The sequence below is a fragment of the Marmota flaviventris genome, chromosome 17, assembly GCF_047511675.1.
Source record: "Marmota flaviventris isolate mMarFla1 chromosome 17, mMarFla1.hap1, whole genome shotgun sequence".
NCBI classification, from domain to species: Eukaryota; Metazoa; Chordata; class Mammalia; order Rodentia; family Sciuridae; genus Marmota; species Marmota flaviventris.
This window is the reverse complement of record NC_092514.1, coordinates 34,728,644-35,008,876: the sequence shown is the minus strand read 5'-3', so window position 1 is coordinate 35,008,876 and position 280,233 is coordinate 34,728,644. Positions and strand designations below refer to the sequence as shown.

The window sequence follows — 280,233 nt, the reverse complement described above, 5'->3', positions numbered from 1 at the left end:
ATAAAATTGACTGGGGGGATGGGTTTATGGCTCAGCGGCAGAGCGCTCGCCTAGCACTTGCGAGCACCTAGGTTCGATCCTCAGCACCACATAAAAATAAATAAAGATATTGTTTCCAACTAAAAAATAAATATTTGAAAATAAATAAATAAAATTGACCAAATTATATTGTGTGCATATATGAAAAATCACAATGAATCCCACTGTTATATATAATCAATAATGTGCTATTTTTTTAAAAAAGGGAGAAACTGCAGGAAATTCACTGGACTATTTGGAGAGTTAAAACAGTTGACACATTGATGCACATAAAAGAATGCCTGACATAGAAGATGCATTAAATATTATCTGTCTCAATCATTCTTCTTAGGACACTATTTCTGGTAGAGTAGATAAAGACCAATAATCAAAATATGGGTTCATGCAGTTCACTTAGTCTACCTGATAAATGTGGCTGACCCCATGTATTTAGGCTGCTTGGAGTTTGCCCCTTCTGAGAGTACTCATCCTTTGTCAAACTTGTCCTCCACTTTTCAAAGCAGAAGAAGACACCCTTCCCAGCAGCGTGGGCTGGGTTTGATGATGGGAACAAAGTGAGGGAGGATTTACTGGAAGTTCCCACTGGATTCAGCCTGGGTTTCCTCGTAATTCCCAGAGCATACTTTCCAGGAGTGACCTTCATGAGGATGATCCCTGTGATGTTTCTTGACCCTTCTGCACAATGGATATACAAGTTTTCAGAAATTATTTATATTAATTTTTATTATTATTATGATTAGAACCAGGGATTGAACCCAGGGATACTAAACTATTGAGCCACATCCCCAGTCCATATATATGTGTGTGTGTATACACACACACACACACACATATACATACAATTTAGAGGCTAGGTCTCACTGAGTTGCTTAGAGCTTCGATAAGTTGCTGAGTCTGACTTTGAACTTGCGATCCTCCTGCCTCAGCCTCCTAAACTGCTGAGATTACAGGTGTGTGCAACCATGCCCGGCTCACTTGCAGAAACTATTTAGAAAGCAGGGGAGGCTTGGAATATCAGCCTTGTTTTCAAGTGGGGGCAGTATTGACAGTGGCCTGGAGGGAAAGGCAGTTTATATTCTGTTCTTCAACCTTGTTGAAGCTGCCTGCAAAGACTGGTAGGGAAAGCTAAGGACTGACTCCTGGATGGCTTGGTATGTGGCATTTGGAAAGGCCTAATTTCCTTTTGTAATATTTATGGGCTTATTGACAAGCAAGCTTTAAATTCTCTTTTAAAATTATATGCATATGATCTCCATTTCTAGATTAAGTGAACAATTCTGGCACTCTCAGATAAATGGTGTCAAAATCAGTAAAGCCAGAGCAGTGTACAAACCAGCAGTGACTAGTCTGAACCCTTCCCATTGTCATGTCACCTACTGGCATACATGTCTTCTGTGGCCTAGTATTTTGTGGAAAATTATGAATTCTTTCTTTTTATGGTGAAATAAGAACTCTTTTTGGGAGGAGGGGGATTCTAGGAATTGAGCTCAGGGGTGCTTTATCACTGAGCTACATCCCCAGCCCTTTTCATTTTTTATTTTGAGACAGGGTCTTGCTAGGTTTCTAAGGGTCTCACTAAATTGCTGAGGCTGGCCTCAAACTTGATCCTCCTGACTCAGCCTCCTTAGTTGCTGGTATTACAGGCAAGCACTACCATACCCCACAATAGGAACTCTTATTGAAACAAAAATTAAAAGTTCATAGTAAGTTTCCCAAGCAACCACTTGCTGAATTCATTCCCTTTACTTTGTAGAGGTGGCTGCTGGGGACAGGAGGTGCAGGCATATGTAGCAGGGAGAGCTGTGAAAAACTGCTAGTACCTACATAGCACCCATTCATCCCGATTTTATAACAGTAATGCCAAAAATGTCCAGGGTGGGTTCACACTAGAAGAAATACAGAATTTTGTTCTATATGTGTAATATGAATTGTAATGTATTCCGCTGTCATTTATTTTTAAAAAAAATCAATAAAAAATACAGAATTTTTTGTTATATTGGAGAAAAAATTCATACCAGCTGAAATAGGAATGAAATGTCAACTTCAATCTTGTGCTTTTTTTTCCTTCTATAAGGCATATAAATACAGTTCTTTATACATATTAGAGTACCGTGTGATTTTTCTGAATATTTTTTAAATATTTTTTTTTTAGTTGTCAATGGATCTTTTTGTTTTATTTACTTATATGTGGTGCTGAGGATTGAACCCAGGGTATCACACATGCCAGGCAAGCACTCTACCACTGAGCCACAAGTCTAGCACTGATCTGAATATTTTTAAAGTTTTGAAATATATGACTAACCTTGGCATGCCTATAATCCCAGGCTGAGGCAGGAGGATCCAAGTTCGAAGCCAGTGTTAGCAAAAAGTGAGGCACTAAGCTACTCAGTGAGACCCTGTCTCTAACTAAAATACAAAATAGGGCTGGGGATGTGGCTCAGTGGTTGAGTGTCCCTGGATTCAATTACCTTCCCATAAAAAAAGAAGAAGAAGAAGACATATATGAACAATTCTCAGAATGTTGTGCCTACAGACAGCTTCAATACTGTCAGCAAATAGGAGGACAGAATAACAGTGTTAAAAATAAAGTTCACACTGATGTTACTTCATATGTACTACCAAATCTATATTGTTACTACTTTAGTTAATTATTTTATTTTATTTTTTAAACATTTATTTTTTTAGTTATGGTGGACACACTACCTTTATTTTGTTTTTATGTGGTGCTGAGGATCGAACCCAGTGCCTCACACATGTAAGGTGAGCCTTCTACCACCAAGCCACAACCCAGCCCCAACTTAGCTAGTAATTTTATGACACATATAAATCATATTCAACTCTCCATGCTTAATAAGGTAGAGTATGCCCTTAAATAATGAACATAGATCATCACTGAGGATCTTTAAGGCTAGCATCAGATCTAGAATACCATTACAGAAAATAGACAATCTAAAAAATTACTGCTCTGGGTCCATCAGATTCACTAAGCTAGTGCCCACAAGCTTGTGAATACACAGAGTCCATTTGCCAACCTCACTGACAGGATGTGGAGGAGGGGGCACCTTGTTCTGAGACTGCTTCCCTAGTTTACACCACCATTTTACTAAGGTTTAACTTGATTTAACAGTTTTTTAACTCTGGACACATTTAATGAGAGATAATCATTGTTACAAATATGAATCTGTTGATGAACTGATAATACTTTTATCATATAGCTCAATCAGTTACTTATTGTGTTAATTAAAGCAGAGAGATTTATTCATGTTACTTGTAAAAATATTCCCATAGTAATTTGATGAATCAGCAAGTGGATTTTGAATAGGTATCTATCAAAAGTAGAACAATTCTGGCCAGGTGCAGTGTAATCCCAGTAGCTTGGGAGGCTGAGACAGGAAGATCGTGAGTTCAAAGCCAGTCTCAGCAAAAAGTGAGGTGCTAAGCAACTCAGTGAGACCCTGCCTCTAAATAAAATACAAAATAGGGCTGGGGATGTGGTTCAGTGGTCAAGTGCCCCTGAGTTCAATGCTCAGTCTCAAAAAAAAAAAAAAAGTAGAACAATTCTTTGTTGCAATTTTTAGGATTCTATTGTTGGAAGATATTTCTAGGATTAAGTTGTAATAATATATAAAATGATTAGCAACTTAAATGAAACCATATCTCAGTTAATTCATCACCTATAAGTGGTAAATGTTTAATGTTTTGTGTTATTTAATATGTTATATAAGTAGAATGGTTTAGCTTGAGAAGACAATGATATTTTGTTGAATACAGATTTAAAGGGTGAGCATTTATGTTATTGAAAAGGAATCATGTCAATTTAATGTACATTCCACACCTCTTTTTCCTGAAGTGTACTGACCTGAATTAAGAAAGCATCCATAAGTTTGATATAAATTATTTGAACCATAAATCTCAAAGTACGTACTCAGTAAATATTAGGATCCTCCTATCTTTGTCTTCTGTCATCTAATAAAAATCAGTATAGTGGGGCTGAGGCTCAGCAGCAGCGGACTTGCCTGGCATGTGTGAGGCACTGGGTTTGATTCTCAGCACCTCATATAAATAAATAAAATAAAGGACTATCAACAACTAAAATTTTTTTTTCAAAAAATCAAGATAGTGATATTTTCCTGTAAGATCAAACAGGTGTAAGACAATCTTTAAGAGATCAACACCTGGAGAATATTGATTCTGTGATGGGATGTTCATAATTTCCTTTTCTCCTTGTCTTACAAATTTAGCCATTTAAATTGGGGGTGGGAGGTGGGTACCAGCCATTTGAGCCATATGTGAGCCTTTTTTTTAAAAAAAAAATTATTTTTATAGTTGTCAATAGACCTTTATTTTACTTATTTATATGTGATGGTGAGAATCAAACCCAGTGCCTCACACATGCCAGGCAAGTGCTTAACCACTGAGCCACTTCCCCAGCCCTATTTTGTGTTTTATTTAGAGACAGGGTCTCACTGAGTAGCTGAGTGCCTCGCTTTTGCTGAGGCTGGCTTTGAACTCGTTAAGTTTGAACTACTAAGTTTCAAAAATATTCAACTTAAACTTCCTTTTCCCTTTATTTGCTTTTTTAAGGTCCAGGACATCTCACCCCCGCCCCTCCCTTGTCAACAGTGCAGGGTCTGGGCCTCAGCTGACATGCTCATATCCACCTTCCAGATCCATGGCCCCACCCCCCATCGACCTCACGACTTCCCAGCTCCAGTTGCTCAGGCGCTTAGAGGAACCAGCCACCGACCAACAACGGCGGGGCCGCCCAGCTGGTTTGAACAGGCCGGCGAAGTCGCGGAGATGGGCAGGGTCTTAGAGCACTCCAGAGCTGGTCCTCCCGGAAGCCCTGGTTCAAGGGGTCTCAGCGCAGGAGCAGGGCCACCACTGCTTCCAGCCTCTTGTATCCCTGCTGACCTCCCCCGACTGCGGAGCTACCCTCCTCCCAACAGCGCTGTTGGGGGCCACCTTGGATTGCCACTGTCCCGCTGGTCTGCAGCGACAGCCCTCTGTGTGGGCTCCTCTGCACGCTCTAGCATGGAGCATAATGGGGAGCGGCTGGAAAGAAAGGCTCCAGCCTGGCAAGGGGAGCAGGCTGGCCTTGGCGGGAGTGCAGCATCCTGCACTGCCAGTGCCCGGCTCTGCTGCGCCCCCCCCCATCACTGCAGTGACCGGCTCCTGGAGCCCCAGAGCCACCTCCCCAGTGCAAGGCCCCTTCTGGGAGCCTGACAGAGCTGGGTCCCCGGCCCACCCCAGGGTCCCCAGCCAAGGCGACCTTGGTTGGGAGCAAGTGGGCTGTTTCCACTACTGCCACTGTTGTTCCTCAGGTTCAGCATAGACAGAAAGTTCCTACTGTTTGTATCCCCTCTCTTTCAGGTTCCAATTCATGGCCAGCTTTGGCCAAAGCAAGAGACTGGATTTTGGAAGGTGGATATGAGCATGTCAGCCGAGGCCCAGACCCTGCACTGTTGACAAGGTGATACCCTCCAGAGCTACAACCTCCCACACCCTGCTATCCTGACTGGTGGGTCAAGGAGTGTACCCCAGGGGTGTGCATCCAATGCCAGGCCAATTGCTAGATGGTGAGGTGACAGATGTCTGGGGAATATCTGAGGGTTGTTTGGCCACAGATCCAGGGTGGTGGTCAAAGTCTCAGAGGGACATGGATCATCTTCGAAGAGGGCCCTTGGGGAAAGCACAGGAGAGGGTGCACTAGTTCTCCCCCCACGCCCCCCACTTGCTGTCAGGCTTCTGTGGCTAGGCAGAAGAGGTTGGCCTGGCTGGTGTCCCCCTGGGGACAGCCAGGTCCAGGGCACAGACAAGAGTAGTAAGTGCATTCCCAGCCCCAGCCCTTTGGCTTCCAGAGGATGCTGACTTGTGGAAGGCAGGCATTGCAGCCAGCCTGAGCCAGGGATGAGTGAATGAGCTGTGAACTGAGCGACTTCTGGCTAGGGGTCTGTCTGAACCTCCAGGTGCCCTCCTATAACTTCACTTTCCACTTAAGATGTTTCCTCAACCTGTCCCAGAGGACTGATAATAGTAGGTTTGTTTTCCAAATAAGGCTAGATAAACCCACTAAACTCTCATTAGCCCACATGGGCTGGATCCCCTTCCCCAGCTGGCTGGCCTGATCATGGCTCCTCCAGAAGGCAGTGCCCCTTTGGCAATGTATATCCACTTATAGGAGTATTCCTTGAGCCTCAGGATGAGGCTGCCTCAACCATTGTTTCCAGAGAGTTCTTTCTCCCTTGCACCCAGACCTCCCTCCCTCCAGCAGTTATACTTTGCTTGTCGCTGAAGGTCAGCTAGGTACCAGGCTGTCTTTTTTCTCACCTGGTCTGCCCCCTAGTCCCATAATCACCTTCCTTTCACACAGCCCATTGCCCAAGACCTGAGCACCACATGAGGCTGTAGAGGCCAGTGCTGTGGGGGTGGGTGGAGCCTTCAGCCAAGAGGGTGGCTTTCTTCTAAGAGGCTGAAGAGTGATAAGATCACATGCATTTTTTCTTTCTAGATCCTTTGATAGTGGAGTCAGAATTCCTTTGTCAACTTTCAGTTTGGAGTAGAAACCCACCTATAAGCCTGTAGTTCTGGGGCTGGAGAGGAGAAAACGGATTTGAGCACATTGCTAGAGTAGAGGTAATTGCTCATCAGAGGTACAAAGACTGCAGGGAAGGCTGAGGACTCCAAACTTTGAAGACCTTCCTGGAACAACTGGTGAGAGGTACTGAGAGGAGAGGCAGAGCTCCTAGGGCCTGGCAGTTTATGACCCATCTCTGCTCAGCAGCTGGGGATCCAAAGCCACATCCTCATGCCCATGCTGGCAGTTGAAGGGGTGGCTGGAGCCCAGAAGGTCAGAGTGGTTCAGGCCCTGGTTAGACAGTTTCAAGAGTCAGAGGGGAATCGCAGGCTTGTTGGTCACTCACTGGTATTAGAGACTGGAATCTAAGTCATTCTCTGTCATGAGTGTGGATAAGGGCAGAAATACAATCTGATACAAATAGTTACTTTATGTTCTGACTAGAATGACCTATTTTGAGCATCACAGCTGTTTTCTGAGTTGAACAAGACCAAGAGGAATAGAAGAGAAACTCACACTGAAAGGCTTTGTAAGTTGCCCAATTCCCACATCTCAGGAGTGGCCAAGCCCAGGTTAAATTGAATTCAGGTTAATCTGGCTGCACAACAGGGCCTCAACCCATGGCCTCATTCCTCACATGCTCAGCACAGGGAGCTGATGTCAGTGGCAAGAGGAACAACTGCTCTAGGGTCAGGCCAGGTGACCACTATGTGCTTTCCTCAGTAGAATTTTTTTTTTTCTTTTTTTTATGATGCTGAGGATCAAATCTAGAGCTTCATGCATGCTAGCCAAATGCTCTGCCATTGAGCCACTAACCAAGCCCCTTAGTGACTTTGAACTTACACAATAACTGATGTAGACGTTTCCATTTTAGTGAAGAATTTTTCCATCCACCATCTTCCACAAGTCTCACAAGGACCTTAAGTCAATGAATATAATGAGTGACAAAATAGAAGCTCAGAGAGGTGATGGGATCTGGTGATGGCCTCACAATTAATAACCAGCAAACAAGGACTAGATCATGGTGTTTGAATGTGAGCCCCAAGCTTCTTGTTTATGAGATTGTCCTCATTACTTCTTGATAAGGGAGCTGATAAAAATCAGTGGGAAGGAAGATGGAAGTAGGAAGCAGATGTTCTGCCCAGTTTCTATACCCGAGGTGCCCTGCGAGTTTTGCTTTCTGTGTCCTTCCTTCCATGGGTCATATCCTGCCAACCAGAAGGGGAATCCAGCATCTTGTCCCTCCATCTTTGACTGATAATAACACAACAGGAAGTTGTTTAAAATTAAATTTTAGTAAAAAATTTACAATTTTTATTTGTTTATTCATTGGTGTTGGGGATCATGCTGTGCATAAGCTGTCCAGTGGGCTACTCTTCCAGCTCCTTCTCAGTTTTAAAATGTTTTCCCATTTCCAGAGGTTAGCCAAGATGAACTCAATGAAATCAATCAGTTTGTAGGACTCATGGAAAAATTGTTTGCTGAAGACAATACGTACGATTTTCTTTATCATTGCCAATTTCCATCGTAAGAAGGATTGAGTTGATTTTTTTTTTTTTTTTAGAGAGAGAGAGAGAATTTTTTAATATTTATGTTTTAGTTTTCGGCGGACACAACATCTTTGTATGTGGTGCTGAGGATCGAACCCGGGCCGTACGTATGCCAGGCAAGCCCACTACCGCTTGAGCCACATCCCCAGCCCGAGTTGATATTTCTATTACTGGCAGTGTGAACACAGAGGAAGCCATCCTAGGTGTTATTCTTGAGGCAGAATGGGTTTCTACTCATGATACTTTGCTTCAGGGATCATTCCAATTGCTGGTTAATGACAAGACATCTAGTTCAGCTGGGTGCGGTGTCCTGTAATCCCAGCAACTCAGGAGACTGAGGATCACAAGCTTGAGGCCAATCTAAGCAACTTAGTGAGCTCCTGTCTTTATCTTAAAATAAAAAGTAATTTAAAAGGGGGGTCTGGAGATATGGCTCAATGGCAAAGTACCCCTGGATTCAATCCCCAGTGCAAAAAAAAAAAACTTCTAGTTCAGTGCTTGTGCATGCCCCCATGGTGAATGTACACTTGTAAACATTTCCAAACTGTTGCAGACTCAACACTTAGGTAATATACAGTAAAAGTGAATTATTAGATAAGTGAGATGAAAGAAACCAAGCACATTTACAATCCAAGATTGTGAGTCATATGCTGGTTGGTATGGCCATGGGAGATGCTGTAGATGTTTCCAGAGGGTGAGTTTTGATCTCTGTACTGATTGTTTATGAACCAGTCATGGTTGTGGACCAGCAGCACCTCAGCCCACAGGTAGAGGAGCAATCCTCTTGCTCTAGAACTCCTTCTTCAAGCTGTCAACCAGGCCTTAGAGTTGATGCCCCTCCTGAGTGGTTCCTGGACAGATCCCTGATGCAAAATTACATGACAGCAGCACTTCCCTAATTCTGGGGGGGGGTCCCAAAAAACTTCTGTCTGTTTATGTGGGTGTCATCTACCATTATTGGCCCATTAGGAATCAAAACTGAGACATTTAATAAAAAACATGTTTACTTATGTCTTCATTTTTAAAATAATATAAAACTGTCACATGTTTATATGAACAATATTTTAAGTGAAAAGTATTCTGAAAATATTTGGAAACAAAAAAGAAAGAATGGAGTGACATCATTTTACAGTTTTGCAAATCTTTTAATATTTGGCTTATTAGAAGACAGCTGGATTCTTCTACTTGTTTCTGTATTTAATGTTTATATTTAATTTATATCATGTAATCTCCAGAAAAGTCACACTACATTATTGAGAAAAGTAGAATTAAAAAGTCAAAGGGCTGAGGTTGTGGCTTAGCAGTAGAGTGCTCACCTCGCACCTGTGAGGCCATGGGTTTGATCCTCAGCACTACATACAAAATTAAGTAAATAAAATAAAGGTATTGTGTCCAACTAGAGCTAAAAAAAATTAAAAATAAAAAAGTCAAATAAACTGGACATGGTGGTGCTCGCCTGTAATCCTAGTGGCTCAGGAAGCTGAGCCAGGAGGATCATGAGTTCAAAGCCAGCCTCAGCAAAAGCAAGGCTCTAAGCAACTCAGTGAGATCTGTCTCTAAATTAAATACAAAATAGGACTGGGGATGTCGCTCAGTGGTTGAGTGCCTCCGAATTCAAACCTACTACCAAAAAAAAAAAAAAGTCAAATAGTATAATACTATTACAATAAATTGCTTCGATCCTGTGGACCTACACAGGACTCTGGCACCTCAGAACCATTTTAAAAGCCATTGCTCTCACTAATGTTTAATAGTATGTACTAGTTTAGTTGTTTGTTTTTTGAACCCAGAGCCTCAGATTTACCACTGAGCTACACCCCCATTCCTATTGCTAGGTTTGTTTGTTTTTGGTACTGGGGATTGAACCCGGAGGGCTTAACCACTGAGTCATATCCCCACTTTTATTTTTCATTTTGAGTTAGGGTCTTACTAAGTTGATGAGGACCTTGTTAAGTTGCTGAGACTGGCTTTAAATTTGGGATTCTCCTGCCTCAGCTTCCCGAGCTGCTGGGATTCTGGGGGTATACCACGGCACCTAGCCCTGTTGCCAGTTTTTTAAGTTGTTTAGTTGCTTCTCAGTAGTTTGTTACCAGAAGTTGAGAGTCACTGTGGAGTGTCATGATTTCTCTGTATACAGTAGTATAATACAATGAGGTAGAGAAAGTGCTTAGGGCAGGTTTATTGCAAGGTGAGGGAGAGGCAAGAGAAAGTGAGATTCACTCTGGAGACAAAGAGAAAGGCAGATTGGCTAGGGACCAAAACACCTGGAAATTATTAAGCTTTCACCTTTTGTTAGGATAAGGGACAGGAAGTTGCAGAGGCATGAAACCTTGGCCAAGGGTCTTTGGGCTCAACATTTTGGTTAACTGTTGTCCATTCAGGAGAGGTCCTCTACCTGCACTGTGTGAAAATTGAGGGTATGCACTGTGTACTTGGGTCACTTCACCCTTTCTGACCTAGTGCTACTGGTGGAATGTCATGTAACAGTCAGCTAACACTGGAAGCAGATTGTGGACACATGTGTGATCTTGGGAACATGATGTGTGCCATAAATCTGAGAGACAGTGCTGTGCCTCTTTCTGGAATGTGGCTGAAGACGAGCAGCTGTGGGTCAATGACCAATCATCTACTCCTCTCTCTGGCCCTTTTCCTTCTCTCATTTCTTCTCATCGCTAGCTAACTACCTCCACTAACACACACATACATACACACACACGTTGGGGATTAGAACCCAGGGCCTTGTGTATGCAAGGCAAACACTCTTACCAACTGAGCTATATCCCCAGCCCCCACACGTATCTTTTGTTATTCAGAGATGTCTTTGTTTTGCTTTATCCTATTTAGAACCATTTCTTAGTTCTAGTCCCTTGTTCTTTTGTTTCAATTTATATGATTTTTTTCCCCAAAGCCTTATTGAGGTATAATTGATTTTTGATAAATTGCACACATTTAAGTTGTATCCTGAGGAACCATCAACATAACCAAGGTAATGAATGTGCCCATCACCCCTTAGAGGTTTCCTCCTCTTTTCATTGCCTCCCTGTCCCCAGGCAACTGCTGATCTGCTTTCTCTCACTCATAGTTTGTATTTTCTGAAATTTTTTTCTCTTGGTACTGGGAATTGAACCCAGGGGTGCTTTACCATGGAGCTACATTCTTAGTGCTTTTTAAATAAATTGCAATAGGATCTCAGTAAGTTGCTTAAGACTTCATTAATTTGCTGAGCCTGGCCATGAATTTGCAATCCTCCTGCCTCAGCCTCCTGAATCACTAGGATTGCAGGTGTGCATCAGATTTTATTTAAATAGTCATACATTAATGTATATTTTTGCTCAGCTTCCTTTGGCATATTTTTAGTTTCCTCCATGTGGCATTATCAGTAGTTTCTTCTTTCTAGTGCTAAATATTTCTTTGTATGGATATTTTAAAAAATTTGTATATCTATTTACCTATTTGTATATCTATTTACCTATCTATTTATGTGGTACGTATGCATATTTTAGCCATCATCACAGTTGCCAAGAACATACTGTATGAGTCTTCCAGCAGACACCTGTGGTTCTCCTGAGTGATGTCTATGAATGGAACATGTGGATCCTGCAAAACTGCTGAGCTGTTTGCCCAAGTGGTCACTACTTTACATTCTTACCACAGGATAGAAAGTTCCAGCTGTTTCCATTTTCACCAGCACTCACATATGGTCAGTACTTTTAAAATATCATTTAATATACCTTTATTACTGGAGTCCTATGCCATAGGCCTAACTCCAGGGATCTGAACAAACCAGGTCTGGCCATTCAAGCACCAAACAGAAAAGATAATGGTGAAAGCAGAAAAGAACTTTAATTAATATGGCCATACTGGGAATGCAAAGTGAGATCCATCCTGTCCTATCTGCTGATTCTAGATGCTGAACATGATGTCAGGTTTCAGAGAATTAGGAGACCAGGGGACTGGGGGTGTGGTGGGGGGGGTCAGAGGGCACTCAGAGGTGGAGAGATTTTTAGTCCTGGGCGCATTACTGCCTGCCCGTACCTTAGCCCACCCCCTGCCTTTGCTCACACAGGCTAGCTACACCAGAGAACAGAAAAGGAAAAAAGTTTATTGAAAACTATATACAATTGGTCCTGCTCCTACCACAGGCTGCAATCTGGGCCAGTCCCTCCCATAGCTTAGGCAGTGTCTTGGCCCCTGATGGAAGAGGCTGGGACTGGGGCTAGGGCCCAGACCCACTGTGGATCATCGAGAATTTACAATTCAAAATGGCCTGCAAGTGGCAGGTAGGGAATAGAGAATAGATCCTTTCCCTGACCTAGTCGCAGCCTGGAGCAGGGGACACTATTCTGAAACTTGGGCCCAAGAGGGCCGAGCTAGACTGTCTGGGAGTCTTGGCTGCTCCTCTTGTAGGAGGCCCTTCTGGACATGGAGGTAAAACAGCCCCACTACTACCCCTCCCCATGTGCCAGAACCCATGGGCTTCAGGGTCTTGGCCTGGGGACACCAGTGACCCTTTCTCTCAACACTGACTTGGGGTCGAGGGTTCCTCCTGGAGCACTCCCCATGCAGAGGACCTAGAGTTGAGAGGTGATGCTGGAGAGTCACAGCTCAGGGCCTCCTGGACTAGGGGGTAGTTTGGGGGGTCAGGGTGTCCCACTGTAGGAATAGTCTGCTTTATTGTGCATCACCAGCCGGTCATCCACGAAGTAGAAGCTGTCAGACTGTGTCTCATATGGGTGACGGATCATCTCGCTGACTGCAAGAGAGGCCCAGCCAAGGCAAAAGGTCAGGAACCTGAGCCACACCACTACAGGGGCTTCAGGACTGGGACACAGGGATAGCTGAACCACCTCAGGGAGTTCCTCAATCTCTTTGAGCCTGTTTCCCTACAGGTAACATGGGAATAATGCCAGACACAAAAGTGACCCAGGATGGGAGAAAAGGGAGTCAGGTCCACAAGCACCCCTCCCTCTCCATCTTAGTCCCCATACATCCCCCACTCTCCCAGCTCCCACCCCTCTGCCCACGCACTCAGCTCCTCAGAGAGAGGGGGGAAGTCGTAGATGTGCTCGCATGTGTTCTTGCTGCTGGGAATGCAGAAGCCAAAATGGAAGTCAAAGCTTTTGAGTAGCTGGTTGCGGAAGTAGTGCCTCTCAATCATTCGGAAGTTGTTGACTGGCTTGTCTCCCACTGTGAACTCAACCCTGCGCAAGGGAAGGGGGCAGGGCTGAGTCTGGCCTTGGCGACAGCCAGCCAGCTTGACAGACTCTGGACAGAGCACCCCTGAGGGAGCTCAGTTAGAACTCAGGAAGGGCTGTTCCTCCTTGCTCCCTCACCCCCAGCCCTCACCAGCCCAGTGACTCACGTGGCTCCCACCTGCCTCAGGCGGAGGAAGGCAGGCGTGAACTGGTAGCGGACAAAGCGTCCGGCATTGGGATCCAGGTCTCGCCGATTGATGGGCAACCGCTCTGCAAAGTAGGCCAGTTAGCCTCAGTGGGGTCCTTACCCACCTAAGGTTCCACCGCTGGTCCCTGTCTATCTGGATTTTAAACAACTACCCAGGAGAATCTGTTACATATTTAGGGCTCAGAACTTTGGCCAAATGGTGGCACCTAGTGGTTCTAAGTCAGGAAGTCACCAATTTCCATGGAGGTTCCCAGAGGCACAGGATGCACACAGGCAGGGGACCTCTGGGACTGCAGTTCCTAGGGAGACCTGCAGAGGGCAGGCTGGCAGGAACTAAAGGGGCAGGACTGTTTCTCAGATGTCCACCCCTAGAAACAGATGGAAGGGAAAATAAGAGGCCTCACTGCCTGAATCCTCCTGAAAATGCTGGGGTCTGAACCCTAGCTCTGCTCTGACTCCTCTGTGGTCCTAAAAGTCCCCGGATGGCCCACTCTTAACATTTTCCCTCCTCCTCTTTGTCAGTGGCCCACCCAACCCGCTCACCTGAGGCGGGAGGTTTCTTGATTTCAAAGAGGACAGTGCCTGAGTCCATGTCCCGGATCTTGAACCTGACAAAGTCGATCTTGTAGATATTCTCCTCAGGGGAACACAGGTAGTCTAGAAGAGACAGGCAGCTGAGCAAGGAAGGGACCCAAAAGTCTCTGCTGCCAGTTGAGCTTTTGTGGGATCCTGCACTTCCTACTGCCTTCTCTGATCCCTATGGTCACTGCACTCCAGAGGAGTGAATTAAAACCCTGCTCTAGAGGAGCCCCCACAGCATAGAGGATGTAATTCTGCCCTGGGGATTTAATGGTGGATGAAAACCCCCTTGAGGGTAGCCTCTGGGAGACAGGCAAGGGCAGAGCAGAGAAGAGTGGAGGACAAGACCATCTCCCTCCATACTTTGCTTCCCACTCTGGAGTTTAGGATCCTTATTCCAGCCTCTGCTCTGCCAGGCTGGCTGCTTTTGGGCCACATAGGTCTCCAGGTTGGTAGAATCCCCCAGCATACACGCCTGCCTTTGGAAACCTCACTTCAAAGGAGATGACACAGCTCTGCCTTGGGAGAGCACAGTCCTTCCCTGGAAGGTGCTCCCACTCTCACTCTGTGCCTGCCCTTGGCACAAAATCTACGAGTGTCAGACAAGGCTGATCTTGAGGTGACTTCCTTGGAGATGGGTATAGCTGGGGCAGGTATACAACCCCTTCCCTGTTTCTCCTCATCCCCAACCCTCACCTCATCCTATAAGCAGCTTATGTAAGCCCAGCTCCCTTAAGCAGCTTAGCCAAAGCTCTGCTGACTCCAGTCCTGAGCCTAGGATATTTGGGGGAAGGGGCCAAACTTTCCTCCCATCCTCTGTTGATTTCCAAATGGAAGGAAGTCTTTTGCAAACAGAAGGACCCCCGTAAAAGTCATCTATGTAGCCTTGGCCCTGAGCCACCCCCACAGAGAAAGTACTCTCTGGCTCCCAGAAAATACAGGCTAAGCCAGGAAGAGGGTGGGGCAGGTGTATCAGGGATGTGCAAGGGAGACAGGGGAGTCTCCTCAGGCCCAGAAGGGAAATCAGGGACAGTGGTAGGCCCTGCCTAAGGAAGCTCAGGAATCTACAGGGCCTGATCTAATCCTCATTGTCCTTGCAGGATACACAAGTGCTTAGGGAGGCCCTGGAAATAAATAGGAAGGGGCAGAGAGGTGCAGGCTGGTACCGTCAGCCTGCAGAGACCACATTCTCCCCTGGTAGCCTATAGAGGCCTAGAAGTCACCCTCCAGGATCCTAGGCCATCTCCTATTACTCTGTGGTAGGAAGTTTGTCTCTTTCCCACACCTGGGGCAGCCCCCTCCAGACAGCTTTCTGGTTGTCCTCTGGCACCTAGGGACCCATTAGGAACTACATAAAGCTTGGAGAAGGCCCTGAGCCTTTACCTGTTACCAAATTGTAGGGGAAGGAAGGAAACGGGAAGTGGGAAGCTCCTCCTTCACCCTGTACACCCCTTATTTTCACAGAAAGTAAGCACTGGTCCAAAGAAAGGTTCAGGGCATGAGGTGAAGAAGGGAGCAGGACCCTAGATGTGGGCTCCCTGCAAGGTCCCCCTCCCCTTTTTTTTTGCAGTCTGACCCCAGTCTCTTCAACTGCAAACAATCTGTCAGCTCTTCTGTCTGAGGAGAAAGTGAGGACAAGGGATGCCAATGGCTCAGAATACCACAACCACTCCCTCCCTTCTGCCGGGGAAGCTGAAGCCTAAGGCCCAGGGTTGGGCCAGAGTGAGGGCGAGAGAGACTAAGGGCTCAGAACACAACTGTCCCTTCCTCTCAGCCACAAATAGCTTCTTAAGCTGGATTCAGGGCCCAGTAATCCAGGAAAAACAAACCTCAGATCCACATGATTAGGGTCAGAAGACCCAAGCAAGGGGTGCTAGGGTGGAGAAGCTTAGCTCCCTGCTCTCAGATCCTACACAGGAAAGGGCTCCAACAAAGCCCACACCCCTACTCTTTCCCCACAGATGCCACATCTCTCAGGAGTATGAATTTCCTCCAAGTTAGGAAACACATGTTGTAACTTCACCTGGAAGCCTCCTTTGATTTCAAAGTAAACCCCTCAAATTATCCAGAACTCAGGCAGGTCAGTTTGACCTCCATCCCCAGAGCTAAACTGAATCCTAAATGCTGCTGTTGCAAATTGCAGCCCAATGACTCCAACATCAGCCTGGTCCACTGATGCCTGCTTATGCAAGGGCGCTCAGCCATTTGGGGGCCCAGCCAAGAAAAGAATGGCTGCAACCTAGCTCAGAAAAGGAAGGAGACCCCAGGGACCCAAAAGCACAGGCTCTGGCTTGCCATCATGGTCCTCTCCATTGCTTCATGTGGGAGCCCTGGGCTATATCCGCATCCCAAAGGAGAGAGGACTCAAGGGTGCTCTCACAAAGGGAGCCAGGGCAGGTTACTGGGTAAACGATGCCAAGGTGGAGGCCACGGTCTTGCTAAATATCTCCCATTCTTCAAGGCTAGTCAAGCCTCTGTCATGAGGTTTTTGAGTCTTTGTTCCCTGTCTATGGTGACCCTTGCCTCTGCCCTGAATACCCAGTTGTGCGCCTCCAGGCAGCAGTCCTGTGACAAACCCCACCCCCCATAATACTGATAAAAGAACCCTATTTACAGAGCATGCATAACATGCCACTGTAGAAAATCAGAGGACTTATTTTATTTTCACAATAACCTTATGATGGAGGTGTCATCCCCATTTTACAGATGAAAATACATGCTCAGAGAAATGAAGTTACATGTCCAAGGTCACACAGCCCATTATGTAGCAAAGCTGGGACTCCAACCCAGGCAGTCCAGTCCAGAAACTCACAGTGGAGACTAGGCTTCTCTTGACGACAGAGCCCCTGAAGAGGACAGGCCCCAGTCTAGATTTGAGGGGGCATTAACTCACTCCCAGGACAGAGCCCTTAACCAACACACTGAAGCTTCCTGCTCAGTTCCTTTCCAGGGTAAGGGAATGGCTCCAGACCACCTGGGGGACCCAGGGTGAGGGTATAAATGGTCAGGGAGACTTGAGGGTCTAAAGCTTCCTAATTAATTCAGTCACCACCTAGTCTCCAGGGTGGGGGCTCAGCCCCCCTCCTCATTAGTGCCCACAGGGCCCAAAATGGTTCTTAAGACTCCATATGGAAAGGGTTTGAGTTGCAGCTGCTGCCCCACCTCCACCATGGGAAAAGGGGTGGGTCCCTCAAAAAGGAAGGAGTGGGGTGGAAATAAACCTCTACAAGAAGAGGGGTGCATAGGTAGATCAAGGGAATCAAGGGAAGTGGGGCTTGGAGATCCCAGACTTGGAAGAAGACGGGAGAGTCGTTAAGAGTAGGGGACACAGGAGACTGGAAACGGGTGGGGGAGGGGCGGCGGGGGAAGGAGGGTCAGGGGGCGGGAGCCCGAGCTCCACGCGCCGCGCGGGCCCCCTCCCGCCGCCACGGGCGGCGCTCCCTCGCCGGTGCTCACCGCCGGTGATGCGCTGTAGCCCCAGCACGTCCTCCGGCGCGATGGGCTGCTTTCCGGGCAGCGGCCCCGACCTGGGCCCCGGGCCTGCCTCCGGCTCCGACTCGGACCCAGATTCGGATTCCGCCTGCGGCTCCGGCGTGGGTTCCACGCTCGTGCCCGAGGCTCCTGGAGCGGGCTCTGGTCCCGTTCCATTCCCACCTCCGCCCTTCTTCACCTTCATGGCCTCGCGGGGCCGCGGCTAGCCTGCTGCCGCCGCCACTGCCTGAGCCGGCTGGAGCCTGGGGAAGGGGGAGCGTCCGCAGCCCCACCCCCGGCCGGGCCCCAGGTGCCGTCCCGCCCCCTGCCCCGCCCCCGGGGTGGGTCCTGCTTCGACCCCGCCTTCTGCCGGGTCCACTCACGCTGAAAAGCAGCGGGCCCAGGGCCAGGGTGCAGGGCTTCCACTCTTCTTACTTCGTGGTTGGATACTCCCCGCTCCCCCCCACCCCCAACGTAAGGGATCCTGCCTAACTCCTCTTACTCGCTGGATTCAAGCCTTAGGGATCCTCTTGGCCTGATGGCTTCTCTTTTAATCTCTGCTCAAGCCTCAAACTGTTCAACCTTCATTACACCCACCCCCTCTAAAATACTTAACCCCAGTCTCTGATTAGCTTTTCCCACTAATGCATTATGTGAAATTACTTTTATTTGTTCACTGACTCTTCTCCATGAAAGATCAACTGTGAAAGATCCTATCAACTTTGTTCTTTGTAATATCCCAGCACTAGCATAGTGCTCCTTGCACATTCTCTTTCTTTGACTTATTCATGAATGAATTAGTATCCCAGAGCTTTCACTAATACCAGCATTATCTCCTAGAAACCCTACTATGTAGCAAAAGCAGATGCTAACAGCCTTAGGAACCCAGGAAGGACATGCAGAGGGACCACAGCCCAGGTGCCCAACTACACTAGAGTTCCTCAGGACAGAGGAACAAGATAGAACTGTAAACGCAGAAAAGTTATTTACACATGAATGAAAATCATGCTCATACTCCATATAATTTCAGTTCATATTCAACCCAATGTTTATTAAGAACCTGATATGCAGCCGGGCGTAGTGGCACATGCCTGTAATCCTAGCGGAGGCTGAGAAAGGAGAATCACAAGTTCAAAGCCAGCCTCAGCAATGGCGAGGCACTAAGCAACTCAGTGAGGCCCTGTCTCTAAATAAAAGAAATGTGGGGATGTGGCTCAGTGGTCAAGGGCCCCTGAGTTCAATCCCCGGTACCAAAAAGGAAAAAAAAAAAAAAAAGAACTTGATATTCCAGGTGCTGTGGTGCACTCCTGTAATCCCAGTGACTCAGAAGGCTGAGACAGGATGATTGCAAGTTTGAGGCCAGCCTCAGAAACTTAATGATGCCCTAAGTAACTTAGCAAAACCCTGTCTCAAAATAAAAATTTAAAAGGGTTAGGGATGTAGCTCAGTGGCAAAGTGCCCCTGGGGTTAAATCCCACCATTAAAAAAAAAAAAAAAACTGATAATTTTTTTTAAAAAGCCTAATATATGTCATACAGTTTCACATGTTTATAACATTTATCAATAGAACCACCTTTTGAGGGAGGTATCATCAATGCCATTGACAAATGAAAAAGTGAGGCTCAGAGAGACTGAGTAGCTTATCCAAAGCTCCCTAGCTAGTTTAGTGCAGAAGCAAGGATTTGAATCCAGGCATTTGGAATCCAAGCCTAGAACTTCCGCCACTATACCACAGTGCCTCTCTGAGAGGGTAAAGGGAACCTCTGCCATACCACCAGGTCCTGAGCTGCTGCCTCCTAGACTCAGGCTGCACCCAACAAGTGAAGCCAGCCAGGAGGAAGGGGAGTAAGGGAAAAGGTCCTAGAAGTGATCTCCCCCCATGGGTTATGGAGAAATGTAGAGGGGAGGAGGCTACAATCCAACCTAGGACTTCCCCCTAGTGCTCCCTTTCAGTGCAAGGATGTGCCAGGTTAATAGGCCAGAAGGGCAAGGTATCCCTGCCCCAAAGGGAGACACTCAGGGGCTGTCAAGTTCAAGCCAGAAAAGAGGTACCTGGCGGTGACAATCTGAACCAGAGGAATGGGAAGGGAAGAAAAGATTACCACAACTTGGAGTGTTGTACTTCAGCAGCTGGAGAGCCAATGGAGGAGACTGGAGATACGTAAGTTGTCCCCAGTAGGCCTCAGTTATGTGCCTCTCAATCTAATACCTCTCACCTTGGCCATAAAAGCAGGCTTTCTACTGAGATACTGCCCCACTCAGTCTGTCTTCTCAGGCTTTTTCCAGGATTTGTGGGCTTCCAGGAAAATCTTAACCAGTGACAGGAGGATGGGCACGGCCATAGGGAGGAAGAGTGGGATGTAGATGGCAAATTTCTGATCATCAGGGAAATAAAGGAGGTGGAGGAGTGAAGGATCAAAAAAGGCACGCTCAGAAGATGTCACAGCTTCTTGACTGGCAACGAAGGCAGATGACAGGTGCCCAGAGGCCAACTCCTCTGCTGCCTTCTGGACTGCAGCTACAGCCTTGTATACCTAGGAAGGGGAGAAGATGGGGTTACCAATAAGTTCTGGCTTGGCGTACAGGGTGCTAGCTGGGCCTTGCTGTACCTTTCATCTACCAAGAAGGTTGCCTATAGCTCACCCAGGATACACGGAGGCCAGCCTAAAAAAGCTATGATTTATTTTCTGAGAATCAACTTGAAATCTTCCTTCATTCTTATCTAGACTCCTGGCATGTCCATCTAGAGGAAAACCTGGGGCATTTAAAGATGCATGCCCCACACACCTTGCCCAACTCTAGGCCACAGAATCCATCCCTTCCCCACTTACCTCAGATGCCACATCATCCTTAATGACAATGTTGCCAATCTTGCCAAGAAGCTGGGCCAGAGAGGTGAGAGTGGTGGTGGCTGTGGCCAAATTCTCCACTGACCGAGCCCAAAGCAGCCGATCGAGTTCCCAGGTCATTAGTCCTTCACTCTTAGGTCCTGAAAGCAGGCATTTTGGAGGTACCTGGGGCTGAGCAATCCCAAAAAGCAGACTGTAGGAACAACAAAGCAAGAGGTCAGAAGGTGGGAGACAATGACTAAAAAATCCTAGAAGATCTGTCCTAGGCTAGTGATTTTCAATTATCCTAGGAAGCTTAAGGGATGTGGAGGGTGAGCAGCATAGGGGTGTTCTATGGTTCTTGGTAAGAATGAAGCAATCCAGAGCCCCAAACCTGGGTTCAACCAGAGTGTTTCCATTTTTTACTGGTTTCTATAATGGACTTCCAAGATCTTGTTTGAAAAACATTCCACAGCTAAAATATTTCTGATAATATCAACTTGGTTTAATATTCCCTCTCTATTCTCTCTATGCACAAATGGGGACAGTGGGACTGAGTTAAGATATGATCCAGAATCACCTTTTTTTTTTTTTTGGTACTAGGGATTGAAACCCAGAGGTGCTTTACCCCTGAGCTATACTCCTAGTTCTTCTTATTTTATTTTTGAGACAGGGTCTTGATAAGTCTCTCAGATGCCTATAATCCCAGAGAGTTGGGAGGCTGAGACAGGAGGATCACAAGTTCAAAGCCAGCCTCAGCAACTTAGTAAGGGACTTAGCGCCTCATCGAGACCCTGTCCCTAAATAAATTTTTTTAAAAAGGGGGTGGGGTGGGGCTAGCGATGTGGTTCAATGGTTAAGCATCCCTGAGTTCAATTCCTGGTACCAAAAAAATAAATTAATTTAAAAAACTTCTGATCCTCCTGCCTCAGCCTCCCAAATAGCTTAGATTTCAAGCATCAACATTATGCCCAGCTACAGTTATTTTCTTAAACATTCCTAGTCACACCCCTAGTCACACATGACTTCCATAAGTCTGTTTTTCTGAAAACAGGTTTTATCAGCCACTAGTCCTCCTTAGAAGGATGACACAGTCCTTGGAAACATTTCTTGGTTTCCCTGGAGCTGTAGGCACAGCCAAAGTATCCCCAGCAAGTGAGATTTCATTTTACTCTGCAATACCTTTCTACAGCCAAAAAAACTATGGCCCCTCTTGGTAGACAGACCCCGAAGTGGATCAACTGGGACCTCACCGCAACTGAGACAGGAACACCTCCATCACTCGTACCATGTCCACCTCGACTCTTACTGGCAGCTCCGAGGAATTATAGGCTTTGGGGTCAACATTATACACCTGAAAGAGCGAGAATAAGGTTGCCACGACACACCAAACTGTGTACAGCTCTGCCCTTGGCACACTGGAGGCTATAAGAGAAAAGGAAGGCATATGCTCTGCTCTATGGAAGCTACAAACCCAGGGGAAAGTTAATATTTGAGTACCTACTATAGGAATTTTAAGTAACTTGCCTCAACTACCCTCCCAAAAGTCCTATAAGATAAAAAAATTTTATACCACTTTACAGTTCCAATTCGTGAGAAGCTCCCAGTCTAACAGGGGAGACAAGATTCCTAACTTTGCAAGACTCCTCCAGAGAGAGCCAAGACCTAAGATGAGCCCAGAATATAGTCCTAAGTGCAATCTGGTAAATACAAAAGGGTCACAGTACAGAAAATACCAACAGAAAAAAGAAACAGAAGGGCTGGCAGAGGAGGGGCATGAGCACACAGCACTCTCATGTCCTTGGTACCTGCCCCTCCCCAAAAGGGTGGGCCATAAAGGACCACAGAAAACCAAAGGAACACTTTCAGGGAACATCTGTCCATTCCTGAAACTTGGGCTCTGGGGTCTGCATAGTGCAACTATTACCATAATGCCACCCCAGCGGGGACTATGGAAGGCGTTGGTGGCCACTGGAGCCCCATCCTTGTCCTGAATATATAGGGGGGAGTGAGCAAGCTCAGGTACATAGAGTAGAAAGTTGAGCACAGGGTACAGGGAGGCAGCACTCGATCCTGTGGAAAAAGAAAACAAGAGTTAAGATACCAAAACACATTGAACCTAGAGCTTAGTTCTAGGTCAGCCTCTACCTTGATGGTCACTCACTATGGGACTCAGTTTCTCTGACTGGTAATCACTAAGACATTCTCCAGTCCTGGGTTTCTACGTAAAGGACCTCTGAACTCCTGAGACAGAACACAATCCTTAGCCCCAAAATGCCCCTGGAATCTCCTATTCTTGAGAAAGCCCCCCTTGATTGTCTAGACAGCTTTCTTGGTCACTGTCACAATGCACTTTGTTACTATAGCTAGTTTTACTCACAGTTATAAATGTGACCTGTGTCAGCTCCCTAATATCCTTCATTCACTAGCTATCCATACCAGGTTGAAGTTTAAATTCCTTAATGTGGTCATTTACAATCTGGTACCTGTCACCTTCATCTTTGGTCACTCATTCACATTCACCCACAATGAACTACTCCCTGAATATCTATCTATGCTCTCTTACTTTTCTATATCTAAGCTCAGAGTTCTCTTTTGCCTGAACTGCCCTTCCATTTCTGTACTCAGCAATATCACAAAGCAATCCCTCAGCCAGAGTTTGCTAAATGATAAAAGAACAAATGGACCACGGGCCTGTAATCCCAGCGGCTTGGGAGGCTGAGGCAGAAGGATCACAAGTTCAAAGTCAGCCTTAGCAACAGCAAGGCGCTAAGCAACTCAGTGAGACCCTGCCTCTAAATAAAATACAAATTAGGGATGGGGATGTGACTCAGTGGTTGAGTACTCATGAGTTCAATCCCAGTATTCAAAAAAAAAAAAGAATGAATGGAAGAGCAATTTGCTCAGGTCTCACATGCCGTGATCTACGCTGGCCTACCAGTGGTGCTTGAACTTCATAATTAATGATATAATTACTTTGGTCTGCTTGTATTACAGATCTTAGCCACACTTGTTCTTCCTAGGCTCCACCCACAAAATGAAAAACCATAATGCTAACTTCAAGGATCTTCCGCCTCAATCAGAACTGTCTATTCAAATTCTGCCTTCATGGACTTCTGCCTTTCCTAGATGTGTTACTGTATCTTACTCTAGATAGCTTTTAAGGAGGGAGACCCAACATATCCTTTTGTTAAAAGTGCTGGGAGTCATGATTAATAAGTGATTTTGGGTTAAAGAAAGAGATGTCAGCCAGGCACACTGGCACACACCTGAAATCCCAGCAGCTCAGGAAGCTGAGGCAGGACAATCACAAGTTCAAAGACAGCCTCAGCAACTTAGCGAGGCCCTATGCAACTTAGTGAAACCCTGTCTCAAAATTTAAAAAAAATTAAAAGGGCTGGGGATGTGGCTCAACAGTTGAGAACTCCTGAGTTAAATCTCCAGTATCAAAAAAAAAATAGATGGAGATGTCAAAGAGCATCATGGAAAAAGGAGACTAAATCTCCCTAGTTCCCCTCAAACCAACCCAACCTGGCAACCATCACTATATACAACCTGCCTCCAACCACAGGCTACGCCTTCAGGGTCTCTCCCTGGCCTGGCAGAAAGACCCTTGTCCTCAGGAGCTCACCTAGACGGGACTCCACTGGGTTTATGACATGGGGGAGGCTATTCATGGCCAAGTAGTAGCTGGATGAGGCTGGGTCAAAACGGGGGTTTACCCCCAACATCGCATAGTAAAGGATCTGTAGAACAAAGAAGGAAGAGATTATTTTTAAAAATTGATTTATGGCCTGGGTTAGGGATATAGCTGAGTTGGTAGAGTGCTTGCCTCATATGTACAAAGCCCTGGGTTCAATCCTTAGTACAAAAAAAAAAAAAAAATTGATTTGTGACCTCCTTTGTCCCAAAAAAGATTTGAGGTGTTCTAAAGAGATACAGTTAGGACAAGGCAAAACATAAGAGACAGCCAGGCATGACTGTGCATGCCTGTAATCCCAGAGACTTGGGAGTCTGCAGCAGGAAGATTGCCAAGTTCAAAGCCAGCCCCAGCAACTTAGCAGGGCCCTGTCTCAAAATAAAAAATAAAAAGGGATGGGGACATAGCTCAGTGGTAAAGTGCCCCTGGGTTCAATCTCCAGTACCAAAAAAAGAAAAAAAAGAAAGAAAGAAAGAGAGAGAGAGAGAGAGAGATCAGGGTTTAGAGAAAATAAGGCACAGGAAACAAATAACAAAGCCAAGAATAAAGCGGGGGAGAGTGGTACTGGTGATTGAACTCAGGGGCACTCGACCACTGAGCCACATCCCCGGTCCTATTTTGCCTGGCCAAGATGGGAGAATTGTTTATCCAGTCTTGGTAGTAGGAATGATTGTTTCTGAATAACTGCTTGATTTGATCTTGTAGACAATGAATTATTATTGTTCTTTATTTATTTGTTCAGGCTGCTAGGAAATCTTATAAAATGTATGGTTTTCAAAGCCCATATTCAGTATATTAAATTTTATCCTAGGTGCTGGGCATAGTGGTGTACCCCTGTGATCTCAGTGACTTGGGAGGATGAGGCAGAAGGATCACCAAGTTGAAGGCCAGAAAGCAAGGCCCAAAGCCACCTAGTGAGACCCTGTCTCAAAAGATAAAAAAGGGCTGGGAGGCCGGGCGCAGTGGCACATGCCTTTAATCTAGTGGCTCAGGAGGCTCAGACAGGAGAATCACAAGTTCAAAGCCAGCCTCAGCAATGGCGAGGCGCTAAGCAACTCAGTGAAACCCTGTCTCTAAATAAAACACAAAATAGGGCTGGGGATGTGGCTCAGCAGTTGAGTGCCCCTGAGTTCAATCCCCAGTAGGAAAAAAAAAAAAAAAAAATTCTCCCATCTTTTCCCAGCAAGAACATAGTATGATATAGAAAGCTACATTTTTTCCATCTTTATTGTTACTAGGTTTCCATAGTTCAGGAAGCTTTTTATTTTTTTAAATAAATTCCTTAAGAATGGCTGGCAGCATTAACATCTAGACACTCCCCTGAATAGAGTTCTAGAGGGAATCATAAAGAAATTGGTTGGTTAACATCAATGGAACCCTAAGCTGGACACCAAGGAGGCAAAATAAAGACACCAGAGGGGCTGGGGTTATAGCTCATGGTAGAGCATTTGTATAGCAAAGGTGAGGCACTGCGTTTGATTCTCAGCATCACTTATAAATAAATAAAAAAAGGTCCATCAACAATTAAAAATATTTGAAAAAAAAAAAGACACCAGAACCTTCCTTAAAGGGACAGGCAGACACACACACACTAACGCCTCAGTTCCTGTCCTTAGGGCACTGGCATGCATACACATACATGGAAATTGCCAGAGAATCAGCAAGCTTGAAGAGATGAAAGTACAGATGTATTTTGTAAACACTAAATATGTATGAACTTCAAAAGAAACTCAATTCACTCCCAGTCTCACCTGAGAATCCACAGAGAAGTTGCCAACAGCACTAAGGACATTCAGGAAGGGCTGCACATAGCGCCGGACAGCCCCTTCAATGTCCCAGTAGACGTCATGGGACTTGGGGTCTGGATTGAGTAAACTGAAGGTGATCTCATAGCCTACAGAAACAGGAGTCAGAAAATCAGAATTTCCTGTGGATAAAGGAGAAGGGACAGCCTATACCCCTGACTAAGCTGAACTTGTTTCTCCTTGAATGGGGCTAATTTTGGGGCTGGGGATGTGGCTCAAGCGGTAGCGCGCTCGCCTGGCATGCGTGCGGCCCGGGTTCGATCCTCAACACCACATACAAAACAAAGATGTTGTGTCCGCCGATAACTAAAAAATAAATATTAAAAAAAAAAGAATGGGGCTAATTTCCATCATGGAACCAAAGGGAGAGTAAGACCAAATAAGGAACACTGAGCGCTCTAAGAAAAAATTGAGACGAGAGAAAGAAAAGAATAATGAGTTTGCATGCAGATTTTCCTCCTCCACTAACTACATAATTCATTGCCTCTCCCTTCCTATGGTAAAGCCTGGTGCCCTACCCAAACTGGACTTGAGAGGACGTCTCTTATCAGAGCTCCACTTGTCCTCCGGGAGGTGGTCAGCCAGAGCAGCAGCAAGTACATCCTCAGTCAAGGACATGGCCTGGGCTACCTGGATTATGCGGCGGCCAATGATGTTAAAGGCTTCCCGGTGCATTATCCCCCGCACAACTGCTGTCCTCTCAGGCCCGATGTAGCTCATCATGTTCTGTGAGGGGTAAGAAAGGGACAGAATGCTCACGGATCAGTGAAGAAAGCAGAAAGATAGTCTGGCTCTGACTTAGAGAACCTGGCCTTTTGCTACTCCTCTCTCTGTAGTCATGGTGAGTTATCAACTAAGTTTTTCTGATCTGAGCCATACATATGTGTTCTCCTATATTTTTATTCCCTTGTCTTTCCCAATAGGCAGAAGTCCAGGCAGCATCCAAGTCCTAAGTGGCAAAAAAATAAAGAGAAAAAAATTTTTAAAAAAATCTTTAGCAGCTGGGGCTGGGGTTGTGACTCAGCAGTAGAGTGCTTGCCTAGCATGTGCAAGGCACTGGGTTTGATCCTCAGCACCACATATAAATAAATAAATAAAATAAAGTTATAGTATCCAACAACAACTAATATAAAAAAATCTTTAGGGAATGATAAAATGGTGAACTGGAAACTAAGAGATGGCATGCTGAACAGGAAAATAATAATTAAAAAACAACCGGAAAATTTGATTTATGCGAAGAGCACATGGCAAAGAAGCAAATGCAAGAATGTTCACGACAGCATTTTATCTAATAGTGAAAAACTGGAAATAATTCAAATAATTAAATAGTAGCAATAGAATAAATTATGTTTATGTTTATATAATGAAATACAGATACAAATGTATGAATTATCACAGATGAGTCTCCCAAACATGAATGCTGAACAAAATTAAAGTTGAAGCCAGGCGTGGTGGCACCATCTATAATCCCAGTGGCTCAGGAGGCTGAGGCAGGAGGATCACAAGTTCAAGACCAGCCTCAGCAATTTAGTGAAGCTCAAAGCAACTTGGTGAGACCCTGTCTCAAAATAAAAAATAAGGGGTTGGGTTTGTGTCTCAGAGGTAGAGCGCTCGCCTAGCATGCATGAGGTTCAATCCTCAGCACCACATAAAAATAAAATATTGTGTCTACCTATAACTAAAAAATAAGTTATTTAAAAAAAATAATAATAATAAAAAAAATAGGGGCTGGGGTTGTGGCTCAGTGGTAGAGTGTGTGCCTAGCACATGCAAGGCCTTGGGTTCGATCCTCAGCACCACATGATAATAAATAATAAATAAAATAAAGGTATTGTGTCCAACTACTATTAAAAATAATAAATAAATAAATAAATAAATAGGGCTAGGGATGTGGTTTAGCAGTTAAGTATCCCTGGGTTCAATCCCCAGTACCAAAAACAAAAAAAATTAAAGTTGCAAAAGAATTGTATTATACCATTTATATAAATTCAAAAATAGGTAAAATTAAATATATTGTTTATAGACATGTGATTGAACTCTAAAGAAAAGGAATAAGAGATGCATAAATATGAGCACCTGGGGCTGAAAGGAAACGGAGATCACAGGCTCCAACTATCCTGAAGTTCACAAACTGGGAGTGGGTTTATATAGTCTCATAAAAATTTTCTTTCATCTTTTTATAAGACTTAAATATTTCATTATAAATTCAAAAAGAAAATAGTTCCCTGCAGTTTTCTGCTTCTAACGTGAAAAGGTCAATCAATCACTTATATTACCATCACAACCTATTCAAACCAGATGATTCTTTTTGGTTGGTTTTGGGGTTTTGTTGTTTTGTTAGGTGCTAGGGATGCAATCTAGGGGCTTGCACATGCTATGAAAACTCTACCACTAAGCTACACCACCAACTCTCCAGTAAATTTTTTTAAAAATTCTTTTTAGGCTGGGCGTGGTGGCGCACACCTGTAATCCCAGTGGTTCGGGAGGCTGAGACAGAAGGATCATGAATTCAAAGCCAACCTCAGCAAAAAGTGAGGCACTAAGCAACCCAGTGAGACTCTGTCTCTAAATAAAATACAAAATAGGGCTGGGGATGTGGCTTAGTGGTTGAGTGCCCCTGAGTTCAATCCCCAGTATAACCCCCCACCACCCCCCCCAAAATTTCTTTCTTTCTTTTTTTTTAATTGTAGTTAGACACATTACCTTTACTTTATTTATTTTATTTTTATGTGGTACTGAGGTTGAACCCAAGACCTCGCATGTGCTAGGCACATGTACTCCTGAGCCACAACCCCAGCCCCCCCCCGCCGCAAAAAAATTAATTTTAATCTGATTTCTGTTATAATAACTGATTTCTGTTCATTTTACATTTTTATTTATTTTTTTTTATGTTTTTGGTACTGGGTATTGAACCCAGGGGCGCTTTACCACTGAACCACATCATCCCCATTCCTGTTTATTTTTTGACATAGGATCTTGATAGGTTGCTGAGAGTCTCCCTAAATTGCTGAAGCTGGCCTAACTCCTGACTTAGCCTCCCAAGTCCCTGGGATTACAGGTACATGTCACCATACCAGCTCAATTTCTGTCCATTTTATATGGCCATTAGCACTTAAACCACATATAATTCTTGGATTTAGAAAGACCTAAAGTTAATGAATAAATATTCATTGGTATTTTTTTTTCTTTTGGCAGTGCTAGGAATTAAGCCCAGGGCCTCATGCATGCTAAGCTACATTTCCAGCACCCTCAGTCAAGTCATTTTCATTTTTTGTGACAAGGTCCCTAAATTGCCCAGGCTGACATTGAACTCGCATCCCTCCTGCCTTAGCCTCTAGAGTAGCCAGGATTATATATAGGCATGAACTTCCACACCCAACTTTTTTTTTTTTTTGTACCAGGGACTGAACCCAGGGTTGCTTAACCACTGACCCACATCCCCAACCAACTTTTAATTTTTGAGACAGGGCCTTGCTAAAGTTGCTGAGACTGGCTTTCAATTTACGATCCTCCTGTCTCCCAAACTGCTGGGATTACAAGCATGGATTACCAAATCTGGCTCTTCTGGCATTCTTTTTTAAAAGATGAGGAAAGTTCTCTGTAGCAAACGGGAGATTAGACAACATTACTAGAAGAACATAACTAAGCTTGGCATAGTAGCACATGTCTGTAATCCTAGCAATTCAAGAAGCTGAGGCAGGAGGATCCAAGTTTGGGCCAGTAACTTAGAGACCCTATCTCAATCAATCAATCAATTAATTGGTCTGGGAGTGTAGCTCAAATGATAAAGTGCCCCTGGATTCAATGACCAGTAGAGAAACAAACAAACAAACAAAAAGGGATGACCTAAGAGAATGAGCTAAAGGGAAAAGGCCAGGCCTCAGCTGCTCTGCTTACCTACCTGGGGAAGAAGTAAGGAGTGTTCAGAGATCACAAACACAGTCAGGGAACCTTCTGATTGCTCCTTCTGCTCAGCTAACATGGCTTCTGCCTCTGGGGATGGAAGCAAGTGTTACACAACAAGCAATGCCATTCCAGCTTCCCCCAGCCCCAACAGAGTGCCTAGGCCACCTTCTATTCTCAGTCAGCTGAAATAGTACCAAGACACAATAGGTAAGCCAAGTCCAGGACTCTGGTCCTCATTAGGCCAGGCTAAAACTCAAGGTAATTCATTCCCTGCTTTCCCAAAGTGGCTTTCAAAGTAAGACAAATCAAAGAAATCATACATTTAACAAGACCAGAAGGAAACAAGAGGGCTTTTTGTCAAAATGGTGTGATTACCCCTTCCCCTACCTTTCACATTGTCCAATGACAGGGCCTCTTCCTCATGGTCCAAAGCCCTTCGATAGGCCTTCTGGAAACGACATTTGATTTTCATTTTGTCTAGAGGGAAAGGAAGCAGCATGATGAGGACAGGCATTACACCTTGCCCACTTTCCCAGACCTAATACTATCCAGCATCTGAGGACAGCAAGATGGTTGTTTGCAGAGAAACACCAAACACTAGGCAGCTATAGCCAACTCCAATTTTTTCTGCATGGATGAAAGTGAACACATGACACCCTGCTTCTCCCTTCTGCCCCAGCTCTTGCTGCTGCCTGTGCACACACTGCTCTTTCAGTCTGAAATATCTTCCCACTGGGGTGCCATTTCAATATTCATTAATATCTATAGGTGAAAGAAGAAAACCCACATGGTCATTCCAACCCTGGTCCCCAAATAATTAAATTCAATAAATGGCCCTGATAAAAATCAAAACATGTGCTTAATGACAAAACACTAAATGCAATTCCATTAAAGTTAGTAATAAAACAAAGATGCCTGCTATATTCATTATTCTCATTTTATCCAGCACTGTTCTTTCAGAAGTTGCTGACCAATGTATTCAGTGAAAAAAGAGAAAACTTATAAATATTTAAAAGGAAGAGCCAGGCATGGTGGTGGCATGACTATAATCCTAGCAACTAGGGAGGCTGAGGCAGGAAGACTGTAAGTGTGAGACCAGCCTGGGCAAACTTAGCCGCACCCTGTAGCAAAATTAAAAAAAAAAAAAAAAAAAAGTTTTAAAGGATTGGGGATGTAGCTCAGTGGCAGAACATTTGTCTGGTATGCATTAGGCCCTAGGTTCAGTCCCCAGTACAGGGGGAAAAATCTATTAGAACTAGTAACAGCAGGGCATGGTGGCACACACCTGTAATCCCAGCAATGAGGGAGGCTGAGGCAAGAGGATTGTAAAGTTCAAGACCAGCCTTAGCAACTTACTGAGACCCTGTCTCAAAATAAAAAAAATAAAAAGAACTGAGGATGTGGCTCAGTGATTAAGTACCCCTAGGTTCAATCCCCGGTACCAAAACAAACGAAGAAAAAAACAAAAACAAATAATAACAGTTCCGTAAGATGACTAGACACAAGAATATATAAGAATCAACAGCTGTATAAATACCAGCAAGATCCAATTAGAAAGTAAATCTTTTTTAAAAATAAAAATCCCAATTGTAATAACAATGAAAATTATTAATAATAACAATGAAAATACCCAGGAAATACCTAGATGGAAAGATAAAATGTTGTAAGACTGTCAATTCTCCCCAAATTAATCTATACATAAAGTAATCCCAAAGAGATTTCTTTGCCACCTGAAACTTGACAAACTGAACCTAAAATTTACTGGGAAAATTCTTCTTTATACAAGAATTCTAGGCAACATGCAGAATAAATGCTAGAAATGGGGAGAAAAACAACAACAACAACACCATTTGGCACCTGGTAATGAAATCAATTTCAGCAACAAATAGATGCTAAAATCATCAAGTATATGGGGAAGTCTAAAATACGGAGATTAAACTGACAATACCTGAACTCACTTACATACTTCTACATCATCCAAAATGGATAACCAGCCATTACATGTTTTATGACATAACACAACAGGAAGTATGTCATGTCACCTATAAAGTATCCTTGCCTAAAAAACTGAATCTGGCTCTAATTAAATTTCTAGATCGAACCACTAGTTTACAAGAAATAAGGATACTAGAAGAATAAATTACATAAAATTGTGGCAGTGATTTGCCAAATCCTGGATGAGATCTATTAAGCAAATACCTAATTTCCAATAAATCAATGGTATGAAAAGAAGTGTATGGGGGTGGGTTAGAGGGGAGCCAATACTAGTAAAGGGTATAAAAGAGACATAACCAAATGTAAGTATTGAGGCTGGGGATATGGCTCAGTGTTAGAGTGTTTGCCTAGTATGCATGAGGCCCTGGGTTGGATCCCCACAACCATGAAAAAAAGAAAACGTAAAAACCAAATACAGTGTGTTGATCCTGGTTAGAATAAACCAGATGTGAATGGATACCTTTGAGATAACTGGGGAAATCTGAATATAGACTTGAGAATTAGGTGATATTAAGGAATTATTGCTAATCTGGTTGGATAATGGTTTCTCTTTTCATCTGGAATAAAAGCCAACACTCTAACCATGATCTACGAGGCCCTGCACGATTTGGCCCCCTCTACTGCCCTGTTTGTTTGGTTTTTTTTTTGGGGGGAGGGCAGGTACCAGGGATTAAACTCAGTGGCACTACATTGAGCCACATCCCCAGTCCTTTTTTGTATTTTATTTAGAGACAGGGCCTCACTGTTGCTGAGGCTGGCTTTGAACTTGCCATCCTCCTGCCTCAGCCTCCTGAGCCGCTGGGATTACAGGCATGCACTCAGCTTGCCCTGGTTTTATTTCATTTCCTTTTTCTCTCCCTTCTTCACCTCAATCCAGTCACACTGAAATCTCAATGTTTCTGAAAGGTACCTCACCTGCTCCTACTTCAGGGACCTTAGACTTGCTTTTCCCCCTGCCAAGATGCTCTTTCCCCAGGTATGTGCATTGTTTATTCCCTCAACTCTACAATGAGGCCTTCCTTGGCCACTCCATCTAAAACTGTGATCACCTCCCATTCCCTAAGAACACCTCCCTTTCATCTTGTCGTGTTTTTTTCTTTTCTTTTTTTTTTTTTTTTTTGTAGTTGCAGACGGACTGAATGCCTTTATTTTATTTGTTATGTGGTGCTAAGGACTGAATGACTTATTTTATTTATTTATATGTGGTGCTGAGTGCCTCACATGTGCTAGGCAAGGGCTCTGCAACTGAGCCATAACCCCAACCCCTCTTCATTTTTCTCCTTCTTTATTAGGGATTGAACCCAGAGGTGCTCAATCATTGAACAACTGTCAGCCCTTTTTATTTTTTTTTATTTTGAGACAGGATCTCACTGTCATTGAGGTTGGCCTCAAACTTGCAATTATTCTGCCTCAGCCTCCCTAGTCACTGCAATTAGAGGCATATGCCACCAGGCCCAGCTTCTGCTGTTTTTCTTCTAACAACATTTAACATATTTTATTTATTTTTTTTTAATTGATATTTTCCTGTTTTGCTTTGGGCTCAGTCCCCAGTACCATACACACAAAAAATATGAGGGTTTTTTTGTTTTGTTTTTTTAATGTCCAAACCAAAGTTGAAGAGCTAGAAAGTAAATGGCACACAGGCACATCACAGTCCAGACATAACCTATCTCTCTCTAGTCATTCCATGTTTCACTTCATATACCAGTAAGGTAAAACTGCTGATAGGGAGCTGGGGTTGTGGCTCAGCGGTACAGTGCTCACCTAGCATGTGTGAGGCACTGGGTTCAATTTTCAGCACCACAAATAAATAAATAAAATCAAGGTCCACCAACAACTAAAAAAAAATTTTTAAATAAAAAATTTTTTAAAATCTGCTCATAGATCTCCAACATACTGATTTATCCTTCCATGGTTTTACACAGAAAAAGTATAATTTGTTGGTTAAAAGCTTAAAGAATCAGGCCTGGATTCAACCCTAATTCCACCTCTTACTAGCTGTGTGATCTTGAACAAGTTAAACTCTCTGTTTCTTCATTTATAAAATAGAGATTATAAATGTCAGAAAATGATTCAATGAAGCAACAAGTATAAAGTGTTTCACCTAGTTTCTGGCCCACAGTGAGAAATGAATAATATTACTTAACCTTATTACTGGCTCATGCTATTCTGGAATTTTCTCTCCCTGTCTCATTTAACCTGTATTCCTACATATCCTTTAAAAACATAACTTAAAAATTATATCACTCAAGGGCTGGGGTTGTGGCTCGGCAGTAGAGCAATTGCCTAGCATGTGCGAGACCCTGGGTGCGAGACCCTGGGTGCGAGGCCCTGGGTTCGATCCTCAGCACCCATAAAAAGAAATAAATAAGATAACGGTATTGTGTCCAACTACAACTAAAAAATAAATTTAAAAAACATTATATCACTCAAAACTTTCTCTTTCCTCCCAGTTAAATGCTTTTTCTAAAGGGAAATCCCTTTTCCTTGTATATTCTATAGTAATTTCTTTTACCTATGTGTTATTTCTCCCCTACCTGAGTATGAAATTTTTGAAGGCGTTATCAATTTCTTATTTATCTCCTAGTTCCTGGTAACTAAAAAGTTCATAATACACAGTAAAGTGTTTAACGTGGCTGGGTGCATGGTGTACTCCTGTAATCCCAGTGGCTCAGGAGGCTGAGACAAGAGGATCACGAGTTCAAAGCCAGCCTCAGCAACTTAGTGAGGCCCTAAACAATTCAGCAAGACTCTATCTCTAAATAAAATATAAAGAAAGGGCTAGGGATGTGGCTCTGTGTTTGAGAGCCCCTCGGTTAAAATAAAAAATGTTTAATGTACAACTGAACAGGACTTGTATATATATGCAATTTAATTTCAAACACTGTACTCCTTTCCATTACATCCCACTTCCTACCCTCTACTCTGATGGGCAATGACTGCTTCTGATTAGATAGCGTAACTTATGAATAAACTGCTGCCTTCAAGACAAACACTGAATTTGAGGTCAATTTTTTTTCAAACCAAACACACTTGTTCATTCAGCGATATCTTTTAATAGGTTATAGGACGCCCACACTGATCCCCCAGGAACTCACATTTCAGAGGGATCTCTCTCTCGTGCACAACAGTAAAGGGTAACTTCTCCTGGTCATCCAGGGGCACTGAATCCCGTGTATACACTACAGTGATGGGCACCATGAGCCGGAGCTGCAGGAAGAAGCATCAGGGACTTCGACTGAGTCTCCGCCTTGCCGGTGGGCTGTTCCCGGGTCTTCCCCCACCCAAGTCTCACCTGCAGGGCATTGAGCCCACTGATCTGGGAGTAAGGCAACGGAGCCCGGTACGTCTCCGTGGTCTTCCACCAGAGCGGTAGTCCCAACACGATGGCCACCGCGGCGAAGAAAAGGGCGGCGCGCTTGCCCCGAATCACCTCTGGAGGCACAGGGGGACAGACTGACGGGCGCGAAACGGGCTCGGCTACTAGCTCCACCGCTATCGCGGAGGAGCAGAGACAATCGGTCCTCAAGGGCCTCCCTCCGCCCGCGTTCGGAGATGCCAGTGCTAAGGGCCCTCGCCCGTCTGAAGGGACCCCGTCTGAAGCCACTCCCCAACCCACCCCCTGCAGTACTCTTGCATACTCCAGGACCCACCCCTGCATCCCTCCCTCGCAATCCTGAAGCCGCAGCCCCGTCTGAAGCCCATCGCACCTAGATCGGTGGCCGCGGCCCCAGAGGCCGCCATGCTCGCTTCCGGCTGCTCGGGCCGCGGAGGGGCGGAGCATCGTAAGCCTCCCCCAATCGGAAATCTCGCAACAAGGGGCGGGACCACCACGACGGCAATCACCGCCAATCGTTAGCGGCAGTACGACGCTCGCTGGGGAAAGCCGGCTGCGGGTGGGTGGAATCCGAGTGGAGCGGCGCTGGGCGTTTGAAAGGATATGCCCACGCCGAAGGGGCGGTGTGGGAGTGGTACACTGTTGAAGACAAATCTCCCTGCGCCTAGTAGAACACACTCTTAAGTCCCAAGGATTAATGGAGCCAACTCTGTTCGTTAAATACCAACTGGGCAGCAGGGCGCGGTGGTGCTCGCAGGTAATCCCAGCCTCTCAGGAGGCAGAGGCTAGGAGGATCGCCAAATTGAGGACAGTCTGGGCAATTTGGGGAGAACTTGTCTTTTAAAAAAAAAAAAAATTGTTTTTGTTTTAAAGGAGATGTAGCTCAGTGTTAAAGCAGCCCTTTGTTCAATTCCTCCTGTACGGGGATGGAGGAGGGGGAGAGGGGGTGCTGGGCATTCGTGGGAGTCCTGTCGCTGTTTCCAGATCTGAAAAAGGAAGGTATTTTCTTCGGTGAGGTCATTCTTGTAAATAGCCTGGTGCAGGGAGAGCCCTCAAATGTCAGTTGTCACAATTATTGTAGAGTTCCTATTCCTGGCTCCTTCTCCTCAAGCCTCAAACACGGAGGTTGCAGGCTAGCACTTTTTTTTTTTTTTTTTTTGCATAACTGGCTAAACTGTACTCTTTATTTATTTAAAAAAATTTTTTTTGGTGGGGGGGCGGCTGGGGCTGTGGCTCAAGCGGTAACGCGCTCTCCTGGCATGTGCGGGTCGCTGGGTTCGATCCTCAGCACCACATAAAAATAAAAATGTTGTGTCCACCGAAAACTAAAAAATAAATATTAAAAAAAAAATCTCTCTTTTTTAAAAAAAAATATTTTTTGACACCGGTCTTGCTATGTTCCCCAGGCTGGTCTGGAACTACCAGGTCCTTCTGCCTCAGTCTCCCAAGTAGCTGGTACTACCTGTGTGTCTCCACATCTGGCTTCCAGTATTTTAAAATTCATTTGAATTCATTTCCAACTTGGAAAAGTCAGGACATTTGACTTAAAAAAATAAATCTCTAGGGCTGGGATTGTGCCTCACACCACATAAAAATAAAGATATTGTGTCCATCTACAACTTAAAAAAAAATAAAGGAATAATAAATCTCTACAATTCAAGAGCACAGACTCTGGATCCTAATCACTAGGATTCAAATTCTGGCTTCACTCTTTTTACCTAAATGATGTCTCTGTGCCTGTTTCCTTATATTAAAATAGGAATAAGCCAAGTGTGATGTGTGGTGGTCCACACCTGTAATCCCAGTGACTTGGGAGGCTGAGGCAGGAAGGTTGCAAATTGGAGGCCAGCTTCCAAATTTAGTGAGACCCTCAGCAACTTAGCAAGATCCTAGCTCAAAATAGAAGTAAAAAGGGCTGAAGATGTAGCTCAGTGGTAAAGTGACCCTGGGTTCAATCCCCAGGACCAAAAATAATGAAAAAAATAGGGGCTAATAATAGTACATACTTTATAGAGTTGTATTGAGTTAATATATATGGTAGTTAGCACATAAGAAGTGCTACGTTAGCTATTTTTCTTATAAGGTCTGGCCCCACCAGGGGAAGTAATAGTAATCTCCCCAGTAAATAGAACATGTCCAGCTTCTTCTCTCATATTTGCTTTTTTAAAAATATTTTTAGTTATAGGTGGACACAATATCTTTATTTTTTTTTTATTTTTATGTGGGCTGAGGATCAAACCCAGTGCCTCAAGCATACTAGGTGAGTACTCTACCTCTGAGCCACAACCCTAGCCCCATGTTCTCTCATCTTTAATCTATTCAGATAGACTGAGGTTCTCAGCTGATGTCACACCCCAACTGAGTGGTTAAAATTTCAGCATGAGGGCTCACAGGGTCTCCCTTGCCAAGACTTTCAAATTGGCCCCTTTTATACTCTTATCCCAAATGGGAATAAGCATAGTTCTTGGCAACCTCTAGATACCATACTATGGTTAGCCCAGCAGCCACTAGAGCCTTGGAGGTTTACCAAGACCAGGTGATCCTACTGGTGGAATGTGTCAGGCCCCAGCAGGGCTCAGAACTGCCGAGGTGGGAGAACTACTCTCATCCCAGTTTATCCTGCTACCTCCCTGCTTTGAGCCTTGCACAAAATCTGCCTTCAGAAGTTGTTCATCTTGCCTCACTCCATCTTCTGTATAAGAAGCCCAAGTGCCCCTGACATGGCAGACTCCCGACTTGGGAGTCTTTACTGTTCGATTCCAGTTTTGGACATCAAAACACAGGATCCTGAGCTGCCTCAAATCCCACCCTTTTCACCTCCATGGTTGGAGGGCCCAGAGAGAGAATCAGTAGACATCAGAAATGGGAGGTAGAAATTTGATGTGTAAAACACACAGACAAAGTAGCATGTTTTGCTACCATTTATTTGCTATGTGGTATGTATTCAAGGCATGAGGCGGGACTAGTGTACTTCTCTCATCCTAGGAGAGAGATGCAGCAAGGCGAGCCCAAGGAGAAGCTATACCACCATGGGGAAATTGTTAGGGCTGGTGGAGGTAGGGAAGACCCAGGCATTCTGTTCTGACTTCTAGCAGGTTCTCCTGCCCTCAGGCATTAGGGGCTCCCTATTCTCCCATCCTATGGTCCCAGGTGCAGCAATGAGAGGGGAGGAGAGAAGAGAAAAAGAAGTTGACTTGATGTTGGACAAAGGCATCTCTGTTCTGCGTGGCTATTTGGCCCTGACCATGACTACAGGCAAAAGAGTACAGATGGCTGGGCCAAGGGCCATAGTGTGGATTAAGTATGCCTCAGTAGGCATGGTTGGCAATGTAAAGGGACTGTGCTGCTGCTCCACCATCTTCTCCAGTGCCTTCATACTGGCCCTGGGCGGCAAGCCCATTCACCTGCAAAAGGGGAAAGTGGAGTAAACAGGCGGTGCCGGCCCACAGGTATTAAATTGCCCTGGCTGTAATCTCTGGGTGCTGGTCCCTGCCCTGCTACACACTCTACCACCACCACCACCACTTCTAGTTCCCAACCTCAGCTCGCTTGATGAACTCCTCAGTGGCAGCCCCAGCATTGTCCCTTTGTCCTCGCCAGGCGTTCAGTGCAGAGGCCTGCAGCGCACGTCCATAGGAGAAGGTGAGTGCCCAGGGTCGAGGGAGTGGGCAGCGGTTGATGGCATTGAGGTTGAGTGATGCCTCCTCTTCACTTTGACCCCCAGACAGGAAAGTCACTCCTGAGGTAGAGGAGAAAAGACAAATTGATTGGTCACTCCCTATTTTTCCAAGGTAAGGGACCTTTGACAGCCACAAATAGAACTTGAGGATGGACCTTAGGGATAGGAACAAGTTAGCCAGGTAGTACCTGGGACAGCAGGTGGCACAGTGCGACGCAAAGCAGTAACAGTTGCCATGGCAATCTCTTCTGGGGTATACTTGATGGGACAGGCATGGCCAGGGGTCACCATGTTGGGTTTGAGCAGCGTCCCCTCCAGGTACACGTGATGATCACTAAGAGCCTTGTACACAGCAGCCAGGACCTGGGGATCAAAGGAGGTTTATGAAGGGTCTCTGGATCCCCACTGCTTACTGCTCTGTGCCCCCCATCTTAGAGATAGGTAGGTATGGACTGTGAGGATTCAGTAAAGGCTCAGATCTGCAGGTCTGTTTTGGGATCAGGAGAAGAGCACTAGGGGAGAGTGTGCCTGGATCTAAGCTGGGGGAATAGGCATAGGCACCCCTTGCCAGGATGCCTGTGAAGTATGTGTCTGTGCCCACCTATGAACTCACCTTCTCTGTAACATACTGGCAACGTTTGAGGTCATGGTCTCCATCAGGCAGGATCTCAGGCTCCACAATAGGCACAATGCCATTCTGTAGGCAAGAAAGGATGGCTTAGGAGGGACAGTACGTGAGAAAGGAGGCTCTTTAATCCTCTCCCCACCAGGAACAGGACACCCAATTGACTACCCAAACCCCCAACACACACCTGCTGGCAGATGCTGGCATAGCGGGCCAGCACATTGGCATTCTCCAGAATGGCAAGTGCTGAGGGCGTGCGCTCACTGATTTTCAGCACACAGCGCCATTTGGCAAAGTCCGCACCATCCTTCTTGTACTGGGCACAGCGTTCAGAGAGACCATCCAGTCCTGCAATGATAGTGCTAGCCTCATCACCCTGCCCTCTCTTGCTTGTATTGAACACTTAATCCCTGTGGTACTAAAGCCCACCCACCATGTACCTTGGGTAGTAGTTTCTCCATCTGTCCCAGCCAGAGGCACTACACCCTTATCAACCTGCAGAGGAAACAGGCAGAGGGCTGAGCCCAAGCAGAATTCTCCTTACCACCCCTCCTATACATATTTCCATATCCAGCCCCCAGTCAGGACCAGGGACTGTACCTTAATGCCTACAACAATGCCCTTATCTTGGATGGTTCGGACGAAGGGGACACCGTTATCATCTTTCTGGTAGAGTGTCTCATGGAAAAAGATGACACCTCCAATGCACTTCTTCACACGGTCATCAGCACTGAACAGGACCTGGCGGTACAGCCGGCGATTCTCCTCTGTGTTTTCTACCCCAATTTGGCTCAGCCTCTTGGCCATGCTACCTGTAGACAAATAAGAGACAACCTAACTCCCTAACCATGGCTCCCTGGCTATCTCCACCACCCTGACCACAGGCCCCACTTACCTACAGACTCATCTGCGGCCAGGATACCTTTGCCTGGGGCTACGATGCGGAGGGCAATGTCAGACAACTCCTTTTTCTGCTCAGCAGAAAGGGCTGGGTAGGAGTGGGGCATGGTGACAGCTCTCTGGAATGGAGACAAAATATAAAAGTTGAACCCCACCCATTACCTCCTCTGCTTAGCCAAATGCCTCCCCACCCCAAAAGTGGAACTGGGAGCAGAGCAGCAGTCCTTGGCATGGGTCCTGGGCATCAGAGTGGCACCAATCTCTCTGACAGCTAGCAGGCCTAGAGCCCCAGTTCCCACACCTCCTTTGTCCCTGATGGGCACCCTTCCCAGCCCAGAAGAGAGTTGCAGAGTGGGGGTTGGGGAGATGAGCAGCCCTGAAGCTACTGGTCTTCTCATGAAAAAAACTGCTGACCAATTGAGGATGCTAATCCTGAATGTGTCTTTCTTGAGGTAGGCATAAGCTGGATTTTCCAGCTTCCCTTTTTTCAATCTCAATGATACCCTTAGGAGAGTGCACATATTTCCAAAGCTTTAGAATGAGACAAAAAGCACTGTTCACTCCCCATCTCCCAACCTGGCAAGCTTCTAGAGGAAAAGGCTGGAAGGAAGGGGGCAGGTTCAGAAGTAGGAGTGGCACATATAACAGTAATAGGTTTCTATAACCTTTTCTTTTTACTACAAACCTGACTGCCTCAGCCTACTGCCTACTCCCCAACCCTGTGTCAGAGGTTGACTCCAAAGAGACTACAAAGTATGATAGGAAAGAGCATCAGCGGGCCAGCCACACCACCAGGTCTTCTCCAGGGCCCAGAGCACTTCTGTGTGGAGGGAGGCACGGGAAATAGGGAGCATTTCAACTCCCTACAACTCAGACACACGATGGGGAGATGACCAGGGGACGAAGGCGAAAAGGAATGAGTAGGGAGCCTAAGTAAGGGAGGGAGAGATGCAGGAGAAGGAGAAAGGAGAATTGTAGAGGTGATGGTGATGGTGATATGGGCTAACCAGTCGGGTGCAAGGACCTAGACCTAGGGGCAGAGAAGGCAAGAGAGCTAGCTGGAAAGGGAGGAGCAGAAGCAGGCTGAGATTAAAATGGCTGAGGGGAGAGGCTGATCCCAGGCGAAAATCAAAGAGGAGAGGGTTGAAAAGTCATATCCACCGGACCCAGGGAACAGGCAAGGCTGGCAAGGGAAGAGCCCAGGAGAGGAAGTGGAGGTGCTGAGCAGCTCTTGCCTCGCCAAGGGCCTTACCAGAACGCAGGGAGTTAGCAGCAGCAGCTACAGGTTCAACGAGCTCCAGTTCTGGCCCGCAACAGACGCAGCTCAGCGCGGGCTCCAGTAAATGAGGCTGCGGATGCCGCAGAGCTACGTGACTCCCCGGGAGGCGGGACTGGCACTTCCCCGCCCTGATTCCACCCCTTCCTAGGACTGGTCTGGGGAAGGCCACGCCCCCAAGGGCGGAGCAACGAGGTGGAGTGACCCCAATCCGGACCTCTGATGTTAGGGGCTGTCCGCCTACCATCTCGTGGAGGGTGTCCCCTTGGGGCCTTGCAGGGAATGGCCTTACTTTGTCTGCCACAATCACTTTTGCCACGTGCAGAGCACTATGCTGGATGTTGGGGATTAAGCTTGATCTGGTGAAGCAGAGTCCTTTAAACAGTCACAGCAGATGGGGTAGGTGGAACAGAGGTATCAACCAGGGCCCAAATTCAAGGCAATGGAATAATGAACTGAGGTTCTCTGTCCTCAGCCCCATATTTACCAGGGCCTACCTCATAGGGGGATGGGGAAAATAAGAGAATGGAGTCTTTTCTGTTTCCCCTAGGCCCAGAGCCAGGGTACAAGCAGTCCAGTGCCCCGAATATTTGGGGAAGCAAGAGAAAGGAGAAAGGGCAGACAGCCCTTGCTCTGGATGCAGCAGGAAAATGGTCTATGAAGTACATGCAGGCTGGGGGGCCCAGCTGCCTCTTACCTGACCTCATTCAACTCCCCCAACACACAAAATAAGACTCAATGGACTTGAAGAAATACATTAAATATACTTTATTTAAATAAAATAGCATCAAACATAGTTGGCTCTAGGCCAATTGGTCCTAGTGACGGGGTAAGGAAATATTTGCAGATAAAAGGGATGAAGCAGAATCCAGCTCAGTTTTTCTTTTTTGTTTTGTTTTTTGAGATGAGGTCTCACTATGTTGCCCAGGCTGGTCATGAACTTCTGGGTTCAATCAGTCTTTCCACATCAGCTTCCCAAGTAGCTGGGATTACACATGACCAACTACTTAGCTCAGAAATTGTAGCAATCCTTGTAGTTCCTTGCAACTATCTACTACCTCTGGGATGGATAGCAGAGTCTGGGAAGAGAGGCAGAAAAGGAAGCTCAGAACCTCAAGCCTAAGGCCCAAGATCCCAGCCCCAGGAAACACCCACTGTATTAGAATGGAGGAAACAGAAGCCACAAAGAAGCATATGATAGAGTGTGAGGCCCACCTCTCAGCAAAGGCTGGGAGCTAGAGCTGTGCTCCTTAGTACTTCCTGTGGCCAGGCCTTATGCCTTAGTTTTACTACCTCCCAACCTCCATTACCTCATAAATATGCTGAACAATGTCATCTAGTTTCTTTAACTCTGTTTCAGAGCGCCGAAGGTTCTCCTCTAGGATATTTCTCTAGAAGGCAAATAGATTTCATAGTCCTATGCTAAGAACAGCATAGCTTGGCAGGACAGAAGTAATATGGCAGGGTGCTTGCTAGTGGTGTTAGGAAATGGCCTTAGAACAGCATGGAAATGCTTACATGATTCTGGAACTTGACCATGAGTTTTGCTTTTTCATTTTTCATCTCCAGGAACATCACCCTCAGCTTGTCTACCTGCAGATAGGCCCAGATTAATAAGGGCACAGTCTGGGGTCCCCACCAATTGTCCAATTTATCTGTTAACTTTGAGTCACCTCCTGAGAGAGCCACACTTTCTCCTGGATCCAGTTGGTGGCCATGGGCTGACAGTTAGGGTCCAGCTGGCCTGCTAGGGTCTCCTGTAGCACTTTGGTTTCTGTCTCTGCATGCCGAAGTGAGCGGGTAAGCTGGGTCACTTCTTCTCTGAGGCTCTGGGAATGAGAATAGAGGTATCTGATAGCATTCAAAGGTCTCTATCCTTCTAATTTTAGGTGGTGGAAAAAAGTGAACAAGGATATCCACTTGTCATGTTTGGGATCTTGCTACCAGTGGCACAGAAAGCAGAAGACTGGGTATCATGAGAAACATACTATAAGCTCGCCACTCTTGTCTATCTGTTCTAGGATCTTCTCATTCTGCTTCTGTATCACTTCTTGGAGCTCCTTTTCATTCTGCAAGAGAAAGGGAGGTGAGAAGATACTGAGAACTGGCTTCACAGCACTTGCTAGGAGGTAGAGGGGTGTATCTGACCTATGTTTGGCCATGGTGGGACCAGCTGGTATCATTCTAATTCTCCTCCATGGCCAAGTCAGTCAAGGCATCTATTAGTTGGTGGGAGAGTTCTGTTAAGAATTCTTGACTTCTCTCCTGGGAAGACAGGTCAGCCCATAGCTGATTCCTAAATATGTAAAATGTGTGGCCCCAGGAAGGGCAAAACTAGGGCAGTAATTGGAAAATCCCCACCACCCAGATTCCTGGAGAGACAATGGCTCCCAGTGGGCCAGTAAACCTGCCCCAGTTCTTCATCGCCCCACTTCTAGGCCCCTCCTTCACCTTGTAGCGTAAGCACAAGGCCTGGTTCAGCTTCTCTATGTCTGCTTCCTTTGCCTTCTGGGCTTCCTGATGCTGTTCTTCCTGTGCCTGCAGCCTATCCTGCAAAGCACAACTAGGGGGAGGGAAGAATCCCACATCATTCCTGCCCTCTCAGAACTGTGCAATGCCCTTATGAGGGGCTCTCTTATTGCCCCCTTTCATCAAGACTGCATCTCACATTTTTTGCTGCAGAGTCCCAATAGCTGCTTCTTTAGACTCTTGCAACAAGTAACACAGGCTCTGAAGGTCAAGAAGCTTAGTACTTATTTCTGCCAGTCTCTCCTCCATGTCTGGGATCTCTGAAAGAGAAAGTCCTAGACAGAAGTATAGCCCTTCAGTCTGGAAGAAAGGGGTGTATAGCCATCATAACCCTTATCTGTGTTCCCCCATCCATATGATTTAAATATCCAGAACATTACAGATCCCAAAAGGCAGAAATAAAATGAGCCCAAGTAGAATTGAGGTTTTTAGAGCAAAGCACTTCTCACTGTTTTTGTCTTTACTCATCACCACCACATTTTCTAGAAATGAGGCAGGATCCCTGGAGCCCATCCTCACCTGTAGACTGAAGGGAAACCATTGATGCTACTCGGGTGAAAGCACTCTTGTCACTTCCAAGCAAGGGCACAGGAGCTGATTCTGGTTCTAAAACAAAAACCAACCAGGGGAGAAAGCCCAGAAAAATAGATAATGTGCATCTTCACCAGATAAAGATATCGGGAGAAGGGTCATAACTTTCCCAACCAAATCCCAGGACTTTTAACCTTCATCTGCCACTGCTGTCAAGATGCTTCCCATGAAGGCACTGTCATTAGGTGGAGGGTGTTCCTGAGTAGGAGCAAGGGCTGTGTTCAGAAGGGTCTCTGGGTCAGCCTAAGGACAAAGGAGGAAAAAACAGCAACACTTTTTAGAAGTACTGCAGGCTAAGCAATTGTGCCAATGGAGCTCTAGGTTGAGTGATTTCCTGAGCTCCCAGATATTCCCAGCCATCTCTTTCAGAGTGCTATTCCACCCATTACTTCACTGCTCTATCTCCAACTCCCCAATTAACATTTTTCACCAAACATGTTTATATTCTTAAGCCTCTCCCAATAAAACAACCACAATAACTGGAGATTAAAAAAAAAAACAAAACTTAAATCCCCCTTTACCTACTACTTCCCTTTCTCTTTCCTTTTATTTAAAAAAAAAATTTAAACTGACTTTTTTTTTTTTTTTTAGTTGTAAATGGACACACTATCTTTATTTTATTTGTTTTTATGTGGTGCTGAGGATCGAACCCAGTTCCTCATGCATGCAAGGTAAGCACTCTACCACTGAGCCACAACCCAGCCCTCTCTTTCCCTTTAATTAAGAAGAAAAAGAAGCCAGGTGTGGTAGCCATGCCTTTAATCCCAGCAAATTGGGAGGCCGAGGCAGGAGGATAGCAAGTTCATGGCCAGTCTCAGCAATTTAGCAAGGCCCTAAGGAACTTAGAGATCTCCTGTCTCTAAATTAAAAAAGGGCTGGGGATGTGGCTCAGTGATTAAGTGGCCTAGGTTCAATCCACAGTACATACATACACACAAAAAAAAAAAAAGAAAGAAAGAAAGAAAAAGAAGCTAGGTATAGTGGTTGGCCCATGTCTATAATCCTAACTACTCGGAGGGTGAGGGAAGAGAATTGCAAGCTCAAGATGAGACCCTCTCTCAAAAAGAAAATAGAAAGGGCTGGGGATGTGGCTCAGTGGTAGAGCATCCCTGGATTCAATCTCAACTACCCTAAAAAGAAAAGAGAAAAAAATGCCTATAAGTCTTGCCTATAAAGTCTCATCATCTATCGATTCCTGAGCCAACTACTCAGGCTTTTGCCCCGCAACCATTCCACCAAAATTCTTGTCATTTGGTTCAAAGATTTCATTCTTATCTTCAATTACAAGGATACTTTTCAGCTCTTTTATTACCTGGCCTATTTGATACTGATGACCATGTTGTACTTTTAGAAACTTAACTTTTCTTCTAGGACATGACCCTACTTCATAGATAGGCCTCAAAAATTTCTGAATATTTCTTCCTTCAACCCATAGGTCTTTCTTTAACCACTGGGTTCCAGTCCTTGGCCCTCTTTTCATTCTAATGCATTCCCCAGTGGCCTTGCCTTGGGACTCTACAAAAAAGTTCACTTTAAATTTCCACTTCCACATGAATGACTCTTCAATCTCTTTTTCTCAATTGGATTTTTTCCCAGTCTCCAGGCCCCAAAACTGACTGCCTGTGAAGAAATCTGCCAGAATGTTCCATAGTCCACATTGAAACTTAGTATGCATAAAGTTGAGTTCACCATTTTCCCTGTCCCATGTGACCAAATATCTGTTCCTATTCCTGAATTTACTGTTCTAGAGCAAAGGGGTCCTGCAGGTCAATCTGGCATGCATTATTGTAAATTCATTATGTATTATAGCCATACCCATTCATTTACATACTGTCAATAGCTTTACTTGAGCTACAAGGCAGAGTTAAGTAGTTGAGACAGACCCCACTTGGCTCACAAAGATGAAACACTATACTGGCCCTTTATAGGACAAGTTTGCTGTCCCCAATTCTAGGAGAGTGTTATAATCTTTCTAACAATCTAAGATCATCATTTACTCTTCTGTCTAACTCCTACATTCAGTTGGTCAACAGGTTCAATTCCTTCTACCTCCTAAACATCTATTCTATTCATCAGCTTCTCTCTATCTCCTCTTTAACTGGAATTTAGTTCAAGCCTTCAAAATCTGACCTTCACTAGCCTTGTTTCCTGCCTTGTACCATTTAGCTCCTACACTCCAGTCATTAAGAGTTACTTCCCATTCCCCAACCTTGCCACATTTTATATGAGTAAGGCCCTTGCTTATTCATTCCATAGTCCCAGTACCCAACACAGGTCTTGTTACAAGGTAGACACTACAAAAAGTCTACACACTGTGTTGTTCATATGACTAACATATATGACTTTCATACGTAGTCACTCAAAAACTTTCATATACTCTTTCCTCTGCCTAGAAGGCCTGCCAATATACCTACCCTGCCCCATGAACTTCTAAACCTCAAGATTGCCCGAGGTCATCTGTTGGTTTTTTTTTTTTTGAGGGAGGTGTACCGGGGATTGAACTCAGGAGCACTGGACCATTGAGCCACATCCCCAGCTCTATTTTGTATTTTGAGATAGGGTCTCACTGAGTGGCTTTGAACTCTCGATCCTCCTGCCTCCGCCTCCCAAGCCACTTCGATTACAGGCATATACCACTACACCCAGCTAAGGTCATCTGTTTTGAGAAGACATCGAATCTCTCAAAGGTAAAACTGATTCTCCTTTCTCTGAGCTCCCACAGTGGGTCCATGCAGACTTCTACAATGATCATGTCATGTGACTATATCTGTCTGTTTTTCCTACTAGACTGTAGATTGTTTGGCACTTCCTATGCTCAGCATACAGTTGGAGAAGAGGGTCAGGATCTTTGTTGTACCTACTTTTTTGGTTTCTTTCTTTTTTTTTTTTTGGTGGTATTGGGGATTGAACCCAAGGCCTTGCATATGCTAGGTAAGCCATCTGTCAGTGAGCTACATCCCCAGACCTATGCCTTTAAATATTGAACAAGCTAATTAACTCTGTATTCTGAAAGATAGCAACCATTTATTGTTTAGTGTGCACTGTGGGGAAGCCAGAAAAGGAATGCTAACTTTTTGCTTTCTTTAAATGTTGTCTAGTTGAAAAGAACAGATATCCAAGGAAAATAAATTCAATGCAAAAGGAGAATAAGGGACTGAAGAATGCATAAAAAAGAAGAAATTGCTCAGTCCCTGTGTCTTGGGACCATTTCAAAGGCAAACTAATGAGCACTGTAATAGAGAAGGAAAAGGAATTTCCAGTTTGAAAATAGAAGATAATTGATATGGGAGCAGCCCAAGGTCAGGTGTGAATGGAGATGGAACATTTGTATTGTGGACAGGTAGCCTAGTTGGAGTAAAGGGTTCATAATAGAGAAGTAGGAGACAAATGAAGGTTTGAGTGACAAGCTGAAGCGGTCCTGTAGGTAATTAAAAGTCATTGAAGATCACAGAGATGGGAAAGTAGGGTTTTAGGAACATTATACTATACAATAAAAATACAGTGGGAAGGGCAGAGAGGGAACACCAGTATCCTACCTTCTCCTTTAGTTTTGTCTGGAGGAAGAAGGTCAGGATCTGTAGTTGCTCAGCCAGCACCCCTAGCTCTTGGGAATACTGGCATGTCTTCTCTACATCTTGTTTCTGATACTTTGCTATGGTGCTGGCCAGGTCAGCCCTAAAATGAGGAACAGGGAGGATGACCCAAGACAAGGTTACCTTCTCTGAACACCTCTCCCAAATCCCCTGCATTCAAGGAGAGAAACAAGAGGATTGACACTGTCACAATTCTCTTCTTGGAGATTCTGGCTTCTAGAAGTGTTCATAGAAAAGATAAGCATGGGGTGGAGGGTTGGGGGCAAGGGATATGAAAAGGGAAAGCTCTTACTTTAGATTTTCTACAGTGTCCTTGAGATTCTCACACTGCAGGCTACGTTCCCGGAGTACTGCCAGCGTGGTTTTCAACTGATACTCAACCTGACCCAGCTCGAGGTGAGCAACCTGATTCTCTTGGTCTGCAAACTTGAAAAGATGGGAGGAAGGAAGGAAGGAAGGAAGGAAAAGAGTGGGGAAATGGAGGGGGAAAAAATGAGTTCAAGTGAGGAATTTTAGAGCCCTGGGGACAGAGGCTTTTTCCATTCCACAATTTCACCTCAGTACCATCAGGCAAGAGTCATACTCCTGGTAGTCATACTACCAGCTTCCTTTTCTAAAGCTGAATTCCTTACCTCCAGGGTCTCCTTCAGGTCCTGCACCTCCTTGGCTAGCACAGTCTGCTGTTGTTGCAGTTCTGCCTGCATGTGTTTTAGTGCCATCTCTTCTTTTTGCCATCTGTCAGAGACTTTATGTTAGATCCTGTTTGGTCCTATATGTTGGATGCCTACCACTACAATAACCAGATAGGAACTCACTGAGCAGCCTGCTCCTCATTGTTCTGGGTAAGTTGACAGAGCAATTCATCCTTTGTGGCCAGGTCCTGGGCACAATGGGCATGCTGACTCTGCAGCTCTTTTAGCTGGCTGTCCATGTTGGCCAGAATCTGCAGCTGAGCCCTGAGATCTAGATCAAAAGTATCCTAATAATACCATCCAGTCACCAGGTCAGAAACCCTCCACATTTCTGCTCCAAGGCAAGCACTCCAGAGCAGTTATTTGCTCTATTGCCACACTCCAAGCCTTCACAGGTTCAAATGCTTGCACATCTGCACACATACACACCTGTTGCTAGGCGACTATTTTCTAACTTCAGTTGTTCTACTTGGCCTTTATAGTCCTCTAAATGGTTAGAGACTTGTTCCAGCTCCCTGGAAACCTAAGAAGAAAAGAGTTTTCCTCCTGTAGCACCTCCTAAGTCAAGTATCCCAGGCATTGGAGAAGCTTTTCTTTCTGGACAAGTAAAATACCTTAATCCTGGGCAGCAATATTGCAGAAAATAAAGCTGATTTTCAGGGAAAAGTAAAGACAGGAGACAATTTGCTGAAGTAAAGGAGGTGCTAAAGCGCAAAGGAAATAACTGACCCAAGCCATCTTATAGTCAAGGGATTTGATTTGTCTCCAAACCAAGAGTGGCAAGAAGACTAGCAAAAAGAGGATAATGATATCATACATAAGAAAAGGGGAGAAACCAGGCCTAAGTAGTCCCCACTCCAGGTTTGTACCTGCTGCTTTTCTTCAATTGCAGCATCACGTTCCTGCAGGGCCTGCCGGCTCTTGGTTATGAGTTTCTCTGTGAGTTGTCGAGACCGACCCAGCAAAGCTGTCCACGTCACATACTACCAGGGAAAGTAAGCAGGTCAGAAGAGTGCATCTGAGGCAAGGTTTCTAATGTACTTGGCTAAAAGTAAGGAATGGTTATGATGGTCCCAAATACTCACATTCAGTTGCATGGATGTCCAGTCTTGTTGCAAGATAGAAGTTAGACTCTCTGTCTGCTGAACCAACTCTTTTTGCTCTGTATGAAGACCTATCTAAAAAGGAAAGATCACCTATGGAGGCAGCTAAGAGCATGGATGTGGCCATCTTCCCAGTGTGTCAGCTTAGACCCCAGGAAAGAAAATGTCCTTAAATTTTACCAGTTGGGTCTGGGCCACCTGCAGAAGGCCTCTGAATTCCCGCATGGATGTCAAATTCTGTTCCATCTGGCTGATGCGCTGGCTGGCATGTGCACAGAAAGCCTCCAGCACTGTCTCTGCCTATTTAGGAAAGAGGTTGCAAGGGCACATTTTGTAGTAGTGGGAAATGGCACAGAAAAACATAACCATCCAATGCATCAGTAGTTCAGTTCTTAACTCCCCAGGACAGGCAAATCTTAAGCCACCCATCTTACAGGAACCTTGAAGCGGAGACCTCCCATATCCAGGAATCCCTTACCGCATCCTTGCCTCTGAGGGCCATTTCCTCTCTGTGCTTTGCCTCCTCCCTTTCTGTTTTGAGGCTCTGGAGTTTTGCCTTCAATTTCTTCAATACTTCAAAACAGCAGGAAACCAAGGTTTCTGCATGCCGAGACTATAGGATAAGAATCAGATATCATGTCTGGTTCCTTTCTTTGGCTTTGAGTCCCATAAGGGGCCTCTACCTTCTTCTTTGTGCTGCTTACTTCTTGACTCAGAGTTGTTTTATCTTCTTCTACGTGCAACAGAGACAGGTGAAGCAAAGATATCAGCTCTTTGGACACCAGTACCCATGATTGCTATGGAGGGAAAGATGGCTAGGTTAGATCAAATAGTCACTAAGCAGAAATCAGGGGTTGATAGAGAGGAAAGTCACTGACTCCAATTCCAAGCTCCTAATAGGGAAAAATCACTTTTTGCAAAGGTTTAGGAACCTCTTTTCACTACAACAGCTAAGTATCACTATCTACTAATTGCCTCGGGATTCTCCATTTTCGCCTGTAATCCCGGCTACTTGGGAGGCTGTTGCTCAGTGGTTAGGTGCCCTGGGTTCAATCCCTGATCCTATCTCAAAATCACCCCAGCAGTGATATAAGGTCAATCAATACTTACCATGACATTCCTTGCCTGCTGTAGGGCCTGTCTAATGGCTTGGTTTTCCTGAAGATGTTGAGGTTTCTTAGTTACCTAGCCAGAGAAATGGAGTTGCTCCTTTTAGTTAGACAACATGCACCAGCAGCTTCTCATCCCGCTTCCCCCTAACCCCCACTGCCCCATGAGTTATAGGAGCCTTTCTATCAAAAGCAGGAGTAAGGCTCAAAACTAGATGAAGTCACCCAGACCTGGGGTAGGTAAAAATTCTTTTTTTTTCCCTCCCAGTGCTGAAGATCAAACCTAGGACTTCATGCATGCTAGGCAAGCACTCTGCCACTGCTTTTCATTTTTTATTTTGGAACAGGGTCTCACAAAGTTGCCTAGCCAGACTTGAACTTGAGACCCTCCCATCACAGGAGGGTGCCACCTCACCTAGAAGGAATACATCTGAATACTGATAGTGTCTTGGATTTGATGAAATACAATAATGCTTAAGAAAAACCACAACTAAGCCAGGCAAGATGCCCAGCAACTTAGCCAGATCCTATCTCAAAATAAAAGATAAAAAGGCCGGGGGCTGTGGCTCAGTGGTTAGGTGCCCTGGGTTCAATCCCTAAAGCAAAAAACAAAAACAAAACACAACTGAATTCAGCAGAGGTGGCACATGCCTGTAATCCCAGCTACTTGGGAGGCTGAGGTGGGAGGAGCTTGAGTTGGAGATCAGCATGGGCAACATAGCGAGGTCCCACTTCGAGGAAAGGACAGAAAAATCATCACTGAGTAGAGTCATCTTTTGGTATAGTTGGAGGGTTGGTCCCAGGATCCCTAGATACCCAAATCTGTGAAATTTCAAGTCCATCATAAAAAATGGTATAATATTGACATATAACCTACAAATATGCTTTTACATACTTTAATTTTTTGGTATTGGGGATTTAACCCAGGGGGTACTCTAAGCTGAGCCCCATCCCCAGCCCTTTTTGGCTTTAACTTTTTAAGACAGGGTCTCCCTAAATCACCCAGTATAGCCTTGAATTTGCCAGCCTCCCACCTCAGCCTCCAAAGTTTCTGGGATTACAGGTGTGCACCACTGTGCCTAGCCTAACAATTTGTGTGTGTGTGTGTGTGTGTGTGTGTGTATGTGAGGTCCTGGGGATTGAACCCATGGCCATGTACATGGGAGGCAAGCACTCTACAACTGAGCTATATTCCCAGCCTATAATGGTTCTTTTTAATGTACAGAATATTCCATCTTATGGATATACCATTATTTTTTTTTATTATTATTATTATTTAAAAAAACCAAACTGTTGTCATTGTTATGCAGAACTTTTCCCCCTTAGGCTATATCCCCAGAAATGGAGTTACTAAGTCAAAATTGAGCTGGGGCTGAGGTTGTAAGGCACTGGGTTCGAACCTCAGCACTACATATAGATAAATAAAATAAAGGTATTGTATCCATCTACAACTAAAAATAAAAAAAAAGTTTGAGCTGTTTTAGTGTTTTAGGATCTTCCTTAAATTCCCTTCAAAAAAAAAGATGAACTAGTTTATACCCTACAGACAAAAGGACAGGACTTACCAGCATTATCTACTCAATTCTTAACCCAGGGCTGCAATTCTTTTATTTCCAGTAATTTTTTTTTTTTTTTTTTGGTGGGGGAGGGAGTACTGGGGATTGAACCTGAGTGCTCTACTATAAGCTATATCCCCAGCACCCCCCACACCTTTTTTTTGAGACAGGGTCTCATTAATTTGCCCAGGCTGGCTTTGAACTTGAGATCTTTGGGGCCTCAGCCTTCAGTATAGATGGGATTATGAGAGTACACCACCATAACCAATAACCTTCTTTTTTTTTTTTTTTTTTAAATATTTATTATTTAGTTTTCGGTGGACACAACATCTTTATTTTATTTGTATGTGGTGCTGAGGATCGAACCCAGCGCCCAGCGCATGCCAGGCGAGCGCGTTACCGCTTGAGCCACATATTGGCTTGAGCCAATAACCTTCTTAAATATTTATTAGACATTTGTATTTGCTTATTCTTTATCTGCCTATCCATTATCTTAGTATAGATAAACATCTTAGATGCCCTACGATTAGATAAATATAAGCTAAAAGACAGCAGGGTCCTAGAAAAACTCAAGTCCTAGGAGAAAAGAGGGAGACACTTCATTACTGCTAAAAGGCAACCACAATCTGGAAAATGGCTATGGATGGCAGTGCTGAGTTCTGAGGCTGTAGCAGTCTGAATTTAAGGAGGCAGAATTGCATCATCTTCAATCTCTTATAGTTCATGCTTCTATGGAGTTCATTAACTAGTGTATCGTGCAGAAAGGCACGGAGTACCCCATAAGCCCTGGATAGGGTGCACACACTGCTCGGAGCGGGGCAGTCAGGCAGGTGATGAGATTAATGTGAAGGAGGCAGCCAAGCGGCGAGGATATGCATGGTGATGGGGAATGGCTGAAGGTGATGTCATTTCCTCTCTTTGGTTCTGCTTCAGTAGCTTCCAAAGGGACCTGGCAAGCTTCAGGGGAAGAAGGTACAAGGCAGATTCAAGGATGGGAAACATGGTCAAGGATAAGAGGAAAGGATACAAAAATAACAAAGAAGAGCTGGATTTTGGCTCAGTGGCAGAGAACTTGCCTAGCACTTGTGAGGCACTGAGTTCTATCCTCAGCAGCACATATAAATAAATAAGAAATAAAGGTACATCAACAACTAAAATATATTTAACAAAACAAACAAACAAAAAAACAAAGATAACACAAGAGAGAGAATGAGCAGCTACAGGAATGAGGAGTCCATGGTTTCCAGGATTTGGGACAAAAGGTAAAGTCATTACTTTGAGAACATTTTCAACTCAAAAGAGGTCTTTAGGCATTTGGGGACCATATCATCTAAGCACTATCTACCTATTACTTCTACAGTCACACTATAGAGGCTCTCAATTCCTTCTCAACACCATTCCTTTCCTTCCTAGGTCCTGTGTTCTCAGAGCGTCCTCTAGAACAGTGGTCTTAAATTGTTTTCCTCTCAGACCTCACACAATAATTTTTGAAAAACTAAGTATCCTTGAGTAGAAATTAATGACAGCCTATTATCAATATAGACAGTTGAAATAAAATTGTTAGATCACTCAAATATACCCAATGGCATAATGTTACATACATTGTAATACTTTGATAACTTTAAAATACATGAAAAAAGCCAGGCTTGATAGCACACACTTGTAATCCTGCTGAGGCAGGATGATTGCAAGTGCTAAGCCAGCCTCAGCAACTTAGAGGGGAACTAAGCAACTTAGTGAGACCCTGTCTCAAAATTTAAAAACTTAGGAAAGAGCTGGGGATATAGCTCAGAGTTTAAATGCCCCTGGGTTCAATCCCTGGTACCAGAAAAAAAAAAAAAAAAAAAATGCTAAACAACCCCAAATCAAATAAAATACAAGAAAAACTTCTTTTTACAGTCAGAAATTTTATATCATTCCCCCTTTTCTCCTTGAACTGTGGGTTTGATCACTAGCACCACACACAAATACCTTAATTCTAATATATTTTTATACTTGCAAATCTGTTAATAGTCAGTATTTCTGCAACAATAAGTTCATCCAACCAGGCCTGGTGGCACACCCCTGTAATACCAGCAACTCAAGAGGCTAGGCGGGAGGATCACAGGTTCCAGTTTAGCAACTCAGTGAGACCATCTCAAAATAAATAAACAAACAAACAAATAAATAAATGAAGCATAAGACTGGTGATATAGGTAAAGAGCCTCTGGTTCAATCCCCAGTATCTTCCCCCTCAAAATAAAGTTCATATAAATTGAAATTAAAATGTGTTTTAAATTCCTTTGACCAAGGTGGGTACAGTGGCACAGGTCTGTAATCCCACCGCCTCAGGAGGCTGAGACAGGAGCATCAGGAGTTCAAAGCCAGTCTCAGCAAAAGCAAGGCACTAAGCAACTCAGTGAGACCCTGAGGGCTGGGGATGTGGCTCAGTGGTTGAGTGCCTCTGAGCTCAATCCCTCATACCCAAGAAAAAAAACATGGTTCAGCAAAAATTCATGACTATTTTCCATTTTAATAGATATAAGCACTAAGAAATCCATACATAAATAATCAGAATCAGTAGAAATGGAAGGACTTGAACTCGTTTGGAAATACTTGCCAAAACTCTTAGTAACTTTCCTCAAAAATATTTAAGATCCACTAACAAAGTTTTTCTTCACTTTTGTTGAAAACATGCAGAAATAATATTATATAATCACTGTAGTCATTTGCTTTCTCAACGTGTGCACAAATATTTTCTGTTGTCCTTTGATTGCTATGAGAGACCTGGGATGAGAAGTATGCTTTTCTTTAGTAAAGTGGACAAGGGCAAGTGAGAATGGGGAAATAGAGAAGAAAAAAATTAGTTAAGAATACTTTTGGAGGGGCTGGGATTGTGGCTCAGTGGTAGAGCGCTCGCCTAGCACGCATGAGGCCCTGAGTTCAATCCTCAGTACCACATAAAAATAAAATAAAGATATGTGTCACCTATAGCTAAAAAATAAATATTTTTTAAAAAAAAGAATACTTTTGGACCATGAAGATCTAGAAGTTGATTTCTTTCAAACTTTCCTTGTTTGCATTCCCTTGCAAAGTCTTGATGTACCCCGGGGTACACTGAGTACCCACTGCTTTGATTGATAAGATTTTTCTAGATTTTCAGCTTTTACATATATACTAGAATAAGCATGTGATTAAGAAGTCCCCTTTGCCCTCTGGCAGCTTATCAGCTTAAATTCTGAGGAAGAGGGCCCACTAGAACATTTCAAGCTTTAGGAGAGGGCTGGGGAGGTGGCTCAAGCGGTAGCGGGCTCAGCTCGCATGCGTGCAGCCCGGGTTCGATCCTCAGCACCACATACAAACAAAGATGTTGTATCCGCCGAAAACTAAAAAATAAATATTAAAATTCTCTCTCTCTCTCTCTTAAAAAAAAAAAAGCTTTAGGAGAAAGCTTCTTACCCCACTAAGAGAGGCATCGGTCTGTGTGCTACTGCCCCGAGTTTCTGGATGAGGGACAGCCATCTGGCTTTTCCAGTCCTGCAGCTGTCTAGAAAGAATCTCCAGGATGATAAGAGAGCTCAGCAGGTTATCTTCCAGGTCCCGTCTAGACAAGGCAGTCAGATCTGGAGGATTACAGCTGCAGTAGGAAGAAAAGAACATGAGGAAAATAAAGGGAGGGGTGTGAGAGGCAGGTAGAGGGGAATGGAGCTCCAGAGGCACAAGGATAGAGGGGACACTTACCCCAACAGGAGGGGCTTTGTCTCCAAAGTACTATCCTTGGTGTCCAGCAAGCCTGTCTGGGATGTGTTTATACTGTTTCCTTGTGCTGGAGGACTAAACCAAGTCCCCACCGAGCAAGTAGAGAAAGGCGTAGTGCCAATGGCAGCATCCTGAAGCACAGAGGGAAGTGATAAGCTTTGTCGGAGATTTTCTAACATGACTGAGGTATTTACACCTTTTTCTAGCCAAGCCAACGGGGACATCCAAGTCTCTGTATCAGAACTAAGAATCTCACCAGCATCTCCTACTGCTGGGCCTGGAGCTGCCTGGGACTCCATTTCCATTAGATTTGGCGTTAGGCACGTGGATGGAACATCTTCTACATTTGAGACAAGTGCTTGATCTTCCAATTCAACCTCCTCAGGAAGTATGGAAAAGCTCATTTCTCTTTCCTTTATACCTCTATGCTCTACACTTTCCTCTCCTGCATACACGTGATTGTTGGGGTAATCTGCTGCCAGTGCAGTTGAACGGGAAAGCCTGAATGTGGAGGGAGGCAAGAAGACATTACTTTCAGAAGACACCAAGTCCTCAGAAACAGCTTCAGTCCTATTGTTCCTCAGGCTTTCCTTGGAGCAGTGTAGCTGTTGCTCAGAACAAGGATTTGGTGGATATTCCAAGAGAAGAGATGGAGAATCCTGCAATGTAGGTTTCTCAAGCATATCAGCAACAACTTCAGAAAAGGTGTCTTCCATGCAGGATGCTGTCTCCTTTATCAGATCTCTTGGCTTCAAAGACTCATTTAGATAGCTGCTGTTTGTCTCTGCCATGGTATCTGAATGATCCTCAAGTGTAATGTCTTGCTGCTGCCCCACTGGAGAGGCTTCAAGGACCATGGATTTAACCACATAGTCATTCATTGGGTCTACTGCTTCCTCAGATGTTTTGGGAGTAGAAATGGTTTGGAGAGTCAGATCTAGGGGTTGTTCATCTGATGCATGCTGACAAGTTTCTAGCCACTTTGAGGGAGAGGAATCTGTCTTGCTGGCTTTAACAAAATCCAACGAAGATGAGTTGTTGCTGCCTTCCTGCCAAAGGAAACAAAAGTAGTTGGTTAAGGCAGTTAATTCAGTTCCCAACATTACAATTATGGATGCAGGATACTATCTGAACTCAACAAAAGAAAAGAGTTCTTACCTCTACTTAGGTAAGAATTTGGCTAATTCTTGCTCCTTACTATTCAACTAAACAGCAGGGAAAGAAAAGCTAGGAAACCAATTGGGTCCTTTCAGGTGAATCAGCCTAAAGTATAAACAGGCTGACAATATCTATCCATGTCATGGGGAGACACTAGATTGAATGTGACCTTGCCTCTCTCTATTTCTAACTCCAGCCCACTTCTATTGTCTCCTTCCTAAAGTAGGCTCAAGCTCTATCAGAATCTAGAGTTGGTACAGATAGATAGATAAAATTAATGAAATAGGGACAGGGTATAGCTCAGTGGTAGACCATTTCCCTAGCATGCACAAGGCCATGCGTTCAATCCCCAGCACTAAAAGAAAAGAAAGGACAAAATCATGTTCAAAAAAGAAACAGGAGGATTGTGGCTCAGTGGCAGAGCCTAGTATGTGTGACACACTGGGTTTGATTCTCAGCACCACATATAAATAAATAAAATAAAGGTCCATTGACAACTAAAAAAATATATATTTAAAAAAAGAAAGAAAGAGGAGTCAGGTGCTGTGGCACATATGTGTAATCCCAATGACTTGGGAGGCTGAGGCAGGAGGATCATAAATTCAAGGCCAGCTTCGGCAACTTAGCAAGACTCTGTCTCAAAATAAAAAATAAAAAGGACTAGGGATGAAGCTTACTGGAAAAGAGCCTCTGGGTTCAATTCCTAGTAGGGGGGGAGCAAATTTTCATATTTCAGGAGTAACAGTAGCCGTAACTGATTAACAAATTTGACTTTGAGCTTTTTAGAAACCAGAGCTAGATGGAAAATATGATAAACTTAATAGTTTTCATTACCAGAAAGAGAAAAGGATAGCAATTTCTTTAGGAAGACAATTTTTCTAGGCAGTAAGTTCTAAAAAGTTTCTTCCAGGAACCTTATGGAAGGGTCAGTCTCTTTCATTGACAAATTATTACAGCAACTGAAAAGCAGTTTGCATATGGCTACTTTTCTAAAGACCTTTTACAAAAGTACAACTCAGGGCAATTCTGCAAGGGAATAGTTTAAGGTGAGCAAATATCCAGCCTTCCAGTGGTATAACTTGATACCAGGGGAGTTGTAACTACCTGCTAAAGTGAATGGATACTGACTGCTTAACTCTTGCATCAGACAGGCCTCTCCATAAGGGAGCCCATGTTAGAGACCACCACTAATCAGAGTGATAGTATTTTTCAGTAGTTTGAGAAAGGTCGAGGGTGGGGGGAGGAGATAATAAAAACAGCTAAAATAGAGGTTCGGGTTCTCAATGGATTTCCTTTAACCACCCTAGGGCACCTCTCTGTCGGCCTGAATAGCTGTAAATGGAAATCACCGAGGTGGAAGACTTCATTATCGTTATTAATTATGTTCCAGTCCTGGCCCTCTGTTCCTCTGAGCTCTGGGCCTGGGCAAGCAGCCCAGTCGAAAAGCTGTCCAGGCGAACCTCACCTGCAGCCCCAGCTTGCACAGTGATGGGGTCAGCGAGGAGCACATAGGGGGCCCTTTTCCTGAACTGGTAAGAGCACCAGGCTGCAGGATAAGTTCTCGGAGAGGAGTTCTCATAGCTGGTTTTCCCTAAGAAAGAAAGAGAGTTTGGGTTAAGATTGGGCTCCGCCAGCCCGCTCTTTCTCCCTCCCCAAGAAGCTTTCAGGTACTAAGAAGAGCGGGTTTCCAATCCCAGTCTTGCTGAAGAGGCAAAGCGACAAAGACTCCAAACACTCCCCAGCCCCAGCTCCATCCAGCTTTCCAGGACCCTCAGCACCGCCAGCGCCCCCGCCCCAGTATTCCGCACACAGTTCTTTCTCCGTGGGAGCTCTCCCGCTCACCAGCTGGGGCGAGGGCGACAGGCTGATGTTTAACTTTTTTACCCGCCACATCTTCAAAACTGAAAGCGGGACGATCACCTCCCAGACCAAGTCGAGTCCGCCATATTCACCCGCCGTCTTTATTTGAACCTGCTCGGTGCTTCCGGATTGGCTGCGGAGCCGCAGTGCGTCAGGATACGGGTCAGCTCCGGGCTCGAGCCCGGTGGGCGGAGCCAGCGTTGGCCACGCCCCTCCTCCCGCCCTGCAGTTGATTTCTGACCTACTCTCGGCCGCAGAGGCCGGCTGCATGGAGGACCTGCATCAGATCTACGATGGGTCTTGGAGTCTTGATGTCCTCAAGTCGGGGGAGACACCCCAGGTAGCTGGAGGGTCTAGAAGTCCGACCGTGCTGCTTTCAGCGGAGCGCCCTAATTGAAAAGTTGTCTGTATACCCAGGCCTTAACAAGTCTCTCCTGGTGTTTCCTTCCTGACCTCTTGGTTACTTTCAGCCTCTTCTGACTGAGCGGGCCTGGGACCCTGGAAGTGAAAATCGATTATGTTTTATTGTTTTGTTTGTTTTGGTACCAGGGATTGAATCTAGGTGCATTTAACCACTGAGCCACATCCGCAGCCCTTTTTATGTTTTTATTTTGAGATAGGATCTCATCACATTGCTTAGGGCTTCACTAAATTGCTGAGGCTCGCTTTGATCTTGCGATTCTCCCGCCTGAGCCTCCCGCCTCACTGGGATTACAAGTGTGCGCCTGCCATACCGGGCTAAAAGGGAAAGTTGAAAAGGCCTAAATAAAAAATAAAAAGGACTGGGGATGTCATTGGGATTTTGGTTGGGATTGCTTTAAGTCTGTGTAGTGCTTTTGGTAGTATGGCCATTTTGACAATATTAATTCTGCCTATCCAAGAACAGGGAGATCTTTCTATCTTCTAAGGTCTTCTTTCTTTAGCATTCTGTAGTTTTTGTTGTAGAGGTCTTTCACCTCTTTTTAAGTTGATTCCCAAGGTGGTTTTTTTTTTTTTTTTTTTTTGGTGAGAGATTTGAAAACAGCATACTACAGGAACACAGCCACATCAATGTTTATAGCAGCACAATTCACAATAGCTAAACTGTGGAACCAACCTAGATGCCCTTCAATAGAGGAATGGATAAAGAAAATATATATACACACACACACACACACGCGCGCGCGCGCGAGATGGAATATTATTCAGCAATAAAAGAGAATAAAATCATGGCAGGTAAATGGATGGATTTGGAGAATATAATGCTAAGTGAAGTTAGCCAATCCCAAAAAACCAAATGCCAAATGTTTTCTCTGATTTAAGGTTGCTGATTCATAATGTGGTGGTGGGTGGGGCACATGAGGATTAGATGAACTCTAGATAGGGCAAAGAGTAAAAGGGAAGGGAGGGGCATGGAGGTAGGAAAGATGGGGGAATGAAATGGACATCATTACCCTAAGTACATGTATGAAGACACGAATAGTGTGACTCTACTTTGTGTACAACCAGAAATGAAAAATTGTGCTCTATATGTGTAACGTGAATTGTAATGCATTCTGTTGTCATACGTAACAAATTAACATTTAAAAAAATGGGAAAAAAAAAGAATGAAAGATATCTGCAATTGCAGTGCCACAAAATAATTTAATTAGGAATAAACTTCTCAAAAAAAAAAAAAAAAAAAAAAGGTCTGGGGATGTGGCCAATCCCTGGTATACACACACACACAAATATCCTCATTTTATAGATGAAGGAAATCAGTCAGAGAATGTAATTTGTCCAGTATTCCACAGTTAATAGCAGGGCCAGTTTTCCAATCCACACTTCCAACTACTCTAATCTACTACTGTCTCTGGAATCCCTCTTTATGGTAAATCTGCCCATTGAGGATGGCATTCTTCTTGTTTGTTTTGAGACAGAGTTTTACTACATTGCCCAAGCTCGCCTCAAATTGAATTCAAGTGATCCTCTTCCCTCAGCTTCCAAATAGCCCAGACTATAGACAGCTCCACTATGCCTGAAAAGTAAGTATTCAAGTTAATCCTTGATGATAGTGTTTCTTTGAACCTTTTTTTTTTAACTTTTGAATATTTTTCAACATTTTTATTGGTGCATTATAGTTGTATATAGTAGTTGGATTTGTTGTTACATATTCACACATACACACAATAATATAATTTGGCCAATATTCCTCCCCAATATTTTCCCTTTTCCTCAATTCCACCCACCCCCATTCTTCTACTCTACTAATCTCCCTTTGATTTTCATGAGGTCATCCCCCTCTTTCTTTTCCTTTTTACTCTCTAGTTTCCACATACAAGAGAGAACATATAGCGCTTGACCTATATCTGCATCTGCATTTGAGGTATTTTCCTCAAATGACATAATCTCATTTTTCTTTTTTTTTTTTACATCACAACATTGTTTATTATGTGAATTTTTTACAATACAACAAAAAATACAGAAATGCAATATATGGAATACCGCTAGATGCAGAATGGTGACTTTTTTTTCTCTTTAAGAGGACATGATGCCCATTTCTAATAAAATAAAGAGACTGCATATAGGTAGAAACAGATTGGTCGTTAGCTTCACAATTTGCCTAGAAATGATCTATAAATGCATTTTCCCCCTGCTACTTACCATAAAATGTAAAAAGGGAGTTAAAGGAAAGTTTCCTTGTTGGTTCCTACCATATGAAAGATGCTATATTCTATTTTAGCAGGGCAAATATATGGAAAATAACTAAATTAAATGTTATTACAAAAATGAAGCAGTAATGAGATTCTGGCTAAAGAGGGCACTAAATGAGAATAATACATATTTAAAGAATCCAAAACAAACAAAAAAGAGGTTGTTATAAAAAAGCTCTAGGTGCACTGTAAGCATATAGGTTTTTTTTTTTTCCATGTGTACTTTTAAACAATGGAAGTGTCAAAAAATAGGGTCAACTGTGTTAGACTAAATTACATTATTGTATAGGCTGCACTGAATGGAACCTTTGTATTATAATTATCATAGAGAAGCATAGTTTGCATCATATTATGGCAATTTATCCTCGATGAAAACCTTCCAGAGTCCTTTTATTTTGGAATATCCTGTAAACAATCAAACCACCAGAACATGATTGTACAACAGTAAAATGTTCTCTTGCATTAAATTGAAGATATCTTTTTAATAAAAATTAAAAAGAAAATGTAGAAAGGTACTTCGAGCTGTTACTTTCTAAGTACATAACACCCTAGACAATTCAAGGCATCTTAATCTCCATCAAGAACAACAACAAAAAAATAATTTTTGTCATGCTGTTAAATCCATCATTATGGATAAAACTGGTGCAAATTGGTCAAACGGATCCAACAAACACTGATGTCCAAGCTGGCATATTGGCAACTAATACATAACTGGTGGTCAATAGAGAGTTTAAAAGATCTTCCCTTTCTTCTTGTTCTTTTCCAAGGTCCTCGAAGAGTTCTGTTGTTCTAAAATACGTTGTTGAGCTTCCCAGTTTGCTTTCTCCTCCTCAAACTGACGACGTTTTTCTTCTAATTCCTTATGCTGGGCTTCCAAATTCTTTTTCATTTGCTCATGGCGTCGCTGCAGCTCAGCTTCAGAGTCCTTCAATTTTTGAACTTTTTCTTTGACCTTCATTTCAAACACCTGCTCCATCTCCATTTCCATCTTCTTCATCTTGGCTACATGCTCCCTCCTTTCTTCTTCCATTTGTGCCAGAGGGCTCTTTGTAAGCTGCCCTTTATTCTTATTGTTATCAACTCCATTGTAAGTCACAGCTGCCAGTTTTCTGCTTCTGTAGTTCTCATAGTGTACATTATTAGTAACATCTTTCAAGTCCTGCATGTGTGTTCTTATCAACATATTTCTTAGAATTGTAAAATCGCAATGTTCACCATTTTCAACTTCAGCCACACCCCAAGGATACTGCCTTCCTCTGACCCTTTTGCCATTAACTTCAATGATAGTATTACTACCTACCACAGCAAGAGGTAAACGGTCCTTTATCTTTTTAACCAGCTTATTTTCTTCTTCATCATCTGTTTCTGGAAATTCATATATTTTAATTTTATGTTCTTGAATTTCTTTCATTATCTGTTTTTTAAACTGTTGGCATTCCTCAGGTGTGAGTGTGTCTGCTTTGGCAATAAGTGGGATGATATTCACTTTTTCATGCAAACGCTTCATAAACTCAATGTCCAATGGTTTAAGTCCATGTCCTGAAGGAGCAACAAAGTATAAACAACACTGCACTCTGTTATCAGGCATCTGACGTCTGTTCACTCGAGATTCTGCATTTAGGTAATCCTCAAATTTACTATCAATGTAGTCAATAACAGGCTGCCAACAATTGCTATTATCCACTGCATCTCCAAATCCTGGGGTATCAACTATTGTGAGAAGCAACTGGACACCACCTTCTTTGATTAAAACTTTGGATTGTTCCACCTGCACAGTCTTTTTTATTCTATGGGAAGGACCTGGATACTCTGGAGAATACAAATCTGTGAGGAATAATGAGTTGATCAATGTTGATTTTCCCAGTCCAGATTCACCTACTACCATAAGTGTGAATTCAAACCCTCTCTTCACTGATTTTCTATAAACTTGATTTGGGAGATTGGCAAATCCCACGTAGCCTTCAAGGTTCTTCGGTTGAGCCATGGTGCTGCTGTTGACGCTCCTCTCCTCAGCAGCAACGGATCTCGCACTGACCGACATCCCCTCCCCCCTCCGCGACCAGCCCCGGCGCAGCGCCTCATTTTTCTTTATGACTGAATGAAACTCCATTGTGTATTTTTATTTTTTAAAAAATTTTTTAGTTGTAAATGGACCTTTATTTTATTTATTTATATGTGGTGCTGAAAATCAAACCCAATGCCTCACACATGCCAGGCAAGTGCTCCCCACTTAGCCACAACCCCAACCCTCCCTTATGTATTTATACCACTTCTTTATCCATTCATCTGTTGATGGAAAGTTAGGCTGGTTCCATTCTTTGGAGATTGTGAATTGTGCTGCTATAGACATGAGTATGCATGTATCACTATAGTAGGATGACTAATTCTTCAGGATAAATACCAAAGAGAGGTATAGTTGGGTCATTTGGTGATTCCATTCCTAGTCTTTTGAGGAATCTCCATACTGATTTCCATGGTTGTACTAACTTAAAATCCCACCGATAGTGTTCCTTTTTCTTCACATCCTTTTCTTCACATTATTACTTTTATTATTGTTTGTATTCTTGATGGCTACTTTTATTGTTAGATATGTGGTGTCTCCCAAAAGTTCCAGTGTGAGACAATGCAAGGTTTAGAGGTGAAATGATTGGGTTATGAGAGCCTTAACCCAATCAGTGAATTAATCCTCGATATGGATTAATTGAGTGATAACTGGGAGCAGGTAGGGTATGGCTGAAGAAAGTGGGTCCTTGGGGCATGCCTTTGGGGTTTATGTTTTGTTAGGGAGTAGAGACCTCCCTCTTTTTCTCTGTCCTCTCTCTTTCTCACCTCCTTCCCCTCCTTTCCCTCTTTCTGTCTCTCCTCCTCTCTCCTTCCCTCTATCCTCTTGTCAGGTGTTTTTTTTTTTTTTTTTGGTTGGCAAATAAATAAAATAAAAACCTGACTAAAACAGCTACCATTCTGAATGGAATGAGAGAAAATTTCTCTATGGTGATGATTTGAATTTCCCCAATTGCTAATGATGTTGAACATTTTTTTTTTTTTCATATATTTGTTGGAGGCGAGCCTGGGCAATGCATAGATTTATAGTTATTCTTTTGAGAAATGTCTGTTTAATTCATCTGCCCATTTATTCATTGGGCTATTTATTTATTTTGATGTTGAGTCTTTTAAGTTCTTTGTATATCCCAGACTCTAATCCTCTGTCAGAAGAGTAGCTAGCAAAGCTTTTCTCCCATTCTTTCTCCACATTCTTGTTTCCTTTGCTGTGCAGAAGCTTTTTAATTTGATGCCCTCCCATTTATTAACTCTTGGTATTATTTCCTGAGCTTTAGGGGTTTTATTGGGAAAGATATTTTCTGTGCCTATATGCTGGAGTGTTGATCCTGCATTTTTTTTTTCCAGGAGTTGCATAGTTTCTGGTCATTCCTAGGTCTTTGATCTATTTTGAGTTGATTTTTGTTCCGGGCAAGACATAAAGATCTAATCTCATTCTTCTACATATGGATATCCAGTTTTCCCAGCACTATTTGTTTAAAATAATGTCTTTTCTCCAATGTGTATTTTGGCACTTTTGCCAAGGATCAGTTAACTGCATCTGTGAGTCTGTGTGTTTGTTTTTAATGCCAATGAACCCCCCCCCCCTTTTTAAAACACTCTGACAATTTGTGTGTGGGTGTATTGCTGGGGATGGAATCCAGAGCCTCCAACCTACTGGGCAAGCACTCTACCACTGAGCTATATCCTCCAACCCAGTCTTAGTGAACTGGGAAAAGCAGCAATACAAAGAGGAAAAACTAATCCACAAGCCTCAGGGGATGGGCTCCACTACAACTATTATCCCATACCTTGAGTCCTGGCCATATGACACTGAGTTCTTCAAATGTCTAGTCCAACACTGGGATGTACTATAAGTTTAAAATGTACACTGGATTTCAAACTTTGCAGGAAAAAAAAAGAATGTAAAATCTTTTTCTTTTTTAATATTTTTTAGTTGTTGATGGACTTTTTTATATGTGGTCCTGAGGATTGAACTCAGTGCCTCACACATGTAGGCAAGTGCTCTACCGCTGAGCCACAACCCCAGCCCCAATAATGTAAAATCTTATTTTAAAATATTAATTACATGTTGAAATTATTTTAGATATTTTGGGTTAAATAAAAGCAAAATTAATTTTACCTTTTTTACTTTTTTGAGTTGGCTGGCAAAATTACTTCTGTGGCTTGCAATATATATATATATATATATATATATATATATATATATATATATATATATTTTTTTTTTTTTTTTTTTTTTTCCAGTACCTGGGATAGAGTCAGGGACACCCTACCACTGAGCTATACCCCCAGCCCCCACACCCTTTTTATTTGAAACTCAGTCTCCTTAAGTTGCCAAGACTAACCTCAAACTTTTGATCCTCCCACCTCTGCCTCCCCAGTTGCTAGGAATTACAGGCATGCACCACCATGCCAGGATGTTTGCATTATATTTCTATTGGATAGTGTTGGTCTAGAAACATAATGGTACAGCTTGCAGGCACTAGAAATGATCACTGCTTAAATGAAAACCAGGGGGAAAACTAAATAAATGGACAATCTTGGGTTCCATCCTTAACACTGCAAAAAAAAAAAGGACAAATCTCCCCACGACCCCCAGGGCTAAGCTTGCACTCTGCCAATCCCTACCCTTGAGGAGCCCATCTTGAATTTGGGATTGTCTGAAACTCAAGAGAGGGAATCAGAAGTAGTATTTGTGGTCAATCAAAGACTCAACAGGGCTGGGATTGTAGGTATGTGGTAGAGCACTTGCATGAGGCTCCCAAGTTCAGAGAACATTTTCTTTTTTTTTGGTGGTGCTGGGGATTGAACTCAAGGCGTTATGCACGAGAGGCAAGCACTCTACCAACTGAGCTATCTCCCCAGCCACCCATTTTGCATTTTATTTAGAGACAGGGTCTCACTGAGTTGCTTAGTACCTCCCTAAGTTGCTGAGGCTGTCTTTGAACTCATGATCCTCCTGTCTCAGCCTCCCCAGCTGCTGGGATTACAGGTGTATGCCACCACACTGGCCAGTCCCCTTTTCTCTTTTGCTAGACAGGGTGGCACAGAAGTATAATCCCAGCTATTTAGAAGGCAAGAGAATCACAAGTTCAAGGCCAGCCTGGACAATTTAATGAGATCCAATTTCAAAATTTTAAAAAGGGCTGGGAAGGTAGCTCAGTGGTAGAGTTCTTACCTAATATCTTAAAGGCCCTGGGTGGTTCAATTCACAGTACTGGTGCAGGGGATCAAGCAAAAACAAAAAACAAGGTTGGGAAGTGACAGGAAAACCAAGGCAGAGAACTCCAAATGCCAGGAATAAAAGCTTGTATTATAAAAATGAGTTAACTGGAAACTTTTTACTCCTTGTTGCAGTTGGCATGTCAGATGTCAGGAGGACAGCTACAGGCATATGGTGCTTCCAAGCAATTTGGAAAGACCAGGATATAAACAAAATTAGATTATATTGTTTTACATAACTTTAAAATTTGATGGTTTTCAACAAATGCTATATTGTTCTAGCAAGTGAAACAATAAAATGCAAAGATATGGTAAAGGCAGACTCTCCCATCCATTCTGTCCTCTTAAGGGACCCAACTATATGTACACCATTATAAAGTATATGCATACACACATACATATATAACAGTTTGTTTACACATACATACAGATTTTATTTTTTCCAAAAATTAGCTGATGCATTGTCTGAGATTGAGAACTAATGCTTTTCTTTCTTTCCCCTTCTTTTTCCCACTTGCATTATACCTCATTCCCTTCCAGGTTCTTTCCCTTACCTTTCTTTCTTACCTCTTCCTAACTGTCCCACATAAAAATAAAACACACACACATACATACATGGGAGGGGGAGACATCATTAAGTCTTGTACAAAAATGGAATTTGGTAACTAATTAGAACAAATAAAAAATAATTAACTAAAAAAAATGGAATTTGGGGGTGGGTACTGGGGATTGAACCAGGAGCACTTTACCACTGATATCCCCAGCCCTTTTTTAAATTTTATTGTTGAGAGGGGGGTCTTGATAAATTGTTCCTATCGGCCTCAAACTTGTGATTTTCCTGCAAAAATCCTGCCTGGCCAACTAATATAGGTCTAATTATTTTATAAGTTCATATTCCTTATGCTTATTTTGAAAAAAATTCTAGTTTGGGGCTGGGGTCGTGGCTCAGTGGTAGAGTGCTCACCTAGCATGCAGAGGCACTGGGTTCGTTCCTCAGCACCACATAAATGTAGACTAAAGATATTGTATCTGCCTAAAACTAAAAAATATTTTTAAAAAGTTCTAGTTTGTAAGAATTCTGAGGGGGATACTGGGGATTGAACCCAGAACTACATTTTTACCACTGAACTACATCTTCAGCCCTACCTACCCACCCGCATTTTTTTTTTTTTTTTTTTTTGAGACAGGGTCTTACTAAGTTGATTGGGGCCTCACTAAATTGCTGAGGCTGGCGTGGAACTTCAGATCTTCCTGCCTAAGCCTACCAAGTCATATGTGCCACCACTCCTGACACTTTTTTTTTAAATATATTTTTTGTCCACTGATTTGATTAATAATATCTTTAGCTATAGTATGTTTTTTTGGGGGGGAGGTGGCGTTACTGGTGATTGAACCTATGGGCACTTAACCACTGCGCCACATCCCCAGCTCTTTTTTTATTTAGAGCCAAGGTCTACTAAGTGGCTTAGCCTCATTAAATTTCGGAGGCTGGCACTGAACTTTCAGTCCTACCTCAGCCTCCTAAGCCCTTGGGATTACAGGCATGCCCTGCCACTCTCAGCTAGCTATAGTTTTTATGTGGTTGAGATTTTTTAATATTTTTTTTTTTAGTATTTGGCGGACACAACATCTTTGTTTGTATGTGGCGCTGAGGATCGAACCCGGGCCGCACGCATGCCAGGCGAGAACGCTACCGCTTGAGCCACATCCCCAGCCCGACACAATACCTTTCTAAAAAAATATTTATTTATTTAGTCAGTCTTAGGTGGATACAATATCTTTATTTTATTTTTATGTGGTGCTGAGGATCGAACCTAGTACCTCACACATGCTAGAGGCAAGCACTCTACCACATGAGCCACAATACCTTTATTTTTTAATGTTATTTTTTAATAAGTTGGGATAATTATTTTTATATTTTAGTTGTAGATGGACACAATACCTTTATTTATTTTATTTATTTATGTGGTGCTGAGAATCAAACCTAGTGCCTCATACGTGCTAGGCAAGCACCTTACTACTTACAGCCCCAGTCCCTGTTCTAAGATTTTTTTTTTTTTTTTCCGTTTGTAGATGGATACAATGCCTTTATTTTATTTTTATGTGGTGCTGAGGCTCAAACCCAGTGCCTTCCACATTCAGGGAAAGCACTCTACCACTGAGCTACAAGCCCAGCCTCCTGTTCTAAGATTTTTAATGTTTTGATGATTACATTTAAATATTTAGAATTAAGTATATAGCACAATATGAGATAGGGTTTCAACTATTTTAAAATTTATAATTTTTAAATTTTAGGACTAGAAATTTTTTATTTTATAAAAATCTAACTATGTAATCCAAATCAACTACCCTGTAAATATCCACTAGACATTTTTGAGCAGAATCAAATGATAAACTATGGAATTGTTATCCCTGCTTGTCAGGAGCTGCCTTGGATGAACACGCCTTCAAGTCCTGATGCCCTGGGGCTCTGACCAATTACTACATTTTATAATGACTTGGGTATTATCCCAGCTCAGATAGCAAGGTGTGGCTCCAGATATAGGCATCACCTGTGGTGGTTGAATTACACTCACCTGTTCCTTTGTAATCCTACCCTTTTGCCCTTTTGGAGATAGAATGTTCCATGGAACCTCCCTTTGTGTGTTCCTTATTTAAGAATAAAGAATTTTGGTGGCTCTCTCTCTTTCCACGGACTCTTAAGGACACGGAGCTGTCTCAGGAATATTGAAAAGGTAACTCTCTGTGGTTGCATGCTTTCTTTGTCATTTTTTTTGAGTTATTGGAATAGTCAGATTTTGTGAACCCAGCATTGGGTTGCCAGCTAGGATAGACGGTGACACCTGCTATTGTATAATGGTATACTGAACAAGGCAGGCAGTGTGACAGTTGCTAATCAATAGGACTCTGTATACCAGCAAAACTCATGGAGAGGCCAATAAAATCTGAAACATATTCTCAGAATATAAGCAGGCTGGGGTTGTGGCTCAGTGGTAGAGTGCTTACCTTGCACGCGTGAGGCACTAGGTTCGATCTTCAGCACCACATAAAATAAATAAACAAAAGGTATTGTGTTCATCTACAACTAAAAAAAGAATATAAGCAAAACCAACCCATAGGGGGAAAAGTAGCCCTTTTGTAAACAAAATAATCATTCCTGATTAATCTTTTAAAATTCTTCATAAGAATTGTATTAGTTTGCTAGGGCTGCCTTAACAAAGTTCTATCTACAGGATGGCTTAAACAACAAAAATTTATTTTCTCATAATTCCGGAAGCTATAAATCTGAGATCAAGGTGCCAACAGGGTTGGGAGGCTTCTCTCATTGGTTTACACATAGCCATCTTCTTCCTGTCTTCAAATGGTCTTCCTTTTATGTCCAAATCTGTTCTTGATTACCTCTTTAAAGACTAATTTTTAAATAAAATCACTTTATGAGGTACTGGAGGTTAGGACTTCAACATAACAATTTTGGTGAGGACACAATTCAGCCCATAACAGGAATTAATAATGTAGTTTTGTTGTTGTTGTTGTTTTTGGTACTGGGGATTTAACCCAAGGGCACTTCACCACTGAGCTACATCCCCAGTTCTTTTTATTTTTTGAGTTGCTGAGGGCCTTGCTAATTTGCCGAGGTGGCCTCAAACTTGAGGGCCTCAGCTTCCCATGTAGCTGGGATACAGGCCATGTGCCAACATGCCCAGCTCATTGGTTACTTCTTTTAAGTAGAATTTTCAGTTTTTTTTTTTTTTTTTTTGTCAAGAGCTTTAAAAAAAAAATATGAGTCAGGTGCAGTGGCACATACCTATAACCCAGCTACTTAGGAGGCTGAGGCAGGAGCATTGCAAGTTCGAGGTCAGCCAGTTTTTTCAGCTTTTCACTTAATTTTTTTTCTTTTACCTTCTCCACTATACCCTGAAAATCACTGCTGAAGTATACCACTGAAGAGTATGTTGAAAATGTCCTCATTTGGAAGTCCAGTGTGCTATTCACTGCACCATGTAGCCACCTAAAAAAATGTCCTTATTTGGTAAGAAATAATTCAAACTACACTTACATCATGATGATCTCTAAGCTATCTAATTTGACCTAGGAAAAGGATTCTAGTGACACTACGTTAAACATTTCCTAAGGATCTTAACACATTGTGCTGCTGTGACCAGAAATGCCACATAATGGTAGATAACCTAACATTAACACTGAACCAGAAATATAGTATCATAAAATTTCTCTATCTACCTTTCAAAAAGCATCACTGAAATCTGAATCCCACCCCTCCACAATTAAGAACCAGTGGTTAGGGCTGGGGATGCAGCTCAGTGGTAGAGTGCTTGCTGAGTATACCCCAGACCCTTAGGTTAGAGTAAGAAACCTCCCTGGCACACCACCCCCCCCGCAAAAAATAATAATAGATAAATAAAGAACCAGTGATTATTTTATTTATCAGGAAACTATGCTCCAGAAGGGTTGAAATGACTTATTTAAAAACAATGAGATAGCTGGGCACCATGGCACATGCCCGTAATCCCAGTGGCTCAGAAGGCTAAGACAAGAGGATCTCGAGTTCAAAGACAGCTTCAGCAAAAAAACCGAGGCACTAAGGAACTGAGTGAGACCCTGTCTCTCAGTAAAATACAAAATAGGGCTGGGGATATGGCTCAGTGGTCAGGTGCCTCTGAGTTCAATCTCCAGTACCCCCACCCCCCAAAAAAGACAGAGACAGATAAATCTAGGCATCAGATATAAATTCTAAGCTAATGCTCTTAACTGCTATTTTAGAAACCATTAATTCCCATTTTTTTTATGTTTAGGGATTTTATCCAATATATAATTCTGTTCATTACAATTTTTTTTTGGTTGTTGATGGACCTTTATTTTATTCCTTATTTATATGCAATGCTGAGAATTGAACACAGTGTCTCACACATGTGAGGCAAGTGCTCTACCACTGAGCCACATCCCTAGCCCTCATCACAACTTTTTAAAAGTAATAAAACTATAAAAATGAGATAAAAGGATAAAGGATACATTCTTTTATTTATTTATATCCCAATCTTATTCCAAAAAAGGCTTACAAAAATGTAGATAATACAGTAATTTTTAAAAAGATTAGAATAGAAAACTGAGAATAAGGAAAATAAAAGCAAGTTGGAACCAAGAATGTGACTAACATGCAAAATACATAAATGGTTGCTGAAGGTGGGGCACAATTTGGGCTTTAAGTAGTCTAGTATTGCATGAGAAGAAAAAGATAGTCAGTTGAATATTTACTATCTTTAAGGTAAAAACCAAACAGCAATTCAGGAAAAGCACAACTAGACACAGAGAAAATTTATGAACTGTAATGATTAACACCTTTTTACAGACTCAAGTTTTATAGAGATTCATATGGACTGCTGAAGTACAATCCAGAAAAAGCAATTCTGCAGAGACTAACAAAATGCCAATTATATACAGGCAAAATCTGGCTTAATACAGAGACAGAAATAGTAAGCACAAATATACAGGATACTCTCAGACTCTTTGGATTGGAAAAGAGAGAATAGATATAATTGAAGATATAACGTGGTCTATATAAAAGCAAATTTGGGGGGGGGGGGTGGTGGTAATTCCAAGGATTGAACACAAGGGTGCTCCACCACTGAGCTATATTCCTAGCCCTTTTATATGTTATTTAGAGATAGTGAGGCACCAAGAATTCAGCAAGACCCTAAGTTGCTAAGGCTGGTTTTGAATTCATAATCCTCCTGCCTCAGCCTCCAGAGCTGCTGGGATTATAGATGTGCACCATCATGCCCAGCTAAAAGCAAATTTTCCCCTCAAATATCAGAATTAAAATGAAGCTTCTGAGAAGTTAGTTTAGGAAAATGAAAAAAGAAAGTCATAAAAGAATTGTAGGGCTGGGGATATAGCTCAATTGGTAAAGTGCTTGCCTTGCATACACAAGGCCCTGGGTTCAATCCTCAGCACCAAAAAAAAAAATAGAATTGTATGTAAATTCAAGGACCAGGTGATTTTTCTTACAAAAGGAAAAGGTTCTTGAGATACATCTCTAACCTTAAATCTTAAGGTTGATGTATGCCTTTGAATCCCTTGATTTGCCGATAAAAAACTGCATTTTGAGCTGTCTAGGAGAAATGTTCAGCTCACTACTTCTTTTCATCTTTTGGAAAATATTTTGGTAGCTATTCCAGTTACCCCTAGAGAAGACATTTAATCCCCCATGTTTTAGTTTCTATTTTCTTTTTCACTTTAGGCTATTGCATTCATTCCCCCCACCTTTTTTTGGTATTAATTATTGAACCTAGGGGTGCTTTACCACTGAGCTATAACCCCAGCCCTTTTTATTTCTTATTTTGAGACATGGTCTTGCTAAGTTGCTGAGGTTCACCTTGAACTTATGATCCTCCTGCCTCAGCTTCCCAAGTTTCTGTGATTACAGGCATGCACCACCATACCTAGCTCATTTTCCAATTTTTAAAAATTAGATTTACTGACAACTGACCTTTAGCCCCAGTTTTTTGTTTTAGTTCCCACTAACCCCAGTATTGTGGGTTGAACTCAAGAACATTCTACTACATCCCCAGCCTTTTTTTTTTTTTTTTTTTTCCATTTTGAGACATTAAGTTGCCAAGTCTGGTCTCAAACTTTTCCTGCCTTATCCTCCCAAGTAGCTAGAATTACAGACATGCATCACTATGCCCAACTCCCAGACTCTATTTTTTAGCTGCATATTTAGGTGTTAAGATGCCAACTTTTTAAGCCTTTGAAAAACATATTTCTTCTGACTAGCCTATTAAACATATAAATAGCACCTTTGGAGTCCATGAAGTGTTGTTATTACCCAAGAAAGGAAACATGGCAAAGAAACAAGGAAAGAGAAAGGTAGAGGAAGCCTTTTGCTACAGACTGGAGAAGTGAAACAAAGGAAAAAGTTACCACTCTGACCTGAGATGTTATATGAACCGGTAAGTTGTATGATGGGGAACTGAGTGCCCAAAATTTGAACTCTAGACTAATGCCTAGAAGAATAGAATAGTAAGGGGCTACAAAGTCAAAACTGGATCATCAAAGTGGTAATACTGAGTTGGTAGTGGAAGAGATCCTCGGGTTCCCAGCTGGGCCCCAATCTATAGTAGACAGGGTCAAGCAGGGACAGAGTGGACCAGGAAGGACTCCAGATCACAGTCAAAGTCCTTGAAGGGTTTGGACTCCAATGGACTGGGCTGAGTATCTTGTGTCTTCATGACAAAGTCCACTGGCTGCTTCTGTAGGAGCTCTGGGTCAAAGGTCACACCCCTAAAGAAGGGGTGGACCTGGAAGTGATGTAGATAACGTAGACGGTGGAGGGGGTTCTGGCATAGGAGCTGAAGGGAAATAGAGTATGAAGGATGAGGAATTGGGACAGGAAAGAGACTAAACAAAGATCATGAAAAGGGAGAATGAAGTTCATGGAGCTGTGGAGAACAGGGAAAAGAACTCTAAAGAGTAAAAGATTTGTAAAAGGGGGAGAAACAGGCTAATTTGAGGCAAAGGTAGAAATAAAGGAGCTAGGATGTGTGAATTTTCAGATGGGAAGAGTGCAGCACTGGTCAAGACTCTGAAAGGATCTGTCTGTTCTGGATGGTGAGGTGATTTAGAGGACCAGGAACTCAGGAATGTATGGTTAGAGGGCAGATAATTAGATTAAGTTGAAGTAATCCCCCAAAACCCCCAAAAAATATTAATCAGAGAAATGGGAAATATCACCTTAATGATAGGGCATTGAATGGTTTAACAGTCAATAAGGAAAGCAATGCTAAACCTTACCTCACGAAGCAGGAGAGAGAGCTCCTGGTTAAGAGAAGCTGGAATTTCAGAGTCACAGTGGGTCACACTTGCCAACATGGCCACATGATCTTTCTCTGCAGCCACTGGGAACTGAGTGAAGAGGTGGAGGAGGGAATGAGACATGATTTCCTAAGGTCTTCCTTCTTTCCACCACAGGGCAAAGTTCTCTTCTCTGCCCAATACCACTACCAATCTCTCACCTTTCCAGTTGCCAGAGAGAAAAGCAAGACACCCAGGGACCACCAATCAGCAGCATGGTTGTAAGGCCCACCACTCAGGACCTCTGGGGCTATGGATTTGAAAGATACCCATCATGACATCCTTTGGCTATATACCAGTCCAGTATTTACCCACCAGCTTTAGCCTCTCTCACCCATGTATTGAAGAGTGCCACAGATAGTATAGGCTCGGGCTCCCTGGGGCAGGTGGCGGGACAGACCAAAGTCTGTCAGTTTCAGATGGCCTATGAAAGAACATAAGGCAACCCAACAGCACTCTGTTCCACCCCTGATCAGCCATGATAAGGGTATCTCTCATCTTGGGGCTAGGGAAGAAAAGACTTACCTCTTTCATCCAGAAGGATATTCTCCATCTGAAAGATCACAGAGGAGAAGTTATTATTATTCCTCTTCAACTCTTTTATCATGTATACCCTTCAAAATGAAGAAGGTGCCCTTACTCAGCATTCAAAGCTATATTTGGGAGAGCCATCACACAAATCCTTGGCACCCACTGGGGCCCCATGATCAAATGTTCTCAGCTCTCCAACTGCTTTCTCCTCAGACCTGTTGGAACTTCTTATTGAACCCCCACATCAGTAAGTGAAAAAACACTTAACTCTACCTTCACGTCTCGATGGATGATGCCCACGTCATGGAGATAGCCTGTGGATGACAGTAAACATGGTGTGTACTGAAGTTCTCCTGTTCTTTCCAGTTTCCCTGGTAACCCCTACCTTATCTTTCTCCTTATTCTTTAGCTTCCAGAGTTAATATCAATTCTCTCCTCCCCATCAACTTAATTATTCCCTTCCCATTTCCCTTTCTTACTTACACAGCACAAGGACCAGCTCAGCCGCAAAGAGACGGATGGAAGCCTCAGGAAAGCAGCCAACAGCAGACCACAGGGAGTACAGATCAGTGCTGCAGTAGCTACACACTGCAAAGCACGAGAAATCTAGGCAATGTTTGGGGGATTACAACGCCAGGGCTCAAGGCATTATAGGCCTCCTATCCAAACTGATATCACCTGCTATTCCCTCTCCCTTTGGAATAGAGAAGTGCTATGAGAAGGGGAAGACAGCAAAGGCAAAATAAGCCTAAAGAGATAGATAACAATGGTAGGTGGACCCTAGGGGATGAGGAAAGAGGCCAGTCACTCACTGATGAAGAGATGCCGTTTTCCCTGCCAGCTGTCCCCCAAGCTGTGTACAAAAGGGTGGTTGATCTGTCTCTAGGGACAAAGAAATCAGGAAGTTAGGAAAAGAACAGTGTCACTGAAGAGAGAGTCAGCCAAGAAATCAGGTTGTGCAGAAATTGAGCAGCTACTTCAACTCTGCATTCAGAGGAACTCAGTAATTAGGACTACCTGGTAATCTTGGAACCAGCATAACACTAAAGAACACACTAGGACATACTGGAGAGATTTCCCTCACAGAACCTAGAATAACTGTGTTAATAGGTATTGGCTACTTTTTTTAGGATCTACTTTGGTGTTAAGGTTAAAGCAGATGGGGAGAACAGAACCAGAAAAATTAGAAAAGCTGGTCAAGAATGATGCTTTCCTGTGGTTCTTCCCATCATCCTTCCAGGACTCTGTGCATACCTGGATGCTGACCTCCTCTTTGCACTGCCTCAGGGTGTCCCTCTGTAGGACTTTTACCTTGGGTACCACCTATAAAAGGAAAGAGTGATGACTTATAGAGAATCACGCAATTGAATTGTTTTTTCCTCTGAAACTCTCAGGAACAAAGATGGGAAGCAGGAACTAGAGAGTAATGTGAAGGAGTACCCAGGCCCCTACCTTCACTGCAAATACAGCTTTCTGGGCACAATCTAGCACCTTCAGGACAGTTCCAAAAGAGCCTTTAGCCACAAGACCTAAAATCTATATAGAGAAAGAGAATAGAAAGATGGTTTATAGATTTCCCCCAAAGAGACCCACTCCCAGGGATTCAGATGTCTTACCTTCAACTGCTGCTGCCCCCTAATGGGCCTCATGGGAAACTCTGGTAGAAAGAGGCTGATGAACTGAGGCACTGGCCACTCAGACAAAGGCTTCTCTACCAGCAGTGGGGTCGCCTCTAGGGGCTCCTGGTGTAGGCATTGATGCCCTTGTAGTTGCCATAGTTCTTCCAGACCTGACCTGATGGTCCCCATACCTGACCAGAGGCTCTTCCAGCCTCGGACCCAGGGGCCTTGGATGTTGTCACCCTGCTGAGAAGCAAGGGAGCCACTCTAAACCTGGCCCTGAAGTATTACAGTTTCTGCACATCTTAGTAGGCACTCCCCTCAAGTCTCAATCACTAGAGGTACATTTTTGAATACCAATCAAAATTCCTATTACCCTTGCTTTGTGAGAAGATCTGGATTTCCTGGACATAATTCAAATCCTCTAGTAAAGCAACTGTTGGAATTTTTTTTCATGATGCACCAGGAAAACAACCTGTGCCTCAGAACAGGGCTGCAATGCTTTCACATCACAGTCTCCCTGTCCCACCCCCACAATGGGTATCACTGACATGCTAGTAACTAGGCACTTCCTGGGCCTCAGGAGGCCCATGCCTCCTTCACTTTCAACAGGCTGCCAGAGCCCCCACAGCCTACCTTGTGAGGTGCAGTCACCTGGGTGTGTTGCCCCTGCCGACAGCTCACCGCTCCCATTCCCAGCCTTTGCCTCCTCTCTCCTTCCACTAAATCTGTTGTCCCAGTTATATAAGCAATCCCTCCACTGGATGCTGAATTAAACAGGAGCCCCGCCTGTTCTAATGTGCACAGACCCATCAGCTTTGGACCAATGTCATACGAGGACTGGCAAGTATCTGTGATAGAACCTTCAGGCACAGAAGAAAAGAGGCCACCCTCAGAGTGGCAGCTATAGGATGTTTCAGGTAGGTGGGGAGAAAAGGATACAGACAGTTTGAACACATGCACTTAACACAAAAAATAAACCAAAAAAACAGCATCAAATTTAAAATATTTTTTTTTCTCCTTAGGTCATTTTTTTGCCATTCTCCAGGGCATAATCCGGGGGAAGAGTAGGGAACCCATGGCCAGCCCTAGCTCCTATTGCCATCCTCCCAAGTGAGCACACAGATTGGGGAGAAGCTGATTCTCCCCTAGAACACTAATACCTTTTTCATACAAGGCGAGGAGGGACAGAGGATCAGCCCCTTCCCCTTGGCTTCCGGGCACAGAGGGAAAGCAGTTATGCTTAGAAATATATTTATATGTGTGTGTGTGTGTATATATATATATTTATATATATATATGTCTATAAAAATTTATCATACTTGATCAGGACTCTTCCCCCACCCTTCCACTTGACCCCAAGGAAACAGGATCCCAGCCATGGGTCCATTCCCTGGGGTCTTGCTCTCTTCTTGCCTCTTTGGCCCTGGGCCTAATCAGCATGAGATGAACTCAGTATTATTGTCCACCATGCCCTGCGGGGAACAGGCCAGCTGCTAAAGAGCTATGCCTCCCTCCATAGTACTCTGTGGGCTCTAAACCCCCACAAATCCTGGTGGATAAGGGGAAGCCCCTCCCATCCCACAAGTCCCTGGGCCTGAGCCAGAGTCAGATCATGTACTGCAGCCACTTGAATTGCCAGATCACTTGCGCCTGCCAAAGATGGACTTCTTGCCAGGGTTCTTGTCACCCACACTTAAACCGATGAGGAGCCGAGCTTTCTCCTCCTCTTCCTGCTGTTTCATATTCAGGTCTGATTTAGTTTCTAGCTTCCCTCGGACCTCAGACCCTGTTGCAGGCTTCAGCCTTAATTTTTCTTTGATTACCTGGCAGGTTGGAGAGGAGTAAAAGGAAAGGTAAATATTAGTGGGGCAAGCAGAGTAAATCAAAGTGAACCAAGTCAACCAAGATTTATTAAACATATATACAAATCACAAGAGAGCAGCTCAAATTATAAAATGGTCTCTGCTTTCAAGAAGCTCACAGTCTAATTAGAACCCATTCTAAACTTAAGGTTGTAGCAGCCCTTAGTTCCCTAAAATTAATAGTTGTCAACATTACACAAAGCAGTAAACATTTAATTTAATCATTTGGGCAAAGTTGTGGCGAGGACAAAAGAGAAGAAGGCTCTCACTTCAGTCACCTGCCCATTCTCAAAACAACTATTAAATATATCCTAAAAAAGGTTCCTGAGCAGGGGATCTACTTGCCAGCCCCTGTTAACCAAACAGCCATGAGCCCTGGCGGGATACCTGGGCAACCAGGGCTTTGCGGCTATCCCTTTTGACTGCCATGGCAAAGTCTAGCCATGTCCATGTGTTGTTGTGGTACTCCAGACAAGGCAGCACCAGATTAAGGTCACCCCAGTCCACACTGTTCTTTTCACCCTGCAAGAGAAGGGGGAGAGAAGAGGGGGAAAAAGTACATAAGCACTACTCTGAATCTATGCCAATACTTGAGTGTAAATCAGTCCTGCAACATCAACCTACAGATACTGATTTCTCCTTACCTCAGTCTAGTAAGATGCTAACCCCTGCAGGAAGCAGAAGGAACAGCAGATTTATCACCCAGTTTGTCTATAATCTCTGATTATAATCCCTGATGATCTTTACTGGTACCCTTTCCATTCTGTTCTAAATTCCCTGTTCCTAAAAAGGGCTGAGGAGGTACAGACCTTATAGCTGACACACAGTGGAACCTGTGGAATCTTTATGTAGATGAAGGAGTTGTTCATGGCAGCTCGCTCTTTCATCTTGTCAATGTCATCCACAGGATGCTGGGAAAAGCACAAGAATATCATGAGCCTCTGGAAATATCAGAAGAAATGCAGGACTCTAAATATCACCCCTTCCTCTCAATCCTGGAGTAGACTCAAAGAAAACAAGAGAAATCCCCAGCCAGGACCAATAGATTCTCCCACTTTTCTATTATCAGGGGTATATGTAGTACCTCAGGTGATTTGCGAAATGACCTTCTGACCCCAGAACTTCGAGTCAAGCCCTGTGCCACACCCTTCCCAGGGCCCAGAGGTACGGAATCATCTGTTGCAATTAGCTGCCGAGGCTTTACCACTGGTATTCCTATGAAAAAGCAAGCACAGCAACTACCATCCCCCTTCTGAAGCAATCTGCTATCTCTGTGGCTGCCACCCCATTCTTCTGGTCCTCCACCATAAAAGTTCTTACCAGTAGTCACCAGTTTGGACTTATCCTCTTCATCACCAACTTCATCATCTTCCACAGTTCGTCCAGGAAAAAAAAAGCCCATCATTCTATGAAAGAACTGGTGTGTCAGCTGGATGGTTAGAGGCACCACATTTACCTAAAGGGAAAACAAGTTGAAGAAATTAAGCTCAGACACTATCCCTCAGTTTCCTACCCCTAATTAGCATAGTATAACACACAGATATCTTTGGATTGCCCTTTGTTTCTGGGCTCCCAAGGGACTGTACACTAACCTCAAAGTGTTCTTTAACAGAGATACCCCCCACAGGAGGCCGGACTTTGCTGAAGAGGCGGAGGGCTAACTGTCGCCCAGACTGGCAGGAACTCTGGGGCCGTAGGACTACCTGTAGGGCAGAGTAAACAACAGCCCAATCAAATGTCCTCATTGCCACAAATCAACCCACAAATGCTCCATACAGAGAAGCAAGATTCTAAACTGAGCAAGATTTTACCATCTCAGATCCACATTGTTTCTTTTAATGGGTTTACACAGAAAAGCCATTATAAATGCCCTGTGCTTTTAAAAAAGCATATGAACCAGTGAGGAGGAAATAAGACTTGCTATACAGGTTTGAAGGTGTAGCTCAGTGGTAAGAGTATTTGTATTGCATATGTAAGGCCCTGGGTTTGATCCCCAGTATCACAATAAGAGAAAGGAAAAAAAAAAAAAAAAAAAAAAAAAAAAAACTTGCCTTATAGACAGCATTGGGGAGAAGGTTGTTCATAGTGAACCAGCCCAGCTCCAAAAGATGTTCTGCTGTGTCATCAGACTTATTCACCTATAAAGACAGATTTTTGCCCCAGTCCACTATAGTTAACCTTAGGAGCTTGCTAGAGAACTGCTAAATACCCTGTTTGTTTTCAGATCCTCCATGTGCCTAGTCCCAATCTTTGATCTCTCTTTAAATGTCACAGAATCAACATACCCCCTAAACCAGTGTTTCTCACTGGTACTCCTGGCTAGGGATAACAGTACTTCCTAGTCACTGTGACATTTAAAAATTTTCTCATTCATTTCCAAACATCCTCTGTGAGAGAAAGTAGTGAATATGTCCTCTTCCCCATCCAAATGAGCACCTCATTTGGATGTGTCTAGAGTCTTAGAAGCTTGACTAACCTATGTTCTCCTACAAATGGACCTTGAGAGCTTATTTGGAGGTTCTAGCAGGGAAGTGCAGCTACCAAAGAAGTCCTCCTCTATCGGGGAAGGTTGTCCTCTTCAACTGAGCATGCAGCTTCGGGAAGGATGCACATGGAGTGGTGAGGGAGGAAGGGGACACCCGACTAGCCAGCCAGATCAACTAAATCAACCCTGGCGATCAATGGGGTGACAGATGTCATAGCCAGATCGCCTTCACATCCTAGAATGTTTCTATTCTAAGCTAGACTTGGAAGATTACTTCCCTCTGAGCCACATTTGCAGGGATAGATAATCTTAGTGAAAGAAGCATTTGATCAAACATATCTATGTTTGTGTCATTTAGTATCTAAGGAAGCTCTGCTCATGTTTCTAATCACGGCCATCATTACTAATCGTATATGAATTAGCCCCCCTTTTAAATCTCTTTATATGAACTGAGGATTTGAGGTAGGTCAATGCTTTAAAGAGTTGCCTTTGTGTGACTGTATCTCAGATACCTTGCTATAGAGGAACCTCTGTAGCTCCAGTTCAGCAATTCCTAACTGTCCATCTTCCTCTGTCAGGCGCCACCGTGCCTGAGCGAAGTAAAACTCGGTGCGGCGGACCACACTCACATCTTCTTGCTGCTTTCGCAGCTCCATCTTGTTGGCCCTCTGAAGCTGGAAATCCTTAAAACACCTATAAATGAACAGGACAGCCAAAGCCAATAAGGGAAACATTAAATAGGTTGGGGGTAGGATAGAATGCTCTGGAATGATGCAGATGAACCTACTGTGGGTGAGTAGACTCTTTAAGTACCCCCCCCCAGCTGGGCTATAGAAACACGTACAACAGGGCTGGGGATGTGGCTCAAGCGGTAGCGTGCTCGCCTGGCATGCGTGGGGCGCTGGGTTTGATCCTCAGCACCACATAAAAATAAAGATGTTGTGTCCACCGAAAACTAACAAATATTAAAAAATATTTTTTCTCTCTAAAAAAAAAACACGTACAACATTTTTCACCTCTATAGCTTCTTGATAAAAGTGTCTCTTCCCCACTAAAAATCTTTATGATTATTATCTGCAATTGTGTTCCTTACTAATCGACTTCAAGGTATTTTCAATACAGATACATGGTGTCAAGGCCACTTTCTCAATTACTCATTTTCTTGCAGCAGAGCCTTTTCCAATAAGTATGTTACTAAGAACCCATAGGAAGGGTTCTCCTGTTCTTGACCTCTTTGGACAAGTCCAGCAATACTTGTGTCTGAATTTACTTCTATGTCAGCCTTTGATAATGCAATTAGGTATAAAGACTGTCAGAACATGGGCAAGGAGCCAAGTACAATGGCATATGACTATAATTCCAGCTATTTGGGAGGCTGAGATAGGAGCATCAGAAATTTGAAGCCAGACTGGGCAACTTAGGGAGACCCAGTCTCAAAAAATGCTGAGGATATGGCTCAGTGGTAAAGCACTCCTGGGTTCAAACCCCGAATACATAAAAAACAAACAACAACAACCCCCCCGCCACAACAACAACAATAAAAACATGGGCAAGGAAGTGGAAAAGGGCAGGATACTGAGATGGGTACCTGATAAGAATATTGAGCTCTTCACTTTCCAGCTGTAAATTAGCCTTCTCTTGGTTTAGCTGCAACTGAAACTTTTGGTTCAAGTCAAGCAAGTTCTCATTCTTGCTATCATCCTGCAAAGACTAGGGGACCAGGATAGGAGAAATTAAGAGAAGATCTCCCCTAATCTAGAAGACTTCCCTGTCCTCACACTATCTGGGGTGACTACCTTCATGATAGAATACATCTGCTTCTCCAGGTGCCGTATCTGGGCCACATGCTGCCGCACAGCTTCCTGCAGATGCAATATGCTACTGCGTTGCTCCTCAGGATTGCTAGAGATCTCAAGCTGGAACCTGACACGCTGCTTCTTCTCACTGTGCTCCTAAAGAAATGAAAAGGGAGGGGCTGGGGTTGTGGCTCAGAGGTAGAGTGCTCACCTACCATGAGTGAGGCACTTAGTTCAATCCTCAGCACCATACAAAAAGGAAATAAAGATATTGTGTCCACTTATAACTAAAAAATAAATATAAAAAAATGGAAAGGGAAATGAAATAATATTTTATTTTTGTTTTGTTTTGTGTGGTGCTGGAGATAAAAACCAGAGCCTTGCACATGCTAAGCACATGGTTTACCATTGGGCTACATCCCAGTACCAGGAATATTTGTTGTTCTGTAAGATTTTTTAAATAGACAAGTCATGTAGATATCTGTCACCATTAGCAGTAACAATGAGGTGTAGGTGGGTTTCATAAACCAGGCCCATAGGGTCGGGATGGCAAAAATGATATAGTTTAAGATATTTAGAGTTGTTTAGGTGGAGAGTGGAGAATTGGCCGGGAAAAACAGTCAAGGGAAACAAAAGCTCTATAGTCATAAGGACATTCAAATGTTTCCTAATTAGTGGAATTTCAACTGCTGCTGCTGCCTAGTAGAGGATGTACCAGTCAAAAGGTCCTTTTTCAGTGTGAAGCATGGCTTTTATTACTAGAGTACAAATAAAGCACAAAGTCTATGGATTCCTCTGAGGCTAACCAGCATTCTATAGGGGCCCATACTCACCTTCCGCTTGGGTTCTACATGGAGCAGCAAGTTGTTGACGATGTCCAGGATCATGGCATACTGAGCTGGGTTGGTGGAAATTTCCAACTCATGATGGATAAGGGTGAAGGTATCCACAGCCCCTAAGTAATTGTTAGCAATTGAATAAGAAGCTCAAGTTTCTCTCTAAATATTTACTCCACCTTTTAACCCACATTTGGAGCCACTCCTATTCCCCAAAGAAAGGAATAAAAGATGCTTATAGGTAGAAACATACTCGCTTATTTTAGAATCAGAACAATACCCATCCATCCCAGTTTCTTCCAATAATATAGGTTATTCTCTCAGAACTTACAAAATATAGAGCAAAGTAAAATATTAATGCCAGTGCACAACAGGACTTTTAATAATTACTATCTCAAAACCACTAAGAAAATAACTACTTTCACAGGTTCCTACTTCTCTCCCTAAAGCTTTTTGAACCCTGAATACCTTCCTGTTTCTTTAAGAGATCTTCCTTTTCCTGGTTCTCATGAACCTCAGGTGGCTTAATCTGAGTTGCTAGTTCGGGATCAATGTCATGGCTGTAACTAATATAGTACATTCGGCAATTACAACGTGAAATGATTCGCTGGACTTGTTGAGTTTGCTGGGCCTCAGCTGGCTGGTTCCAATCTGAAAATATGGGAAAAGGACAAAGAGAAAGACATTTCAATAAAGGCATGGTCAGAGTGTCCCAGCTATATCTACTTTCAACATAATACAAAATGGTCTTACTCCAGCATACACTGATGTTAGGATTAGATAAGTAGGGCTTGGGATGTAGTTCAATGGCAGAGCACTTGCCTAACATGCTCAAGGCCCCCAGCACCACCAAAAAAAAAGCATGGAGAGTAGAGAAATAACAAGGCCCATTTGGGATACACATCTACTCCTAATCATATCATGAGAAGATAGGGGAAAACTGACCTGTGGTTGTGGTAACCATGCCTCCCACTGCTTGTCCGCTTTCCATCAACTCCTGCACAGAGTCCAGACTTCGCTGTCGGTGCTCCTCAATATTCTTCACCTGAAGACAGAAATGCAGCATCTTTAGCTTCTGGGGAAACAGTGGCTTCTCCTAACCAATTGAGTAATAGATCTCTATGTTTCAAGCACAGTCATGTACATAATAAAGTTTTAGTTAATAAAAGACTATATATGATGATGGTTCCATAAGATTATATTACCTAGTGATGTCACAGCCATCTTAGTTTTTATAAGTACAGTTTATGATGTTTACACAATGATGAAAATACCTAATGACACAGTTCACAGGATGGACCCCACTGTTAAATGACACATGACTTACTCCACTGACTTGAGTAGCTTAAAGGATCTACCAGAGTAGAGGAAATATATGGTTCTCTCTTATCCCAAACCACCCAAATTCTCCAACCTAATTGGGTGCATACTTTACCAGGCCACAGGTGTGAAAAACAATAAGCTAGGTTAAAATCAAATCATGTGGGGCTGAGGATGTGGCTCAAGTGGTAGCGCGCTTGCCTGGCATGCGTGCGGCCTGGGTTTGATCCTCAGCACCACATACAAATAAAGATGTTGTGTCTGCTGAAAACTTAAAAAAAAAAAAAAAAATCAAATCATGTGGGACTGGGATTGTGGCTCAATGGTAAAGTGCTTCCTAGAATGTGAGGCACTGGGTTTGATTTTCAACACGACATATAAATAAATAAATAAAATAAAAAATTTCATCAATAACCAATAAAAATATTTTTTAAAAAATCAAATCATATGGGAAGCAAAAAAAAAAAAGAGTACTACACCCATTTTGGTATCAATTTTTTTTGTGTGTATATTCTTACTGTTTTCTGTCTTCAGATAGAAAACTACTCTGAAACTGTTGCTTTTGGTGGAAGGAGACTTTTTTTTTTTTAATTCTCTCTGCTAATCTTAAGTCAGCAGAATGAGTGATATATGAAGAACATAGAAGAGCAAGGCTAAAGGATGGCAGATCTGACAAGTCAAAAAATAAGTCTCATGGGAAAGTCAAAATTCATAGTTTCTCCCACCCACACTAAGGATGTCCCTCTAATGCTATTAATATAATCTGAAAAATTGAGTTTAGCTGTAAAAGACATCATGCCTAAATGAAGCAAAGACCCAGAAATGCCAGATAGGGATATCCTGATATCCTGATAGTGCATACTGTTCATCTCTACATGGGTAGTCAACATCTTCTGTATCTATCTCCTAAGACCACTGATTAAAAAAAAAAAGATACTGCTTGCCTGAGGTCTCAGCATGACTTCAAATAACAACAACCATATTTGATTTGACATCTGATCTAAATGTTCACTATCTCTTATGTCATTACACTTGAGGTTGCCTGAATTGAGCCCTAATGTACTTGATGTAAGAAGCACTAGCCAAGGAAGAAAGATGAATAAGAGGAATCAGCTTCATTGAGTAGCATAGCAAATAGTTTTACTTTGATCCTTATCAGATGCAGCTAGATACTATAATTCATTTGAGGGTGTACCATGCCCAGCACAATGTGGGCACTTAACACCTGTTAAATTCCTAATGACAATGCACAATTGGCTAGATATATCTCATAACCATTACACCCTCCAGTAACTCTGATATTATATCCTAGAAATTATATTGTAGATTTACTACCTTGCAATGAGATGACAAGCCCTTTTCCTAGTATCTACCAACTACTCATAAAATTACCATCCAATAAAAATGTTATCTTGGGCTGGGATTGTGGCTCAGTGGTACAGTGCTTGCCTCACACGTGTGAGGCACTGGGTTATAGATCAAATAAAGGTATTGTGTCCATGTACAACTAAAAAAATATTTTTAAAAAAACGTTATCTTGCCATATACTTAGACTCCCTCAGACATACTGATTTTAAAAATGCTGAGACTACTTTCCATAGGAATAAATATATTTTTCAAAACACCTTATCACTTGATTCTTAACAGTCTTGTAGATAGTGAAGTTATTAATTCCATTAAAAACTTTTACAGCTGGGGTTGTGGCTCAGTGGTAGAGCACTTGCCTAGCATATGTGAGGCACTGGGTTCAATTCTCAGTACCGCATAAGTAAATAAAGGTCTACCAACAACTAATATTATTTTTTTTATTTTTATTTTTTTTTACAAATAAAGGTGACTGTCCCAAAAGGCTTGCAGCTACTGTAATGGCAAAATTTTCATTAGAAGTCACATAACCTAACTCTTAAACAGTCCTTTGTTCAACCTCACTGCCTTGCTGCAACAACCAAATCAAGAAAGGGAGAATACAGTGTTTATCAAAAGTTCTCAGATTACTGCTTGTTTTCTTGACTGCCTGTTGGTTACTGTGACCTTTATTAATAGAGAATAACAACTTTGAAAGTAAGAAAGCTTCAATTCATTTTATTCTAGTGCTAGGAAATGAATTTCTCTCAATGAAATAGACCAGGAGATTTAAAAAAAAAAAGTACTATGTGCTCACAGATCAGAGACTGCCCACATTCAAGATATTATAGCTGAGCAACAGGTAATATGAAGAATCTTCTAACTATGCTGACGGAAGGTACAAACTATAAAAATTAGGGATATAACAGGCCTTCCTTATCCTGCTAACTAACCTCTAACCAGAGCTGTCGGCCATCTTGCTCAGTAGGGCTACTTTCAGTAGTAGCAAAGTACTGCATGCCATCCAATAGGCAAGTCCAGGATGTCTTTTGCTTCAATGTGTCACCATACCAGGCCGGATGGTGTTGGCACTGCAACAATTGGGCTTTGGCAGCTGACACTATGACACAGCCTTCTGTCTCTGCTCCACGAAGAACCATCTATGCCGGAGATAGAAGCAAAGTCAAGATACCAAGAGACCCAGTGGCTCAGGGGGCTGAGACAGAAGAATCACGAGTTCAAGCCAACCTCAGCAATGGTGAGGTGCTAAGCAACTCAGTGAAACCCTGTCTCTAAATACAAAATAGGGCTGGGGATGTGACTCAGGGGTTGAGAACCCCAAAGTTCAATCCCTGGTACCAAAAAAAGAAAAAAGAAAAAGACACCAAGGGAAATCAGAAAGCTATCGGGAACACTGTATTAACCACAGCAGCTAGGCCTATATTTGGCTTACTGAGTAAACTTTTCTGCCTTTAAGACGTGGAAATTATTATTCATAACACCTGTAAGAAGGGAAAGTTTTTGGAACTCTATTCACCTATTCTTATTTAGACATGGGGGGAGGTAAGAATATGATTATGATCTAGCCTAATACTGGGGTGCTCTGGTAAAGAAAAGGTACCTGACAGTTGACCAGCTCAATAAGGCAGTTTCGGTTATATATGTCATCCGTCTGGCAGGCAGCAATGCCACACAATTGGTCACTCATACCTGACTCCTCTTCTGTGAATACTACAAACCTATCTGTCTCTTCAATCAGCTTCTGCAACATGTAAGCACCTAGAAAAGAAATAGGAAGTGAAGAAAGGTCAGTCTCAAAAGGAAAGAGAATACATCCAAGGCTAAATCCTCAATTTATCTCACTAGGTAAAGAACAGGATATATCCTCCCCAACCTAGAATGTCAGTCTAGCCCACTCTACCCCACCCTTCACACCTAAGGGTAAAATAAGGGTTGTCACTTCATTTTCTCCCTAATGTCCATAAAAGTAACAGATTTCCAACAGAAACTAAGAAATGCTAGGTAAATGGCAGCATTTTTTTTCCTTAGACATATCCACCTCTGGTTTACTCCTACTATGTTCCTTTTATTTCTCATTTCCTATTATTTTGCCCTTCTTCCCCATCTCCACACAGTCAAACCATACTAAGCCTTTAAAGTCCAGTTCAAATGCTACTTCCTCAATAAATCCTTCCCTGACTGTATTTCCTCCTTCACTCCAGTCAGGAACAACTCCCAGATTTTCACTTCTCTCTTGTGGCATTTAATACTTTTTGTCTTGTCCTCAAATTCACCATATTATTTTCATACTACTTTGTGTTACATACTGTTTGTGACTACTTCTTTCCACTTGAAACCACACTCCTTTGTCATCAGTGTCACTGTGCTCCCCTAGTTTTGCTACTTCCTGTATCTCTAGACTTTATTCCAAGTCTTAAAAAGAAGAATTTCCTGATATCCACCCTTGGCATACTCCCTTCTTTCTCTTAATAAGCTTGTCTAATAGTGTTACAGTGAGAACAGTCTCTAGAATTATAGTAGTCTGGCTAGATGTAGTGGCACACTCCTATAATTCAGCAATTAGGGAATCTGAGGCAGGAATATCACAAGTTCAGGGCCAGTCTTAGCAACTTAGTGATGACCTAAGCAACTCAGCAAAATCTTATCTCAAAATAAAAAGTAAGGGCTGGAGTTGTGGCTCAGAGGTAGAGCACCTGCCTAGCAAGCATGAGGCTCTGGGTTTAATCCTCAGTGCCACAAAAAATAAAATAAAATAAAAACATCTAAAAAAACCCAAAAAAATTAAAAACAAAAACAAAAAATAAAAAGGATTAGGGATGTCGCTCAGTAGTAAAGTCTCCCTGGGTTCAATCTTCAGTACCAAAATAAAACAAAAACTGCAGAGTACCTACTACTCCTATGACTGAACTGTGTCCCCTAAACAGGAAACAACTATTATTATCTCCTTGGTGTTAAGTCTTACCTCTATGTTGACATTTCCAAGCCTCTATCTCTTGCCCTAACCCCCTTTCCATTTACGGCTGTTTGTTGGACTTATTTAGATGTCTTGCTAGGGATGAAAATTTAGCATGTACAAATCTGAACTCAATAACACCCTACACCTCCTCCTATCTGTTTAGCCTCTGGCTCTCTTATTTCTGATATTTATTAACATCATGCCAATAACCAGACTCAAAACTTTGGTCATTACCTTTTTGTCCCTCTATCTTGCTTGTTTATTTGAAGGTACTAGCATTGAACAGAGGGATGCTACACCACAGAGCTATATCCAATAACACCCACAACTTTATTTTTTTGACACAGGGTCTAAGTTGCCAAGGCTGGCCTTAAACTTGTGCAATCCTCCTGCCTCAGACTCCTAAGTAGCTGGGATGACAGGTGTGTGCCACTATGTTCAAATCTCCCTGCTATAACTCCTCCTTCCAACTAGTGCCCAAATCTATACGCACGTTTCTATCCATCTCCTCATCTCCATTCCTACTGCCGTTACCTAGTTCCAGCCCTTGCTGCTTCTTGTTGAGACACATAATAGTTTTCTCATTTGTCTCCCCACCTGGAGTTTCTTCCCCTCTAGTTCTCCTATATGCCTCTGCCAGATTTATCATCTAAAGGTAAAACTCTAAAGATGAACACCCCTATTCAAAAACCTTCAGTAGTTCACAATTCCCTATTGAATAAGGACCAAAAGCTCCTTAGCCCTGTATTAAAGCTCTCTGATGATTTACCGTCATCTTCCCTTTCCAGACTATTTCTCACTTCTTTACACTGTTAACCAGGATAGATGTCAACCACTGAGCCACATCCCAGCCCTTTCTTATATTTTATTTTGAAACAGGGTCTCACTAAGTTGCTTATGCCTCACAAAATTGCTGAGATTACAGGTGTGTACCACTGTGCCCAGCTTGTTCTCTCTCCTTTGAACGTGAGCTTTCCTAACTGCACTCCTACTCGGGTTATTCCCTCTGTGTTGAATGCCCTTCTTCCCCATCTCCACACAGTCAAACCATATTAAGCCTTTATAGTCCAGTTCAAATGCTACTTCCTCAATAAATCCTTCCCTGACTGTTTTTTCTCCTTCACTCCAGTCAGGAACAACCCCCAGATTTTCACTTCTCTCTTGTGGCATTTAATACTTTTTGTCTTGTCCTCAAATTCACCATAAATCTGAATTCCTCTGCACTTGTTATTAGCTCTCCCTAAAATTCCCTCTCCTCTTTGCCTGTGAAGTGTTAATATTTCAAGATTTATCATCTTCTCTGTGAAGCCTTTAGAGACTTCTCTACACTGATTTAAATATTTTCTTCTGTAGGCTTTTAGCACCTTTGAACATTCTTACAAAGCATTTTGACAATGATATTATAATTTACCTATCTCATTCCCTACTAGTTTCTGAGCTTACTCTTATCTTTGTAGCCCCAAGGTTTATGGTCATGTCTGATATATTATCAGCTCTCAACAAAGCTAAAATGAATCTATGAATCAATAAGTGAGCACATTAACTAATCTAAGCTCATTTAGAGATGATAAACTTGTGGAGTCCCACAGAACATCTTAATTATCAAAACATGAAATAATTGCTTCTTTCCTTAACTCATCCAGCTTTGGTCCCATCACTCCTGATCAACTTCTCTTGCCACACGATCAGACGCTTTAAGGACCTTCCTTATACTATTGGTTATATAAGACTAATATGGCCTAATATGGGAAAATAACAGTTTGATTTCATTTCTACACTTAGACAGAACCAGCCAGGATTCAGTTCCTCTTATACCCCGGTCCAAGCCCACATCCAAGTTCTAAATCTAAATCCACTGAGTTTCGTCTGTCCCAGCCTACCTCCTGATGATCCTTTATCAGGCCGTCCACTGAAGCTGGAAGTGTTGACATGAGGTGGGGTTGGGGTACTGGTCAGGAGACCCCGCTTTGGCTTTTTGGTTGACATCTGGGGATCAATCTTTAAACCCTTCAGGGCCTCAGTGGAGAGATTACGTTTGAGTACAGCTGCCTTTTTGTAGCCATCATACAAACCAAAGGCAATGTCTCGATTGGTGGTTGTCCAGGAAATCCTTAAATCCACCAAATACAGCTGGTGTGTATGAAAGGCAGGATCACCATCTCTAGTACAGGGCTCCTAAGAAACAAGAAAAGAACCTCAGGGTAGTGTGGGCATTCCCACTATTGCTTCTGAACAACAAATGCAAAAAGAACAAGCTTATTGAATAAGAAACCTGTTTTGGAGGAGAAAGAAAGACCACATTACCTTACATTCTAACCAGACCTAGTACATTTTAAATGACAGAATTTCAACTTAAAATCCTTCCCAAACTGGGCAGGGGAAGTCAGCAACAAATGAGGTACTAGTTAAAATCTCTTATTTCCTGAATGGCAAAAGACACCTTTTCTTTTTTCTTTTTTTTTTTAAGTTTCATTTTGACAATCATCTAAGCTTTGAAGAGTCTACATTTAGAAGTAGAGGGAGAAAAGGAATTTTCAAAAGAAGGATGCTGATACAGCTAAATCAAGTGAATGCATTATAAAGTTAAGACATATATGCTGGGATATATAGTTAGGCATCTTACCAGGAACTTAGCCTAAAATCTACTCCTATGACTGAACTGTGTGCCCCTCAAATTCATATACTGAAGCCCTAGCCCACAATGTAATGGTATTTGGATATGGGGGGTAAGAAAGTTCAGATAAAGTCAAGATGGTGGGGCCCTCAAGATAGGATTAGTGCTATCAGAAGAGACCCCAGAGGGGCTGGGGATGTGGCTCAAGCAGTAGCGCGCTCACCTGGCATGCGTGGGGTGCTGGATTTGATCCTCAGCACCACATAAAAATAAAGATGTTGTGTCCACAAAAAACTAAAAAATAAATATTAAAAAATTCTCTTTCTTTAAAAAAAAAAAAAAGAGAAGAGACACCAGAGTACTTCGATGCACACACCACACTTGGACTCATGGTCTCACTCTTGCACATGCTCTCTCTCTGCCATCTGAAGACACAGAGAGAAAGCATCCATCTGCAAGCCAGAAAGAGCCCTCAGTAGAACCTAACTATGCCAGCACCCTGATCTTGGACTTCCCATTCCCAGCCTTAAAAACTGTGAGAAATAAATTTGTTACATCAGTCGAAGACTTTTTTTTGTTTTGTTTTGTTTTAAGTATAGCTTCAAGCAGACCTACTAATATAACTAAGGTAAAAAAGAAACTGTCAGGCAGTACCTCCTCAGCAGTACGATTGCTATGCCGTTGATAGGTGAGGGAAGACAGGCTCAGCAGGTGGGTCTTTGTTACCAAGGGATCAAGGCAGTGATCAGCATTCTCTTCAGTGGGCGAGGCCATCAGGTGAACAGTCATCTGACTTAGGTCACTCACCATCTGGGTCACACTCCATTCAGAGATCAGACGCCGCATCACTGTGCCCGCTGAAAAAGGAGGCACACAAAGTCCATGCAGAATATTATGGAAAGATAAAGATAGTGTGAGTCATTAAGGGAGGAAAGAAATAGAACTAAGAAGGAGAAAAGGATAAGGAACAGGCTAGAGAAATGAAAGGAGTCTTTGATCTTACCTTGAGGTATAAGACGCTGAGTTCCCCGAGTGAATACATGGCCCTGACTGCACTCAATCTGGATACCCCGTTGCTGGGCAAATGAGGCCCAATAATGCACCTGGCAAGAAGAGAGTATGAGACTGAACAAAGGATGGCATGAGAGGGATGCATAAGAGATCCAATATAAGAATACTAGGGAAAAGGAACGGAGGATGTCAAAGGTCAGAGCCTGACCTGCAGCTGTGGAAAGAGTGCAGTATAGGAAAGCTGCTTGTAGTGCTGGCCAAGCTTTTTCTTGCTGGGTTTCAGATTATTGAAGAGCTTGCCCCTGCAGATAGGCCTTGTGACACTAGTCCAAGTTGCCCAGAAGTTTTGCATCCAGCGCAGGGTACTACTATATAGTAGAATTCGGGGCTGGGATATTGCTGCAAAGGAAAGGACAGATATATTCTAGCTGAGGCTGAAACACAGAGGTGATGTTAAATCCTTTCCTATCTTCAGGTATTAGAGGTTTAAAATCCCAAACAGCATACAGCCTCATATTCAGTTTCCCTAGCACCTTCTTCTTTCAAGGATCTAAGTTCTTAGCTTTTAAATATTGCTATAGTCTGAATATTTGTGTTGCCCCTAAATTCTTATGTTGAAATCCTAAATCCCAATGTGATGGTATAAAAAAGTTGGGAGTCTTTGGGAAGGATTAGATCACAGAAATGAAACCCCCAGGAATGGTATTAATGAGGCAAAAGGGAACTCAGTGACTCCTTCCACCATGTGTGAGGACACAAGAAGGTGCCATCTCTGAGGAAGAGGCCCTTACCAAACACTTCAACAACCAGTACCTTGATCATCAATTTCCCAGTCTTCAGAATGTGAGAAACAAATGTCTATTGTTTACAAGCCACCCAATTTATAGTACTATTATTTAGAGCCCCAAACAACCAACCCTCTTCCCAAAAAAGGTCCTAACCCAAATTCTCCACTATTCCCTTTCTGCCTTCAAGCTTAAGTTCTCAGTGTCCAAGCCCATCCTCTAAGCCCTTCCTCCCCACTGCCCCGGGCCCAAGCCTCACTCCCGCTGTGCCGAGTCAGATCCATCTTGATGGAGAGATTGAGGTTCTCAGAACGGAAGGCCCGGTAGGAGTCATGGAGCTGGCCCAAGGGCACCTCAGGCAGGAACTCTGGGGCCCTCAGAGTGACACTGTGGTGATCATGGGGATTCCCATGGCACAGCCACTGCAGGTCCAATGTCATGCAGAGGTCAGGCAGGTGAAGGAAGCAGCAGTCGTCATACCTGCCTCACAACGGAGCCCCAGCCTTCAGTGACCTGTTCACTTGCCTCCCCTTGACTCTTCCCCTCTCCCTCCACCGGGAGTTCCCCCCCCCACTGAGGCCCCGCCCTTCATTCCACTCACTTAGAGGCTGTTCTCACGTTGATATCCAAGTCACCTTTGAAAACAAACTGACCAGGTTTCCAGTGAAAAGAAAGGTGGCTCCATTCCCAGTGCATATTTTCAGTTGTGTTGTATGGATCCTATAACCACCCCCAAGAACTTGATGAGATATGGGTAAAAGAACCATTCTCATCTCCCAAATTAGTACCTTAATCTCTTCCCCTATATGCTATATAGGTCCCAACTATACCACCTTAGTAGAAAAATGACTCCATGGGATCCCTCACCTCAGTGGCCAGCTGGTGCAGGTTTGCCTGTTCAATGTCCATGTGCCAGTCCCCATGGAACATAAGACGACTCTTGTCCCACCAGGGCAAGGGGGGGCTGGGGTCAGCTGAGGGCTTGGTTAAGAGGTCCACACATTGGCCAATCAGTGTCCAGGCTGGATCCCAGCATGGGCCCCATACGACTGTATACTGGAAGATTTCCGCTGAGGTAGAAAAACAAAGGCTGTATCTTGTTACACAACTCCACCCTTCTCTTCCTCCTTCACTCCAAAAGGTCCTCAGCTTATTTCCCACCCCAATCGCCACAAGTATCTCTCAAACCAAATGCCCTCTCTACTCACAGTGGAAGTCATGGTAGAACTTGAGTGGGGGCATATTCCTCTCTACTGCCACATTACCCCATGGAAGCCCCAAGTGTAGAATTTGACGTCGACGAGAGCAAGCTTGACCACTTTGCTCAGTGCCCACAAGTCGACCCATGAGCCGCCAGTCCCGGATTTCAAACAGATACCGTGGATAGTCTCTGATCCGAACTGTTATGATAGAAAAGATAAAAGTAACTATTCGGGGAGCTGTCTTTGCACTCTCAGGCATTTTTTCCCCCTTGCCACCTCTTTTTACCCACCTACATTTACAAAATTAACTGAGAGAACAAGAGCTGACAGTTAATAAGTAGCAAAACTGAAAAAGTCGCAGAGACCCTGGAGCAGAAGGTAAGGAGACTCCCAATAGCACTGAGATCCAAGAGACACAATAACCTTACAGAAGACTGTTCTAGTTGTCCATTTATATCAGCCAAGCAATTTCAGGGTGAAATTCAGGAACAAAAAAAGGAAAGGGATCCCACTCATCCCACTCCACCCATCCAATAACAGCCACATTTCCTAATATAACCTAATATTACAGCTCCACTGTAATCACTCAGAAAGCTCCCAGGAGCTCAGAGGACAAACACGAGGCTCCACAAATAAGGGAAATACGACTTACCCAGAAAGGTCTTGACATTGCACTTGAGCATGCGACACCACTGAATGACAAGATCTATTCCTTCAGCAGGAAACGGGCTGCCTGGATCAAGCTCTCGAACCTGTTCTACTACACGATCAGGACCATGAAAGGAGGCATCTGCAAGAGCCACCAGTTCTAGCCCTGCCAGACTCCAAGTGAGCAGTGCCCGGCGCATGGGTGTGTTGCCATAGAGACGACGAGAGCGCTGGATGTAGATTTCAATATTCTTGCGTTCCAAAGAGGCATAGAGCTCCTCAATTTTTCGGGCTGGCAATAACTCCCCATGCTGCTTCCGAAGGGCAGCCACCTTGGCATCGAGAAGCTGCAATCTTTTGGCGCTCTCTTTACTTTCATCTTTCATCAGTTCATAGTTATCATGAAGTTTCACCTCAAAAATGTCATCCAGGAAAACCCATGAGAAGTGCTGAACTTTCAAGAGTAGATCAGGTGGCAGTGGGGCCGGACTTGGAGAGGACCAAGCACGAGTCCCTCGGTGCAGGCCCTTTAGCCATTTCTGAACTCCCACTGCCTCATCCAAAGTTCCAGAGAAGTCATATTGATAAGGGAACTCCACCGAGACTGAACCAAAGGAGAGGAGCCAAACACGGTTTCGGAGGGTCTGCAGTGCAGGAAAGGGGTTCCGGTGGAGGATCATCTCCTCCAGCTCAGGCAGCAACTGAACCTCTACCTCCTTGAAGTTGAAAATACTATTGCCGTCAAAGCCAGCAGCCAGCTCTGGGCAGTAAGCCTGCAGTGAACCTCCATGCCGGTTCAGTGACACACTCTCTGCAGCCAGGGTAATGAATTTGTCTTCAGCCACGAAAGCAGTCAGTTTGGCTGCACTCACCTCCAGTGTCAGGTTTAACAGCCGTCTTGGTGGAAGTGGCTCAGGGAGATTGTCTTCTGGCTCAGAAGTAGCTTCTGGAGTCTCTAGTGCAAGGGATGGAACAGTCTCAGAACACGTAGTGGCTCTTAGTAGGTCTCGGCATTGAAGGGTGGCCAGGACATGCTGATATAAATACATGTGATCTGGAGGGCTCCACAGTAAGGTTAGTCCTGCACCACACTGAACCTTTAAGGAATAAAAAGGATGTCAATCATCAAGACCCAGAACAGTAGAGATAACAGGGATTGTTTTACATGGGTACCTGGCTCAAGAATTATCTCCATCCAGAAGTCTTTCCTGAGTAACCACATTAATTACTGCCTTATTTTGTTCCCCTAACACTAACATGCTGAGCTAAGAGTTGTCAGTTATCTTATACTTGAGTACTTATGCTTTAAGTTCTTCTCAGATTCTAGATGTCAGAGAAAAGGGGCTGTGTGTCATAATTCTCTGTTATCTACCACAATATATCCAGCATAAACACGTACTCAATAAATCATTTGGCTTTGTTTCCATTCAGGAGTCACATAACTACTGCAATTTGAAATGTTTATGCATTTATAAACGTAACTTAATTTGTAAAAGGTAGTATAAAATGTCTAACTATTACACACTAATGAAAACATTTAAAAAAAGGAATTTGGAAAAAAAAACAAACTGTAATCCGATTGGTACAGGAGACTAAGGCAAGAGATTGTGAGTTCCAAGTCAACCTCAGCAACTCAGTGAGGCCTTAAGCAACTTAGCAAGACCCTATCTCTAAATGAAATATAAAAAAAGGACTGGGGTTATGACTCAATGGTCACGTGCCCCTGAATTCAATCCTGGGTACCAAAAGAAGAAAAAAAGGTAGTGTATAAAAAGACAACACAGTAATTGAGTTATGTGAAAGCATGCCTCAGAGAAGGGAGTAGAGCCCTTGTTCACATGAAAAACAAAGTCAGTTCTGAATGTCTAAGCAGATAGAGAAGATTAAAATTCCAGGACAGAAATTCTCTGAATTTATAATCTCTGAAAAGGAACCTCTTCAGTTACTGAAGGAAAATAAAGTCTGATGAACAGGAAAATACTCCACTTTCTCTTAATGGGGTCCTAAGTCCTTCTGATACCCTAAGGATAAAGAACAACTTTTTTTTTTTTTTTTGGTACCAGGGGTTTAACCCAGGGGCACTTAACCACTGAGGCACATCCCAAGCCCTTTTTATTTTGACACAGGTCTCCCTAAGTCGCTTAGGGCCTCCCTGAGTTGCTAAAGCTAGCTTTGAACTTGTAATCCTCCTGCCTCAGCCTCCTGAGTTGTTGGGATTGAGGCATGCACCTGCACCACCCACCCAGCTAAAGAACACCTTTTGAGAAGTTTTTGGAAAGCCTCTCAAAACTTGCCAGTACTTCTTTCTTCATATCCCTTCTAGCCTTCTAAGGAGTTGAGTCACAAAATGACACCAGATCATTATTTTTTAAAAGCCCCTTACTTTTCAAAAGACACACATTAAAATATTTATAATTGAAATGATAATATGTCTGGTAACTCTTTTCTTAAATATTCTCTCTAGTTTTTGCATGTTTTTAATTTCAAAGTAAAAAGGGAAAAATATATAGAATAAGCAAAAAAAAAAAAAAAAAAAAGGAAAAGAAAATACATAAATAACAGATATCTAATGACATGTTTCCCCTCTGTTTCACAAGAGTCAAAAGGACTGAGAAAGGATTTAAGCAACAGGAAAGCCCAGTCTGGCCCCACCTCTCTGTAGATACATTACCTCCAGAGAGCGGATGCTGCTGTGATAGGTGAGAGAGAGCATGGAGAGGCAGAGCACTGGAGTAGGGATGTCAGGAGCCTTACAACAGGGCTGCATCTTCTCTGTGACCGACTTTACCAATGCAAGCACAAGACCTTGAATCCCCACGGTGGATGTCTCGGCACTGCCCAGGACAGTCAGTGTGTCTAGTCGTATCTCCGAAGCACCTACCATCCAGAAACCATATTACCCTTGGTTTCCAGCTCTCAAATGGCAATTTTGGTTCTCATTTTCCTTTCTTACTTATTTCCCCTACTCTACTTTTCTTTATTCCACTTGCTTCCCTATTCTGAGTCTTTATATTAGGGAAAATTTCCTTTCCCCTCTTTTAACTAAATCTAGCAGAGTCAAAGAAGTTCCCTAATTCCTAAAAATTGCCCAGAGATATATCACTTGTTCCCTAAAACTTAAAACACACAAGGAAATAAAAAGCTATATGGGTTTCATTTTCTTGACCACATCAAGGCTAAGTCTTTTTCTTACATCTTGCTTAATAGTTGTGCAAGTCTTTTTGGCAATCTAATTTAGAAAAATTCCAAATAATCGACTCCATTAAATGAGGAGCGTAATCAGCTTAGCTTGCACACTACCCATTTCAGTATAGATCTCCTATCCCACTTACCAACCAGGGCAGAAAGAGTGAACAAGTTCATATCTTCCACCTTCAAGTCCACCTTCCACAGTAATGTCATGGATTCCCCAAATGAAGATTCCCGAGAGAAAACTGACTTCCCAGATTGTGGACTCATCAAAGATAAGATACGAGACAAACATTGAGCACAAGTGTCTGACGCTTCTACCTGAAGTCCTCGGATAGTACAATCGAGAAAGAGGGTATCTGACTGGGTACTGGACAGGCCCAGAGGTTGGTTATAACTACCCTAGAAAAGAAACAGATGGACCCCATTGAAAGCATGCAGATACAATTTTGTAATGCCCTGACTTATTACCGACCACTAAGAAGATGCTCAGTGAAAGATGTCTGGATAGGAAGCTATGTGGGCCCCTATTCACCAAAGCTCCTACATACCTGCAGTGTGAAGGAGTCCAGGACAAGTGCCTCACCCCAAACATGCATATTGGGTGGGTGCGGTGCCCGCTGAATGTGGGAATCACTACCCACTCGCCAGCAGAGGTGGTCCACAGTTAGGACGCCCCGCTGATGGATGCTTTGTGGCCTGAGGTGCTGGTAATCTGAATAAAGGTGGGAAAGGGGAGTACTACTGAGTCACTGAGGCCATGATTAAACTAGCTCCACTAATGGACAAATTGTTATTCTTTTTCCATCCCAGAGCCTTACCCAGAGAGATGGAATTGAATCCCAAGGCAAAAGGTGGCGTATCCCCAAGCTGAATGGAAATGTTGACATTGGAGATGGAAGTGCTGAAGATGATGGGAGCCAGGATTTGAGGGAAGGTTCTATGTAGGGACAAGACATCATTGTGTGATAAGGAAATACTTGCAGCTTTCTATCATGGAACAGATTCCTGAAACTCTCAAAACCAGGATGAGAACTTATAGTTTTGTTCTGATTCTTAGAATGAGCTACAATTAGAAAGTAAGGGGCTAAATTCATCAGCTAATTGCTGCTCCCAATGATAACCTGCAAGAACCAAAGACATGAGTTTGAACCACATGAAATTGCCATTTTCATAGTTAAAATAGGGTGACAATTAGCATTATCACATGATTCAACCTCATATGACCAAGAAGCATCACTTCCAAACCATTAACCTTAAGTCCTCTATGGAGCACAACCTAAGTACTACATAAAGACAGAAATGGCTCTGCAGATTTGATACTGGCACCTTGTATCTTAAGGCAGATAAGACACTATAAATCATTAACTTCAATTCAAATATTTATTTTGTTTAAGGCACTATGCTGGGCACTGAGGACACAAAAATTAAGAAGACATCTTCCTATTATCAAGGAGTCCAATCTAACAGGGAAGATAAATAAAACGGTTTTCTTCTGAGGCTATGATTTGGGGAGATCAAACAATCAAATGTGTATTTGACAACAAGATGCCATGTTGAACCAAAAGACAATCTACCTGCTAAGTTGGTGACTAAAAAAGATTAAACTGACCTTTTTTTCCTTTGTTTAAAAACAGGTAAACTAGTCCCCTGGGTTTCCAGTGCTAACATGTGCAGCCAGTGAGAAAATTCCTGGTGCCGATAGTGAATGATACAAGTGTTCAGAACTAGGGAGGCTGAGAGATCAATGGTGGTCACCTGGAAACATGAAGACCAGAACTGTAGGCTTGGGTTTTACTTTGTTAACTCATAACACAACCATGTTCAGAAACAGCAGAAAAAGGATAGATTCTTGTTATCACGGTCATCATACCTGCACACTAGCCTTGAGGGAGTTGAGGCAAACGATGCGCTGGCGACTCTGGGACAGCAACAACCCATCTGAAAATACCATGGAACAGATGAGAGGAAAGCAAAGGGAGGGCAAGAGGTAAAACTAGGTGAGGTGCAGAGGCAGGCAAAGAGATGAATGGAGTGTCACTAAAACTTGTGAGTTGGGGCTATTTTCTCTCATTATATTCCCTCCCCCTACCTCTAGTTACACTGATATTCTCTCAGTACCAGAACCCCCACCCATGAACCTTCTAATAGGAGTTCAGTGTTCATCTGTGCCATATCAGAGTTTACTGTGAAGCTTCGAAGGGGCAGTTGATCCTCATCACGATGGTATAAGAAATGCAGCAGCTTCAGTGTCCAAGTCAGGTGCCTGACTCAGAAAAGAATACAGCTCAGAAAGATGTGGAGTGACATTCCCACTTTTTTCCTCCCCAAAGATAAACTCAGAGCAGCTGCTAGACCGGTTACAGAGATCCTGTATATAGCTCACATTATCATTCTCCACACTGTGTCAGAAAAGGCCTCACCTCTTTTGACTATTCATGGATAACACAACACTTGTATTCTCCATCTTCACTTTGACCTGGTCTGGCAACTGCTGGAGGAGGTATAGGCCAGGCAGAGTTGGCTCAGCCAAGTTCTCTGTCACCTCTGAGAACATGAACGAATAACATAACCGTCATCAATCCTTAACACTCAATTACTCCAAGAAGCTCTGCCCTCTTTGGCCAAATCCTTCCACATAAAACAGGGTAAGCAAATGTCCAAATAAAGCCACAGGCAAATACTCCACAGATCCAGGTACCTGGTATACTTCCTTTTCCAGACTCTACATATATAATCAGATTGTAGAGATGAGCTCAGTGGTAGAGTGCTTGTCCACCATGTTCAATCCCCAGCACCACAAAAACAAAAAATGAATGGAATGGGGAATAGGTTGGTGAAACAGGAAGAATATGGATTTTAGAGTCGAATAATTTAAACTTCATTTTTACTAGTGACTAGCTGTGACCTCTGCCAAGTTACCTAGCTAATCATCCTAGGCTTCAATTTCCTTATTTGTGAACTGCTGACAACTTATGGAAAAAACATATGTAAAACACAATAGTACAGGTCTAATTCATACCACTAAATGTTAGTTCACTAAGCACAAGCAAATGCCCCATTTTCTCTAACTAATCTCAGGGTCAAAGGCTATGAGGAGCTGGGCATGGTGGTACATGCCTGTAGTCTCAGTGGAAGCTGAAACATTAGGATCACAAGTTTAAGGGCAGCCTCAACAACTTTCGAGGCCCTAAGCAACTCAGTAAGACCTTGTCACAAAATAAAAAATAAAAAGGGCTGGGATGTAGCTCACTGGTAAATTGTTCCTGAGTTCAATCCCCAGCACCAGGAAAAACAAAACAAAACAAAACCAACAATGGGAAGGAAAAAAAAAAAAAACAACCCTGGTGACTAATGACTCATGCCTGAATGAGTAGTGAAACCCCTGCTTTTTTCTACTTCCAAAATAACCCTGAGAACAAGACAGCCAAGAAGCTCAATGATCGGGGCTTTACCTGAACAGGGAACAGGCTTGGGTACCAAGCTTGAGCCCTGACTCAGCAGTTGACTATGGAAGAGACCTTCATGAAGCTCAGCATGGAGTGTCCACACATCCATAGTGATAGCCTTCAGATGCCAACTGCTAATGCCCACCTTTAGACACAGGTCCAGGGCCAGTGACAGTTCCACTAGGCATGTATCCTCCTGTAGGGAGGATAAGCCTTTAAAGGTGTATGTAGGAAGCTTGGGGACTTTTTGGTCAAAATGCATTGATCTTGGATCCTGGGTATTGCCTTAAGGGAACCACATAAAGTCAGAGAATCTAGAATGTAAGCCCTAAGCTCCTTGAAATCTTATATCCAGGAGGAAATGAAGCATACTCACCAGCTGACCACTCTTCAGAACTTTGCTGTTGATTTTGGATAAGCTCACCTCACAGATTAACCTAGGAAAGGAAAAAAATTCCAAGCACTTGGCACCTTTCCTCACCACTTATCTCCAATCAAGCTCTGTTGGCTAGAAGAGACAAGGCAAGTGAAACACCTACTCTTAGCCTCTCCTCAAGTTGCAGAGAATAAAAACTTAACACTTTGATAATAAGAAGGCCCTGATATCTACTTTCTCTGAAGCAACACCAGGGCAAGAATGAGACTACTAGATCTCTTCTACTAATTACTTACCTTTTCCCATCACTATCCAAAAGAAATCTGCTTCTACTGATCTGAATGTGCCACAAGGACTCAGAGGTAGCCACCTTGAGAACCATGATGTTTATAGCATCAACATGAATGGAGAATAGCTGGAAAGAATGAGCAAGGATGAACAATAATTAACTCTAAGGTAGCACACTTCATTTCTAGCTGAGAAAAGAGTGTCAGATCTTAGCATTATGCCCCAAAATAGCAGAACAATCCACCCACAACTCCAAAGCCCATCATCCCTGAAGTACAGTGAAGAATAGCAGAAGTAGCAGTCTCACTTGGCAGAAGATCTTCAGTAAAGATGGGCTGAAGGACAACTCCTTTTGATCCACCCCAGTGCTCTGGGAGAACGGGGCAGACAGGCCAGAAACCTTCTGTAGGTCCGTTCTGATCCGTACTTCTCCAAAGCACAATGCCACATAATGTCTGCCAAGAGAAACCTCACTGCCACCAGATCCAATCCTCACATAACAGTCTCTTCCCCTCCCAAAAAACATAGCTCAATTCATAGCAAACAATCTAATATTCTTCAGACTAAAAGGAGACTCCAGAAAAAACCTGCCTCCCTCCTTGAGTTAAGAGATCTCTGTATAGGATCTCATTCTGTAAAATCAACCCCAAAATATTCCCCAGGAGAAATAAGGAGAAGTAAGGATATAGAGTACTCACGGCAGATCATGGCTAAGGAGTTTGCTGGAGATCCACAAGTTATCAATTTCCTAAAACAGTGCAGGAAAAAACTCTGTATACTAATTGCTAGGTAAGCAATGAGCAGCTTGAAAAGGCAGAAAAAGGTTTTTGGCTCCTTCAAGGAAGTGCTAAGGACTCTCTCACTAAATATGCCCATTCCATTTCCACTGGTTTCTCTGCCAGATATCTTAGTCCTCACAATGATGTTAGCTGCTTAGTATTTCTCTATTACAGATATGTTGTCCTGTTTCTCTCTTATATTAGAACAGTAAGCTCTTCTAGTTCCTGTTATCTTTCTTCTGTGCTTTACTTCTGCATCCTTCTTATGGGCCCTGGACACTCTGTGCCCTACAAACATCTTTAACCAAACAACTTGCACCAATTCCAGTGTTCCTGAATTAGCTCTAAGATCACCATGGTAAGAGAGGAATGGTGAGGTTAACTAGCAAAGTCCCTCAGAATTTTTTTTCTTTTCTTTTTTTTTTTTTTGGTACTGGGATTGAACCCAAGCTCTACCACTGAGCTACATCCCCAGCCCTTTTTATATTTATTTCGAGACACAGCCTCTGCTAAGTTGCAGAGACTGGCCTCCAATTTGTTATCCTCCTGCCTCAGCCTGGCTGGTCCCTGGGATTAAAGTTGTGTGCCACTGGACTTGTCAACCCAGAATTTTGTTTTAAAACCAAATTAAGGGTTAAGGGACTGGGGTTGTGGCTCAGTGGTAAGGCACTGGGTTCGATCCTCAGCATCACACAAAAATATATGTAAAATGAAGGTATGTGTAAATCTACTATTAGAAATTTTTTTTTTTTAAGTAAATTAAGGGTTGAAATTCAACTGCATCACACACGCACCCCTCCTCCCACAGTGAGTTTCCCATAACTCACAACTGTTTGCTGGTGCTGCTGAAACTTAAGACTGACATTCTGGATCCAAAAAAAGCGGAAGGAACCGATCTTTAACTCTGCTTGTAGCTTCCGCTGACACCACCTGGTGGCCAACCGGACCACAAGCCACCTGCAAAAAAATCCGTGTGAGTTCAATAGGGCTCTATCCCAAGTATGGCTTCCCGAACCCCTTGTTGGTCTGAGAAGATCTTGCAAAGGATCATGTCCTGAAACTGGATTTTTTCTGGGGCAACTCCCCTGTCTCCCAAATCACCTGTCCGTCACACACAGTCAGCCATAATCAGCACTGTAGGATTCCAGTGACCCCCGCCACCCAGATGAAACCTGATAAACTAAACCTCACCCCCAAGTATGGGGACAAAAAAAAAAAAAATTCCTCAAGTCTTTAGAAAGCTGAGACAGAAGAGACCCCAACAGGAGTTAAGGTGGAGGCAGCCGTGCTATCACATACTCCCCAGAGGGTCTGTCTCCGCCCCCACCCTCCAGACAGGTGTCCTGGATAAGTCCGGGGTCACACACGGTCAGTTCAAATGCCGCTCTCCCATGGACTCCCAGTCCTCCTGACCTCGCTCCAGAGCGAGGAATCCAGCTGCAGGTGCCCTTCGCGCTGGATGAAGGAGACATTCAGGGCGTGTGGAGCGGGAAGGAGAAACCATCGAGAGAGGCCCCGTCCTCACGCATAGTCACTCCCCGGAATCAGCATTCCCTCAGGCCCCACCCGCTCCCCCAGTCTCCTCTGCACGCAGCCCCTCCCCGCATCTCTGGCCGCACATTCCCTCCCTTCGCCTTTATCGCGCGCCCCCCTCCTCATCGATATCCTTTCCGCCTCCCGCGCCGGGGCCGCGCGCGTCCCCTCCTCAGGCGCTCCCCCCTCCCCCATCGCTGTGGCTGAAGCCCCTCACCGGCCTAGGAAGAGAGCGCTAAGCGCAACCAGCAGCAAGACCAACAGCGCGGAAAGAAGCAGAGGCATTTAGGTCCGGGTCCGGCCCGGCCTGGCCCCGGCCCCAGCCATGCCGGGCCCCGACGCCTGAACCGCGCAGCGCCGCCGCGGGCCGACCAGCCGCGCGCGCAGGGGCAACGCTGGGCCAGGAAGCGTTGGTGCGCGCGCGCGCCCCGCCCCCCGCAGCCCTCCAGCCAGCCAGCGCTCTCTCTCCCCCCCGCCCCGCCCCCCTCATGAGAGTCAAGAGGGCCAACTGGCGCTTGCACAGAGTGAGGGCGTGGCTCCGGAGGGAATGACACGGGTGCAGGCGACCATCCAGCTGACACAAGCGCCCCGCCCTGGGCGCACCCTGCAGAGCCCGGACTGAGAAGCCCGGGGCGTTCTTCAGGCTGATGGTGGGTGACCTGGTTGGCTTACTTTGGCCACGAAGAGTTCCATTCTCAAAGCGGATTTCCTAGGTCAATTACAGGGTATGCCTGTCTGCTCTGGGCCTGCATTGAAGAATCAACCAAAGTTATACCCCTGAAGCAGACGTAGTAGCACTCCTCTCTCGAATTCAAGGATCCTGTCTGAAAATGATGGGGGAAACCAAGAGGTAATTAAAAGATCTTAGAAGAGCTGGGAATGTAATTTAAAAGTAGAGCACTTGCCTAGCAGGTAGTAAGACTTTAGCTTCAATCCCCAGCCCAGAAGCAGAGTGCTGGGGAGGCAACTCAGAAATTGCACCTTATTCCATCCTCAAGGGAGACCCCTATTTTTTTCTCTAATTCCATTACTGTCTTATTGTTATGGTCAATTAATACGAATTAACCTACTGTGTGCACAGAACCATCTGGACATTTCACTGGAGAAATTGAAAGTTTCTGTAATGCAATGTGTATAACAGAAACGACCTAGGAAGGGGGGTAAAGTGATACTAAAGAGGTAGTGAGTATTGTTCTTGTCCTTCAGCAATAATTTAGGAAGCATACATAATTACATGAAATAAGAATTAAAGGTCAATTCAGTTAGGATTAATTTTGCCCACTTCCTTCTCTGCAAAATGAGGGAAGGACAAAAGTCCTTTAAACTTGCTGTTTTGTTACGGGTAACTGAGTGATTTACTAATACAATACAACCTAAAGAAATTCTGAGGGTTTCAAAATAAGTATTATGAAATACATTGTGTCCCGTTGTGTAACGTCCTAATTTTCACAAACATATCTCAAAATGTACTCGGAGATTCTTTTTGGCTCTTTCAGATAAAGCATCATTTCAAATTTCACCTGCGCATTACCCAAAGTTGCTTTATTTTACTTCCATTTATCTAGTCCTCTCAATTATTTCACATATCCCCATGGGCCCCATCACTATTTCAAAGTCATACTTGTCTTTCAAGCACTATATTTCTGTTATCCTCAATTCTCCAGGCTTCTATCAGAGTATGTCCTCAGAGAATGACCAACAACTCTTAAAGAAGAGTGCCTTGCAAAAATGTCTCCCTACTTTCATCTTGTCCAATCTGATTCCTTTATTCAGCTAAAATACTTATCACTTCCTTCCTTCTCCGTAGACTAGTTTTGTTTTTAATATTTTTCTTTTTACATATACTTGTACAACAGTAGAGTGTATTTTGACATATCATGCATACATAGAGTATAACTTAGGATCCCTTCTGTGGTTGTACAAGAGTTTCTCTGATCACATAGAGCATTCATATATGAGCATAAGAAAGTTATGTCCGATTCATTCTACTGTCTTTCCTATTCTCATCCTCCTCCCTTCATTCCCCTTTGTCCAATCCTCCCCTCCAGACTGTTATAATGCCTACTCCCAATCATCTCATACCTTGAATTTTCTATTATTTGTCTGTTTTACTATTTCTCTTCTTATTTTAGAAGATGTCCTAAAAAAAATCAATGCAACCTAAGCAGAATAAGGAAGAATGGCAGGGGCAAATGCAGAGGAGTTCTAATTCATGGCCCCAGTTTTCTGAAACAAGTCCTTGCCAAAAAAATAAAAAAGTCTTGCTAGGTGGGACAAACCCGTAATCCCAGCTGCTAGGGAGGCTGAGGCCAGAGGATCACAAGTTCAAAGCCAGTCTCAGTAATTTTGCAAGCCCTAAGCAACTTAGCAAGATCCTATTTCAAAAAATAAAAAGGGTTGGCATGTGGCTCAGTGGTTAAGTGCCCCTGGGTTCAATCCCTGGTACCAAAAAAAAAAAAGTCTTTTAAAGTTATAGGCCATGTCTGGCACAGAATGGATTGTCAATTGTTCAACATTAACAAATTAAAGCAAAGCAAAGAGGAAAAAAAAAAAAAAGAAAGCCTGAAATTTCTAAAAATAAAAAAGCTTGTTAATCAAAATTCCAGCAGATGGCAGCTACTTCTGTTCACCACTACCATGTTTGAAGGATACAGGAGCTAACTTTCTGGAATTAACTGGCATAGGAAAGAAGGAAAGGAGGTGAGAATAAAAATGTTCCCATCCACTTTTTCCTAAAAACATATCCCTCTCTTTGGAAGAGGAAGGGAGGATTGTATTCCAAGAGCTAAACACAGTTGTTGTGTAGCAAAAAGAGTGAATAAGACACAGCTGGATTCCTATCCCAAAATTTACTACTTTTTAAGAATTCAGAATTCATGTGAGGTACTGGGTTCAATCCTCAGCACCACAAAAAAATAAATAAGTACTTAAAATAAGGTTATTGAGTTCAGGGGCTGTGGTGGAGTGCTTGCCTAGCATGTGTGAGGCCCTGGGTTCTATCCTCAGCCCCACATAAAATTAAATAAATAAAATAAAGATGTTGTGTCCATATATAACTAAAAAACTATATATTTAAAAAAATTCAGTTCGAGGCGTGCGCGCCACACACACACACACACACACACACACACACACACACACAAAAGATTTCAGGCAATTGTCACTCACTGTTCTGTAAATTGGTAAAATTATAATATTTAGGGCTGGGGTTGTGGCTCAGCGGTAGAATGCTCACCTAGCACGTGCGAGGCCTTGGGTTTGATCCTCAGCACCACATAAAAATAAATAAGTAAATAAAATAAAGGTATTGTGTCCAACTACAACTAAAAAATAAATGTTAAAAAAAAAGTTTTTAAAAAATTACAATAGGGCTGGGGAGGAGGCTCAAGCGGTAATGCACTCACCTGGCATGTGCAGGGCACTGGGTTCAATCCTCTGCACCACATAAAAATAAAATAAAAAGATGTTATGTCCACCGAAAATTGAAAAATAAATATTAAAAAATTCTCTCAAAAAAAAATAATATCTATCCTGTAACATTTTAGTGAAGATGAAATGAGGTAAGAGATACAATATTGGTTTTTTCTACTTCCTATGCCTTTTTTCTTTTTGCACTTGCAATAAGATTCAGAATGAAACATTTCATTAGTTACTGATTTTTTTAATATTCTTTTTTATAAAATAACTTTATTTAAATATTTTTATGTGGTGCTGAGGATGGAACCCAGTGCCTCATACGTGCTAACCAAGTGCTTTACCATTGAGTCCCAACACCAGCCCCTCATCAGCTACATATTATGCTGTATTCTTTTGACGGTCTTTAGCCATAATTAGTCAAAAATCTAATAAAGATGAGGCACCTGGGAAAAAGTGAAGATACAGAGAGAAAAGGACTGGATGCATTAGAATGGCCTATATTGAAGACTCCTAGCATCTCAAAGACTCTTGGGACTTAAGGATTAAGCAATTCAATAAATAGCACACATAGTAAATAACAACACAGTGACAAATGTTAGAATTTTTTTTTAAGTCATTTTGGAGAAAGAAAAATAGGGGAAAAGTCACACACATGAGGGGAAAAGTCATACACATGAACATCATGATGTGGGCAGGGGGTCTTGCTCAATGCTAGAGCACTTGCCTAGCATGTGCAAGGCCCTAGGTTCAATTCTTAGCAATGAAAAACAAAAAAGAGGAGTCATTAAACAATCCATGATGCCAAGCCCCTGAGGAGTAAAAACTTCCCAGCTAAGAGGAAATTCCCTTAGTATTTTTTTTTTTTAAACCAATATGAATAAAAAGCGCCTGCACCTTCAACAAGTCCTCTGCTCAGGACTGACCCAAGTTTGGGAGAGCAACCAATTCAGATGAAAAGAGTTACAGCTTCCAAACACAACCACTGTTTTCTATTGTCATCTTCATCTCAATGGGGACATGGCTGCTACACAGGGTACTTGTGACAGGGATCCCACGGTGAAGCAGCAGATGTCTGTGAACACTGTGTGGTGAAAGCGGCTCAGAGCCTCTGGACTCATAGTTCTGCATGGTGAGCTTCCGCCTTCAACAACTCACTGGGCTTCATGAAAATGCCTTCCATTGCTTTCCAGTAGTTGTTCTGGCTTGGCTGGGCCATGCCATGCACCTCTTTTTGTCCACTGATGGGCCGACCATATTGTTCTCCTGTGACAGATAGCAGTACCTCAGTGGAAGAATGTTTGAATCGCACTTCACCATCTCTCACCCAGTAGGGTCCATTACAGAGCACTGTCCAGTCATCCAGGTAATCACCTTCACCTTCCTCACCAAAAGCACTCACTTCCTGGAAGACACAGAAGGTGGCAACATTAGCATGGCTGACACATAGGCTTGAAGAGTAGAAGGAGACAATGGGAAGAAAAATAAGGCTGTAACAAATGACAGTCTTTCTAGTGTTGTAAAAAATAAAATAAACCTGTGGGGGAAAAACCCAAGAAAACACAAAAAGTATGCAAGAGAAAAAGAAATTAGTTGCCATAAAATTATGGTTCAAACACTTAATTTGCAATTAGTATCATATTGCCTTTTATTTTCTATTATAGTCTTAAAACATTTTTATTTCTTTAGAAATGGGTTCTTGCTCAGTTGTCCAGGTTGATCCAAACCCCTGGTTTTGAGCAATCCCTCTGCCTCAGATTCCCAAGTAGCTGACCACAAGCACATGCCTCTATACCTGGCCTATTAAAATATTTTATAACCGTTTTGTTTTTTGTTTTTTAAAGAGAGAGAGAGAGAGAGAGAATTTTAATATTTATTTATTTTTTTAGTTATTGGCGGACACAACATCTTTGTTTGTATGTGGTGCTGAGGATCGAACCTGGGCCGCACGCATGCCAGGCGAGCGCGCTACCGCTTGAGCCACATCCCCAGCCCTTATAACTGTTGTTATTTGGCTTTATTTATTTCTTGCTATTAGAGTTTAAACCCACAGGCCTTTTACCACTGAGCTACATCCCAAGTCCTTTTTATGTTTTATTTTGAGACAGGGTCTTGCTATGTTATCCAGGTTGTCCTTGAACATGCAATTCTACTGTCTTGGCCTCTAAAGTCACTAAAATTATAGGTGTGCACCACCATGCCCAATAAATATTAAGTGAACAAAACATAGCAGGTTCTCTATATTCCTTTCCTCAATGAAAACTCATTCTCCTGTAGGCCAAATATTTAGGGTTTCTACACAATGATGATTAAAAAAAATTATTTCAGAAACATCTGACTTAAATGTATACTAACAACTATATAATTTAGATAATAAAAAGCAGAACTTTGAAAATGGAATCTATATAACTAAAGACAAAAGGAACTACCTTAAACACAGAACACTTACTTGATAAAATAAGTATCCCATGGGAGTTCCAGTTAACAATTCTAAAACTATACTTGTATATGGGAACTGAAGAAGGAAATGGATGGTGGATGGTGGAAGCCTGGTACCTCACTGTTGCAGCAAGGATTTACAAATAAACATGCTAGAATGATAAATGTAGTAATGGATTAGAGTTGGAGGTATCAATAAGAGCTCATGTTTAACAATACACAGATGGCTAAATATATCAGTATATATGTGTAGACGTATGAGTTAGTATACACACATATATTTCTTTGCTGTCTGCTAAGAGGACCTAAAAGAAATAATATCCCAGTAAAGCAATAAGCTCATATAAAGTCTAGATTTTAGTTCTAACACCATTCTCCAATGAAGGGAAACAGGGCTCCGAGGAGAAATAAGGAGTCTAAGAGTGGGGCAAGCAATAAGCAAAATGAACCTGAAGCATCTTTCAGTGCCAGAAAGTTATAAGCAAGTGCTTTAAAACACACATACAATGAGATTCTGTCAAATGGATATAACAGACAACAGGAAGATTCCCCAATAGCCAAAGTTGGAATAATCTGAGCAACAAAGTGAAGACAATAATATTGAATTATAAGTCAAAATATGTAATATAAATCCAAGAGTTCATACTGATATAAATGAATAAATAAACTGGGGAAAAGAGACAAAAACCTCCATATGGAAAAACCCCACATAAATAATGTAGTTACTCCAACTGTAGACTGGACTTACTTTATCAACATGCAATTCTACTGTCTTGGCCTAAATGAAAAGAGTAACTTTACAGGAGAAACTCACTAGAACACTACTATAGTCGGGTAATCAAGGTCAATATCAGCAATCAAAAATCATGTATATAGGGCTGGGGTTGTGGCTCAGTGGTAGAGTGCTTGCCTAGCATTCATGAGGCACTGGGTTCGATCCTTAGTACACTTAAAAGTAAAATAAAGATATTGTGTCCACCTAAAACCAAAAAATAAATATTTTTTTTAAATCACATAGACAACAGGTATCCTTCATAGTATGTGAGGAAAATGTCACTTTTAACTCAGTGACCTTGCTCCCAAAACCCTTTATAAACACAGTCTCATCATGACAAAAACGTCAGACAGATTCCGAAAGAGGAGCAATAACAATACACCTGACTAGCACTTCTCAAAACTGTCAAGGTCATCAAAAACAAAGAAAGCTAGAAAACTGTCAAAACCAAGAGGATCCTAACAAGATATATCAACTAAATATAATGTGGTATCCTGGAACAGAAAAAGAACATTAGATAAAAAGAAAACTAAAATAATCTATGTACATTAGTTGAAATAATGTATCAATATTATTTCATCAATTCTAGCAACTGTACCTTATTAACATAAGATGCTCATAGCTAAAACTATGTGAGGTGGGGGGGGGGGGGTGCCAGAGGGAAGAAGTCATTAAGGGGTTTATATCCCCTGAAAGCTCAAGGATTAAAAAAGTGGTAGAGAGGCTATGTGTGTAGTTCATTGTTATGGCACAGTTTAGCATGAGGAAGGGTCCTGGGTTCCATCCCCAGCACCAGGGGGAAAAAAAGTGGCAAAAATTCATTTTCCCAATGTGGTTAGTTAGCATCATTAAAAATATAATCATTTTGGGGCTGAGGTTATGGCTCAGTGGTAGATCACTTGCCTTGCACCTGTGAGGCACTGGGTTTGATTCTCAGCACCACATAAAAATAAATAAAATAAAGGTACTGTGTCCATCTATAACTAAAAAAAATTTTTTAAATAATAATCATTTTTATTGCAAGTTTGGAAACATTGGGTTTCCAAACTGCAGAATTTATCAGAACTTAATTCATAACTATTCTCTGTTCCCTCCATTTCTTGACTTTTATCTAGGTGGAAAGTTTCCATGGGACCAGAAACAACTTTCTTCACACTTACGAAAGTCATTTCTCCAGGTCTGCAGAAAAGAACATTTACATTTGGAAAGGAAAGGGTTAAGAACCAGGAGCTCAAACAAGAGAATCAAGTATTGCAGAGCAAAGTGATCCATTAGATGCCACCTCACCTGGTTTCCAGAAAGAGGTGAAGTAAAATGGTGACTATGGAGGTTTCGGCCAGTGTTGACATGTGTCAGTCGGATGGGCTGGCCACATTTGATGGGGGTTCCCCTTTCACACACCGTGGCAGTCTTCCCCCGTATCCTCCAGTAACTGTTGCTGTCATCCACAGAGGTTACACCTGTCACTGACTGCTGGCCACTACCTACAGTCAAAAACAGAAAAAAAAGAGAAAGCAAGTGAACTCAACCTAATTCTATGGCCCTAAAAATGTGCCCTGTGTCATAAAACTGGCAGGAAGGGATGGGAAGGGAACATTATAGCTGGTAATATTTTTTCTATGATATTAAAATATTTATGAAAATATTAAATGTTCATATACTGTAGTTTTAATTAGCATATATTATACTTAAGGGAGTGCCATATCAAAAAATTCCAAGAATTTGCATCAAAAGAATTAGATACAAATCCACAAATATGTGAGGTTTTTTTTAAGTATAGGCAATGTTTACATGTATGTACTAGACTGGATAATCCCAAATATATGTCAGGTATCTAAGTATATAATTTTAACATGTTTGTAATATTTTCAATGCTTACTATGCATTAAATAAAAATTCTTATATTTTATAATTAAAATAAAATGACTTTATATCATCAACTTTAATCCAAGAAGCCATAATAATTCTGAAACTCTTGTTAAGTAGTCTATCAGTACATTATAAAATTACTCTGAGGACATCTAAATTTGGTTAATCCTGCCTTAACTGGTACAATTCTGCAGGTTAAAAGGCACCGAGTTAAATATGTAGCTACAGCCAGGAAAAGCAGCATTCGCCTGTAATCCCAGCAGCCCAGGAAGCTGAGGTAGGAGAATCACAAGTTCAAAGCCAGCCTCGGCAACTTAATGAGGTTCTAAGCAACTTAGCAAGACTGTTTCAAGATAAAAAATAAAAAGGGCTAGGGATGTGACTCAGTGGTTAAGCACCCCTGGGTTCAACCCCTAGTACCAAAAAAAGAAAAAGAAAAAAGTAGCTATAGACTTAAAAATAAAAAGGAGGGCTGGGCTGTAGCTCAGTGGCAGAGCGCTTGCCTAGCATGTATGAGGTACTGGGATTATCCTTAGCACTGCATTAAAAAATAAATAGATACACAAATAAAGGCATGCTGTCCATCTACAATTACAAATTTAAAAAACAAAAAGGAAATATATACAAATAATAATTTGTACCTAATATGTCCTGAGCAGTTACCAGGTATCGGGCACTAACCCAAGTCCTTTGCTTGAATATTCTTATTTAATACATGCCTCTATTCTCTTAGATAGGAATTATTATCATCCTCAGTTTATGTTGGAGTGTTAGAAAGGCTGACTAGTATGCCCAAGGTTATGCAATTCTAACAAGGTTGGGGCTGAACCTAGGAAACCTGATCCTAGAACTAACAGTCACTCCATCACAATACATCCCACAGTAAGGATATCTTCCCCCACTCCAAGAATTTTTTTCACAATACCTTTATTCCATTTATTTATTTTTATGTAGTGCTGAGGATCAAACCCAGGGCCTCACACGTGCTAGGCAAGCGCTTTACCACTGAGCTACAGCCCCAGCCCAATGACATCTTTCTTTTTCCAGATTTTTCTGTCAAGTTCCTCCAAACAGGTTACTCTCTAATAAACTCTAGGGATTTTTTTTCCCCCTACTAGGCCTTATGTACAACCCTTCTTTGAAGACATCTCATATTTCCCAAATACTTACCTTAAATAATCTCACCTGCACCTCCCAGCTTTGCCTTGAGATCCATGGACCTGCCTAACCACAAGCTTTTGATATTTCCCTTTTACTGTGTAACACTGTGCCTTGTACTTCTCCTTTGAGTAAATGCAACAAACTATCAGCTCCACTCTACAGGGTTCTTTCAACCTGGTTATGACTTTGTTACATCTTAAAAAAAAAAAAAAAGAAGGGGGGCAGGCAACTAAACTCCCTTTTTGCTGTCTCAGTATGCACAATAGTGTTTACTAAATCATAATCTACTTTTTATTTCTTACCTTTCACACTTTCTATTCAACCCACTGTTTCCTCCCACAATCCCTAAATCTTGAGATTATCCAGAATTCTATAACTGGACCTCATCTCTATTCAACTTTTTTTTTTTTTTTTAAGAAAAAAAGTGGTGATTGGTTTTTTTAACGATTTATTTTTATGTGGTGTTGAAGACTGAACCCATTGCTTCACATGTGCTATGCAAGTACTCTACCATTCAGCCACAATCCAAGCCCGTAGACCTCATTTATCTGTATTAGAGGTTCTTAATTGGGGGTCAGGACAAAAGCATTTGTATCTTTAACAAGTTTCTCAAGTAATTCTTATATTAAGAACCATAGTCATCCTGGGTAATTTCATCTACTCCCATCACTCTTCAACCATCACCATTCAACAATGTTGTATAACTTTGTATCTCAGATTCAGCAGAGATCCTTCTGTACTCTAGACTGAACCTGGTTCTCAAATGTGGCTGCCCATCAGAACCACCTAAAGAGTATTTGAAACTATCAGACTTTTATGCTAGGCATCTCATCACCTCCATTTTAATTCAGTAGATCTAAAGCAGAGAATCATATCAAACTAAAAAGCATTAAGCCTGGCATGGTGGCAAATGCCTAATCCCAGTGACTTGGGAGGCTGAGGCAGGAGGATCGTGAGTTAGCAAGGCCCTAAGCAACTCAACAAGACCCTGTCTCTAAATAAAATATAAAAAAGGGTTGATTCACTGTTGCATTTCCTGCCAGGCAGAGAGGCACACACCTGTAATCCCAATGGCTTAGGAGGCTGAGACAAGAGAATCACAAGTTCAAAGCCAGCCTCAGCAACAATGAAATGCTAAGCAACTCAGTGAGATCCTGTCTCTAAATAAAATACAAACTAGGGCTGGGGATGTGACTCGGTGGTTGAATGCCCCTGAATTCAATCTCCAGTACCCCCAATCCCCAAAAAAGAGGAGTGCTAGGGATGTGGTTCTGTGGTTAAGTGCCCCCTGGGTTCAATCCCTGGTACCAAAAAATAAAAAGAAAATTTAAAAAAGCAATAAACCTGACACAAAGTGGGGATTAACTGAATGGTTGCTAGGATTATTAAGACATCCCAATAATAACAACTCAGTTCCTTCCCTAATCAAACTGGTCAGACTTTTGGGAAACATGAATTACAGATTAATCCATCTGAGGGAACTCCTTCATCACTGAATGAACAAGCATAGTCCAACATAATCAGTCATCCAAGTTATCTTAGATGCTTATCACGCCTCACCAACTGATTTTGTTTTTCTTTTTTCCTTTAATGTTGGGATCAAACCCAGGGCCTTGTGCATGCTAGGCAAGTGCTCTACCATTGGAGTTAATTCCCCAGTCCTCGAACTTCTATTTCTCTATTTTTATTGTCTTCCTTGTAACTTGATTGATTCACTATTGCATCTCCTGCATCTAGAACAATATTAGGCACACAGTAGGGGCTTATTAAATCTATCCTGAATGAATGGACTCATAAGTAACTGATTATCAAATATTTTAATTTCATATAGCAAAAAGCAGTTTCCTGGGCTGAGGATTTAGCTCAGTGGTAAAGTGCTTACTAGTACTTGCAAGGCTATGAGTTCAATCCCCAGCACTACCCCCACCCCCACCCCCCAAAAAGCAAAGCAGTTTGCTCTACAATGTCTGTAACTGCTTTAAGGGTTGTTTTTTTTTTTTTTTTTTTTTTTGGGGGGGGGGTGTTTTGGTGTTGTTATTATTTTAAATAGCAATACTAAACCCAGGGTTTTTCACATGCTAGGCTAGTACTCTACCCATGAACTACTTGTCCAGCCCTTTTAAAAAATTTATTTATTTATTTATTTTTTTTTTTGTGTACACATTTAGTTTTATTGTAACAAAGCAACTTGTACACTTTTAACATTTAAAACTGAGCATCATCTTTCCTTTCCAGTGAAAACAAAAAAGAAAATTTAAAAATAAACAAACAAAATTACAATAGAGAATGTCAATTCCAAATAAAATCCTACAGGTTCTGCTGATTCTCCCATTGAGTGGCAGGGCTCAAGTCATCATTAGGAGAGAATTTTATTTTAAAAGTGTCATCTTAAACTGCAAGGATGTCCGTTAAACATCACAATTAAACATGCCAAAGGAGAAGCCATGTTGTCAAAATGCCCACTTAACCCACCCAAACATCTCAAACCCACCCTTTGCTGACCTTCTATAACCCCATTTTTTTAAGTTTTTTTTTTTTCTTTTTTTAAACAAGAAAAAGTAGACAGATACATGTTGGTAAATGCTAACTGTCCATATTCACATAGAGACACAGTGTAATCTCTGAGCCCAATATACAGAGAAAGGAGGAAAAAAGCTAGAATTCTATGCACTACTACACAGGGGCCTAGCACCCTCCAACTTCCAGCAGAGTGAAGAGAGTAGAAGGTTTTTCTTTTTTCCCACAGAGCACGGTGGTGTTGATTCCATACAGTTTTTTGTTTTTTGTTTTGAGACAGGAAGGGATAAAAATGAATTTAGAACAGAAGGGTGTAGAGATTCTTTTCCCATTGTACTCTGCTCAAGGTATTTCCCCCCAAAATAAGTTGAGAAGCATGGTTTGAGAAAAGAGACCTCAAGAACAGGGCGACTGAGCACAAGGGGGTGGGGGGGAGGGGGGGAAAAAAGACTGCAACTTGCTCCCAGGGACTGAATTAAAAAAACAAAAAACAAAAGAAAAAAACAAAAAACAAAAGAAAGAAAGAAAAAGGTTGGAATCCATCAGTGTTCAATTAGTCGTCTTCTCCTTCATCCTCCTCTCCTTCCTCCCCTTCATCATCATCTTCATCTTCTTCACCTTCATCCTCATCCCCTTCTTCATCAATATCTTCCAATCCTTCTTCTTCATCATCATCATCATCTTCTTCTTCTCCTTCCCCTTCTTCATCATCCATATCAGGAACCAAATAGTACTGCAATGGATCTGGCCAAATATCATCTTTGATGACCTCTCCTAACTCATCTGCACCTGCATCAGAATGGTCAGTAAACCAGGTAAAGAAGCTCTCTGGTTCTTCATGCTGCCTCTTCCTGCTGGCTTTATTCTGCGTTTGACTTGAACGTTTCGTCAAATCCTTTCCAGATTTCCATTTGATTTCAGTGGACTTTGAAGATGGATCACCACTCTCATTCAGATGAAATTCTTTGGAGAGAACTTTATTTTCGAAGTAAGGATTTTCATCAAAATAAAAATCTATTCTGTAACCTGATTTGATATCTTCAAATTCTGTCACTTCAACTCTGGTCAAATAATGCAGCGCCTCTTCATCTTCCTCCCCAAGCAGTGCTGACACTTGTGGGTGGTTGACAAATGTTGTTACCCAAAAATTTGGGATTTTGGCGATCAATTCTGACCTCTTCTGAAAAAATGGTTGGCGGAGTTTGTTATATTTCTGTTCTACTTTCAATATCTCCTCACTGGCTTGTTCATTAAGTCTGTCTATTTCATTTTGTACTTCATCGATATGTTCAATTGCTTCTTGTTGTTCTTTTTCTCCCTTCGGCAAACCCAGAGAGGCCGATGAATTCGCCTGCTCAGGGGCGGCAGGCAGTTTGGGTTTTTTTGTTTGAGACTGGAGCGAAGATTGGCGTTTGGGGGCCATCCTATGAGGGAAGTCAAGGAGCAGACCCACAGGTCTCACAGCTCACCAGGGAGAAGTGCAGAGAATCTTAAAAATTTATTTTGAGACAAGGTCTAAGTTGCCCAGGATGGCCTCAAACTTATAATCCTTCTGCTTCTGCCTCCTATGTAGCTGAGATTGCGGGCATGTACCACCACACCCCTCTGCTTTTTTAAAAGGAAGTTAAGATTGAGTAAAAAGGGACCAAAAGATAGGACAACGTGAGCTAGAAGACAGAGGGTTGTAATCAAAGAGTAAAATTCTTGGACTTTAAAACTTCAGAGATACAGCACTTACTATAATTTGCTACATCATTTTTCTCCCAAACTAGTGACAACCCAAAGTAGTGGAAAGGCTGGGTGTGGTAGCTAGCGCTTGCCTGTAATCCCAGTAGCTCTGGGAGGCTGAGACAGGAGCCTCAGCAACTGTGAGGCCTTAAACAACTCAGTGAGATTCTGTCTCTAAATAAAATACAAAATAGGGCTGGGGATGTGTCTCAGTGGCCGAGTGCCCAGAGTTCAATCCCCAGTACCCTCACTCCAAAAAAAAAAAAAAAAAGCAGTTGAAATGTTTTGATTCTTAACTGATTTGGATCAAACTTAGTTGCAAGGTTTTGAACAAGCGATTTAATTTTTCTGAGTCTATTTTCTCACCTGAAAACGAGGATAACAATAGCATCTATCTCACTGGAATGTTAAAAAATTGAAAAAGAAAAAAAAAATTGCCGAGAATGGTAGCGCACGCCTGTAATCCCAGCGACTCAGAAGGCTGTGGCAGAGATCGAGGCCAGTCTCGGCAAGTTAGTGAGACCCTGCCCCAAAATAGAAAATAAAAAGGGTGGAGATGTAGTTTTGTGGTTTAAAAAAACAAAAGAAAGGACATATCGACTTGCCTGGCACTTAGCTTGCCAAATAGAAGCTGGTATTACGATGAAACTGGCCTTAGAACAACTCCGTTTTTCATCCTCTCTGGACCTCAGGAGCCTCCCCAGGGGATCCCTAAGTCTCCGAGGCTCCGCCCCCTTCAGAATCTACCGGGCCTCCCCAGCCCACCCAAACCGGGTCCCCAGCAGTACCTGACCCATAGCGCACGTCGTGTGAGTGCAGCCGGACGTTGTGGCGCGTATTGAGTAACTTCACCACAGATCCACAAGTAACGACAGCCAGACTGGACGCCCCCACAGAGCTCCACAAACCCCCAAACAACAGTAGCTGTAAAACAGCCATCCTAAGTGAATCGCAGCGTCCCTAATCCTCCAAGAAAATTTGGCCCCTCCCCGGAACCGGAAGATGAAGGCGGAATTATTGAGAGGCGGAAGTAAAGAAGCCTTGATCTGATCTTTATGGTTCATTTGGGCTAGAGCGGTCTGAGGAACCCACCCCGCTCCCCGGTTCAGGTTGATGTTGATCACCTTGCTGTATTTGGGGGACTCTTTGGCAACTGCCTTCCTGAACGCTACCTGGTAGCTTTCGCATCCTCCGTCGAAACTCCAGAGAACCCGGCAGAAGAGAGGTAGGAACAGCCCGCCCACTCCCAGTGACAGGGAGCCGGAAGTGACGTAGCACGTTGACGCAGCAGCCGCGGCGGTGGCGGCGGAGGGGTCGTGTGGTGGGTCCTTACTATCCTTTCCCAGTCTCGGTTCGACGACTCCATTTTCCTCAGTGGGGGCTTTTCGCATCAGAGGAACGGCGGGCTTCAAGCAGGTAGTATTCAGACCGGAGATTGTGTTTCTTGCATGGGTCAGGTGCGGAACCAGGCTCCTATGGCCTGTTCCCGTAAGGGAAGAGGCTCTGGGGACCCGTCTGCGGGAAGAAGGGGGGGCGGCGGCCTTCCCTGCTCTCTGCGAGGAAGGGGAGAGGATAGCAGAATAGTTGCTCAGTCTCAATACCTTTCTCAAAGCCTTCTCATCCTGAACCCGGGAATTGGGTGGCCTATTGAATCAACAGGCTTCCTGGGATCCCATCTGTCTCCGTAGATTCAAAAAACTGGGCCACGCGAGGGAATTAGGAATGGAAGGGACCTAGGGCTTCTAACCTGGGATCAGGTGAAAGGATTGTTTGTCCTAGAAATGTGTCTCCTACCAGGTTTTAAACAGCTCAGCCATCAGACGTGCTATGCTAGCTCTTCCCGTATTGTTGAATAATAGAGTCAGAACTTTAAGTAAATGGCTGCATCCTTGATCCCTTTCTAAAGATCAGAGATCTTGTAGAAGTACTGAATCCCTTCATTCTTAATAGATTCATTTCCCCAGACATTTGCCAGCACCTGCCATAAACATCAGACTGGTCGTTAAGTCAAAACTTTATCCTGCATTTTTGCCTGTTTCTTCAGCACTATCTGAGCAGTTTGTTTCCCTGGGTTCTCACAAGAACGGATACTTATTCCTTTAAAAAGGACACTTAAGCTTTCCGAAAGACTTCCATGGAATTTCAGTGTAATATCATAAGTAGCAAAGAAATAAGATACACCAGAGTGTCAGTAATTTTGTTTGATTAAATTTATTCAGTAAAAATGTTCTTCAGTGAAAAAGTTTGATTTATTCAAAATTTACCAGTTTCTAAGTTTTCAGTATTTCTTTGTTTTTGCTTTTTTGTTTTATTTTGAGATGGGGTCTTGATATGTTATCCATGCTGGCTCCAACTCTTGAGCTCAAGTAATCTTCCTGTCTTCATCTCCCAAGTAGCTGGGACTACAGGCCTATGCCACTATGCCTGGCCTAAGTCGTCAGTGTTTTCATTACCAAGGCATGATTGCTCCCAAATCAGTTGTGAATTTAGGACCATTTTTCCATGACTAGTCTCCTTTACATCAACACAAGCTCATTTTTATTCAGTTTTTTTTTTTTCCCCCTTTTTTGGTTAGGCTACTAGATTAGATTAGTGTAGCATTACTCTGGAGATGTTTTAATCTTTTTAAAGAGATTAGTCACATCAGAAAGTGGTATAGTCTGGGCCCATGCAGTGGTGCACACCTGTGATCCCAGCTACTCAAGAGGCTGAGACAGGAGAATCCCAAGTTGAAGTCCAACCTGGGTGACTTAGAGCTGTCTCAAAAATAAAAATGAAAGGGATTGGGGTGTAACTCAGTGGTAGATGCCTGTGGATTCCATCCCCAGTTCCAGAAAAAGAAAACATCTTTAGAGACATAGTCTAATTTTACTTTTTTCTACTGTGAAGTCCTCTTCCATGAGAAGAAAGCCTACCTACTGTGATAATATCTGATCTTGGAGGCAAATAAATTTTCCTTTGCTTCTATTCTTCATCTCAATAAACAGCGCCACTATCAATCCTATGTGTAATCCTTGGCTTCTTTCCTCTCTATTATTCTCCATACAATCAACCACCAAATCCTCTCCATAAGACTATTTCCCTAAGAATACAGTTTATATTCTGGTATCTCTCAAATGCCCCTCCAACTACCATCCTAATTTTTAAAATTTTCCTTCATGACCAGATTTCTACCTGTGCCAACTCACCTTTTATTCTTTCTTCAGGCTATACCAATCTATTTTTCTGACCAGCAATTGAAATTGCTCTTGTCAGGTTGCCAATGACTTCTGTGTTGCCAAATCCAGTGGATACTTTGTTCTCATCTTCTTCAATCTCTGGAATATTCAAAACAGTTTCTCCATTTTTAATTTCTCTTCTCTTGGCTTCATTGACATTTTCTCTTGGAATTTCTGCCCCCCACCCCTTTGGCTATTTCTTTTCAGTCTCCTTTGCTAGCCACTTTTTCTCTCTATGTAATGACTAAATGTTGGATTTCTCGTTTCTGGTCTTCTCTCTGTGTTCCAGAATCATAATGTCATAATGCCTGCTTAATTATATTAGTTTAGTTATGTTAATATAATATAAATTTTGATCTTCTGATCTTCCCATCATTCCGAATCTGGTATTCCCCATCTTACTAAGTAGTGCTCCAACTATGTGGTTACACCAAAGCCAGAACTCTGAGACTCATCTTTAACTCGTCTTTACTACCCCTTTTTCCCAGCCTTTCAATAATTTCTGCAACTTTTACCTGAAATCTGTTTTCTATCCTCTGTCTTCACTGCTACTGCCCTATTCCAAGCCATTATCTTTTACCTTGGCTACTGCAATAGTATCCTCAGTTTTCCCTGTTCCCACTTAAATCCCCCTCCAATCCATTTTCCATATAGCAGGATCCTGTCAAGTCAGATCTTGTCATTTTCCTATTTAAAGCTCTAGTGGCTTTCCATGGCCTTTATTCCCTGCTTAAACATTTCCCTCCTCCTTCATATTCTTCTGCCTTTCCCATTCCCTAGTCACATTGGCCTTAGAATATTAGCTGCCAGACATCAAGTTCTTGCTCACTTTTTCTACTGGCTCCCCTTCACTCTGGCTCTGTATGCTTTATATCCTACCCATTCTTCACATCCCAGCATAACTAAACTTTCCTCATAGGTGAGTTGTATATATTTTCTTCTTAGTATTCATAGAATTAGCAAGTAAATTAATTGTTTTAGACACTGAGCTATCTTCCTGTTATCTTAAGGATGGAGTCTAAAATCCTTAGATGGTGAGATCCCTGTGCCTTCATGTCTGACTCATGAACCATTCTCCCTGTTACCAGTCGTATCAGCCCTGTTCTGTTCCTGCCACAGTGCATGGCTTACATTGGAAAGTTCCTTAACCCCACTACTCCCTTGCCAATTCCCCTCTGGAAGAAATAAATTTTTCTAGTTAATTCACTCCTCATTCTTTTTTTTTTTTAATGTGATGATAAGGATTGAACCCAGTGCCTCACAATACATTAGGCAAGTGCTCTGCCACTGAGCACTGAGCCCTACCCCCTCACTCCTTACTCTTAAGGTCTTTGCTTGAAGGCACTGCCTCAAAACCAGGTTAGGTTCCACTGTTGGAGGATGCCATGGTACTTTCAACATCAATTCTTTAAAGACCTGTACTTCTGGATAATGGTCACCAAAATCGTGTGAGTCAAATGAAGCCAGTCTAGTCATTTACATACTATCTGTATGCTTTTGTGCTACAAGGCAGTTCTGGCTCTAATAGAGAAAAAGATTGCCAGCCCCTACATTAGAGCAGGAACAATATGTGTGGCACAAGGCTCAGTAACTGTTCTCCTTCCCTGTGTTGCAAGGGTTCTGAATCTGGTTACACATGTCATTTGTTTCTGCTCCTCTTTTGCACTTTTCATGTTCCCCAAGGAAACATGGAAAGAAAAGTGATAAATACTATTTTTAAATTATCAATATTAGAAACTAATATTGACAATAATGCTTTTTTATTGAAAAGATTCTAAAACATTTTCCTATAAATATGATGTGCATGTTAAAAATAACAAAATTAACTTTTTTGTATTTTAACATATTGATTTAACAGTTCTAAAACCTAGATTTAAAAGAACTTAAGCCAGGCATGGTGGAGCATGCCTGTAATCCTAGTGACTAGGGAGGCTGAGACAAGAAGATTTTGAGTTCAAAGCCAGCCTCAGCAACTTAGCGAGACCCTGTCTCGAAATTCTAAAAAAGGCCTAGAATGTGGCTCAGTGGTTAAGTACCCCTGGGTTCAACCCCTGGTACAAAAAATTAAAAGAACTTAAGTAGGCTTTGAAACTTTAACTTTTGGGTTTTTACATTCCAAGTTGGTATTCACTCATAAATACCTTTGAAAAAGGCCTTGACTCTTGCTCAGAAAATGCAGAATATGAGGGCTGGGGATGTGGCTCAAGTGGTAGCGCGCTCGCCTGGCATGCGTGCGGCCTGGGTTCGATCCTCAGCTCCACATACAAACAAAGATGTTGTGTCTGCCGAAAACTAAAAAATAAATATTAAAAAAAAAAAAAAGAAAATGCAGAATATGAAGTATCTTGTAGTTTAAACTCTACAACAGATTTTGGGGCTATTGCCTTATCAAGCACGAGTTTTTGCTCATATTTCCTTTTTCCAGACTTAATTCTTCACTCAGGCATCATCTTTCCTGAGGTATTCCCCAATATCTGTCTTCACATTGATCTCATCTTCCTACAGCATTAATTTTGGAGTTTTGTTGTTTTACTTTGCTTTTGTGATGCTGGTGATTGAACCCAGGGATGCTTAACCACTGAGCCACATTCTGGGCCTTTTTATATGCTGGTAGGCAAGTGCTGTACCACTGAGCTATATCCCTAAGCCCCAATCATGTTCTGTCATAACTTTATTTATTTATAAGTTTTTGAGATAGATAGTGAACCCCACCAGGACAGGAAGAGCACAATTTTTCATCTCTGGTTGTACATAAAGTAGAGTCACACCATTGGTGTCTTCATACATGTACTTAGGTAATGATGTCTATCTCATTCTACCATCTTTCCTACTCTCATTCCTTCTCCTCTCCCCTCCTTCCCCTTTACCATATCTAGAGTTCATTTAATCCTCCTATGTCCCCACCCCAACCACATTATGAAGCAGCATCCTTAAATCAGAGAAAACATTCGGCATTTTATTTTTGGGGATTGGCTAACTTCACTTAGCATTATATTCTCCCAACTTCATCCATTTACCTTCAAATGCCATGATTTTATACTCTTTTAATGCTGAATAATATTCCATTGTGTATATATACCCCATTTTCTTTATCCATTCATCTACTGAAGGGCATCTAGGTTGGCTCCTCAATTTAAGTTTTTGTAGGTGTCCACAATTAGGATGATGGAACAAAATGGGTTAATCAAAGCTGTAAAGCAGAAGGAATTAACAGACTAGGTCTCTTTTTGCTCTGTTCTCTTAATTTGCCTCCTACAACTTCTTGTTCAAAGGGAGGGACTTCTGGAGGACCTCCCCTATGGCAATCTGATCCCAGCTCTGTTCCTTTTCCAGAAAATGTCATGGTAACTCTTTCTCTCTCTCTCCCTCTCCCCCCACCCCCACCCCTCTCTCTTTCTGTATCTCTCTGCTGCACCCACACTGGACTTCTGCCTGGAGAAATCTTCTCCTCCACCAACCCACTCCCATTCCAATTGCAGATTTAACTTACATTCTGAATATGGGGAAAATTTGAAGAGTGTAAGTACTAAATGCAAAATCCAAACCACATTAGGTTTGTCCCAGATATCATGTATCGGTAGTATCTACAAGCTGGGAGCTATGGCACATGCCTATAATCCCAGCTATTCACAAAGCTAAGGCAGGAAGATTGCAAGTTCAAGACCAGACTGGGCAATATAGCAAGACCCTGGCTCAAATTTTTAAAATATAGTAAAAGGGGATGGGGATGTAGCTCAGTGTTAGAGCACCCCTGGGTTTAATCACCAGTGCTGGGGAGGGAGGCAGGAAGGTCATATACAAACAAAGAATTATTATCTTTGTTCTGGAGCAGTTGCTACTTGGCATCCTTAGCCTGCAGTGCTGCTGCAGCACTCTGTATGCACATCTAGATCCTGCAAGTTGTAGCAAGTCAGGATTGCTTCTGGTACACTTTTTTTAACTGGTAGTCTTGACATTGAGCTAGATTAGAGGCATTCCCCAGCTATAACACAGCATGTGCTTCTTTACTAGCCTAGGCAATAGAAGGGAAGGCAACACAGCTGTCTTCCCAAGCTGTGTGCAGCCCAGAGCACCAGCTGCCCTAGGGATAGAAGGCAGACTGTCTGATCAGGTAGACTTTTTTCTGGTAAGCAGGCTGTGGGCATCTGGTCTGCAAGAGCTTGCATTTATTTATTTATTTTTTAGTTGTAGTTGGACACAACACCTTTATTTTACATATTTATTTATTTATTTTTTTATGTGGTGCTGAGTATCGAACCCAGGGTCTCACATGTGCGAGGCGAGCACTCTACTGCTGAGCCACAACCCCAGCCCCCAGGAGCTTGCATTTATTTTGAAGATATTGAAACCTTAAAGGACTGAATTTGTGGGTCTCAGCCTAATTAAAGCAAATGGGGGTAGGCTGAGCTGTACTACTCAAATCTATTTTTAATGACTCAATTCAGGGCTGAGAGAGCAATGTCAAAATTAAAAATTAGAGCTCCAGATTTCATTGGCAGAAGTTTAAGACATTCGCTTTTGTGGCAATACTTAAGCTAAATGACCTTAAAGTTACAGATCTCAAAAAAGAAAAGAGAGAGGGCATCAATCTAATCCTAAGGTTTCTTTTGTCATAGCCCTTTGGGGACCCTATGATGGCTCTCAAACCTTTTAATCTCAGGATCCCTTTATAGTCTTGAAAATTACAAAGTATTAAACCCACTACATTTTAACATAAATAATATTCCTTATAAAAAATGACAATAGGGATTGGGGTTGTGGCTCAGTGTCAGAGGGCTTGCCTAGCACATGTGAGGGACTGGGTTCAATCCTCAGCACCACATAAAAATAAATATATAAAATAAAAGTATGGGGTGCATCTACAACTAAAAATATTAAAAAGAAAAGAAAGAAGAGAAAAATAACAATAGTATTTAGAACAAAAAATTGCCAGTTGCACACCTGTAATCCCAGTGGTTTGGGAGTGAGGCAAGAGGATTGCAAATTCAAATCCAGTCTCAGCAATTTAGCAACTTAGTGAGACTCTGTCTCAAAAATTAAGAAAGGGCTGGGGATGTGGCTCAGTGATTAAGTGCCCCTGGCTTCACTCCCTAGTACCCCCCCCCAAAAAAAAAAAAAGAAAGAAAGAAATTAGTGATTAGAGTGGTATTGTTTTGATCTGGGCACTGTGGTGCACACCTATAATCCCAACAGCATGGGAGGCTGAGGCAGGAGAATCACAAGTTCAAGATCAACCTCAGAAATTCAGTGAGACCCTGTCTCAAAATAAAAAGGACTGGGCATGTAGTCATTGGTAAAGGATCTCTGAGTTAAATCCCCAAAAAAGTGGTATTTTACCTTTTTTTTTTTTTTAAGATGAATCTTTTTTTTAATATCTTTTTTATTTTTTAGTTATAGATGGACATAATATTTTTATTTTATTTATTTTTATGTGGTGCTGAGGATCTAACCCAGTGCTTCACATGTGCAAGGCAAGCACTCTGACACTGAGCCACTCCCCCACCCCCCCTTTTTTTTTAAGCAGAATTTTTAAATATCTGCCTTAAGAGAATACAGATAGATTTTCTTATCTGTTTCTATGTTCTGTCTTTTCTAATGCCACGTGTTATATAACCTCTGAAAAACTCCACTGTACTCATGAGAGAAAAGATGTGGTGGTGCTTGGACCACACTTTGAGAACTGACATAGTGTAAACAACTATGGAGTCAGGTAGACCTTAACTGTTAAGAGTTGTGTCCCCTTGAGGAAAAGACTTCATTTTTCTCGATTTATTTCCTCCCTTTTGGAATGGATACAGAAATGTGTTATAACTCATAAGACAGTGTGGTTATTAAGGATCAGAGTACATTTTAAGTGTCTACTTTGTGCAATAAACTTTTTATTTTTCAGTTCCTAAAGTACCAAGGAGAGACATGTTATTAATTTTAGTTAATTTGTTTCTTATTTTCTGTTTTGTTTGTGAGCAGTGCTGGAGCTTGACCCAGTTTTTCTTGTTGTTATTTTTGTTTTTTGTTTTAGTTGTTGTTATTTTTTATTTTTTTGGAGACATGGTCTCCCTAAGTTGCTCAGGTTTGCAATCCTGCCTTAGCCTCCTAAGTAACTGGGATTACAGATGTGCACCACTGTGTCCAGCTTGGTTAGGTTTTTTGTGACTTGTGTGATGTGTACTGTTTTTTTGTTTTATTTTTTTTTTCCAAGTCCTACTCCAGACCCATCAAAGTTCATGATATAGTTCTTGGAGTTCTTCACTGCACTTCTAGGCATTGAGTAAGTCTGAAAGTAGGGAAATAGAAGATGAAGTTGGGATTGGTTGGTACAAGGACCAGGATTCAAATTCAAATATAGTTAACATTTATTGAAATAGTAGGTTCTTTCCCCTATGTCATATAATATTCTCAGCTACCCTATGATCTAAGTAGTGCTGCTATCATATTCCAGATGAACTGATACCCAGACACATCCAATAATGTAGTTAAAATTATTAACCACATTAATAGGTGTTAGGTGAGGAGATCAGAATATAATCTCTAAAATTAAGCGCAGTACTATCTCTGTCTTTCTTTAGATAATGCCTCTGTTTTGTCAACCCTGGAAGACTGATTTCAGAGTTTTTTTGCAAGGGCGGTAAATGATAGAAATGTAGTCATGGTTCTGATGTTTCTAAAAAAATTTTTTCCATCACAGTTTTCCCAACCAGCAATTTTACAAGTGCCTCAAATTCAGGAAGGGGTTTTTGAAAAGGGATTTTTCTTTTGACTGCTAATAACCAGAAATAGTGTATATGAAAGCACCTTTCATAAAGGTGTCACTTACTGTTCTCCCAACCTCTGTAAGCAAGTCACAGTATCTCACTTTACTACCATGTCCCCACCTATATAATTATTCATACATTAGTTTATTTCCTTATCCACCCATTCCTGCCTTTGAATAATAAGTAAGATAAATAAAAGTCTGGGTAAGAGAGATGTTACATATACAAGTTCAGTAATTGTTTCCCACCCACCCCCCTTAAATATACATGTGAGAAGCAACCCTGGGAGAAATGGGAAGTGAAAGAGATGGAGTCAGTGGGTGGGAGTGGTGGGAGATGCTGGGAATCAAATCCAAGGGCTTGTGCATGCTGGTTAAGTGCTTTACCACTAAACTGTACCCCTAGCTATCTGATTCTTTCTTCTCTTTAAGTAGAAATGATTGAGTGTTCGGAGCTGGGACAGATGGCTAAAAGACTTTTTGTGAAAAGGTTTAAGATTTCTCTGTAAGATCATGTGTCTCATTTTTTTTTTTAATCCTCATCTCCTTCCCTTCCTTAGTCTTCTTCAGGCAAGCTGTTAAGAAGCTGCAGCAATGTCTGATTTTGTGGAAAGTGAGGCTGAGGAGTCAGAGGAAGAATACAATGATGAAGGCGAAGTGGTGCCCCGAGTCACCAAGAAATTTGTGGAAGAGGAGGATGATGGTGAGGAGGCCCCAGCCTCAAGCTTCTCCCCACTATTACTAAGCTTTGGATAGTTGGATTCTTGCTGATGAAAGGCTCAGACTGAGCACAGAAGTTCTCACACATGAGGTACCAACTTGAGAACTTTCAGTCATTCTTACAAAATGCTTAGAGCATCTGTCTGCTGTATGCCAGGCATTGTACTTAGAAGTAGGAACACAAAACACCAGCTATTGTAGAATTTTGGGGGGGGACAAACAGTAAATACATACATATATAATGCTTCCTGCCTTTAGTCCTAGCGGTGCTTATGCACATAGTTTCCTATTACTCTGGCCAAGCCCAACCTTTAGGATCATCAGCAGAAAACTCTAAAGTGACTTTAAAGGGAAATATAAGTTTTATCAGAGATTTATGGCTCAAAGAAGGAATGCAGCCACTGAGTTTATAAACAGAGGAAAATTAGTTATTGGTGTCTATAAAATTGCTAGTAACAATTTTGTAGAGCCAAAGTAATTAAGATGGTGTTTCCTAAAGACAAATGGTCAATGTAGAAAACAAACTATCCTGGTTGATGGCTATGTTTTGTACCTTTACATGAACAGAAGAGTTATTGTGGCACCTGTACCATCATTAGGTTCAGGGTGAATGAAAAATTATAGTTAAGCAGGTGGCCCTGCACCACCATCCATCCTGTTCCCTGATCTCCATGCCTCAAACATACATGTTTTCCAGATGAGGAGGAGGAGGAGGAGAATCTAGATGATCAAGATGAACAAGGCAATTTAAAAGGCTTTATCAATGATGATGATGATGAAGATGATGGGGAGGAAGATGAAGGCAGTGACTCTGGTGATTCAGAAGATGATGTTGGCCACAAGAAGAGAAAACGCAGTGAGTAGTGTTTCCTCAGGTTAGATGAGGCTTAGGTAGAAGTTGCAGTGGGGAAGGGGCCTTCCCGTTGTTATGGGTAACACTTTGTTTTCTTTAGCATCTTTTGATGACCGCCTGGAGGATGATGATTTTGACCTCATTGAGGAGAATTTGGGTGTCAAAGTGAAACGAGGAGTAAGTGTATTCTTTGTCTTTGTCCTGGGGGGGTAAAGGAAAGCCCTTGAAATTATATCTTTTGGAAAGGAGATAGATCCAGAACAGTTTGGGGAACTTCAGAGAAGAAAAAGATGTGGGTATCATGCTGTGGAGCCCAGATCTGAGGCTTGTCAGTTTCAAGGGTGGGTCATGGAGCCAAAAGAGCATCACACGCATGTTCTTTCTAGTCTCCCTTGGCTAATATAACTAGAGTAGGAAGGTGAGAATGAGACTGAAGAGCAGGCATTCTTACAATAGAACCTTCAGATCCTGATGAGGCAGGTTTTCTCACCACCAGCAAAAGTACCGGCGTGTCAAAAAAATGTCAGATGATGAAGATGATGATGAAGAGGAATATGGCAAGGAGGAACATGAAAAAGAGGCTATTGCAGAAGAAATATTCCAAGATGGGGAAGGGGAAGAAGGACAGGAAGCCGTGGAGGCCCCCATGGCTCCTCCAGAGGAGGAAGAGGAAGATGATGAAGAGTCAGGTATGTGGCATTGGGCAGGGAAAACAATGTTTAGATAGTCATTGAGATGTCCTGGCCTCTAGGAGCAGAATAGGAGGCCATTCTTCAGCTACAGGGCCTTGCATTTGACACAAAAGTTGTTTTTTTCAGTCTTCGTACTTTTCTTACTGGCAGGAACTAAAACCATTTAGTCCTGCATCAGCCTTTGACCCTGAGTACTAAACTGTTACTTCTCTACCCAGATATTGATGATTTCATTGTGGATGACGATGGACAGCCTCTGAAAAAACCCAAGTGGCGGAAAAAGCTTCCCGGATACACAGATGCGTGAGTGGGGGTCTGATACAAAGTGGTTATAAAGGCATTGAGTATGCCCACCCGGCAAGGCACATCCTCAGCTCTCAGCTATTTTTGCCTCCCCCCAAATGGCACATCCCCAGCTCTCAACTATTTTGCTTCGGTGTCTTAGATACCCTCTGTTTGGCAGTGATTTCAGACTGTTCCTTTAAGCCCTGAGAGCTCACTTTGCATTTTAGGGCTTCTTAAAGAATTAAGATATGGGCAAGGCTCCAGCATCCCTCTTCTTCCTGCAGCTCCATGTTTATTCATTTATATTTATGCCTTCTAAATGTGATTTTTGTGGGAAAAGGGTACCTGCATCAAAGTTTACAAGTTAGAAAGCTTGCCAGGTATGGTAGTGTATGCCTGTAACCCTGGTCGCTTGGGAGGCTGAGGCAGGAGGATCATGAGCTCAAAGCCAGCCTAAGCAACTCAGCGAGACCCTATCTCTAAACAAAATATAAAAAAAAGTTAAGGATGTGACTCAGGAGTTAAACAACCCTGTGTTTAATCCCCAGTATCAAAAAAATAATAATAAAAAGTAACTTTGAATGCTTTTGCTCTGAGGAAATACAGTAATACCTTAGTGGAATATAGATCTGCCAAGTAGAGTGTTAGACCCATCTGCCCTATTGCTATTTGATTTCTGAAACTGACAGGTGCCAAAAGTGGGCTTTTTATTCTCTGATAAACAATAGTTTGGGGCTGGGGGTGTGGCTCAAGCGGTAGTGCGCTCGCCTGGCATGCGTGCGGCCCGGGTTCGATCCTCAGCACCACATACAAAGATGTGTCCGCCGAAAACTGAAAAATAAATATTAAAAAATTCTCTCTCTCTCTCTCTCTCTTTAAAAAAAAAAAAAAAAAACAATAGTTTGCCCAGAAATATCCCCTAGCTAAGCCTTTATTCCATAGTGAATATGGTTCTTTTATTTTTATTCTTCTTCTGATTTTCTTAGTTACCTGGAGCAAGTCAAAGATCTGTACAGAGTCTACATTTCTCTCCTCTCACCCACAGAGCACTGCAAGAAGCCCAGGAGATTTTTGGCGTGGATTTTGATTATGACGAGTTTGAGAAATACAATGAGTATGATGAAGAACTGGAGGAAGAGTATGAGTATGAGGATGATGAGGCCGAAGGTGAAATCAGAGTGCGCCCCAAGAAGACCACCAAGAAGCGTGTGAGCCGCAGGAGCATCTTTGAGATGTACGAGCCCAGTGAGCTGGAAAGCAGCCACCTCACAGATCAAGACAATGAAATCCGAGCCACTGACTTGCCTGAGAGGTTCCAGGTAAGAAACCACCAGCCTCTGCCTTCTGCTGATTCACCATCATTTTGAGGCCGTGAAACAATCTCATAGCAATCTGAAATTACATAACCTATTAACCCCATCTGACCAAGGTCCAGGGAGTCTAGCTCTTATAGAAAATAGACTATATCACCCTGCTCGTGGATCTTGAAATGGGGCTTTTTAGCAAATTTATGAAGTGTTTATTTCGTGACAGACAATACTGCTGGGTACTGGAAATGTGTGCCAAAGTATCACAGTTTCTCTCCAGAAGAAGTGTATGTTTTCATAAACAGGATACAAGTTAAAGTCAATCTCACCCTCTTATTTGCTACAGCTCCGCTCCATCCCAGTCAAGGGGGCCGAAGATGATGAATTAGAAGAAGAAGCTGACTGGATCTACAGGAATGCCTTTGCCACGCCAACCATTTCTCTACAGGTAGCTAAAAAAAGATAACTTGACATGAAATAGAAGTCACTTGATTAAGATGGGGGGTGTGCTCCTTCCCTGACCTATGCTTCTGTGTGCCTCATACTGAAAATGTGTGTGTGTGTGTGTGAGAGAGAGAGAGAGAGAGAGAGATTTTTTCCTAGATTTCATCTCAAATAAGGCAATCTTGTGCTATGAAACAGTTCTGTATGATAAGGCAAAGCAAGTAATGGTATCTTGCTGTTTTTTCTTTTCCTACTATAGGAAAGCTGTGATTACCTGGACCGAGGGCAGCCAACAAGCAGCTTCAGTCGAAAAGGACCCAGTACAATTCAGAAAATTAAAGAAGCCCTGGGCTTCATGCGAAATCAGCATTTTGAGGTAGCTGACTCAAGCTTTAGTAGTCTATTGGTTAGAAATTCAGTTAGAGGATGAGAGAAAAGTAGCTACCTAAGTCAAAAGGGACCCCCCTCTTCTCCTTCCCCAGATGTAGTTCCTTACTCAAGTGTTAGAACTAGCAGACTCATGAACAGAGGACAGTCTACCCTGTCTGCAATATTATCCTCCCCTGTTGGGAAGGTCATGCTTCTGACTTCAAATTCCTAGAGCTGTTAGTGAAAAAAAAAAAAAAGATTATCCTCTGGGAGAGGAGATCCTTGCAGATCTTCTAGGTGACTGCAGTCTTTTTGCTACCCTAGGTACCTTTTATTGCCTTCTACCGAAAAGAGTATGTGGAACCTGAGTTGCATATCAATGACCTATGGAGAGTATGGCAGTGGGATGAAAAGGTAACATGGATACATGGCCCCGAAGGCACTATGGGCAGGGTTGGTCACCATTATTACCAGGGTACTGTAAATCCAGTGCCCCACTCCCTGGTCTGCCTCCCTGATCTGCCGGTCTCCCCCCCACTGGATCTCTTGATGAAGGAATAGCAGCCTTGGGTCTTCAGGGCTGAGTAACAGTCCTTACTCCTGCCCTGCCCGCCCTAGTGGACCCAGTTGAGGATCCGCAAAGAAAACTTAACAAGACTGTTTGAGAAGATGCAAGCTTATCAATATGAGCAAATCTCTGCTGATCCTGACAAACCTCTTGCTGATGGCATCCGGGCTCTGGACACCACTGACATGGAGAGGTAGCACACACGGTTTGTTTCATTACAGGGAGCCCTCAGACCAAAGGCACCCCTGACCCCCAGCAATGTCACTTTGCAAAATTCATGGGTCAAGGCCTTACCCCTTAGAAATCCAACTTGTCAACACATTAAAAGTGATCTTCCTCCAAATTAACCTTAGTTATCCATGTTGATATAGAAAAAGATAAACTCTTGATTTATTTACCAATTAGAATTATCAGGTACTTACATTTGGTGATCTGTACATTTATTCCATATAGATAAAGCTATATGGAATGCAAATTATAATAAGCAAGCTTGTAGTCAGGGTAGGGATAGTGGGGGAATATATGGGATCAGTATCCAAATTATGAAGTCGAGGAGAAGACCCAAGAACTTTTTGAACTTTGCGAGATATCTGCCTCTCCTTTAATGATTTCATTTCTAACCACCACCAGTCATCTTCAGTTTGATATACTCCTTTAAGATACCTTGGTTGCACTTAAGTTATGGTCTGGAGCTTGTATATGTGTGTGTGTGTCTCCAGGTATTAGGAATTAAGGGGCACTCTAATACTGAACTATATCCCTAGCCCTTCATATTTTTTTATCTTGAGGTAGGGCCTCCCTGAGTTGCTGAGGGTCTGGTTAAGTGGCTGAGACTGGCCTAGAACTTGCTGTCCTTCTTAATAATTGGGATTACAGGCATGCACCACTAATGCAGGTACCCATCCTACTTGGGATATTCCCTCCTGAGAATTGGATGTCTTATAGAAAAACTGAGTTGAGCGATAACTGAGTAACTTTCTCGGTGATAACTGAGATCTTATATCCTTTCCCTTCAGACTCAAGGACGTACAATCAATGGATGAGTTAAAAGATGTCTATAATCATTTCCTGCTTTACTATGGCCGTGATATCCCCAGGATGCAGAATGCTGCCAAAGCTAGCCGCAAGAAGCTAAAGCGTGTAAGGGAGGAGGGAGATGAAGAAGGTGAGTACTAGAAAAGAATATGCAGGATACTTGATGGCTGTAGCATTTCCAAGGGTGCCCTTGGCTGGGTGCCCTTCTGGGCTTCTCAACATATGTCAGATTTTTGGGAGTGATTGAAAGCTAAAGCCTAACGACCTATGCATTTTCTTTCCAGGTGAAGGTGAAGAAGCAGAAGACGAGGAGCAGAGGGGCCCAGAGCTCAAGCAGGCCTCCCGCCGAGACATGTATACCATTTGCCAGAGCGCAGGGCTAGGTAACAACCAGCCTGGGCACTCTACCCTTGAGCAAGGGAGTTACCCAAGAGGAGGGCTAGTGGGTAGGAAGAGGAAAGGATATCTAAAGTCAATCACCAATCCATTGCCAAACCAACCTACTACAGGGTCCCCATAAGCACTTTCCCTCCCACCTACCTCTACTCTATGCTAATGGTCCATCCTCTCCCTGAATTCCTGAAGTCATGAGAAATTCACACTCAGAGGAAGAATCTGTCCTATTTCAGATGTCTAATAAAAGCTTTTCTTGTGCTTAAAGTCAGTTTTTTAAAATATTTTTTAGTTGTAGTTGGACACAATACCTTTGTTCCATTCATTTATTTTTATGTGGTGCTGAGGTTTGAACCCAGGGCCTCACATGTGCTAGGTGAGCGTTCTACCACTGAACCACAATCCCAGCCCCTAAAGTCAGTTTTTTCATTGTTCTTTTACAAGTCCAATTCTGCTCATTCGTGGCCCTTTTAAAGTCTGGTTCCCACAGCAGCTATTCTGGACTTTGAAAGCTAAAAGGCTTATCAGTCCAGGTGCTTCCTTACATTTTACTCTCTTGTTTGTTTTGTTAGATGGCCTGGCCAAAAAGTTTGGGCTTACTCCTGAGCAATTTGGGGAGAACCTCCGGGATAGCTACCAGCGGCATGAGACAGAACAATTCCCGGCAGAGCCTTTGGAGCTGGCCAAGGATTATGTTTGCAGGTAGGCATGTAACAGGTGACTGGTAGGACAAGAGCCTGAGGGCCAAGACACCGTTATCCTTCAGCTCCACTGTTTTCCCCACAGCCAGTTTCCTACTCCAGAAGCTGTGCTGGAAGGTGCCCGCTACATGGTAGCACTACAGATTGCACGTGAGCCCCTTGTCCGGCAGGTGCTGAGGCAAACTTTCCAGGAGAGAGCCAAGTTAAATATAACCCCTACCAAGAAAGGTAGAAAGGTGAGCTGGGCAAGGGGCTTTGATCCAAGATTTGGCTCTGCTCTCTGTTTGATCAAATTGAATCTTGTGCCTTCTGTTTAGCTGTGCTGTCTGCCTACAAAAAGTGGCAGTCTTTTTTCTAAGGGTTAGGACCTGCCTATCCATAGACTAATGATTCCCTCTCAATGTATACAGGATGTGGATGAGGCCCACTACGCTTATTCCTTTAAGTACTTAAAGAACAAGCCTGTTAAAGAACTGAGAGATGACCAGTTCCTCAAGATAGGCCTGGCAGAAGAAGAAGGACTACTCACCATTGACATCAGCATAGATATGAAGGGAGTAGAAGGGTAAGCAGAGCCCTAGTCTGGCATCTTTCAGGAAGACTGATGGAAGCAGGGATGCCTCATGAACCACCATTTCAGAATTGAGCAAGCCATTGTCCCTGGCTCGCTCAGTGTTCATGGACGTGTGGGTGTCACCTTTATCCATCCCTTACATAGTTTGTATCTCTCCCCAGCTATGGCAATGACCAGACATACTTTGAAGAGATCAAACAATTTTACTACCGAGATGAGTTCAGCCACCAGGTGCAGGAGTGGAACCGGCAACGCACCATGGCCATTGAACGAGCATTACAGCAGTTCCTCTATGTGCAGATGGCCAAAGAGCTCAAGAATAAGTTGCTGTCTGAGGCCAAGGAATATGTCATAAAGGTGAGGATATAAGCCTGGTGTGGTGGCATACTCCAACAATCCCCACTACTTGGGGCTGAGGCAGGAGAAGCCAACTTAGACGACTTGGCAGGACCTTGTCTAAAAATAAAAAATTTAAAAAGCCTAGGGATGTGGCACAGTGGTAGAATAATTGCCTAGTATGTACTTGGCACTAGGAAAAATCCCTAGTACCATATACACAAAAATAAATAAATAAAGACTTGTCCATTCTCTGTAGTTATATGATTTATCTAATAGAACTAAGAATGAAGGAATCCCTTAGTCATCCTGTGGCCAATGTAGAAATACTGAGGCAATGTACCACATAATCTCAGAGACAGTGGAAGCAGGGCGTGTGAGCTCTCCATCTTCCTCCCTTTGCCCACATCAAAACATTCTTGTTTGTGTCACTGTCTCTGTGCACTGCCTTGTCTCCAAAAGCAAAATATGCTTTTGGGTTGTAAGTCTGCATAAAAAAGTAGGAGCATGTGCACATAATGAATGCACTTCTTTGCATATGTGTGCTCTTCCTTGGCACACTTGGTGACCCTGATGACTAATGTGTGTCTCCTCCCAGGCCTGTAGCCGGAAGCTCTATAACTGGTTGAGGGTGGCGCCCTACCGACCAGATCAGCAGGTAGAGGAAGATGATGACTTCATGGATGAGAATCAAGGGAAAGGCATTAGAGTCCTAGGCATTGCTTTCTCCTCTGCCAGGTACCTAACTCTTCCTTCTTGCCTGCTCTGCACAGTCTCTTATCTGGCTTTTCATTTTATTCTCTTTTTCATAGCTTTACATGACTGAATATTGCTCTGTTCTTTTTCTGGGGGCTGCAGAGATCACCCTGTGTTCTGTGCTCTGGTCAATGGTGAAGGAGAAGTGACAGACTTCCTCCGGCTGCCCCATTTTACCAAACGGCGAACTGCCTGGAGAGAAGAAGAGCGGGAAAAGAAGGCAAGTCTCCAGGATGGGGGTTTGTTAGCAAGTATACATCCTATAATTCAGTGGGATAAGTGTTAAGCAGCATTCCCTGCAAGACCCTGATTATCTCTGATCTGGTCACTGACTTTACATCCTGAGATCATTCTCATTCCATGGGCAGTAGATGGCACTCATGTTATCTGATTCAGAATTTTCAGAGACCTTGTGTGCTTCTGGGCTGCCTTTGTTACCTCTTTTCTCATTAGCATCTAGGTCAGATTGTTCCAGGAGCTGAAAGCCACTGGGACATGCAGCCAAACTTTTCCCACTTTATCCTTTCAACCCTTCTTTTGCTAGGGAAAGAGGATTTAAATTCATCTAGTTGGTATATTTCTGAATTATTTTTTCTCCCATAACAGTATCTTACAATTTAATTGTCAGAGCCTCATTCAAAAAAAAAAAAAGAATAACAAAAGCTTATTTAAAATTTTTTTTTTAAATCTTAAAATGGAAATCAGAACATCAGCATAGTCCTAATAGGCCATGATTTATATAAATAAGGCCCAAGTGTATTTACACCACACCCCAAGTTTAAGTCAGAAGTATAATAATCTTAAGAAATATTAACACATGCTTAGTATTCAAACAAAAGGCCCCAAACTCCTTGTCTTGTGTTCTGCTTATATAGCATGTGACACCATGTCTAACATTGAACATCTATTTTAAGAAGGACAAAGACTATTTAGACACTTACCCCGCTGGGCATGTAGTTACACTGGAGACCATCTGAACCTTGCCCAGCTATATTTGGGGGATGACGGAGGTATTGAATTATTCTACCTAGGAAATTAAGAGGTATTGGAAGGTTGGGAGCAGCCCAAGAAAATGAGGGCCAATGGCTAAGTATTAGTGGGATATGGGTTTTGGTTCATAAAAAAAGAGAACAGTTTTCTACCTCTCCATTCTTCAGATCTGGCCAAGAAAAGGAGAGATGTACAACATTTCTAGAAAGGAGGAACAAAATGACACTAGAGTTAGAAATCCAGGGACTTATGGAATGTCACCAATGAGAAGTTCCCTGGGGCTCAGATAAGCCTGCTTATCAATCTCATTATCATGTGCCAGATTTTGCTTTTTGTTAACACTGCTGCCCCCCTTCACTGTGTTATACTCAGATTTTCAGCAGAAGTCACACCAGAGTGGGGCACGGTGATACCTACCTATATAATCTCAGCGGCTTGGGAAGCTGAGGCGGGAGGATTGAGAGCTCAAAGCCAGTCTCAGCAAAAGTGAGGCACTAAGCAATTCAGTGAGATCCTGTCTCTAAATAAAATACAAAATAGGTCTGGGCATGTGACTCAGTGGTCAAGTGCCCCTGAGTTCAATCCCCGGAACCCGAAATAAGAAAGAAAAAGTTATACCAGAAATGAAATAGGAAGGCTGGGGTTGTTGCTCAGCGGTAGAATGCTTGCCTAGCATGTGTAATGCACTGGGGTCAATCCTCAGCACCACATAAAAAGTAAATAAACAGAATAAAGACGTTGTGTCCATTTACAACTAAAAAAAAAACTTTAAAGATAAATAAATAAAAGAAACGAAATAGGAATCCACAAAAAACTATAGGATATCAAGGTGTCAGGAAGTTAAGACATAAGAACTGTAATAGGGATTCCACATCTTTGTACTGAAGAAGAGGAGACATATTTCCCATGTTGACCTTTTCAAGGGGTCCTCACCCAAAAGAGGGCAAACTCCAATTCTTTGTTTTCCTTGATAAAAATTAGGACCTGAGTGGGTGGTGGGGAAGAACTAGGGCCAATGGCTAAATGTTGGGGGGAGATGGGTTTTGGTTCACAATAAAAGAGAACAGTTTTCTACCTCTCTATTCTTCATATCTGGCCAGTGGTTACTAATGTCATCAGAGTGAGTTCTAGTCAGTAGAAGGGTTAAGCAGACGCAGGCTGGCCAGGTGTGTGGGAATGGATCCTTGATAGCAACTTGGACCAGATGTTCTCTGAGACTCTTCTAGCTTTTGCTGTTCTCCAGTCTTATAAGATCTCAAGCTACATAGGGAGAAAGAACTACCTGAAATCTCCATGCTCAGAGCCAATTAGCTCTGATTTTCTTTCAATCCAGGCTCAAGACATTGAAACCCTAAAGAAATTTCTTCTGAACAAGAAGCCTCATGTGGTGACAGTTGCAGGAGAGAACAGGTAGAGGCACTGGGCTAGGCCTGGTTGAAGGCCATGACCAAAAGTAACTCATCTCTTATGGTTGAATTTGGCATTTGCCTATAATGATTAGAGTTTTTTGATATCCCCAGGGGATATTGTTCCTTTTTGTTTTTAAAGCTCTTTCCTCCTCACCCCATCCCAGATGAGAGACCACCCATTCCTGAGAAAATATATCCATTGACCAATATTCCTCATCCCTTCAGGGATGCCCAAATGTTGATTGAGGATGTGAAGCGCATCGTGCATGAGCTGGACCAGGGCCAACAGCTGTCTTCCATTGGGGTGGAGCTGGTTGACAACGAATTGGCTATTCTCTATATGAACAGCAAGAAGTCAGAGGTAATGCTGCAGCCCCACCCTTAGGGCATACCCAGATAAGTGCTATTAATCTCAAAGATATTTAATAGGAAAAGAAAGCCCAGCTCTGATAAATACTTTTAAAATAAGATTAGTACTTTTCTTTTTAAAACACGAAGTCTATATTTATTGCCAGGTGCAGTAATGCATGCCTGTAATCCCAGCAGCTTGGGAGGCTGAGGCAGGAGGATCATGAGTTCAAAGCCAGCCTCAGCAACTTAGTGAGGCCCTAAGCAACTCATTCTTTATTTTAAGACTCTGTCTCTAAATAAAATACAAAAATGGGGTGGGAATGTGAGTTAGTGGTTAAGTCTCCTGGGTTCAATCCCCGGTACACACACAAAAAAAAGAAAGATTATCGCACTCTACCTGTTCACTTAACATTTGCAGAAGTTTTTCATGTTGCCAGTTATAGTTCATTTGGGGAGCCCCTGAGGTTAAATTGGTTCTAGGAAAAAGGGTCCTAGAAGAGAAAAGAAAGTGGCTTCAAGCCAGAATGGTTTGGATTTCCTCTTGGTGGTGGTATGAGGGGACTTTAAGGCCCTGCTAACCCTCATTTGACTCTAGGCAGAGTTCCGGGATTATCCTCCTGTACTGAGACAGGCAGTCTCTCTGGCTCGGCGCATCCAAGACCCTCTGATAGAATTTGCTCAAGTGTGCAGCTCTGATGAAGACATCCTATGTCTCAAATTTCACCCCTTGCAGGTGAGTAGATTTGACAGGCCGGCTAGTTGAGTAAAAAAGCACAGTAACCTTATCCCTGCCTGCTGTATGTCAATAGGAACATGTTGTGAAAGAGGAGCTGCTGAATGCCTTGTACTGTGAATTTATCAACCGGGTCAATGAAGTTGGGGTTGATGTCAACCGTGCCATTGCTCATCCTTACAGCCAGGCCTTGATCCAGTATGTCTGTGGCCTGGGACCTCGAAAAGGGACCCACCTCCTGAAGGTAGGATTGGGTTAAATTAGAAAATTCAAAAATTACCATTTCATTACACATGAAGACATATTTATCAGTATGATTTGACAGATCAGGAAGACCATGGTCAGAAAGATAAAGCATCTTGTTCAGAATCACTCAACTAGTGAGAGTTACCACTTCAGACCCAGGTGGCCAAAGCTATCTTCTTCACTACTGTACTCTAGTGGCTCATAGAATAGATGGCCATAAGCCATGATTTGAAAGAGGAGAAAGCAAAGGAATGCTAGACGTGAATCTCAGGATAGTGGAATAATTTTTCCAGTGGGAAGAAAAAGCATTTAGCATTTTTTGATTTTCAAAAGTATTTGGTAATATTCTTTTCCTTAAGACAGTACATATTGTGTCAAACTTTCAAGTTTGCTAATTATAGATAGTCTGATGGGTATAATCTAGTTCATTGAAGAAATGATTTTAGTGGTAGATAATGTGGTTTTATGTTTAGATAGATATTGAGTGGGGACAGAGTTCCTTTGTGGAGTCATGGAGGGCTAATAGAGAGACCTGAAAGTAAACTAAGGAGGTGGGGCATGCTTACTGTCCTGGCTTACCTGAGTTCTCTCCCCTAGATTCTGAAGCAGAACAACACACGCCTTGAAAGCCGCACCCAGTTGGTCACCATGTGCCACATGGGTCCCAAAGTCTTCATGAATTGTGCTGGCTTCCTCAAGATTGACACAGCCTCCCTGGGGGACAGGTGATGCCCTCTGCCTAGATGGGCCAGAGGAATTCCCTTTGGACTTTGATTTGGGGTTTCAGGGAATTAGGGCTGCCAAAGGGCCCCAAGACATTTAAATTAGGAAATGTTTTAAAGATAAAGAGTCTTTATTTGGTCAAGAGCCCCTGACCTATGGAAAAGATCAGCTCAATTATGTGAGGCTTTTTTCATGTGACAAAAACATAAAAGGTCCAATTTAGTTTATAAATTAAGGATAGAAAACACAGATTCTGTTCAGTGAACACAAACTTATTTTGTTATTATGGTTTGATGCAGCCATATAAGGGTGGGAATAGCAGGGGCAATGGAAAAAGTGTGGGTATGAACAGATATGGAAGGGGGAGAGAGATTTGTTATGTTTTAAGATGATGTTATTGAGAGAAAGTTCTATTCACTTGGACTTTGGACTTCACTATTGACCTCTTCCTCTCCAGAAGTTATCAACTCAGTCTTTGGAGGATCTTTTCCACGGGCACATAGCTCCTCATTCAGTAATGGAAGTCAGTGGGGAAATAGGCTTCAAGTTCTAAAACTTCATTTTCCACTCAGCTTTGCTGTAACACTCCACGAATAACATAGGTCCATGTGAGTGCACGGGCAAGACCAGCCTGGGAAGGCTTTATGGGGGAAAATAGCTGTCAGCAAATTCTCAGAGGTCTTTTTTTCCCCCTTCTTGTTTTATCTTAAGACTCATATAAGTTCATTATATAAAATTCAACATATATAAATATTATGCAGAAAGTGGAAGTCCCCCATAATCCCACCCCCCAGAAATAACTACCATAACAATTTTTATGTATATTATAGTTTTTCTAAATTTTATTTTTGCTATGCATTTACTAACTACCCATTTACTACAAAAATGGGATCATATGGTTCATAGTGTTTTGCAGTGCATTTTCACTTATCAGTATATCGTGGCCATCTTCCCATATCAGCACACATAGATCTACCTCATTCTTTTTAATGGCTGTATGGTGTTCCATCGTATGGAGGTGCCCTGATTTATTTAACTAGTTCCCCATTGGTGGACATTGGGTTGCTACTAGAAGCTTCTCCTTCTATATCCTGCTCCTTTTCTGCCTTTCCTTTAGCACTGACTCATACATTGAAGTCCTTGATGGTTCTCGTGTCCACCCTGAGACCTATGAGTGGGCTAGGAAGATGGCCGTGGATGCCCTGGAATATGATGAATCAGCTGAGGATGCCAATCCTGCAGGAGCCCTTGAAGAAATCTTGGAAAACCCAGAGCGACTCAAGGACTTGGACCTTGATGCCTTTGCAGAAGAACTGGAGAGGCAGGTAGGTGAAAGTATGGAATACCTGGCAGAAAAACCCATCACAAGTGGCCAGAGAAACCGTACGTTAGTAGAAGGCAACCTTGATCCTCTATTATCCCTGAGTATGTGCTATCAAGTCTCTCAAGGAAAGTTTTAGCCTGCTTCTTAAGGAGCCACAGAAGTCTTTGATGTTGGTAACTATAATTATGAAGAGCAGGTAGGAATTATCAGGGTATCATCACTACAGTTTCCTTCTAGGCCTCTTTCCTCCTTTCTGACTGCAACTTTGCATTTATCTGTTTTACACACAGGATTTCATGAAGCATTTTCAGTACACAACAGTGCCCCTTGCCTAATTTTGGAAACTTCCTTTAGCCAGGCATGGTGGCACATGCCTATAATCCCAGCTACTCGGAAGTCGGAGGCCAGAGGATTGAAAGTTCAAGATCACCCTAGAAATCTTAGCAAGACCCTTTCTCAAAATAAAAAATAGAGCTAAGCATATGGTACACACTTGTAATCCTACCTACTACTGGGTTCTAGGCCAGCTTGGGCAACATAGTGAACATAGTAAAACCCCATCTCAAAAGGAGAAAAAGAAAGTAACCTTTACTAAATGTCTAAAAGAAAGAAGAGAAGAATCCCAGCTAGCCTACTCCCTTCATTGCCCTGGCTTAGGTTGGGGAACAGTTGCAAGGCTTTTCCTGATGAACATCTTCCTTAGGGCTATGGCGACAAACACATCACATTATATGACATCCGGGCAGAGCTGAGCTGTCGGTACAAGGACCTCCGAACAGCCTACCGCTCTCCCAACACCGAAGAGATCTTTAATATGTTAACCAAAGAAACTCCAGAGACTTTCTACATTGGTAAGTTCTGGGGCTATATTTTTTGTTGGGGAGGAGGATACGATGGAGAATGAAAGAACAGTTACAGTATACATCAAACCAAGCAGTGAAAGCAGTGGTTCCATTAGAACAAGGCAGATCTATACTATAGGTGGGGAATACCAGAAAATCTTTTAAAATAAAGTAGGAGCCGGGAGTGGTTGCGCATGCCTGTAATCCCAGTGGCTCAGGTGGCTAAGACAGGAGAATTGCAAGTTCAGAGCCAGCCTCAGCAAAAACAAGGCGCTAGGGATGTGGCTCAGGGGTTGAGTACCCCTGGATTCAATCCCCAGAACCCCTTGCTCCTGCCCCGACCCCACCACCAAAAAGAATGTAGGGGTTTGGGGCTGGGATCGTGGCTTAGTGGTAAAGCCCTCATTTAGCACGTACAAAGCCCTGGGTTCAATCCTCGACACCACATAAAAATAAATGAATAAATAAAATAAAGGTATTGTGTTCAACTACAAGTGAAAAATAAATATTAAAAAAATAATAATAATGCAGGAGTCTGACATGGTGGCACACACCTATAGTCCCAGCTACTCAGGAGACTGAGGCAGAAGGACTGCAAGTTAAAAGCCAGCCTCAGCAACTTGTCAAAACGCTGTCTAAAAATAAAAAATAAAAAGAATGTAGTTCAGTGGTAGAGTACCCCAGGGTTCAATCCCAATATGGCAAAAGAAAAAAGGAAAAAAAGTTCTGTCACTAAAAGGTTGGTGGGAAGGAGTCACCTCTCCTGTTTTCACAGTCTGTTACCTGTTCTCTCCTTTGCCTCCAGGAAAGCTCATTATCTGCAACGTCACTGGCATTGCTCACAGGCGTCCACAGGGTGAAAGCTATGACCAGGCAATCCGCAATGATGAGACGGGGCTATGGCAGTGCCCCTTCTGTCAGCAAGACAATTTCCCTGAACTAAGTGAGGTATAAACTGCATTGTTATCTTAATTGTAATCATTGGGCTTCTTTAATTGAATGGCTTGATCTACAAAGGAATCAAAAATGGTATTTTAGATCATGCTTTTACCAAACAAGTACACAAAAAAGAAAGCAGGGGTAGAGTATATATAGGTGTTTAACATGAAGTCCCTCTATATGCTTCTGAGCTATATGTTTTCCTTTATTCTGGAGCAGTCACCTAGCCTTTAACTCTTGTCTCATTCTCTGATCAGCTCATTCCACCCTATTATGGAAGTAAGGATTTGCATTTCTTGCCTATACGGTAGTCTTAGCATCCCCATACTTTCTTGTTAGAAGGTATCTGTAGGGTTGGGGATGTGGCTCAAGCGGTAGCGCGCTCACCTGGCATGCGTGCGTCCCGGGTTCAATCCTCAGCACCACATACAAACAAAGATGTTGTTTCCACCGAAAATAAAAAAAATAAATATTAAAAATTCTCTCTTTCTCTTTAAGAAAAAAAAAAAAGAAGAAGGTATCTGTAAAAACTGGGTGTGATGGAATGTGTCTGTAATCCCAGCAATTTAGGAGACTGAAGCTGGAGAATCATAAGTTCAAGTCTAGTGTGGGCCTAACCCTTTCTCAAAGTAAAAAATGAAACGTGCTGGGGATCAATTTCCAGTACTGCAAGAAAAGAGAAATCTATGGTTTCTCTTAAATATTTATATTATCCATAGGTTCAGTTTTTATATTCTCAACATTTTTAACTTTTCCCCATATTCTTCTAGACGTCATCTGCCTTTCTGATGTCATTAAAACTACCCAAAGACTTTTTTGGGTCTTCATATACTATTAGGCAGATTTTCTCAATTTTTACCCAATAGAAGAAGCTGATATGATTCATCCAAGGGACAACCAAAGGATGTCTGGTTCACTTAGTGAATTGTTCTGAGAAGTCTGACACAGACAATTCTGATGCTTGCTAGGGCAGAACACAACAGGAGTGGCCTTGGTTGGAGCTAGAGGGTTGTAGATTAGAGAAGCATGTCCCATGGCACCAAGCATCAGCTATGAGTCAAAGAATGCTGTAGATGTTACAGTTGTGTCCTAGCAGGTGACTGAGTCATGTTTTTAGACCAGTGCCAGACCTCAGTGGTGAAATAAATTATAGCACCCCTGAGTGCTCTTTTCTGAACATGTGAATCTTAATAATGAACCTTCTCTCCTTATGCTTCTTCAGGTCTGGAACCATTTTGACAGCGGGTCATGCCCGGGCCAGGCCATTGGTGTCAAAACCCGGCTAGACAATGGTGTCACTGGCTTTATCCCCACCAAATTTCTTAGTGACAAAGTGGTAAAGCGGCCAGAGGAGCGAGTGAAGGTAAATGATTGGCCTAGGGATATAAGACAGTTTTTAGCCACCCCAGTTAGACTTACTTTGGGCTATCCCCACGTAAGCTCTGTTCCCAGTGGCTATTGGTAGAGAGAGTGTCAGGGAGAATTTATAACTAGCTTGCAGAAGCCAGGGTGAGAAGCATCTGAATGAGTAGCAGCTTTTGTTCACTGCTTTTGTGCAATTCTGCCTGTTGTCAGCCCTTTCAGAGAGTGTTCTTTTCCATTTTGGGAAACTGCAGCTTAGGCAGAGAATAGAAAACAGGGCCCAGCATCATGTGCTGCAAAATAGAAAGTCTCTGCCTGTTTCTCCAAGGCCAGGCAATACTCCTCTGGGAGATGGAAAAGGAAGTGTGGCATAGCCCATGTACAGAGCACTTCTGGGGTTTCACAGCAGAACCAGAGAACACAGAAGAAAATTTCAAATGGTTTCTGCCCAAGAGGATTGGAAGTAAATTTCTAAGTTCTTTAGGTCTTAGTATTATCCTGCCATAGCTACCATTTATTACATACCCACTAAACATCAGCACTCCACATTGGTGTTTGCTCTCTCTAGTCCTACAACCTGATGGGAATTTTTTTTTCCCCCCAAAGAAATTCAGGTGTCTTTTCAAGATCATCCAGTCAGTGACATGGGTAGGGCTAGATCTGCCTAGTTCTCCGGTTTTTTTTAAGTGTTATAAACCGGGAGATGTTTGGGCTCAGAAGGGCTAGGGAAAAACATTCCTAATAACAAATCTTAGAAGATTTTCAACATGAGGAGGGCCATGCAGAGTGACTGATAATAGGGCTCACAGAAAACAGCTATTACTTTGCTTCCCCTCCAAAAGGAAAAACCCTAGGAGCAGTAACCAGCCAATTTCATGGAAAAAGGGAAGAGTACAAGTGACAGGATAGATTCCAGCAGGCTCCAGTTGTTTTTCCTGCCTAGAGTGGGAGGGGCCGTTGCGGGCTTGGCCTATAGGCTGCATAGCATGCTCATCCCCTAACTACTCCCCTGCCATTTAGTAGCAGGCTGTCTTTGAGCAGGTCCCACCTTCCTGCCTGGACTTTGGTTTTCTCATATGTGAAGTAGGGCATAGGGCCAGATAATCTTTGTCCCTTCCAGCTCACATATTCTGTGGATGTAGGTGGGAATGACTGTTCACTGCCGCATCATGAAGATTGACATTGAGAAGTTTAGTGCAGACTTGACCTGCCGTACCTCAGACCTTGTGGACAGGAACAATGAATGGAAACTGCCCAAGGACACTTACTATGACTTTGATGCTGAAGCAGCAGACCACAAGCAGGAGGAAGACATGAAACGGAAGCAGCAACGGACCAGTGAGTGTGCCTACCACCATACCCTGAGTCTTGGCAGCAATGCTGCTATAGGACTCAGGCCACAGGGTGCATGTATATCATTGTCCCAATAGGAGTGGGGTCTCAGCTTCAGGATACTGAGGTCTGGAGTCATCATGAAAAGGAGTCATGGGTAGGAATGGAACCCAGAGTCTCTTGGATCACATTTTGTTTGTAAAGGCTTGTAACTCTCAAAGCATCATTGTCTCAGAATCCCAGGAACCCAGGCTAACATGTCATTCATATCAGAGAATTCAGGCCCAGAAAGGGTGAAAGAGTTTCAGAATCCCATTGAGTCAGAATCCGGTGTGTCCCATTGCTGCTACCTCTTATCCCCATCACCTGATCTGTACTTCTCTCCTGCCCTTTCCAGCATACATCAAGCGAGTGATTGCACACCCATCCTTCCATAATATCAATTTCAAACAAGCAGAAAAGATGATGGAAACCATGGATCAGGGTGACGTGATCATCCGACCAAGCAGCAAGGGTGAGAACCATCTGACAGTGACCTGGAAAGTCAGTGACGGCATCTACCAGCATGTGGATGTGCGGGAGGAGGGCAAGGAAAATGCCTTCAGCCTTGGAGCTACTCTTTGGATCAATAGTGAGGTGAGAGCCACACCCGGCCACCTGCAAGCCCTTCCTGGTTACTTTCACCTGATAGTTGTAACTTGGATGCATCGCACATAATTTAGCTGTAGAGCAGCAAAACAGGAGGTGTTTGGTAGAATGAATCGTTTTATTGGTTTTTATGTATTTTTCCCTTCCTTCCTATCCTCCACATTGTAGAATAAACTACTTGGAGAGAGCCAGTGAGGAAGCAGAGATAACAGTATATGTACGCATACACATACCAGATTTCTTGTTCCTATATTTAGGAAGAGAAATCTAGTGATGTTCCCTGTTTTTTCAGTCAGGACCTAAAGGACATAATGCCCATAAGCCAGTGTGTCTGGACATGATTCAAAACTATGGATTAGTCAAGGGGACCTTGTAGTGAAGTGAGGCTTTGGCAGGACCAGAAAGCCCACCACCTGCCATGGTTTTTATTTAGGGTGAATTTGATGAAAGGCCAGGAGTCTCACCTCTGAATGTGACATGTGGGGCCTTTATCTTCTTCCCTCAGGAATTTGAAGACTTGGATGAGATTGTTGCCCGCTATGTCCAACCCATGGCCTCCTTTGCCCGGGACCTCCTTAACCACAAGTATTATCAGGATTGCAGTGGTGGGGACCGCAAGGTGAGCCCAGGGGCCTCTGAGGGATGGCACCTTACAGGCTCTTAAGGATGTATGCTTTCCCTTCAGTGTAGGGGATGCTCACGTGGTAAAGGAAGTGAACATATATATGCACCAGACATTTTGTACCAAGCATGCTGCTGTCCCAACCTCTCCCCCTCATTTTACCCCCAGAAATTAGAGGAGCTGCTCATCAAAACTAAGAAGGAGAAGCCCACCTTCATCCCTTATTTCATCTGTGCCTGCAAGGAACTGCCCGGCAAGTTCCTCCTGGGATACCAGCCCCGGGGTAAACCCAGGTGAGCACTGGTGCTGAGGAGGTGCTGCCGCTGGGGTCCACAGACAGGCTAGAAGGGAGTTGTATCCCACTGGTTCTGCCTGCCTTTCTCCTCTTATTTGTTCAGAAAGGAGGTGGAGGTTGGAGGTGGGGAGTAAGGGTGATGATTTAGAGACAAAAAAAAAAAAAAAACCTGAGAAAGACATATTCATCATCACTGAAAAAGAAGTTTCCTTCACCTCACTTCTTTGCCAAAGAGCAATGGGCAACACCAGGCACTCTCTGACCTGACTGGCAAGACTGGAGTAGCACAGTGGTCTCCTCTCTCCCTGCTTTACCCTCCCTAGGGCTCTCAATATACAGCACTTGATGCTGCAATGTATTGACTCTTTCTTGTGCCCACACTGAAGGTGTGGGTCAGGAGCATTTCTGCATCTCCTGCTGTGCTCCCATCTATACATGACTGGCAGGCTGCCTTCCTCAAGGCATCCTTTACTACTGTGTCCCTCTAGCTCTCTTTAAACCTGAAGGATAAATGGTTTCTTTAGTCTGCTTTGTTTAGTCTGTTGCACATGCTGGTGAGCACACCAGCCTTCTCTACACAGGCCCTGCCCCATCCTCCCCTTGGCTCTCCACCCAGATATGGACATTTCTGCTCTTATGCCCTTACTGACCACATGTGATGCACTGCTTTGACTGTATTAGTGGGTCTCATTGGCCAAGTGATAAAGAGCCCTACATTCTAGACCCTACATTTGGACATATCCAGAGTGTCATGCTCCTTTTCTGAGAAGCCATTTCTGATTTCACCAACATGCCTCCAGAAGATAGCGGGCAGGGCTCTGGAACTAAAACTGTTCCATGAAGAACAGTTGAGCAAGCTGGAGACATATATCTAGAAACATATTTGGTGTGATAGCTTCCTGTGGACTCCTTGCACATTCTCCTTATGTGACAGAGTTCACACTTGGAGAAGATTTAGTAAGCAGATTTCAACTGAGTTAAGTGAGAACTTTGCCACACTAAGCATTATCTTTGGGCGGTTGAGAAATTCTCCTTGACCGAGTATAACCTGTGTTTGGTGTTGTGGTAAGCTCATTTAGTCCTTAGATCCACCCTGTGGATTTCAGTGCTGTTGTCTTCATTTTATAAGTGAAGTAGAAACTCAGGTTTAGTATCTTGGTATAGCATCACTTAGGTAACAAGTGGCAAAGTTCAAGTCAGAACTGAATCCAGAGTCCCTCCTTTTCTCTTCCCCCGCCCCCAGTACTGAAAATTCAACCCAGGGGCACTCTACCACTGAGCTACATCCCCAATCCTTTCCAGCCCTTTTATTTTTTATATTGAGATAGGGTGTCATTACATTGCCCAGACTGACCTTAAACCTGGAATCTTCTTGCCTCGACCTCCCAACCAAAGCCCTTCCTCTTAACCACTTTGCTGTTCTTGGAAGTATCCGATAAGGACAGATTAACCACTTTCCAGGAGCACTACAGAAATTCCCACACTTTGGTACCCAGGAAAGCCCCATCTGCCTAACATTCTGTGACCTCGGTCTCACCCTTACCTTCACACTGCAGCTCATATGTCATTCCTCCATTAAACTTTCCTTCACAGCCTATATGCAGCACACAGGGGCTGCTGACTCCTTGGCCTTGACTGCACTCTGCTATGTGTAGCTCCCCTCACAGGATCAGGAACAGGCTTTGTCATCTCTCCTTTCCCCCAGCACCCATTCTGGCTACTTCACATGGTGGACATCTGTTCTGGTCATTCTCTCATAGAGGGCTGCAAGTGGAATCTGATATATGTTTCCATCTAAAACCCCAGGATAGAATATGTAACGGTGACTCCTGAAGGATTCCGGTACCGAGGCCAAATTTTCCCAACTGTAAATGGGCTCTTCAGATGGTTTAAGGATCATTACCAGGATCCTGTGCCAGGTGAGTTCTGGTGTCTCTTGACTTATAGGGTATAGTTGGAGGAACATGACTCAAGTGATCACTGGCCTCTAGGGGAGAGGGGAAGGGTAGGCTGTCATTGCAGCTGGGAGCAGGAATGTTATAACAGCAAGGTTCTCCAATGGGCCTGTGCAATTTCCCCTTCACCTATCTTAATACCTCTTCTAGCCCCTGAATTAGGAAGCCAGAAATAGGTTTCTGGATGGACATAACTAACAATAGCCATTTCCTTACAGGCATTACCCCCAGTAGCAGCAGCAGAACAAGGACACCTGCCTCTATCAATGCTACTCCTGCCAACATCAACCTTGCAGGTGGGGCACTCGGGCCTGGGTCTATGAAAGGGCTGGAACCAGAGGAACTTTCACTTTTTACATGCCATCCTTGTCTTTATGTGCTTACAGATCTGACACGGGCTGTGAATGCCCTACCCCAGAACATGACTTCGCAGATGTTCAGTGCCATTGCTGCTGTCACAGGCCAGGGACAGAACCCTAATGCCACCCCAGCCCAGTGGGCCTCCAGCCAGTATGGCTATGGAGGCAGTGGAGGGGGCAGCAGCGCTTACCATGTACGTGGCTTGGGGAGGGGTTATCTATATGGTGTGGGGAATAGCAAGAGGGAACAGACATCTTTTACCAACCCAAGTCCTATAGACACCTCTGGCTGTGCCCACCACAAAGGGCTTCATATGCAGAGACGGCTTCCTTAACCTTAGGAATCATTACCAACAGATGTTCCTTTTCCCTAGCCCACTTGACTGGAAAGGGAATAGAGGGGACCTGACCTTTCAACTGGGTCCTTTGAGATCTTGGGGGAACCCTCAAGCAACTAGAATCCTAAGGCCTTCAAAACCAGTGGGCCTCATGTGCCATTGTCAACCCTCTTGCCTCCTTCTGCTTCTTGGAATCACATGCTGCTCAGGGTTGGGTCACCTGGGAAGCTCTGTTTTGAGCCCATCCTTTCAGCTTGCCAGAAGTTCACAGTGACCAAACAGGCCCAGAGCCCATCCCCACTTACTGGTCCACATCTTTCCAGGTATTCCCAACACCAGCTCAACAGCCAGTGGCCACACCACTAATGACCCCCAGCTACTCCTACACAACCCCGAGCCAGCCCATCACCACACCGCAATACCACCAGCTCCAGGCCAGCACCACCCCACAGTCTGCCCAGCCCCAGCCCCAGCCCTCTTCCAGCTCCAGGCAACGGCAGCAACAGCCAAAGTAAGTATAAGGTGGAGGCACAGGGCAGGTTATTAGAAGGGACAGATGTTGTCTTGAGTTGTGGGCTTAAAGTCCCTTCTTTCCATCTCCCAGGTCCAACAGCCATGCAGCTATCGACTGGGGGAAGATGGCAGAACAATGGCTACAGGAGAAGGAGGCAGAACGGCGGAAACAGAAGCAGCGGTTGACACCTCGGCCCTCCCCAAGTCCCATGATCGAAAGCACCCCCATGTCCATTGCTGGCGATGCCACCCCGCTCCTGGACGAGATGGATCGGTAGGGGGCCTGCTCCTCAGACTCTGGTTACCTCTGAGGCTTTGAGGGCCTGGCCGCCCACTGCCTCACTCCCTGCCCATCCTTTTTTGTCCATAAAATGGCGTTAAATGACATTTTCTTTGGTTGTTAGCCTGGACAGGTAACAGGCTAAATGTCCTTGTGAGCTTGAGCTCAGTATACGCCAGGCAGCAGTTAACCCACGCCAGACCCTCATTAACCACCTGTCCTAGGACCAGGCTGGGAGGAGGGTATGGTGGAGGAGAGGGGAAGATGAGGATGAGAGTGAGCAGTTTTGTATTCTACTCCCTACAAGCCATTTTGAGCTTCTGCCCTCACCTGACTTTGGGCTATGATAGGGTACCAAGCTCAGCATGTGTGTCTCCCCCAGCTCTTGTGGGGAGAGGGATGCTATTTATTCATTTTGGGCAGGAGGGAGAGGAGGGAAAGTATTTTTGATCTTGATATCAACATCTTTGTGGCTCTCAAAGCAGGATTGCAGGGGACATAAAGGGAGCAGTGTTAACCTGCTAGCCCCTGCCTGGCTGACCTTACCCACCTGCTGCTGCCACATTTCCTGCCTGTCATTTGAATAAACAGTGTTTCTACACAGCACTTGCTGAACCCTCTCTCTCCAGCTCTCTGCTCTTCGAGGGATGGCTTTCAAAGCAGTTTGGAGCTCCAAGGGCTCCCCTGACAACAACTCCTGATACATCTGAGAGGCAGTTTCATAGAAGAGCAGGTAGCCTGTTCAGTCTGCCTGAGGTCACATTCCTCCCCCGTTCTGAGCCCTGTAACCTGTGCCATCCCTGCTGTCTTAAAACTGGCTTTGCTTTCTCTGAATCCTACCTCATCAGTCTGCTATAAGGACCAAGCTGGGGCAGTATGAACTGCTCAGCCCCAGTGCCTGACACCTCATAAATGTCAGTTTGCTGTTACTCCACTTGAACAGCTTCCTCACTGGGCCAGAGTCTTCTCTGGCTTATAGATAAAAGGCCACAAGTAAATCTGAGTTTCTCAACTTGAGCCCCTGCAGCTCCCTCTATTCCACTTTCCTAACTAGGCCCTGGTCTCTGACAACCTCTAAGCAAGTCAGAGATTTCTGCCCCAATATGGGTCCCCAACTCATCTGTTTATAGTCACAAAGGACCTGGAAGTAGGAGCTGGCACATTCCAGAAGAGGCCATTTCCCATCGTCCCCTCTCCCCCCACTAATTGGGACCAGCCAGCCAGTGACTCTTGTCCCTTCCTACATTCCCACTGCCATTTTTGTTCTGTGCTCCTGATTGCCCTGTTTCTTCACAAGGGCTTCATCTCACAACTTTGAGTCAGTGCTGAGAGATGGAGGCTTTCCCCTCTCCCCCCGCTACTTGGGGGTTCAGCAGGAGTCAGAACGAGACCATTATTGCCCAGACTTAGTGAATTCCCTCTCTCTACTTTTCTTCATTCACAATCCTCCCACCCCCAACCCATCTAGACGTACTCTTCCAAACTGGTCCTAGGATGTTAGGAAGAAAGAGTGCTATGCCCCTGCCTTTTCCTCCCACCCACCTCCCCATGGACTTCCTCATTGAAAGCCAGATTGCCCTTCAAAATCCCTGTAACCCCCAGCCCCTTCATTCTAGTACACCCAGGGCCCACCACCTCCCCCCAAAGTAGCCCTTTTAGAGGGAGAGAACAAGCAAGAGCGGGTCAGTGTCAGGCTTGATGGCATTTATTCTTCACCCTGGGCACCCTGGCCTCAACTGAGATTTGGGTTGGACACTGGGGGAGATTTCCTCTTGATCACTTTCCTGGTTGGTGAGGTCTTTCCCCTGTTTTTCTTGACATGGGCAATGCATTTCTCTCTCTTCCTGGGTGATGATGACTCTACGATGTCGTCACTGGAGGGCTCTTGCTGACCCAGGTCATTGTAACTATCCTCACTCTCCAGGTCTTCTGGGCTTTCTGGGCTGGACTCCGACATCCTGGCCAACATTCTTGGGCTTAATGTTCGGCTCAAGTCTGGAGGTGCAGACTCTGATTTCATTGGGCTTTTCTTCTTAGTCAACTTGCCCTTCTTGACTTTTTTCTTCAGCTTTGTCTTCTCATCTGTCATCTCCTCCTCCTTGTCTTTTTCCTTTTTCTTCTTTATCTTCTTGATCACCTTGATGTCCTGGTTCTTCCTTGTGGGGCTCTCAGAGCGCCAGATGGTGATGGGCGCTGCTGAGTCAGGGGTCCCAGTGACTGTGCTGGTGCATGGTTCAGTGGGCGCTGTGGTGGGTCCCACCTGAGTTGGGATGGGAGGCCTACTTTGATCCTCCTCTTCCTCTTCTTCATTTAGGTCATCTGCCCCACATTCATGGTGGATGGGATGGTGGATCACTGCTACAGAAACAGGCCTATAGCTTTTGCACCTGGAAAGAAGGGGACCAAAACAGAAGGTTGACAGGGAGGGGGTCAGTGCTCTCTGGAACCCTTTCCCCATTAGCCTGCCAGCACTCACCAGCCATACCAGAATCGTTCCACACATTCTTCCTCTGGGATGCACTCAAGGCAAGGGTTTTGAATGATGTTGAAGCCGGTTGACTCCACATCACGGGAGCAGGTTGGGCCCGTGTCTTGGGAGCTGCTGCTATTTGTCTTCTCTGAGCAGTCCTTCAGCCTGCCACACACAGGACTCTCAGCCTGACTCCCACACATCTCCACAACTCCCCAAGGGCCCAGAGGGACCAAGCTAGGGCATAGTGGGCTTCCTCCAGACTTGGCCCAGACTGCCAAAAGATCTCCCCATTACATTTGGAGCACAGCAAGTTTTATAAGCTAGGTCTGGGCTGGCAGCATACAAAGCTGAAGAGGGAAATCTAAGGCTAAAGTAGGGAGCCACAATGAAAATTTGAACCTGGTTCTGCCATGATTCTCCTTCAAGAAGGGATCCTCACCTAGAATCACAGTCGCAGTGGCTGACAGCATGTACGTGTAGGTTGCGGTGGCCATAGTCAGAGAAGGGGTGGATGATGTGCCCAGCACACTGCTTGTGGTTCCAGCAGCAGCTGTCAGTCTCCTTGCCTTCACCTGAGAGAGGAGGATTCTGGGTCACTCGGACAGCACAAAATACACACTTCAGTCTAGAAGCCCTTACCAAACTTGCTTGTTCTCATCGCCACTCCCACCCTGAACTGTTTTACTTTGGTAGAGGGTCAGTCCTTCAGCCTGCTCAGTAGTCACCACCGGCCCCAACACTGCCCTGTCCACCATCCACTACATGAAGCCCCTACAAACTCCCTGAAAAATGTGTGGTGCTACATTTGGTATGAAGGAGGTCCTCCCCAGTCTCCCTTTCTGTTCTGTGACACCATACTTCTTCCTTTTCCCCTCCTTCCATGGGAGCCCATCTACCCTCCAGGGCCCTCCATAGCAATCCACAATGTGCCAGATATTGCAAGGTCCTCTTGCTATGGCAGAATAGAGCCTTGGCCGCAATCAGAACCCACAGCCATCACCTCAGTCCCTGTGCCTTCTTGCCTAGGTCCAGACAGCCTCCACCTGACCCTCATGATCTCTGACACACTCCAGTCCCAAGGCCTGCCATGGTGAGGCACAGAGGCCTGATAACTGTGCAGCATGGCCCTTGCCTGATCCTTCTACTCATCCCTCTCTTGTGGCCACTTCCCTCCCCCACACGCTTCTTTTCTTCTGCCTCCTGATTTCTTACTGTATCTCCAGCATCCCACTATATTCTTCTCTGTTACTCAAGTTCCCATTCTTCCTCCCCAGCCCCTAGAACCACAGAATTCTGAGCAACCCACCCTAGCCTTGCCCCTCCATCCTGTTAGTCATTACAGATGCCAAATCCCCCTTTCCTAGGGCACAGAGAGAAGATGCTGGAGTGGGACCTGGGGCTGGGAAACATGCTGGAAACACTTCTTCCTCTGATGCTTAGCTATGGAGTTTGACACTGCCTAGGGCTCCAGTCCACCATTGGCTCTCCCCTTGGCCCTGTCTAAAAAATAAGCCATTCCATGTGGCTCCATATGTCTCACAGTTCAGAAGCCAAAGGTCTCCCCAACCTGACAGAGGACAAGGGACCTACTGTAGGTTCCTCTATAATGGGCTACAACCCATGTGGGTTCCATGGATGAATCTCAAGGCAGCACAGCAGGGGTCACTGTAGCTGGCTAGCCCCCATTAACAAGCCACAAGGATTGTGCCTTTATCCAGCTCTTAGAAAGGGTGGAACTGGGTGAGACCTTATGCAGGTCCCCACCAGGAATTCAGTAATTAACCCACACTAAGAGTATAGAAGTCCAAGTGGTCATAAAGTGCTTGAGATAAGACCATGGTAGTAGGCTTTTACCACATTTCTCTTTCCCCCCCCCCAAGGCTATGAGGCTCCCAGGTCCCCACCATTCCCCTGACCCACTTGGTGTCCTTCTTTGCTCCTCTCATACCCTTTCTCTACCCTAGGAGATATTAAGGGAGATATAAATGACATGACCTTGAAACATCCCCTTTTCAGGTTTCTTTGGCACTGCTGAATTGGAACAAAGGAGAGCATAGTGGCACATGCCCTACTTGAACTTGCAGTCAGACAAGCCTAAATTCAAGTGTGTCACTTACTAGCTGAGTAACCTAGGGCAAAATTTTACTTCTCTGAGTCTTTGTTTCCTTATTCACAAAAAGAGATTGTGGTAATACCTATTTGCAGGGTTGTTGGGGTAGGGGGATTCAATTCACATGTGTTAAAAATATTCCTGTACCATAACATGCTCTATACAGGAAAGGGGCCTCTTTGACATGGAATGAAGAATGGGCAGTTGGGTAACCCCATCAGGACCAAACACCTCCCTCCCTTCCTGCTTCAGGACCAACCACATCCTTCCCTCCGCCAGCGTGTCATCTTTCCCAAATCAGGGGTGGCAAAGACCCCTGGAGCCAAAGATCCCCTGAACCCACCTTCAGAAGATAAGGTAGATGCATCAGTGCTGGATGCTACACAAGCCAGCAGATGTCCTCTCTCCCAGCTGGGTAACCTGTTTATATCTGAGAGAGAACAGAGTGGCAGAAGCTACAACAGCCCCTTCCCCATGCCATTCATCTATCAAACATTTCCTGAGAAGTTCTGGGTGTCAGGGCCCAGTTACTTCCTGGAGATGCAGAGATTTAAAAGGTAAAGAACAGTCCCAGCTCCAAGGGGCTGAGGAGTGGGGTGAGAAGAGAGATGTAGATAGAGCAGGGAGCACAGAACAAGGGCTACCTGAGGAAATTACTTGGAATGGGCTGGGGTCTAGGCAAGGAGGGGCAGCTCCAGAACTTTTCTCAAGAGTGTGGAGCCTGGTCAGAGAGTGTCCCTGGGCAGACCTCCAACTTTTGTAGTGCTGGGAGTAGAACCCAGCGCCTCAAGCACGCTAGACACTAAGCGTCACCCTCAACTGCAGTTTTGTCCTTTGAGGTACTAAATTGGAGCCCTGCTTAAGGAAAAGAAGCTGATTGCTTAGGGTCTTCAACAAGTCTTCAGTGGCACTTGGTCATCCTTTTATAGGTCCCTGGTCAGCTCCTGTTTGCCACAGCAAAGTACTGAGAATTTATTTATTTTTATTATTATCTTTTTTTTTTTTTTTAGTTGTAATGGACACAGTACCTTTATTTGTTTTTATGTGGTGCCAGGTATAGAGTGGCAGCAGCTACAACAGCCCCCTCCCCATGCCATTCATCTACCAAACATTTCCTGAAAAGTTCTGAAAACATGGTAGGCAAGTGCTCTACCATTGAGCCACAACCCCACCCCCAAAATACTCAGAATTTATTAAAAGGATAGAATGAATAAATTCAAGCACTTATTTCAAAATCTTGTACTACTACTACTATTCCTCTCAAGCAGATAATTTCACAATCCCTTTCTGTGACTGCTTCTACCCCATCCCCATCAATTCTTCCTACCCAAACATCAATAACCTAGGTCTTCTGAGCCAGAACATCACTTTCTTTACTGGCTTTTATTTTCCCCCCTTGCAAACTATGATCATCTTTAAATAAAACATTCTACCAACCCGGTTTCTCCTACCCCTGTATATTCCCCCATTTCCTTTTCTTTTTAAATACATTTTTTAGTTGTAGGTGAACACAATACACTTTATTTTATTTCTATGTGGTGCTGAGTATTGAACCCAGTGCCTTACATGTGCTAGACAAGCGCTCTACCACTGACCTACAACCCTAGCGCTCCCCCTTTTCCTTTTCAACCCAAGTTTATTTGTGCATTCATTAAACAGACCTGTATTGCATAGCTCCAATAGGCACCAGGCACAGGCCCTACCTTCAGGGAGCTCAATGACTCCTGTCTTTTTCTTCCAATTAAGCCACCTACAACATGACAGTCATCTGCCCCTTTATCAGAATAGCCTAGGCAAAGGTCACCAGCAGTTTTCTAGTAGCAGAGCCCACTGGCCTTATTCTCACTTGACCCAATCAATCTCTGCAAACACTGTTCCTTAGGTTTCCATGACAGTTCCCTTTTACCTTTTCTCTTTGTTCAACTAACTCTTCAGTTCATGCCTCCCATGCTGTCTTCTCTTCCTCTGCTATACCCATTATATTGGTGATTACCAGGTTCTGTCTTTGGCTACTTCCTCAGAAGAGTCTAGAAGTCTATCTTAGAAAATGTCATCCACTTCTGATTTCAACATTCACCAAAAAATAAATCTGGGTCTCTAATTTAGACCTGTCTCTTTCCTTTCCTTTCTCTTTCTTCTTTTTTTTTTTTTTTTGGTGGTACTGGGTCAAACCCAGAGCTTCCCACATGCCAAGCAAGTGTTTTCCATTGAGTTATACCCCCAACCCCAGGCTGCTTTCCTGAGCATGCACAACCAATATTCTCTTGGATGTTCCCAAAATATCTTTGTAACAGGGTCTCACTAAATTTCCAAAGCTGGCATTGAATTTGCAATCCCCCTGCCTGAGCCTCCTGAGTCACTGGGATTACAGATATGGACCATCATGCACACCTCTCCAAAATATCTTAAAACTCAACTGGGTATGGTGGCATTAGCCTGTAATCTCAGTGACTCAGGAAGCTGAGACAGGAGGATTGCAAGTTCAAAACTGGCCTCAGTAACTTGAGAGGCCCTCAGCAATTTAGTGAGACCCTGTCTTAAAATAAAAAATAAAGCCAAGCATGGTGGCACATGCCTGTAATCCCAGCAACTTGGGAAGCTGAGGCCTCAGGATCAAAAATTAGAGGCCAGCCTCAAAAATGTATTGATGCCCTAAGCAACTTAGCAAGACCCTGTCTCAAAAAATTAAAAGGCTGGGGGGCTGGGGATATAGCTCAGTTGGTAGAGTGCTTGTCTTGCATGCGTGAGGCCCTGGGTTCAATCCCTAGCACCACACACAAAGGGGGGTGTGCTGGGAATGTAGCTCAGTAGTAAAGTAACCCTGTGTGTTCGATCCCCCTACAAAAAAAAAATTATATATATATATATATATATATATATATATATAATCTCCGAGAAACACCTGCTCATCTTGAGAAGGAAAATGCTATCCAAAAAGAATTGGTCACATATGCCTTTTGCCCCTTTAACCTACTATCATAATTTGAACTTGTGACATTCATGTATTTGCTTCTTGAAAACAAGGCCCATATTTCATCTGCCACAGAGCCATGGAAAGTGCTTAGAGAATGTTAGTTTAAGCCAGACCCAATGACACATACCTGTAATCCAGATTCAAGTTCAAAGCCAGCCTCAGCAATTTACCGAGGCACCTTAATAAATTTATTGAGACCCTGTCTCAAAAATATGTGTGTGAATATGTGTGTGTGTGTGTGTGTGTGTGTATAGCTGGGATGTGACTCAGTGGTTAAATGACCCTGGGTTCAAACTCCAATACCAAAAAATAAAATATTACTTGAATGAATACGTGAGAGAATAGGAAAAACCCATTTTGGAGCCACAAAGAGGATTGGAGATGCTGTCCATGGGGGAAGGAGGTGCTGGACACCAAACCTGGGGCCTCACACATACTAGGCAAGCACTCTACCACTAAGTGTCATCCCCAACCGCACTGGGGGCTTTTCTGGAGGAAAATACTTTACTCAGGATGCACACCTTCACAATGACAAGTTCTGAGCTGGGCTGTATGTATGTGTGTACGCCCAGGTCTCCTAGGAAATGCCTCCCCCGCCGTGTGTGTGTGTGTGTGTGTGTGTGTGTGTGTGTGTGTGTGTGTGTTACTGGGGATCAAATCCAGGGGCCAGGGGCACTCTACCACTAAACTACATCCTCAGCCCTTTTATTTTTTATTTTGAGGCAGGGTCTAAGTTACTGAGGCTGGCCTGGTACTTGTGATCCTTCTGCCTCGGTCTCCCAAGTCACTAGGATTATAAGCATGTGCCACTGCACACAGCTTTTAAAATATGCCCTTAAAGTCTTGCCAACTCCTGAAGCTGAGGCAGAAAGATTACAAGTTTGAAGCCCAAATTAGTGAGACCCTGTCTCAAAAAATTAAAGGGCTAGGGGCTGTGGCTCAGAAGTAGAATTCTTGCTGAGCATGCATAAGGCCCTGAGTTCAATTCTCAGCACTGCAAAAAAATAAAAATAAAAAGGATTGGGGATATAGCCCAGTAGTAAAGAGCCGTGGGCCTTAATTCTCAATACCAAAAAAAGATGCCTTTGGAGACTGGGAATAGTCAATATTAGAGTGCTTGCCTAGCAATGCATAAGGCCCTGGATTTGATCCTCTGTATAGTGGGGACAGGAACAGGAGCAGGGGAGACTTTGATTCTGAATTCTATGGATGAGGATACAGAGACTCAGAGATAAGTTAATAGTCCAAAAGATATGCTAATAGAAGACAGCAGTAGGGTTCAAACCCAGTTCTTCCCAGCTACATAGCTTGCATTCTTTCAGCCCTGTCTACTTGTTAGCTGGGCGAGACACAAACATGAACTCCACAGCCAAGTCTTTTTTTTTTTCTTTCTTTCTTTTCTTAAACTAGAGTTTGAACCCAGGAGCGCTTAACCATTAAGCCATATTCCTAGCCCTTTTTATTTTTTATTTTGAGAGAAATAAAAAATAAACTTAGTGTCTCACTAAGTTGCTTAGGGCCTCAGTAAGTTGCTGAGGCTGGCTTTGAACTTATGATCCTCCTGCCTCAGCCTCTCAGGTCGCTGGGATTATAGGCATATGCCATCGCACTCAGCCATAGCTGATTCTTAAAACCAGTTCAGCTCCTTATCCAAAATCTGTTTTCACCTCCTACAACAGCTGCTTTTCAACTCCAACACTGCTAATTCCTCTCTGTAAGTCTAGATCAGGATCAAACTCTGCTCTAAACTTCACTGGGCTTGCTCTATCCAGAGTCATCATGAAAGAACCTGTTTATTCTCCACTAACTCCCTGCAACAAGCCCTGATAACTATCACTTGTTTCTGGAAGTGGTGAAGGCCAAAGTGGGAGAGGAATTAAGTAACTCAGATTTGAGAAAGGCAATCTGCTCTTTTCTCCCCTTTCCCCACACTGTGGGCAGAACCCAGGGGCACTCTACCACTGAGCAATAACCCAGACCTTTAATTTTTATTTTGATACAAGTTCTCCCCTTTCCCCACACTGTGGGCAGAACCCAGGGGCACTCTACCACTGAGCAATATCCCCAGACCTTTAATTTTTATTTTGATACAAGTTCTCGCTAAATTGCTCAGGCTGTCCTCACACTGCCTCAGTCTCTCAAACAGCCAGGATTGTAGGCAAGAGCCACTGGCGCCTGGCTGCTCTCTCTTTATGGCGGTGCTGGAGTTGGTACTCAGGGTCTCCTGTATTACACTAGGCAAGCACTGCACCTTTGGGCTACACCCCCAGATCTGAGAACTGCTCTTTAGTCCCACAGAAAACAGAGGACAACTCCTACTGAAGCAGTAGTCCACAGCTCCTGCAACAGCTGGACCCTGTGCTGTGGTTAGACACAAAAAAAAACTCCTAAGGAATGAGGAGAGATGATAGCTTGAAAGAAAAAGTGTTGCTATTGGTCTCTTCCTTGGTGGGGCATTAATCTGAATTAGAGGCCTAACTCAACTCACATATGATGCTCATTTGTAAAGTATCCTCCTGGTCCTGGGGCCGAAGAGCTCCCCGGCCTTAGAGGCACAAGGAATTGGCACCAGAGCAGCCGAAAGGGTAAGGGAGGGGGAGGGAGGAAGGAAGGAATAAGGAAAGGAGGGAAGAGGAGAAAACAAGGGAGGGACAGTACGCCCGGTCTCCTAGGAAATGCCTCCCGGCCCCGCCCCCATCTAGAGGCAATTGTGATGTCACATGTGGAAGCCACAGACGCCTTCCCGCCTTTAAGGTCAATGGAACCGCTCGCCCCAGCTCCTGGGTGGGCAATGGACCTTGGGCTCCAGCTAAACCGAGCGCCTCAAGAGCGGCGGCCTGGGCCTGGGGTTTCAGTGCACCCGTACCTTCCAACCTTGGCTCCCGCCAATTCCGCTAGCAAGCCTCTAGGGCCTTAGGATCATTGGTTCACGGCTCGACGTGAGCCCGCCCCGACTCTAACTCCGCCCCAGTCCAGGCTTTGGCCCCGCCTCCCTCGTCAAGACCCAACCTCCGGTTCTATACCTTCTTAGGGTCCTCAAGCCAGCCCCTGAGGCACGTCCTGATCTTCTGCCCCGCACCTCCTTACCGCTGCTCTCGCTTTTGTCCCAGGCGTGGGTCTCGCAGCCAGTCTTTCCCTCAGTCCATCTTTCAATTGTCAGTGTCGTCCTGACCCACATCGCTCTCAGCTTGGTTCTTCCACGGGACTCTTGCTTGTGGAGTCCAACCTCGAACCTCAGCTTGGCGGAACCCTCTGTCCAGTCGTAAGCTCCAGTCTCAGCTTTGCCCCAGTTCAGGCCCTAACTCCGCCTCATGCTTGCCCAGTCCCCCCGCCCGCCTCCCCCCTCCCGGCCTTTGGCTGCGTTGTCTTCCCCGCCGGGGTCTAAGCGTCAGCCGCGTTCTTCATCCGGGGCCTCCGCTCCTCCCAGACACCTCTTTGTCACACCTTTAACGCCAGTTACCCACCCCCCAGCCAACCCCTTACCTCAGGCCTTTACCTTACAGACCCAGCCCTCAATCCCACCCCTAGTTTCTCCAGACCCAGACTTTAGCGCCGCCCGAGACCGTAGCCCAGCTCTTGGCCCCGACCCAGCCATTCTCGGAACCTCACCCTCCCGCCCCTCCCCGCCCATGAGAGCCCAGCCGCAGCCCTTAGCCCCGCCCCTGCCCGCCTGCCTCAGAGCACCCAGTTCTCCCCGCTGGCATCCTGGATTCTCCCGGGTCGCTCCGGCTCGGGCAGGAGGCAGGCTCTCCCTGCCAAAGACTCTTGGAGGACATGATGGCTCCCATCCTCCCTATGGCAGCCCAACCTCAGGGTCACTCAGCTCGACCACCCCAGGTCCACCCCTCAATGGTTCCTCCCAGCTGCGGTGGAGAACCAGGTCTTACCAAACTGACCAATAAAGAGTTGGCTTGTATTCCAGTCTTTTCTGGTCCTGAGAGTAGGACAGGCTGCATTCATGGTAACTTTAACCAAGTAACACATCCTTACATACATTACACAGTATACATGTTTATCACACACAGCAACTCAGAAAATCCACTCGCCACACACAAACCTTACACAACATGCACACACCCCTCATACATTGTACAGAACACGAAATTCCCCCCACCCCACACAGCATAAACAGCGGGCTTTGCGCACAGAGTTAACAGACTTTGTGCAAGGCAAGGCTGAGGAGCCCAGTGTTGTGTGAGAAAAACCAATTATAGTCCAGTGTGCAGATCAGAGTTGCCTCAGACATTCCACACACCACACCTCCTAGTTTCTTCGGGCACCATCTTCCAAAGCCACAGTGTGCCTCAAAGGGCAGAGAGGATGGGAAAAGATGGTATTTAAACCTTTTCTTCTGGCCAGGGTCATCCTCCAGACCCAAGTCCTGAGTGGGTAGGGCAGTTGCCCAAGTTCTCCTCACTGTAGTTCTAGAGTCTAGGACCAGCAGGGAAGGGGAAGCAGGAAGAAGGAGGTGTGTGAGAACAGCCAACCCTTCCTGGAGAGTGTAGCTGGGTGGAAATGGAACGAGCATGCTGAATGGGAAACAATCTGTTTGAATCATCCTCCTTGGCCTTTCAGGATGACACTAGTCCTCATGTCCCCCTTTGTTGGCCTGGATATCTGAAATACTCTCAGCCAATCTGACTTGAGGTCAGATGTCAACAGAGAGCCAGGGTCTTGGTCACTCTTCCCCATATATAGTTTTTTTGTTAGTTTTGTATCATGGATTGAACTGGGGGGGGCAGGTGCTCAACTCCTTAGCCACATCTCCAACCCTTTTTATTTTTTGAGATAAGGCCTTGCTAAATTGCTGAGGCTGCTTAGGGCCTCACTAAGGTGTTGGGTAAGTTGTTGAAACTAGCTTTGAACTTGTGCTTCTCCTGCTTCAGTCTCCAGAGTCACAGGGATTACATGCAATGTGCTGGTGGCCATCTCCCATATAATAACAGTTTATAGTTAGATAGGCCTGGTAGCACAAGCCTGTAATCCCAGCTACTGGAGAGATTGAGGCTGATCTGAGGCAGAAGAATCAAGAGTTCAAGGCCAGCTGAGCCTGGTGGCATATTCCTATAATCCCAGTGGCTCCAGAGGTTGAGGCAGGAGGATTGCAACTTCAAATCCAGACTCAACAAAAGTGAGGCACTAAGCAACTCAGTGAGACCCTGTGTCTAAATAAAATACAAAATAGGGCTGGGGATGTGGCTCAGTGGTCAAGAGTTCAATCCCCAGTACCAAACAAACAAAAAAAAAGAAATAAAGAGTTGAAGGCCAGCCTGGGCAACTTAGTGAATCTCCATCTCAAAATAAAGAGGACTGGTTCAATGGTAGAGCACTTACCTCACCTACCTAGCATGCACTAGGCCCTGAGTTTGATCCCCAGTACAGGGGGGTTAGGGGACAAGTTAATAATTAAGATTTTGGAGTTCTTTCTATGTCTATGTTAGTGATTTATTCACATCACATCATGAATTCAGCATTATTAACCCCACTTTATAAGGTAAGAAAATTGAAGCACAGAGGATGATTTGCCTGTGCTTTCATCATTAGTGAAAGTGGAAGCAAGAATTCAAACACAAGACAGGCAACACACATACACACACACACACACACACACCAATCCAATGATGGAAATTTGGAATGGGAGGCATTAGGGGAGACAGAATTCTCAAAGCCAGGAAAGAATTCTCAAAGCCAGCCATAACTTATATAGTAAGAGTCTAGTCAGTTCCCCAAATCTTTTATATGAGGTCTCAGCCTACCTAAGCCCTGAATCCTACCTAGGGTTGACCAGAATTCCCATAGGGGACTCTAGTCCCCAGTGACTATATAGCTTGGCTCATTCTACATTGTGCATCACCAGCAAAGGACTCAGCCTCCAAAATGCTAATAACAAAGAGATTTTAATACATAAGGCACAGTATAAGTCTGAAATCATTAGGCATCCTCATACCCAAAGGGCCCAGCAGGCAGAGCAAAAGCAGCAGAGATGCTGCCTCACTTCCCACTGCTGGACACCCTGGAGAGCCCCCAGAAGAGTAAGGGGATCCAGTCTTTGGCATGGTGCCTGGGGAACAGGTAGTAACTAGCATGGTCCCAGCTACCCCTCTGGAGGGGTACTGCCACTAAGGGGCAGCTCTTTGGTCTAGAGAAAGTTTGTGTGAATGTCCAGGGGTCAAGCTCTGTGGGTCAGGGGGATACAATGCCCCAGGGATGGGCAGTCGCTGGATAGTCTCCTCATCCCTCAGGGACAACATGTGGCCTTCTTTTTGCTGGCAGTTAGGTAGAGGTTGCTGTCATCACTATTGATACCTAAAGAAGGATGAGAAATATGTGAAGTAGGGATTGCAGTTCCCCTGGCTCTCTGCCACCCTCAACCAGGTGGACACTCACGGACAATATCTCCAATGCGCCGAGCCCCAGATTTCTCCAGCTCAGCCAGCACATTGGCCTCAAATGTCAATGCTGCCACACGAAAGAAGAATTCTCGGACATTCTCACCTGACATGGAAGCAGATGGGTGCTTAGTGGCAGTGCCAGGTCTGAGGCATTGGGCACAGCTAGAGGTATATGAGTGAGAGGACAGGTGGGCAGGAATATAGAAAGCCTGAAGCCTCCACTCACCAGTGAGAGATGAGACTGCCCAGTATTCAGCCTTAATCTCTTGGGCCACCTTGAGAGCATCTTTCTCCATTAGTGTATACTGAGCAGAAGTCTGCAGGAAGGTTAGAGTTAGATGTGGGGGGTCCCATCACCAAGATGGGAAGTCCCCCCACTAGCACACTCACACTCAAGTCCTTCTTGGAACCCACGAGGAACAGAAGCACACTGGAGGGGTCATTCTCCTTGAGCGCATCAGCAAGCCACTGCCTGCCACAGATGGTGGACAGGAATGGGGAATGAGTGAGCCTGACAGATTCCTCCCACCAATATATTTATATGCCTAATTTATTTCTCTGATCCTAGATGCATTCTCTCTGCCCCTCCAATACCCACTTGTTCTGGGGATTGAACCTGGGGTCTTGCCTGTGCTAGGCAAGTGCCCTGCCACTAAATTATACCTTCAGCGCCCCCTAGATGCATTCTTCTTCTCCTCTGACCACCCTCCCTTCCCCGATCCTCCCATTGTGTTCTAGCATCCTCACATACTTGGTATGTTCCAGGGACGCCACATCATTTAGGTTGAAGACAATGATGATGGCTGGAAGAATGGCAGAAACAATCCCAGGTTGACAAGAAAGACACCACTGGATCAATCCCCCCACCTTCCACACTCTAGATCAGATTCTAGGAGCACTCTTAGACCCACCTGCCCCATATGGCCCAGTCCCTACCTTGAGCTCCACGGTAGTAGGTTGAGGCAATGCATTTGAACCTCTCCTGACCGGCAGTGTCCCAACTGGAGGAAGAGCAGAACCCAGGAATGTGGGGGCATGGTTATAGGTGCTGGGGCAAGATAGCTGGAAAGGATGAAGGAATTACTCACAGCTGGAGACTGAAGGGGACACCCAACACTTCAAATCGTTCCATCTCAAAGTCCACTCCAATTGTAGCTTTGTAATTCTTATCAAAGGTGTCTTTACAGAACCTGAGGAAACATCCAATGCTCTGACCTATAGCCCAGCATATCTTACTAGGCGTGACTCCACCCTGCCCAGCACTCTTACCTATTAATAAGGCAAGTCTTCCCCACTGACAGGTCCCCCACCACAATGACCTTGGAGATCTTAAATCTGCTGAACACAAGAGTGAACAGGATGAGTGAACACCAGTTTTTTACCCTAACGGGTTTGTTCCTGTTCTGTTATTTTAATAAGGATTAAACCTAGGACCTTGTACATGCTAGGCATGCTCTCTACCATAGAGCTACACCCCCAACACTGAGTAGCCATGTGACTTTGGACAAGTTACTTAAGCCCCTTTGAGCCTCAATTTCAACACTGATTAGTGGAGATTTAACATATATTTTAATGGGTTGTCATGAAGGTTAAAATGAGATTTATGTCATATATTCTAGGGAATGTCTACATCTTCTCCCCATTTTAACATCTCTTAAATCAGAATCCATCTTTAGTGGTAGTGTTTTCTATTTGATAAAAGACAGTAGCAACTGTTGGGCATGTAGCACATGCCTGTAATCCCAGTGGCTCTGGAGGCTAAGGCAGGGGGATTGAAAGTTGGAGGCCAGGGCTGGGGTTGTGGCTTAGTGGTAGAGCGCTTGCCTAGCATGCATGAAGCACTGGGTTCAATCCCCAGCACCATAATAAAGGTACTGTGTCGATCTATCCATCTACAACTAAAACTATTTTTTTAATTTTTCTTAGTTATACAAGGCTCTTTTAATGTCTTTGTTTTGTTTATTTATTTTTATGTGGTGCTGAGGATCAAACTTGGTACCTCACAGGTGCAAGGCAAGCGCTCTGCCACTGAGCCACAATCCCAGCCCTAAAAATATTTTTAAAAAGAAAAAAAAAAAAAAAAGTTGAGGCCAGCCTCAGCAACTTGGCAAGGCCCTAAACAACTCAGCAGGATCCTATCTCAAAATAAAAAGTACAATAGAAAATGGGCTGTGGATGTAGCTCCATGGTAAAGTGCCTCTGGGTTCAATCCCCAGTTTAAAAAAAGACAATAGCATCCAACACACTGCCTCCCACACAGAAAAAGGCTCTTTTAATGATGGCAACTCATTAGTATTACCCTCCTTTTTTTTGGAGGGGGGGTACTGGGAATTGATCCCAAGGGCTTTACTACTGAGCTACATCCCCAGCCCTGTTTATTTTTATTTTGAGACAGGGTCTTGCTAAGTTGCTAAAGACCTCACAAAGTTGCTAAGGCTGGCCTTGACCTTGTGATATTCCTGCCTCAGCCTCCAGGTACCACCACGCAGAGCTACTATTACCTTTTATTTATTTATTTATTTAATGTTTTTTAGTTGTTGGTGGACCTTTATTTTATTTGCTTATTTATATGTGGTGCTAGGAATTGAACCCAGTGCCTCACATTTATGAGGCAAGTGCTCTACTGTTAAGCTACAACTCCAGCCCCCTACTATTTAACCTTTTTAAATCCACAATGAGACTTGTCCCATTAGGCAGCGTTGGTCCCTGCCCTGGGGTTCAATGGATGGTATGTGACCATTTCTCCATGTTGAATACCTTCTCTACACCTGAAATCCAGCAACCCCATTTCCTACAACTCACAACAACCCTGTGAGGAAAACATGCTGGGAGGAAAGCAGGCTTAACAATTAGCTGGCAGGACTGAAATGGGTCCCCACGAGTGCAGTGGTGTACATTTGGTATGTCTTCAGGGTTTTTTTTTGGGGGGGTCTTTCTTTCATTGTATAGGATATCCCTAACTCACCCCACGGTGCCTGTCCGGTGCTCCTGGCAGGCGCAAGTGACGCGGGGGTGGAAGTCTTTGCGCACGTGCAAAGCGGCCTCCTTCCTCAGGCACTGAAACACAGGCAAGAGAATGGGGCTCAGCCACTCCAGACTCTAGTCCCGCAACCAAACAACTCGAGTGGGGGTGGGGTGGGAAGCGGATCACCCAGAAGCTACAGGCCTTGCTGGGCAGCAGGGCTGGGCCGTTGTCTAACTGGTCTGGTGCCGCCTATTCCCGGCCCACGCCCTATAGTAGCCAGAAACCCGACGTGGCCCAGGCGCCTACCTGGGGCAGCTCCGCCAGGACGCGGTCCCTCCGCACCGGCGCCAGAATGTTCATCTTGCCTGCGGACTTGCGGGGCACCCTGAGAAGGCACGGAGGCCTGATCCGACCCGACGGCCCGGCCCCGTAGAGACCCGACTATCACCCGCGGCCGAGGGGTCCCGACTATAACTCGGGGCCACGGGGAGCCGACGGGAGCCCGAGGCCTCGGAGACGCTACGACCACTGCAGGCCACGGGGACGAAACGAACACCTGGGGCCGGGGAGAACCCACAATCACCCGGGCCCGAGGCGTCCCAAAGACGACTCGGGGTCGGGGAGACCCCTCGGCCGCCAAATGAGGACGCGGAGTCCCGTCCGGGGAGGCCCGAACCCGCGCTGATCCTACAATAACGCGGGGCCGTAGAGTTCCTACGACAACACGGGGCCGCGGAGACCCGACGACAACTCGGGGTTGAGGAGGCCCTACCATAACAGAACGGCCTGGGGGCGCGGAGCGGCCCCGCCACACGGGGTCAGTGTGGGAAGGGGCGGCGCTGCCCAGGCCGCTAGAGGAAGGGGCGAGGGGCCAGGTCCGGCTGCAGGGCCTCGCGTCCCACTTTGCTCGCGCTCAGCTACTGCTGTAACCTGATCCCCGGAAATTCCTGGAGAAGGGCCGCCCCCTACCCCTCTCCCAGCGGCTCCCAGACTCGCTGCCCGCCCTCGCCTCCCCCTCTCTTCTCCTCCCCACTGCCCAGACTCGGACTACCCCTTCAGACGCTCACCCCACACCAGGACCGCCCCCACGCAGACTGGAGCCCATCCAGATCGGGATCCCCTAGGCCGTTTTGCCTGCACCTCGGTGCTGGGTTACGTCTTCCTGGAGACCCTTACCCAGCTGAATTGGTGATGGGGAATCAGTGATTGCTTCGCAGCATCTGGCAAGGACCGCGAGGAGGAGAAAGGGGGAGAGAAGGGGCCCAAGGAGAGGCGGCGCTTCCCTCCTCGATTCCTGGCCCGGGACGTGACTCATAGAGTCTGCCCCTGCTCGCCCTTATGCCCTGGGAGGTGTGTGTAGAGGGGGAGCACGTAAAGGGTGCCAGAATCAGAACAAACTGCCCAGTGGGCAGTCGTACGAAGTCCGATGTCTTTTCCTTCAAGGCTGCTATGTAGATCGAGGGGTAGTAGGGCTGATGACTAAACTGCCTCCCTGGATGGGAAAGAAGGACTAGGTGGACTGAGAAACTTCGCCCTTGAGTTGTCACCATTCGGGGATGCGGGGACACCCCTCTGATAGGGTTCATTTTGCTGTCCCCTTTGGAACAGTCTTCTCTCCGCCCCCAACCAGGACTTTTCTTTTTGCAAAGTCTTGCCAGATAGAAGAGAGGCCAATTTCACCAACAAAGGGACATTTGGCTCCAGAAGGGAAGGGTGAAGACAGAAATGACGAAATGGGGGAAGATTAGACACAGACTCTCAGAAGAATATCCGAGCATTATGAAACCTGTGTCTGGGTGCTCACAGATATGCTTAAAGAATATTATCAGAGCCTGGAAAGATGGTGCATGACTATTCCCAGCAACTCGAGAAGCTGAAGCAGGAGGATCACAAGTTTGAGGCCAGCCTTAGCAAGTTAGATCCCGTCTCAAAATAAAATATAAAAAGTGCTGAGGATGTAGCTCAGTGGTAAAGTGCCCTGGGTTCAATCCCCAGCGACAAGAAGTAAGAGAAAAAACGAAAAAAGTATTATCGGAAAAACTGTCAGGGTAGATGTGTACCTCCTCCCATACTTTGCAAATCATTGGGGTATTTGCTGAAGCACATCCCTCTCAGGGCCTCAATTTTCCAGGAATGTTGTCTGAAGGAGTTAATTTTAGGCAAATCCTGCTCTGACATTCTAGAACTTTGCTTCACCCGCTCCTTAATCAGTCTAACAATATTTCATCTAGTTTGCAGTGCTACTCTTCTGCTGGCGCTGCAAACCTCTTCAGCAGACATTGGAAGTTGCTCAAGATGGAAAGCACTGGGGACCTATCCACAGGCCCAAGCAAAGAAACACACATCTGAAAAACTACAACTTCCAAGAAGCTTTGCGGCCTTACCAGGGGCGGGGTAGCGCATGCGTAGCCCTGCCAGCAAAGACATCCAACTATAATTCCCAGAGGGCCATACAGCACAGGTTACCCAATCATCTCTAAGTAACAACATCGCGAGTCTTCAATGAGATTTGGCACTATAAGCCCATGGGACCGGGCCTCGTAGACCCTTTTCACCAAGATGGCGCCGAAAGCTAAGAAGGAAGGTGTGTGTTCGGGCTGGGGACCGCAGTGGGTTTTCCTGGGATGTCAGCAGAACGAACGGCCTGGGAGGACAGTGGTTGAGCTAAGCTCCTGGAGAACTTTCCCCGGAGCCGCGTCCTGGGGTTGGGCAAAACTGAGGCATATGTGGGCCGCGTGGACCAAGCCGCATGGGCTGGATTCCAGTAAGGGGGTTGGAGAGAACATTTCCCGCATCATCCGCCAGTGAGGCCAGACAATTGACTCTGGGGAGCTACACGCAGTCACAGGCCAGTACTCTCATTTATCCAGATATATAAGGAATTAAGCGTCTTCAGCATTACTCATTATTTTGTCGTATTCAGCGGGGCTATATGCCCCTCTCCTTCGGAGTTACATGATGGTATGTATAAAACTCTTTAACACAGATCTCGGCAAAATTTGGGCGTTCGATCAGTACTAGTTGGGTTTTTTCCTTGTATCCTTGAAGTTGCTCCAAGTTGATTATCTTCGCTTCCGGTATCGTGCATATGATGGAAAAATCGTGATCTCCTGAGATTTGTGAAGTTTTCAAAGGAACCACTGATGCACGTGTTGACAGAGGCACCCGCTACGAGTCCTGAGGCCGGAAGTGGCCAATTTCTGAATTCGCACCCTTTTTTTTTTTTTTTCCTTCTCTCCCAGCTCCTGCCCCTCCCAAAGCTGAAGCCAAAGCAAAAGCTTTGAAAGCCAAGAAAGCAGTGTTGAAGGGTGTCCACAGTCATAAAAAGAAGAAGATCCGCACGTCACCTACCTTCCGGCGACCCAAGACATTGCGGCTCCGGAGGCAGCCCAAATATCCTCGGAAGAGCGCCCCCAGGAGAAACAAGTCAGTACTGCTCCTATATCCATGAGAATATTTTTTCATTGGTGATTTAGTTTGTGGAGTATGGCCTCTCCAACACGTTGATATCCGGTGTGCTGCTCTGATGTGAGATTTCTTTCTGCCCTAATTAAGAACGAGGAAACTATTTGTTTTATGGGAATTAAACATAGGGCCTTTCTTGTCTGCTAGGCAAACGCTCTACCACGGAGCTACAATGCCTATCCTTTATTGTTATTTTTGAGAGGGTCTTGATAAGTTGCCAAAGTACAATCTATCAATTTTTATTTGGATTACTTATCGCTTCACATGTGGTCAGAGTTTGAAAGACCACTTTATTGGTTGTATGAAGTAGAACTAGAGAGATGCTTCTTATTTTGTAGTTCCAATTTTAGTTACTTGCTGGTGACACCTATTACTTCTGGGGGTTTTGTTGTTGTTGTTTGGTACTGGGAATTGAACCCAGGGCCAATTTACTTCTGAGCTACATCCTAGCCCTTTTTTTGAGTTTGGGTTTTTGCTAAGCTGCTGAGGCTGCCCTTGAAGAACTCCTGCCTCAGCCTCCCAAGTGTGTGGTTACAGGTGTGTGTGGTCCTGGGTGACCTATTGCTTAAGAGTGAGAATGTGTGCTGTTTTTTTAGTAGATAGAATGATTATATTATTTATTTACAGAGTCTCACCGAGTTGCTTAGCACCTTGCCATTGCTTAGGCTTGCTTTAAGATATCCATCCTCCTGTCTCAGCCTCCTGAGCCTCTGGGATTATAGGTGCGTGCCAGTGTGCCCAGAAGAATTCAGTAATTTTTATTTGTGGCAGTGATAGCCTGCCAACAGTGTAAAGGAATTTCATTCACTCCCAAAGTTCAGGCTAGGCTCAGGAAAGGTTCTGGGGAAGGGGTAAAAGCTGTTGAAAAACAGAAGTTACAAGATAAGAGATGAGTCCTGACCTTGCTTCAAAACAGGAAAATAGTGTCTGGCTGAGCACAGCCTGGTTTTGTCCATTTAACCAATAAAAAGTTGGTCTTAAGTAGCTCCCAGCCAGCATGGTTGTGCATGCTTGAAGTCTTAGCAACTCTTTAGACTGAGGTAGGAGGATCCCAAATTTGAGACCACTCGAAGCAACTTAGCATGATCCTGTCTCAAAAAAGGGCTGGTCAGTGCCCCTGGGTTCAATCCTTGGTACCAACAAAAATCCCAGCAATTCTGGGAATCTGAGGCAGGAGGACTGCAAGTTCCGAGCCACATAGGGATGTAGCTCAGTGGTAAAGCACCCTTGGTTCCAATCCCAAATACAAAAAAAGAAAAAAAAATTAACTCTTGAGTACCACCACTTTTTAGCAACCAGAGGTAGATGAAATGTTTGGTCCGGGCTCATAGTGAAGCACCAATATGAAACTCTAGCAAATGAAAGGGTTCAAGTAAAAGGTGAATCTTCAGTCATTTAAGGATGCAAGCCCTCAGGTTAAACAAAATGCATAAGGGATCTACCTACAGGCTGAGAATTAAGATCCCTAAGATTCAGGGTGCAGCTGATGACAGCATTTAGCGACCAAAGTCTGATGAAACTGATTGCTACTTATTGTCTGATGCACCTATTCTGTATTGGCCTAGGGTTCCAAAGGAAGGCCCATCCTTTCTTATACTGGGCCTACCTAGGCCAAGTGACTGCAGTTTGCTTCTTCCCCTAGGCTTGACCACTATGCCATCATCAAATTCCCTCTGACCACTGAGTCAGCCATGAAGAAGATTGAAGACAACAACACACTTGTGTTTATTGTGGATGTCAAGGCAAACAAACACCAGATCAAACAAGCTGTAAAGAAGCTCTATGACATTGATGTGGCCAAGGTTAACACCCTGATCAGGTGAGTGGTGACCATGGAATAGGAGGGAGGAGGCTGGAGCTATGGAGGTCAGACATTGGTTTTACAGTGTACAAACTCCCTGCTATAATTATAATCCTTTTTATAGAGTGTAGACCTGAGGAAATTGTCTTAAGATATTGTTCATGAGGTTAATCAAATTCTGGATCCCTACATCTATTCGTAGAGGAGACAAAGCAGTTTGTCAGATTACCTGGTTTATGTCTTGAATGTAGTGTTTCCAGTAAAAGGAATATATATATATATATATATATATATATATTTTTTTTTTTTTTTTTTTTTTTGGCTTTTCTAACCCCTCTGTGCAAATGATGGAAAATTCACTATTTGGAAAAGAATGACATGAACAAAGGAACCACTGATGCACCAGAGGATTAGGGGATGGAGAAAGGGTATGTTGGGAGGTAGGGACATGAGATCAGCAAGGACTAAGACTTCCTTCTCCACCCAGGCCTGATGGAGAGAAAAAGGCATATGTGCGACTGGCTCCTGATTATGATGCTTTGGATGTTGCCAATAAAGTAAGCTTGCTTCTTTTGCTACAAACTCTGTAATACCCACTCCCTGGGTGTAAGTGATGTGTCTGTTAGTGACCAAAGCCTGACTTGCTGATTAGTCATAACTGACTGCACCCCTATCCTTCATAAGCCCTATCCTCCTGGTCTCATTTTTCCTTTTTAAAAACATGACATTTCAGTTCCAGTAACAAAGCTCCCTTTTGTTTTTCAGATTGGGATCATCTAAACAAAGTCCAGCTGTCTAATTCTAAATATACTTTGTTTTTTCCAACATATATATGCTTCTTGTCTTTTGTTTGGGCTGGGGAAGGTCAGATAGTGAAATACACCAAGGTAACAAGTCTTCAAGTTTTGATTTAACTAAGTCTCTTTAAATCTGCTTACCCTGAACCCTTGGCCTATCAAGCCACCATACTTGTTATAACCCCTGAGGGTAAGGGCTTGGGTATTGTTTAGATGAGGATTAGATATCCTAGGCCAACTAAAATTTGCCTTTCCTCATCATACAGGTAGGAAAATAAACTAGCTGGGTATGGTAGAATATACCTGTAATCCCAGCACCTTGAGAGAATGAAAAATTTGAAGCCAGTCTTGGCTACTTAATGAGACTCTTATCCCTGAAAGGTTGTGTGTGTGAAACCAGTACCACAGGGAACAAGAGGATTTTTATAATAATAAGAGTTGCATCCATTTCAGGGCAATGTGGGTTGGCTGCAACTGGGGTAGTGCCTAGTCTTCACACCCACCTACACGTCCAACCAGTCTGTCTGCTTCCCTCACCCCTTGCCCAAGAAAACACGACTTCAGATGAGTGTTTTCATTAGTGTTTTCAATAGTGCAGGTGCCGATTTGAGGTGGAAAGGTTGGCCCCAAACTTAGTGCAGAGGCTGCTTCTGTCCTTGATTTTGCTTGCTGTCCTTGTCACAGGTCTCAAGCTCTACACCTCATTCAGTCAAAAATTTGTCTTTGTGTTGCTGGCCAGGGACCAGTCCAGGGCAGAAGTCAGAGCGGAGGAGGCGGGAAAAGTAGATGAGGATCATTACATCCAGCATGAGCAGGATGCCCAATAGAAAGGTTCCCAGGGTCCTCTGACCTGCATACTGCAGGAAGAAACTGGTGAGGTAGGCCTGAGGCGCCAGGCGGAAGAGAAAGTACATGACCAAGTTGACATACTTGTTGACCCTGTAGAGGAGAAGATCCTGGGCATTGTTGATCTTCATCATCATGCGGATGGTGAGGAAGATGTTGCTGACTTCCACCAGTAGTGTTAGAACACCCCCACCTACAAAGCTGCTCCAAAAGATGCCTGAGAAGAAGGCACCCATGGCCTAGAGGACAAGTGAGAGGAAAGGGCTGGGAACCTGGGTGCCAGGGCTTTCCTGGTGTTACAAGACCACCAACCAAAATGGGAAGTGGAAAATGATTCCCAATTTCTTGTGGAATAAAAGCTTGCATGGATGTTTTTTCTCATTAAATACAATTAGATTTCGATCCCTCTCCATTAGTTCTGGCTGTGAGTTTCCAGTCTATTTACTGAGTTAACAGGTGAACCCAGGAATTGACTCGGTGAGCAAGGACACAAAGAAGGAGCCAACCTCAGCATTCTAGCTTAAGAAGCAGGTTGCAGGGCTAGGGACTAGGCTGGGAATGGCTTTCTCTCCTAGGTTTAGAAATACAAGGCTAGGTTACCAACACCAGGCCTATAACACTTACCATAACATGATGAACAAGGTATTCCCAAGAAGCTCGAGCCTGATGACTAACCACGATATCTACTGTGTCATGGATGAAATACCCTAATGGAGGGATAGAAGAGGTCACAAGGGGCAGAAAAGAAACTCTCTTTTTCTCCACTTACCTGAGCTTTCATGGGCAAGACTTACCTGCGGAGAAGCAAACAAGCAAATAGCCTGAAAGTGACCATGCTGTCTCAATCTCCACCAGCATCTCCGGGGTCTGCCATAAACTGGGAAGGAGAGAAAAAGGGAGGTCTCTGCATTTCGGCATCCCCAAAGACCCTCCTCCCCGAAACCCTTGCCAATCCCAGGGCAGTCTGGACTCGCGCTATTGGCTGACTAGGCAACGAGGAGGGGCTTGGCCGAAACCCAGGTGCCTCTGGTTTCCCTGGGCTGCTCCTGGTTGGGTAGTTTTCCAAACAGGGAATCAGGTGAGCGCCAAGGCCTCTGCTGGCCGAGAGTGATGAGAATAGTAACTCGGAAGCCAGTCCCAGCACCCCATACGGGATCCCCTGGCCACCTCACTCCCCCAGTTGCTCACTCACCACAGCAGCGCCCAGATCCCTGACACAATAGAGTGCGCGAAAGAGACGAGTAGGTTGTGCCAGCGCCAAGTGCGCAGGGGGTCGGTGCGCACGTGCGCAGGCAGGGGTAGGCGACACAGCGCGCGCCGGAGCGCCCGGAAGGTCAGCGTGGCGCCCAGGAGCAGCGGCAAGGCGGGGTGCAGCAGTGGGAGCATGATGGCCCTTCCTGCCCTCTGTCTGTCCACCCTCTAGGCCGCCTCCTCGGGCTGTTCTGGGAACAGGGTTCGCTATCCGGCCAGTCCACCCCGGCCGCCTCTGTCACCGGCAGCAGGAGCCACAGCTTTCGCGGAGCCGTCTAGGCCCCTTCGCTCCTCCCCGCCCTCCCGGCAAGGCCTCTGCCCCCGCCCCCAGCCGCCCCGCCCCGCCCGCCTGCCCCCGCCCCTCCGGCGCCTCTGCCGCGCGGAGGGCCAGAGCCCCATTTCCCCCGGGCCTCCCCGGCCCCGCCCGGGCCCTGCCCACTTCGGGCGGGAAGGGGCTGTCCTGGGGGTGCCGCCTGAGAGGCACCCCTCACTGGCGCCTCTCGACTGGCGAAAGGAGTCCCCAGCCGCCCTCGCTCGCACGGCCTCAATTAACCCGCATCCCCACTTTCTCTGAGGCCAGCAGCTCCCTGGGCGGGTACTGGGAGAACTCTCCGCCCTCAACTCCTTTCTGGGCAGAGCAGGGGGGGAATCATCACACACACACACATCCTCTAAACATTGGTCCTGGGAAGGGGTCGGAGGCCCTCAACGGGTGATGGCTCCGCCCAAACCCTGTTCCTCCACTGTCTGGAGACCGACGTGTTTACCTACCTCTCCCACGCCCCCAACAAGTGGCGCTTAGGAACTGTTGAGTCACCCATCATCATTTATCCTCTAAGCCCGCTCTTGGGTTCCTGGGGCCAAGCGGTTGTCACAGTCCTCCCACAGACAGTCTCAGCCTTCTTCTCCTGGCTCCCTGAAGGCTGGGGCGGGGAAGACTGCGGATTTGCCCAGACAGCTGGGGTGACCCTCTCTCCAAGCCAGTCAGTGTCTGAAGTAGTTGCGGATTCGGGCCACTAGGTGTCAGCCTGACCTCACTGTGGCGAGGGTCTCTTTCGCCCTCCAAAGGTGTAAGGCAGTTGCTTTGGGAGGAAAATAGGCAGACCCTGGGCAAAAAAAAAAAGGGGGGGGGGGCAGCTGAAAGCCTGTGGAGGAAGTGAAGAGGTGTTTGTGCTGAGGGGTGGAAGCAGAGGAGGGGAAGGTAGAAGTGGGAGCGAGGGAGGGAGGAAAAGCTAGAATCCTGAGGCACAGGGACCCAGGAACCAAACCGTTTGGGTGTTTATTGTGTCTCCCCTAATGGCTCCAAGGTTACATATTAACCCCTATGGGACTCCTGGGTCACTCAAGGTCCAGTCCGTTTCCAGGTGAGGACATGATGTGCTGGGTGAGTGGCTTTCCTCCTTTGCTCAGAGGGCAGCTTGTCAGCCAGCTGACACCGGCCTGGGCCATGGATTCCAGGGGCCTTCGCGGGGCTCTTTCAGCGTTCATTTCACTTGGGAGAGTTTGGGGTCGTTTCAAGAGGTGGGACGAAGGCAGAAGATAAAACACCACTTTCCCCACATTCCTCACCCACTCAGAAATAGGGACGCTAACCTTTAGCTAAATAACTACCCTTCTCCTTTGTACTGAGCTTTTATGGAGCTCCCACAGAGCACAGGTGCCAGGAAGCTGCTAGGATTATAGTCACTTCTGGTTTAGATCCAGCAGTCCTACTAACCAATCCCCCTACCTCTGGGCAGAGGCATTGAATCCATCTGTGGGAAACCCTCCGGTTTCCCTCCCTTCCTTCCCTGACGCTTTAGTAGTCTGCTTCCACTCCCAGCTTCTCCCAAAGAGGAGGGCTAGAGTTTGTGGCTCCGTAGTAGAATGTCCACTTAGCACATGTGAGGCACTGGGTACAATCCTCAGCACCACGTAAAAAATAAAATAAAATAAAGATATTGTATCCATCTACAACTAAAAAATGTATTAAAAAAAAAAAAGAATCTGTGTCCTAGAATATGGGGGGTGGGGGTATAAACATCTAAGACTGATTCCCCTACTGCAGCATTCTGGGTATGAAGCTGGTGGTGGGGAGACTGAAAGTGTGGACTAGCACGTGCTTACTCGTGGCAACAGCCCTAGATGAATCAATTTGCACAGCTTGGGGCGTTCACTGCGAGTCAAACGCGAATTCACAGAACGAGAGCTTGCCCTCGATTGAGTTTTGGTTATCATTTGCTTGCCAATGAAAATCCCTCTTCTGAAATAGCGTAGTCATGGGAAGCTGGGGACTCAGTCCTCGCTTCCCACCCCATCCGGCTTTTGGGGGGCAACTCTTGAGCGTGAGGCATTCCCTCCCGTCTCACAAACTTTGCAAGAGTCCAATGGGGCCATGGGTGTGAGAAGCGGCTGGTATCGTGCTGGCCATTGAGGGACACACTAAGAAATGAGGTATAGCCGTATTTGTTGGGCCCTACGAGTGACAGGGTCGTGAGGGAAAAACGACTTTGTGCGGATAGTACGGTGAAGTTCAACTCCGACGCAAACAGACTTTAGCTCTGCTTGCTCCGCCCCGCAAAGATTTTATAGCTTAGAGGGCGGGGCTCCAGAGTGGGCAGGTCCGCGCACGCGCCCCATAGGGGTGTTCCGGAAACGGTGTTCTGAGAAATGAGATGGAGAAGTACGAGCGGATCCGAGTGGTGGGGAGAGGTGCCTTCGGGTGAGCCAAGGGTAGAGGGAAGAAAACTGATGGGGAGTGGGAAAATAAGTCCCAAAACTAACCGCGAAATTGCTACCCGGATAGCTCCGCCTCCTAGGCGTGAGCTACTATCTGGGAAGCCCCGCCCAGGCTTCCGGTCTCAGTCTGGACTGGGAGATCCGTCTTCAATGAGGCCACGCCCACACCCCTATGCGCTCGGGTGGCATTCTTCTGTTGGTTCCCTTGTACACCGGCGGCATAGGTCTTCAGATTCTGGGCTGTGTGTATATAGATATGACCAAAACTGGACTGGTAGCCGGGTGTGATGGCTCACTCCTGTAATCCCAGCGGCTTGGGAGGCTGAGGCAAGAGGATTGCGAGTTCAAAGCCAGCCTTAGCCAAAGCGAGGCTGCTAAGCAACTCAGTGAGACCCTGTCTCTAAAAAAAATATAAAATAGGGCTGGGGATGCGGCTCAGTGGTCAAGACCCTGAGTTCAATCCCTGGTACCAAAAAAAAAAAAAAAAAAAAAAGGACTAGTCTTTTTCTTTCCCTTTAGGAACTTAGCCCTTTTAATTTTTTATTTTGAGATAGGGGTCTCACTCCTTTAACAAGACATTATTAAAGTGGTTATAAGTTATAGCAGTTATGAAAGGTTATTAAGCAACAAGTACAACGGTAGAGAATAATTACTTGGGGTAGTTAGGGAGGAATTCTCTGGGAGGCGAGATGTAAAGATAAGGAATGAAGACCAGTACTCTGAAGGAAGAAAATTTTCAGGCAAAGGAAGCAGCATATGCAAAGGTCCTCACATGGAAAGAATTATTGAGAACAATCAAGAAACAGATGCCAAGCTTGATGGGGAGGCTGAGGTAGGAAGATTGCAAGTTCCAAGGCACTCTTGGCAATTTAGCGAGACCCTGTCTCAAAATTTAAAAAGTTAAAAGGGCTGGAGATGTAGTTCAGTGGCAGAGCACCAGTTCAATTGCCAGTACCAAAAAAGAAACTGAAAAAAGATTAGTGTAGTTGGAATGTAGTGGGCAAGGTAAAGAATGGTGTAAAATATAATTGTCATGGAGAGCAGGGAATAGATTATATGACTCTTAAAATGAGGTAAAGGGGTTTAATTGATTTAGTATAAGGGCAAGAGCATTTGTTTGTGCTGGAAATTGAACCCAGGAACTCCAAAGGCCAAACACATGCATTATCATTGAGCTACATAGACACCCAGCCCAAGGAAGAGTTTTATTTATTTATTTTTATTTGGTACAGGAATTGAACCCAGAGTCACTTAACTACTGAGCCACATCCACATCTCTTATTTTTTGAGACAGGGTCTCACTAAGTTGCTTAGGGTCTCACTAAATTGCTGAGGTTGGATTTGAACTCACAATCCTCCTGCCTTCGCCTCCCAAGCTGCTGAGATTACAGGTGTGGGCCATAATGCCTGGTCCCCTAACTTCTTTTTTTTTTTTTTTTGTACCAGGGATTGAACCCAGGGGCGCTTAACCACTGAGCCACATCCCCAGACTTTTTTATGATTTTGAAACATTGTCTTGCTAAGTTCTTGGGGGGCCTCATTAAATTGCTGAGGCTGGCTTTGAACTTGCAATCCTCCTACCTCATCCTCCCTAGTTGTTGGGATTATAGTGTGTGCCAGCATGCCCATCTCCCTCACCTCTTTATTTTTATTTTATTTTATTTTTAAAGAGAGAGAGAGAAAGAGAGAAAGAGAGAGAACTTTTTTTAATATTTATTTTTTTAGTTTTCGGCGGACACAACATCTTTGTATGTGGTGCTGAGGATCGAACCCGGGCTGCGCGCATGCCAGGCGAGCGCGCTGCCACTTGAGCCACATCCCCAGCCCCTCCCTCACCTCTTTTTTGTTTTACTTTATTTTGAGAAAGGGTCTTGCCAAATTGCTGAGGCTAGCCTTGAACTTGGGATCATCCTGCCTCAGCCTCCTGGAATTGCAAGCACATGTCACAACACCCAGCCATCAGAGTTTGTTTAAAACCAAAGGCTGGAGATTTTGCTCAGTGTTAAAGTGCTTGTTCAAGGCCTTGGGTTTGATCCCCTATATTCAATAAAAAAGAAAAAGAAAAACAAACAGTAAGTGATCCTCCTGCCTCAGCCTCTAGAGTAGCTGTGATTACAGACTGAAGAAAGCCTGCCTTTGTTGTTTGGTGGGGGTGGGGGGAGTATTGCTGGGGATTGGTCCTAGGGCTTCTTGCTTTTTCACTTGGCAAACACTCTTCCACCACTCTGCTGTATCCCCAGGCCCTGTGTTGGTTTTTTTTTTTTTTTTTTTCCTCTTCTCCAATACAGGGTACTGCATATTGAACCCAGGGGCACTCTACTGCTACTGAGCAATACCCCCCAGCCCTTTTAATTTTTTTTTATTTTGAGATAGGGTCTCACTAAATTGCCCAGGCTGACCTGGAACTTTCAGTCCTCCTGAGACTGGGATTACTGGCATATGCCACCACACCTGGCTTTTTTTTTTTTTTTTTTTTAATGAATTTAGGTATGGGCTAGTTAGGCCTCTTAAGTCATTGAATGGTATGCAACTTTATTTTGCAGTGGTGAGGATTGAACTCAGGGTCTTGCACATACTATACAAGCACTCCACCACTGAACTTTACTCTCAGCCCCAACATGTCTGATTTTAATAAGTCGGAAATGGTGGTGTCATTTACCCAGATGGAAGAAACAGAAGAAGGAAAGGTTTTGGAACAAGAATCAAGAATTTTGTTTTGTATTTGTTAAAATTTAGGATGTTTGTGAGATATGCAGATGGAGTTGGATATGTCAGTCTGGGACTCATAGGAGAGGGAGATAAAAATTTAAGACTTAAGTGATAAGATTACAGTCTATTCATTTACCAAATACCTACAGAACTCCTACTGTGTGCAAAATACTGGGCTATATTCTAGAACAAGTTCTTGTTCTATAACAAGAAAAATGTAGTTCCTGAATTTATGGACACTGACAAAGAGTTGAAGTCAAGGGGCTGGGGATGTGGCTCAAGCGGTATCGCGCTCGCCTGGCATGCATGCGGCCCGGGTTCGATCCTCAGCACCACATACAAACAAAGATGTTGTGTCCGCCAAATACTAAAAAATAAATATTAAAATTCTCTCTCTCTCTCTACCTCTCTCTCACTCTCTCTTTAAAAAAAAAAAAGAGTTGAAGTCAAATACTAATATGGTTGGGCATGGTGACTCATGCCTATAATCCCAGCAATTGGGGAGGTTGAGGCAAGAGGATCCCAAGTTCAAGGCCAGCCTGGGCAACTTAGGGAGACCTGGCTCAAAGTGAAAAAAAATTAAAAGGGATGGGGTTATAGCTCAGTGATAGAGCATTCCTAGTAGAATACCCCAATACCCACCCCCCCCACACACACATAAAATTAATGAAATACTAGTATGAATGACTTCCACCCAGTAGTACTTTTTTAAACATTTTTTTAGTTGTAGATGAACACACAGTATATTTACATTTATTTTTATGTGGTGCTGAGGATCAAACCCAGTGCCTCACACATGAGAAGCAAGTGCTTTACCCCTGAGCTACAGCCCCGCCCCTGCCTTTTTTTTTTAATGTAGTGCTGGGGATTGAACCCAGGGCCTAGTGCATGCAAGGAAGCACTCTTCAAACTGAGCCATAACCCCAGCCCCCATTAAGCACTTTCTATGGGCCAAGCACTGTGCTAAATTCCTTACATACATTTACTCATTTGATCCTCTCTCAACAACTCTATTTTCTAGATGGTGATATCATATAATGTATCTAACACCAGATAATTAGGAAGAGCCAGGATTTAAACCCAGGCAGTTAACTCCAGAACTCAATCTCATTGTGCCAAGGGTAAAATGAGGCCCTGCATAGAGTTTGTTACCAGTTCTTCTTCCTGTTCCTATGTTCAGTGGGGTTTTTGTTTATTGGGTTTTTTGTTTGTTTGTTTGTTTGTTTTTTGGTGGGGGGCATTGAATCCAGGGTGCTTAAGCAGTGAGCCACATCCCCAGCCCTTTTTATTTTTTAGGTCTGGCTTCACTAAGTTGCTTAGGGCCTCACTAAATTGCTGAGGCTGGCTTTTAACTTGTGATCCTCCTGTCTCAGCCTCCCAAACTGCTGGGATTGCAGGCATGGGCCACCACACCCAGCCCAGGGGTGTTTTACCACTAAGCTACCTTCCCAGCCCTTTTTTTTTTTTGCAGGGGGGGTGGAGCACTAGCGATTGAACTCAGGGGCACTCAACCACTGAGCCACATCCCCAGCCCTGTTTTGTATTTTATTTAGAGACAGGGTCTCACTGAGTTGCTTAGTGCCTCACTTTGGCTGAGGCTGGCTTTGAACTCATTATCCTCCTGCCTCAGCCTCCCGAGCTGCTGGGATTACAGGTATGCACCACCATGCCCAGCTCCCTTTTTGTTTTTTGAGACAGGATATTGCTAAATTGCTTAGGGCCTTGCTAAATTGCTAAGGCTGACCTCGAACTTGGAATCTTCTTGCCTCAGCCTCCCAAATTGATGAGATTACAGATGTGTGCCACCACAATCAGGAATGGGGATATAGCTCAGTGATAGAGCATTCCTAGTAGAATACCCCAATACCTCCCCCACACACACACATAAAAGTAATGAAATACTAATATGAATGACTTCCACCCATTAAGTACTTTAACAGTATCTTTATATTTATTTTTATTTTTATGTGGTGCCGAGGATCAAACCCAGTCACTGAGGAACATCCAGTCATTAGCTCTGCTCTGTCTGATATATGGCTGGAAGTTCAGCTAGTACCCGCCCTCTACTTTGTCTCCAGGATTGTGCACTTGTGCCTCCGTAAAGCTGACCAGAAGCTAGTGATCATCAAGCAAATCCCAGTGGAGCAGATGACCAAGGAAGAGCGGCAAGCAGCCCAGAATGAGTGTCAGGTGCTCAAGCTGCTAAATCACCCCAATGTCATTGAGTACTATGAGAACTTCCTAGAGGACAAGGCCCTCATGATTGCCATGGAATATGCACCAGGTAAGTCAGATCCTTGCACTGGCCTGGCTGCAGGGATTCTTTACCTCCAGGATCAGGTGGCTTCTCCCCTTAGAATGGACTTGGCTGAGGGTCAGAGGTATAGAGTTCTGGCACCAGTTTTGTGACCCTGGCAGATTTCTTGTCCTCTCTGGTTCTAGTGACCTGTTCGGTAAAAGGAAAGGGATTGTCCTGGGTATGGAAAAGACTGGATCTTGATTAGTTTCTTGGGCCGCAGGTGGTACCCTAGCCGAGTTCATCCAAAAGCGCTGCAATTCCCTGCTGGAGGAAGAGACCATCCTGCACTTTTTTGTGCAGATTCTGCTTGCCTTGCATCACGTGCATACCCATCTCATCCTGCATCGGGACCTCAAGACCCAGAACATCCTTCTTGACAAACATCGCATGGTTGTCAAGATTGGCGACTTTGGCATCTCCAAGATCCTTAGCAGCAAGAGCAAGGCCTACACGGTGCCTGGACTTGGAGGGAGCCTTGAGGGTGCTAGAGGTCTTGAGGGTCAAAGCCTATTCTACATCCCTGCCTCCTCCTTTTCCCCTCCAAAAACCTTGGCTCAGCCAGGTGTGGTTGCACATGCTAGTAATCCCAGTGACTGAGGAGGCTGAGGCAAGAAGATGGAAAATTTGAGGCCAACCTCAGCAATTTAGCAAGATCCTGTCACAAAATGGAAAATAAAAAGGACTAGGGTCATAGCTCTCAAGTAAAGCACCTCTGGGCTCAATCTCCAGTACCAAAACAAACAAATAGACCTTAGCTCCTTGGCTCCTGGCTGTGTAGTCTTGCAGGAGGAAACCCCTTGGCCTGCTTCAGGGAGAATCTATCCCTCACTGGGCTCATGACCAGAGCCTTGTTTTTCCTTCCCCCCTCCAGGCTGTAACTGAGATTTCTCTCTTGCAGGTGGTAGGTACTCCATGCTATATTTCCCCTGAGCTGTGTGAGGGCAAGCCCTACAACCAGAAGAGCGACATCTGGGCCTTGGGCTGTGTCCTCTATGAGCTGGCCAGCCTCAAGAGGGCCTTTGAGGCTGCAGTGAGTATAAGCACCCCTGAGGGAACTGGGAAATCCCTCCCTCACCAGCAGCCCTCAGCTCCAACCACTTCTTTTTTGTGTGTGTGAGAATCCCATCTGTCTCTACCTCATCCAGACTGGTGGATTACCCAGGGCAGAGCTGTGGTTCTTGCTCAGACTATGAATTTCTGAGGGTAGGGCTCGTTTCCTCCCTTTAGAGAGCTCCTGATGGCATGGTTATGTCTCTTCCATCAGATTAGGACACTACCAAGAGCAAGCCCATGAGTTTTGTCAACATGGAGTTTCACAGGAGCAGCTCCTGAGAAACTTGGAGCAGCTCCCTTATGGATTCCTGAAAGCAGGGTTTGACTCCCCTATCATCCTGGGAGTCCCCTAATGAGAATGAAGTCCTCTGAAGGCAGGGTTGTTCTTTCACCATCAGACCAGGGGCTGAGGGACAAGGATGCTCAAAAGCCCAATTCAACACTCAGGCCATCCCCAATTTGGCACCTTCACAGAACCTGCCAGCGCTAGTGTTAAAGATCATGAGCGGCACCTTTGCGCCCATCTCTGACCGGTACAGCCCTGAGCTACGCCAGCTTGTCCTGAGTCTGCTCAGCCTGGAGCCTGCACATCGGCCACCACTGAGCCACATCATGGCACAGCCCCTCTGCATCCGAGCCCTACTTAACCTGCACACCGATGTGGGCAGCATCCGCATGAGGAGGCCTGTGCTGTGGGGAAAAAAGGGATAGATCTTGGGTGGCAGAGGTTGGGAGCACCCTGTGGGGCACAGGAGACCTCAAGCAAGGCTTCTATGCCTGTGTGTAGGATTGTCAGGGAGGTTCTGTCTGAGGTCCCTATCTGTCCTGCAGAGCAGAGAAATCCCTGGCCCCAGGAACACCCATGGCCCCGGGCAGCACAGGGAACAGAACCACTAGTACCCGCTGCAGGGGTAAGTTGAAGTGGGTACTTGGGCCCATGGTTCCCCACTATGCCTGCCAGTTTAACTGACCCAGTGTCTTGTACTGGCAGGTATCCCCCGGGGGCCTGTGAGGCCGGCCATCCCACCACCACTATCATCCGTGTACACATGGGGTGGCGGGCTCAGCACCCCACTGAAGCTGCCGATGCTTAACACAGAGGTGGTTCAGGTGGCCACTGGGCGCACGCAGAAGGCCGGGATCACACGTTCTGGGCGCCTAATCCTGTGGGAGGCAAGCAGTTTGGCTGGGGGCCTGGAGTAGGTAGAGGGTGGGAGGTCCCTGAGGAGGATGAGAGGTGTTCAGCGCCACCCCCCACAGGCCCCACCCGTAGGTGCCCTTGGAAATGCCCTCCTCCCAGGGGCAGTGGAGCAGCCTCAGCCTCAGTTCATCTCCCGTTTCCTGGAGGGCCAGTCAGGTGTGACTATCAAGCATGTGGCCTGCGGGGACCTCTTCACAGCCTGTTTGACTGGTAAGCCTGTTGGGGGACTACCCCATGGGAACTTAGGAGAAGACCACAAAGCAACTTCCCTCATTGCTCAATTAATGCTTCCATCTCTTAGTTGTTAAGTTATTGTTTCTACTTGCTGTTGAGATTTATTTATACCATCTCCTTCACTCTACGAAATAGGCATGGAATCATCCCCATTTGATAGATGGGGAAACTAAAGTTCAGAGAGGCTGTCACTTGTCCAAAGTCACACACTGGACAAGGCGGTGGAGAAGGCCTGTAACCCCAGTTTCATCTTGCTCCTCCAATCCACAAGTGACCTAGTCACCTAGAGAACAGTCTAATTCCTGTCCCTCCTCTTTCCTTACTGACCTCTCCAGACCGAGGCATCATCATGACCTTTGGCAGTGGCAGCAATGGGTGCTTAGGCCATGGCAGCCTCACTGATATCAGCCAGGTAGGTGTCACATGTACTCTAGAGAGGGGAAGTGAGAGGATGGCAGGGAATCCACATATGAATGTTGACATCAGGCTGGGGGCAGGGAAGTCCCCAGGTGCATAAAGTCTCTGTAGCTCCTAAGCTGCACCTGCTCTGGGCTGCTTTAGGGGAAGTACAGAAAGACCAAACTTCTGCCAGGCACGGTGGTGCATGCCTGTAATCCCAGTGGCTCAGGAGGCTGAAAGAGGGAGGATTGCAGGTTTGAAGCCAGCCTCAGCAACTCAGCAAGGCTATATGCAACCTAGTGAAAACCTTTCTCAAAATAAAAAATAAAAAGGGCTGGGGATGTGGCTCAGTGGTTAAGTGCTCTTGGGTTTAATTCCTGGTAGGGAAAAAAAAAAAAAAGACCAGGCTTCCCCAGTGTCTCATGTGGCATTGAACCTTATATGACAGGAGTTAGACAGCACTTAGAATCTGCAGCCTCTTTCTCTGCACAGTGGGTGCTGTGGCAGAGTGTATGTGTGTGTTTAGTAAGAGATCTCAGTCTCCCCTTGCTTTCTCCCCTTCTCTAGCCCACCATAGTGGAGGCCCTGCTTGGCTATGAGATGGTACAAGTGGCCTGTGGTGCCTCCCATGTGCTGGCCCTGTCCACTGAGCGAGAACTGTTTGCCTGGGGCCGTGGAGATGGTGGTAAGCTCCCTACTCTGGCTTTAACCTCTAGGTTCTGTCTCTTTAGCCATGATTTGTTCCCCTTTGTACCCACCTTCCACCCCATGGTCCATTCTCTCTTCTCTCAAGTTTTTTTTCCCAGTGGTACTGAGGATTGAACATAGTGGTGTTATATCACTGAACTATGTCCTAGATCTTTTTATTTTTATTTATTTATTTTTTAGTACCTTTATTTTATTTTTATGTGGTGCTGAGGATCAAAACCAGTGTCTCACACATGCTAGGCAAGTGTTCTACTACTGAGCTACAACCAACAGCCCTTTTTATTTTTTAATTTTTTTGTGGTGCTGGGAATTGAACCCAGGGCCTTGTGCATGCAAGGCAAGCACTCTACCAACTGAGCTATATCCCCAGCCCCACCTTTTTATTTTTTCAGACAGGGTTCTTCTAAGTTTCTTAGGGCCTCACTAAGTTGCTGATGCTGGCTTTGATCTTGTGATCCTCCTTTCTCAGCCTCCTGAACCACTGGGATTATAGGTGTGTGTCATTGTGTTAGGATGTGCCCAGCTTTTCTATTCTAATAATTCATTCAACAGATTTTTATTTCATGCCAATTATATGCTCATCCTGTGCTGGATACTGAGACAAGATGAATAAGATGTGGCTTCCCATGCTGGGCATGGTGGCACACGCCTGTAATTCCAGCTGCTCGGGAGGCTGAGACAGGAGGATCTCAAGTTCAAAGCCAGCCTCAACAACTAGTGAGACCCTGACTCAAAATAAAAAATAAAAAGGGTGGGCATTGTGGCTCAGTGGTAGAGTGCTTTCCTAGAAAGTGCGAGGCACTGGGTTCAATCCTCAGCACCACATAAAAATAAACAAATAAATAAAGGTATTGTGATTGTGTCCATCTACAATGAAAAAAGTATTTAAAAATAAAAATAAAAAATTCCTGGGTAAGGTGGCACATGCCTGTAATCCTAGTGACTTGGGAGGCTGAGACAGAAGGACTTCGAGTTCAAAGCCAGCCTCAGCAATGGTGAGGCATTAAGCAACTTAGTAAGACCCTGCCTCTAAATGAAATACAAAAATAGGGCTAGGGATGTGGCTCAGTGGCCAAGTGCTCCTGAATTCAATTCCTGGTATCCCCCAAAAATAATAATAAAAAAAAAGAAAAATGATGGGGCTTCTTTCTTGTGCTTACAACATAATAATGGAGAGATTCCGGGCTGGGGATGTGGCTCAAGCGGTAGCGCACTCACCTGGCATGCGTGTGGCCCGGGTTCGATCCTCAGCACCACATACAAACAAAGATGTTGTGTCCGCCAAAAACTAAAAAATAAATATTAAAAATTCTCTCTCTCTAAAAAAAAATAATAATGGAGAGATTCCACTTATTCAACAGTATTTATTTTTTTTCCAGGGCTGAGGATCAAACACATACTAAGAACATGTTCTACCATTGAACTACTTATAGCCCATGCAGCTATATTTATTGAGGCTCTTTCTATGCCAAGGGTCAGGCTTGGCACTTAGACTAGGGATGACATAGATGGGTCCTGTTCTCCTGGAGGATTCAGTCTGTTTTTTAAATTTTTACTTATTGGGATTGAGGATCGAACCTAGGGATGTTACCTCTGAGCTACATCCCATTCCTTTTTAAATATTTTTTTAGTTGTAGATGGACACAATATCTTTATTTTCATTTATTTATTTTTATGTGGTGCTGAGGATCAAACCCAGGGCCTCATACATGCCAGGCAAGCGCTTTACCACTGAGCTCAACCCCAGCCCATCCCCATTACTTTTTGCTTTTTGTGTTGAGACAGGATCTCACTAAGTTGCTCAGGCTGTCCTTCTACCTTAGCCTCTCCATTTGCTAGGATTACAAGTATGCACCATTGTGCTGGGAGAGTACTCAGTCATTTTGTGTGTGTGTGGTGCTGGGGATTGAAACCAGGGCCCTGTGCATGTGAGGTAAGCACTCTACCAACTGAGCTATATCCCCAGCCCAGAGTACTCAGTCTTATGAGTACTCTAGCATGCTAGAGGATAGACAGTGTCAGGGCTACATCCAAGGTTCAGAGGTATGGGAATTCAAAGAACAGCAATGTCACCTGGAAAGGGCAGAGATGGCATCTGAAGATTTTGGCCAACAGAGGGGCCTAGGAAAACCATTTCAGGCTGAGAATAGTCTCTACTCATTTTGTTCCCTCCTCAGTAGGCCTCTCCTCATTCTGGCATCACCAGTCCTAGAGCTCAAACTAACCCCATCCTGGTTTCTTCTTTTAGGCAGGCTGGGACTAGGCACCAGGGAGTCCCATAGCTGTCCTCAGCAGGTGCTGGTTCCCTTAGGACAGGAAGCCCAGCGGGTTGTATGTGGCATCGACTCTTCCATGATCCTCACCGTGCCTGGCAGAGCCCTGGCCTGTGGGAGCAATAGGTGAATAGATGCATCAGGATGATTAGCATGTTCCTTTGCCCTCCTTGGCTGCCACATGTCCCGTGCCTCATTGCTCTTTCCCACCAAGGGAACTGAAGGGGGTTGAGGGTGCTGCCTGGTTCACCTCAGGATGAGATCTGTCTTCTGATGGGATAGATCCTACCAGCCCTAGCCTAGATAGGTGGCGGGAGGCAGTGTATACAAACTGTCAGTTGCATTGGTTTGTGGCTTTGCCTTTAGGTTCAATAAGCTGGGCCTAGACCATCACTCCCTTGGAGAGGAGTCTGTACCCCACCAGCAAGTAGAGGAAGCCCTGACCTTTACTCCATTAGGCTCTGCACCCCTGGATCGGGAGCCCCTGTTGAGTGTTGACCTAGGTACTGCTCATTCAGCTGCTGTGACTGGTGAGTAGTACTTGATGGGGACTCACCTGGCCTCCTTGGGACCTCTGTTAAGGTGTCCCTTTCCTTCCTCTTCCCTTTCCCACAGCCTCAGGTGACTGCTACACTTTTGGCAGCAATCAGCATGGGCAGTTGGGTACTAATGCCCGCCGGGGCAGCCGGGCACCATGTCGAGTCCAGGGCCTTGAGGGCATCAAGATGGTGACAGTGGCCTGTGGAGATGCCTTCACAGTAGCCATTGGTGCAGGTGAGGGTAGGCATGATGGGGCAGACTGAGGTATAGATAGTGGGGAATTATCATGCTCAGGACCACTGGCCTCAGCAATCTCCTGTTGGAATCAGTATGGTTGTATGGTACTTGCTTAGGCTGTACCCTTTCCCTTCCCCTTCCCACCTTGGGATTCTCTCTGGCAGAGGGTGAAGTTTACTCTTGGGGCAAAGGAGCCAGAGGACGACTAGGAAGGAAGGATGAAGATGCTGGGCTCCCTCGGCCAGTGCAGCTGGATGAGACACACCCTTACACAGTGACGTCTGTGTCCTGTTGCCATGGAAACACTCTCCTGGCTATTCGACGTGAGTTATCTTTTCCCACCTTATACACATAAGTGTTAACCCAACTGTCCTCTCCCCACAAACCTATCCCCTGCAGTTATACCACAAGCCCCCAGGATAAATGAAAGCAGAAGCTTCCAGGTAAAACTCCGAGCTTTCTGCTTGGGTGGACAAGGGCTGGGTTTTTGAGCCTCAATGAAAGGGCTCCCTCCACTGCTCCCCAGAGCTCACATGCATTCTTTCTCCTCCTACACCCTGGGTCAAGTTGATGTTGAACATCCATTGCTGGCCCTGGACATTCCAAGGCCCAATAGGAGTGGAGGTGGATGCAATGCTAGCTGGAGGCACTGCCCTCAGGGAAGCTGCAGGGATTTCTCTTTAATACTCTCCAGCAGTCACAGATGAGCCAGTCCCCCCTTGAGGCACCGGGACACCTCTGGACCACCCTGATATTGCTTCTCTTCTGAGTATTCTGAAAAGTTTAGGTGCCTAAGGCATGACTTCCCACCAGCCTTCTGGATTGTGATATCATCAGGATGGAAGTGACAGTGAAGGCCTGCTCTGCTTTTGACCCTAGATAGGGAAACCTCAGCCACCTCTGTTCCCCAGCATCTCCTTTCCCTCTTTCCTTATTCACTATTCATAGTGGTCCAGCCTCACTGGAGTTGGCAGCCAGACCTAGTCTTTGGAAGCAGGGTGATCTTCAAAGCCATCCCTAAAAAAGCCACCCCTATGGCTCTACTCAGTTCCTGCCCTCTCCCTCCGCTCAGAAATAAGTCCTTGGTGACCCCTGGGAGACCAGCTCCAAGCTTGAGTAGGGCAAGCTGGAACCTGCCTGGACTGGCCATTGGGCCTGCCTAGTCCCTGAATGGCCTGAGACAGGAGTGTCTGAGGGAAGCCTCCTGCCTGCCCCACCGCCTCCTGCACAAACTCTGAGAGCCTTCCTTTACTGGAGTGCAAGAGTCATGAAGACAATCAGGGCAGAAAGTTGCCTAACACCCCCTGCCTGTCCCCCAACCCGGGATGGGGGAAAAGGTAGTTGGCTCAACTAGACAGGTTTCCCAAAAGACTGGAAGTAGCTCTAATAAAAATTATCAACTGCCTGCCTGGAGCATGGTCTCTTCAGGGGTGGGTGATGGTGGCCAGAAACCTCAGTACTGGGCTGGGCCTAACTACTTGCCATTGCACGGCCAAAGCTGAGGCCCAGGGAGGAATGTGGGAGCCGCCAGGGGCTGGGGCTGAGGTTCCTCTGGCCCAGCGCCCAGCCCGTCCTCCTCATCCCAGCCCAGTGGGGCTCCTCTGATCTGGTTGCCAGGCTTCGGCTGCCTAGCACCTGGGGCCCCAGGTCCCTGGGTGGTTCGTGGCCCTGGAAGCCCAGCTGTGGCCTCCGGGGAAGCAAACCTTTGTAGCACAGCCCCACTCCCCCGGGGCCCTGCGCTTCAACCCAGCGACAGGGAGAAAGGAAGCTTCGTGCTAAGGGAAAGAAGCCCCTGTTTCCGGGAGTGGACGAGGCCGGCTCACGTTCGTGGCCCGGGAGTCAGTCTACAAACAACTAACCCCAGAACTAAGGCTTAAGGTGTGGGTGGGGCGCCCGGCGGGCCAGGCATTAGGACCGCGCGGGCGCGGCTCCGCCCCCTCTTCCGGCGGGCGGCCTTGCGGGCCGGGCTTTGGCCGGGGCTGCCAGTCGGCGCCGCCCGGAGCCGCGAGCGCGGCCGGAGCGAGGCGCGGGCTGGGCTGTGGGGCCGCCGCGTGCCCGGCCCCGCTTGCCCGTGCCCGCCGCTCTCCCGCCATGCCCGGCTTCGACTACAAGTTCCTGGAGAAGCCCAAGCGGCGGCTGCTGTGCCCGCTGTGCGGGAAACCCATGCGCGAGCCCGTGCAGGTTTCTACCTGTGGCCACCGCTTCTGCGACACCTGCCTGCAGGAGTTCCTCAGGTGCGGCTCGGGGGCATCCAGGGACCGCCGGTGGCGGAGAGGGAGGGAACTACTTGGGGAGGGGCCCAGTTCCAAAGCACGCCAGGCCTTTGTCTACGCCGCGGGCCCGTGACCTCAGGGGCGCCCACCGTGACGTCACAGGGCGGCGATGTTGTCAGACCCCAGGGGAAGACCCCACGCACTTATTCGTAGGGTCCCTGATCCCAATTGCCAGGCGCCAGGTGGGAAGAACTCCGAGCCGCCCAGCCATGCGGACGAGGGAAAGACGCTTTTCCTGACCTATGGCCGGCCCTTCCCCCTCACCTGAGGGGAGCGGCCTTATCCTTGAACTTTACATCTTTCAAGGAAGAGAAGGACAAAACCCTCTCTCCCCCACTGCACTTTAAGCCTTTGGAGAGTCCGTCGCTCTAATTTCTGTGATCCTTTGGGCGCTCAGATACCGGTCGCTATTGTTCTCCCATTTCACAGATGATGAAACCAGAGATTCAAAGAAAGGCCGCGACTTGCCCGGGGTCACACAGTCGAGGGCTTGATTGTGATTCGGGCATGGGCTCCTTGTGGTCACACAATAGAGGGAGCATTGTGATACTGCAACCCTTCCCTGAAGCGGGTGCCCTTTGGGTGTCTCTTTTCTCTTGGAGAGGGGCGGTCTTGAGTACAGTGGGTGGGCAATACACTGTTAAGGCGGTGGTCGACCCCTGAACGCCCCTGCCCACTCAGGACCCAGATCACTCCTTGTTTCTTGGGCATCCATCAAGTTTCTGGGCGCCCTGCGCAGTCTGGAATCCAACCTGCCCACTCTGGAAACTGATCAGGCTAGGGTGTGGGGAGAGGAAGTGAGAGAGCGTGGGGACTCCTGGCTAGGTCTTGCTGTTGGAGCTCGGGGATCAGCCACGGTTCAGGAGGCTGTTTGCTGTGCGGAGGGGCCCAGACCGGGAGAGCATGTCTGGGGCTCCGGCTGCAGTTATCCCACCCTCGGCTCTCCGCAGCCCCTAGCTGGCGGAAATCTCCACAGGCCCTTTGTTTTTTGTTCCCCGCAAGCCGCTCAGCCCCTGCCCTCACATACGCTCGTGCACAAGCTGCTGTCCTGCCCCCTCCTCCCCTTCCCCCCTCCTTCCTCCCTGTGGTGTACACACTTAACTCCCCTACAGACACACACGGGGCCCATTGTCTCGGCAGCCCTTCCCCAGCCCTTTGGTTTCCAGATGAGGCCAGCTGAGCCAGCCCCCTCCAGCTGAGCCACCCTTAACTGTGATTCAAGCCTGGGGGAGGAGAGGGGGGTGGGGACTGTCAGACCCGTTTCCCTCCCTCCCCATCTACTCCTCTGGCCCCACTCCGTTGCTTCTGCCCCTCCCCCTCCCGGAAATCCCCTCTTCCTCTCCCACAGCCCCCTCCCCCCATCCTGTCTTCTCCCCTGGGCCTGGGCCTCCACTGCACAGCCTGGAGTAGGCTCTGTCCCTGCTCCCCCCCTTCCCTCAGCGCTAGGAGCTCTGCTGCTCGCGCTTCTGGAGGGAAAAGGTGGTTGGGCAGGCTCTGCCCCTGGTCGACACTCCTACTGTACAAGCTAGGTTGTCCATAGCCCTAGCCAAACCTTTGTCCGGGCTGGGCCCCAAGCTATAGGGTAAGCTTCTTCCTGAAGCTTAGGAACTTGGGTTACATCGTCTGCCCTGTGTCCCATCCGAGCCCACCCCCACCCCCAGCCGTTTCCAAAACCACTAAGTCAGCACATTCCTGAATCAGCCAAGTGGACCCCTCCCCCTTTGTCCACCCCTCTTTCTTTCCCCATTCCTGCCAGGGCCATTACTCAGGTTTGCCAGTAAGGCTGGGCACATTGTTCTTGGCATTGGTGGAATGGCCAGTGATAGTGAAGGCAGGGAGGAGATGGGTGCTAGAAACTACTCTGGGCACCTGGGGCATGGGTTGCCCGGGCTGGAAAGTGCCTTTAAGACAGGACTGTTGTGAGGCCTCTGCTTCCGCCTTGATGCCTGCCTGCCTCCCACCCACCTGACTCAGACCTGCCAGGAATGCCATGCCTAGGGGCCTTCAGTCCTGCCAGACATGTGTGACCGGTCCTGGCTGGGGTCAGCAAGGGCATGCTGCAGGAGGAAGTGTGCCACCAGAGTCCTTGAATACTAATAGCCAGGTAGGGATTGGTGGAGAAGGGGACAACTGAAAGGAGGGTGGGTCAGAAGCCTAGACAGATATGACCCAAGTCTTGGCTGTGTTTGCCTGGACATTTTGCCTCCTCTGTGCCTTATGGTACAGTAGAGCCTGTCTGGGCTGCTGAAACAGATATAGACATATCCAGGTGCTACTTCATCTGTGAGCCTCTGTTCTTTCACCTGTAAATGAGAACATTTCAACTCTCCTCAAGCAGGTGGTGAGGACTGGGTGGGAATGTAAACACAGTGCCAGGGATTTTGTCTTTCCTCCCTTTTCTTTTAGGAGACACACCCTCAAAGAGGAGGGGAAGGATGGCATAAGTGGCCCCAAGCTGACCTTTGCCTTGGTTCTTGGCCTGGTACCTTCATGGGGGCTGGGTAGCCCTGGCACTTAATCTCAGCCCATCCCTGTTCACCCTCCCCATCAGCTTCAGCCCAGCCAATGAAAATGACCCAGGGGGGAGGAGGTAGCTGGGCAGTTTGTTTTTTCCCAGTCCAGCTGCCATCCAGGGAGGAGATGCCAGCTGCCACCTGTTGGCCAAGTGCTGTCTGAGGCAACTCTCTCTGCCTTCACTGGACTCTGAACCCCTTTTCCCAGGATTAGGGCTAGGGTCTTCTGAGGCCCTGGAGAAGTGGGTCCCCTCAGGCCTCTGCTTGCCTCATTGTCTCAGCTGTGGCTGGTTGGGAACCGGTCTGGTAAGGGATGGAGGCTCCTCTGGTTTAGGGGGTGGGGCTCAAGGATCTCCCTTCCCATAATAAAGAGCCTTGACACTGCCCTCTCTCCTTTTTAGTGAAGGAGTCTTCAAATGCCCTGAGGACCAACTTCCCCTGGACTATGCCAAGGTGAGCCTGCAAAGCTAGTCTGAAGCCCAGATTCAGGCTGTTGCCCTTGGTGGAGGCTGGAACTTACTGGCAGCCAGTGGGCTCAGGGCCAGTGTCAACCCAGAATCTTGGGATCGCGTGCCCCCACAAAGGTAGCCTGTTCTCTCCCACCAGGCCAGTTTGCAAACGGAGGCCTGTGTTTGCCCTGGAGGGCAGGCACAATGCCCAGCCTATGGGGGTGCACAGAGCTGCTCTGTGCGCTTAAGAAGTGTTCCTTCCCTTTCCGGTGGCAAGTTAGACCTGTGGCTGAGGGCCAAGACCCCTGTATCAGGGGGAAGGAAGCAGAAGGTGGGGGGTGCTACAGCCTGGGACTGAGCAGGCTGATTGGCTGTTTCTCCAAAGGGTGCCAAAGGCATGTTAGGGACCCTGGGATCCAACAACAAAGCAGACACCACCTGCCATGCCTTTTATCTTTGGGCACAGAGCAGCAAATAGCCCAAGAGAGACTGTTACTGGCTCTAAGTGGAGCCAAGAAACTGGGGGTGGGGAGTGGGATGAGACTTGGGGTTTATAACAGATTCTGACCCTGGCCATTTCTCCCCATTCTTGCTTCCAGATCTACCCAGACCCAGAGCTGGAGGTCCAGGTGCTAGGCCTGCCCATCCGCTGCATCCACAGTGAGGAGGGGTGCCGCTGGAGTGGGCCACTTCGTCATTTACAGGTGAGGTTCTATTGGTGGGGGTGGAACTACCCCATCCTCGGCAGATGCTGACTGCAGTTCTTCCCACCAGGGACACCTGAATACCTGCAGCTTCAATGTAGTTCCCTGCCCCAATCGCTGTCCTGCCAAGCTGAGTCGCCGTGATCTGCCTGCACACTTGCAACACGACTGCCCAAAGCGGCGCCTCAAGTGCGAATTCTGTGGCTGTGACTTCAGTGGGGAAGCCTATGAGGTGAGTGGGTCCTGGCTGAGGGTGAAGGGAGGGTGGGGCAGCAGATGGCCCAGGCATCCCTTAACTCAACCCCTCCATCATCACTACAGAGCCATGAGGGTATGTGCCCCCAAGAGAGTGTGTACTGTGAGAACAAGTGTGGTGCCCGCATGATGCGGCGACTACTGGCCCAGCATGCCACTTCTGAGTGCCCCAAGCGTACCCAGCCTTGTACCTATTGCACAAAGGAATTTGTCTTTGACACCATCCAGGTAAGGCCTTTCCTGAGCTGTAGGTTGTGGGGTAGAAGATATAGGGGTCAGTCTATTGACTGCTATCTATCTTTGTGGTCCCAGAGTCACCAGTACCAGTGCCCAAGGCTGCCCGTGCCCTGCCCTAACCAGTGTGGCGTGGGCACTGTGGCTCGGGAGGATCTGCCAAATCATCTGAAGGACAGCTGTAGCACTGCCTTGGTGCTATGCCCGTTCAAAGACTCCGGTTGCAAGCACAGGGTGAGATGCCCCTTCTTCCTGTCAACCCCTCTTTAGCCCGTGAAGTCCTAGATGAAGGCTAGGTTTCCTGGCAGTTTAGTTCTTTGAGGTCCTTCCCCCTGCTGTTCGCTGCAGGTTCTTCCTAGCACCCTGTCTTCCTCATGCAGAGTTGGGCACCTGCTACCCCTGCGCCTTCCCCTTTTGGTAACAGTCCTCCCTTCCCTCATTGCCTGGGGCTTTGCCAACAGTGCCCTAAGCTGGCAATGGCGCGGCACGTGGAGGAGAGTGTGAAGCCACATCTGGCTATGATGTGTGCCCTGGTGAGCCGGCAGCGGCAGGAGCTGCAGGAGCTGCGTCGAGAGCTGGAGGAACTATCAGTAGGCAGTGATGGCGTGCTCATCTGGAAGATTGGCAGCTATGGGCGGCGGCTACAAGAGGCCAAGGCCAAGCCCAACCTCGAGTGCTTCAGCCCAGCCTTCTATACACATAAGTATGGTTACAAGCTACAGGTGTCTGCATTCCTCAATGGCAACGGCAGTGGTGAGGGCACACATCTCTCTCTGTACATTCGTGTGCTACCAGGCGCCTTTGACAATCTCCTTGAGTGGCCCTTTGCCCGTCGTGTCACTTTCTCCCTGCTGGATCAGAGCGACCCAGGGCTTGCTAAGCCACAACATGTCACTGAGACTTTCCACCCTGACCCAAACTGGAAAAATTTCCAAAAGCCAGGCACTTGGCGAGGCTCCTTGGATGAGAGTTCTCTGGGCTTTGGATACCCCAAGTTCATCTCCCACCAGGATATCCGAAAGCGAAACTATGTGCGAGATGATGCAGTCTTCATCCGTGCCTCTGTTGAACTGCCCCGGAAGATCCTCAGCTGAGTGCAGAGCTGGCAGGCTCAAGGGGAGAAGGGGGGCATGGATGGGACATGACTTATCAGGCACTGGTTGAACCTGGAGAGGGGGCCGGACCTCCTTTCAGCTGCTTATGCTGCCTGGGTTGTTACCCTGTTCTCTCCCTACCACTACCACCCTCAGGTGCCTCCAATTGGTGCTTCAGCCCTGGCCCCTGCGGGGAGCAGGTCTCTGGGTTATCAAGGGCTGGAAACAAGTGATCCCAGGGCCTGTCTCCCCTCCTGGGCAGGGCAGGTATGCCTTGGTGCCAGCCACATTCTACCTGGACTGAGGTACCTGCTCAGGTGCTATGTCCCAAGAGCCATAGGGGGAGGGATTGGGAAAGGGAGGGGTAGTTAAAAAAAAAATCTGTCTTGAGATTGATTTTTCTTTCCCCAGCTGTGTCCCTTCTGGTTATTTATTTCCTTAGCACCAGGAAGGCACAACAGGGGAGCCTTGATTTTTAATAAATCCTGAATTGTATTTATTAACTTGGTTCCAGCCTGTCTCCTCCGAGTTAGTTAAGTCCCTGGGAGGTTGGGGCTAACTATGCAAAAGACCACTGAGAGAAGTGCTGCCACTATGACCCCAAGATCAGCTGCCCTGCTGGGTCGCCCTCTGGTGGACACCAGGGGGAACCACAGCAGGCTTTGGAAAAGACCTGTTGCTGCCTCCTGGTGGTTAAATGGGAAAGGTGCAGGATAAGGCTGGAATCCCCAGTTCTTTACTCACCAAAAATCAAATGCTACATCATAAGCAAGCCCCAGCCCCAGGCCTCTGGTACTGGGGATTGAACCCAGGGGCACTCTTAATAAGCTACATGCCCAACCCTTTTTTATTCAGAGGGGTCTCAGTTGCTGAGGCAGGCCTTGAACTGTGATCCTCTGCCTCCTGAGTTGTATCATCAAGCCTGGCTCCTGATGACAACTCTCATTCATTTAGTACTTTCTGGTTACAGACACTGCCAAGAACTTGATGCAAAATATTTCTTTCCGTATAGCAGTCAAGTTAAATTAACTTTTACATCATAGTAAAAGGACCTGTCTTAAATGGGCCTTATTGAAGTTAATGAGACAATACATGTTCCTGACATTTATTCTAAGTGCTTAACAAATGTTGACCTAACTGAAGCCAGCCTATACCTGGGGACTGAATAGAGGTGTCTTCAAGATGTATAAGGCAAGCTAGGTTTGTGGCTCAGTGGTAGAGCGCTTGTGGGAGACCCTGGGTTTGATCCTCGGCAACATAAAGAAAACAAAGGTCTACAACTAAAAGGAAAAGAGAGATACAAGGCACTTGAACCTTTTTGTCCATCCTTCATATAGGCCTCAGTGGCCACCTGCAGTCACCCATACTTTACCAGTTAGGAACATTAGTGAATTATCAGTACTCTTTCAGCTGGTCTAGGACAGGGCTGAATTTCTTTTTTTCCCCTGGTGCTGGGTACTTTTGTGCATGCTACCCATATGCTCTACTGAGCTACAACTCCTGCCCCAAGAATTTTTTAAAACTCTGGAAATATAGCTCCAATTCTGGCAATACACTTGGGCTTGCATTTGGCAAGTTTCTTAGCTACATGGGAATGAATTCTGCTCAATTCTAGATTTTGTTGAAATGATTAAATGAACTAATCAAAACCTGCCTTAGTGGTATTGTTTAGCCTTGGGAAGAAGCCCAAATTGTGGAAACTTACCTAGTAAGGGAAAGTTAAGGAATTATTTTTGTCAAAGGATAATGTGAAAAGGCCATTTATCAGCTGACAGGGAAGGACTAAGCCAGAGCCTGGGAGCTCTCTCCCCTAACCATCTTTTCAAAGAAGGTACATTTCACTACCAGAAGTTGGAGCCCTACCTGAGGAGACAAATCAGCGTAGTACAGTGATACCTGGAAACTGGTAGAGAAAACTATCAGGAAATGCCTCTACCAGGCAACAGGTGAAACTGCCCTTCCAGCATCTCAAAGAGAAACTAGAAAGCCTGAATCAAAGCTGGGTGTCCTCTGCTGCCAGGACGCTGCTATTGCATGATTCCAGGAGGGGCACACTGATATGAACTGCCTCTAGAACTGTACACAAATCATGCAGTTGACACCTACAATCAGCCTGGTAGGGCTGGCTCGCTCTCCAGTGCCAGTTATTATTACTTTGTGGAACTCGGGCCAGGTTCTGCATCAGTGTGTGCCTAACTCCCAAGTTGTCTCACCTGCCACTGCTTAGCTCCACATGACTTGGTGGACTGCCAAGACTCCTCTGAGGATTTCTTACAGTAACATGAGGAGTAAAGGGGGCAATGCATCTTTTTTGTACTGGAGACTGAACTCAGGACCTAGGTAAGCACTCTTATCACTAAGCTACATTAATTGTTAAGGCTAGCATTTGCACCACTGCCTGTAATCCACAGTGGTGTTTACCCTCTTGCACATAAATGAGGTAAAGTTCTTTAGTAGTCAACTGAGGAAATTTAATTCACCAAAGGAGCTTTCATGTTGCAGACTACAGCACCTATTACCTCCACCTCTGTCAGAGGCCCTCAGAAATTGCAAAGCTGAAGCAGGGAGGAGAGAGGCCTAAAATTTTTTGGTTCTCTTATGGGCAAACCAGATCTCCATTCTTAACAACTCATGATCCTTGTAGTAAATGTGGCAGAATCCTTTGGGCTGCTAGCGAGAGGCAGCAAACCATACTTACCCAACAAATTTGACAGGCCCCAGCTTGGATGGAGGGCTGCCATCTCTCTCAACCCCCTGGGGGAGTCGCCACAGCATGTGGCCTGGACTAATATGGGGACGGTTTGAGTGGAATTAATATTACAGGACCCTACTACCACCAGCACAAGTAGGGAGACAAGTTAGAAAATGACATAAGAAAACATCACCTCAAACATTCACCAAAGTAAACGAATAGAACAAGGTCAAAAGGTGAGTTTTTTCTTTTTACTGGTTTATAATAATCTTAAAAACCCCATCACACCCATAAACCACCACAGGTGAGGTGAGAGATGGAGAATGAATGCTACAGTATGTGGATATAGAGTGGGGAATCCAGGTATTCCCTAGGGGTGGCATGGGATGTGTGGATAGGAGGCAGGGAGTGTGGGTAGGAGGCCCTGGCTTGGACCCTTATTGCTGGTTGGGGGTTGGCTGGCAGAGGAACAGGGGACTCAGGTTGAACTAGGAAACATCTCACACCAAAGGCGAGGGTAGTTCGTTGGGGGTGGGGGATCACAGTACATTTTCCATGCAGACTAGGGGTGGGAGTGAGAGCTTCAGAAACTTGCACCCCTACACAGGAAGAAATGGGTTTGAGGTTGTTTGACTTAAAGCCCCCAAATTGGTGTCTGGTCCGGTTTCCTAAAATGGCAGCTCACCTTTTGGGGAGAGGGATGGGGAAGGGGGTTACAGCAAGAATATCTGATTTGGAAATCAAGCAAGAGATAAGGGTAAACAGTAGTGCTCATTAAACTTGACTCAGAAAAGCAGGACTGGAAGGGGGCCCTGGGTGAGACAGTGGCCAACACCTGGGGAGAAGGCATCCACCAGAAGCTGCAGGGGCTCCTGAGGGCTCAGGGACAAGGGGGGTACCAGTGTACACAGACAGTAGGAAAACAACTGGGAACAATAAATTAGGACTTCATGTTGCTATCATTTGGCATAACACAATCAGGCAGATTTTTCCTTTTTTTTTTCTTTTTAAATATAAGGCAACTTGCCAACACATAATTTAAAAACTGGTCTTCAGTCACATTGCTTCAGATCACTAGAGAATTTCTGGCTAAGGAACAGTGGATAGTAAACAGAACCAAAAATTTTAAATATCAGCTTACATTCCCCAGAGACAGGAGAAAAGGTAAGGGCTTATTTGGTTAAAAAAAAAAAAAAAAAAAAAAAAAAAAAAAAAAGCCCATTGTGCATCTTTAACAGAAGATGGGTGCATAATTTACAACAAAACAAAATCTAACTTTAAAGTTACATAAAAGTGTTAAATTTCTAGCCAACTAATTGTCACTTGGGAATGAGATGTGTTGAGCATGGAGTAGGTGGGGGATGCTCTGAGAATGGACTGTGGTAGGAGGGGCTGTTTCCAATAGAAGCCCATCTCCACTAGTTAAAACCATGCTCATTTGGTTGAGGAAGAATTCAAAGAGCTTAAGGCTTTGTGTTTGTTTTTTCTTTTCTCTCCTTTCTTCATTAAACTGAGGGGCTGCAAAGGAGGTGATTAGGAGGGTGAATGTACCTGTGGGGCCACTCATACACAATGCTACTCAAACCCACACTACATTCATACAGAAACATGACATTTAAAACTTACAGTGTAGAACAATATTCTTAGCCAGTGTAGAGAGAACCAAATGCATTTTTTTTCTTTCTTTTTTTCTTTTTGGTGTTTTTAATTTCAAACTCCAATGTGATCATCCCTTACCTACCTAATTCCTTGAGTAAGATAGTTTTTGTTCTGCTTTTCTGGAGGGCAGAGGGGAGAGGGTAGGGGGATAAGGACACAGTTAAATTAGGAGAGAGGCAACAGTGAGAAGGGGTATGCTAGATGGCCACTGAATTTCTCCAGGTCTGGAAGCAAAGTCAGGAAACAAGATGCCAATACAAAGACATTTTTCTCCATGTAGCAAAGACTATGGCCAAATACCTGCAAGATGGCCTTGAATCCAGTGTGGCAAAGGCAAACACAAGTGCAGTGGCTATAGAAAGCAATATAAAAGCAAACCAAAGCCTCGAGTAAGGAGTGGGGAGGAGATGAAGAATAGGTCAGTTTTGATTTGAGATCTTTGGGTGAATAAGGATTGAACTTCCAGAGCACTTGCAAAGTCTGGCTTATTAGTTCTAAAGGGAGAGGCCTAGCTTAGGGCCTAAGGCCCCTTCCCTTAGTCACACTTCAGTCTTAAGAGAAACAGGTAGAGGTTCAGGAAAAGATGGAAGGAGGTTGGCGGGAAATGGCCAAGGTGAAGACAGACAAATAGGCAGGCAGTGGAGATGATAAAATCCTGGTTTAAGGGATACATTGTTAACATGAAAACAAAAGTTGCTGAAAGGGAGGACAAGAGAACCCCTTCTTCCCCTAATTGGATCCCGTCAAGTTCCCTCCCTTAAACGTCTTAGAATGATCACATTGGAGCAGTGAAACTTTGAAACTATCCAGTTACTTAAAGTAAGACTAAACCTAGAAGGGTGATGTATGAAGTGTTGCTTAAGGAGGGCACCATGGCTCCCTATCTATACCCCGGGTGCTGAATATGAAGACTTCGACTATCTGTGGGATCAGGGGCTCGGCTGCCAGGGGCTCGGTGGGCCTTGCTCAGCATGGCCAGGCTCTGTTCTCGGAAGCAGGCCTGTTGGAAATCCCCACTCAGGTAATCCACCGTTTGCATCAAGCTGTTCTGGCTTGCCACTGGACCGCCCCCAGTCCCTGCTCGGTAGTGGGCCCCAGGAGCTGCCGCACAGTCGAGGGGTGCACCTGTGGGCTGCCCACCGTGGAACGGCATGGCAAGGTCCTGAGACCCCGAGCTGTCGCTATTGGGAGTGGGCAGAATGTTGTTCCATAAGGGTTGGAAGTAGTGACCATTGGGGTAGGCCAATGGGGCTGCCAGGCCGTTGACTGGTGGGGATGGGGTCGGCTTCTCCAGGGGTGGCTTCAGATGGAACGACTGTGTCAGGCAGAGTTCCTGCGGGTAGGCAGGGGCCTTACCCACAAAGCCAGGCCCTGCCAACTCACGTCCTGCTGCATGCTTGCCTGTCAGGCCAGGGGCTGGTGTCCCACCAGCCTCGCTGCACATCTGTTGTAGGTGGGCCAGCTGGTGCTGGTTCCAGGCAACTGGCTTGAGGTCGCTAGAGTAGCCAGTGGGGGCTCGAGAGATGCCTGTGGGCAAGTTGACAGGACCTGTGGCAGGCAATGCGGCTGGAGCCGCATGGGTGTGCTCCATGGGATTGACCACACATGAAGGCATTGGTGTGGGGACGCTGTGGGTTGATACCCGAGTGCTTGCATTGATGAGCAGACTGCGACTAATGGGGCTGGGGTTGGCGATCTGGCCCTCACACACTGAGGTAGTGCTGATGCCTGCCCTCGTCTGGCAAAACTGGTTGATCTGGTGCACGATGCTGCTCAGGTCCGGGGGCTGGCTGTGCTGCAGGGTGGCCGCCATTGAAAGGGGGATAGTTGAGGTAGACACGGTCACATTCGGGGGGGCATCTGAGTCTGGCATCTTCCGGCCTCCATGCAGCAAGGGATTGGGGGGGTGCTGGAGACCCTGGTGAGCCAGGGCCTGAGGGTGGACCAAGCCCTGGGTTTGGGCCATGGGCTGAGTGTGGCCCAGGCCCTGAGGCTGCTGGAGGCTCTGAGGGTGAGACAGCGCCTGTGGTGGCGGGATACCCTGAGGGTGCTGCAGCGTCTGGGGAGGGGCATGGGCCAGGGTCTGTGCATGCTGCAGGGCCTGCTGGCGGGCCAGAGCCTGGGCCTGGGGATGGGCTAAAGTGCTTGGTGCCACAGTAGCATAGGGTGCCACTGGGGGGTTCATGATGGCCTCAGGGAGTAACCGGGCTCGGGTGCCGTCAAAGTCCTTGAGTATGCTTTTGGCTGGCACTTTGACAATGGCAAGCAGGCCTGCCTTGGTGGCAGCCTGAGTCGGGTAGGGGCTGTAGCGCTGGGCTGATGTGTCGAGGCCGTTCACAGTACGACGAACGTGTTTCCGCTGGGGAACCTTCACACTGTTGGGGAAGATTTTTATAGTCAGTGGGTTGTTTGCGACCTTCTTAGCATACGCATCCAATTCGGCTGGGGTGGGATAGTGAGCAGTTCTCATTTTCTGTGTAGTGTCCCCTAGAGAGAAAGAGAGGGGAAGGAGAGCAAAGAGGGAGGGAGCTCATCAGTGCCAAGCCAACTAGCCCTTCTAGACTCCCCTGTTGAGATCCTAGGAAAGGGGTGGGGATTAGGTTGTCATCTGCAGCTTTCACTGCAGATTTAGCCTCAGCCCTCATCACAATCATAGGCACTGCTGACATTTAGTATAGTACAGTGGGCCAGGCAGGCCTTGTGTTAAGCGATAGGTTATCTCAATGATCTTCATGACTATTGGAGAAGGTAAGTACTATCATGTCCCCATTTTATAAATGAAAAACTGCAAAGCAGCTTTCTAAGACTCATGGTAGAGAGCCAGAACCTAACCAATTCTCACACAGCGCGAGTTCTTCCCCTACATGGAACTTTTAAGTTCCTACCAGCCCAAGCTGATATGGGGGTTGAAGGTTCTAAGCAGAGTAGCATGTCAGGAACACTCAAGTCCCTTCCTATAACACTCTGGTAAAAAGTGGCTACTGTTCAGCCTGCAATGGCCAGTGAGGCATCAAACTTTCCCTTGTGCCTTCCTTGGCAGCTGGGTGCCATGGGTAAACATGGCACAGCTGACAGGATGCTTCTTTTTCAGGAGCAGAGGAAGAAGCTGTCAATGTCTCTTCCTCATCCATGTCACAAGTTCACTCTTGTTTAAGTTTATTCTGTGCCTTACTGGATGAAGATCAAAAGGCTTTATTTATTTCCCTGTGTGGAGGGTGATAATAAATGACAGGGCAGCAGGGAGGGAACTGAGAAGAAAGGATTCAGAGCATCTTTAAGTCCTGGGAGCCAAAAATAGTTCCTTTTTGGTCCATAGCAACTGTCACTTTCCAAAAAGAAAGAGGAAAACCTGCCTTCCCTTGGAGACTGCGGAAATACCCACTCAATGTGCCTCATTAATGTTAACAGTCTCTTTGTTCCCATCTCCCAGGGCCTCCCATCAGGAGGCTCCAGCGGATGCAGGGCTTCCAAAAAGGAAAAGGTTCCCCGAACAATAGCTCTTTAAGGATGCCTGGCTCCTGCAAGGGATCTCTGCTCAGTGCTCCCTCTCTCAAAGGAGGGGCTCTCCTGAGTATACACAAAAGGTGCTTAATAAGTGCTTGCTGAATGAGAAAGTACACACACTGACTACCCAAAGGAGAAGGAAAGTGCTTGGCTGTGGGCCTGGGCTCAGATAGTCGACTCCCTCCGTGTTTCCTCCCTTGCAGAAGACAGACAGGACAGATCAAGGACTCATCTGCTGAATGCCCAGCTTGTGGCCTCAGCTGGCCTTGGCCCAAAGTAGACCCCATTCAAGTCACTGGGCACCAACTGGAAGAAGAGCAAACTAGTGAATGTCTTAAATGGAAAAGGGCACAGCTGCCTATGTTTGGTGACATTGCTGGTTAGCTGGCAACAACTGCTTAGAAACTGCTGCTCTCTGAAGCAGGAAAAGAAAGCTCAAGTTTAGGAGGGACAGGGAAATTTGGTCTCATGCTCAAAAAAAAAAAAAAAAGACAGTCGTAAGTGAAAAGAGAGCATACAGAGAGGAAAAAGGTCTGTTCCTTCAAATACTTAATAGCTGTCTCCTATATATTTAAGGACCTGCTTTAAGGACTTACTTTACTTGCTGAGGATAGGATAGATGATCATGCATAAATGAAATAAATGTTGTGAATATCTGCTTTGGGAATGGTCATTAAAAAGATAAATATGCCAGGTGTGGTGGCGCACGCTTATAATCCTAGTGACTTGGGAGGCTGAGGCAGGAGGATTGCAAGTTTAAATCCAGCCTCAGCAACTTAGCGAGGCCATAAGCAACTCAGTGAGACCCTGTCTCTAATAAAATATGAAAAAGGGCTGGGGATGTGGCTTGGTGATTAAGTGCCCCCGAGTTCAATCTCTGGTACCACTCCTCCAAAAAAAAAAAAAAAAAAAGATAAATGTGAGGTGAGGCGTGGTGGCACATGCCTGTAATACCAGCAGCTCAGGAGGCTAAGGCAGGCTGATTAACAGGCTGATCACAAGTTCCAGGCCAGCATCAGCAACTTAGTGAGACACTATTTATAAGTAAAAAATAAAAACGGTTTGGGAACTCAGTGGTTTAGCACCTCTGGGTTCAGTCTACAGTACAAAACAACAACTAACGGTGACAACTGAGGGCAGGAAGAAGGGGAAGGTAGGGAGGCCCAGAAATCTCCTATCCACAAGGCAGCACTATCGGATCAGAGTATAAAGCCCTAAAATCAGGGTTTCAGTTCTATCATTTCTTTTAAGCCACTGACCCTAAATGGGCTTCAGTCACCATTCAGAGTGGCTATTTTCTGTCCCTTCTTACAGTCTCCTGGACAAGAATATAATTAAAAAAAAAAAAAAAGAAGAAGAAGAAGAAGAAGTCTGGGATCACTAAGAGCTAAACTCAGGGCAGCAGAATTCTAGCACAAGTTGCCCCGATTAGCCACTGTACATAAGAATCTGACTGGTCAGAATCATGAGATAATCCTAGCATTGTGCCTTACCCGAAACAGACACAATTAGTATAAGTACTACATGACTGAACAAGTGGGGCTCAGCTGAGGAATGAAAGGCAGAAGCTGCAGGGTATTAGTTCAGACATGAAATACAGGTCTGCCTTCGGGTCCTCAACACCACTTCCGCGTAGGTGGGCTTTTCTCCTTGAAATCCAATTAGCGGGCAGAGGTACAATAAGTAGCTTCTTGAATAAGAGTTCCTTTCTTCCAACTCTCAGGTTGGTTTTCTCTGTAAGAGGAAAGAGGTCAGGTTGGCCTCATTCAGGAATATGGAAAGGATACTTAATGATACTGATTAGTTCTCTCTCTCCTACCTTCACTGATGCTGGCAGTAGTAACAAGGACAGTCAAATGAAGCAATCAGAAATAAAGAAAAATAAGGGTGGGAAAGGTGCGCACAAGGTACATACAGAATCCTTCCCCTCACCCTCAGTAGGGTGGAATGACTGAACCCAGGGGTGCTCTACCAACTGAGCTGCAACCCCAGTCCTTTCATTTTTGAGTCAGTGCCTCAGTAAGTTGCCCAGGTTGGCCTTAGACTTGGAATCCTCCTGCTTCAGCCTCCTGAGCCACTCTTTTTTCCTTCTTCTTTTTTGTTTTATTTTGTACCAGAGATTGAACCCAGGGGTGCTTAACCACTATGCCATGTCCCTAGCACCTCTATCCCTTTTTCTTGGAACCAGGGATTGAGTGAGGAGTAGAATTCTTAGGTCATGAAATTGTTTTGAAATTTTCACCAAATTAAAAAAAAAAAAAAATAGAAGAATGCTGGGTATACAATAGATATTCCATTATTATGAGAAAAATGTTCATATCAAATTAGGGTTTTTTTTTGGGGGGGGGGTGCCGGTACTGGGGTTAAACCTAAGGGTGCTTAACCTTTCTTTCCTTCTTTCTTTATTTGAGATGGGGTCTTACTATGTTGCCCAGGCTGGCTTTGAACTCCACGATACTCCTAACTCAGCCTTCCAAGTATCTGGAACTACAGAAGCATTCAACCACAACCAGCTTCTTTCTCAAAACTTTCTTATCACATCCCACACAAGCATGTTGGCACCTTCCTTCTGTAAAATATTCCTTTTTATAATCAACACAAATACCATAGTTCTGTAAGAAATTTAGTTAAATATCTGGAATCAAGGGTGTCATTAATAGAGATATAAAATAGTGTTATGAATTAGGATTCCATGGTTAGAAAACACTATGGTCTTGTCCAGGAGCTAGAGTGAAAAAAAACCTTGAATCCGGGGCTGGGGCTGGGGCTGTAGCTCAGTGGCAGAGCTCTTGCTTAACATATGTGAGGCACTGGGTTCAATCCTTAGCACCACAAAAAAATAAACAAAATTATGCTATCCATTGATAACTTAAAAAAAAAAATTAAAACAAAAATCTTGAATCTAATCTTCCCTAAAGAGACTGCTCTGCTTACTCATCTATTCTAAAGGCCAAAAGACTGGAGAGAAACAGGCAAGTGTGTTTTAAACACAGGCTTTGGAGACTGATCTGATTAAGTTTTGGCCTAGTCATTGACACAGACAAATGACAAACCCTTTATGGCTCATCCTTAAAAGAAAAATAAGAGAACCAGTAATCCTAGTGACTCGGGAGGCTGAAGCAAAAGAATTCCAAGTTCAAGGCCAGTCTCAGCAATTTGGCAACTAAACAACTTAGTGAGACCCTGTTTCAAAACAGAACAGGGCTGGATATGATGGTGAACACCTGTAATCCCAGTGACTTGGGAGACTGAGGCAGGTGGATTGCAAATTTGAGGCCAGTATCAGCAACCTACTGAGGCCCTAAGCAATTTAGCAAGACCCAGTCTCCAAAAACAGTCTGGGGATGTAGCTTAGTAGTAAAACACTGCTAGGTGTAATCCCTAGTACCAAAATGAAAAAAAGAAGGAAGGAAGGAGAGTCTCTTATATAATATTATTAAGGAATGAATGAGAACATATGGCTGGGTGCAGTGATGTATGCCTGCAATCCCAGCTACTTGGGAGGGTAAGGCAGAAGGATAACTTGAGCACCTAGGAGTTTGTGACTAGCTTGAGCAACATAGTGTCTCCTCATCTTTAAAAAAAAAAAAAAAAAGGGAGAGAGAGAGAGGGAGGGAGGGAGGGAGGGCGAGAGCGCACACACACACAAGCTGGATGTGTTGGCACACACCTGTAGTTCCATCACAGTAACCTGGGAGGTCAGGCAAGGAGCAGACACTGTATCAATTGGAAAAAAAAAAAAAAAAAAAAGCTGGGTTTAGTGGTGTATGCCTATAACCCAAAGGCTTGGGAGGCTGAGATAGGAGAATTCCAAGTTCAAGACCAGCCTCAGCAACTCAGTGAGACCCTAAGCAACTTAGCAAGATACTGTCTCAAAATAAAAAATAAAAAGGGCTAGAGATGTGCTCAGTGGTAAAACACCACTGGGTTCAATCCTCAGTACCAAAAAATTTTAGAAATAATTTATTTTCTTTTTAATTTAAAAAGGATTGGGGCTGTAGCTCAGTGCTTGCCTAGCATGTGTGACACAGTGGATTCAATTCCTAGTACCATCCAAACCACCCCCCAAATCAAACCAAACAAATGAACAAGAATCTGTTCTGAAGACATTAAACATAGCATATGGCACATGTCTAGCAGTCAACAAATGTTAACTATTATTTCTAACAGTAATGAATTGATCCAGTCATTGGGTAAATAACCCATTCCAGGGCCCTCCACTAGGGGGTAGATAGGCATCTAAAGTGGTAAAAGGTAACTTGGGCATTTGTCCCAAGACCTCTAAGTCTCTGCCATAAAGTGGGATCAGTTATTATCTAAAAGATGGAGTGAGGACCAAGGACTTTTGACCATTTCAGCCATTTTCACAGTGAATACTTTATGAGCCACTATTATATACCTGGATCCTGAGCTGGGGAAATGAGCAGAGGTTTGGCAAGGGTAAGGAAGAAAAACTTTCAAAATCACATTTTATTGGCCATTTTAGAAGATGGTCAGAGAAAAAGTACAGAGTTCTAAAATAGCTGAAGACTCTTAAATGACACTATGTCATTTCTAGAAGAGTTCCATGAAAGCATCCACGTATAATCCCAGTGACTCAGGAGGCTAAGGCAGAGGACCGCAACTTCAAGACCAGCCTGGGCAACTTAGTGAGACCAGCCTCAAAATAAAAATTAGAAGGACTGGGGATATAGCTCAATGGGAAAGTGATCCTGGGTTCAGTCCTCAGTACCCTGCACAAACACACACATAAAATGATGGGAAATGTTTTATATTCACACACACACACACAGAAAAGGAAGGGGAGAAAAGGACAAAGGGAAGGAGAAGAAAAGAGTTAGAAAGGATCAGTCCTACCATTTTGAACACAAGGGCACTGAACCCTGGAGAAAAGCCTTTAGCCAAATGACTTCACATGCTGGGCCAAGAAAACTACATACTACATCTCCTGACACTTTGTCCACCTCCACTACCTTGCTACCTTCAGATGATTCTTTATTTTTTCCTTTTCCTTTCCCTTCCTTCGTTTCTTCCTTTGCAGTGCTGGGGATTAAACCTGGCTCCCTGTGCATAGTAGGCAAGTGCTCTACCCCTGAGTTAAATCCTGAGCCCAAGATAAATCAAAATATAAAGTACCTTAAGCTATAAACACCTGTGCACCATTCTATTCCCCCAATCTGTGTCTAGCAATTTGTAAAACCTGTCTGAAGGGCTAGGAATGTGGCTCACTGGGAGAGTACATGCCTAGAATGTGTGAAGCCCTGAATTCAATTCCTAATACCCCAAAGGGAGGGGAAAAACAAACAAACAAAAAAACCTCACACCCTCCTAAGGATGTAGGACAGAAAAAGGATAAATAGCAGAGTCTAAAAAATATTTTTGCTTTTTGTGCTGTGGACTAAATAAACTTAGGGCCTCCAGCATGCTATAAGCATTCAAGCATTTTATTATTGAGTAATACAACCAGCCCAAGCCACAAAACTATTTTTATGGGGGGCTGGGGTGGTGGCTCAGTGGTAGAGTGCTTGCCTGGCACATGCGAGGCCCTGGGTTTGCTCCTCAGCACCATATAAAAATAAATAAAATAAAGGTATTGTGTCCTACTTCAACTAAAAAATAAATATCTAAAAAAAAAACATTTACTACAGCTGATGGGCCTGGGCTTTGGTTACTGGGCTCCATATTACCTTAACTGTAACTGTTTAATGGTAGCAGGTATAAGTCACATTATAGGATGTTTTCTTTGAGGGGTGAAAAAAGAAAGCAGGTAAGCTTATTAAGCACTATTAAATCACCTCTTCTGCAAAGGTTGGATATGTTTAATGATAGTAACAAGAAGGCTAGAGGGGATCAAATACATATCCTCCATATGAAATATAATAGCCTGAAACAATAATATCTCAGTATGTGTGTGTCTGTGTGTATGTTGTTGGGGATCAAACCAGAGCTTCATGCATGCCCATATCTTAATTCTTTTTTTTTTTTTAGCGGGGGTGGGGGGGGTACTGGGGATTGAACTCAGGGGCACTAAACCACTGAGCCATATCCCAAGCCCTACTTTGTACTGAGTCTCACCGAGTTGCTTAGTGCCTCACTGTTGCTGAGGGTGGCTTTGAACTCGTGATCCTTCTGTCTCAGCCTCCAGAGCCTCTGGGATTACAGGCACGAGCCCTTGAACCCTGCCAATATCTCAATTCTTAAATCCATAGCTAAAGACAGTGGTTATCAGAGGCTATTTGGGGCTGCTTTTAGGAAAACAAAGTGGAGATCTAAAGTCAGCATCAAGTGGTGCACACTTGTAATGCCAGTAACTTGGGAGGCTGAGGCAGGAAGACAAGTTCAAAGCCAGCCTTGGCAATGTAGCAAGACCCTGTCTCAAAATAAAAAATAAAAGGGCTAGGGATATAGTTCAGTGGTAAAGCACCCCTAGGTTCAATCCCCAGTCTCTCAAAAAAATTATAAATAAATAAATAGTCAACACCATTTGCATTTTCCCTTAAATGGCTCTTCCCTTGATATATCTCTGAGTGAAGTTGCTGTAGTGTGTTAAACAATCTAGAAAAAAACGAGTTTTCTCTTTGTCATCTTATTGTATGTATCCAAGTATATTTCCTCTCCAATTGTGCCTAAAAGCTTAGAACTGGGCACAATGAAGTTAATGTGATGATTTGGATGACGATGGAAAACAAAATTTCATCACTAAATTTTCATTCATAAAAGAAAGGCTAGGTATACCTCTCAGTAGTTAGAGCAATTACTAGGATGAGTCAGGCCCTGGGTTCAGTCCTCAGCACTGCAAAACAAAAAAAAATTTTTTTTTTTGGAAAGTGAGAGAAAGGCTGAGTTCATCAAAGCTGGTATTAGAGAACTGGCTTATATATTAGGGAGTTGTAGAAGAAAACTGTCACCTTCAGCTTTGTCCTTTCACAAAACTGGATTTGTCAGACAAATTCAAAACTATCAGGTTCTGAGTCTTATGCTCTCTCAAAAGGCTAGTTTTTTGTTTTCCAATGTGTATGTGGGGTGCTAGGGATTGAACCTAGGGCTTTGCCCATGCTAGGCACATGCTCTACCTCTGAATTATACAGTCCAAAACTAGACCACTTTTAACTTCTGATGATCTCGTAGAACAGGGGTGGCAAACTACAGCCCGTATGCCAACTCCAGCTGTTTTTTGTAAAAATTTTTATTGGAGGGCTAGGGTTGTAATTCAGTGTATGTGAGGCACTGGGTTCGACTGTCAGCACCTCATATAAATAAATAAATAAAAATAGGGGCTGGGGTTGTGGCTCAGCAGTATAGTGCTCGCCTAGCACATGTGAGGCCCTGGGTTCAATCCTCGGCACCACATAAGAATAAATAAATAAAATAAAGGTATTGTGTCCAACTACAACTAAAAAATATTTTTTAAAAAAATAAAAATATGCCCTTCAATAGATGAATGGATTAAAAAAATGTGGCATTTATACACAATGGAATATTACTCAGCACTAAAAAATTACAAGATCATGGCATTTGCAGGCAAATGGATGGCATTAGAGCAGATTATGCTAAGTGAAGTTAGCCAATCCCTAAAAACAAATGCCAAATGTCTTCTCTGATATAAGGGGGGTGACTCAAAATGGGATAGGGAGGAAGAGCATGAGAAGACTACCACTAAATAGGGAAGAGAGGTGAGAGGGAAAAAGAAGGAGAAGGAGAGTTGCACGGAAGATGGAAGGAGAACCTCATTGTTATACAGAATACATATATGAAGTTGTGATGAGAAAAAGAAAAAAAAAGTGTGTCACATTAGATTGGATAGAGAGAAAGGTTGGGAGAGGAGGGGAGGAGTAGGGGGGATAGGAAGGGCAGCAGAATAGAATAGACATTATTATTGATATATGTACATTCCATGTATGTATTATATGACAAAATACATTCTGCTGTTATGTATGACTAAAAAAAATAAAAATAAATCATATGGTTAAAAAAAAGAATAAAATTTTAAAGACCTATAAAAAAATAAAAATAAAATAAAGGTCCATCAGCAACTAAAAAATAATTTTAAACATTTTTTTATTGGAACATACATATTCCTTTGTTTACATATTGTCTATGGTTGTCTTTGCCCTACAATGGCAGAACTGAATATACAGAGACTATGTGGCCCACAAACCAAAAACTATTTTCAATCTGGCCTTTATAAAAAAAAAAAGTTTAAGGCTCAGCGTTAGAGTGCTCGCCTAGCATGTGCAAGGCCCTGGGTTCAATCCTCAGCACCACATAAAAAATAAATAAAATAAAGGTATTGTGTGCAACTACAATTAAAAAATAAATATATTTTAAAAAAAAGTTTGGTAAATTTTGTTTTGTTTTGGGGACTGGACACGGCACTCAGCTATATACTCAGACCTTTTTATTTTGAGGCAGGGTCTTGCTAAATTGCCCAGGGTGGCCTTGAACCTGCAATCCTCCTGCCTTAGCTTCCCCAATTGCTGGGATTACAGGCATGCACTACCACACCCACCTTGCTAATTCTTGTAAAGGATTCAGCTAAGATGCTGAAGCACTCTGTTCTATTAAAGGAAAACCTCACTACCTCATTGATATCCCCTTTTGTGTTCTGAGGGGAGGGTTCACACCAAATTCAAAGCTGTTTTTATATCTGATATTATATGTAATAATTAGCCAAGAATAGAATATTTTTCTTGCATGTCATGTAGTGCAGGGATAGAAGGCAAGAATCTGGGAAAATATGAACTACAATGATCCAATTTAAGTAATTAAGACAGGAATCTAACAGTTCTCAAAGGCTCAATCTTATGGGAATTATACTAGCAGGCAAATGCCCAGAGAGGCTGAGAAAGCTAGCTCACAACTCTTCAGAGGACAAGAGTTCCTTTACTTACTGTGAACTGAAGTCACACTGGCTCAGAAGGCAGACAACAAAACCAAAGGGAACTATCTGTTTCCATGGTAAAGTGAACACAGGTCAAAACAACACAACAGTGTAAATAGTTTACTTCAGAAATACGGTAAGTAATCTGGACTATAAGTTTTCATCCAGTTCCTCAGGGGGTTAACTGAAACATGTTTTTGAAGGGTACGTATCTTATAAAGCACCTTATATCTTTGTTGTTCAACAGAAACATATTAGTAACAATTAAGATCACATAAACTGAAGAACTGTAGTATTTAAGAGGATTTCTGTAAGATATAAAAGTTATCTCACATTGCTGACAGGTAAGGGCCTTTGCAACTGCTCTCCTGACAAATACCTTGGAGGTACAAAATTCAAAATCAACGTGTCCCAGATATGCCTCTGGGATAACTCATATGTAGGGACTAAACAAAGGATCACACATCCTTTCTTGGGGATCCAGATTACTTACATTTCTGAAGTCCAGTGTTCATCTGCGTGTGAGAAAGAAGCTGAAAGGACAGGTCACCTGGCCCTGGTAAACAGGCTAGCATGGCAGACCAGCATCAACACAACATGGGGCAGTGGCTCACACTGTAATGACAAAAAAACAAGGTCATGGAACACAAGGCAATTCATTCAGGGAAGATACCAGGGACATCAGATATGCGCAGCACAGGCCCAAGTTTAGGTAGATAAGCAATTTAATTAACAGTATGTTTGCTGAATAATATATCGACATGTTTATCTGTAGCACCAACCATTCTGATGGCTAAAATGTTATTTCATTCAGCATAGATGTACGAGTGGAAAAAATACCTATTCACACAAATAATTGGAAAATACAGGTATATTTGTAAAGTTTCCACTTTCTTAACAAGTACTAGAACTTAGAGTAAGATGACTAACAAAGGCACCCAAAATCCAACTTGTGATTTGGTAATCAAACCTAACTCACTTTTAAAATAAAGGAGTCAGGTGCAATGGATCACGCCTGTAATCCCAGTGACTAGGGAGGTTAACCCAGGAGGATTACAAGTTGAAAGCCAACTTCAGCAACTTAGCAAGATCCCATCTCAAAATAAAAGAAATAAAAGGGGGACTCGGGAGTAGCTCAGTGGTAGAGTGTGTGCCTGGTACATGTGAGGCACTGCTAAGTTCGATCCTTAGCACCACATAAAAATAAAAAAATAAAACAAAGGTATTGTGTCCATCTACAACTTTAAAGGGACTAGGGCCAGGTGTCGTGGTGCATGACTGTAATCTCAGCCTCTCAGAAGGCTGAGGCGGTAGGATCACAAGTTCAAAGCCAGCCTCAGCAAAAGCAAGGCACTAAGCAGCTCATTGAGACCCCCTCTCTAAAAACAATAGCGCTAGGGACATGTCTCAGTGATCAAGTTCAATCCTCGGTAAGGAAAAGAAAAAAGAAAAAAAGATTGGGATGGGTATGGTGGTGCATGCCTATAATCTCAATAGCTTGGGAGGCCAAGGCAGGAGGATTGTGAGTTCAAAGCTAGCCTCAGCAATTTAGCAAAGCCCCGTCTCAAAATAAAAAATCAAAAGGGTGGTGATGTGGCTCAGTTGTTAAGCATCTTTGGGTTCAAACCCTGGTATCAAAATAAATGAATGAAAATCAAAAACAAAGAAATAAAACCAAGAAGGAACAAAGAATCCTAGGACATCCAATTAACTGGTTTTATTGTTGCCGGTTTTTTTTTTTTTTTTTTTTTGGCTTTTGCTGAGGCTGCCTTTGAACTCCCTATCCTCCTGCTTTAGACTCCCAAGCCATTGGGATTACAGGCATGTGCCACTGTGCCTGGTGCACACCCACACACACACACTTTTTGTGTGTGTATGTGTGTGGTATTGGGGATTGAACCCAGGGCTTTATGCATGCGAAGCAAGCACTGTACCAATTGAGCTATATCCCCAGCCGCCCTGGAGCCCTTTTCATTTTTTAAATTTTGAAATAGGGTCTCTCTAAATTGCTTAGGGTCTTGATAAGTTGCTGTGGCTGGCCCTCAAACTTGTGATTCTTCTGTCTCAGCCTCCCATTATAGGTGTGCACCACCACACCCAGCTATAATTAACCACTTTTTAAAAAGATATTTATTTTTTAGTTTTAGGTGGACACAATATCTTTATTTTATTTTTAATGTGGTGCTGAGAATCGAACTCAGTGCCTCATGCATGCTAGGTGAGCGCGCTACCACTTGAGCCACATCCCCAACCCCTAATTAACCACTTTTAAAGCAAAATTTACTTGTAAATTTTGAAGAATTCATCTTTTGTATCATGTTTCACACAATTAGGCTTCCTGGACCCCCCCAAAAAAAGAAAGGGGAGGGCATTGCTCCTAGGTTGCCAGCAGCCCCCTCTGGGTAGGTAATACTAACATTATGTCAAAATGGTATGGACTACTCCTAGGTGTGGGGCTGCACATTTGCAATCCCAACTACCTGGAAGCCTAAGGCAGGAGGCTGACAAGTTTTAAGGCTGGCCAGGGCAACTTAGTGAGACCCTGTCTCACAATAAAGATTTTAAAAGGGATAGTGATATAGATATGTGGAAAAGCACTTGCCTCTCAAGCATAAGGCCCTCCTAGGTTCAATCACCAGTACCACAAAAAAAAAAAAGATTTAATTGGTGTTGTGTAGCAAAGAGACATATACAACCCAAACATACAACTCTGCTGTAGTGAAGGAAGTATTATCAACAATGCAAGCTCCTATGTACCTGGAAACAAGCTTTTCTCAAATTAAGTAGATTACAATAAAATACATGAACTTCCTTCCCAATACTACAAAACCCAGAAACCATGATGGCATATTATGGTTTAGATTACTACAAAAAGGGAGAGTGCTCAAAAATTAAACAAAGGCCTCAAAATCTCTTTATTTCCCTTAGAGGATTCTCTCAGGTATGTGAAACTACTTCGTCATGATGAATATCTTAGAGCTCTAGCTTGCAAGACCAGGAAACCGAAAAGACACTTTATAAAAGGGAATGCTTAAACTGCATCTAAGATAGCAACTGCATAAAGAACTGAAGATTTGGATGCCTCAATGAGAACAGAACTGCCCAAGAGTTTTGTTTTTTTGGAAGGCACAGATTCGATCTTAAGTCTCTAGTGAGTGGGACAACAGAATGAACACATTGTGCCAACTGCAGAGCCTCAAGAAATAAAATGTCTTCTGTTGGGTTCAAATGACCAAGGTGATGCTTATTACAATCCCTTCTCTTGTGAATGCTGATGTCTATTTAATAACTTCTCCCTTATGGTTCTATACAGCTGAGGGCAAAATTCAAGGAAAGGAAAGTTATTAACAAACTGAAATGTGTTATATAAGGACATTTTAGTCAATTACAGTTGGCAAATATGATGGTGAGCCCATAAGATTATAATGGAGCTGAAAAAACTGTTTTTGCCTAGTACTCTTACTGTAACTTCATAATAAAGAGATTATGATTTTGATGATGATGGTGGTGGAGGAGGAGGAGGAGGAAGGGAAGACTGGAGAAAAACAAAACTTGAACAGTAGCTATTATTTGGGCAGAAATTTTTCTTTATACTTTGGCACTTACATTATTTCTATAAATAAGTTTAAAATAAGGAAAAATTTTCTGGCATGATGGTGCACACCTGTGCATGCACCATCCCAATGACTCAGAAGGCTAGGGCAAGAAGATCAAAAGTTCTGGGTCAGGCTCAACAAATCAGGGAGACCCTCAGCAACTTAGACCATGTCTCCAAATAAAAAATTAAAATGGGGTAAAGATGTAGAGCAGTGGTAAAGTGCACCAGAGTTAAATCCCCAGTACCAAATAATAATAATAAATACAAATAAAGAAAAATTTACCAAACTCAAACCCTCAAACCTAAGAGCAATGTTCACATGTGGATTGCTGATACTCTGATAATGAAAGTTCAAAGCAGACATTCACTCAGCAGTCTTGCAGATACCACTCTGTCCCTGCACATTTTTTGTGTGTTTATTTATTTTATTTGATACTGAGAATCAAACCCAGTGCCTCATTACATGCTAGGCAAGAGCTCTACCACTGAGCCACAAACCTCCCCCGCCCTGCACTTTTTTGTTGTTGTTGTTTTAATTTGTTATACATGACAGCAGAATGCATTTTGATTCATAGTACACAAATGGGGCACAATTTTTCATTTCTCTATTGTACAAATAGTAGAATCACACCATTCATTTGTTCATACATGTATCCCCTCTGCACTTTACGTATACATACATATATATATATATATATATATATATATATATATATATATATATATATATATTTTAGTTGTAGTTGGACACACAACCTTTATTTTATTTATTTTTATGTGGTGCTGAGGATTAAACCCAGGGCCTCACGCGTGCTAGGTAAGCACTCTACCACTGAGCCACAACCCCAGCCCCACCCCTGCACTTTTTAATAATTTGTTTTCCAATATTGGGAATTTTTTTTTAGTTTAATGATCTTAATTGGCTCTATTTTTTTAATCCTAGAATTAAAGGCAACACTTCATTCCATACAATAACAGAATAAGGTTTCTTAGATTTCTCTCCTCCTACAACCCAGAGACACACTTATTTAGAAAAACAGATATATATTTAAGGCAGAATCTATCCCTTGAAGCTTCCTGGCTTGCAGAGGTTGTAATCAAACAGGAAAAAAGCAACTTCCCTCCACAACCCATTCTAGAAAGCAGAGATGTCAGTATAAAGCATTCTCCCTTGCAAGCTATCTCAAGGAAGAGATATATTTTGAGGTAAAATGAGAAATACATGTTCAAAGGAGAATGTGGGTCATCTTGAGAGTGAGAAGCTTTTGGAGTAAAGCAAAGAATTCACATTCAAGGGAGAATTATCCACCATTCCCAGAGGGAGAGAGCAACCCTAGAATACTTTTGAGCTCTCACTGGCATCCCTCTGGGTTGTTAAATATAGAAATTCTAATTTGTGATACCCCCTCCCCCATTTTTAAGAGTTCTGGGATCCATCTGCCATCCTTTCCAAAAGACTGCCTTCAATGCTAAGGGAGGCTTCAAGCCCCTTGACCAGTTTTGCTCATGTCAAGAATCAAATCCTGCTAGGGCAGGGAAGAAATGGAATGGACTCAAGACTGTGAAGTTTATAGGGGCTGTGATTAAAAAGGAAAAAAGTAGGCTAGGGTTGTAGCTCAGTGTTTGAGCTCTTGCTTCACATGCATGAGGCACTGGGTTTGTTCCTCAGCACCATATAAAAAATAAACAAGTAAAACAAAGATATTGTGTCCATCTACAACTAAAATAATAATAATAATAATAATAAAAGGAATAAAGCAAGTTTCCTCCACAACTCATTCTAGAAAGCTGAGATGTCAGTATAAAGTATTCCTCTAGAGGTGTGGCAGCTAAACACAGGCCATTTATTTATTTATTTTATTTGAGAGAGAGAGAGAGAGAAGAGAAGAGAAGAGAGAGAATTTTAATATTTATTTTTCAGTTTTTGGAGGACACAACATCATTGTTTGTATATGGTGCTGAGGATCGAACCCGGGCCGCACGCATGCCAGGCGAGCGCGCTACAGCTTGAGCCACATCCCCAGCCCAACAGGCCTTTTATTTAAAAACTTTAATCACCTCCACATTATTATCACATCTGCTTTTTCTTAAACATAAATCCCAATATAATTTTACAGCTCATATTTCCAGGAGCACAATTAGACTCAGAAAATTAACACTAGCATTATCTTCTGAAAGGGCCTCAAAATTCAACTCCTGCCTTCAGAACAGATAAAGCAATAATGCTGCAGACATCACAGGGAAAGACAGAATGGTTTCCTTGGCCTCTTTGTGAGCTCTCAGCAAGCTTTGCTTCCACTAGCTGGTAGGCCAGGATTGCTACCTGAGGGGCCAGAGCTATGGTATCACAGCACAGAACTAGGGTGTTCAAGTTCTCCTGAGGCACCTGCACAAGGGCTGGCATTTCCCAGGCTACCACTAATTAAGGAATAAACCTATTTTCCCCATTGGAAAAATTCAAATGTACTTTCATCTCTCTCTCTCCTGAGCCTTGCCTCTGTTCAGAAGAGTATTAGATGTTTCATTAGAGTTGTGATATGACATTCTCTGCTCTCCTGGGTAGAATCTGATAAAGGGTCATCTTTGCCTGGGGTGGGGGATCCGTGCTGGTAGGGAAACCTCAATCTACATTTGTACTGTTTCTCCCTTCTCAAGTTTTTTTTTTTTTAATATTTATTTTTTACTTGTAATGGAACACAATACCTTTATTTTATTTATTTTTATGTGGTGCTGAGGATCAAACCCAGGGCCTCGCATGCATTAGGCAAGTGTTTTACCACTAAGCCATAACCCCAGCCCTCCCTACTCAGGTTTAAGACAACTGAAGGATAAGTAAAAGAGCAAGAACATTCCTCATACATGATTTGGTGGGAAAAGATACATTCTATTAAATGAAAACTTCCTTGGGGAGTGATGGAGGCATTTGATGAGCCAACTCAACTTCCCAACAGTCTTACCATCCATCATCTATCTAGTGCCTTCAATACTACTTCACCAGTTTTTTCCTGTTTTTCTTAATTGGCCTTCAACCCCCACCTTGAAAACAAACCAAAAAAACCTCCTTGGTCACCCCCAAACCCAGATTGATCAGCCCAGCTTCTGACTCACGCTGTGACTCAAAAATTTAAATCTGCCATTTACGGACTTTAATTGTGGCTCAGCAGAAGAGTACTTGCTAGCATGTGAGGCACTGGGTTTCATTTTCAATACAATATATAAATAAATAAAATAAAGGTCCATCGAAGACTTTAAAAAAGTCAGGTGCAGCAGCACATGCCAATAATTCTAGGTACTCATGAGGCTGAGGAAGGAGGATTCGATTTGAGACCAGTCTGAACAATTCAGTGAAACCCTGTCTCAAAGAAAAAGAAAAGGGGCTGGGGCTGTAGCTCAGCTGGCAGAACACTTGCCTAGCATGTGTGAGGCACTGGGTTCGATCCTTAGCACCACATAAAAATAAACAAATAAAATAAAGGTATTGTGTCCATCTACAACTACCAAAAAAAAAAAAAAAAAAAGGCCAGAAAAGTATCCAGGCGCATACCTGCAAATCCAGTAGCTCAGCAGGCTGAGGCAAGAGGGTCACAAATTCAAAGCCAGTCTCAGCAACAGCAAGGTGCTAAACAACTCAATGAGACCTTGTCTCTATTAAAAAAAAAAAAAAAAAGTAGGGCTTGGGATATGGCTCAGTGGTTGAGTGCCCCTGAGTCCAAAACCCAGAAAAGTGTCTGGGGACGTAGCACAGTAGTAGAGTGCTTGCCTAGCAAGCGCAATGCTTTGGGTTCAATCCACAGTACAACTCAAAAAAAAAAAAAAAGTGGAATTGGGAACAGTGCCTAAATCAGAGCATCACTGACACCCCAGGTACAGTGGGGGGAAATGTTACATCCATCTGACTCCCGAATACATTGATCTTAAGAGAAAGAAACTCAATTAGGGCTTGGGTTGTGGTTTAGTGGTAGTGCGCTTGCCTAGCACATGTAAGGCACTGGGTTTGATCCTCAGCACCACATAAAAATAAACACATAAAAGAAAGGTATGTGTCCATTTATTACGAAAGAAAGAAAGAAGGAAAGAAAGAAACCAAATTAATTAAAATAATTATTACTAGTATCTTTGACAAGCCCTGTCATTCATAAGTCAAAGGCTTAACTAAAAATTTGAAAACTTTTGATAGGGAACGTTTTATCCTGTTCTTTTACTTCTGCAGTCCAAGAAATGTGAGTTATTAAAACCTAGAGGGAGGACTGAGGTTGTGGCTCAGTGGTAGAGCATTTGCCTAGCATGTGTGAGGCACTGGGTTCGATTCTCAGCATCACATATAAATAAGTAAATGAAATAAAGGTCCATCAACATCTTTTTAAAAAATTAAACAAAAAAAAAACATCAAGAGGGAGCCAGGAGTGGTGGCACATGCCTGTAATCGCAGTGGCTTGGGAGGCTGAGACAGGAAAATCCCAAGTTCAAAGCCAGCCTCAGCAAAAGTTGAGGCACTAAACAACTTAGTGAGACCCTGTCTTAAATAAAAAACAAAGTAAGGCTGGGGATGTGGCTCAGTGGATGAGTGTTCCCAAGTTCAATCCCTGGTACCCACCCCCCAAATAAAATAAAACCTAGAGGGGTTGGGGATGTAGCTCATTGGTAGAATGCGTGCCTAGAATGTGTGAGGCACTGGGTTAGATCCTCAGCACCACATAAAAATAAATAAATAAAATAAAGGTATTGGGGTCCATCTAAAACTAAAAAATAAAAATAATAATAATAAAACCTAGAGGGACCAAAATACTTCTCTTGGAAAAATAAGCAGCACCAAAGATGGCAAAAAAAATTTGTAAGTTTATTGAATTAGATTCTGCATGATCAACTTTTTTTTTTTTTTGGGGGGGGGGGGGACACCAGGATTAATAGGGCTCTTTACCATTGAGCCACATTCCCTGTCCTTTTTACTTTTTATTTTGAGACAGGGTCTCAGTAAGTCGTTGAAGGCCTCACTAAATTGCTGAGGCTGGCTTTGAACATGAGATCCTCTTGCCTTAGCCTCCTGAGTCACTGGGATTACAGGCCTGTACCACCACACCCAGCAAACCAGTCATTCTTTAAGGTGTTTTATAATCTATGCAAAAGGTACTTTGGTCACCTAAGTAACTGTGAAATCGCTGTTAAAATTATCCTTTCACTATTTGCTCAAGCTTAATAATGTTCAGACACTGCTTAAAGGCCTCTTTCTTCTCTATTATGAACCTAACGGGGGACCTAAAAGCCACTTGCAATTTTAACCTTACAACTCTAGGCTGGGGAAAGAATGGATGTTCACTCTGGACTTAGCTTGCTGAGACTCCATGACTGTGTCTGCTACAAATCAACTTTAGGGGTTTGGAAATCTACTTCAAAATTCTACCATTACAAAATTTATCACACAGGTCCTCACTTTGTTTCCCATCCCTATCCTAGTCCTCAAAGTACTTTCGGTGGCAAAAATTGTTCTTCTATAGAACACTAACTACTTATTTCTAACCCAGTGCTATCTCTTGAATTCTTATTCAAGTACCAAAAAGTGTTCTCTTCCCTTGGACATTTTAACCTTTTGATTTGAATATGAACTTCCTAAGACTGGTGCTTATCTAAACTTTTTTAAAAAACATATGACAAATGTATTATCAATAAGGGAGAAAAAAATGGTCATACTCTCTCTTTTGCAACTGTGTCACCTTTTAAGTTCTTTCAAGAGATATGTGTCACATATATCTAAATATGTGACTTTTTTTGCAGGGGGTTAGAGGTAGTAGGGATTTCACCCTGGCGTGCTTTACCACTGAGCTACATCCCTGCTTCTGTTTTATTTTGAGACAGGGTCTCATTAAGTTGCTGAGGCCCTCGAATTTAGAATCCTCCTGCCTCTGCAACTTGGGAGGCTAAGACAGGAGGATTGCAAGTTCGAGGCCAGCCTCAGCAACTTAGCAAGACCCTGTCTCAAAATATAAAATAAAAAGATCTGGAAGGCTGGGGCTCAGCAGTAGAGCACTCATCTTACATGTCTGACGTCCTGGGTTTGAGTCTCAGCACCATATAAAGATACATAAAATAAAGGTATTGTGTCCATCCACAACTAAAAAATATATTTATTTTAAAAAAAAGGGTCTGGAGATATGACTGTGAAGTATCCCTGAGTTAAATACCCAATACCACACCACCAAAAAAAGTGTCATCTTAAACTGGATTGGTCTAGGTCTAAGAAGTGAATAGCTGTTGCCTCCTTTCATGAATGAAGGTGTGAAAGATCAGAGTGGATCCCTTTTCAGTGCAATTCAATAAGAATTCTAGTCCTTCATCCACAGTTTAGTTTTATGAAAATAAACATAGAGGCTACATATATATCATGAAGTTACAGTCTGGACTCTTCCCTTCAAAGTTGTCCCATTGTCCTGGTGAAATTTGTGTGTCTCAACTCTGTTTTCCCTTCAATTCTTGCAGTGCACTCAGTTCCTTTTATAAAAGGACAGCAGAAGTGCTGGGCACAGTGGCACACACCTGTAATTCCAGCAGCTCAGGAGGCTGAGATGGAAGGATTGCAAGTTCAAAGCCAGCTTCAGCAAAAAGTGAGACATTAAATAACTCCGTGAGATCTTGTCTCTAAATAAAATACCAAAACAAATAGGACTGGGGATGTGGCTCAGTGGTTGAGTGCCCCTGAGTTCAATCCCCAGTACCCAAAAACAAAACAAAAGAGGACAGCAGATAGTTTTTACTTCAATGGTAAAGACCTGGAGAGAAATGCAGAGCCTATCTTTTAATTATCCTTCCAAGTTACAGGGTCAGAAATGTGATTATTCATATAATACATGTTACTGGCTCATATTTCTGAACTTCAGGTTCTGACACTCCCCCCACTCCCCTAGCCCCAGTACTGGGGACTGAGCACAGGGATACTCTACCACTAAGCTATATCCCCAGACAGGGTCCCACTAAATTGCTGAGGCTGGCCTTGAACTTGTAATTCTCCTCTGCCTTAACCAGGAGTTGCTGGGGTTATGGGTGTGAGCCACCATGATCAGCTGGAACTTTTTTTTTTGGGGGGGGGGTGCAGTGATGGGGTATTAAACCCAGAGCCTTAGCATGCTAATAAACAGGTGCTCAACAACTATGTGAGGTACCCAGCACTGCAACTTATTTAAATTCTTACCATTGAAGCACATAACAGAAGTGCTAACTAGTGTATGTGTACTTTCACTCTAGGAGTGAGAGAACATAAACATGCCTGGGTACTTTTGCATTCTATTTATTGAAAAGTATCATTTGGGGGCTGGGGCTGTAGCTTATTGATAGAGTGCCCGCCTCACACGTGTGGGGCACTGGGTTTGATCCTCAGCACCACATAAAATTAAATAAAGATACTGTGCCCAACTACAACTAAAAAAAAATATTTAAAAAAAGAAAAGTAAAGTATCATTTGCTTTCTGTACTTTAATCCCCAGCCTAGTAAAAATGAGTATTCCTAAAAACGTAAATAAGCAGGCTGTATTTATTGAGGGCAGCTAACCCAGAACTTTCAAGTTTTCATTTTGTTATATAACAGGTTTGAGTTTCAGATGCCCTATCAGGGCTGAATCACTATAACTCCACCTCAGAAGGGTAGAATGACCTTAATATTTAATCACAATCATAATCACCAGCAGAGTTCTCAAACTGGAAACAATTTTGCTCATGAGTACTTGGGTTTATGCCCAGAAAGACAATGAAAACAAGAGACCAAGAGAATTCTACCAAACACTTAAAGAATACTGCCAGTGCTTTTCAAACTCTTCCAAAAAACTGAAGAGGGAATACATCCAACTCATTTTATGAGGCTAGCATTACTGTGACACCAAAGCAAAACAAGAACACTACAGAAAAATTCCATGATGAATACAGACACAAAAATCCTCAACAAAATGATTACAAACTGAATTCAACAGCACATTAAAAGGATCATTCACTTGATCAAGTGGGATTTATCCCAAGGGTGTAAGGATGGTTTAACATAGGCAAATCTATACAGGTGATGAATCAGACTAATAGAATTAAAGAAAAATATCTGATCATGTCAACAGAAGGAGAAAGCCAGGTACAATGGAATATTGCTATAATCCCAAGAACTCCAGAGGCTGAAGGAAAGAGGATCACACATTCTAGGTCAGCTTCAGCAACTTAGCAAGACAGTCTCAAAATAAAAAGGCCATATGTGACAAGATTTCAGCTTATATCATACTTAATAGTAAAAAGCTGAAAGCTTTTTTCTAATGTCAGAAGTAAGACAGGGCCACTCTTGCCACTTCTATTCAATATAGTACTGAAAGTCCTAGCCAGAGCAATTAAACATGAAAAAGAAATGAAAGGCTTCCAAACTGGAAAGGAAGAAGTAAATGACATGATCTTATATACAGAAAATCCCTGAAGGCTCATCAAAAAACTGTCAAAGTTCAATAAAGTTGGAGGCTAGTTGGAGAGGTAGCTCCGTGGTAGAGTGTTTACTTACCATGCAGGAAGTCCTGGGTTCAATCCTAAGTACTAGGGGGGGTGAAAAAAAAATAATAGGGCTGGGGATATAGCTCAGTTGGTAGAGGGGCTGCCTTGAGCACAAGGCCCTGGGTTCAATCCCCAGCACGCACGCACGCGCGCGCGCGCACACACACACACACACAAAAGTAATAAAGTTGCAGGATACAAAATAAACATACAATGGGGTAGAGAGAGAAGATGGGAGGAGAGGGGAGGGGAGGGGATGGGGGATAGTAGAGGATAGGAAGGGCAGCAGAATACAACAGACACTAGTATGGCAGTATGTAAAAAAGTGGATGTGTAACTGATGTGAATCTGCAATATGTATACAGGGTAAAAATAGGAGTTCATAATCTGCTTGAATCAAATGTATGAAATATGATGTCAAGAGATTTGTAATGTTTTGAACAACTAATAAAAAAAGAAAATAGCAGCAAAAGTTAAAAAAATAAAATAAAATAAACATACAAAAATAAGCTATTTCTTTAAAATAACAGTGAACTCTTTGGGAAAAAAACTCATTTAAATTGCTACCAAATTTTTAAATAATTGCCTCATACATGCTAGGCGAGCACTCTACACTGAGCCACAACACCAGCCCCCCCAATTTTTTAAAAAACGTACTCAGGAATAAATTTATCCAAAGAGGTGAAGATAACCTGTACACTGAAAACTATAAAATATTGCCAGGTATGATGATACATGCCTGTAAATCCCAGCTACTGAAGAGGCTAAAGCAAGAGGATTCCAAGTTTAAGTTCAGCCTGGGAATCTTCAAGTTAAGCAAGCACTCTACCACTGAGCTAGATTTTTTTTTCTTTAAAGGAAATCTGTATGAAAGATATCAAAGTTGACCATAATTTTAAGTTTCAGTGTGTTTAGAAAGTTCTTTAATAGGCTCTGAGTGAGGTCAAAAGCAAGTCAGACCATGGGACTGGGGATGTGCCTCAGTGATAAGAGTGCCTATCTGGCATTGAGGGTTGGGGTTCTAATTCCCAACACTCCCCCCCCCCAAAAAAAAAAAGACCAGAGACAGGTTTTCATTCTGATAAAAATGGAAAAAAGACAGTTCCCCAGTAAAGCTTCTATAATCTTATAAATTGTAGGTACAACGTGGAAAAATAATTTTAAAATTTAACAAGATGTTAAATTTCAGAAGTCATGTTTAGAGAATACTAAATACATAATTTATGTCCTTTCCTCCCTCCCTTAACTACATAACATACAAGAGGCCAAATTTCCCCAGTACAGAATCCTTTGCCTCAGAGTCACCTCACCAGAAAGTAAGGACCTTAAAACCTAGTCTAGAGTCTAGAATTTCAAGTTGAAATGATAATAAAAATTTAAAACTTAGAGTCATTTAGAAAATTTGCTCTAGCAGGGCTCAATGCTGTATATCTGAAATCCCAGATACTCAGGAAACTGAGCAGGAGGATGTCATCACATCCGAGGTCAGTGTTGGCAACTAAGCAAGATCATATCTCAAAATTAGAGGTGTGGGTGGGGGAGCAGCTGGGGATAGAGCTGGGTGGTAGAAGTACCTCTGGGTTCAATGCCCAGTACAAGGACAAGAAAAGAAAAAGGAAAAGAAAAAAAGGAAAGTAAGCAAGCTTGCTCTATTTTCCCCTAACCCTTGTACTGGGGATTGAACCCAGAGGTGCTTGCTACTGTACTGAATACCTCCCCATTCCTTTTGATTTTTTCTTTGTTTTGTCTTTTTTGGAACTGGGGGTTGAACCTAGGGTTTTGTGAATGCAAGGGAGATGCTTTGCCAGTGGGCTACATCCCAGCCCCCTTTTTATTTTTTGAGACAGGTTCTCACTAAATGGCTGAGATTGGCCCCTGTATCCACCCAAATTTGCCTGTTCTAAGTATACAACTTATAGTTAATTATTCTGAACCAAGTATAAATCAAAGTTTTTGGTTCTATATACCTCCATTTTCTGATCCGATTACTTTGATGAAGTACTGGTACATAGATAACGCTCCTTTTTGGTGACTAAAGTGTCTATAATCAATGTACACTGCTGGGCTTTTCTTCCTTTCTTTTTGGTACTAGCGATTGAGTCCAGGGATACTTTGCCACTGAGCTACATCCCCAGATCTTTTTGTTTTTCATTTTGAATCAGGGTCTTGCTAAATTGCTTAGGGCTTTGAATTTGCAATACTCCTGCCTCAGCCTCCTGAGTCACAGAGATTACAAGCATATGCCACCATGCCTGGCTGGGCTTAAAATTTTTAAGAGGCAATAAGTCTATATTTTTACTTTATAAAGAGTAACACTGAAAGCTGGGGTTGTGGCTTAGCAATAGAGTGCTCACCTAGCATGTGTTGAGGCCCTGGGTCTATTCTCAGCACCACATATAAATAAATAAAATAAAGGTATTGTGTCCACCACAACTAATAAATAAATAGATAGAGAGTAGCACTGCAAGAAAGCACTGTTTAAAAAATGTTTTAAGAACAGTTTAGATGAAATTTTGCATAGTAAAGTATTATATAAATGGGAACAGTGAAAGAGAGAGGATTTATAGCAACAAGGAGTGCATTTGAGGGAAGTGTAGACACTATTCCCACTAAAGGTATTCATACAGAAATGTAAGCAGTTACTATTTATATTCAGGGGGGGCAGGTACCAGGAATTGAACTCAGGGGCAGTTGAACACTGAGCCATGTCCCCCAGCCCTATTTTTTTTTTTTTTAAGAGACAGGGTCTCATTGAGTAGCTTAGCACTCGCTGTTGAACTCGCTTGTTCAAAGGTTGGCTTTGAACTCTCGATCCTCCTGCCTCAACCTCCGAAGCCGCTAAGATTGCAGGCATGCGCCACTGTGCCTGGCTGTATTTTTAAATAATGCAAATTGCAAATACAGTGTAAATCATTTTTTTAACCTTATAACACCAACAAGTGTTTAAAAAAAAAAAATCTAAAACACCCCAAGTTGAAGACATAGTGAAGGATAACTACAGTGAGATATCAAACTGATCCATTCTTCTTGGATCATATCAACAGTTTTTTAAATGCTCGTACTAGCAAGGCCCAGTGATGCAAACCTGTAATCCCAGGGACTGAAGCAGGTTCAAGACTAGCCTCAGAAACTTACCAAGATCCAGTCTCAAAATAAAAAATAAAATGGGCTGGATGCAGTGGAATATGCCTATAATCCCAGCAATTTGGGAGGATAAGGCAGAAGGATCAAAAGCTCAAACCCAACCTCAACAATTTAGTGAGGCCTTAAGCAAAGTAGTGAGAACCTGTCTCAAATTTTTTTTAAAAAGGAGGGGAGGGCTGGAGTTGTAGCTCAGTGGTAGAGCACTTGCCTTGTAACTGGGTTTGATCCTCTGCACCACATAAAAATAAATAAATAAAATAAAGGTATTGTGTCCATCTACAACTAAAAATTTTTTTAAATAAAAAGGGCTGGGGATGTGTCTCAGTGTAAGCACCTCTGGGTTCAATCATTAGCACCAAAAATTAATCAATCAATTAATTAACCAATTAATTAATTAAACAAGCTGAGGTTGTAACTCAGTGGTACAGAACCCCTAAGCTTAATGCCAGTACTAGTGGAGGGCCAATCAACAAATTACCTCATAATCTTTGACACAGTAATTTCACTTCTAAAATCTAATTTAAGGAAATAATCAAAGATGTTAACAAAGGTTAACAACAACTCTATTCATTGCCCTATGGTTCACATGGTGTAAAACTAGAAACAATTTGAACGTCCAAAAGCAAGAAAATAGTTAAATATATTACAAGATATTTGTTTTAATAAAATTTGTATATACCAACTTTAATTTTTAAAAAAAAATATTTTAGGGGCTGAGGTTGTGGCTCAATAGTAGAGCACTAACATAGCACGTATGAGACACTTGGTTTGATCCTCAGCACCTCATAAAAATAAATAAATAAATAAATAAATGTATTATGTTCATCTACAACTAAAAAATATTTTAAAGAACATACATGGGCTGTGGTTGAGCACTTGCCTCGCATGTGTAAGGCACCAGGTTCAATCTTCAACATCACATAAAAAAATAAAGATCTTAAAAAAAAAAAGTACATAGACAAGGAAAAATGTCTATGATGGAATCCTAGGTAGAAAAGTATATTTAATATGTAAATAAAGAGCAGGTGCAGTGGTGCATGCCTGTAATCCCAGTAAATCGGGAGGCTGAAGCAGGAGGATTTGCAAGTTTAAAGCCAGCCTCAGCAACTTGGTGAAGCACTCAGCAACTGAGCAAGATCTTGACTCTAAATAAAATACGAAAGAAGGGCTAGGGATATGGCCCAGTGGTTAAGCACCTGGGTTCAATCCCTCGTTACCCCCCGCTTCAAAAAAAAAAGTAAATATGGTACATAATAATATCAATTCCAGTCTTTTATTGCTGAAGACGGAGGGCATTTATATCCAGAGAACATTCTTCAGTTATACTCCCCGCATAATAAAAATTTTGTAAACTTTATTAAATATATGTAAAAATTATGAAGTCATTTATATTTCACCATTAAATGCATAAAAGCATTTTGTGGAGATAAATTCTCATTACGGGACTACCTAGTTTAGAAAGACATTCTATATAGCTTGTGTTCCTTGAATATAAAGCTGACAGACTAGGAAGTAACCAGGAAAAACTAGATGGCAAGAGTAAGTCGTTTTTGGAAAAGAATCCTCGTTTAGATAAATATCAACCAAAACCAGATCACCTTAAGAAACCTGAATTGACAAGAACAATACTTAAGTGGTTAACTATGAAACCAGGCACAGAAGCACATGCCAGTTATCCCAGTGATTTGGAAGGCTGAGACAGGAGGATCACAAGTTTGAGGCCAGCCTCAGCAATTTAGTGAGGCCTGAAAGGAGGGATGTGACTTAAAGTGCCTTGGGGTTCCATTTCCAGTACCAAAAAGCAAATCAACAACAAAAAAAGACAAGACTTTGAAAGAAGTTTGGCTGGTTTTGAATCTGTCACCTATTAACTGTGTCATCTTTTAATTAACCATCATTTGTAAAATGTACCCTACTCTCAACATTACGTACATTCTCAAGACTGAGATCCTAATTAGAGTAAGATATATTCTATACTTGTATAAGATATCAAAATAGGGGCTGGGATTGTCACTCAGTGGTAGAGAGCTTGCTTAGGATATGTGAGGCACTGGGTTTGATTCTCAGCACCACATACAAATAAATAAAATAAAGGTCCATCAACAACTAAAAATTTTTTTTAAAAAGATATCAAAATATATTCTACTGTCATGTATATATAAAAAGAACAAAGAAAAAAAGTTTAAATAAATAAATAAAATAAAACATGCCCTACTTCAGGAGACTATTATGAAGATTCAATGATGTATATAGTAAGGACTATTTTTATGATGGCTACAATTATTTTCTGAATCTATTAAAATATAGGTCACTTTCTTTTTTGTCAACAGAAGCAAACCACCACTTTTTGTTTGGCAGTTTCTTATGTTTAGTTTTTTGAGACAGGGTTTCACTGTTACCGAGGATCGTCTCCAACCTGTGAGCTCAAGTGGTCCTCTCAACTCAACATCCCAAGCAGCTGGGACTAGAGTCATGTACCACCACACTTGACCAATTTCTTTATACTCTGAATCATGTTCAGATATGTTGTTTCATCTTACATTTAAAAAACCATCTTCTAAACTAGATGAAACAAATATCATTTCCCTTTTACTGATTACCAGACTCAGAAGAATTAAGTTACATGTCCAGTATTACATAGCCAGCATAGTGGATCTGGTATTCAATCTCTGTTTTAACTCCTAGACTTATGCTCATTCCATTAAACAAAAAATTTCCAATCTATAACCTTTAAATGAAATGAGAAATATCACAAAGTAACATAGTAACAATGTTTACTGTTTCATAACTAACTACTTCAATTACCTGTATTATAAGAGTGTTTACTGGGTTGCAATCCTTATTGTAGGCATAGATAAAATATTTTAAAAATACCACACTATCCAATGGCTGCCAATCATGTCAATATTTATCAAGCTCCTATCATATCCTATGCCTTTTATTACACCATTATATACAACAAAAACATTCTAAGCCATGGTTTTGCTTATACATGTGAATGTAATTACTGGCTTTCTTTCGATTAGGCAGGAGACTGGCTGGGTATGAATCCCAGCTCTGCCATTTATTAGCTGTGCCTTGCCAAAGTAACCTACCATCATTTGGAAAACGTACCCTACTTAATGAGATTACTATGAAGATTCAACGATGCACATTAAGCATTATTTACCTCTCCCAGATCAGCACTACGCACTATAACTCTATTAAATTAGCCTAATGCTTTTTTTAATGGACACAATATCTTTATTTTGTTTGTTTATTTATTTATTAGAGAGTTTTTTAATATTTATTTTTCAGTTTTAAGTGGACACAACATCTGTTTTTATTTTTATGTGGTGCTGAGGATAGAACCCAGGGTCTCACACATGTGAGGCGAGCACTCTACTGCTGAGCCACAACCCCAGCCCTAGCCTAATGCTTTGGAAGTAGTTCTTAGTGAAAATCCTTTCAAGGTAAGCAATAAGCCAGCAACTATAACCAAACCAAGAATGTACTGGAAAACTACACACAGGCAAAGAAAAGCTTTAAGTTCAAGTTTAAGTTTTTCCCAGGGCAAAACTGTATCATTCACACAGAGTAAATTGTATCAGAGAATAATACAAATAAATAATACAGTTTCCAATCTTAGTACAGAAAACTCTCCCTGCTCCTACCCTCATGTTCTTTCCTGAATGGGAGAAATAAACATTGACTAACTCTGAATCTACTCTCAACTCTTTTCTGAGTCAGTTTCCTTTTGGACACTTGTGCTGTGTCATCTTTCAGAAATGGGGCATCAAAGAGCCTGCCAAGATCTCTATAAGGAAATATTCCTCTGTTCCCCAAGTTATTTTAAATTTCTTAGCAAAAAGGAGTACATACTTATCCTTGGTCACATACATACTATGTGTTCATTTGGTCTATCACTGTAGAATGAGTACTCTGTGCAACATGTCTTGAACTTATGTGCCCTGTATTTCTATTGGGAAGCTTCAGAGAGGCTAGTAAATTCTGTGCAGGTTGGGAATGAAGCTTTATTTATAACCAATAAACACACTGACTGCCATCTTCTATTTTTTTGCCGTATAGGGCTAATTTACCAACAGGCAGATTTTTAAAGTACTAGGACAAGGACAAGGCGAGATTAAAACAGGCTGAATATTCCTCATCCAAAATTAATCTTATGAACAATGGTAGAAAACAAAAGTTCACAACTCTATTTTATTACTGTAACATGTCTCTTTCATTCCATATATCCATTCACTATCTTCTCTAGAATAAATTCTTATTCTTATTTTATTAGTTATCAATGGACCTTTATTTTATTTATTTATATAAAGGCTAAGAATCAAACCTAGTGCCTCACACATGATAGGCAAATGCTCTACCACTGAGCTACATCCCCAGCCCTTTTTATTTTTTAATTTTGAGACAGGATCTTACTAAATTCTGAGGCTGGCCTCAAACTTGTGATCCTCCTGCCTCAGCCTCCCAAGTTGCTGGGATTACAGGTCTGTGCCACCAGCTGTAAACTAATTTCTTCTCAATGTGGGGTGTCCCTTACCAACTGAGAGTTCTTACAGACTCCAGTGCCTTCTGTTATTTTACTTTAATTGGATTAGAAATAGAAACTACCTAGCCAGACACAATGGTCTGGCTAAAATCACTTGAGCCCAGGATTTGAGGCCATCCTGGATAACACAGCAAAACTCCATCTCAAAACAAACAAACAAACAAAAATTGCCAGGTACAGTGTTGCATACCTGTAATCCCAATGACTCAGAAAACTGAGGCAGGAGGATTGCAAGTTCCAAGCCAGACTTGGCAACTCAACAAGGCCCTGCAACTTAGCAAGACCCTGTGTCAAAAAATAAATAAATAAAAGACTGGGGATGTACTTAGTGGTAAAGTCCCCCTCAGTCCAATCCCCAGTACCCCAAATAAATATATGAATAAATAAACAAATAAATCCCAAACTAAGTGAAAATGAGGTAGATATCCACAAAGGAATAATTGCAGGAAATCAGAAACTAAGTAGTTTGAGGATCACATCCCTAGATAGGATATAGTAATCACTCCCATAAAATAGAATGAGCCCCAATAAGGCCCACTCAGATCTTAGCTACTAATTATTACATTCTCTACTAAGAGGAACCATGACCCCCTGGAGAAATGGTAGAGGCAGAGAAAATACGTCTTATTATACAGAAAAGGAAGTTACTAACTATTCAAAGAATAATACTGACATGTCAAAAGACAGAAATAAAGATGCTCAACTGGTGGGGGAAACCTCAAAGAGAATTTTACACAGTGGAAATTAGAGGGCAATGAATTGGGTCATGCATGTTTCATGTTTGAAGAAGAGAAGTCATAAGTTCCTGTTTTCTACCACTGTTGTTAATGTGTTATTTTGGATAACACTGATCAATTCTTTCAAATAAGAGAACAGAGAAGCCACAAGTCTGAGGTCAGCCTCAGCAACTGAGCAAGGCTTAGGTAACTTAGCAAGACCTTGTCTGAAAATAGAGTAAAAGGGGCGTGGGGGCTGGGGATGCAACTCAGTGGTAAAGTGACCCTGGATTCAATCCCTAGTACCTGGAGAGAAAAAAATAAGTTACAAATAAATGCCATATGTGATCCCAAACTGCAAGCTTTTCCTATAAAATACTATATTGATAAAAATAGCAACATTTGAAGGGGTTCTGGTATTCATATATGGCAGTCATGTATCAATGTTAACTTCCTAATTTTCACAGTTGTATTATGGTAATACTAGAGAATGTCTCTATTTGTAGGAAATACAAACTAACTTTTTCAGGGGTGGCAGAACAATAAAGATCAGTAACTGACTCTCAAATGATTCAAGAGAAAAAAAAAATTGTACTATACTTAAAACCATTCTACAAAAGTAAGACTGTTTCACCAGACACGGTGATAAATGCCTGTAATCAGTAGCTAGGGAGGCTGAGTCAGGAGGTTCCCAAGTTCAAAGCCTTAGCAACTGTGAGGTGCTTAGCAACTCAGTGAGACCCGTCTCTAAATAATAAATAAAATAGGGCTGGAAATGTGGCTCAGTGGTTGAGTGCCCCTGAGTTCAATCCTCAATATCAAAAAAAAAAAAAAAAAGTGAGACTGTTCCAAAATAATATTTTAAATATATAGATACAATGCTGAGTTCTAGAAAGGGAGCTATAGATCATAAAGAAGAGTAGGAGAGAATGTATATTAATAATTATTCTTTTTATGGGGGGAGTACTAGGGATTGAACCCATGAGCAACCTACAACCAGGCTACATTCCCAGCCTCTTTTTACTTTGAGACAGGGTCTTGCCAAATTGTTGAGGCAGGCTTTCAACTTACAGTCCTCCTACTTCAGGCTCCAGAGTAGTTGGGATTACAGACGTATGTGCCACCATGCCTGGCCAATTCTCATCCATTTTTATTTTCATTTATTATTATTATTATTAGTAGTAGTAGTAGTAGTAGTAGTAGTAGTAGTATTCTGAGGATTGAACTCAGGGGCACTTAACCACTAAGGCACATCCCCTGCCTTTTTTTGTGTTTTATTCAGAGACAGGGTCTCACCAAGTTGCTTAGAGCTTTCCTAATTGCTGAGACTGGCTTTGAACTTGTAATCATCTTTCCTCAGCCTCCCAAACCACTGGGATTACAGGCATGAGCCACCTTGCCCAATTCTCATGGATCTTAATGGAAATGTCTTATTTCAGAATTGGTGAGTATCCATACTGGGGGTCTTCCCACCTGGAATAGGTTTCCTGCATCTTTCTGCCTCATTAACTTCCTATTTCTTTTCTATGCTTACCTGAATAACATTTTCTCCAGGGTCTATACTTCAAATTCTCTCCCCACCTCCACCTATGTGATTTGGCAATTCTTCACAGTGAGACATGCACACACCTTATTTTATCCTTGTGATAAAGAATTTCACCACTGGAAATGTTCTAAAAGAAAGGATTATCCAGAAGGAGTCACTATCAATGACCCTCTTTATACCTGATATTCAATGCCATCTCTACCTGATATGTTCACTGTGTGTGTGTGTGTGTGTGTGTGTGTGTGTGATGCTGGGGGTGGAACCCAGGGCCTAAGCATTTATTCTTTAGTTGTAGATGAACACAATACTTTTATTTAGTTTTTATGTGGTGCTGAGGATCGAACCCAGTGCCTCACGCATGCTAGACAAGTGCTTTTCCTCTGAGCCACAAGCCCAGCTTTTTTAATAAGAACTTTTCAAGGTCTCTCTTTGTAACCATATGCAGAACTTCATGAATTGTCATGCAAACTTCCCTGCTCTTAAGTTTCAGAAAGTCTTGCTAAATAACAAGAGTAAAACAGAGTTTTGACTTATTCCTCCTATTACACAAAAAGTTTCAAATAAACTCGGGAACTTTATCTTCAATATTCTAAAAAGTACCCATTATAGCTGGCTTCTCCATTTTCACACCAACAGCAGGTGGCCAGCAGGGTCTTGGCTATTCTACAGCAGTATGTTTTTCAGGAACAGCCAATGAAGAGCTTTAAAGTAGTACAAGGATGATGTTTATCACTCCTTCTTTCCCCTTCCTTTGTATTTAGTGTGATCTAGGAAGTTTTGGAGGAAGAACAAGTGTACTAGGCCATTCCCCAAGCAGTCATGAATAATTTATTCCCCTACTTTAAATAAACACTAACTAAACAGCCTCTCAAAATACACTAACATATAAATTAAAGATTAAAAAAGAAATGAAAATACACTGCCACACTCCTTGGCAACTTATTCTCAAAGTTTTGTGCAATTATGTACAAGGAAACTGATAAATCCTTAGGATAATAGCTTAGCAACAAAAGACACTTAAGGCAAGCAATATCTGAAATGAAAGTAGCAGCAAACCACTGGAAGATCTAGTAAAAGTCTCAGCTGAAATAAACTTTGTCTTTTGCACTTTAGGTAGATAAGATTTTGCTTAAAAACTAATTACTTTGCATGATAACTATTAAAAACCAATACTAAACAGAAAGTTTAAAGGAAAATAACAAAAGGGGCTAAGTTTGTGGCTCAGTGGTAGAGCACATGCCTAGCCCATGTGAGGTACTGGATTTGATTCTCAGCACCACATAAAAACTAAATAAATAAGGGATGGGGATATAGCTCAGTTGGTAAAGTGCTTGCCTCCCATGCACAAAGCCCTGGGTTCAACCCCCAGCAATAAATATATATATAGTGTCCATCTATAATTAATAAAAAATTTTTAAGAAAATAACAAAGGGACCTACGAGACGGCTTTAAAGAAAAGACAAGTTATTTCCCTTCTTCTATCCTTCTACCTACCAACAGTTGTTTCCAAAGATATCTGCAACTATGTACTAGAAGAAGGTTCTGATATTGCTATGGAGCTAGAAAAATGTCCTTAGCATCCTACTTATTTTAAAGCAACTGTGAGGCGCTAAGCAACTCAGTGAGATCCTGTCTGGGGATGTGGCTCAGTTGTCGAGTGCCCCTAAATTCAATCCCTGGTACCCACCTCTCCCCAAAAAAAGGGAAGTAAGTACAATCAAAAGGTGCTCGGGATTGCTCAGTGGTAGAATACTTGCCTAACATGTCCAAAGGCCTGCCTGGGATTAGATTCCTAGCACCCCAAAATTTTAAAACAATAAGTAACAAAATACAATTAGCACATTGTCTATTTTTTTGTGATGAGCAACAGTGAAGGCTATGATCTCAAAATATAAAACTCCATTAAGGCTAATGGATTCCTAATAGATTTGTTTTAATATGATCCTGCACAGCTCTCCAAAAGAAGGAGAATGTGTTTTAATTTTGTGATGGATCTTTACAGTGCTTTGACCTCCTGTCTAAAAGAGATCTAGGAAAGAATGGCAGTGGAGGGAAGGACTGAAATGTGTCATACTGGTTATTAAAATCCATCAAGTTCCTACTTCAGCCTTAAGATAACTGCAGCCAAAAACTGACTTGCAAGTAATTATTACCAATATCTGCAATAAAAGTTAATTGGACATAATTGAACTAATGCCCTAATCGGAGGGAGACTGCAACTGGTGAAAAGCCCATTCTTCCTGCTCCTTCCATCTGATAGCAAATGAAACTGCTAATGATAATTTGTGGATGAACAGGAAATTGCTCTCATAGTTTTCTCACTGAAATCACTCAGCAATTCCAGCTAATGCCTAGCATGTAAGCGGGAGAAAAATCATTAACCAGTACTTCCTTTGATAAAAATGAATATTGGGCAGGGGTTGTGGCTCAGTGGTAGAGTGCTTGCCTAGCACATGAGAGGCACTGTGTTCAATCCTCCACACCACATAAAAATTAAATAAAGGTACTGTGCCCAACTACAACTAAAACAAAATATTAAAAAAAAAAAAAAAAGATGAGGGCTGGAGTTGTGGCTCAGTTGTAGAGCACTTGCCTAGCATGTGTGAGGCCCTGGGTTTGATTCTCTCAGCACCACACATAAATTAAATGAAAAACATAAAAGTCCATCAACATCTTAACAAAAAAAAAAGATGAATTTTAAAAATAACCAAGCACATTAAGGCTGAGGGTTGCTAAGAATTGTAAATTCCCCCAGAACACCCTAAGTAAGGCACTGTAGTCTTATTCCCATGCCCTAGTACTATGTACTGTATGCACCCCTGTGCCACTACTGTGTACTAGAAAGAAGACATATTATGCAAGAACAGAAGCTACTATAATAATACATCTTTTTTTTTTTTTTTTTAGAGAATCCTGGATAATCTCACTGTCAGATAGGCAAATGGCATTGTTAATCTGCTTCAACAAGAAAACTCGAAATCAATTTTGAGTGGACTTTGGATATGACAGATTCCTTCTGCCTGGCTCATCTACCTCCACTTCTACTCAAAAACCATGCCCTTTTTCATGGAATTTAGTATTAGATACATTCTTTTTTCAACTGTGTTGATAGCCCTAGAGAACTAAGGGTATAGTAGGTCTCAAGCACTCACTCCAATTTTACAGAACAGGGCAATTATGGTTTGCTTTTTAAAAAAAAAAAAAAATTTGTTTTGGGAAGTTTCTTGGGTGGGGATGCTATGGACTGAACCCAGGGGCACTTAACCACTGAGTCACATCACAAGCCCCCTTTTTTTTTTTTTTGAGACAGGGTCTCATTAACTTGCTTAGGGCTTTGCTCAGTTGCAGAGGTTGGATTTGATTTTCCTGCCTCAAACTCTGGAGTCACTGAGATTACAGGCATGTACCACCATGCTCAGCCAATTATGTTCTTTATATCAACAGTTACCTACAATATAGGCAGAAGACAGGTGCACTACACTGAGGAGACAGAAGGTAAAATAGAAAAGCAGGTACAAAATGCTACCTCCACTTAAATTTTTTGTTGGGTGGTCTGAACTCTATTCTGGCACAAGATTGCCGGATATTAATATAATCAGAACTTTTCCATAGAAGCAACTAGATCAGAGACCCACTTAGTATGCTTTCAGTAAGTTACTTTGGAAGGTTCAAGGTCATGTTTTCTGGTCATTAATAAAAAACACACTTGTGGCAGGAGAAATAGCTCAGTGGCAGAGTACTCTCACCTAAAACTCTGGGTTTTATTCTTAGCACCAAAGGAAGGGGGACACTCTCCATTGAAATATGGAAAAATATAGGACTAGCTCACCTAAGATGTAAAAGATACAAAACAATTTTTATAGTCAAGGATCTAGAAACTCTATATGGATAGAAAAGGCAAACTAAGTTTAGCCTGAAAAAAAAAAAAAAACTTAGTAAGGATATTATTCATTCATTCCCCAAGTACCTACTATGCATCAGTATTGTGATAATACCATGTACTGGGAAAACAAATATGACAAAATCCCTGGTGAAAAGTTGTTTGAAAATCCAAAGAATAAGGGGCTGGGGCTATAGTTCAGGGGCAGAGCGCTTGCCTATCATGCGTGAGGCACTGGATTCAATCCTCAGCACCACATAAAAATAAACAAATAAAATAAAGGCATTCTGTCCATCTACAACTACCAAAGAAAAAAAAATCCAAAGAATGAAACATACTTCAAGGGACTAATGATTAAGAAGAGAATAACACAGGTCACTGAAGGTTGGATAAAAATTTACTAGGAACTATGATCACAGGGGATTTTTTAGGAGGCTAAGGCAGAAGGAATGCAAGTTCAAGGCCAGCCTAGGCAACCTAATGAAACCCTGTTACAAAATAAAAAATAAATGGACAAGTGATATAACTCATTGGTAGTGTGCCCCTGGGTTCAAACCCCAGTACCATCAAAAAGAAAAAGAGAATTTAGCAGATTGAGATGGGGAGGCCAATTTAGGCAAAGAAAACTAGTATAAAAGGCATGTAGGTGTAAAACTAAATAGCATGTTTGAGGAAGCACACAGTTCTGGTATGGAAAGTAGGGAGTGGTTTTTGTGTAAATCTAGAGCTAAAATGAATGTACAGTTATAATTCATACTAAAAGTACAGAGTAGCAGATTAAGAGTAGAGCTGGGCTGGTTTCACAACTCACTGTTCTTAACCATCAAAGTGGCATAAAAGAACAGCCAACATATCACAGAATAAATGTGGTGATTATCTGACATTATATTTATACAGTGCTTAGTACAGTGCCCATGCTCCATGATGAGAGCTATAACTACTATTACTCAATGTCACACTTTTTTTCTGAAAGATATGGGGATATAGGGACAGAGTTTTGGGGTTTTGTTTGTATGTTTTTTGCAGTACTGGGGACTGTACCAACTGAGTTACATCCGGTCCTTTTTATTTATTTTTAATTATGAGACCATATCTTGATAAATTGCTGAAGCTGGCCTCAAATTTGTGATCCTTATATATAAGAGTTCATCCAGATGAACACAACTATTATGTATAAACTATAATGCTCAAATATATATATATATATGGGGCTGGGAGATCTGGCTCAGTGGTTAAGTGCCTCTGGGTTCAATCACCAATACCAAAAATAAGAAAAATGTTGTGATCCTCCTGCCTCAGCCTCTCATGTTGGTAGGATTATAGGCATGCAACAGGTGACTTTTAAGAAGAGTACAAGATGAGCTATTTTAAATAAATCTGCTGAAACTGTGAAAGATAAACAAGAAACAAAAGAAGCTGGTTAAAAGGGGAGAGTAGGGAAGGGTTATGAGGGTAGGGAAGATGGTGGAATGAGATGGACACCATTACCCCAGGTATATGTATGATTGCACGAATGGTGCGTCTCTACACCATGTACAACCAGAGAATTGAAATGTTTTGCTCCACTTATATATGGGGAATTGAAATGCATTCTGCTATCATGTACAACTAAGTAGGGCAAATAAATAAATAAATTATATGTGTGTGTGTGTGTATATATATATGTATACACAAAAAAGAAGCCAGTTAAATGACTAGCAATTTCGAGGTGAGAGATGAAGATCTCAAATAAGAGTGTCGAGAGAGAGAGAAGCTTTATCTCTGGGCTCCAGAAATCGAAATAATACAATATATAATAAATTAAAGTCTGAAGAAAGGTAATTTTAATTGAACATACAAGACTATTTGAGCTTGTTCAACAGTAGCATAACACTAGAAGTACTGAAGCAAAAGCAATGACCATTCCTCAAGAATGATGGAAAAGGTTTTAGTTTCAATAGGTAAGAATTTTAACTAGATAACTACTAAATCCAACTTTCAGGTTCTACAATTCTAAAGCACTTAAAAAGGTGATTCTTCTAGAAAGACATTTAACAATGTCTTCCATTTGTAAAGAGCTATATAGTTCTCAAAGTGCTTTCACAATGACTCTTCCATTTAATCTTCTCAAATGCCCTTTGAGATAGTCTTTTTTTAAAAGAATTTTTTTAATTTTAAATTATTTTTTTAAGAGAGAGAGAGAGAGAGAATTTTTTAATATTTTTTTTATTTTCTAGTTTTCGGCGGACACAACATCTTTGTTTGTATGTGGTGCTGAGGATCGAACCCGGCCGCACGCATGCCAGGCGAGCGCGATAACCGCCAGAGCCACATCCCCAGCCTGAGATAGTCTTAACATGGACCATTAGTCTCATTTTCACAGATACACAAAGTAGGAACTATAAGAAACACATAAAAATAAATAAAATAAAGGTACTGTGTCCAACTAAGAAAAAGAAAAATTTTAAAAATGAATAAAGAAAATTAAGATGGGTACCATGATGTATACCTATAGCCTCAGAGATTTGGGAGGGAAAGGCAGAAGGATCATGAGTTTAAATAAAAAATAAAATGGGCTGGTGATATGGCTCAGTGGTTAAGCAACCCTGGATTTAATTTCAGGTAATGAAAATAAAACAAAACAAAAATTTCATTTCAAACATGGGCAGAATACGATGCAAGAATACCTTTTTCTTTTTCAATTAACACAATTCCTCTGAGTATTACAGAGGGCCCATTCAGGAACCCAGGAAATGGGACTTTTTCATTGATATACACTGACCTGAGATGCATTGCCTTTAACTTTTCATCTCTTTGATACCCCTTTCCTTTTTTTTTTTTTTCTTTTTTTATAGTTGCAAAGGGGCAGCATGCCTTTATTTTATTTCTTTATTTTTAGGTGGTGCTGAGGATGGAACCCAGTGCCTCACACATGCTAGGCAAGTGCTGTGCCATTGAGCTACAGCCCCAGCCCTTAATATTTATTTTTTAGTTGTAGTTGGACACAATACCTTTATTTCACTTATTTATTTTTATATGGTTCTGAGGATCGAACCCAGAGTATCACACATGAGAGGCGAGTGCTGTACCGCCAAGCCACAACCTCAGCCCACCCCTTTCCTTTTAGCGTAAATTAAGACCTATTTCTTACATAGGAAGTGTGAAGACAAAATGGCAAAGGTAAAACGTGCTTTAACTTAAACTTGTGGAAGAAAAGAATCAAAAAAATTTATGACTGATATGCTTCTCTGAAGCAATGCAGATGTTATCTAAATCACCTAATTTCTGCAAATTGCATCAAGCCTGATTTTAATTTAGTTTAGCAACTGATCTTCAAAAGCACTTTGCTAATGCAAAGAATTAGTGATTGGTCATCACAGAACCTTGCCTTTTAAAATCTTCTGTTATACCAGGCGTGGTGGAGCACACCTGTAATCCCAAAGACGTGGGAGGCTAAGGCAGGAGGATCACAAGTTAAGGCCAACAACTTAGTGAAACCCTGTCTCAAAATTAAAAATGAAAAGGGCTGGGGATGTGGTTCAGTGGCTCAGGATTTAATCTCTGGTACCAAAAGAAAAAACATAATCTCAGTTATTCAGGATGCTGAGGCAGAATCGTTAATTTGAAGATGGCATTAACAATTTAGTGAGACATGTCTCAAAAAAAAAAAAATTTAAAAAGGACATAGCTTGATGATAGAGTGACTCGGTTCAAGCCCCAGAACCAACACCCAAAGAAAAAGCTCTTGGCTACATTACCTACTGATGAGTTGAACAACCAGAGAAAGAAAACAAATTTCTAGAGGTCAGTTTATTGAGTTAGAAAATCCCAGTTAAAAAATGTTATATCCACTGCTTAAAAATATGGCCTTGAAGCTCAAGACAGTAGTATACACCTGAAGTCCCCCTCTACTCAGGAAGCCAACATGGAAAGATTGCTTGAGCCCAGGAGTTCAAGATCAGCCTGGGCAACACAACAAGACTCTGTTATCAAAGATAAATAAACACACACCCTTGCAAATATCTTTGGATTTTACCTGTCTATATCTTGCCTATTTGCCCTTCTCCAAGAATAAAGATCTGATTCTACTAGTTGATCAGGAATGAACCCTTAATTCAAGTTCTTTCCATATCTTGGTAAAGATAACCCTCCCACCTTTTCAGCTAGGTGGGAATGTTAAAATTCAGTATATGACTGAATTTGATCTATTCAGCCCCAGTGCTCTCTTCCTGATATCCATCAGCATCAAAATATAATAAAATTTCAATTTGCTCTTTCTTTTATATATCTATCTTTTATGCCCCCAATACCTCATCCTGAACCTTTTTCACTCTTTTTTTTTTTTTTGTGGGAGATGGGGGTGGGGTGGGGGGATTGCCAGAGATTGAACCCAGGGTCTTGTGCGTGTAAAGCAAGCACTCTACCTACTCAGCTATATCCCCAGCACTTTCATCCCCGTGTGTGTGTGTGTGTGTGTGTGTGTTGCTGGGGATTGAACCCCAAGACCTCATACATGCTAAGCAAAAAAGCTAACACTGAAGTACATAGCCAGCTCCTATTTTCTTTCTTCTCTTGTTAGGTAATAACATCCTGGATTCCGTTGACAACCAGAGAAATAAAAAAGAATCTTTCAGGATGGAGATAGGAACATGTTAAAAACAATTTATTTTTTGCAGTACTGGTGATCAAATCCAGGGCCTTGCACATGCTAAACATGTGCTCTACCAAGAGCTAGCTACATTCCTAGTCCGAAATAATTTTTTTTCTAATATATTTTTAGTTGTAGATGGACACGATACCTTTATTTTATTAGTTTATTTTCATGTGGTGCCAGGGATGGAACCTAATGCCTCACATATGCCAGGCAAGCGCTCTACCACTGAGCCACAACCCTGGTCCACCTGAAATCATTTTTAATAAGGATTCAGAAAGTTATTGTTGGAAATAGTTGAATACATTAGGAATTCAGAGAAGGGAAAAATTTGGAGACCACGGCTCTGGGTCTGGTATCACTACCAAATCACTAAGTTATCTGGACCCTAAGAGCATGCTTATTTAACTCAATGGATGAAAACTAATCAAGACATTAAAATTTTTATATTAATACTAGATATGATTCTTAAGCTAAATAAATTATCTTAACTTTTTTTTTTTAGGTAAGGGATGAGGGAAAGTTTATCACTGAGCTATATCCCCAGCACTTTCAAGGTCTCACTAAGTTGCTTAAGGCCTCTCTAAACTACTGAGGCGGGCCTCAAACTTATGATTCTCCTGTCATAGGCTCCCAAGTCACTGGGATTACAAGCATGGGCCATTTGCCCAGCTTGTCTTAACCTTTTGTGAGCTGTTATGTAATTATGCTCTACAATATCACATGTAATTTCAAAGTAAAATATGTACTCAAAGTACCAAAAAATTCCTTTCAGCCGGTCCAACTTTTTCTTTTACATGATAAATTTACAGATAAGGAAGTCCTAATTAACCAAAATTTTGATAATATCTGGCCAAACAAAAAACACTGTGCAGTGTTATAGAATGTTAACATATAGAACAAGGGGCTGGGGTTGTAGCTCAGTGGTAGAGCACAACCAATGAACAAGTTATGTACTTGAGTTTATATTTAAAAAATTATTTTGTAGTCAGGAATGGTGATGCATATCTGTAATCACAGCAATTTGGCTGAGGCAGAAGGACACAAGTTAAATGCCAGTCTTTGCAATTAAGTGAGATCCTGTCTTTTAAAAAAAAAAACCTTAGGGTTGGGGTTGTGACTCAGTGGTAGAGCACTCACCGAGCATGCATGAGGCCCTGGGTTCAATCCTCAGCACCACATAAAAATAAAATAAAGGTATTGTGTCCACCTAAGACTAAAAAAATAAATAAATTTATATATATATATATATATATATATATATATATATATATAAAAAAATGCATAGGGGCATATATAAACCTATAATCCCAGAGCCTCAGGAAGCTGTAACAAGAGGATCACAAATTTAAGGCCAGTGACAGTAATTTAGAGAGGCCCTAAGCAATTTCTTAAGACCCTGTCTTAAAATAAAACTTAAAAAAAGGGCTGGGGATGTAGGTCAGTGGTAAAATGTCTCTGGGTGCAATCCCCAGTATAAAAATTAAAGTAAACCTGATATGGTGGCGCACACCTGTAATCCCAGTGGCTGGGGAGGCTGAGGCAGGAGGATTAAGAGTTCAAAGCAGCATCAGCAATTTAGCAAGGCACTAAGCAACTCAGTGAGATCCTGTCTCAAAATACTAAATAGGGCTGGGGATGTGACTCAGTGGTTGAGCACACCTGGGTTTAATTTCTAGTAGCAAAAAAAAATAAAATACTAATAAAAATTTAAAAGGCTAGGAATGTAGCTCAGTGTTGATGTGTCCCTGGGTTTTATTCCCAGTGAGAAGCAGGTGGGGAGGTAACTTTATTTTGAATGGCTGTAACAATCTCATAATGCAGGAAGTATCAAACACATTCTAGGTAATTAATTCAGTGATCTTTTCCCCTTTCACTGCCAGATTGAACAGCTTTGAGGATAATCTCCCTTGCTCTCCCAGAGCTCACTTGCAAGATTCATTATTTATGCCCTCATTTGTTTACTTTGTCCTATTTTTTCATATATTCAGGCCCACAGGCAGTGTTATCACTAGCCTGTTTCCAAAATGAATGTATTAGTTCATTCCCTACTAGTTAAAAAAAAAAAAAAAAGATAATGGAACACAGTAGTGTCTCTAAATTGGGAGAGCAATCTCACCCGCCAGTTGATCCAAAAGAGAAGTTAATGACAATGCTGCCCCAGGTTACCAAAAGCTAAATTATTTTGGCTGAAGTGAAACCCATACATCATTCTGGTCCTTTATTTTGAGCAATACATACACACAACCAACAAGGACTCTTAAAGGGCAGTATCATTAAAAGGAAGCTCTGGCCCTCACCAAGAGTAGACTTATAAACTATGGAGGATTAAAATGATTGAGATGCAATCTGCCTAGCAACCATTCTTTAGGAAGACTTAAGTAACTCAGAAGCAATCAATGCCAGGACCTTATCTGAGTGATAAACAAATTACAGACTATACCAAGCCTTCTGCCCTCAGAATCCAGACTCACAACAAACAACTTCCACAAAAGCCTAGGGGTGTGAGGGTTTAAAACACTTGGAATACTGTCTATAGCACCTGACTGACAAAGCTGAAAAGCTAAAAAAACCACCATCAGCTACATATCCATATGAATGCATTCTTTTATCTAAATAAATCTCCTACTTTGAGAGCAGCATTACCAGGTCACTTTTTGCCTCTAATATTTTCTTACTTCAAAAAAAGCTTTTCCCAATTCCAAACTTACAACAATCAGACTGATTATTATGAGAATTAAGCAATACCAACAGTCCAATATTTTCCTTCATCTTCTCAAGGGGATCATTTTATACTTCTGATTTGAATGGAGGATTAGGCTGAAGTCTCCTTTTACAGAGAACATAGGGCCCTGTTCCTGAAAACATTCTGTGACTCACAGAAATAAACAGGGTGGATAAAAACAGATTGCTAAAGAAAATTAAATCAGCTACTTTAACCTTAGCAGCACTATGTCCTTCAACCTAAGAAATTATAAGCCACTGCTTCAGATAATTGTTTCCTTGCAAAGGACTGAATGTGACAGCTTCCAAGCCCCATAAAAGATACCAGGAGATCAATGTAAATACACCTATCAATAGATATATATAGCCTTTTATCTCCTTGGGAAAATTCTTCACAGAACCTAATTACTGCACCGAGCAAAATACTGATTACACATATCAGTCAAGAAAACAGAAAAAAGCCAGATGTGATGGCATACACCTGTAACCCAGCAACTCCAGAGGCTGAGGCAGGAGGATCACAAGTTCAAGGCTAGCCTCAGCAATTTAGCAAGACCCTCAGCAACTTAGCAAGATCCTGTCTCAAAATAAAAAATAAAAAAAGACTGGGATATAGCTTGGTGGTTAAGCACCCATGGGATCAATTCCCAGTATCCCCACCCCCCCAAAAAAAGATAAAAAAAATACAGTGAGCAGGGTTTTGGCTCAGCTGTAGAGCCTAGCACATTCAAGGTGCTGGATTCGATCCTCAGCACCATATAAAAAAATAAATAAATAAAATAGATATTGTGTCCATCTACAAATTAAAAAAAAAATAAAAATAATAAAATAAAGGTATTATGTCCAACTAAAAAAAATTTTAAATACAATGAGCAAAATGTAATATAATTTTATAAATTAATTGCTCTATCTATAGGTAGAGGAAAAATATAAAACACATAGGATATCAAATAGGAAGGCAACTTGTTTGGTAGAAACAAGTTGAAATGCTATACAGCTTCCAAGTCCTTTTTTGGTCACTTCCCCAAGATGCTACATCTTCAACATCAAAGTGTACTTTATATACTAGCTAGTTGTCAAAGCTTAAATCAGTGATTTTTAACAGTTCATTCTCAGTAATAAGTTAGGTAAGACAACATCTGAGAAATCTTTTCCCTCCCAATTTAAACGTGATTCATGGAGCCCATTAGTATAAATGAGTAATACATTAAAAACCCAAATGCAACATAAGATTACTATGAATCTACTTTTTTTTTTTTTACACAATTCCATACTAAGGCTATTTGAAGTTATATGTGTGATATTTTATATAAATAGATAAATAGATACCTATATCAATATATCATTGTTTATATATAGTTTCCTATAACTATTTATTTCCACAACTTTTTTTTTTTTTTTTTTTTGGCATCAGGGATTAAACCCAGGGGTGCTTAAACACTGAGCCACATTCCCAGTCCATTTTTGTATTGTATTTAGAGACAGAGTCTCACGGACTTGCTTAGGGCCTAGCTAAATTGCTAAGGCTGGCTTTGAACTCTTTTTTTTGAGAAATTTTTTAATATTTATTTTTTAGTTCTTGGCGGACACAACATCCTTGTCTGTATGTGGTGCTGAGGATCGAACTCGGGCCGCACGCATGCCAGGCCAGCGCGCTACCACTTGAGCCACATCCTTGATCCTCCTGTCTCGGCCTCCCAAGCCGCTGGGCGTGCACCAACACACCAAGCCTGAGATGGCTTTTTTGTCCCACCATCCCTATTCTTTATAAAACTTCCTTTCACCCCAAATTACTCCTGATTTAAGATCCAATAAATCAAGGCCAGAAAAAGTACTCATCTACCTAAAACTGTATTTAAGTCAGTTCTAGTGCTATCAATTCTGTCTTTAAAACTGGACTCCGGTTAAAAAAATCTTTAGGAAACTGAACCTAGATTACAAGAATAAACTATGAATCACTTTAATTAATATTTACCAGTATTGCAAAAAAGAGAGAGAGAGAGAGAGAGATTGATTTATCCCTTCTGACATTGTAGCTCTTTGCTAATCAACATAAAAATAAACCTGCTCCAAACACCTTCAGTTGAAAATGCCCAGTTAAAGCAAGGAAACACTGCCACCCAACACATGCACACTCGATGAACATCATACCCTTTGTTTCTAACATCATAAGTTTTGGATATTCAACCTTCAATTGGTAACTTTCCTCTCAATTTAAAACATAATGAGGTTTTTGTTTTTGGCTGGGATGAGACACATGTCCCCCAGAAAAGATCCATAAGTTACCGAAGCAAAGGAATTCAAAAGAGAGAAATATCTAAACCTTAGTGTTATAGTCATTCAATTTCTTAAAAGTTGAGGGAGAAGAACCTTTAAAAAATATATGAATGAATTACGATCTATTTAGATTTTTTTCCTTAGGTTTGATTTTGGTTTCAGATAAATATCCCCCTGGGAACCTATAAGAAATTTACCAGCGGAGAAACAGTTTAAGACTTTAAGTTTCAATAACAGCAAGGTAACTTTGCCAGTTCTAGCTCGGTTTCTCCTACAGGACTGACCTACTACACAAAGCCGGCAACAATGTAGTCCGGAGATGAGACCTGAGCAGAGTTAATTGCTAACAACTATCAGGGTTTTCCTTTAACCACCATTTGATAGGGGATGATCCCTTTTTCTACTAAGACCTCCTCCCCTTTCAGATTGTTGTTGCTGATTAAGGCAATCCCAAAGAGGAAAATGATGAAGACAGCCTAAACGAACACGGATGCTGCACAGTTCCAAAAACCCACTTCTAGCTTGCTTTTTTCTTTTTCCTTGCGGTTTACTGCATCAATTGACTGACCGTGTCTCTCTCTCTCTCTCTCTCTCTCTCTCTCTCACACACACACACACACACAAACACACACACACACAAAAAAAAAAGGCTCCCCTTTTTTTGTGCATTTTACTATGCGACCGATATCGACACATCAGTCAAAAGATGAGTCCTCAATTTCTTTACCCAGCTACAGGGGTTGAAGGAAAGGAAACAAGAATGAAGGGTATAATTATAATTGGAAAACCAAAATATACTGATGGGATGTGGAGATGTTACTTCCCACTCCATTTACCCTTTTCTTACAAGGTTAGGTCAGCCGAACTCCGAGTCACGTTAAAAAAAAAAAAAAAAGCGCGCGCACGCGCGTGCACACAGAAACACACACACGCACACGCACACGCGCACACGCACACGCACACACACACCTTACACCCAGGAAAGGAGGTGAGGTTCGTTCCGCAGCACTCAGAAGGACTCCAGGTTCCGCCCCGCCTGTCTGGGACAGCTCAGCCCTGTTCGCCCCCACCCAGATAAGGTGAAGGGGCTTCCAGAGGGAAGCAGGGGGAGGGGGAGACGGCTACTCCGGGTGCCAGGCTCAAAGAGCGCAGCACTCGCCGGTGCGCCGACACCCCCTCCCCCAGCCGGCTGCTGCCTGCTCCCCTCCGCCGCCGGAAGCCAACCCCGCCCCCTCAACTCCATTCCAGCTCTCAGCGAGCCCCCTCCAGTCCCATAGCCAATGGTGAGCAAGGGAACCAACAGAGCGACTTGCCGTGCAGCCAACTGGGGAGGCCCACTGGGAGGTCAGTCGCCCGGGATAGGCCAGCTACCCGAGGCCCCGGTCCCAGCTCAGCTCCTCTTTGTTAGCGCTGCCCCTCTCTCTAGTGGCCCCCACCCCAAAGCTGGGAGCCAAGCATTTCGCAGCTGGGCCAGGTGATGTCTTTCCCTTCTGCTCCCCCACGCACTGCTAGCCAAAGTACTAGGAGTGATCCCCCACCATTACCGAGGCACTCCTAAGAGTGCCTCAGACTTCCAAGCAACTGCCATCAAGAAACATCGATAGTAAAAATAGCGTTCTCCAGGCCTCTCTCACTGCCCTCCAGGTTCCTCAACTGCTAGTCCTCAAAACAGCGGATAGATTTAGGTTTACATATTAAAACGCACGCCTGTAATCCCAGCAGCTCGGGAGGCTGAGGCCGGAAGATCACAAGTTCAAAGCCAGCCTCAGCAACGGCGAGGCGCCAAGCAATTCAGTGATACCCTGTCTCTAGATAAAATATAAAATGGGGCTGAGGATGTGGCACAGCGATCGAGTGCCCGTGAATCCAATCCCCAGTACACCCCACTACACACAAAAAAAAAAAAAAAAAGACTTTCCCTGTCAGAAAGTCCTGCTTCCCAAGAGCAGAAATGAAGGAATAAAGGGCGCAACTGGGAAAGTCTGTATCTGCAAGTTGGAGAGGAACACATCAAATAATCTGTTAAAAATGCAAAAATGCAAATATATCAAAACATACATACAACTGGCTCCAACCTGTGTCACATACCAGACGTCTACCTTCAATTAAACCAAAGATAACCACTCCCTGAGCAGGTTTCATACAATCAGAACCATAACCATATTCCATCCTAGTATTAGTAAAAACTCACAGCAGCAACTGCCAGGCTACCACATAAATGAATCTGCAACAAAATGTTTATTCTTATGGGCATAACACTGCTGAGATGGAATGTATAAAGACTGTAGAAGATTTTCTTAGATGCAGTAGTGGAGTACATAGGACTCATTAAAAAAAAAAAAAAGGAGGCTATGACAGAGGATCACAAGTTGCAGGCCAGCCTGGACAACTTAAGAGACCCTGTCTCAAATTTTTAAAACTATCCTCAAACAAGAACAAAACCATTTTCCCAAATCTAGGGAAACATCTTATTTCAATTATTTTTCCAGATCCATACCTCCACAGAATGAGAAAGTGTTTTTCACAAGTGAACAGAAAGCAGATCCCTGATTGTCTAGAGTTGGGGGTGTGGAGGGTACTTTCTGGGGTGGTAGAATTATTTTGCACCATTATATGACCCTAAAGTTATCAAAATTAAACAAATATACACTTAAAGTGGATGAATATTAATCTACACAAATCATACCTTAATAAAACAATTTTTGGGGGTGGTACCAGGGATTGAATTCAGGGGCACTCAACCACTGAGCCACATTCCCAGACCTATTTTGTATCTCATTTAGAGACAGGGTCTCACTGAGTTGCTTGGCGCCTTACTTTTGCTAAGTCTGGCTTTGAACTTACAATGTTCCTGTCTCAGCCTTTAGAGCCGCTGGGATTAAAGGCCTGTGCAACCGCACTTGGCTATGTTGTCATTTTTGCCCAGTCTTCTTGCAGTTGTAAGGTGTTAAATACCTATATACACTTCACATGCCCTCCTCAAGTACTTCAATAATTTAAAACAAATCAAGGATTTTTAAGTATGTGGTTCTGTGGTAAAGCTTAGCAGATGCACATAAAAATAATAAAAATAGAACTTTAAATTTTAGTAGCCACTTCTTATGTGGAAGGGGCTTGGGTGTTGTTACATATTTCATACACAATAACCTCAGTCTTCTTGGAAGACAGAAAAGGAGTGAATGGTATAGCCAGTTTTAAAGCCAGCTCTAATTTTTCTAACCTAAGTTAAAAGATTCTGGCAAAACAGAGTATAAAGGGGGGTTGTGGTTGTGGCTCAGTGGTAGTGTGTTTGCCTAGCACGTGTGAGGCACTGGTTTCGATTCTCAACACCACATACAAATAAATAAAATAGGGCTGGGGATGTGGCTCAAGCGGTAGCGCGCTTGCCTGGCATGCGCGGGACGCTGAGTTTGATCCTCAGCACCACAAAAAAAATAAATAAATAAAGATGTTGTGCCCACCGAAAACTAAAAAAAATAAATAAATATTTTAAAATTTTCTCTCTTTATAAATAAATAAATAAAATAAAGGTCCATCAACAATTAAAAGATATTTTTTTAAAAAAATAGATGTATTGGGGCTGGGGATGTGGCTCAAGAGGTAGCACGCTTGCCTGGCATGCGTGCGGCCCGGGTTCGATCCTCAGCACCACATACAAACAAAGATGTTGTGTCTGCTGAGAACTAAAAAATAAATATTAAAAAATTCTCTCTCTCTCTCTTTTGAGACAGGGTCTCACTAAGCTAATTAGGGCCTCGATAAATTGCTGGGACTGGCTTTGAACTTTTAATCCTCCTGCCTCAGACTCCCAAACCACTGGGATTACAGGCGAGTGCCACCTGGCCTGGCTAATTATTCTTAAACTATATTGAACCTCATTTTTCATAATCAATAAACAATATTAAAATATAAAAATCTCTCAAAGATAGAAAAATCAAGAGTTTGGACTGAAAGCTAGTTTAGATAACATTGATCTAGTCTGATCAGTTTGAAACTTGTTATTTCTTGAGCACGTTATTTCGCAAATTTCCCAAATGGCATTTATTATAAGGCAAAAAACAAAAACCAAAAAAATCTACTTTGACACTTAAGTTTATTCTAGTCAAAATATATATACAGTGTTCAAATAACTGAATAACAAACAAAAAATTAAAATGATCTAACCTGAACAAGAAGCTGAACACTTTTTTCTTTTTCTTTTTCTTTTTTTGTGTAGTGCTAGGAAATTGAACCCAGGCCGCATGTATGCTTGGCAAGTTCTCTGCCCCTGAGGTATACCCCCAGTCCTTTATTAAATTTATTTTGAAACAGGATCTCACTAAATTGCCCAAACTCAGAACTTTCGATTCTCCTGCCTCAGTCTCCTAATCACTAGGATTACAGGCATGTGCCACTGTGCCCAACTGCTGAGAAAACTTAAAATGGCATTTAGTCAGGTGTGCTAGCACATGCTAATCCCATTAACTCGGGATGCTGACGAAGAAGAATTAAAAGTTCTAGGCCAGGGGCTGGGATTGGAGCCCCATGGCAGATCACTTGCCTAGCATGTGTAAGGCACTGGGTTCAATCCTCAGCACTACATTAAAATGAATAAATAAATAATGGGGCTGTAGCTGTAGCTCAGTGGTAGAGCATTTGCCTAGCATGTGTGAGGCACTGGGATCGAACCACAGCACCACATAAAATAAACAGATAGATAGATAAATAAATAAATGTGCTGTGTCTATCTGCAACTAAAAATATTTTTAAATAATTAACAGATAAGGTAGATAGATAAAGGTGTTGTGGCCGTCTACAAATTAAAAAAAAAAATAGTTATAGGCCAGCCTGGACAATTTTAGTGAGACTTTGTCTTAGAAACTAAAAAGAGGATATGGCTCAGTGGTGATGTCCCTGTGTTCGATTTCTAGTACCACCAAAAAAAAGAGAAAAAAAAAGCAGTTTTCCCCTAAAGACTTGCTATATGACATGGATTTCAAACATTCATGACACAGAACAAAGAAACTGATGATTTAAAAAAAAAAAAATTTCACTTAGAGAGAGTTAGCCAGTCTTGGTGGCACACACTATAATCCAGCAATTTGGGAGACAGAGGCAAGAGAATTATAAATTTGAGGCCAACCCGGGTAAGACCCTGTCTCAAGAAATTTTAAAAGGGGACGGGTATGTATTTTGGTGTTAAAGCACCCCTGGGTTCAATCCCCAATACCATCAAAAATAAAAGAGAGCGAACAGCAGATCTGATCAATGCCTCAAACTATTCTGTATAGCAAGGTATTCTTTCATAGTTTTTTTGCTGAGTGTTTTTTAACTGGCTGCACTTTCTTTTTCAGGCACTAGAGGGAAATGTAAAGCCAATTCACGGTATCTTAAGAATTTTCACTTAGGGGCTGGGGTTGTAGCTCAGTGGTAGAGTGCTTGCCTAGCACCTGTGTAAGGCACTGGGTTCAATCCTCAGCAATGCACAAAAATAAATAAATTAAGATATTTTTTAAAAAGAATTTATTTTGGGGCTGGGGTTGTGGCTCAGTGGTAGAGCGCTTGCCTAGCATGCATGAGGCACTGGATTCGATCCTCAGAACCACATAAAAATAAACAAATAAAAGCATTCTGCCCATATATTACTTCAAAAACATTTTTTTTTAAAATGATATGGGGGCTGGGACTGTGGCTCAGCGGTAGCACACTTGCCTGGCATGTGTGAGGCACTGGGTTCTATTCTCAGGACCATGTATAAATAAATAAAATAAAGATCTATCAACAACTAAAAAAAATATGTTTTTTAATGATACGGGGGATGGGGCTCAGCTGATAGAGTGCTTGCTTTACATGCACAAAACCCTGGGTTCAATCCCCAGCACCTCCAAAAAAAATTTAATATTAAGGTAGAGTGGTAGTGCTTGTGATCCTTGCTACCCAGAACAGGGGATCACAAGATCAAGGTCAGCCTGGGCAACTTAGCAAAACCCTATCCAAAAATAACAAATAAAAAGGGTTGGGGTTGTAGCTTGGTGGTAAGGTACTTGCCTAGCACCTGTGAGGCACTGGGATTGATCCACAGCACCACATAAAAATAAAGGTATGTGTCTGTCTACAACTGAAAAAAAAAAAAAAGAACAGGAAGATGTAGCTCAGTGGTAGAGTACTTGCCTCTATGATAAAAAAGGATAGGATAAATTGAGTCATTGGGTTCAATCCCTGTATTATAAATAATAATAACAGCAGCAAGGTACAGCCTTGAGAAGCTGAAGTAATAGAATCACTTGGGCCCAAGAGTTCAAGACAAGCCCAAGCAACATAGAAATACCCCATCTAAAAACTTTAAAATAATAATAAAGGCAAACTATAACAGAAAATACACAAAAAGAGAGCCAAACTCTAGCCTTTGGGAGAATACAGCTTTGAAGCAGGATGGAAGAAGAAATATTTCTAGCAGAGGGGGGGAAATATGTGTCCATATCATAACTCAAATAAGCCTATCCAAACTGGCTTATTCTACTAAAAATCTTCCTCATTTTTTGTTGTTGTAGATGGACACAATACCTTTATTTTATTTATTTTTAATGTGGTACTGAGAATCAAACCCAGTACCTCACGCATTCCTCATCTCTAAAAGGAAATAACGTATACCTAGGTGGTGACTTCCAAGTGTAAAATATAGAGGCATTATCTAGCAAGGATGATATGCTATAATAACTAGATGGCTAGGTTTCAAAATCAATTATATATTTGGATTCTGTTTGTTTTGGGGGGTACACTGAGGATTGAACCCAAGCAGGCTCTACCACTAACCTAGGTCCCCATCCCTTTTTATTTTGTTATTTGGAGACAGTGTCTTGCTAAATTGCCAAGTCTGTCCTCAAACTTTCAATCCAACTGCCTCAGTCTCCTGAGTTACCTAGAATTAGAGGCATGTGCCCCATGCCCAATTATACACATTTTAAAAGGTATGCAACAGATACAATTGAAGTTAAGACTGTTATGTGACAATTTAAAACTCTCATTTGAAATCAGGATAAATTACTCTATACCCTACTGAAAAGTGTGTTAAGGATAAATGAGTAAGTATAAGTTTCCTAAATGTGCTATCTTAAGACAAACTGCTTCCTGGATTAGAAAATAGAGTATTCTGACAATCAGCTTTCAATGATGCCTTTGAAAAATCTCTGTGAAAAGACATGTTGATTAGCAAATCATTTCTACACCTAAATAATTCAAGACTCCATAAGAAAGACTTTCACAGACAAACCAGAATTAAAGCTCAAAGTCACACTAAGGACACTAAAGGGAATGCCTGTGTGGTGAATTTTTTTCCTCATCCTCAAAATGAGTACTTCATCTTTTGTTATGGTTTAGGATGTTTAGGTTGTGTGCTGGTATGGGGAGTTGAAGAGAAGGGAAAATAGTTAATTTACCATATTGATGGGGTAGCACATGGTAGAAAAAACAAAAAAACAACACTCTGAAAAAGTTTCACACACACAGAGAAAATGAGACAGCAAAATTGTGAATCAAGCATGATTTGGCATCTTTAAATGCAGAGCCAATTTTCTTCTAGTGCCAAAGCCAATGGCTTCTCCTGTAGATAAAATGGCACAGTTCCTGAAAAAGCCCTGGACGCTGTTTCCCCACAATCCTATAATCTGTCAGAAGACAGAAAACAAAAAGAAGGCTATGCCAGCCAGAAAAATCAAATTATAGCCAACAGAGAGTCAACACTTTATTTCAAACAGAAGGAGCCTTTTCTATATATCTCTGAAAGGAGAGAGACAAAAGAAGCTTACCATTGTTTAAATAACCAAAGCAAGCAATTAATTTAACCAAACAACATCTTGGATTATCATCTGATTCAACAGCCTGGCTTTTCACTTCTTATTCATAGCTTTGAAGAGTACGTGCAATGCTTATTAAAAACAGTTGATTCCAGCACTGTGGCACACAAACACCTGTAATCCCAGCGGCTGGGGAGGCTGAGAGGCTGAGGCATGAGGATGTCGAGTTCAAAGCCAGTCTCAGCAAAAGTGAGGCACTAAGCAAAGCAACTCAATGAGACCCTGCCTCTAAATAAAATACAAAATAGGGCTCAGGATGTGGCTCAGTGGTCCAGTGCCCCTGAGTTTAATCCCCAGCACCAAAACAAGCAAACAAACAAAAACAGTTGATGACTACAATATACAAAGAACTTTTATAAGTTAGTAAAATAGACAAAAAGCCAAAGGTGAAAATATTCAAACATCATGAACAAATAAGTCACATAAGAAACACGCAGTCTAAATACATATACTATATTCTGCATTGTTAAGATAGTGGTGGAAACTTACTTTATCCATATTCAGGAGATTGAGCGACAAGGATCACAAATTTGAGGACAACCTGGATAATTTAGCAAGAGTCCCTGTGAAGGGAAAGTGAGGAATGAGAGACAGGTAAAAAAGAAATAAAAGACAGAGACCAGGCAGAGATGCACAGAAGAGTTTGTTTGTCAGAGCTGACAAATAAAGGCCATCTCTCTATAAGAGAAAGGGACAAAACAGTCTTGAATTCTGGGACTTTTATGGGGGACACTCAGAAATCAGAGCGAGGCGGGTCCTAATGTTGTATTGGTATGAGGGAGTGGTGAGCCTTTCTCAGAAAGGCCCTTGGGTGGGAAAGAGAAATATTTTTCCTTAAAATGGCAGCAATACATGATTTTTTTGTGCATTATATTATACATAATAAATGGCATCTGTCACTGAAGATGGTCATCCAAATGCTAAGGACCTTGTACCCTGTCCCCCTAAAAATAAAAAAGAGCTGGAGATAAAGCTCAAGAGTAGAGCACTTGCCAGGCATGGTGGAACATGCCCTCATCTCAGTGACTCAGGAGGCTCAGGCAGGAGGATCACAAATTCAAGGCCAGCCTCAGCAACTTGGTAAGACCCTCGGCAACTTAGCAAGGTACTGTATCAAAGTAAACAAAAGTACTGGGGATGAGCCAAGAGGGGTGGCACACCCTTGTAATCCCCATGACTGGGGAGGCAGAGGCAGGAGGATTGCAAATTCAAAGCCAGCCTCAGCAACTTAACAAGGCCCTAAGCAACTTAGTGAGACTATGTCTCAAAATAAAATAAAAAAGGTCTGTGAACATGAGTCAGTGATTAAATGCCCCTGGGTTGAATCCCCAGTAACAAAAATAGTAGAGCACTTGCCTAGCACATTTTAGGCCCTGGGGTTCAATCCCTAGAACTGCAGCAGCCCCAACCCTCAGAAAAATAGTTCTTTCTTCAAATAATCGTAAAGACATTTTGGCTTAGTGGTATTACCAAAAACTTGGAGAGGAAACTCTGACTAGCCTAAATGAAAAAAATTTTAAAAAAGGATATCTCATGTAAGTAATACATTCCTAAAAATATTTAGCATATCAAGCACAGTAGCACACACCCATAGTCCCAGATACTCAAGAGGTTGAGTCAGAAGGACTGTGTGAGCCCAGGGTTCAAATACAACTTAGACAACAGAGAAAAACACCATCTAAAAATATAAAAAATCTTAGTCAGAATAGGGATGAAGTCCATGGCAGAGCTCTGTCCTACTGTGTATGAGGCCCTTGGTTCAATCCCTATCACTGAAAAAAAAAAAAAAAAAGGCAGTTTTGTGAAATGCCTAATCTGAGAAGAAAGCCATTAAACATACAGATACAGATAAACTGCAAATCCAATCCAAAGAAACTAAAATAAAGCCAGGCAGGGTGAGGCAAATCTGTAATCCCAGTAACACAGGAGTCAGAGACAGGAGGATCACAAGTTGAAGGCCAGCCTGGGCAATTTAGCAGGACCCTGTCTCAAATTAAAGAATTTTTAAAAAGGGCTGGGGATGTAGCACAGTGGTAAAGTGTCCCAGGTTCAATTCACTCCCCTCAAAAAAGGAACTAAAATAAGAACATAAAATAAACCTTTAGCTATGAACATAGTGTATTGGAAGACAATCCTCAGTCTACAATGAACAAAGCAAATGATGAAAACAAATAACAAAAAAGTCTTAATACTGGGCTGGGGTTGCGGCTCAGCAGTAGAGCACTAGCCTAGCACGTGGAGGCCCTGGGTTCAATCCTCAGCAACACATAAAAATAAATAAAATCAAGGTATTGTGTCCAACTACAACTAAAAAATAAACATTTTTTAAAAATTCTTTATACAATCATAAAAATAAAATATATCCAAGAAAATAAGCTTACTCAACTGCCTTTTCTGTGCAAGTAGGCCATTCAAGGATCTCTTTTCTAGTCACCAAATGTGAAATAAAAGCAAATAATGCGGGCTGGGGATGTGGCTAAAGCGGTAGCGCGCTCGCCTGGCATGCGTGCGGCCCGGGTTCGATCCTCAGCACCACATACAAACAAAGATGTTGTGTCCGCAGATAACTAAAACATAAAATATTAAAAAAAAAAAAAAAAGCAAATAATGCTTGGTACAAAAGTATGCACAGTCTTCCCATTAAAGAGGCAAAAAATACCAACCTTTTACTTGTCCTAGATGCAAAGATGTAATGGATTATAGGAGAACTTAAATTCCAGAAAGATTTAATTCCAACCTATTATAAACTAGTATCTTCATATCACTTTGTTCTAAAATTAGCAATACATAGGTCCCTATACCAAACGGGATACCCAAGATACCAAACGCGTTGTCAACAGGATAAAGCTCTAAGCATTCTATTGCTTAACCATTTCAGTTTTCCTTTACCAGTTTTAAGAAATATCCTGATTTTTTCCTCTGCTGTTTTTGGTTTGTTTTGGTACCAGGGACTGAACCTAGGGATGCTTTACCACTGAGCCATATCCCCAGCCATTTTTTTTTAAATTTATTTCTATGTTTTCTTTTTTTTTTTAAGAGAGAGAGAGGGAGAGATAATTTTAATATTTATTTCTTCGTTTTCATCGGACACAACATCTTTATTTGTATGTGGTGCTGAGGATGAACCCAGGCTGCACACGTGCCAGGTGAGCACGCTACCGCTTGAGCCACATCCCCAGCCCATATCCCCAGCCATTTTTATTTTTTATTTTGTGACAGGGCTTTGCTAAGTAACTTAAGGCCTCACTAAGTTGCTGAGGCTGGCCTCCAATTTTCGATCCTCCTGCTTCAGCCTCCCTAGTTTGGGGGATTACAGGAGTGTGCCACCACACCAAGCTCATCTATTGTTAATACCACTTTAGAGGCTGAGAAAAATTTAGTTCAACAGATTCAAATTTCAAGCATTTTCCAAGTGCATTAGAGGTAATGATGCCACTGATTCTATATTTAGACTCAGGAATGGAACAAAGAGTGCTAGTTTTACCTGAAATGGCACCTTGTCGTTCTTCAAGTTCTAATTGAAACCACCATCTAACCCTACATAAAAATGTCTGTATGGGGGTGCTGGGATTGTGGCTCAGTGGTAGAGCGCTTGCCTAGCACATGTGAGGCCCTGGGTTCAATCCTCAGCACCACATAAAAATAAAATAAAGATACTGTGTCCAATTATAACTAAAAAATAATTTTTAAAAAAAAATGTCTGCATGGCATCACATACAATAAATTAAAATGCTTTCTCAATATTTTCTTGTGAGTGGTCCTATCGATTGACTGTAATGATTTACATTATAGACAAAAAATCACCCCACCAGTACTTTAAATGTTCAGCATTGTAACTACCATAGGGTGGCAATCAAACCCCCCCAAACCCTGATAGCACCAAATAGCCAAGATAATTAAGTTTATTTGTTTTGGTTTTTGTTGGCACCGGGGATTGAACCCAGGAGCGTTTAACTACTGAGCCACATCCCCAGTCCTTTTTATTTTTATATTTTGAGACAAGATCTTGCTGAGGTGCGTATGGCGTCATTGCAAAGACTGATTTTGAACTTGCAATCCTCCTTGCTTCAATCTCCCTGGCTGCTGGGATTACAGGCATGTGCCACCATGCCCAGCATAAAATTCTTATATTAGGAACCCTTTAAAGTGGTATTATAATAAATCTTTAGGGAAATTTTTTTTTTTGGGTGGGGGGGGAACCTGGGGATTGAGCCTAGGGGTACTTAACCACTGAACTACATTACCCTTTCACTTTTTATTTTGAGACAGGGTCTCACTAAATTGCTTAGGGCCTTGCTAAACTAAGGCTAGCCTTGGGGTTGGGGTTATGGCTCAGTGGTAGAGTGCTCATCTAGCACATGCGAGGCACTGGGTTCGATCTTCAGCACCACATAAAAATGAATAAAATAAAGGCATTGTGTACAACTACAACTAAAAAAAATATATTTAAAAAAAAACTAAGGCTAGCCTTGAACTTGGCGATCTTCTTGCCTCGGTCTCCCAAGTAGGTGGAATTACAGGTGTGCACCACTGCACTGAGAAATATCTTTAATAAGAAGTTGTTTCGTAATTGTTACATTTCAAAAATTAGGGAAGCAATATCTTCTCCCTAAATCTGAGCTATTTTTTTCCTCAAATAGTATTTATAAAAATGTATCACCTTTCTCAAAAGGAATTTAAGGCCTCTAACAGACATCACATTGCTAATTTTCACAACATCCCAATAAAGAACTATTATTTAACGTTTATATCACACTTGAACTTGCAAAAGTGTTTTACAATTATTTTCATTAGTAGTCATGCCTCACAACCACCCACCTGAGCTAAACTGGTCCTGTTAGCCTCATTTGATAGATGGGAAAACTAATGCATACTAAGGCCAAGGTCAAGCCAGTATGCTTTTCCAAGATCAAGGACCCATCCCATGAAAACAGTCTCATTCACTCATCAGTTATCTATATTGCTTATAACAACACTAAACAGTGTTTTGAAGAGCAGAAATCCCCCTAAAATAATGTCACAAAAATATTAAGAGATTAACACAATTCAAAGTTAGCCAAATTATATTGTTAAATTATGCGCACAGAAAATATTGTAACAGGGCGCTTTCTCATGCCTGTAATACCAGCCACTATGGAGGCTGAGGAAGGAGGTTGACAAGTTCAAAGCCAGCCTCAGCAAAAGTGAGGCACTAAGCAACTCAGTAAGACCCTTTCTCTAAATAAAATACAAAATAGGGCTGAAGATGTGGCTCAGTGGTGGAGTGCCCCTGAGTTCAAGCCCCAGTACCAAATAAAAAAGAATATGTAACAACAAAGCCCACCATTATGTACAATTTACTATAATGCACCAATAAAAATGTGGAAAGAGAAATAAAAATCAAGAGATTATAATAATTCAACAAAGCATCATATACAATTAAAATACCAATAAGTAAAGATTTAGTAACAACTGAAATTTTTCAAAGAAACTGCCTTCCAGCTGAGCCAGGCAGAGTGGCATACCCTTTGTAATCCTACCTGTTGGAGAGGTTAAGGCAAGAGAATCACTTTAACCCAGGAGTTCCAAGCCCACCTGGACAACATGCAGACCTTGTCTCAAAAAAAAGGGGGGGGGGGGGGGCTGGGTGAGGATACAGCTCAGGGATAGAGTATTTACCTAGCACATGCTAGGCCCTGAGTTTGATCCCCAGCACCCCTCAAAAACAAAGAAACTGGCTTACAAAACCTCGTTGTCATCCAACAAAAATTTTAAAATGATTAAATTCTTCTTCATCTAAATCAACTAAATACAGACATCACCATTAATCTGTAGGTTGTCAATCTCTATGTGTACTTTTCTATTCTTACCTGACCTCTCAACAGTTGACCACTCCTTCCTAAAACACTTCTTTACTAAGTTTGTATAACAACACTTTCCTAATTTTCCACTTACCTCACTGGCTGCTCCTTTCTCGTTGAAATCTCTATACTATATCTACAAACAATACCCAGGTTACCTCCAGAATGAATTCCAAGATTCAAATTTCATCTCCATGTTAATGACTTCCAAGTATATAATTCCAGCCCAGAATCTCCTAGGAAATACCAGGCTTTTCTATCCAACTGTCTATTTTATATCTCTATTTCAAACATCCTTGGCATGACTAAAACAGAACTCTTGATACACATGTTCTGCAACAGTCTTATCTCAATGAAGAACAAGTTCATTTACTTACCTATTTGCTTCAGCCAATAATTTAGATGTTATCCATGATTTCTCTTTGCCTTATCCCCCCAGGTATGAAAATCCCCGAGTACGCCCTATAAACTTCATTTCCAAAAGACAACTCTCCTTATCATCCCTGTCCAAGTTGCCATTAAATCAATGCTCATCTGAATTAGTCCAAGAGTCTTCTAACTGGTTTCCTTGCCTCTAGTCTTGATACCCCTCTGCAATTCATATCCATGCAGCAACCATGATATTCTTTATAATCACAAATCAGTTCACATCATTCCCCTTCCCCAGGGGAAACACATTACCCTAGCTTTCAAATGTTATTTTCAATTGTTCTCTGCCTTATTCACCTTGCATTCTCCCTCTTACCTACCACAATCAAACCACAATGATCACAAGCTAGGGATGGTGGTTCATGCCCATAATCCAAGTGACCCAGGAGGCCAAGGTAGGAGGATGGCAAGTTCAGAGGTTCACCATTCCCTCATACCAACACAACCCTTAACCACCTGCATTAGGACCCGCCTGGCTCTGATTCCTGAGAATCCCCCATAAAAGTTCCAGAACTCAAGCCTGTTTTTCCGCTCTCTCCTATAGAGAGATGGCCTTTATTTGACATCTCTGACAAACTCTCCAGTGTATCTCTGCCTGGTCTCCTTCTTTCATTTCTCACTTATCCATCTCTTGTTCCTCGCTTTCCCTTCAATAATAACTTCTGAGAATAAATAGAGTGTATCCATTTTGCCTATGGAATGGATTTTGGAGGAAAAGATGCAAATTAAATACAGAGAAATGGAGGAATTATATGTACAGAATTGAAGAAGTGATTGGAGTTATATAGCTCAGTGGTAGACTGCTTGCCTATCACTCATGAGACACTGACAGGAGGAGGAGGAACAGGAGGAAAGGACTAAAACTATAATCACTGAGAACAGCAACATTTAGGGAGTTGGTAGGAAAAAAGGAGACTAATAAGTAATAGGAAGTAAGGGAGGTGGGGGAGAAATGGACATTATCACAGTTCAGTGAGACCCTGTCTCTAAATAGATACAAAATAGGGCTGGAGATGTGGCTCAGTGGTCAAGTGCCCCTGAGTTCAATCCTGGGTACCCTCCCTGCCAAAAAAAAGAAAAAGCTGGAGATGTAGCTCAGTAGTAGAGTGCTCATCTAGCATGCAAAAGACCCTGAGTACTATCCCCAGTATCACAAAAATCAATCAATAAATAAATAAATAGAAAAATAAAGTAAAATAAAAGAAGCAGAGGGCTGGGGTTCTAGTTCAGTGGTAGAGCACTTGCCTAACATGTGTGAGGCACTGGTTCAATTCTTAGCACCACATATAAATAAATAAAATAAAGGTTCATTGACAACTAAAAAATATTTTAAAAAAATAAAAAAGCAGAGAGCTAAATTAAGGACTGAAAGTGTTATCTGGTTTAACAATTAGGTCACTGTGCAAAGCAATTTCAGTGGAGTGATGCAGACAAAACAAAATTACAAGAATTGAGAAAAAATAGACTGTGATGAAGTGAAGAAGGAAGGGGAAAACTACTTTTATGAACTGAAGGTGAGAAACTCAGCATTAACTGGAGGAACAGTGAGGACAAAGAGGTGTGAAAAAGAGATAGTAGAGCTGGATATCTACCTTGGTGATAGAGCCTAGCACTCATGAGGCCCTGGGTTCAATCCCCAAAACCAAAAAAAGAGCAGAGACAGAAAGATGAAGATTGAGATAAAAAGGCAACAGTGATATAAGGTCAAAGAGAGATTCACAAACTGGACTACATCATCAGCCCATTTTTATTTTGTATTTGGGCGTGGTGGTGCACAACTGTAATCCCGGCTGCCTGAAAGGCTGAAGCAGGATGATCTCGAGTTCAAAGCCAACCTCAGCAAAAGCCAAGCACTAAGCAACTCAGTGAGACCCTGTCTCTAAATAAAATACAAAATAGTGGAAATGAGCTTGCCTAGCATGTGTGAGGCACTGGGTTCGATTCTCAGCACCACATAAAAATAAAGGTCCATCAACAACTAAAAGAAGTATATTTAAAAAAAAAAAAAAAAAACAGAGGCTGGAGTCGTGTTCTACAATAGCATACTTACCTGGCATGTGTGAGGCACTGGGTTAGATTCTCAGCACCACATGTAAAGAAACAAAATAAAGGTATATCAACAACTAAAAAAAAAAAATCTTTAAAAAAAAAAACAGGGCTAGGGAGGTGGTTCAGCAGTCAAGTGTCCCTGAGTTCAATCCCCAGTCCCCCCTCCCAAAAAAAAGGGAGTGAGGATTAACAGCATAAAAACAAAGGCAACATAAATACATGTCAACTCTGTAAACTCATTCAGTAATTCAGAGTACTTCCTTCAGGTAGGTAAAAAATAAGTAAAGATAATTTCCACTATATAGTCTTTTGAGATAAAAGTTAAGGAAGATTAATATTATAGGGTTAGAGATGTACTAAATTAACAATTTATTAGGAGCAAGCAAATATTTAGGTGAGACATAGGATTTTTTTTTTTTTTTTTTTGCACTGGGTATTGAACTCAAGGGAGCTTAGTCACTGAAACACATCATCAGCCCATTTTTATTTTTAATTTTGAGACAGGGTCTTGGTAAATCTGAGGCTGACTTTGAATTTTCGATATTCCTGCCTCAGCCTCCCATATTGACCAGATTACAGGCATGCATCACCAAACATGTCTGGGAATAATCTTACTTTATCTAAATAAAGCCCTTACTAGGGGCTGGGGATGTGGCTCAAGCAGTAGCGCGCTCGCCTGGCATGCGTGCGGCCCGGGTTCGATCCTCAGCACCACATACAAACAAAGATGTTGTGTCCGCCAAAAACTAAAAAATAAATATTAAAAAAAACTCTCTCTCTCTCTTTCTTCAAAAATAAAAAATAAAGCCCTTACTAGCTAATTGTGGTGGTAAACCCTTCTAATCCTAGCTACTCAGGAGGCTGAGACAGGAGGACCATAAATTCAAGGCCAGTCTGGGCAACTCAGCAAGACCCTGTCTCAAAGTAAAACTTTTTAAAAAGGCTAGGGATGTAGCTCAGTGGTACAGCACTTGCCTAGCATGCTCAAAGGCCTGGGTTCAATATCCAAAAAAAAAAAAAAAAAAGAAGTCTAAGAACAGACTGGAGACTCGAGATGTAGCTCAGTGGTAGAGCACTTGCACAGCCCCCTAAGTTTGATCCCCAGAACCACAACCACAAAAAAAGACAGAAATTTGAGATTATATGGAAAAGCAGAGCAGTTGTGGAAAAAGCAGAGCAGACACAAGATACAGAAACATTGGCAAACCATTCAAACTGCCTCTCAGAAGAAAGCAACAGCAGCAAGAAGAGGGTGGGTGCCAAATGAGGAGGGAAATGTTGTTAATCAGTGCTGGACCTAGTCCACCTACCCAAAAAATCATAGCCAATTTTCTCAATGTTTTCCCAAATCTGAAAATCAACACTCACCTGGAAGCCAAAATACACACATTTCAGTAATATATAAGAATACCTCTTGCCATAAAATTCTTAGAGTCCAAGCTTCAGTCTATTAAGCAATGCTTGGTGAGAATAGAAAGCTTGGCTAGACTTTGGATGAGATCCACATATTAATCCCCAATTAACTTTTTAAATCTCACTACTGAAAATTATTTCATGAACTGAAGCAAAGGACATATCTTTAGTTGACACATCAGCGTCCTAGGACAGGAAGAGAGTAGAATAAGGAAAGCTAATTGCATCATGCTTAACAATAAACCAAACTAACAAATAAAATAGAAAAGAACTGACAAAATATTTTTAATCTTAGTCATAAAAATCAAGAATACATCACTACCACTGCTGGGCATAGTGGCGCACATCTGTAATCCTACCTTCCTAGAAAGCTGAGACAGGAGGATTACAAATTTCAAGTCCAGCCTGAGCAACTTAGTAAGACCATCTCAAATTGTTAAAAATAAAATAAAAAGAAACCAGGCACGGTGGCGCACACCAGCACACACCTGTAATCCCAGCAGCTTGGGAGGCTGAGACAGGAGGATCACAAGTTAAAAAAAGCCAGCCTAGCAATAGCGAGGCTGCTAAGTAACTCAGTGAGACTGTGTCTCTAATAAAAATACAAAATTGAGCTGGGAATGTGGCTCAGTGGTTGAGTGCCCCTGAGTTCAGTCCCTGGTATCCCAAAAAACAAATGAATAAATGAATAAAAATAAAAAGGACTGGAGATGTAGCTAAGTTGTAAGTGCCTCTGGGTTCAATCCCCATGACCACCACACACACACACACAAACTAAGCCAGGCATGGTGACACAAACCTGCAATACCATCTAGGGCAACTGAGGCAACAGGATCGGATTACTTGAGTTAACAAGTTCAAGACCAACCTGAACAGAGCAAAACCCCATTTTCCAGGAAACAAAAAAGAGGTCTTGGGCATACGGTCCTGGGTTCAATCCCCAGCACTACAAAACAAACAAACAAAAAAGAGGTCTTGATTGAGGTTGTGGTTCAGTGGTAGAGCACTTGCCTAGAATATGTTAGGCACTGGGTTCGATCCTCAGCATCACATAAAAATAAATAAATAAAGATATTGTGCTATATACAACTAAAAATATTTAAAAAAAAAAAAAAAGGGCTTGGCTAGCGTACACAAGAGGACCCAAACACTGCAAAAAAAAAAAAAAAAAAAAAAGAATACACAACTGTTTAAGGCCCAAAGTTAAAAAATGGGAGGATGGGAGGGGCAGGGGGATAGGCAGCAATTACAACTCAGCGGTACAGCATTTGTCCAGGACTACAAAAAAAAAACACAACTGATTAATTTTCAAAGTAAAATAGCAATATTAAAAGGAATTTAAATTTGGGGGAGACTTTGCAGAGGATTTTGCTAAACTGCTGAGGCTGGCCTTGAATTTGTAATCCTCCTGCCTAAGCCTCACAAATCACTGAGATTAAAGATGTATGCCACTACCCAGCTACTTTGTCTCAAATACAGTCTTGCTAAATTGATGAAACTGGCCTAGAATTTGCATTCCTCCTGCTTTGTTTTCCAGAGTAACTTGGATTAAGCACTGTACCACCAAGAATGGCTAAAATAAATTTTTTTAAAGAAATAGCGCCAAGCCTGGCACAGTGGTACATGCCCCTAATCCCAGTGGCTTGGGAGGCTGAGACAGGAGGATCACAAGTTCAAAGCAAGCCTCAGCAATGGTGAGGCGCTAAGCAACTCAGTGAGACCCTGTCTTGAGGGAGAAAGAAAGAAAAGAAAGGGCTGGGGATACAGCTCAGTTGGTAGAATGCTTGCCTCACATGCACAAGACCCTGTGTTCAATCCCCAGCACGACAAAAAAAAAAAAGAGAGCGAGAGAGGGAGAAAAAGAAAATAGGCCAGGCACTGTGGCACACACCTTTAATCCCAGCTACTCAAGAGGATGAGACAGGAGGATCACAAATTCAAAGATAGAGATTGGGCAACTCAGCAAGAACCCATCTATAGATATAGCTCAGTGGTAAAGCTCCTCTGGGATCAACCCCCGCCAAAAATAAAGAACAGACCCTACTATTTTTTAATAAGGCCAATCCAGTCCAAAAAATTTTTTTAAATGCTGGGTGCAGTGGTAAACACCTCCAGCAACTCAGAAGGCTAAGGAAGAGGACTGTCAAATTCAAAGCCTTATCAATTTAGAGAGGCCCTAAGCAACTTAGCAAGGCTCTGTCCCAAAATAAATAAAAAAGGGCTGGGGATATGGCTCAGTGGTCAAATACTCCTTAGTTCAATCCCGTACCAAAAGCAAAGTTTAAAGTATTTAAGCCTAGTTATGACTTACTGATGGAAAAAATATACATACAAATATATACTTATGTTATTTCTCATATTTCACATCCTTCAGTTATTTCTCAGAAAATCACTATCCAAGTAAGCCTTTTAAATCATTTCTTAAATGACCTGTATTTTCCCATTAGGCAGTTTTATGACCCAGTACCGTACCAAACCACTATTTTATAAATAAGCTATCAAATCCAATTCAAGGTATCTTTTTTTTTTTTTTTTAGAGAGAGAATTTTAATATTTATTTTCTAGTTTTCAGCGGACACAACATCTTTGTTTGTATGTGGTGCTGAGGATCGAACCCGGGCCACACGCATGCCAGGCGAGCGCGCTACCGCTTGAGCCACATCCCCAGCCCTCAAGGTATCTTTTTTGGGTGGTAGGAGGTACCGGGGGGATTGAACTCAGGGGCACTCAACCACTGAGCCACATCCTCAATCCTATTCTTGAATTTTTAGAGACAGGGTCTCGCTGAGTTGCTTAGGCCATGCTAAATTGCTGAGGTTGGCTTTGAACTTTCGATCCTCCAGCTCCAGCCTCCCAAGCTGCTGGGATTACAGGCATGTGCCACGGCATCCAGCTTCAATGCATCTTTAATAAAGAAAACTTATGCCAGGTATGGTGGTGCAGTGGTAAAGGTTTTTTTGTTTTGTTTTGTTTTGTTTTTTGGTGGTGCTGGGGATTGAACCCAGAGCCTTGTGCATACAGGGCAAGCACTCCATCAACTGAGCTAAATCCCCAGCCCTGTTGTATTCTTTTTCACCCCAAGTCAAAGCTCAGAGAGACACATAATCAAGATCTTGAGAGGCAGGGAAAAGACAAAAATAGATATTAAACACTTCTGTAAGAAAGTATTCACCTCTCACCAAAAGTAAAGTGACTTCACACTTATCCCCACTCTGGTCAGCTGTAAAGTTTCAGCCCTTTCCCTGACCACTTTACTTCTCACATTTACTCTCACTTCTCAATTTATTATATTAGAAATATTTTTAAGTCGCTATAATATTTTAAGACTTCAAATCTAAGTATTAGGCTCATGTTTCTTTTGAAAATCTTCCAAGCTTCCTGTCCTGCTCTGCTGCATTATACGATGTTACTCTGCCAAAGTCTTAGCTCATTTCCTCCTCCAGCTTGTCCTGATATATACATCAATAATGCCCTCTCTCTTTCCATTTTCAGACTTCTCTAAGAAATTGGAATGTCCTATCTTCCTTGTCCAACTGTGAGGGCCTGTCATGCAGGTTTAATACCTACAACCATCCTTTAATCACTTCTCATAATAAGCTGTATCTCAACCATAATGGAACACTTATTCTACTTCAACAATTAGAAGACACAGTTGTTTCTTTCTTCATGTTTTAGCAACTCTGAAAACAAGATATATTAGCAACTTAGCAAGCCCCGTCTCAAAATAAAAAACAAAAAGAACTGGTGAGGAGGTGCTGGGGTTGTGGCTCAGCGGTAGATCACTCACCTAGCACATGTGAGACCCTCGATTCGCTCCTCAGCATCTCATAAAATAAATACAATAAAGATATTGTGACCATGGGCTGGGGATGTGGCTCAAGTGGTAGCACCCCCGTCCGGAATGCGAGCGGCCTAGGTTCGATCCTCAGCACCACATACAAAGATGTTGTGTCTGGGGCTGGGGATGTGGCTCAAGCGGTACCGCACTCGCCTGGCATGCGTGTGGCCCCGGGTTTAATCCCCAGCACCACATACGAACAAAGATGTTGTGTCCACCGATAACTAAAAAATGAATATTAAAAAAAAAAAATTCCTCTCTCCCTCTCTCACTTTCTTTAAAAAAAAAAAAAAAAGATGTTGTGTCTGCCGAAAACTAAGAAATAAAATATTAAAATTCTCTCTCTCTCCCCTCACTCTCTCTTTAAAAAAAAAAAAAAAAAGATATTGTGTCCAACTACAACTCCAGAAATAAATATTAAGACATAAACATTTAAAAAAAGAAAATTAAAAACAAAAGGACTGGCAAAAGGACTCAGTGGTTAAGTACTCTAAATAAATAAAATAAAGAATAAAGATGGGCATGGTGGCTTAGGTTTATAATGCCACTGACTCAGGAGGCTGAGGCAGGAAGATCATAAGTTTGAAACCAATCTCAACAATTTACCAAGGCCCTGAGCAACTCAGATCCTGTCTCAAAATAAAAAAATAAATATGGCTCTCAAAATATAGCTCAGTGGCAAAGCACCCCTGGATTCAATCCCAATACCAGAAAAGAAAAAGAAAAAAGAAAAAGTGAAAGTGTTTCACTTTATGAGAATAAAAATGAGTTAATAAACCTTATTAATTTTCTTTTGACCCTTGGTATGTTAGGGATTCACTGGAAGACCTTATATTCTCACAGCTCATTGCACACCTTGGGCATGCCGCTCACACAACAGGCAATCAAAAAACTGGCTACCTCCTTTCCTATTCCAGGAAAAAAGTCCTTGTCTGTTGACTGTTACTTACAACATAAAAGTTTCCATAAATAGGAAAGAGAAAAAAAAGAAAGGATAAGAAATTCTCATTATAGCTGAAGAAATATATATTATTTTATTATAACACAGATGACATTTATAAACTTGTTTGAACTTATGGAAATTTTCGTATAGGACATATGAATTACCAACATTTAAAATAAATGTTCAGGGGCTGGGATTGTGGGATTGTAGCACGTGCAAGGCCCCGGGTTCGATCCTCAGCACCACATAAAAATAAATAAAACAAAGATATTGTGTCCAACTACAACTAAAAAATAAATATTAAAAATAAAATAAATGTTAAAGAATAGGGATGTAGCTCTGTGGTACAGCACTTGCCTACCCTGTACAAAGCCCTAGGTCAATCCCCGGTACTGCAATCAATCAATCAATCAATCAATCAATCAATGCACAAGCAGGCACAGTGGCACATTTCTGTAATTCCAGTAATTTAGGAGACTGAGGCAAGAAGAACACAAGTTTGAGGCCAGCCTCAGAATTTTAGAGGGCCTCAGCAACTTAGTGAGACTCTGTCTCAAAATAAAAAATAAAAAGGCTGGGGAAGTAACTCAGTGGTGGAGCACCCATGGGTTCACTCCCCAGCACCAAATATAAATAAATAGGGCAGCTACAACATTTTCTGCTTCTATTTCATCTACCATGTGGTAAAGACAGAATAAACCTATATTCCATAATGACCTGTGGCAACTAAAATACTTTCTGTTTGCAGTACTTGGGATCAGATCCAGGGCTTGCACATGTTTGGGCAGTGTTCTACAACTGAGCTACATCCCATCCCAGCTGGTTTGGTTTTGGTTTTTTTTTTTTTTTTTTTTGGGGGGGGGTAATGGGGACTGAACCCAAAGACATTTTATCACTGAACCACATCCCCAGCCCATTTTATTTTTGTTTTGAGACAGGATCTCCTTTAGTTGCTTAAGGCCTTGCTAAATTGCTCAGGCTGGCCTAAAATTTGTGATCCTCCTGCTTTAGCCTCCAGAGTTGCCATCATATAGGAATGCATGAGGACACCCAGTCTGATTTTTTTAAACTATCTTAGAAAAGAATAATTAGGGGCTGGAGTTGTGGCTCAGTGGTACAGCGCTTGCCTAGCATGCATGAGGCACTGGGTTTGATTCTCAGCACCACATATAAGCAATTAAATAAATAAAGGTTCATCAATAACTAATAAAAAAATAGTAATTAAAAAAGAAGAAGAATCAATGTTATGGACAAAGAATTTATTGAAAGAGCCAAGGAACTAGAAAGAGCAGCAAGTTTAAAATTATACATCACTGTGCATTTTCAGGAAAAGATAAAATACATTTTACTACATAGAGAAGGTAATGAAAACTCAGTTTTGTTTCTACCCTACCTGTAAAATAATTCATTCCTCATATCTGTCAATCTTCAAAGATTTAGTATAGCCATTCCCTACCTTTACTCACCAACTTCTAAAAAGCCCCAACATTTTAAGCTCTCAATCCACAAAACCAAAAAAAACTAAAGCATCTGTCTCTAAAGGGAGTTTGGAAACTTTTTTTCAAAAGCTACGGCTAGAAAACAATTTCCTCTCTCTGGAAGCAAATAATCTAATCTGTCCTTTACTTTGTCTATCCTTAATAATAAGGCTCAGAAGTGTTCTTCCAGTCTCTCAAAGAAATCACCATTTCTTGGGTTCCTGCACAATTGATGCCTTTTTCACTCCACCTAGCAGGTTTCACAAACAAGCAGAGTAGATTAAAACAACAGCCAGGCCCACTGGTGCACACTTATATAATCCCAACATCTTGAGAGGCTGAGGCAGAAGGATCAAAAGTTCAAAGCCAGCCTCAGAAATTTAGCAAGGTCCTCAGTAACTTAGCAAGACCCTGTCTCAAAATAAAATGGATTGGGGATGTGTTCAGTGGTTAAGCACACCTGGGTTCAATTCTTGGTATCCCAAAAAAAATTAATATTAAAAAATAATTTTTAAAAAAAGGTGCTAAAATGAGCAAAGTAGCACATGCCTTTAATTTTAAAAATAATTAATAATCCTAGCATCTGTTGAGGCTGAGACAGGAGGATCACAAGTTCAATGCCAGTCTCAGCAACCTATCGAGGTCCTAAGCAACTTAGTGAGACCCTGCCTAAAAACAAAAAATAAAGGGCTGGGGATGTAGCTCAGTGGTATATTGCCCCTGGGTTAAATCCTCAGTACCCCACCCCCCAAAAAAGGGAGCTAAAAAGTTGCTGTATGTATATTTGAGCTGCAAAATAGTCAAGGGTGGATGAGGTAGTGCACACCTGTAATCCCAATGACTCAGTAGGCTGAGGCAGGAGGATTGTAAATGCAAGGCCACACTCGGCAATTTAGACCATCAGCAAGCTGGACATGATGGTGCGTGCCTATTAAAAAAAAAAAAAAAAAAAGCACTAGAGATGTAGGGATATAGCGCAGTAATAAAGTGACCCTGGGTTCAATCCCCAGTACAAAATAAATAGATAAAATAACAGGGGCTGGAAGGTAGCTTTCATACACATTAGGCAAGTGTTTTACCATGGTAAAACACTTGCCTAATGTGTATGAAATCCTGGGTTTGATTCCCAGCATAGCAAAAAAAAAAAAAAAAAGAAGAAGAAAGAGAAGACGAAGAAGAAAATTAAGTTTTGGGCTGGAGGAGTAGCCCCAGGTCCAGAGTTCAATCCCCAGAACTGCAAAAAAAAAAAAAATGTAAGCAATTTATATTTGCACAACCCTCATTAGACAGCCCTCCCAGCTTGTCTCAAACTAGGTTCCTCAACTCAAAGCACTTCAGTGCCAACTGTATTACAAGGGAATCTGAGATAGCTACCTTCGGAAAGCATTTGGTCCTCCATTCTCTATTTCCTTCCTCTTGGGTGAGGAGCTACACACCATTTGTAAAAGTGCCAGAGTATGGTATTTTTTTCTGCACAAGTCTGACAGCTAATTTGTCACATCACAGAAGAAACTGGTATTTTTGCACTTGATCTGCTGTGCCTTTGTAGAAAGCTCATATTTGTCTACTGAGGTTTTACAAACAACACGTTTCACCTTAACAGAGAAATCAGTCATTCTATTAGTAACAATAAGCTCCATAATGCATTGATAGTGTTGATAATATATCGACATTTACACGGTACTTACAATTTACAATTTTCATAAACAATCTCAACCACCTACACGATGCTTGCAAAAACCTGTCTGAAGTCCGACATCTTCCAAAGGTTCAGAAAGAAGAAGTGGGCCCTGCTCAAGGTTATCTATCAGTTTTATCAGTGGTGGACTTACTCTTGAATGTGTCTGACTCCAAACCTTTATCCCTTTTCCCTAGACCCCTCCCAGCTTTAAACGGCGGGTACCCAACTCCCACCCTTTACCCAGGACAGCCTACTACGCTGGGCGACCGTCTCTTCCCTGCCGGGTTCAGAGTTGGCTTCTTCAGCTCCAGCAGGGCTTTCATCCTCCACCACCCTCCCCCAACAACCATTCTCTGAAAGAAGCGGAAAGGGAGAGGCGACCAAAGCTCCTGGGGGAAGGGATGATGACAAACGGGGGAGCGCAGGACACTGACCCTGCCGTGAACGCCTTCACGCCTCAGCGTTCAACCCCTTCCCTCCGCCAAGACGTCCAACTCTTGGACTCCCGACCTGGCTACCCACGACCCAAATTCTTTCAGCATCACCTCAAACTGTCCCTCCCCCACACCCCTCAGTCCCCAAAGGGCAAAGCCCACCCCTCGAATCAGCGTAATCTTCCACCAGGTCACCCCCTTTCCCCCCGCTATCCATTCCCATTCCACCAGGACTCACTGTCTGTGACTGGGCCCTGCCCTCATGGCTGCTCCGTTGCCGCCCGCCGCCACCACACCGCTGCTCCACGCCCCGGCCCCTCAGTCGCCGCCGCCGCCGTCGGGACTCGCCGGGAGCAGCCCCTGCGCCTGCGCAGCCTAGAGGGCCCGGGCCCTTTTGGTCATCTTGCGCCTGCGCAGCGCGCGCCTAGGGCGTCCTCTTCAGTGCCTGACGTACTGGACCTGTGGGTCTCAGATGGACATGGCCGCTGGCAGGCCCTAGGTCTTCTGTAAACTTAGAGAATTTGGCGGCTACCCCAGGGTTTGAGTCCTCTACAGTATCTTGGCTAGGTTACTAAACTCTGGGACTGCGGTTTTCCTAGGGGTCCATAGATGGAATGACACTTCCAGTATTCTGGATCCTGCTTGCACTTCAGGGTGCAAGCACTTAGGTGCTCTGAGGTGACCACTGATAGTACATTTTGGTTTTTTTCATGATCACATCCAGCATGCAATGAGGGTGCAGGGTGCGGTGGCGCACGCCTGTAATCCCAGAAGCTAGGGAGGCTGAG

General features: G+C 43.4%; 17 protein-coding genes, 1 long non-coding RNA gene and 4 other non-coding genes across 40 annotated transcripts; 9 read left to right on the top strand and 13 right to left on the bottom strand.

The window, feature by feature from the left end:
• Nucleotides 1–12,248: 12,248 nt before the first annotated feature.
• On the bottom strand, nt 12,249–17,881 carry Unc119 (unc-119 lipid binding chaperone). The gene is made up of 5 exons (XM_027924478.2): nt 17,605–17,881; nt 14,113–14,226; nt 13,529–13,631; nt 13,195–13,367; nt 12,249–12,919 (listed from the first exon to the last, which is right to left on the bottom strand). Exons 1-5 carry the CDS (start codon nt 17,822–17,824, stop codon nt 12,807–12,809), a joined length of 723 nt encoding a protein of 240 aa, XP_027780279.1. The 5' UTR covers nt 17,825–17,881; the 3' UTR covers nt 12,249–12,806.
• Nucleotides 17,882–18,643: 762 nt separating this feature from the next.
• Pigs (phosphatidylinositol glycan anchor biosynthesis class S) lies at nt 18,644–35,620 on the bottom strand. Its single transcript, XM_027924519.2, has 12 exons — nt 35,564–35,620; nt 35,149–35,288; nt 34,952–35,063; nt 30,246–30,335; nt 29,854–29,945; nt 26,471–26,678; nt 25,899–26,041; nt 24,079–24,193; nt 22,375–22,520; nt 21,701–21,801; nt 20,451–20,661; nt 18,644–20,153 (listed from the first exon to the last, which is right to left on the bottom strand). Exons 1-12 carry the CDS (start codon nt 35,595–35,597, stop codon nt 19,878–19,880), a joined length of 1,668 nt encoding a protein of 555 aa, XP_027780320.1. The 5' UTR covers nt 35,598–35,620; the 3' UTR covers nt 18,644–19,877.
• A 2,476-nt stretch (nt 35,621–38,096) lies between these two features.
• On the bottom strand, nt 38,097–41,777 carry Aldoc (aldolase, fructose-bisphosphate C). Its single transcript, XM_027924444.2, has 9 exons — nt 41,647–41,777; nt 40,390–40,513; nt 40,095–40,306; nt 39,935–39,989; nt 39,682–39,842; nt 39,483–39,566; nt 39,058–39,232; nt 38,730–38,929; nt 38,097–38,594 (listed from the first exon to the last, which is right to left on the bottom strand). Exons 2-9 carry the CDS (start codon nt 40,499–40,501, stop codon nt 38,499–38,501), a joined length of 1,095 nt encoding a protein of 364 aa, XP_027780245.1. The 5' UTR covers nt 40,502–40,513; nt 41,647–41,777; the 3' UTR covers nt 38,097–38,498.
• Nucleotides 41,778–42,420: 643 nt separating this feature from the next.
• Spag5 (sperm associated antigen 5) lies at nt 42,421–59,690 on the bottom strand. The gene is made up of 24 exons (XM_027924463.2): nt 59,582–59,690; nt 59,205–59,330; nt 56,564–57,630; nt 56,282–56,459; nt 51,289–51,363; nt 50,883–50,975; nt 50,657–50,791; nt 50,359–50,478; nt 50,161–50,253; nt 49,945–50,058; nt 49,505–49,598; nt 49,199–49,346; nt 49,016–49,118; nt 48,676–48,809; nt 48,327–48,465; nt 44,925–45,033; nt 44,719–44,805; nt 44,339–44,459; nt 44,122–44,233; nt 43,659–43,739; nt 43,344–43,499; nt 43,189–43,263; nt 42,981–43,061; nt 42,421–42,749 (listed from the first exon to the last, which is right to left on the bottom strand). Exons 1-24 carry the CDS (start codon nt 59,630–59,632, stop codon nt 42,678–42,680), a joined length of 3,564 nt encoding a protein of 1,187 aa, XP_027780264.2. The 5' UTR covers nt 59,633–59,690; the 3' UTR covers nt 42,421–42,677.
• Nucleotides 59,691–59,860: 170 nt separating this feature from the next.
• Nucleotides 59,861–70,390, top strand: LOC139702534 (uncharacterized). The gene is made up of 3 exons (XR_011705152.1): nt 59,861–59,939; nt 61,498–61,602; nt 70,214–70,390. It is a non-coding gene; the product is annotated as an uncharacterized lncRNA (long non-coding RNA).
• Nucleotides 62,127–64,346, bottom strand: LOC114083289 (septin-7). Its single transcript, XM_027924525.2, has one exon. The coding sequence runs from the start codon at nt 64,310–64,312 to the stop codon at nt 63,002–63,004; it is 1,311 nt and encodes a 436-aa protein (XP_027780326.1). The 5' UTR covers nt 64,313–64,346; the 3' UTR covers nt 62,127–63,001.
• A 1,577-nt stretch (nt 70,391–71,967) lies between the features above and the next one.
• Rskr (ribosomal protein S6 kinase related) lies at nt 71,968–78,470 on the bottom strand. Its single transcript, XM_071603928.1, has 12 exons — nt 78,210–78,470; nt 77,571–77,819; nt 77,407–77,490; nt 77,209–77,277; nt 76,767–76,836; nt 76,438–76,542; nt 76,228–76,268; nt 75,949–75,976; nt 75,758–75,847; nt 75,585–75,673; nt 75,364–75,474; nt 71,968–74,921 (listed from the first exon to the last, which is right to left on the bottom strand). The coding sequence occupies exons 1-12, from the start codon at nt 78,384–78,386 to the stop codon at nt 74,700–74,702; spliced, it is 1,335 nt and encodes a 444-aa protein (XP_071460029.1). The 5' UTR covers nt 78,387–78,470; the 3' UTR covers nt 71,968–74,699.
• Nucleotides 78,471–78,567: 97 nt separating this feature from the next.
• Bltp2 (bridge-like lipid transfer protein family member 2) lies at nt 78,568–106,454 on the bottom strand. 3 transcript variants are annotated; one of them, XM_027924547.2, is made up of 39 exons: nt 106,288–106,452; nt 105,365–105,494; nt 104,457–104,506; nt 104,066–104,213; nt 103,767–103,885; nt 103,471–103,531; nt 103,101–103,290; nt 102,069–102,192; nt 101,787–101,911; nt 101,519–101,586; nt 101,258–101,403; nt 100,467–100,585; nt 100,197–100,360; nt 99,789–100,047; nt 99,128–99,333; nt 96,461–97,553; nt 95,815–96,006; nt 95,474–95,676; nt 95,208–95,326; nt 94,866–95,086; nt 94,030–94,220; nt 93,814–93,913; nt 93,465–93,667; nt 92,077–92,371; nt 88,841–88,998; nt 88,173–88,379; nt 85,501–85,600; nt 85,024–85,206; nt 84,553–84,674; nt 83,720–83,875; nt 83,512–83,633; nt 82,436–82,616; nt 81,490–81,576; nt 81,031–81,141; nt 80,759–80,894; nt 80,523–80,653; nt 80,248–80,349; nt 79,826–79,960; nt 78,568–79,399 (listed from the first exon to the last, which is right to left on the bottom strand). In XM_027924547.2, the coding sequence occupies exons 1-39, from the start codon at nt 106,353–106,355 to the stop codon at nt 79,217–79,219; spliced, it is 6,708 nt and encodes a 2,235-aa protein (XP_027780348.1). In that variant the 5' UTR covers nt 106,356–106,452; the 3' UTR covers nt 78,568–79,216. The 3 variants fall into 3 exon arrangements, with proteins under 3 accessions (XP_027780348.1, XP_071460027.1, XP_071460028.1); XM_071603926.1 differs by lacking the exons at nt 78,568–79,399; nt 79,826–79,960; nt 80,248–80,349; ... (1 more) ...; nt 80,759–80,894; nt 81,031–81,141 and adding an exon at nt 102,347–102,370 and having other exon boundaries at nt 81,188–81,576; nt 106,288–106,454; XM_071603927.1 differs by lacking the exons at nt 78,568–79,399; nt 79,826–79,960; nt 80,248–80,349; ... (1 more) ...; nt 80,759–80,894; nt 81,031–81,141 and adding an exon at nt 102,347–102,370 and having other exon boundaries at nt 81,188–81,576; nt 95,208–95,254; nt 106,288–106,454.
• A 3,623-nt stretch (nt 106,455–110,077) lies between these two features.
• Nucleotides 110,078–121,283, bottom strand: Sdf2 (stromal cell derived factor 2). Of its 2 annotated transcripts, none has more exons than XM_071602955.1 (3): nt 121,098–121,283; nt 113,986–114,182; nt 110,078–110,889 (listed from the first exon to the last, which is right to left on the bottom strand). In XM_071602955.1, exons 1-3 carry the CDS (start codon nt 121,159–121,161, stop codon nt 110,602–110,604), a joined length of 549 nt encoding a protein of 182 aa, XP_071459056.1. In that variant the 5' UTR covers nt 121,162–121,283; the 3' UTR covers nt 110,078–110,601. The 2 variants fall into 2 exon arrangements, with proteins under 2 accessions (XP_071459056.1, XP_027780352.1); XM_027924551.3 differs by lacking the exon at nt 121,098–121,283 and adding an exon at nt 120,762–120,969.
• Nucleotides 118,074–119,683, bottom strand: LOC114083817 (protein SET). The gene has a single exon (XM_027925072.2). The coding sequence runs from the start codon at nt 119,666–119,668 to the stop codon at nt 118,799–118,801; it is 870 nt and encodes a 289-aa protein (XP_027780873.2). The 5' UTR covers nt 119,669–119,683; the 3' UTR covers nt 118,074–118,798.
• On the top strand, nt 121,283–154,842 carry Supt6h (SPT6 homolog, histone chaperone and transcription elongation factor). The gene is made up of 37 exons (XM_027924550.2): nt 121,283–121,389; nt 130,503–130,645; nt 131,360–131,518; nt 131,616–131,692; nt 132,012–132,204; nt 132,426–132,510; nt 133,538–133,811; nt 134,146–134,247; nt 134,503–134,619; nt 134,937–135,026; nt 135,231–135,373; nt 136,197–136,345; nt 136,500–136,598; nt 137,181–137,310; nt 137,395–137,545; nt 137,720–137,874; nt 138,045–138,240; nt 138,818–138,957; nt 139,078–139,195; nt 141,299–141,375; nt 141,600–141,735; nt 142,321–142,458; nt 142,535–142,702; nt 143,302–143,429; nt 144,545–144,752; nt 145,455–145,602; nt 146,399–146,541; nt 147,755–147,895; nt 149,037–149,232; nt 149,624–149,862; nt 150,380–150,493; nt 150,665–150,789; nt 152,598–152,710; nt 152,965–153,042; nt 153,133–153,299; nt 153,767–153,954; nt 154,048–154,842. Exons 2-37 carry the CDS (start codon nt 130,537–130,539, stop codon nt 154,232–154,234), a joined length of 5,181 nt encoding a protein of 1,726 aa, XP_027780351.1. The 5' UTR covers nt 121,283–121,389; nt 130,503–130,536; the 3' UTR covers nt 154,235–154,842.
• A 1,083-nt stretch (nt 154,843–155,925) lies between these two features.
• Proca1 (protein interacting with cyclin A1) lies at nt 155,926–165,318 on the bottom strand. 4 transcript variants are annotated; one of them, XM_071602952.1, is made up of 5 exons: nt 164,881–165,316; nt 159,163–159,249; nt 157,149–157,281; nt 156,713–156,871; nt 155,926–156,623 (listed from the first exon to the last, which is right to left on the bottom strand). In XM_071602952.1, the coding sequence occupies exons 1-5, from the start codon at nt 164,969–164,971 to the stop codon at nt 155,969–155,971; spliced, it is 1,125 nt and encodes a 374-aa protein (XP_071459053.1). In that variant the 5' UTR covers nt 164,972–165,316; the 3' UTR covers nt 155,926–155,968. The 4 variants fall into 4 exon arrangements, with proteins under 4 accessions (XP_071459053.1, XP_071459054.1, XP_071459055.1 ...); XM_071602953.1 differs by lacking the exon at nt 164,881–165,316 and adding an exon at nt 164,282–164,371; XM_071602954.1 differs by lacking the exon at nt 159,163–159,249 and having other exon boundaries at nt 164,881–165,318.
• A 2,356-nt stretch (nt 165,319–167,674) lies between these two features.
• Nucleotides 167,675–171,609, bottom strand: Rab34 (RAB34, member RAS oncogene family). 2 transcript variants are annotated; one of them, XM_071603221.1, is made up of 10 exons: nt 171,457–171,609; nt 171,151–171,242; nt 169,455–169,523; nt 169,274–169,375; nt 169,122–169,186; nt 168,937–168,988; nt 168,576–168,657; nt 168,412–168,502; nt 168,181–168,288; nt 167,675–168,099 (listed from the first exon to the last, which is right to left on the bottom strand). In XM_071603221.1, exons 1-10 carry the CDS (start codon nt 171,508–171,510, stop codon nt 168,032–168,034), a joined length of 783 nt encoding a protein of 260 aa, XP_071459322.1. In that variant the 5' UTR covers nt 171,511–171,609; the 3' UTR covers nt 167,675–168,031. The 2 variants fall into 2 exon arrangements, with proteins under 2 accessions (XP_071459322.1, XP_027780281.1); XM_027924480.3 differs by having other exon boundaries at nt 169,455–169,520.
• A 2,018-nt stretch (nt 171,610–173,627) lies between these two features.
• On the top strand, nt 173,628–177,313 carry Rpl23a (ribosomal protein L23a). The gene is made up of 5 exons (XM_027924477.2): nt 173,628–173,734; nt 174,393–174,576; nt 176,258–176,434; nt 176,904–176,973; nt 177,182–177,313. Exons 1-5 carry the CDS (start codon nt 173,710–173,712, stop codon nt 177,194–177,196), a joined length of 471 nt encoding a protein of 156 aa, XP_027780278.1. The 5' UTR covers nt 173,628–173,709; the 3' UTR covers nt 177,197–177,313.
• Nucleotides 174,233–174,299, top strand: LOC114083319 (small nucleolar RNA SNORD42). Its single transcript, XR_003581120.1, has one exon. It is a non-coding gene; the product is annotated as a small nucleolar RNA SNORD42 (small nucleolar RNA).
• On the top strand, nt 176,092–176,162 carry LOC114083321 (small nucleolar RNA Z17). The gene has a single exon (XR_003581122.1). It is a non-coding gene; the product is annotated as a small nucleolar RNA Z17 (small nucleolar RNA).
• Nucleotides 176,355–180,407, bottom strand: Tlcd1 (TLC domain containing 1). Of its 2 annotated transcripts, none has more exons than XM_027924476.3 (4): nt 180,082–180,407; nt 178,854–178,936; nt 178,684–178,766; nt 176,355–178,298 (listed from the first exon to the last, which is right to left on the bottom strand). In XM_027924476.3, the coding sequence occupies exons 1-4, from the start codon at nt 180,135–180,137 to the stop codon at nt 177,915–177,917; spliced, it is 606 nt and encodes a 201-aa protein (XP_027780277.1). In that variant the 5' UTR covers nt 180,138–180,407; the 3' UTR covers nt 176,355–177,914. The 2 variants fall into 2 exon arrangements, with proteins under 2 accessions (XP_027780277.1, XP_027780276.1); XM_027924475.3 differs by lacking the exon at nt 180,082–180,407 and adding an exon at nt 179,252–179,608.
• On the top strand, nt 176,755–176,819 carry LOC114083320 (small nucleolar RNA SNORD42). The gene has a single exon (XR_003581121.1). It is a non-coding gene; the product is annotated as a small nucleolar RNA SNORD42 (small nucleolar RNA).
• On the top strand, nt 177,020–177,085 carry LOC114083322 (small nucleolar RNA Z17). The gene has a single exon (XR_003581123.1). It is a non-coding gene; the product is annotated as a small nucleolar RNA Z17 (small nucleolar RNA).
• A 1,529-nt stretch (nt 180,408–181,936) lies between the features above and the next one.
• Nek8 (NIMA related kinase 8) lies at nt 181,937–195,086 on the top strand. Of its 6 annotated transcripts, none has more exons than XM_027924467.2 (15): nt 181,937–182,011; nt 186,816–187,021; nt 187,257–187,489; nt 187,935–188,066; nt 188,564–188,772; nt 188,921–189,000; nt 189,081–189,262; nt 189,350–189,500; nt 189,860–189,936; nt 190,491–190,608; nt 192,880–193,030; nt 193,271–193,434; nt 193,520–193,678; nt 193,846–194,004; nt 194,630–195,086. In XM_027924467.2, exons 1-15 carry the CDS (start codon nt 181,965–181,967, stop codon nt 194,842–194,844), a joined length of 2,283 nt encoding a protein of 760 aa, XP_027780268.1. In that variant the 5' UTR covers nt 181,937–181,964; the 3' UTR covers nt 194,845–195,086. The 6 variants fall into 6 exon arrangements, with proteins under 6 accessions (XP_027780268.1, XP_027780272.1, XP_027780271.1 ...); XM_027924471.2 differs by having other exon boundaries at nt 194,379–194,723; XM_027924470.2 differs by having other exon boundaries at nt 194,376–194,723.
• Nucleotides 195,087–195,690: 604 nt separating this feature from the next.
• Traf4 (TNF receptor associated factor 4) lies at nt 195,691–201,706 on the top strand. Its single transcript, XM_027924445.2, has 7 exons — nt 195,691–195,915; nt 198,869–198,920; nt 199,516–199,620; nt 199,691–199,852; nt 199,942–200,103; nt 200,188–200,343; nt 200,571–201,706. The coding sequence occupies exons 1-7, from the start codon at nt 195,773–195,775 to the stop codon at nt 201,201–201,203; spliced, it is 1,413 nt and encodes a 470-aa protein (XP_027780246.1). The 5' UTR covers nt 195,691–195,772; the 3' UTR covers nt 201,204–201,706.
• Nucleotides 201,707–204,132: 2,426 nt separating this feature from the next.
• Nucleotides 204,133–279,786, bottom strand: Fam222b (family with sequence similarity 222 member B). 6 transcript variants are annotated; one of them, XM_027924506.3, is made up of 3 exons: nt 279,684–279,786; nt 218,433–218,554; nt 204,133–208,041 (listed from the first exon to the last, which is right to left on the bottom strand). In XM_027924506.3, the coding sequence occupies exons 2-3, from the start codon at nt 218,512–218,514 to the stop codon at nt 206,435–206,437; spliced, it is 1,689 nt and encodes a 562-aa protein (XP_027780307.1). In that variant the 5' UTR covers nt 218,515–218,554; nt 279,684–279,786; the 3' UTR covers nt 204,133–206,434. The 6 variants fall into 6 exon arrangements, with proteins under 6 accessions (XP_027780307.1, XP_071459318.1, XP_071459319.1 ...); XM_071603217.1 differs by lacking the exon at nt 279,684–279,786 and adding an exon at nt 269,660–269,985; XM_071603218.1 differs by lacking the exon at nt 279,684–279,786 and adding an exon at nt 254,478–254,562.
• Between the last annotated feature and the right edge of the window lie 447 nt (nt 279,787–280,233).

Bases quoted from the DNA above. Each gene is read 5' to 3' on its own strand.
- Unc119 (XM_027924478.2), bottom strand. From the start codon at position 17,824: ATGAAGGTGAAGAAGGGCGGAGGTGGGAATGGAACGGGACCAGAGCCC. The intron at 14,227-17,604 runs GTGAGCACCGGC...TGTCTCTTCTAG, and splicing joins GCTACAGCGCATCACCGGCG to ACTACCTGTGTTCCCCTGAG. The intron at 13,632-14,112 runs GTGAGCGGGTTG...CCTACTTTGCAG, and splicing joins CAAGAAACCTCCCGCCTCAG to AGCGGTTGCCCATCAATCGG.
- Pigs (XM_027924519.2), bottom strand. From the start codon at position 35,597: ATGGCGGCCTCTGGGGCCGCGGCCACCGATCTAG. The intron at 35,289-35,563 runs GTGCGATGGGCT...CTGTGCCTCCAG, and splicing joins GGCCGCGGCCACCGATCTAG to AGGTGATTCGGGGCAAGCGC. The intron at 20,154-20,450 runs GTAAGTGGGGAA...TCCCCTTCCTAG, and splicing joins AGGATGATGTGGCATCTGAG to GTATACAAGGCTGTAGCTGC.
- Aldoc (XM_027924444.2), bottom strand. From the start codon at position 40,501: ATGCCCCACTCCTACCCAGCCCTTTCTGCTGAGCAGAAAAAGGAGTTG. The intron at 39,233-39,482 runs GTGAGTTCATAG...TTTGATCCCCAG, and splicing joins GCCAGTATGTTACAGAGAAG to GTCCTGGCTGCTGTGTACAA. The intron at 38,930-39,057 runs GTACTACCTGGC...CCTCTACCTCAG, and splicing joins TGTGCCACCTGCTGTCCCAG to GAGTGACTTTCCTGTCTGGG.
- Spag5 (XM_027924463.2), bottom strand. From the start codon at position 59,632: ATGTGGCGGGTAAAAAAGTTAAACATCAGCCTGTCGCCCTCGCCCCAG. The intron at 51,364-56,281 runs GTAAGAAGCTTT...TTCTCTGGCTAG, and splicing joins CCGATGCCTCTCTTAGTGGG to GTAACTAAGAAACCTCAACA. The intron at 43,264-43,343 runs GTGACTCAAAGT...GCCTATCTGCAG, and splicing joins AAGTGTGGCTCTCTCAGGAG to GTAGACAAGCTGAGGGTGAT.
- LOC114083289 (XM_027924525.2), bottom strand. From the start codon at position 64,312: ATGTCGGTCAGTGCGAGATCCGTTGCTGCTGAGGAGAGGAGCGTCAAC.
- Rskr (XM_071603928.1), bottom strand. From the start codon at position 78,386: ATGGGTCTGTGCACATTAGAACAGGCGGGGCTCCTGTTTAATTCAGCA. The intron at 76,543-76,766 runs GTGAGTGACTGG...CGTGCTTTGCAG, and splicing joins AAAACGGCATCTCTTCATCA to TGTGTAGCTACTGCAGCACT. The intron at 75,674-75,757 runs GTGAGAGAGGCT...TCAAATCCATAG, and splicing joins TGGCACTCTTCAATACATGG to CCCCAGAGGTCCTGAGTGGT.
- Bltp2 (XM_027924547.2), bottom strand. From the start codon at position 106,355: ATGCCTCTGCTTCTTTCCGCGCTGTTGGTCTTGCTGCTGGTTGCGCTT. The intron at 101,912-102,068 runs GTGAGGCCTTTT...TTTCTGAGTCAG, and splicing joins TCCATGAATAGTCAAAAGAG to GCACCTGACTTGGACACTGA. The intron at 95,677-95,814 runs GTGAGTAGAGAG...TTTCTACCTCAG, and splicing joins GTTCTACCATGACTTCCACT to CGGAAATCTTCCAGTATACA.
- LOC114083817 (XM_027925072.2), bottom strand. From the start codon at position 119,668: ATGGCCCCCAAACGCCAATCTTCGCTCCAGTCTCAAACAAAAAAACCC.
- Sdf2 (XM_027924551.3), bottom strand. From the start codon at position 120,912: ATGGCTGTTTTACAGCTACTGTTGTTTGGGGGTTTGTGGAGCTCTGTG. The intron at 114,183-120,761 runs GTACTGCTGGGG...TTTTGACTGTAG, and splicing joins CGACGTGCGCTATGGGTCAG to GTAGTGGCCAGCAGTCAGTG. The intron at 110,890-113,985 runs GTGAGGTGGCAT...TGTGTCTTCCAG, and splicing joins CACCTCTTTCTGGAAACCAG to GAAGTGAGTGCTTTTGGTGA.
- Supt6h (XM_027924550.2), top strand. From the start codon at position 130,537: ATGTCTGATTTTGTGGAAAGTGAGGCTGAGGAGTCAGAGGAAGAATAC. The intron at 136,346-136,499 runs GTGAGTACTAGA...TTTTCTTTCCAG, and splicing joins GGAGGAGGGAGATGAAGAAG to GTGAAGGTGAAGAAGCAGAA. The intron at 143,430-144,544 runs GTGATGCCCTCT...CCTTTCCTTTAG, and splicing joins ACAGCCTCCCTGGGGGACAG to CACTGACTCATACATTGAAG.
- Proca1 (XM_071602952.1), bottom strand. From the start codon at position 164,971: ATGTGGGTCAGGACGACACTGACAATTGAAAGATGGACTGAGGGAAAG. The intron at 157,282-159,162 runs GTGGGTTCAGGG...CTCCTCTCTCAG, and splicing joins ATCTACCTTATCTTCTGAAG to GTGAAGGCAAGGAGACTGAC. The intron at 156,624-156,712 runs GTGAGTGCTGGC...CCTTCTTTCCAG, and splicing joins GAACGATTCTGGTATGGCTG to GTGCAAAAGCTATAGGCCTG.
- Rab34 (XM_071603221.1), bottom strand. From the start codon at position 171,510: ATGAACATTCTGGCGCCGGTGCGGAGGGACCGCGTCCTGGCGGAGCTG. The intron at 171,243-171,456 runs GTAGGCGCCTGG...CCTGTGTTTCAG, and splicing joins TCCTGGCGGAGCTGCCCCAG to TGCCTGAGGAAGGAGGCCGC. The intron at 168,100-168,180 runs GTGAGTGTCCAC...ATCCTTCTTTAG, and splicing joins GCGCATTGGAGATATTGTCC to GTATCAATAGTGATGACAGC.
- Rpl23a (XM_027924477.2), top strand. From the start codon at position 173,710: ATGGCGCCGAAAGCTAAGAAGGAAG. The intron at 174,577-176,257 runs GTCAGTACTGCT...TTCTTCCCCTAG, and splicing joins AGCGCCCCCAGGAGAAACAA to GCTTGACCACTATGCCATCA. The intron at 176,435-176,903 runs GTGAGTGGTGAC...TTCTCCACCCAG, and splicing joins AAGGTTAACACCCTGATCAG to GCCTGATGGAGAGAAAAAGG.
- Tlcd1 (XM_027924475.3), bottom strand. From the start codon at position 179,445: ATGCTCCCACTGCTGCACCCCGCCTTGCCGCTGCTCCTGGGCGCCACG. The intron at 178,937-179,251 runs GTGAGTGAGCAA...TCTCCTTCCCAG, and splicing joins GGGATCTGGGCGCTGCTGTG to TTTATGGCAGACCCCGGAGA. The intron at 178,767-178,853 runs GTAAGTCTTGCC...TCCCTCCATTAG, and splicing joins GCTTGTTTGCTTCTCCGCAG to GGTATTTCATCCATGACACA.
- Nek8 (XM_027924467.2), top strand. From the start codon at position 181,965: ATGGAGAAGTACGAGCGGATCCGAGTGGTGGGGAGAGGTGCCTTCGG. The intron at 189,001-189,080 runs GTAAGTTGAAGT...TTGTACTGGCAG, and splicing joins CACTAGTACCCGCTGCAGGG to GTATCCCCCGGGGGCCTGTG. The intron at 194,005-194,629 runs GTGAGTTATCTT...CACTATTCATAG, and splicing joins CACTCTCCTGGCTATTCGAC to TGGTCCAGCCTCACTGGAGT.
- Traf4 (XM_027924445.2), top strand. From the start codon at position 195,773: ATGCCCGGCTTCGACTACAAGTTCCTGGAGAAGCCCAAGCGGCGGCTG. The intron at 198,921-199,515 runs GTGAGCCTGCAA...TCTTGCTTCCAG, and splicing joins TTCCCCTGGACTATGCCAAG to ATCTACCCAGACCCAGAGCT. The intron at 200,104-200,187 runs GTAAGGCCTTTC...TTGTGGTCCCAG, and splicing joins TTGTCTTTGACACCATCCAG to AGTCACCAGTACCAGTGCCC.
- Fam222b (XM_027924506.3), bottom strand. From the start codon at position 218,514: ATGCTAGCCTGTTTACCAGGGCCAGGTGACCTGTCCTTTCAGCTTCTT. The intron at 208,042-218,432 runs GTAAGTAATCTG...CTTTCTCTCTAG, and splicing joins GAACACTGGACTTCAGAAAT to GGGACACTACACAGAAAATG.